Below are 288,358 nucleotides of genomic sequence, written 5' to 3'. Positions count from 1 at the left end.
AGGATTATAGTATTGTCCCCATTTTTATTCCTGATATTGTTTATTTATATTCTCTTTTTTCTTAACCAGTCTCCAGTCTAAGAGTTGATCAATTTTATTAGTCTTCCAAAATGTTTGCCTTTGTGACTCCTCTTTATTTTGTCACAATTTCATTAATTTCTGCTTTTATCATTATTTTCTTTCTTTTATTTTATTTGGAGTTTTATTTTTGTTCTTGTTTTTGTTTTATTTTTACTGTCCTTTTTCTAATTTCTTGAGATGGATGCATAGGTTATTAAATTTGTCGTTCTTCTTTTTAAATATATGCATTTAATGCTATAAATTTCTCTTTAAACATGGATTTAGCTGCATCCCACTGGGTTTTCTTTTTAATTGTGGTAAAAAGAACATAACATAAGATTTACCATCTTAACCTTTTGGGTTTTTTTGGTGGGGAAGATTGGCCCTGAGCTAATATATGTTGCCAATCTTCCTGGGTTTTTTTCTCCCTAAAACCCCAGTACATAGTTGTATATCCTAGCTGTAGGTCATTCTACTTCTTCTACGTGGGATGCCACCACAGCATGGCTTGATGAGTGGTGTGCAGGTCCATACCCGGGATACAAATCTCCAAACCCTGGGCTGCCAAAGCAGAGTATGCAAACTTAACGACTATGCCACTGGGCCAGGCCCCGTCTTAACCATTTTTAAGTGGATAGTACAGTAGTGTTAACCATATGCACATTGTTGTTCAATGGATCTCTAGAACTTTTTCAGCTTGCAAAACCGAAACTCTATACTCATTGAACAACAAATTCCCTTTCCCCTCTCTTGCCTCTGGTAGCTACATTCTTTTTTTTAAGAGTAAATTTTATTTTGTTTTTTCCTAGTTTTATTAAGGTATAATTGACACATAATATTGTGTAAGTTTAAGGAGTGCAACATAATAATTTGATATATGTATATATTGCAGAATGATTACCATATGGCAACCACATTCTACTTTCTGTTTCTGTGAGTTTGACTACTTTAGGTATCTCATATGTGTGGAATTATGCATTGTCTTTCTGTGACTGGCTTATTTCACGTAGCATAATGTCCTCGTGATCCATCCAGGTTGTAGCGTATGACAGGATTTCCTTATTTTTTAAGGTTGCATAATATTCCAATATATGTATAGACCACATTTTATATATCCATTATTGATGGACATTTAAGTCACTTCTATCTCACAGCTACTGTGAATAATGCTGCACTGAACATTGGTGTGCAAATGTCTCTTTGTGATCCCAGTTTTCAATTCTTTTGGATGTACACCTGGAAGTAGGATTGCTGAACCATTTGGTAATTCTATTTTTAATTTTGGGGGAACCTTCAGACTGTTTCCACTAGTGGCTGTGCCATTTTACATTCCCACCATTAGTGCATAAGGGTTCTAATTTCTTCTCAACCTCGCTAGCACTTTTTATTTTCTGGGTTTTTTTTACAGTGACCATCTTAACAGGTGTGAGATGATGTCTCCTTGTGGTTTTGACTTGCATTTCCCTGATGATTAGTGATGTTGAGCATCTTTTCATATGCTTGTTGGCCATTTGTGTATCTTCTTTGGAGAAATGTCTATTCAAGTCCTTCGCACTTTTTAAAATAGGGTTATTTGGTTTTTTGTTGTTGAGCTGTAGGAGTTTTTTATATATTCTGGATAAAACCTTATCGGATATGTAGTTTGCAAATATTTTTTCCTGTTCCACAGGTTACCTTTCACTCTGTCAATTATTTCCTTTGCTGTGCAGAAGCTTTTAAGTTTGATGTAGTCTCATTTGTCTGGTTTTGTTTTTATTGCCTGTGCCTTTGGTGTCACAGCCAAGAAATCACTGCCAAGAACAATGTCATGAAGGTTTTCTCCTATGTTTTCTTCTAGGAGTTTTGCAGTTTTAGATCTTACATTAAGGCATCACACAAGTTTTGATATGTAATATTTTCATTGTCATTCAGTCAAAATAGTTTTTAATTCCAATTGTGATTCCTCTCTGACCCATAAATAATTTCAAAGTGAATTTCTTAATTATAAAACAGCTGGGGATATTCTAATCGAGTCTTATAAAACTGTAAGTTTTAGCAACAGCTTCTTCTCCCATTTAGCTGGACCTAGATGTAATTTCAGTCCTCTTAGCTTCGGAATACCGCCAAAGGTGCTGCTCAGAATCTTTGCTCTTCAATGGCTCTCCAGGAATCAGCAGATCTCCATAGAAGAAGAATTCCTAAATGGTATTTTAGCTCCGCACTGCTTTTTAGCTCTTGAATGCCTACAAGCTGCTCAGTTTATTTTTTTAATACTTTGTCCAGATATTCTGGTTGTTCTCAGTGGGAAGATTGATTGAAACTAATTATTCTGCCATTTCCAGAAATAGAAGTCCCTCGGGTTAAAAAAAATATATAAGTCCCTCAGAGAGAGAGAGAAACAGAGAGAAAGAGAGGGGGGGAATACTTAATATACAAGCTAAAGTTGTTTGTTCTTTGGAAAATTATGTGATTCCCCTCTTTTTCACTGTGCTAGTAGATTCCACTATACTCATGAATGGTGTAGACGTGTATGGAGGACGGTGGTGTAAGTTGGCAAAGGGATTAAATTTCACATCTAGGTTGTCATGGGGCAGAGAGTGAGAAAATGGGAGCCCAGGAAATGGAAGAGGCCCTGAGAATTCCCAGAAATCTTGAGGAGAGCTTTGGAGTCTTTCTTAAACACTGAGGGCTACAGGGATGGCAATGGGGTTCAAATACAAAAACTATGCAAGAGTCACGCTATTTAGCTCCTCGCCTGTTCTTTATATGTGCATTTTTTTAATTCTTCTGCGTAAATTTCCTGGTAATTTTAAACCATGCTGCAAGCACAATCATAAGAGCAAGGCAAAGCTGGAGGAAGTGGAGAAGCTGCTAATGGCATCAACGAAAAGGTAAGGGAGATGTTTCCAAGTCGGTTTCTGTCCGTTTTGATAAGTCAGTTGACTTTAGCATGTAATAATAAAGTCTTCTTATGGCTTGGAAACACTTTATTATAAAATTCCTGTGGGAAAAATAGCTTTATTCCTGCTACTCTTATACATTCCAGTCCTAAGTTTCCTTTTCTCATTGGAACATGTGAATTACTCAAGTTTTTATACCTTGAGGCTTCTTAGGATCATAACTCATGTCCTAGCAGAACAGACTACACACCACAGCAGTGCAGACTGCATCGGAAGTCACGAGACAACTGACTATGGGATTTCTTTAGCGATTGTCTGGACCTGAACAGAAGACATCTGTAATAGGCTTAAAAATGTTTCAACACTTCTACCAGATTAGTCAGACTGTCAGAAATGATATGCGGTTTGACCAGAGAAATAAAAAATTGGCAGACATGTCCCTGAAAAAAAGGATAAGATTTTCACAAAACTGAATAAGCCACACATAAGAACAAAATTCAGAAGATGCCAATACAAATATACTCATTCTTCCTTTTCTACACACAAAAGAATTCGTTAAGAAATTTATCTTTGTAATAAAATTGTTCTGCCAACATGATGTTTATCGCTAAAGGTTTAATTCAATGTTTACCCATTCTGTTCCAAGAAATGCACATTCTATGAGATGTTAATAGGATTCTCACAAAAATATTTTCTATCCTCACCAGTTTGGGTAACGGTGCATAATACAACTGCCTCCTGGAAATTCACAATGTACGTAATAAAAGCTCTGGGAATTCCTACAGTAAAGAGACATGCTTAACTCAGCATTTAACAAAGCTATTTTGGCCACTAAATCATGGAACACTTCTAACATCTTATTAAATTGTTCTGCAGAATTTGGGGGGGGGGGGGAATGGCAATTTAATATCAGAAACAATTCATTTCCAAACCCAAAATGAACTAAGAAAATAGGAGAGCCAGCATTACTTTTCCAGGAGTTTTGGGGCTGACACAGGTTGAGGGTGTGCTCACTACTCCCTCTCTCATGGGATTCTATGTCCCATGGCATTTTTATGCTCAAGAAATCAGATAGAGAATGGAATCTGGTATACGAACATCATAAGGCGCAGGTGTTGATTCTGCCCCTAAGAATTGTGAAACGTTGAAGAATTTAAAAGCTCTGAGCTTCTGTTATTTCATCTATATGATGAAGTTAATCCCTGCTTTTTCATTCCATATCAACAAATATTAAAGGCCAGTTCTCAGGAAATGTACATTCTAGGAAGGAGAAAGAGAAAGCATGAGTTTATAGATATAAAAGTTGACTAGAAAATACCAGCAAGAGGTAAGTTCTATGAAAAGAGTTAAGAGGGTGATGTGATAGCATTTGGATGACTACTTCTGACTGAATGGCTAGGGAAAGACTCTCTGAGGAGGTGGCGTTTAAACTGAAATTTGAATTACAGTCAGCAAGGTCTTTGACACGAGACTCTCAGGAGAAAGAGCAGCGAGGGGTCTTAAAGTAGCTGAGCACAGTGAAGAGGGAGGGAGAGCGAAGAGATCAGCTTGGAAAAGGAGGCAAAAACCAGATCAAGTAAGGGCTCTGCAAATCGTGCTATTTGGGTTTTATTTCAAGTACAATGAAAAGCCACTGGAAAATTCCAAGCATGGAAGTGACAGGATCTACCCAATCTATGTCAAAGAGCAGTTGTGAAAATCAAATAAAGTACTGTATATGAATCAGTCAGAGTGCCAGCAGGACGTAGTCAGACCAGGTAATCTGAGGAGAATTTTTAAGAGGCTATTTGCTGTGAGTAGGTTTTAGGGCACAAACCAGAAATAGTTCAGTACCCATGGGCTGTTAATAGAGGGAATCCATTACCCTCTAAGCCTGAAGTGAGTGGTTGTCCAAACCTAGAGAAAGTAGTTATGTGGAGAGTGCCAGCTGAGAAGAGCTGTAGCCTTGAGGAAATGGAGGTGGCCAACCAGCAGCCTTACAAAAAGACGGAGCCACAACTTCACTCCTCTGCCTCCACTGGCCAAACCCAACCAGAAGCCAGAGGCCAAGATATCCATTGATGAAGACCCACACAGAGAATCACAGGCAAGGGTGGAGGATGGAGCTGGAGGAGCAGCAGAAAGTGTCTAACACACTCCACTCCTTTTGCCTCTCAGCATCCACTCCCTTCCTTTGCCTACATGAAATATTTGGGTCCCCAAACAGCTACCATATCATCAAGGTCAATTAGGTCAAGTCACCACTTGCAACTTAAAATGTTCACCACCACTAGCATTCTTCATAAAAGGAATGGGAGGAAACATGGGGAAAAGAAGCAATTTTCAAAAGACAAAGCTGTTACAGTCTCTGCTTCTGTAACTGGTCACAGACCTATGTTGTCGACTAGCGGTAGTTCTAATCCTCCTTCCATGTTTTCCTTATTCTCTTAAAGCACATGGGTTGGATGGGTTCTTAACTTGGTTGCCTGAGTCAAACCTTTAGTACTATAGGAGCTGAGTCCTTTGAGGGTCCTATGTTTATTGTGTTGCCACAGTTTTCTATTGCCAAGGGCCATGGGGTAATAGAGTTCTAAGTGGCTAAGAGCCTCACCTGGTTTCCAGAAATAGTCCTCCTCACCCCTACTATATAGCAGTAACTCAATTTCCCCTTGGTAATCAGGATCATCACCAAACCAGTACAATAACCTCTTCTCTGTCTATTGCTTCATTAGCCTAAAATGGCCAGTGGCCTGTCCCTGTTTCTCATTCAGTGGAATTATTATTGAATTCCCTCAGGGATGTGTTCCTCCATCCAATACTATAAACCCACTGAGACCAAGGTTGCATGAATGGAAAGAAAAAATTCCCCAAAATGTGTATTTGGTATAATAGTTGGAAAGTCCATTCTCACTGCCAGCCCTTGGCTTCTGCCTGCATGATTTCCAGAGCTAGGGAAGATGGTACCTTATATTGGCCACTGGTTTGAGGTGTATGCTGCACCCTTTAGAGAGCACCCTGGGCTCAAAGGATTTGCCTCCTGTTGGTACCAAAAGTGAGCTTTCAGATGCCATTCCACAGTTCCAGGAGATTGACTTGAATATCATGAATGGTGTCATGTTGAAAGTTCAGCAATGGCCTCTGCTATAGGCAGATTGGACACATAATGATGCTGTAGGCAAATCAGCCTTGATGAGAGTGTGCCCATGCTGGTGAGCCCACACATAGCCTCTATTCCTGCCGCGATGCCCACTGTATATGCTTCCATTGATCCATCATACAAATGGCTAGGAGAAGAGGCTGACTGACCTCCCTAGGAGGAATAACCTTATCCATTTAATCATTGAAAGCATTCATTCACTACTGAGATACCCTCTAATGGGCATTTACATGGAACATTCATATCCCCCCACCCTGTGCCCATGCTGAGAGGCACGTCCACATACTTCTCCCTCAGACCTCATCACCAATCCTCCTATTTTTTACTTTTCAAAGCCCTATCTGCTGGGCTATCCAGTTATGTAAATCCACACTTCAGGCACTCTCTCTTCCACACTAAGTGGACAACCAGGTGACTGCCCAAAGTTCTGCCCACTAGAAAATTTTCTTTTGTCACCATCTTTCCGTGTGATCCTAGGTGAAACTGTCATGCAGCGGCCATCCATTTCCATGATGCCCACATGCTGTCCATTCACAAACAAAGAGAAAGTTCCTTTCTCTTCCTCCTTCAGCTGGTCATAGAGAACTTCCCCACGAGACTGTAGTGTAGTCTGAGGAAAGTCAGAAAGCAGTAAGAGCAGCCACCATGGAAGTCTAAGCCACACATTCACACCATTTATTTGTGCCTTTTGACTTTTCTTGGCCTTATCGCATGGATATCATTTTCATTTTATACTGGGATGGTATGCACATGTCTAAATTTATGGTGCAAGGGATTACATAGCACTCAGTTCATAGCGAGTAGTTCAGGTCACATATTCATTTATATTCAAAGGTAAGGTTTTCAGTCTTTGCCAGGCCCAGTAGCAAGCTAAAATATATTTTTCAAATGGGGAATAGCTTCCAGAAGAGGACAAGTTTTCCAAACACCTAAAGACCTGTACTGTGAGCTTGCCAGAAGCTCTGCACAACATCCCCGTCTGAAACAAATGCTTAACACTATTGAGTCTAACAGGTCATAAGCATGAGCAGCATAGACTTGCTGAAGAGCTTTTGTTGCTTTTCTTGCTCCAAGATCCACTCAAACTTGGCAGCCTTACAGGGTTTCCAACAAACGATAGCACCAGCATCCATATATGTGGTATGTGCAGCCTCTCAGATGCAAAGAGGCTTACAAAGTGTGGTGCCTCCTCCTTTGTAGTGGGCCATGCAAGATGCAGAAGCTTATATCCCAATTTAGAAGGATATTCCCTACATATCCTAGATGAGTGGATACCTAGGAACTTCACCTATGTGACAGATCCTTGAAATAGGCAGGGTTTTTTGCTCACTCTCTGGCACATGTGTGTCTTATAAAGGCCTGTAGGTGCTTGATAGTTTCTGCTCGCTAGGTCCAATTAGCATAATTTCATTAAAGTAATACACTAGCAAAATATGCTGTGGAGTATCAAGACGATCAAGTTCCCTCCAAACCACATTCTAACAGAGATGAAGTGAGTTGGCATAGACAGCCCTCCCGCAAGTCAGGATCCTGCCATCCTGGCTACCTGAAAGCAAACTGCATCTTATTAATTTAGCTGATAGAGACGTCAAAGAGCATTTACTAGACGAATAACTGCCTACCGGGCCAGGGGCTATGTTTATTTGCTGCTTCAGTGAAGATACCACATCCGGAACTGCAACTACCTCTTGTTATGTCTGTGATAATCTACAGCCATTAATAAATAGTAAATAAAATAAAATCTTAATGAATTCCTCCCACTGCTAAACGGACTCGTCAGCAAAAGAATGAAACAGTCATTTCCTCAAATAGAAATAATCCATGGCCTCTCTTTTCCGAACGCTGGGTTCTCTTGTCTAGGGAGATATTAACAGCTTGTGGAGTCAGGGCTAGCGTAGGAATAAAGTCAATTGTCCTATTAGCGCTTGGTGGGGATGTTGGGCTTTGAAGTCAAAGGGAGGTCTGGTCTCGCTCCAGGAGAGAGTTGAATTCCCAGAGTTGAAAAGGGTGAATAGGTGGCAGTTTCCATAAGAAGCAGAGTTCTGTGTCCTATACAGCACCCTTGGAAACTGCCAGACCTCTGAATGGAGTGGCAGCCTGGATCTGGACTAAAGCCTCCAGTACCCTCACCTCAAGCAGTGAAGGTGCTGACGGCCAAACTTGGTGCTGATGACCAGTGGAGTTCCCCATCTGAGAATGTTCGTAAGAACTTGCACAATCAGCATTTCAGTGAAGACTAAGATGGACCCAAACCAGAGGCTAGTTCTTGTGCCATGCCAGGAGAGAAGAAAGAAAAGTCCCTGAAAAATTATTGAATTTGGACGTCCCATATTCAGGCAGCCTGTAGCTGAAACAAATTACATTTATCCTGTAAAATTCTTAAAGGTACTTTTGTTCTGGTGTGTATATTTATAAAGCACATTGAAGCCTTGATATAAAAGTACACAGAAGGCAGAAGCCTAACCATATTCAAACAATAAGTGCAAAGCTGTGGAGGGCAATGCAGAAGCGAGCTTACAGCAAAGGCGATACCCCTCACTCCCCTCTCTGAAAGGCGGTCATTCTTGCTTTCACGCTGCTTCCTCTCAAGTCTTTTCATGACAGTCTTAACAGTCATGTCAACATATCACCTTCTAAACAATGTTTAAAAGGTACTGTTGTTGGGAGACTGTATTCAAAGGAGAAGTTACTGCCCTGCTCCTCGTATCTTTCTGATAGAAAGTCAATACAATCTCATTTTAACAAGAACTAAAACTAAAATTTTTTGTGTAATGTTTTCACAAGGAACATCTTTTAAATCATCCTTGCTATAAAAATAGTGCTGCTCACCCCATCAACTCTTAATTAAATGCAGACTTCTCAACTCACTTAGAGAAGCAGAGTAATTTGCCCAAGGTCTGCGGCTTTCTGCATTATTCTAGTCCAGCACAAAGAAAGCATTCTCTGCTTGCCTCTTCCCAGTTGCATAATCGCTAAAAAAACTATCAAGAGAATTTTCTTCAGCCTGAAGTTGAAAGCTACGTTTTACTGGATTTTAAAAACACTCAAACTTTACATCTTTTTGACCAAGTCAATGATTCTTCCCTAGTTGGCGAAACAAATGGCATCTTATTTAACTCAATAGATGCTGTACTTGAAATCAATTTGCCTGCCCACACTCTCCTCTTAGGAGTTGAAATGATACAAATCCCTAGAGAATTTTTCTTGTTTCAGACCAACGAACACTTAGCACGAGCATATTAAAAAAATGCAGAGCCAGTCCTGGTGACCTAGTGGTTGAGTTTGGCACACTCTACTTCAGCGGCCCAGGTTCGGTTCCTGGGCACGGATGTTCACTGCTAGTTGGTGGCCAATTGTGGCAGCAGCCCATGTGTAAAATAGAGGAAGATTTGCAACAGATGTTAGCTCAGGGCGAATCTTCCTCAAGCAAAAAGAGGAGGATTGGCAATGGATGTTAGCTCAGGGTGAATCTGCCTCAGAAAAAAAAAAAACAGAGAGAGAGAATTGTCTGAAAAATAATTGTATAAAGAGTACTTTTTAAAAATTGTACTGCAAGATACTCATGGGAATCTAGGAACATTTCAGTCATGGCCACAAATCATTTAAAAGCCATGGTCTTCCACAAAAAAATAAAGACCTGGCATTAATGTCATTACATGGTACTTTGCTGGGATGTTCAGATAAGGTTTAAAGGAAAAAGAGGAGGCTGGAAAGGCCAAAAAAGAAAACATACTTTCTATAATACACTCTCATTTGTTTTCACTTTTCCACTTGTGGCCTAATTATGATGTAACAAGATCCGGATACATCCGGATGATCACCAAAATCAGGCGAAGGTTTTTCCGTCAACATGAGCTCATGTCTCAAACAGCAGGAGCTCATCACTTTCTAGGTCTACAATTTTCAAAAATGTAAACTCTTAGACTGTTATACTCTGGTGACTTCTGCAGAACATAAATGTTCAATACGCCTGGAAACAGCCTTCTCTAGGGTGTTTTCTAGAAAAGCTAGGGGTCCAGTCCTGAACCTCTAAGAAGAGTTTGTTTCTTAATACTGCTATAGCTTTCGCAAGGAGTCAATGACCCGGGCTTGTCCTCTGGGACGCCAAGCATTAGAGCTGCCCATAAGCAGGGCTACAGAAGGTTATTTCTCCCAGGGTCCATAGGCAATGCTTAAAAGTTTTCTTCTTTCCTTCAGCCAAAATTCGAAGGACCTTGTATGCACTTAATGTTGCAAATGAAAAAGTACCACTAAAAACGGCACAACGGAAAGCATTGGCAGAGGAGCTTTTGTATCTATTAGCAATAAGGGAACTGAGTGAACCGAGGTAAAATATGACCTGTGAGGGCTCTTCTATGATTGCTTTAGTTAAATATTATCCTAAGTGAACCTTAAATTGGTGAAACGTATCAGAATCAGCAACGGATGCACTGCCCCTGGCTTGTTAACCTTGAAATGAGATTCTCAGTTTACTTTGTTGCTAACAACACAAATGTACCATCAGTAGATGGATACAGGATCCTTCCTCCTTTTCGGTGTTTATCTTCTCTGTTATACTATTGTTAGCAAGTGCAGGATGTTGCAGGCTTGGGGACAGCTCCTTTGCAAAGGACAGGACTTCAGTGGTGATAGTAGTAGATGATTAGTTTTGGGGGGGAGTGTTCTGTTTTCTCCTCATGAATAACACTGTCTATTCAAGTTTGATGTAAGACCCACAATAACCCCATGTTAGTAAGTATTTTACGATTTAAACAAAAGCATATAGGCTTTATTTTTTCTCTGAGATTTAAAAAAAAGGCAGACTGCAAAATTTCATTTCTCAGTTTCAGCACAACCATACCCTGCTCGTGGTATCACTGACAACTGCCTGCAACCCCTCGTCCCCACAAAGGAATCGTACTGGCCTGCGGTAACTACACTGAGAAATGCTGATTTGCTAGCTCTTGTCTTCCATTTTTGACCACATCACTCTTGTTGAGTTTCTGATTCCTGTTGTTAAATAAAGAAGAAATGTAACTAAACTCGGCAGTGTGTCTGTCTGGTGGGGGAAGGAAGGGAAGATGGAGAGGTGCTTCTTCCTGCTGCTCTGTAGCTGACCTGGAAAGTTGTGTTTGTTGGTTGATTGGTTGAATTGTTTGTTTTACTAGAAAAGACTTAGTAAAAGGACAATAAAATATTTTTCCAACGTCAAATAACGTTATGGGTTGGGGAAGCCTGGTCTGTATAGGCAATCCCCTTGAACCAGAACAGCGTTTCTTTGAGAAAGAGCTCCGCGCTCCTTTCTCAGAATCATGTCTGTGCGGTTCCAAGAACAGATGCGTATGATCATCCTAGTTCAACAGTGGCCAAGCAAGTCTGAATTAAATCAAAAAGACGTCCCCTTGCTACCTGCTTCCCATCTAATATAACCAACTTAATCAAGCCAATAGCAGAAGGAAGTACAAGTGAAGCCAAAAACCACTACTTGAGCAACTTCATGGAACAGGTGATGTGAAAAGATCTAGGAAAACATGTCAAAGTAAAGGCTTGTGCTTTCTCTTCCCAAACTCACCAACATGGCCACAGAAGAACACGAAAGCTCGTAAATTCAAAGAGAGAAAGTAGAAAAGGAAACAACAGTGGACCAAAGATGGCAACACAGTGGAGGATGAGAAGTGGAAGGTGGTAGCAACCAAGATGGCTGATATAGCAAGCAGCAACCCCAGGGCACCGAGGACAAGGTGTGAGACGCCTGCAGAAGCTTAGAAGGGCCCAGGAGGTGAAGGCTTAAGTGTTTCTGATGGCAGGATTGAGGTGTGAGGCTGATACCAAGAAAGCCATTGAAAAGACCAGATAATTTCCTCTACTTTGCTCATCAGGGCAACTATCCTTCATTCTCCTCACCACCTACACCTCCAACTGTTTAGACTAAAGGTATATTCCCTGGAAATGTTCAGTCAGAAAGGCTCCAGATTTGGAAACACTGGGTCGAATGAGTATGGAGACACTCGGGACTGAAAATGAGACTAAGCGAAGTCTGCACAGAGAGCTGTGGGACTTCATCACGTTGGAGACCTCCCTCAGACTGTCAGGTGATTTTTGGCCACCAGTTCCCGTTAAGAGTGAAGCACCAAAAGGATATTACACAGAGCGCTTAATATATATCAGACACTGTCCTAAACCCTTCGCATAATTAACACATTTAATCTTATTATGGGATGAATTGTATCCCCTCAAAATTTTGTGTTGAAATTCTAACTCCCAGTACCTCAGAAGGTGACTATATTTGGAGATAGAGTTTTTTAAAAGGTAATTAAATTAAAAGGAGGGTATATGGAGGGGCCCTAATCCAATATGATTGGTGTCCTTATAAGAAAAGGGGATTACGGGCTGGCCCCGTGGCCGAATGGTTAAGTTCGTGCGCTCCGCTGCAGGCGGCCCAGTGTTTCGTTAGTTCGAATCCTGGGCGCGGACATGGCACTGCTCATCAGACCACGCTGAGGCAGCGTCCCACATGCCACAACTAGAAGAACCCACAACGAAGAATACACAACTATGTACCGGGGGGCTTTGGGGAGAAAAAGGAAAAAATAAAATCTTTAAAAAAAAAAAAAAAAAAGAAAAGGGGATTAGGACACAGACACACACACACCAGGGAAGACCGTGTGAGGCCACAGAGAGAAGGTGGCCATCTACAAGCCAAGGAGGGAGGCCTCAGAGGGAATCAGTCCTGCCTACCGACACCTTGATCTGGGACTTCTAGCCTCCAGAACCGTGAGACCATAGATTCCTGTGGTTTAAGCCATCCAGTGTATGGCACGCTGTTAGGGCAGCCCTAGCAAATACAGATCTCAACAATAATAACCATGAGGAAGAAACCATTATTATCCCATTTTACACATGAAGAAACAGAAGCACAGGGATGTTAAGCATTAGCCCAAGGCCAAATAGGGGGTGAGTGAAGCTGGATTTGAATCCAGATGGTTGTCTCCAGAGTCTGAGCTTTTAATCGGTACCTCTCCTGCCCCTCTGATTGGACATTCTCCATCTTTGGGTGAGGCTTGTCTTCTGATGGATGTTATTACTGGAGCTTGACTGAGGGTTGAACTGCCTTTGTTTCATTAGGATACTCCTTAGCGTCTGTGTCTCCAGCTCTTCCCTTTGCAGATCATTAATTTCTCCAGAGAGAAGTGTCCTCTTTTGCTCAGTCCACTACGCTAACAGAAGTTCTCCCAGACAAGCGCTTAATACCAACACAATTGAAATAATTTTCAGGTTGTTAAAAATTTTTCAGTCATGTTAGAAGTTGCTCTGGATTTATTTCAAGAATATGAAGTCAAAGAAAAACATATAATACTATTCTAAAAGAATAAGAATTTAACAAAATTTTGAGAATAAACTGAGATGTTACTGATCACTTATGGTACCATTGCACGTGATTCCTTTGACATGTACCTTGACAATACATACTAACAATGTGTCATCTCCACATTTAGCAATTGTAGCCTGGGGCATTTTTGTGGTTGAAAAAAACTTTGTAATTTCCCTTTTGACGATTTTTTTGACCAAATGAATATTACCAAAATGTTTCTTGTCGGAAGAAAAGTTTGTATTTCTCATGGTAGCAATTCACGAAACATGTCGAAGTAGGCACAGTCTTGTTAATCTCACGAAATAAAATTTTCAATTAAAAACTTTTCAAAGCTTGTTTATTTCAAGTGTTCTTTTATCCATGACTTAATTGTAGACTCATTAAAGATTTTAAAGAAATCACATTTTGTCAATTCACCCACGCATGACATATCAAGTTGTTCGTGAGGATTACATCTGTGTGCCATCCCTCTTCGAAATGTAACTCCAGGCAGGACTGGCTGCATAATTCGCAGGGTCCAGTACAGAATGAAAATGCAGAGGCCCCTGTTCAGAGTATTAAGGATTCCAAGGTAGAGACAGCAGAGCATTGAACCAAACGTGGCGGTGCCTTCTGAGCACCGGGCCCTGATTGACTGCACAGGTGATAAGGCCCAGACTCCTGGTCACCTCTCCGGGCCTAACCCAGCACGTGATTAGCCTGGAGCCCTCTGCCTTTATCCAGTTCTCTCCCAGCTTCCCTTGTTCTCCTCCTCTATCACAGCACATGCCTTAACTAAAGTATGTTTTACTCCCACCTCTAACCTCCCTCATCCCAGCATCAACTTTCTGAGAAAAGACTTCCTTCAGAGACAAAATAACCCAGGCATTACCAACCCATGGTGTTAATGCTTTCCAAGGATTTCCATGGCCTAAGCTGTCCACCTCCACCCCCACTTAACTGTCCCAAGAATGCCCTAGCTGATCTACATTTGGTCTCTCTGTAGACTAGCTCTTATTAAATTCCAGCCAATATTAATCGGGGCAGATTACGATCCCATTGAAGGAAGCAACCATTTCAGAAGACATCCAATAACAAAGACGGACACAAGCGTAGAGAGTCTAGGGAGAGAGAAAGGGAGCAAGAGTGCAAGACACACTCCTCTTCCCTAACTGCAGTGTGCCATGACCACCACCGTGTACCTGTTTTTGAGTCAGAACAAGGTTAAGATTCTAGAGAGAGTAACCTACAGTACAGCAGTGACACATAGGCAGAATCACGGTGTGCGTGAAAGACAAGAGCTGTCTCACCCGTTTGGCCTTGCTGTTACAGGAATACTCTCCACCATCCATGCGACTTTCACCTGGTTAACTCCTGCTGCCCCTTCCAGGTTTCTTGCCTGTGGTCCCCAGGTGAGGTTAGGTGCCCCTGCTATGCGCTGTCATAGCAATGGTGTGCTGGTAAATGTTTACAATAGGGTCTCTGAGGGGAAAAATGTGACTTGTAGCAATTTCCATGGTTTCATACTCACACCATAGTTGATCTCAAACTACCAATGTGATGTCACTCAATGCAGAGTTGGGGAAAGACACAGTAACACACTGTCATATAACAATTCAAGAGCCTGATGATTAGAAAATGACAAATTTTGAGGATTTATTACCTTTGTTTTTAATACAATTCATTTAATTGTAGGTTTACACAATTTAATTTTTCATAACGGCTGAGTTTAATAACCAGCTTGCAAAATTCCTAGAAATTTCACAGTCATCTTTCCTGAAGTAGGAGCCAGCTCCAGCACACCGAAGTCCATAATCCTGAATTGATCTTATGATAGCACTCACCATGATCGATTTTAATTGTTTAACTGATCTGTCTTTCCTTATCGACTTTATACCTGATGAAGACAGAGACTCCTTCTGTCTTGCTCGTGAGCTACCACAATGCTGGAACCATAGTGCCCCAGAAAAATGTGTTGTATAGACAAACAAAATGGAGAAACGAATGTCATAGGTATCAGCCTGAGTCACTTATAGCACCAGCTGCCACCAGCCTACTTTGTGATATGAATGCCATTTCAAAGAATCACTTAAAATTTGTGGTATGTATATAGAGAGAGAGAAAGAGAGAGAGATAACAATGAAATGTTATTCAGCCATAAAAAAAAAAAATGAAATCCTGCCATTTGCAACAACATGGATGAAGCCTGAAGGCATTATGCTAAGTGAAATAAGTCAGACAGAGAAGGAAAATACTCTGTATGATCTCACCTGCATGTGGACTCTAAAGAAAAAAAATCACACAGAAAAAGAGATCAGCTTTGTGGTTACCAGAGTTGGGGGCGGGGGGGTGGTAAGGGAGGAGGAATTGGAGGAAAGTGGTCAAAAGGAACAAACTTCCAGTTATCAGATAAATAACTGTACTAGGGATGTAACGAACAACATAATGACTACAGCCAACACTGCTGTATCATATACAGGAAAGTTATTAAGAGAGCAAATCCTAAGTGTTCTCATCACAAGGAGAAAATGTTTTTCTTTTATTCTTTCCTATTTATTGCATGTATATAAGAAGATGGGGACCGGCCTGGTGGCGCAGCAGTTAAGTTCGTGCGCACTGCTTTGGTGGCCCAGGGTTCACCAGTTCGGATCCTGGGTGCAGACCTACGCACCACTTGTCAAGCCATGCTGTGGTAGGCGTCCCACATATAAAGTAGAGGAAGATGAGAACGGGTGTTAGCTCAGGGCCAGTCTTCCTCAGCAAAAAGAGGAGGATTGGCGGTAGATGTTAGCTCAGGGCTAATCTTCCTCAAAAAAAAAAGAAGGATGGATGTTAGCTGAACCTATTGTGGTAATCATTTCACAATATATGTAAATCAAACCATCATGCTGTATGCCTTAAAATTATACAGTGATGTAGGTCAATTATATCTGAACAAAAATGGGAAAAAATCACTTAAGCATCACCTAACAGAGTTTCAATGAATTAAGAAAGCTATAGCATAACAGAATATAAGTAAAGATATTACAATTTGAATGAATACAGGTTCATCCATTCATTCAGCAAAAATTTTTTGAGCACCTACCATCTTCCAGGCAGCACTAGTCATAAAGTAGTGAACCAAAGAGAAAATGTCCTACTCTCATGACCTTACATTCTAGTGGGGGAGACAGACAACAAACTACTTAATTAATGTATAATGAAATGTCAAGTCAGGGTAAGTTCTATGAGAGGGAAAAAGGGGGAAGAGGATAAAGAGTGAGAAGTGCTAGGGTGATCAGGAAAGCCCTCTTGAGGAAGTAACATCTGTTCGAGATACTTGAGTGAAGTGAAGGAGGTAGCCATTTGACTATCTGAGGGAATATTAGTGAAGGAGCTGACCATGTGAATGTCTGAGGGAATATTAGCGAAGGAGCTGGCCGTATGAATATCTGAGGGGAAATGCCAGGCAGAACAAATTACAGTGCAAAGGTGCTGTGTGTGCAAGATTATGTAGAGAATGCTGGAGAAACGGCAAGAAGTAAGTATGCCCCAATATGAATCGGGGAAAGTATAAGTGAGATAAGAGTAAAATGGGGCAGACAATGTAATTTAAAGGTCGAGGAAAGGATGTGGTATTATATTGTGCATGCAATGCTATTAAATTGTCAGGAATACAGTTTAAAATACTTCACCTGAGCAGAGTATGTGTGTGAACGTTAATCAACACCCTCGGAGCAATTAGTCCATATTTGTAATACTCTGAGCAGTACTTCACACTGAGGGGTTTTAAGTGTGTGGAAGACCATAATCAGGAGACCACATTCCTGAATTGCTTTCACCAAGCACTTTAAATATCACTGTGGAAATCTCCATCGAAAGGTTTAGAAAATAGCATTAAAGATATTAAAAATAGTCTTTCATTGGTATAGCTAGTAATATTTAATAAATATGATTAGCTAGAAGGTCTGTATAAGCATGACTGTCCTTGCACGGAAACAGTGTAAAAATCTGGCAAGCCCAACAGTCCAGCATCTCCAGGGTGGGCGTCTTGATCCGGAAAGAGTTCCATTAGACCCTGTGTCTCCCTGCCCCATGCCACCCCTCACTGTCATGGGTGCACACAGACATCCACACACTTACACCTAATAAAAGACTCTGTCACCTGATCCTAAGAAGGTTGGCTCATTGTACATGGAAATATTGACACGGCTGCATTGGAGTGAATCTTGTGGAGTGACAAAAGGACAAAGAATCGAAAGAGATTGAATAACTGTTTTTACACTTGGTTTGTTAATAATTGCTTATACGTGTGGCAGAATTCTCCTGAACATTCCCAGCATACCTCTAGGCAACAGAGCTGCGGGGAAAAGCAGAGAACACTCATCCACCTCTACATGTAAGTGGTAACTTGTGTGGAAAGCCTTAAAAGGATGTTGAGCAGAGTGGTGACATGTATTTTAAATTCTCTTTTGGTGTAACGGTTATTAATTTTTGAAAATTTTTTACCTATTCAGTTAGTAATTAGCACATAGGTTTCAAACTTCTCTAATATAATAGAAATGTAATAAATAATCATCCCCTTTTGAGGAGAAAATTTAGCTGAAGAACAGTATTAAAACATGACCAATTACACTGTGATGGGTGATACGGGGGTTCAGTGGAAGGCCCATGCTTTTGAGATCCCTAACCCCTTCCAAAACTAAGGACATTTCTCATTTTAGTGTTTTTCTGCAAGGAAAACTAAGTTTTGTTCAGCATGAAGTTATCTACTCTATGATTTCATACTTCACAGAGAATCTCTTTTTGTCATTAGGAAAGCTCCAATGGTAAAAGCAAAATCTTTCATTACTATTAATGCAAAACAAATAACTACTATCAAAATATTATTTACATTCCTGCAATCTCTGCGTCAGGAATTCAGGAATTTTCTCTGGAAAATTCAATCTGCAACACACAAGGACAGTATGGTGTGCTACACGGAGACAAGATATCAAGGCCATTTCTGTCCTGTTTGAGAAATGACCACATCCATTGAGCCTTTACCACGTTTCCAGCACTTGTTAAGTGTTTTATGTGTCTTATCTGATTTAATCTTCACAACACTTCTTTGAGATAGAGGCTACAATTTCCAAAGGAGGAAACCAAGTTTCAGAGAAATGAACGCAACTTGTAGTGGAAAGCCTCTGCCGACTCTAATTGTAATATCATTGAAATATAATAAAACTTCAAAAAACTAAAACACAATGAAAAATATCCAATTGGTAAAAAAGGAAGATTTCCTTTTATATAATCAGAAAAATATAAATAATAAGAAAAATAACTATATTTTTAATATTTTTAATGTTTCCTTTCAGTAAAATTCTGTCCAGAAATGAGCTAATGTACTCATAATTAATCCCTCCAATGTCCTCACTTTCTACATCTACAGGTAGGCGTAGTGATTATTAGTATTCAGAATGACAAAACTGCTTTTCAAAAGCCTGCATTAGCCAGAACCCCCAACGTCCCGAGCACTGGAGTCAGCCATGGTTTTCCCTAACCTGCATTGGTGGTAGACACTCTTGTAAACATTTTTACTCCAAGACTATAAAACATAAATATAACTGGAAAATAGAAAGAAATTAGATCTTTCACACACACTGATAAATGTTTTGGGAAGAGAATCACATTTCCTTGTTCTGTTGAACTTTTATGATGTAAAGTTCTGTTAAAGAACCACGGCCAACAAAAAGGGAATTTAACTAGTATTTCTAACCTAGTCTACTCTTATCCTTAGGATAATACGTACAGGAAGAACTAGTCACAGGAAAACATTTTGTTCAGAAAGTATCCTCTTCTCTTATCCAAACTGCCTGAGGTATAAAAATCGTCATGTGGATCTTAAGATGTTATCTGACTCGACTAGTTCTTATGAAAATTTCAGTGCAAGCAATGAATATCTGGAATTTCTGAAACAGACATTGGCTTGAGTGGGACAACCCAGCCCTATGGAGTGTGAATGTCTTTAAGACTCAGGGTTATTTAAGAAAAATCAGGACGAATCCTTACCCATGAATTACTTTCAGTGTCTGTCTGGGTAATGAGAGCAGTGTCAAGGGTATTATTTATGTGAGAGCACAATCGAGGCAACATTTACATGGGCACCAAGTTGTGGGTTGACCAAAGGAGGTATGTCACCTCATTAGCAGAGCTCTCCTTGATCCTCATCCAAGCAGAATTCATTCAATCCTCATTTGTTTATACTGTATCGTTATTTTATCTCTTAACACATTGCATAGTAATCAGTTCAAATCTTTGCTATGCCACTTACCTGTTGTGCAACCGTGAAAAAGTTACCTAGCATTTTTGTGCCTCCATTTTCTCATCTGTACAATGGGAATAATAATATAATTCTCTCCTGAGTTGTTAGGAAGATTTAGCATTCAATAAAAATTTCCTACTGATTATGTTTGTGTCTCTCTTCTCCACCATGATGACTCAGAAAAAAAGGAATTCAGAAGAACAAATAATACTCACCAAGCGCTTAGATACCTACAGCACAATCATTTCTTATTATACAGAAATAGATCCAAAACTTCCAGTCCCAGTGATATTTTAACTGGGCCTTAATCATGTGTGCTAAGAAATGCATAAAGGACAATATCATCAATCAAAGGTTTTGTTCTCGAGCCATCCTTCAACCTGTCTATGTTTATTTCCTTTGGCCCCTGGCCAACTTGTTTTGTTCCCTTGCCTCTCCTGCTGGGCTTTTCATCTTGATTCACCTTTTGAACTAATTCTTCATTCATGAGTGTTGCATGTTTCTGAGACTTTCACTAGCTTGCTGCTTCCTGGAACAATGTCTCAATAATTTACTCTCCTTTGGCATTGACCCAGGACTCCCTCCCTTCAGTGCCTCCCACCAACTGCTCTGCGTCTCCTCGAGCCTGGGATGATACTGACTGGCATGACTCACTTCTCTCCCTGCCTAAACCGGGAGGGATGCCAATATGTAAACCAAGGAGATGCCAATATGTAAACCGACTTCAACCAGGATGGGAAAGAAAAATGCAAAATTAACAGGGGTAATCTTAGGAGATTGTGAGATTAGGGATAATTTTCCCCTCAACAGTTCTTTAATTTTAAAAAAGGGAGGGAAAAGAGCATAAATACGGATAGACCTTACAGCATCCAGATATTTGAAGACAAGACTAAGACTTTTGAGAATTCCAAACTCTTGAGAGAGTTTGAAAAGTCAGAGTCCCTTATATCTGCTGTTCTTGTGCAGTGAAAAGAGCAGAGAGATTAGGACTTGGCAAATGTAGGTCAAATTCAGATTCTGTAGCTAAATAGCATAAGACTAGACTGGTACCTTGACCTATAACCTCTCATCTGTAGGTTTAATAATGCCTACCTTGCAGGAATGTTGTAAAGATTAAAGGCAATATAATGGTAATTAGTCTTTGGATGGCAAACATGATTTAGTCTACAGAGAAATCAGAATATAATGATGTACACCTGAAATTTATATAATGTTATAAACTAATGTTACTTCAATAAAAAATAAAAGATTGAAGACAGTAGACAGTATAGATAGACAACAAAGATTTCTGGAGTGATGTGTGTTGAGAGTGCCCTTGAACTCAAAGTCTCCAAAAGCTGGAATTGAAGGAGGGCTGTCAGGACGGGAGAGATCGGGGAAGGAGAGGTATGGAAAATCAGGTATATTCCTTTGGCTTATTAATGTAGGGCAACCGTTATGCACTGATACATTCTGTTTAAAAAAAAGTCCTAGGACCAGTCCAGCTGACAAGATATTTCTTTCTTTCTGAATTAATATCTCTACAAGTTCTTATTGTAACTTAAGTAAGTAAACTCAAGAGAAAATACATGAATTTGAACAAGAAAAATCCAATGTTCACAGCCAAGTCCCACGCATCAAGTGGCCCTGAGGGAACTTCAGAACAAGGAGAATAAATCATGGTATTTGTCCCTCTTATGCACAAAGACTATGTAATTCTACCACGGAAATTATTTATATTATAGGAGAAACTATAATTTTAAAATTTTCACCTGAGCTATGTATTGTTAAAAAGCAAAATCTGAAAGTAGCTATCATTTTGTTTTGAACATACAGAGAGGTATTTAACAGAAAACAAAGTTGCTCTGCTTGAAAAATGGAACTTAAATTTGGAGGCTGGAGGTTGGCAATGAGACAGAAGAAGAGAAAAGACTTGGGAGATGTTATGGACTGACTGTGACCCCCCTAAATTCATAAGTTGAAGCTTTAAACCCCGGTACCTCAGAATGTGACTACATTTCAAGACAGCCTTTGAAGAGGTAATTAAACTAAAATGAAGCTGTTAAGATGGGCCCTAATCTATTCTGACTAGTATCCATAAAAACGAGGAGATTAAGATACAGGACGGACACCAGGAATGCGATGCACGCATGGAGAGAAGGCCATGTTTGGACACAAGGTGAAGACAGCCATCTCGCAAGCCAGGGAGAGAGGCCTCAGGAGAACTCAAACCTACCAGCACCTTGATCTTGGACTTCCAGCCTCCAGAACGGGAAGACAGACTTCTGCTGTTTAAGCCCCTCAGTCTGGCATTTTGTTATGGCAGCCCAAGCAAATTAATACAACAGATTACAAGGGAAGGGCAGGAGAGGGAGGGGGAAGCAGTGACCAGAAGTAAAGGCAGCAAGTCTGAGGAGAGACAGCCAGTGAGAAATGGCGGATGGGTGCTCAATGGAGGCCATGGTACGACCATGATGACTATTGTTAAATTTTAACTTTTGGCTTGTAGTCAGTAATATTGTAACTCCACTGTACGACTCTGAAATTTCAGTATAGTCTGCTAAACACAAACATCTCGTGTTAATGATACTTTGGTCAATGAAGGAATCAGGGTAGTGATCAGAGTGGAGCAAAGTGATTTAGAAAAAGGATTGCAGTTTCAAGAATCAAAAGGGAGGCAAAAACTAAAACTTCAACAGAAACAGAGCAAGAGGAGACTACGGAGACGAAGATATCGAAACAGCTGCTCCTGGGTCCCTGGTGTAAGCAGACAGTTCTGAACGAATGCCCTGTGCGAAGGTTGGTTTCTGCCCCTCAGGGCTCAGAGGGATTTTGGAGCATCTGGAAAGTGAATCGTAAGTTGATATGAAGAAAGGACTATGTCCAATAGATAATCACTTGGTGTATTATTTTACACTGAATCTCACATTAATGCAAGACAATTCCATAGACCCACTGAGACCGAGCTCAGATTCCTTCTGAAAAGGGCCAATGAAGCAAATAGTCAATATTGTGCCCATGTAACATTACCAGAAAACAGGAGCTTAGGTGATATGTGTTGCATCTGTGCTCCCAAATTTAAAAGCAAGTAACCCTGATTAGACTACTGTGTCAGTACTCATCTTTGTCTTCACAGATTGCCATATAATCAATAATAAATATCCTGATACATAATCAAGAATAAATACCTGATACATTAATATGAAAGACAATGGAAAGACTGAAAAGGGACCGAAAAGATTCTTTCATTCTAGATATTTCAGTATCTCTTTAGATAACTGTCTTATCTAATACGCAAAACAAATTACTATGGAACAAGCTACTCATTTTAACGTTTTATTTTTCCAGCCAGCTAAAGAAGAATTTCTACATAACAGGAATAGAACTTTCCATCTAGTGACCAGTTTTTGAAGAACAAATTTTTGAAACGTTATTGAATTTTGCCTCTAGCGGGGGGCTCAAACCCTGATCTTTTTATAATTGTGGTCTGTGTCAGTTTCAGTTAGGTTTTCCAGTGTAATTCCCAACTTCTAAGACTGGAACTTGAATTACGCCGTTTCTGTCAATTCAGCGCGATGTCCACATGTGCTGTGGTGAGGCTTTCGTCCTCCCAAGCCTGTGCTTACGGGCTGCGGAAAAACAAGGCTCTCTAAGGAATAAACTGTCATTATCGTTTGGTCATACTGGCCCTTCCTACACTTCTGTTTTACTACTCAAACAGGAAGTCACAGAGACAAGAGCTTTCCTCACAAACCTAACTTCACATATTTGGAAAAAAAATTGCATAAACTGGAACCAAAAATAACTGCTTGATACCTTCTCTTTAGCTCCAAGTTACTTTTCAAATTAAACCTTATAACAGGACACAAACTATGTTGATTGTCTGTTACAAAGGAGCATGCTTTCCAAGATTTTCTAAAGAGGCAAAAATAAAAGTTTTCCTAACAGTCAAATATGAATGTAAATATTTTGATGATTAGCATTGTGAGCACAATTCACTATTTTAATATATTTATCATTACATGATGTTACATGATATATTTATTTGTTAACTTTCTGATACTTGGTCTTGCCATTAGAATTCAAACTCCTTGAAGGTGGGGCTTTGTTTGGGTCCCTGCAGTTTTGTTAACCGAACAGATGGCTTCCTCATAGTTACCAGGACATGCTCATGTATCATATTTCTTTTGTTCTAGAAAATGATTAAACTAATTGCACCATAGTATTAAGATACAAATATAAAATATTTATGCCCTTCATAATTGTAAATTTTAACAGAATTAAATAAAAAACTATGTTGTGACTACTTTTCATAGTATATTACTTACTTATTGCTTTTCTCCTTAGTTGTGGTTTTCCATGATTTTCAGATACAAAGGCAAAAAGTAGAAGGTACAAAAATAAAGATATTGGTAAGATCATGTTTCCCTCAAGGTGATGATAACATAAGGGTGTATTTTTCAAAAATAAGTGATTATCTTACGTTGAATTTTAAGTATGTTTTTAAATGGAAATGCATTCATTGGTTTTGTTCATTCTATTATGCTAAATGACATGGATAAATCTACTGTGTCTGATCCAGCAATATATTCCAGAAAAAAAGATTTTTTTAAACCATTTTAACCAGTGAAATTAAATGTCATAGTCAGGCTCCTTTTTTTTTCTTTTTTCGCGGGGCGTGGCCAATGGTTTGGCTGGATGGTTAGGAAGTAAGAAAGAACATGACAGAAAATTGGGGATAAAGAAATTTTGGGAAGAGGTACATGGATAGACTCCTCTGAGTGGCCAAATATCTTGAAGATGTTTGTGTCCTATGTGAATGCTCACCAAAGGGTGATGCCAGCAGAGGAGAATTTTAATAATCAAGTGGATAGGATGACCTGTTCTGTGGAATACCAGTCAGCCTCTTTCCTCAGCCACCCCTGTCATTGCCCAATGGGCTCATGAACAAAGTGATCACAGTGGCAGGGATGGAAGTTATGGATAAGCTCAGCATCATGGACCCCCACTCACCAAGGTCGACCTGGCTACGGCTGCTGCTGAGTGCCTGATCTGCCAGCAGCAGAGACCAACACTGAGCCCCCATAGGGCACCATTCCCCAGGGTGATAGGCTGGCTACCTGGTGGCAGGTTTATTACACTGGAATGCTTCCATCATGCAAGGGGCAATGTTTTGTCCTTACTGGAATAGACACTTATTCTGGATGCAGATTTGCCTTCCCTAAGCCTCTCTTCTGCTATGGGATGTTTGCTGAGTTCCAGTCAAACAGGCGTACATTCAGTTCCTCAGTACACACCCCAGGGCCTTTCTTTTCTTGGGGCCTTTGCACATGCTGTTCTGTCTTTCTGCAACGTTCTCTTCACTGCTTTTACAGCCAGTTCCTGCTCATTCTTTAGGTCTCAGCTTATACATCACCTCCCCACAGAGGCCTTCCTTGACCACACTATCAAAATAACTTATTTGTAATTATCGAATCTGTTTATTTACACTCATTTTTGTATTTATCTTTTCCTTTTCTCCATCTCATCCAACTGAGAGGAAGAGCAGGTGTTAATTACGATGAGAAGGAGCATATTTAGAGTTCTACGGTAATTTAGAGGAGACAGGTAGCACTTCTTTTGGGATGACCTGGAAAAGTTTTGCAGGAGAGATGCTCTTCCTTCCATTACAGTGGAAGAGGTGGCACTCCTTCTTGCACAAGTAGCTCAGCAACTGGTGTCAGCATTCAGGAAAAAGGGAATGGTGATCCCACTTAGATCCAGCTTCCTCTCCTCTATCAGCTTTGTGCTGTTGCTGCCCATTTGTCACACCTCACTGCTTCTACTATGTTCATTTTTCCTCTCCTCTGCTCATAAACTAGTGATTATAAAGAAGTGGTGATTAATCACATTTAACTGAGCTGCTCTGAGCCCTTCATCCTTCTGAGTGTTTGCAAAATGGTACAAAGTCCCATGGTAGGATGGACTCCAGGAGCTGTGATATGGTAGCAGTTCCACAGACTGTATCAGTAAAACCAGGAGAAAGACAGTAAACGGGGCCCTGGGGGCAGCCCCATCTCCCTCAGGCCCAGGCACGTAATGACCGTCCACTCTCATTGCTCTTACTCACGATCGCATGCTCTTATTTCTAGTTCTGTGAACGTCGCTTTACAATCATCCTTAATAAATGTTCTGTGCTCCCACTGCACACGTGAGAAGGGAAGGGCATTAAACTAGTCGAAGGCCATAGGAGTTTCCAAATTCTAAGGAGGAGAGATTGGCGTTAAAACACTGCCTGTGTTTGGCATTAAGCGCCACGGGTAGATCAATAGATTCACTGTGAAGAAGCAGCTCTGTTCAACACTTTGAACTCAAAATCACACTGATATGCACTTCCTGTCTCCTCCTAGAAGTATCATGTGACCATCCCCACCCTGGCATGTGAACTTGTTCCAGCCAGATGAGCCGGGTGAGATGAAACACCAACTTATTTGAGTCAACGAGTGTTAACTTTGTTCTGGAGGGGAAAAGTACGACCGTAAACTGCTTAAAATTATGTGCATGGTTATTTACACTTTCCTAAACCTGACTGCATTTATAAATAGTGCCATTTGGCTATTTCCAATTAAGTCTTTTGTTTCTAGAGCGGTCATATGGGAAATCCTGCTGGACCGTACCCACCATCAAAGTCACTATAGCAGGACTTGGTCAGAGCCTGCTACAAAATTGGTGTCCCAGCAACGATAGTGACAGAATGGACATCCACCCAAAATGCAGCTGACAACTTTTATTGCTGGTTGATATTTGTTAAAATGAAGATTGGGACCACCATCCATCAGAAAGAAGGAAGAGAAAGAGAGGAAGGGAGGGAGGGAGGAAAAGAGGAAAGGTAAGAGAGAGAGAGAGAGAGAAAGTTTCTATCAATTGTTTTCTATCTAAACTATTAAAAGTCTCATTTACACTTCTCATGGAAAAGGTGATGTTGCCTAATTAAGACACGTGCTTATTTCCCTAAACAGCTCATAATTTTCCATGTGTAAACAAATGTCATTTGACTTTGGTAAGCTAACAACTCTTAGGAAAAAGAGGGAACAAAAGCTGAATGTTAACCACAGTCTCAGACCTAATATTTCCCCATATGTAGTCAACTGAAATTTAGTGACTATTTTCCTCCAGGTTCCCCAGTCTGTCACACTGCTTTCTTTGCTGCAATAACATACAGTCACAGTTCTCTTCAACATGGGTGTCGCAAATGTGCCTGAGGAAAGAAATTTCATTTTTAAATGTTTTTCTATTGCTTCCCATTTGGCAAATCTCCCTGCTCTCAGTTTTCTCTTCTCCTTTGCTTGTAAGATGGAAAAAATTATAAACCAACATGTTTTCTTATCTTTAGTATGGTATATAACTTTATGCATTTATCGAAAGTGTATTTCCCAGACTTTGAATTTAACACAAGCTCCAAATCACAGGTATCATTTCTGAATAATAATAATATTTAACCTTTATTGAATGTTTACTAAGTTCTGGGTACCGGTCTAGGCTCTACATGTATGAGCACATTTAATCCCCACAACAACATTCTGAAGGAGGCGCTGTTTCTGTCCCCATTTTACAAAGGAGGCCCAGAGAGGTGAACTAACTTGCTCACGGTGCCTCAGTTAGGAAGCGACCAAAGTAGAGTTTGAATTGAGGTGGCCTGGTGGTCAAGTCCTTGCTCTTAAGGGTAATGGCATACTGTACACCAACAATGCCTTGGGGCATTTAAGAAAGGCCTTGTCTTCTTTCTATTCAACGCCGGAAAGAAGTGAGTGGATCTGTGACTTGCACAAATCCTAATTCAAGGTTTGACTTCGCCTAACAGATCAGCTAACAAGGCCCTTAGCTCACAAGGTTGTAAGTAAATATTCTGCAATAAGCCATTGTGCACCTGCATAAACTCAGGGAACGTGACTGCCTCCATCCGGTCTGTGCTATCGCAGCCCATTCGACCAGCTCACTGCTTTCACAATGAAATATTTTCCTTTACTTCGCTGGCAAACAAAGAGTTCACTGAGAGGTCGTGATTATTAATAATTACAATGTACACAGCAAACATTGTTTCCTATATTTGCTACGGTTTATGATTTCGTACAAATATTTGAAATGTGTTAACATTCAGGGTCATGAGTAACATTTCTGAGAAAATAGAATTCTTAATCCCCTTTTAATCAAAGTTATTGCCCTGCTCTCAAAGAGGATAGTTATATTATCTGATTCCGTGTCATCTTGTTGGAATCCAGGTCATCCAATTCGTCCTGCAGCACCAGTTCTGCTGACCAAAAGTGGCCGGCTAGGTACTTGCATTCCAAGTTTGACGTGAAATCAGATAATACAACTGGCATCCAAACTCATCTTCCGTTTTCCTTCCCTTATCTCTAAACTTCTTTTTTCCCCATTTCATTCTGCCTTTCTTTATTCTCTTTTCTCTTACATATTCCTTTTAAAAATTATTGATCTAGAAATGATAGCACCTCCCCTTGAATAAAAAGAGGAAATTGTCTGTGTTCGCTGAGAAAATAAAGGAAAACTTGGTTTGAGGCAAAGTGCAAGTTCATGCTATACTAGCCAAACGCTCTTAGGAATTGTCTGCTCTGGAAGACCGCAAGCGGTCTCTGATCCTTGAAACAGAAAAAGCGATAGTGCTAAAGGAACAGTTAGTTGTTTCTTTGTTTATTTGAAACTCCCTGAAGATGATGTCAAGGAGAGAGGAATATGGATCCTTGAATTCCTGATATTCTCCTAAAAATTCCCGTGTTCCCTATACTGAGCAAAATCTATCCAGAAAACTAGAAACCATTTCAAGTACATATGACAGAAAGAATTTAACAGAAGCAATTGATACCATGGAAGATGGAAGATCTGGGAAGCCAAACAGGCTCCATGAGGCAAGAACATTAGGTAGCCGTTGCCCTCCCCAAACCAGCGCAGGCAAGGAGAATGGTACTAGAGCCCAGGGTCCAGGGTCACCAGGTGGAAGCTGGGGCCATAAGGAAGGCACGGGCACAGTCAGAGATGCTGCTGGATGCACACAGTGACAGAGAGAGAGAGAGGGAGAGAAAGAGAAGGAAAAATACCCAGTCTTCCCACTTCTTCCCGCCTGCCTCTCTCCTGTCAGTGCCGTCCACTGACTGAAACTAGCCAAAGGCGAGACGACTTGGGGCTTGGGAATGCAGCCTACAGGGCCATTCCCTCTGATCCAGAGCCGAGCATGGAGGATGGGAGGACTGGATCTGACAGCAGTCAGGCCCTGGATGGCACACTCCCCTTCTCTCTTCCATTTTTCTGTGGCTACACATAGTCATCCTTTCCCTGCCAGAGAGCTGTTACTCAGTCTAAAAATATGGAACTCTAGAACTCATGCAGTGACTGGTCAGTTATCCAATTATATTACGTCATCGGGATAAGCCTCAAGGAATAACGTGTTTAAAACTGCAAAAGAAAAATTTACTAAAGCAATGTACAAAGGACCTTGACACACAGCTCCATCTCTGGGACATTTATTGAAATTTAGTTGCGGACTATTTCCTTATTGAGTTTTACTTTTCTATTTTCCTGGAATATAGTCATAAAGTCAAATGTGGCAAACTTTTACTGGTAAATCACATTCTGCAAAATTATATTACTTCTTTATACTTCCACAGAGATATTTCAATGACTATTTCAGAAGAATAGAGGAGACGACAAGGACTCAAAGAAAATAATGCAATGTTAAACTCTTTAAAACTATTTTTTTAATTTCCCAGTTTTCCAAAATATTCTTGTCTTAAACATCCATTATAGCTTATAATTTAAAAACCCTTAAGCTGTGTTAAAACCACTCAAAAAACACTGAAGTGTGAGAGCGAAGAGACATCACAATAATTTGATCTGTTTTTACCAGATTGGGTACATTCTTACCTTTAGTCACCACCTAAAAAAATCCTGTAACAAGTACCAGCAAAAAAGGCTTTGAGTTTCCTGCAGGCGAGGCTGGAACCTTGTCTGATTTTTGTACCCCAACAGCTGGCGCAGTGTCTCACACCCGCGGCTCCATGAGTGTTTGTTGAACGGATTAGTCCCTGGGTCCGAAAGAGAAGAATGAGGATCTTGGGGTATCATAGAGGCTAATGAAGTAGCGACTGATCCTTTCAAAATTCCTCTTTACTACGTAATCCTTCTGCTCGAGAACCTACACTACTTTTTGCATTGCCCAAAGAATAGGGTTCCAAATAAAATACAGGACATATAGTTAAATGTGAGTTTCAGATTAACAATGAGCAATTTTATAGTATAAGTATGTCCAAAATATTCTACGTACAAAATATTTGCATATTTGAGACAGACTTATACTAAAACATTGTTCTTTGTGTACCTGAAATTCAAAGTTAACTAGGCATCCTATATTATCATTGACTAAATCTGCCAACCCTAACATAAAATTAAATACAAATTTTCTATTTTATCATAGTTTAAAAAACTCCTTAATTACCGGACATGCTAGGTAGAGATAACCACTCAACGAAGTCAGCCAGGCATTAGCAGAGGAACTTATATCATTCTTATAAATAGATTTTTAAATTTTTAATAATTTTCCTGAATAAAGCAATTTAGTTTAGAAATAAATAAATAATCCAATAAATAAATAGGAAAACAAATCTTTGATGTTCCGGAGAAGTGTGTTTTGAGTCCTGATCTACAATTAAGTGACCACATAGAAAGCCATTTATCCCCTACAACTTTATAGAGTGATCCTAATTGCTTTCTTATGGTCTTGAGAAGAAAAAAAAAGAGCTGGATCAAACTATAAATGTTCCTTTATACCCATTCCAGTCTCACTCCCTTCCACAGAAATAATCATTGCTAACTGCTATGGGCTAAATGTTTGTGTCCCCTCGAAATTCATACGTGGAAACCTAATCCCCAGTGTGAGGGTATTTGGAAGTGGGGTCTTTGGGTAGCAACTAGGTCATAAGGGTGGAGCCCTCATGAATGGGATTAGTGCCCATATAAAGGAGACCCTAGAGGGCTCCTTCACCCCTTCTGTCATATGAGGGTATAGCAAGAAGATGACCATTTATGAAGACAGAAAGGGGCTCTCACCAGACATCAAATCTGCCAGTGCCCTGATCTTAGACTTCCCAGTCTCCAGAACCGTGAGAAATAAATGTTTGTGGTTTATAAGCCATCCAGTCTATGGCAGTCTCTTATAGCAGTTGGACAAAGGACAGAGACACTAACCATTTGACCTGTGTCATTCCCATCATTTTGTACCCACTTAGACACATATATGTGTGTGTATATATGCACGTGTTATTTTTTATTTACAAAAGTGGAATCATATTTCACATATTACACTGAGACATTCATTTTCATTTAAAAGTCTTGGATGTCTAAAAAACACTTTTTTAATTTAATTTTACTAAATAAGTAGTAAAGATAAGTTGCGGCAAATAGACTCTAAAACGTCCCTCCTATGATCCCCAACTCCTGGTATTCACGCCCCTGTGTAATGCCCTCCCTGTAAGTGTAGGATGGCCTAATGACTTGTTCGAACAGAATAGGGCAAAAATGATGGAATGTCACTTCTGTGATTAGGTTACATAAAATTTTGACTTCCATTTTGCTGGAAGATTCCTTCTATTGCCTTCTCAGTTTGCATGCTCTGATGAAGCAAACTGTCGTGTTGGAGAGAAACTGGGGAGGCCTTTGGCCAACAAACAACTAAGAACTGAGGCTCTCAGTCCAACAGTCCTCAGGGAACCGAATGCTGCTAACAACCATGTAAGCTTGGAAGTAGATCCTTCCACAATCATACCTTCATGTGAGACTCTAACCTTGGCCAACACTTCACTTACAACTTTGTGAAAACCCTGATGCTGAGGACTCAGCTAAGCCATACCCGGATTCCTGTCCCGCAGAAACTCTGAGATAAGAAATGTGTATTGTTTTAAACTGCTAAGTTTGTAGTAATTTTGCTACACAGTAATAGATAACTAATGCCCACATCATACAAAATTTAAAGGTTATAAAGGCTATTCCTGTGAAAATTTGTCTACTTCTCATCCTTGTCTCTAGCCAATGAGACCCCTTTCCCAGAGGCAAATACAGTTATATGCATCAATTTAAATCGTCAATCTGAAAACCCTGTAAACATTTAAAAGACAATAAATAAATTAAAGGTATTGATGTCATTATTCATACTAGAATTTCCTTATTTACGAATGATATTAAGGTCTTTCAGTTAGTGGAAGGTAAGGACAACAGGGATAATTACAAAATTATCTCACAAGGAACTATTTGGAAAAGGCAGAAAAAGTGACAGAGAAGTATTAGATGAGCACACATAAGAAGGGTTATTTACACCTGGCAGAAATTTCAAGTTCATTTACAAGCTTGTATCTAATGAGCTATTGCTTATGATGAGAAAGTGACCTGAGAATCACTAAACATTTATTCCTAATATCATTGACACAGTGTCCTATGCTGACTCTAAAGCGGGGCATTATCAGGATGAGTGAAAACAAAACAGAAAGCATTGTACTGCACAGTTCAAAGCTGGGTCCGTGCATCTGACAGCGCACGTGGAATACTGTTCATCACACCTCAAAAATGACTTGATGTAGCTAGAATGGGTGAGGGTCTGACTCAGATGCTTGAGTTAGAGAATAGACTAAAATAAGAAACATCTTTCATCTGGAAGAGGTGTGAGCCCTTTTCTGTAAAGGGCCAAATAGTAAATATTTCAGGCTTTGCAGGCCGTAAGGTCTCTGTCCCAGTTAGTCAACTCTACTCTTGCGCCCTAAAGCAGCCACAGACACACCATAAATGAATGGGCAAGGCCATGTTCCAATAAGACTTTATTTACAAAAATAAACTGTGGGTAGATTCGGCCCAAGAGCTTGCTGACCCCTCATCTAGAAAAGTAAAACAAAGGATGGATACAGCTGAAGTCTTTCAGTTTGGCACCCAGTTAAAAGACCTGGATGCCAAGAAGAAATCTCCTACCTCATAATGCCAATTCCAGTGCTGCTTTCTGAATATGCTGATTTGACTATCGTTGAAGACATCTTTTTTTATTTGAACCAAGCTTCTTCCCTGACCTCTATTCTTAGTAATTTTCTGCCCATCTAGAACCTGAGTTGTCTTAGAGGTAAAATGGAGCCACAAGTCAAGAATTACCCCTTCTTTTCCCAATGTGCTGCCTTCTTACCATCCCTCTTCCAGCTTCTCAGGAGATTCTAGGACTAGAAAAATATTACCAGATTGGGAAGTGCTATCTTTAATAGCCAAACAGACACATACAATTCATATTTTTTATTATATTAACTGAAATTAGTTTAAGTATTTGATACTTATGTTGTTTCAAAGCAACCAAATTAATATTTATAAGCCAATGTATAGAACTAGACATTTTATATTTTTGTGCTAAATTTATCCCAATACTTATAAATTTTATTGATTTCTTAGCATATCTCTTGACTATTGTAATATGCTTTTAGGTTTCATGGATTTTTGTAAGAAAAACTCAAACTCTCTGTGTGAGAGAAAGATGCACACACAGATAGCCATGTGTTCACATGTACCTGGTGCAGTGGGATAAAAGTTTAACTGATTTATTTCCTGGTCCTGGTCCTCCTTCCCACGTGGTTGAAATTCAGGAGAGAAGATAGAACCACAAGAAATAAGTCAGTTGCTCAATTTTACAAAAATACTATGAAAGTAAAATATGTTTTAGGAAAACAAATTCCTGTGTATAGAATTCTTAGTCTTCTTTTAAAAAGAAAAAAATGAAGTGTTTTTCATTAATTTACGTCTCCAAACAGTCAAAGATCATGAGATTTAAATGAAAGTGTGTCACCTTTCTCCTTTAAATTCAGAATATCATCATCTCTATGGTATAAACTGGATTCTTAAGAGACCAAGCTTGATGAAGCAAGATGTATGTTTGAAATCTTACTAGAGGTTAAGACACCACAATTTTACTTGTGTCTGAACCGACTCCACATAAACAAAAATAAAGTGAAACCCCAATCTGAGAGGCCTTGGCACTGTATAAAAGTAGAAAAAGCCCTCTTCTCTGACCCCAGCCTCCACTTCCGCCCCAACCCAGACAAGTGGGTGTACCAGCTCCACTGATATGCCATACGTGACCTCTTTCACTGCTTCACTAAGACCTCTGGCTAACCCCTGGCCACACCATGATCCGCAGACCAGAAGACCACCACGGGTTGGGGAATATCAGTGGAATATACAGGAAAGGGTAAAAACTCCAGCTCCCAACCATGAACGGTTTCTAACGCAACTACTGTTTCCTCTAATTATGGTCATCTCCATAACACGGTGGAGTGTTTTAAAATTCTTGAAGTTTCCTAGAACTTACAACCCACACAATATTTGATCTGGTAAAAGGCAACTAAGACTAAAATTAATCTGTAAACACATTCCTACTAGAGAAGAGGAGTCATCCAAAACCTTCAGAGAACACAGCTTTATGTTCTTAAACATAACTAGATAAGTTGATTTTAACTTCATCTCTACCTGCCCTGTCTGCCTCTGGGTGAATAAGCCCAAAAGACAGGTGGCCTAATGAAGAAGTAAAAGTAAATGACGCTGTGTGACCAATCAGAAGTTGCAAGATGAGTTTATTATTTCTTGAGAGATAGCTGTACCTTCTCTCTTCTCAGAGGCAAGCTAACAATATTTAATGGAGCTTGTGGTATAGTCAAAATAAAGGCAGGCTCCCTGATTCTCAACATTGGACACTATCCACTAAAACCTCTACCAGAGCTGATTCTCTTCTGGTAAAAGTGGGAAAAACAAAAACAGAAGCTCAAGAGAAACCTGCTATCCCAACCACCTAAAATATCTACTGATACTCCTTTTGGAGTATTATATGAATAACTAAATGAGATGATATACCATCACCTTTTGGAATTAAATGAGTCACATACTTGTTGCATAAAATAACCAACTCCAATGTTAACATATTAGTAATTTCATACAGACTAATTCAGGGTCTTAGGAATGGTGAAGCAAAAATGAATAGAAAATTATACAGGTAGAGATTATAATATAGAAATTATATGTATAAAGTTATAGCACCATGAGTTAATTCCAGTCTCATGATTCCAGTCATGTGGAATATATACGCTAACATTCAAAGACAATAAATTGAGCATTACTGTGTGTAAGGGGTTGCATTAATTAAGGTAACACCTGCTATTGTAAGAGATAGCAGGAACTTAAGGCAACAGAGCACTTTCCTGGTTCATAAAATATCTAATACCAGGTTTCCTGGTCAGCAGACAGCTCAAAGTATCTCATTCTTGGGTTTCAGCCCCCGAAAATGCTACAGAGTCCTCTTCATTCAGCTGAAGTCGAGGAAGAAGATTATGGAGAAAGCACACTTAGTTTTTAGGTACTTCAGCATGGAAGTGAAACACATCACTTTAGTTCACATTCCATTAGCAAGAGCTAGTCACGTAGCCACACCCAAACGCAAGCAAGGCTGGGAAATGTAGTTTCAGCTGGGCAGCTGCTTCTCAGCATGACTCCAAAGAAGATGAAACTTCGGTGTACAGCCAGCAGCACCTGCCACAATTATTATGGTGGGTGCTATAAGGAATTCAAATGTAGTAAGACAGAAGGCTAACTGTGAAATGTGCCTTTGTTTAGATACATGGTACTTGTTAAAACATAATAAGCAATTCACTCAAAGTTTAGAGAATCAAGACAACTAATATCTAAGGTCATTATGTATATATATTATATATACATTGTATATTTTATATATACAATATATACATTTTGTATATATATAAATACATACATATTGTGTACATATACAATATATATTATATATACATTATATATAAATTATACATATACACACACACACACATACACAAAGAATGAAGCTAATGACATTAACCCCCAGTTGGCAATCACGTATTTCGAATTGGTGATTCGTAGCAGTTTGGATTTAGCAGAGATGTATCAAAATTCTCTCACACTGTATGGTTCAGGACCACAGCATGACATTAGCTGGGTGGCGTATGTGGAAAAATAGAGCTTTCATTTTTATTAGATTTGAGCCTATTAGAGACAAGATTATGCACTCTCTTTATAAGATTTCTCATCCGTATAATTGTAACTTATAGCTTTTGTTGTATGTTTATTTGTTTTTTTATTTCAACCAAATTTGGTTATAATTTTGATTCACATCTTAGAAGTCAGTCTCTGCACATTAGAGCCCCCTCTGTACTGCATCCCAGCTTCCTCTCGAAGCTTTTCCTACCCAGACAGGCAGAACTAGCCATTCCCTCCTCTGGGCCTCTACTGACCCTGTAAGTATATACTCAAAGGTTTTGTAAGGAATGAATGAAATTATGTACATGGAAGGACTGGCACAGTGAATGGCTTCTATTATAATTATCTGAAAAATTGAGTTCATATAGTTGTTAGAAATATTAGACATAATATAGATTTTAAAATCTAGTACATTATACATATTCCATAAAAACATATATAATTATCATTATTGTTGTTATTTTGAATATCTCTCCTTTCAACAAGCAAAAGCAGAAGTTCTGGACTTACTCTTTGTTATAGAAGAAAAAGTAAATGCTGAGGGCCTCATAATTACAAGAAATTTCTTAGAGGAAAAAACAAGCAATAGAAATTTGTTAAGCATGAAATGGGTGAAAAGAGGACAGATTCGCTTGCAAATTTTGATTCTGGATAACTCGAGCGACTTTGTCACATACAAAGTGAAATTAATAGGTTGTCTAGAGCACTCACAGACAGAGATGCTTGGAAATGAAGAGGATGTGCATGCGGGAAAGGAAAATCTAAAAACATCTCCAGATTACGGAGAAACCTGATATTCTAGATCTGTTTGGCAACAAAATTGCCTCCTAAAACCACAGGCAGCGTTTTCCAGGAAAGAAACAAGCCAACCTCCTCAGTCACTTTCTCCTCAATCTCCCACTCTTGATGTAACACAATCTGAAAGAAATTCATGTGACCCGTATTAAGAAAATGCCTCTAAAAACCCACATTTGGAGAGGTACGGATAAAAAATTCACAGAACATCAAAGATTGATTTATTAGAGTCATATGTTGAGAGTGACTTCCCTCCTTTTTTAAAAAAAAGTTTTATTTTTACCAATATTATTATAATAATGTTCATTAATTTTTTATCTGATTTAAAATATAGCAAAAACACATGATATTTTGCTTAAAAACATCTTAAAGACTCTTCAACTTTCACCTGTCTGCTGGACTATCAGAGATTCTTTGTGTCAAAATCTTCCCTTTCTGGTTTTTAATCTGAATTTCTCTTACAATCTCAATGCCATCTATATTTCACAACTTGTTTGCTCTTCCCATTGTAATGTCAATATTTTACTTCTCATAAATTTAAAAATGAAACTCAAAATCACAGAATTTTAGAGGTGAAACTGGCATTAAAAATAATCCAGATTAACTCTATCAGGAAACCTGAGATTCAGACACGCTAAAGGGCTTGCCAGGGCCCCCCAGATAAGAGGAGAAGATCCTGGCTCTTCAAATTCTGCAATGGCATTTTTTAAAGGTCTATCTAGTTGTTCTGAGAACCCAGCAGTGGCTCCAGCTCCCTGGAGCAGATACTAAATGCAGAATTACATGCAGCACCCTTGGGATGAAGCGTTATTACAGTTGCACTCAGTCATTCACTTGTTCCTGGAACATTTCCTGAGAGCCCAGCAGAGACTGGATGCAATCTTGAGCAAGACCCAGTCCCCACCTGGAGGGAGTTTACTCCTCAGTGTAAAGGGACAAGCATGTAAGGATAATAAAGTATCCTAGGTGCTGCGTTGGATCGTGGGCAGGTGCATTACGGGCCTGAAGGTGGGAGTGGTTATTTCTACTTAGGTCACAAAGAGCTCTGTAGGGGATGCCTTAATGCTTGATGGGAACTAAGTTTGGAAAGTTGTGAAAATATTTCACAGGCAGGTGTGGATGGGACTAGAGGAACATTCTAGACATGGGGGTCATGCAATGTGAGAGAAAGCGTGGAGACTTGAAATTGCGTGGCACATTGGGAAACTCCAAGTGGCTATGTGTGCTTGTTTCAGGTAGTAGAAGGAGGAGAGCTGGTGAAAGAAGGCTGAGAGACAGAAGGAGGCCAAACCTCATAGGAGCTCATGGTCTGTAAAAAATAGCATCCACCTGGCCAGCCCTCTCTGGGCACAGGAATCGTGCCTGAAGTTCTCAGGTGTAATCCATTCTGCCTGAGAGCAACTCCTAATAGGACCTAAAGAAGAAGTTCACCTTGAGGCTTTATAAAAGCAACAAAAAACAATCATCGGGAATGACTCAACTTATATAAGAATTATGTACATTTTATTATAGAGCTAAATTTTTTCATTCACTGCATAAATATCCGTTGGCATGTAAACTGCCAAGGGATGAGCATGTCTTAGAATTTACATTCTATTGAGGACTTCAAACATTAAAGAAGAACTCAAACTTTAGTTACTAATTATTTTAAATAATATTTTTTTAAAACATAAACATTATACTATGGAATAGAGACATTAATGTGAGGTATTCCTTAATTGGAATTGGCAAAACAAACAAAAACCCTTAGCCATTTGTGGCTACAAAAATATCTGATTCACTTGCTTCTTTTGCTGTCCCATTTTTGTCCTCTTTCTTCTGATTTTCTTCTGTTCTGCACTGAAATGGTCACTTTTTCATATCAGCCTTATAATGGACTCTCTACCGAAAATCACTCAAACATCAGATTTGAAATGAGAATTCTCATAAACTGATTTCAAAGAATGCTTTTCTCCCCTCAAATACATTCTGCAAAATGTCAGTCAGAGGTTGCTCAGCACAGCAAAATGTCTCTTCCATACTAACAAGGGCCCGTGGCCGCTGGGCTTTCTATCTGTACATCTCTGCCACTTCCCACCTCCCCCTCCTCAGGTCCTCTCTGATTACAGGTCCTGTATCTTCAACCTCCTTGCTGCAGATATAGAGCTCTATGCTGCTGGATTGATGCTGGATGGGCAAAGAGACTTCCTGTCTGAGCCCAATCCCAAAATACGCACCCCTCAACTTCACTGTAGACACAGGGTCTCCACCCTATGCCTTCTCTACGCACAGCCCAGTGAGTTTACTGTTTAACCACACCCGCTTCACCTCATTGGCTACACAAGTTCTGAATTTCTTAGTTGATTTTCATGAATACATAGGCTCCATGAGGATAAGAACGGCGCCATTTTAAGAAAAAAAATATTAATAATCTAAGTCCACTTTAAAGAATCTATCTTTTAAAGAGTGTTAGAATGCTCTTGGAGTTAGTGATAATATTTTGGTAAAGAAATACTGCTGGATTCTTGAGTCCTGGCAAATGTTAGCTGTCAACATATGATACATGGATTCTAGCATAGCGCCCATGCATTGTGTTGATAAGCAAGACCTATATGCTCAGAATTAGTTGTTATGGACAGGGAGCTGAGAGATTAATCATTAACAGTTATTGTATACTTATTTACTCTACAACAATTCTATGGGTCCAAAACGAAACTTTTTTCTTTTGTTTTAAAGGAAACTACTATTTCCCAACAGTAGGACTACTTTTTTAGGAGCTGAATTTTGTTAAGTTATTGAGCACTGGGATTAAAAAGTTTTATTGTGTTTCTTCTTTGTATTTCTGAAACGTTCTAATTTCATGTCTGAACTTTAAAAAAGAATCACCCTCTTATGTTCCACCCTTGCTTCCCTCTGTAATCAATAATGCCCTCTTCCCTAGACGACAGATGACGAATACTGTGGTAGGCTTCTGATTAGCTATAATTCCCAACTTCTCTATGACAGATTGGTGATGGTGCCAAGATAGTAGATTTTTATCTGCACCTTGACTCAGGGGAAAAAATAATTACTGACAGAGCTGAAAGAGTTGAAACAGTTGAATATACTTTACTAAGTAGAATATAATTAGAAATATCCAAATAAACTCGAAGCCAGTATAATAAGGTCCACCAAAACGGTGAGATCTTTTCAGTGACTTAATTTTCCTATTATATGGGAATTTTCACATAATTCAAGAAAAAATCTAAAATTCTTCATATATTTCCATATATCCTCATATAGTGTCTATATTTTATGACCACAGACTACTCTTCATTCCGGTTTAATAACTAAGCTTTTCTCCTTCCACATACAAGATTTACAAGGAATTTGACCATTTGACCTTTTGATTCTAACAACCAAGCATTAGCCTAATCAAGAATGAAACTAGTGTGGAAACACTACAGATCTAGCCCTTCTGATTTAATCTTTTAACACATTAATTATGACGACTGGAAAATCTTTCTCAGAGAAAATGTGTCAGCAGCACGTTTGATTACAGAAAGCAAGAAGCATGAGCCTCTTCAAAGCCCAGAATGACACGCTAAGCATTTCAAGTTTTACAGCACTGTCTCCATTACAAATCACTTATCTTCTCATCTCTGAAGCATCCCAGACACATTCCTTAGCCATGAATTCACAAGCCTTCACTCTGAGTGAGACCTCAGGATCAGTAACCTTTTGAGTGAATGTGGGAAGTGGGGACGGAGACAGTAGCATCCACCTGGCATTGCTGAAGGCCCAGACAGAGAACAAGAATGCTTTGGTTCTCTAGGCCTCTGTGTTCCCTGCTATTGTGTAGCACGTCATTGTTGGGAAATATTTCCTCACCTGGCATTCCAAGAAATGGAGGGCCCCACGGCTGTTTTATAGTTCTGTCCTTAAATACGTGAATGTTCTATTCTGTCAGAATAAGAAAACTGACAGAACCAGATTGTAGTTTGAAATCCTTTTCAGAAACGCTGCCATCGTGTGGCCCTTTGGAGCTATGACCGGAAGAGGCGCGGGGTGGGTCATATGGTTCATCTCAAGATGGCTGAGCTCCAGTGAAATCTATTCCTATAACTCCCTAAGTTCATATTAAATCATTCCCGTGGGCACAGAGTAAACCATAGTGAATTCTGTGGAAATCTTGTTGTTTTTAGAATTTGTGAACTTCCCTCCACTAAATTGACAACATGACAAACTTATGTGAGTGAGTAATGTGTTTAAAGAGAAAAAAATACAGCTTTTAAAAGCAAATAAGAAGTTTGTTTTGCAACTTTATAACCTGTGTCCTTTATATTTTATTGAGATAGCTGCCATTTGAATTATTAAAATGAATGCTTAGAACCCAGAAATCAATTATATCAATTCATTTGGAATGCACCCAATTTAAAAGAGACATATTTCCCCTACCAGATGTCCATAAAACCTACGCATTAGTTACACTACTAACATGGCAAGAAATTGTTTAGTCTATATTTATATTAAAGCAGTATTTGGTCAATAGGAACTGACACTTTTGATAGAACTAATAATAAATGGGGCCATTTAATTTTACTCTCACTTCACACTTCTTACAATGGGGCTCGGAGGTAAATGAGTGAATCTCCATTTGACAACTAAGAAAGGCAGGTGAAGAGGTCAAGTAATCTCAAGACAATATTAAATGTTTAAGATGGAGCCAGAGCTCTGCTACCCCTAATTTCTGTTCCAATATTCAAACTTCATCTGTAATTTTCTTTCCTTCAGACAGCTTTTAAATACTCAGTAAAGGTTTTTAAATATAGAATTTTTTAAAGTTTTCTTATTAAGTAACCAACTTTGAATATCCTGGGAGAAAACCAGAAAGAGACAATTCAGAAATCTAATCCATTCCTTTAGAGGTGTGCAATTCCACTATTGACGTACACAGTTTAATAATGTTACATCTAGTCTCATTCTAACAACCCATACCATTTAAAGACTTTAAAAATCATGACTACCTTCTAAAAACTTTAATAATAGTTAACACACACACAGTGCTTAAAATATGCATATATATGAGCCACACATTGTTAGTTTTACACATGCTAATTAATTTAAACCTCTCAAGACTCCATGAGTTAGGTAACAGTACGTGCATTTGACAGGCGAAGGAGCAAGCACAGGTGGGCACAGCGATTGCCCAAGGTCACACAGCTAATCAGCCGCAGAGCGGATTCAAAGCCGCGCTCCGGCTCCTGAGGCGATGCTCCAGCCGCAGCCCTGCTCTCAGTTTCAAACTGCTTCACTGCGGCAGCCTCTGCAGTAAACTACCATTCTTTTATTTTACACAGCAAGTATCGGATTCATCTCCTCCAAACAATGCAAACAGTGCGACAAAAATCCATGTCCTTGAAAGGTCATTGTAAATGCAACTTAATGGGCATGAGCGTGGATTTTAATGTTGCTAATGCCGTTGATCTAAATGACAAGCTGCTGCAGACTTGACATCAGAAACGGAGCTGGAGTAGTTAAGGATGGAGGGAGCGTCTCAGGAACTCTTTGTACGCCTAACAATAGCCTTGTAACCCTTAAATAAGTATAATTGTGAGGCAAATTTGGGTGCATATATATGACTTTAATCTGCTGTTTAAACCAAAAGAAAGAAAAATCCATTCTATTTAATCTTATTCAGGACTGACACAACGTTTTTTCTTCTGATTCAGTAATTATAAAGTCTTTGGAAGAACTAGTCATTTTCCCCCCTTTTTTATGGGACCCCTGCCCTTCCATGATGCTGATGTCCAACCCCTAAATGAAAAGGCTAATGATATTGTACGTAAGTAATGTTTTAAACTGTAGAGTAGTCTGTGTTTGTTTGTTTCTTAACCGCAAAACCAGAGGGGGAAGTGTGGGAGCAAGTGGGCTGGGCGGTGGCAAAAAACCTCATGACACATCTCTCCTCCCTGTGTTGGTGGAGAACGTCTGGAGCAGCATTTAAATTCGGGGAGGTCCCGGCTGTCAGCAGCAAGGAGAGGAGGCGAGGAGAGCAGCAGCATCTCGGACTGACTGGCTTCTGAGCAGGGCAGCCCCAGGTAAGCCTGCAGTTTGTTACTTTGTTGCTGTCCTATGCATTCAGTTTCATCTCAGGGGGAAGGTGAACTGGTAAGGAAAAGAGTTTAAATGTACTGCTGTGAAGCAGACTAAAACCGTTCTAGTCTTTTGAATAAGCGTGCCAGATACATTGCAGATCTCCTGGAGGAAAGGTGACCAGCTATTTTATAAGCCAGTTGAACATAAAACCTAGAAATACTTCCATGAGTCGTCCAAAGAACTGAAACCAGCTCTTCCAATGAGAAAAAAAATTAAATTCTATGCCTCTTTGGAATAATTCTATCTACATCATTTTAAATGGATAGATGATTATGGGGCATTTCACAGGAAAAGGATCGTTGGTGCTAACGTAAGCCAATGATAATGCTATTTTTTAATGATTTGATTTATCCTGTTTTCAGGGGGAAAAACCCTTTCTGAATATTTTACTTCTGTATTTATTTGCTAAAATCTTCACCAAAATACCTGTGTGACACTCAGTAGACTTATTATCACAAATAAAAAAGCTGTTGATTGTTTTCAGTGTTTTCATTTTCGTTTCAAATATCTAGAATACCTTACTTAAATAACTAACTTAGAGATAGCCTTGCTTCACCTAATTAGCATCTTTTTAATAATTTGAGATAAAAATCACTCTTGAAACGCATGCTGGAAAAATGTAGACAGCAAATTTCTTTCGTAGCTTTATTTTCTCTCCCTTTGTGTTTTTCTTCTCTGAAAAATAAATATTCCCACACTAGCTTGTTATTTTAATTAAATTACTGTTGATGTGCTTTTAGATTTAGAAAGCTAGAGATATCAGATAGTAATGATATAATCCCTGGAATTCTCAGTTTTAAAGTTGAATAAATATAGACTTGTCAAATTCCTCCCATCCTTGCCTAATAGTAAGAGATGGAGAATAGAGGTGGCATTACAAATATTAACTCAAAAGACCACAATATTAAAAAGAAAAGCTTTCTCTAAACAAGAGAAAATATTCTACAGAAAATATATTTCACTTGTGATTATGTTGTGATATGGTGGCATTAAAAGGTATCAGTGTTGTAAGCTATGAAGAGATCAAATATTCTGTACAAAATATTTTGCAGGAAAAATCGCTGCCATGAGAATTGCCGTGATTTGCTTATGCCTCTTAGGCATCGCCTATGCCCTTCCAGTGAGTACAGCTGAATCTTAAAAAAATTTCTCAAAATAAAGGAATTGTATGCTCCCGTGTGCTAGGAACACATTCACATTGTAATCTTTCTACCCCCTCTCTGTTTCTAAGGTTAATCAGGCCGACTCTGGCAGCTCTGAGGAAAAGCAGGTAAGCATTTCTTAGGTTCATCATATAGTTATTTATGTGACTGCTTCAAGAAACAACACAGACATATCTGTTCCAACTTTATTTATTTTCATAGTCAAGCCTGTTCACTTATAAAACTATATATTGACTGCCTGCTTTCAATCTAGGCCAGTAGCAAGCACAGTATGGTTTTTAATAAGTATTTACTCTTAACACTGAACTAGATTTTTTTAATATAATCAAATAATGCTCTAGGCCATTATCACTTATGTAAAATGAGTTCTATGAAGTTGCATGGCTTTTTCTTTCCATGAGTCAATATACTGTTCTAGAAGTAGAAAATTCCATCTTTTGTTTTCCTTAGTGGAAGGCTAAATTTACAATTCACTTCACATATTGGACAGTTTGTATGACTGTCATATTCACAACATCTCCTAAGATGTTTGCTAAGAAGCCCACTATAAAAAGAAGGTCTGTTTATGCTGTTTGCATCGATTGTGCTTGTCAGCTGACTTTAGATCACATTTTTCTAACCAAACATATGACCAAATCAGATTCTTCATGAGAATTATTTGACCAGCGCCATAAATGTACCTGCCCCTCCACAATAGGTGAAATGGTGCCAGCCAGCAACAAACGGGCATTGTCCTGAGGAGCTTGGACAAAAAGGCACACAAAGTTCGATTCCAGACGAACAGAACAAAGGCCAGCAGAGAGCTGCCTGGGCTCGCTGCCGTTAGACGGCTTACCGAAGACGTTTGGAGGGGTGTTGCTGCGTGTGTTTGGGTGGGGGTGGGGGGTGTAGATGTGTCTGTTTTCCAACTGATTTAAGAACACAAATATTGAATCACAATAATAAGCCAGAAAAATGAACATTTCCAGAGAAGATAGGGGTCATACTCTTTGAGGCAAGAATTAGTGCCTTTTTCATAGAATAAAATATAGCACAAGAAGCCATGGCAGTATAAGTTATTAAACGGCATTTAGGAGATAAGTGAAGAGCTCAACCTACTAGAACCCTGGAAATTTAGAGCTAGTAGGAAATATGGGAAAGTCTATAAATACCTTCTCCCTGAGCCTAGAGTGCATGCGTCATCAGGAAATATATATCTATACTTATTTAAATATATGTAAACTATAACATTTATGTAAATATATAAAGAAAGAAACTTTGAACTCATCTAGACCAGTAGTTTTTGTACCTTTTTTAGGCAAGGAACCTCTTCTTCCAGCAAAAACTTTCAGAGAAGCCCCTCTTTGGTGGCTGGCTATGGAAGGAACTCTGCGGAACCCCCAGGGCTCTCATGCTTAAGGACAGGGATGTGAAGTGACTGGCACGGGGTGACACAGCCCATCAGATGACACGTATACAGGGCATTTCCCCTACTCTGCACTAGCATATTGTAATCACTTTCCAGATAAATAAGTTGGCTAAAGGAAAGGCCATTCCATTCACGTCTTTGGCAACTTAGAGCAATAGAACTTTTGTGGGATGAAGTTAATATTTTATTTCTGCACTGTCCACTCAGCCACTAGCCATTGAATACTCAAAATGTAGTACTGAATACTGAAAATGTAGCTGGTGCCACTGAGGAACCGAATTAACTAAATCTAAACAGCCACATGTTTTGTGGTTAGAGGGTACCACATTAGACAGCACGACCTTGGAAAGTTCTCCTTGTTCCACAGAGAGAGGAAACAGTGATGATCAACACTACTTAAGGTTCCTGGGCTTTAGATGTGCTTTGTCTGAGAGGAAATTTCAGCGAGCAAACGTAGAACAGGGAGGCACAGTGTCAAGATGGGTGTGAAGAGCCAGTCTGCCTGGAGTTGAACCCTGGCTCTGCCACTTACTACCACTTAACTTCACTGTGGCTGAGTTTTTCCTGATCTGTAAAATAGGAATAACAATGATACCTATCTCAGGGGGTTAAGAGGATTAAGTGGATTAAAAGGATTCACTCATATTTAAATCACTTTGAAAGGGTGCCTGGCCCACAGGAAGTGCTATGTAAGCATTTATTAAATGAGTTTGCAAGAAAAAATAAATCATAAGAGGGGACTCCAAAGCTCTGCTTGACTATACACATGCATATTATGCTTATCCAGCAAGGTCAGTGGAGTATATTTTTCAGCTTACCCACTAGAGATCTCTATGCTTCTTTCTTTTTTAAAAGATTTTATTTTTCCTTTTTCTCCCCAAAGCCCCCCGGTACATAGTTGTGTATTTTCAGTTGTGGGTCCTTCCAGCTGTGGCATGTGGGACACCACCCCAGCATGGCCTGATGAGCAGTGCCATGTCAGTGCCCAGGATCCGAACCAGCGAAACCCTGGGCCACCGAAGCAGAGCGGAAGAACTTAACCACTCAGCCACGCGGCGGCCCCCTTCTTTTTTCTTTTTTCGTAATGACAATATGCAAATTTTTTCGTAGCTTTACAACAAACACTCAGATGCTGTAAGCATATGGCTCAAGCCTGATCCGTCTCAGAAGCAGAATCTCCTAGCACCACAGGTATTTTTAATTTTAATTAATTTTAAAAATTACATTTCTCGCAATTAAAGAACAACACAACAGAAAAATAGCCGCATGCAGGCCCTTTGGGCTGGTTAGATGGATCCTGCCTGCCCAGTGGTAAATGTGATCTTGGGTCACCAACTGATCTGCTGTGTTGGCTTCTTCCCGCTTTAAGCTACCCACCCACAAGCCTGAAAAATAAGACCTGCTTTGGATAGATCAGGCTAACTTTTGAATTAAAAAGTTAAGCATGTATGATGTACACTGACGTGTGCCCTTCCTTCTTCCAAAGACCGTGTCCTCTGAAGAAACTGACAACCTCAAACAAGAGGTGAGTTCCCACTTTGAATCAGAGGCCCGCCATGTCTAGGAGAGAAGAAAGAAGCTGCTCTTTCTCCCCGTGACATTGCCGGGGCTCAATTCTGACAAAATTCCATTAGCCAATTTTCCAGTAAATTGCCAGTCTAAGACTTGATCAGAAAGAAAGCAGGTATTTACTAGATGTCAGAAATACCAGGTTTCTTCAGATAAATTTAGTGTGGCAGGAAATGTTTACTAATGTCTGTTATTAGACACTTTGTCTAAGCCTTTTACAATTTATATAACGTATTTTGTAAGCTGTCTTTATATCTGATAAATATCTAACTATTGGCTACCAAAGCCAAGATCGACATATTTGCTAAGCAAAGAGATAAGTTAAATTTGTTTTCCATAAGATTCTGTTTGAATACACTAAGAATCTCTAATAAGGAAAGTTAGATAAGTGACCCAGTATATTTGCTATGCAGAAGTTTAATAGAATTAACTGGTTAATTCAATTGACAGATTTGAGCTGCAGTTTATACTAAACATGCATAGCAGTCATCTTTTGATTATCTGAGCTAATAGGGAGGTGGTTTTAGGTTTTGGTGCATGCATTAATATATGGACACTCTGATCGCCTGAGAATTCTCATTTCAAATAGAAAAAAAATCTCACTATAATGTATCTGTATTTATTGCATCCTTGAATTTGGCAAATTAAATAATGTCTAAAATTAAGGAAAAACAAAGTTATCGATATAAATGTTATACTTGCATATTTGGCTTGAAAATGTCTATGAAAATGTTTTATTTATGGGAAAGCAAAAAAAAAATACCTCAGACTAAGATTCTATTTATCCTGATGAATAAAAAGAAAATTTGCAAGATGCTCACCTTGGTTCCTAAAAGCCATTGAGCATATTGTTGTGAACGCAAAGATTCTGAAACTAAATAAAAGAAAGCTAGTAAAGGACTAATGCACAGTAAAGGCTAAGGGAAAATAAAACCTGTTGCATTAATTTTCCTGCCATCTTGATTCTTAGACCCTCCCAAGTCAGTCCAACGAAAGCCATGACCACACAGATGATGTGGATGACGATGATGTTGGAGACCATGAGGATGACCAGGACTCCATTGACTCAGATGACTCAGATGAAACTGATCCTACTGATGACCCTGACAATTCTGATGAGTCTCACCATTCTGATGAATCTGATGAACTGGTCACTGATTTTTCCACCGACGTTCCAGCAACCCCAGTTTTTACACCAGCTGTGCCCACAAGAGACACGTATGATGGCCGAGGTGACAGTTTGAGTTATGGCCTGAAGTCAAAATCCAGGAAGTTTCGCAGATCTGAAGACCAGGTAAACCCTTTAACAGACACATCAGACGGTTCTCATTAGAGCCCAATTCTAGGAAACCAAAGTCTGCATGTTCACTTACTCATTCATTCTTTCATTCAGCAAGCATCACTTTATGACCATTGAATACAAAACCTTTTGCCACTTGCTGATTTTTCTGTTTAAGTCCATGTAATTTCTCTTTAATTTTGTCTCTCAATCACAGTGCTATTTTTCCAAATCCTGGCTTTAGAGCATTTATTCTATTCACTTTTTTAGATTAAAATAAGATTTTGGAAAACATCAATTATTTTCACCATATAACGGTCAGGTTTTGAAGTTAAATACCTAAGAGGAATTGTAGAGTTGCAAATTATACTGAATCTGTAGTCAAAGGATCTGGATTTGACACATAGCCTTGCCATTTACTATTCACTTTACAGTTTAACTTTCAATTCACTTTCCCTTTGTGTAAAACAGAGATAATGAGACCTACCTCATAGGTTTCATCGCATACTTAATTGAAGTACTTATTAAACAAAAGATGACATGTGAAAGGGCTTGAGAAAATACAAAGTAACATGCTAGTATTATTTTTTATTTCAGCCAAACTTAGACGATGTTCAGTGTAAACTGGAGTAAAAGTTAGAGCACAGGAAAGAATTACAATGTTCTTATCCCTGACCATTTATTTCTTCTTGCATTTGTGCTGTGATTCAGTATCCTGATGCTACGGAAGAGGACCTCACATCACCTGTGGAAAGCAAGGACATAGATGATGTACACAAGGCCGTCCTTGTTGCCCAGGGCTTGCACGTGGCTTCTGATTGGGACAGCCGTGGGAAGGACAGTCAGGAAACAAGTCAGCTGGACGACCACAGTGTGGAAACCCACAGCCGGGAGCATTCCAAAGAATATCAGCTGAAGGCAAATGATGAGACCAGTGAGCATTCCGATGTGATTGATAGTCGTGAAAATTCCAAAGTCAGCCAGGAATTCCCCAGCCAAGAATTCCACAGCAGTGAAGGCAAGCTAGTCCGAGACCGTAAGAGCGAAGACGAAGACAAATACCTGAAATTTCGCACTTCTCATGAATCAGAGAGTGCATCTTCTGAGGTCAATTAAAAGGAGAAAAATATGATTTCTTACTTTTGCTTGTAGAAAAATAATAGCGGGGTGGGAGAGAATATGAAATGCTTATTTCTCAGCTCAGTTGGTGAATGTATACGTACGTGGATCTGGAAACAGATAACGTTTTTGATCATTAGTTTAGTGTGTGGCTTCATGGTAACAGACTTGTAAACTAAAAGCTTCAGGGTTTGGCCTACATTCTTTCCATATAAGAAATGCAAACTATCGCTGCATTTTAATGTTTGCTCTTCTTTTATGAATAGAAATCTTATGTAGAAGCAGACAAAATACTTTTTGTATGAGTAAACAAAATACTTTTACACACTTAAAAGAGAACATATTAAATTTTATGTCACTATAATCTTTTGTTTCTTTAGTGTATATTTTGTTGTGATTATTTTTGTTTGTGTGAATAAATCTTATATCTCAAATGTAATGAAGTTTGGTGGTGTCAATTGCTTTTTTTGGTTGTTGTCCCGTAGTTGCCCAGCAATTAACAACGGTAACCATTTTAAGGAACGTACTGGGCTGAGTAGAGACTAGGGCCTGCTGCATCAGCCATCCAGTTTCTGGCTGAGCTAAAGTTCCCAGTCAAGGAAACAGAAGCCAGGTTGGGGTTGATATTCAGCCAAAAATCCTCCAACCATGCAGGGCTGTATAGGTCACTTCCCCCAGTGGGAGCACCTTTTTGTAATTTTCACAAAGCTGATAAGAAAGCTATTGAAAGGCTAGATGCAATCACAAATCAATTTTATTGTTTCTCATCACTCTTCACTAATTTGCTGAGTAAATGTATTGCTTTCTTGCCCTTGGATGAAAACTTGGTAGGTCCCATAGATATCCTGATCACTTGTAGATAATAAATAAATATTCTCTTTGTACTGGAAAATTTTTAAATGCTGTTTCAGGCAATAACCAAACTTTTAGTTTCATTCTAAACCAAAAGTTCTGGAAACCTGAAGTAGAGCAAGCATCTTTATTTCCAGGTCTTGCTCATCTGCTCTTTCTAAAACTAGAAATTTCATTTGGAAATTTAAAACTTCTCTATTAAACAACTCTTGGGACAAAAGAGGAAAAAAATAAAATTGCGGAATTTCTAAAAAGGAATCATAATGAAAACACAAAATCAATAGAGGATAGTTAAACTAGTGTTTACAGAAAATCCATAGCTTTAAATTGCTGCAGCAACAAAAAAATAAAAACATTAAAATAAATTGAGCTCTCATCTTCCAAATTAGAAAAAAGCAACAAAGTAAAGCAAAAGAAACCGTAAAGAAGGAAATAGTAAAGTTAAAAGCAAAAGTAATGAGGTAGAGAACAAATAAGGAGTAGAAACTAATACATCAAAATGCTGGTTCTTTGTAAAAAAAAAAAATCAACAAAATAGATAAACCATTAGCTAACCCAATAAAGGAAAACAGGTAGAAAACACAAGTAATAAAAAAAGGAGATAATCAAGGAAACTGAGGAAATTTTAAAAATCAAAAGAGACTACTTTGCACAACTCAATACAAATCACACAAAAAAACTAGATGAATCAGATTATTCTTTAGGAAAATGCAATTTGCCAAAATTGACCTTGCTATACATAGAAAGCATAAATAGACAAATTTCTGTAGAGGAAAGAGAAAAAGTTATCAAAGAACTATAAAAACTAGACCCAAATGATTTTGCAGGGGAATTCTATCAAACCTTCAGAGACCAGCTAATCCCAATACCATTTAAATTGTAACAAAGAAAGAAAACGATCTCTATGAAACAAGCATAACAGTGACATGCAAACCTAGTAAAGATTGCAAACACACACACGCAAAACTATAAACCAATCTCACTCATGACTAACAATGAAAAAATCCTAAATAAAATACCAGCAAGCAGAATCTGAAATCAAGTTCAGAATGCATCATAATCTAGGGGGCTTTATCTCAGGACAGTGATGCTTCAATATCAGTAAATTCATTCTTGTAATCCACCATAAAGATATGTCTAAGGAGAAAGATGTCATATGATTAGATCTATAGATGATTAAAAAGGACTTTGCATTAATCAGCTATACTGTGAAAATAATGAATCACAAACATTCCCAATATCTCAATGGCTTACAACAGCAAATATCTTTTTTTTCTCACTCACTAGCCTGTTGGTTGGCAAGAATGGTTGTGCTTCAGGCTGCAGGATAGATTCAGGTCTGCTCTATATGTCTCTCTATCTGGGATCAGCAACTACCCAAGGCATGTCTTTCTGATGGTAGAGGCAGAAACACAAGAGAAGTGAGAAGAAACTTAGAATGCTTTGGGCTCAGAACTGACACACTGCCACATTTGATAAAATTCCATTGTTCAAAAGAAGTCACATGGTCAAACCCCACATCAAAGTGCAGGTGAGGTATGCTCCCTCCACACTGAATCATGATAGAAGGGAAAAAAGAACGAACTGTGGGCAAATAATAAAATGTAACACAACCTCTGACAAATTTCAGCACTCATGCTTAATTTCATAAAAATAAAATTAAAATTAGTAAATAGTTCCTTAACATGATGAGATATTTTATACCTCAGCTCAAAAATTAGCATCATACTTAATGGAGAAACATTAAAGTCATTCCCATTAAGATCAAGGCCAAAGGAAGTATGCCCTCTATCTCCACTACTATATAGCATAGTATTGGACATAAAAGCTAATAATCATGAGCTTTTAGATGCATAAGAATTGAGAAAGAATTAAATTATATCTCTATGTCTATTACATAATACTACACCTAGAAAACACAATCAGTACCAAGAATAGCAACAAACAAGTTCTATAAGGTAGCATGGTATACAATTTACCTAAAAACACATATACAAAAATACAAACAGTAACCATTTAAAAGATATAACATCATTTAACATAGAAACAAACAAACAAAAAAATAAAATACTTAACAGGAAGTAGGCCAAAACTGTATTAGGAAAACCGTGAAACACTCCTGTAAGCCAAAAAAGCAGCCTTGAACAAATAGAAAGACATCATTTCGTTTTGATATAGGACAATTCAATGCCATATAGATGTCAAGTCTCCCCAAGTAATATATAAATGTAATGTGATTCCAATTAAAATAAAAGTAAACTACTTTTCCTGGAGCAATGCAAGCTAATTCTGAAGTTCATATGGAAAAATAAGCATACAATAATATGAAGGAAAATCCTGAAAAATAAAAGCAATAGGGAGGACTAGCTCTAATAAACATTACAACAGACTCCAAGGCCCCTCTGATGAAAACACTGTGGTACTGGCAAATGAATAGATAGAGTGGAAGAGAATAGTAAGCCCAGAAATAGACTCAAATACTTGTGGGAATTACTATATAGCATCTAAGATCACTTGGGAAAAGATGGACTTTTAAATAAATGATCTTGAATGACTGGATATCTATTTGGAAAAATAGATAAATGGAAAAAGATAAAATTGGATCCATATCTCACACCGTACATCAAAATAATTTCCAAATAGACCAGAGTTGTAAATTTAAAAGGAAACTATAAAAATATTAGACAAATACTAAGGGAGTCATTACTTTATAATCCGGGTGTAGGGAAAGCTTTTCTAACCAGAAGAGGCTCAATCTCATATTACCTGCTATAGACTAAATGTTCGTGTCCTCCCCAAGTTTACATATTGAAACCTAATCCCCAGTGTGAGGGTATTTGAAGGTGGGGCCCTTAGGAGGTGATTAAGTCATGATGGTAGAGTCCTCATAAATGGGATTAGTGCCCTTATAGAAGAGACCCTGGACAGCTTCCTGACCCCTTCTACCACGTGGACACACAATAAGAAGATAGCCATCTATGAACCAGGAAGAGAGCCCTCATCAGACACCAAATCTACTGATGCCTTGATCTTTGACTTCCCAGTCTCCAGAATTGTGGTAAGTAAATGTTTGTTGTTTTTATAAGGCATCCAGTCTTTTTGGTATTCTTGTTATAGTAGCCCAAACAGACTAAGACACACTGTCCATGTGGTCATGATTAGTCAAGTGCAGTGGCCCCTTGGGCTCCCAATGTACCTGCTTCAGGTGACACTTTATCACAATCACCCACAGGTAATAGCTTTGTTAATCGAGTTGTCCCTGCATTCCAAAGGACACAGCATCTTATTTCCCATTGGCAAGTGGCTCAGCACTGTGCTCAAATCCAAAGGCATGACCAAGTTCATCCTGAAATCACATCTTTGAATGGTGGTACCATTCAAAGACCATTCCCTGTACCATATCAGTCAGGGTTCAGTTAGAAGACAGGAAACACACCAGTAATTTGAACAGGGAAAGCTAAACATAGAGAATTATTAACCAGAAACAAGAGGTTAACCAGAGGAAATAAAAGAGAACCCTAACAATATCACTGGGCTGAGAGTACCCAAAGAAGGAATACTTTGGAAAGAGTATCCCCAAAGCTAAGACTCAGACTTCTTTAGGAAGGGTGTAGCTGCAGCCCAGGGCATGGCAGAGAAGTTTGCTGTGTTATCCCTGCCAGAGCTGGTCCGTAGCTGGTGGGCTGAAGTTGGCAAACAGGACACTTCCCACTGGAGTGCCAGTAGACTGAGGCTGGCAAGCAGGAAACTGTGGGCCCCACTGTTGAGCAGGAAACTGCCCACCAGGGTGTCAGCAAAACCAGCTGGGGAGTGAGCACCACTGGGTGTTCTGCGTGCTCATCGCTGGCAGCTGCTCCACAGGAAGAGCCAGAAGAGAGGACAGACACCAGCACAAGGAGCCTGCTTTCTGCAGTGTCCCTCCAGTGCCCTCTACCGACAAAGCTTGCTGTAGTGCCAGCTGGCAAAGGAAGCATGTTTACAGATCCAGCTCCAGTATCACAAAGCAGGGATGGATTCCGAGAAGGACAGCAGTAAACTGATAGCTGTCACAGGCTCTTTGGGAAAAAGGCTGATTCTTTTTATTGGGCAAAATGAGTAAAAATGAGCCTGGGAAATCTCTTTAATGGTAGGATGAGAGGAAGCACTCAAAGACAAAATGGGGTCATATCCAAGGGACCAAAGAGCAGACTTGAAGGAGCCTTCCATTGGCCAAAACTGGAGTAATTTGAGAACAAAAAGAATAATGACAGTAATGGACTATAAAATATTGAATTTTTAAAATTTCATTAGAATTTACTGATACTAAAAGAGAAGAGAGAGCATAAAAGTATTCTTTACAGATGAATGCCAGCTAATAATAAATGTAGAAGGAATGACAAAATTAGAAAATCATTTTGCAATGCACAGTGTAATATTGATTCAGGCAATGGTCACTAATGAATGTTAAAATCATTGCACAAAAGGTTTTTGGGAACAGGATATTCACCTGGCCTCAGAATGCCACTCCACAAATTACTAATCCCAAAGAAAGAAAAGATGTTCAATGTCACTATAATTATATCAGGGGAATGCAAATCCAAACCACAATGAGATAGCACCTCACACTTGTTAGAATGGCTTGTTACAGCCATTCTAACTTTGATACTAGCTTTGATAACACTTGTTATCAAAAAGACAAGAAAGAACAAGTGTTGAAGAGGATGTGGAGAAGAGGGAACGCTCATACACTGGTTCAGGGGGACGTAAATTGGTGCAGCCGCTATGGAAAACAGTATGGAGATTACTCCAAAATTAAGAGTAGGGCTACCATATGATCCAGCTATTCCACTTCTGGGTATTTTATTCAAAGAACTTGAAAACACTAATTCAAAAAGGTAAATACGCTCCCATGTTCACCACAGCATTATTTACAATAGCCAAGATATGGATACTACCCAAATTCCCACCAATAGATGAATGGATAAAGAATATGGGGTATATATATATATATATATACAATAGAATACTAGTCAGCCATAAAAAAAATAATGAAATAACGAAATCGAGCCATTTGCAACAACATGGATGGACCTTGAGGGTATTATGCTAAGTGAAATAAATCAGACTGAGAAAGACAAGTACTGTGTGATTTCACCCACATGTGGAATTTAAAAAAAACAAAACAAAACAAAACAAAACAAAAACAAACTCATAGTTAGAGAACAGATTAGTGGTTACCAGAAAGAAGGAGGTTGGGGTTTGGGCAAAATGGGCGAAAGGGGTCAATTGGATGCTAACTAGACTTTTGGTGGTGATCACTTTGTAATGTACACAGATGTCAAATTATAATGTTGTACACCTGAAACATATAATTTTATATACCAACTTTACCTTAATAACAGAAAAAGAGATGTACAATGAAATATTTAGGAGTACATCTAGAAAAACCTGCCAAAGCAATTTTGAGAAAGAAGATTAAAGCTGGAATCATCACATTTTCCACTTTCAAACTATATTAAAAAGCTATAGTAATCAAAACAGTATGGTACTGTTATAAAAACAGACACACAAATCAATGGACCTGAATTGACAGTCCAGAAACAAATTCACACATGTATGGTCAACTAATCTTTGACAAGAACACCAAGAATACTCAATGGGGAAAAGATAGTCTCTTCAAAAAAGAATGTTGGGAAAACTGGATGCCCACATGCCAAAGAATGAAATTGGACCCTTATTTTAGATCATACCCAAAAATCAAATCAAAATGCATCATACAGCGCATTGTACAGTGTTGGTGGGAATGTAAATTGGCACAGCCTTTATGGAGAACAGTATGGAAGTTCCTCAAAAACTTAAAAATGGAACTGCCATATGATCAACTATCCCACTTCTAGATCTATACCTAAAGGAAATGAAATCAGTATCTTGAAAAGCTGTCTGCACTCCCATGTTCATTGCAGGCTTACTCACAATAGCCAAGATATGGAAAGAACCTAAGTCCATTGACAGATGAATGGATGAAAGAAATTGTGATATATGTGTATAAACACATACACACACACTCACACACACACACTAGAATATTATTCAGCCATAAAAAAGAAAAAAAGTCTGCCATTTGCAACAACATGGATGAACCTGGAGGACATTATGCTAAGTGAAATACACCAGACACAGAAAGACAAATACTGTATGATCTGACTTACATGTGGAATCTAAAAAATTTACACTTAGAGAGCAGAACAGTGGCTGCCAGGGCTGGAGTATGGGAAGAATGGGGAGAGGTTGGTCAAAGGGTACAAACTTTCAGTCATAAGATGAATAAGTTCTGGGGAATCTAATGCCCAGCATGGTGATTATAGTTAATAATACTGTATTGTATACCTGAAATTTGCTAAGAGAGTATATCTTAAGTGTTCTCACCACACACACACACACACAAAGATAACTATGTGAAGTGATGGATATGTTAATTAACTTGAGTGTGGTAATCATTTCAATGTATATGTATATTAAAACATTGCATTACATAATTTTTTTTTGAAAATCATGGGGCTGGCCCAGTGGCGCAGCAGTTAAGTGTGCATGTTCTGCTTTGGCGGCCCAGGGTTCGCCAGTTCAATTCCTGGGTGTGGATATGGCACTGCTTGGCAAGCCATGCTGTGCTAGGCATCCCACATATAAAGTAGAGGAAGATGGGCATGGATGTTAGCTCAGGGCCAGTCTTCCTCAGCAGAAAGAGGAGGATTGGCAGCAGTTAGCTCAGAGCTAATCTTCCTCAAAAAAAAAAAAAAGATTAAAAAAAAGCAAATCACATCATACTACGTAATTATATACAATTTTTATTTGTAAGCCATACCACAATAAAGCTGTGGAAAAATAAACAAATGTAAATAGATGAAGCCCCTCTGTTCAGAGACAGATTCATATAATGGTAAAAAATAAGAAATCCTACATCATCTTTTGTTTCTCTTTGTTTTACGTGTTTCCCTTATAAACAGGTTAATTTTTTTTGAAGAATTGCAATATTACTGTCAAATAAGGAAGTAGAATTGAAAACCAAATAGCATGCAATGAAACAAAAAGTTTATATTGTTAAATGTTGAATAAAGATATAACTATTATGAACTACTATGCATCAAATAACAGGACAACAAAATATTACATAGCAAAACCCATAACAAATAATTGATGAAAACATAATAGTAGGAAATTCCAGATGACCTTGGGTATGGTGATGACTTTTTAGATATAACACCGAAGGTAACATCCATGAAAGAAAGAATTTGTAAGCTGGGATTCATTAAAATTAAAAACATTTGCTCTTCAAAAGACAATGTCAAGAGAATGAGAAGTCAAGCTACAGACCAGGAGAAAATATTTTCAAAAGACATCCGATAAAGTACTGTTATCCAAAATATATAAGGAGCTCTTAAAACTCAACAATAAGAAAATAAACAATTTGATTTAAAAATAGGCGAAAGACCTTAACAGACACCTTGCCAAAGAAGATAGAGAGATGGCAAATAAGCACATGAAAAGATATTCCACATCATATGTCATCAGGGAAATGCAAATTAAAACTACAATGAGATATCACTGCACCCCTATTAGAATGGTCAAAATCTGGAACACTGGCAACACCAAATGTTGACAAGGATGTGGACAAACAGGACTTGTCATTCAGCATTTGCGGGAACGCAAAATGGTACAACCACTTTGGAAAACAGCTTGATGGTTTCTTACAAAACTAAACATACTCTTACCATATGACCCAACAGTCTCACTCCTTGGTGTTTACCCAAAGAAGTTGAAAACTATCGTCCATACAAAAACCTGCACATGGATGTTTACAGCAGCTTTATTCATAATTGCAAACTTGGAAACAATCAAAATGTCCTTCAGAAGGTGAATGGATAAATAAACTGTGGTACATCCAGACCATGGAATATTACTCAGCACCAAAAAGAAATGAGTTATCAGGCCATGAAAAGACATGGAGAAAACATAAATGCATATTACTAGTGAAAGAAGCCAATCTGAAAAGGCTACAGACTGTATGATTCCAACAGCACGACATTCTGGAAAGTGCGAAACTATGAAGACAGCAAAAAGATCAAGTTGCCAAGAGTTGGGGGAAGGGAGGATGAATAAGCAGAGCAAAGAGGATTTTTAGGGCAGAGAAACTATTCTGTATATATTATAATAATAGATATACGTCCTTATACATTTGTCCAAACCCATAGAATGTACAACACCAAGAGCAAACCCTAATGTAAACTATAGATTCTGAGTAAAAATGTTGTGTCAATGTGGGTTCATCAATTGCAACAAACCTACCACTCTGATCAGGATATTGATAATGGGGGAGGCTATGCATGCATCAGGTCAGGGGTTATATGGGAACTCTCTGTACCTTCTCAGTTTTGTCATGAACCTAAAATTGCTCTAAAAAATAAAATCTTTAAATATGGGGAGGAAAGCATAACAGCAGTGAAAAATTTTAGCATGTCACTTAGATTCACATAGGAAATGGCATAGTCAACAGGCTAATTTGACTAAGAGTTATACGGAACAGACCAGCTTTTATTCTAAGCTAATCTGGCCCCACTACTGAGGCATTACCCTTCTGAGAATTCTACTCAACACCGCGTATATTACAAGGTTCCTCTACCATGGATGTTGAGAACTTGAAAATTTCCTGGGTCTGTGAGAGCATCAGGAATTGTCCCACCTGCTCCTTTCCTCTGCGTCAGGCAGATTCCTCAAATGCATGCCTCGAAGACTCAAGGGCAACTCTTTGGAGATCTCTGGAGCTCTTTCTCTGTGCAGCTCGCTCCTCTCTGGTCCTCTGCAAATTCTATTCACTTTGGCCTCCCAAATTCTCAGCTTACTCTTTCCTCTCAACTTAGGGGGACCACACTGCAGCCTGGGAGCCCTCGCTAGGGAATTACTGGGGAAACCAGAGGGCTCACCTCAGGAGTTTATCTTCCTTCAGGAATTACTGTTTGCGATTGCCTGTTGTCTAATGTTCGAAAACCATTCTTTGTAAACTTTGACTGGTTTTCATATTTGTTTAAGGTAAGTGGGTAAATCCATCCTTATTGCTCCATCAGGGCCAGAAGCAGAAATCCTTTGAAAATAATTTTAACTTAAGAAAAAGAATGGAGAAGATCAAATAAAATATATGGGCACAGAGAAATGAAAAGTGAGCTGGCAGAATTCACAGGAGGAATCAAGAATTTTAAAATAAATAATTAGAGAAATAAAAACCACATTTGAAACTATAAAAACATGAAAGGTATGGTAACATGGAGGCGGTTTGTAAAAATGCTATAAAAACAAAAAATAGAAGGGCCGGCCCCATGGCCTAGTGGTTAAGTTCAGTGTACCCCACTTTGTGGCCCAGGTTCATGGGTTTGGATCCCGGGTACAGACTTACACCACTTGTCAGCCATGCTGTGGCAATGACCCACATATAAAATAGAGACAGACTGGCACAGTTATTAGCTTAGGGCTAATTTTCCTCAGCAAAAAACAAAACAAAACAAAAACAAAAAATAGAAAATGACAAAATGAGAAATCGTTAGAAAGAAGATAACACAAAATCAAACACAGTAGCTCCACCACGTACATAATTGATATTCCTGAACTAAAAGAACAAAACAAATGAAAGAGTATTTCAAAATTATGAAAAAAGAAAACTTTTCTAAAAGAAGTGAAAAATTGAATTTGCTGATTAAACCTGCACAATATTTCCCAGAAAAATAATTATGTAGAATGATCAACACAAAATTGTATCCTTGAGCAGGATAATAAAAAAAACTCAGCAGGTAACTTTTGGGCTAAAAAATCAAGCCATCTGCTGGGCTGAGAGCAAAAGGGTGGGTTAATCTGACCTCGGGCTTCTCCACGGCAACGTTTAATGACAGGGGAAGGTGGAGGAATGTTTCCAGAAGCCTGAAAACAAGGAAAAAAAGACTGAGCCAAGAATATTATGCCCAGCCCATTTGTTTTATGTTTATGGCAACAGAAAGGCATTCTCAATTTTGTTCAGATTCTGGGAATAATGAGGCATTAATGAGTCCTTTAAAAAAAAAAGGAAAACTTCTTGATTAAAAAAACTATCCCAAAAGGATCGAATCAAGAGAAAGAACTCAGGGAAGGAGAATCCATGTTTTAAAAGTACTGGTAATGAGTACTGGATACATTTAAATATATAAGATGAAATTTTATATTTATTATTTTAGAAAAAAGGGAAGTTTATAGACTTTGGATGTGTAAAAGTTATTATTAACTTCAAAAAGTGTTTGCTCGTAGAGAGTATACGTTTGCTAATATCCTTATTTTTCAGAAGAACAGTCAGAGACTACCGGAAAAAGCTGATGAATCAAAACTTGCTTCATTTAAAAAACTGATGGTCGATATTACAATTTACATGTGTAAATGTTTTCCAAATATCATTCAGACAGAAACCCAACATAGCCCACTAATGCTCTCTGATAAACAGATGAGTAGCCCTGTATGAGTCAGACCAAAGTAAAGACTGTGACCAGAAAGTCATTAAATAAAATTAGACTATTAAAATTTACAAATTTAAAATATCTTATGTGGCCAGTGAGCAAGAGTAGGAGGAACTATAACCAAAGGGTGGTATTAATAAAAGTTTAAACGCATAAATCAAACAAACAGAACACAGCTTCCAGAAATAAACTCACACGTACATAGTCAGTTGATCTTCAACATCAGTGCAAAAATGATTTAATAGAGAAAGGATAGTCTTTGCAGCTAACGGTGCTGGAAGAATTGGATATCCGTAAGAAAAAAAAAAACCCTTGATTCTCACACTATAAACAAAACTTATCTCAAAATGGATTATATCCCTAAACATAAAACTTGAAATTATAAAACTTCCAGAAGAAAATATAGGAGAAAGTGTTTGTGGCCTTCGGAGAAGCAAAGATTTCTTAAATATGATATCAAAAGCACAATCCATAAAAGAAAAAATTTATAAATTGGACTTTGTCAAAATTATGAACTTCTGCTATTAAAAAATACTAAGAGAAGGAAAAGATCTTTAAAAGGCCCTTTAGAATATTATTTACAGCAAAAACTTCAAAGTTGTAATTTAATGAAATTAAAAAGGAAATGCAGGGTTCCACATCCCCCAAAGTCTCTAATCTCCTAACCCTTGCAAAGTGGGAGGCCCGGCCAGCCACCCTATATGCCCTATTTAGCCTACTTGCCTCCACAAAGAGGCCCAAACACGTGTTCATATAGCATCTTATGCATATTACTAACACGACTGTTAACCAATCCGTATTATTCACTTCTACTCAAAACCGTTAGTTAATCCTATCTCAACTGCAAAGGGCAGGAACCCTAACCTAAAATAAACATTCCACAAAGGAAGTTCTTTGGCTAATGAGGTCCAGGGGTAGATCTAACTTCAATTAGTGCTGGCTCAGGGCCTCAAATGATGTCATCAGAACCTGGCCTTTCCCCATCTCCTGGGACCCACCTAAGATACAATTAATCAGGATCCCTAGGAGTTAGACTCCAGACTCTTAAAAAACAAACAAGCAAACCCCTTCCCAGATGAGTTCCACTAGAGCTTATTGGGTAATTGCTTTGTCTGTATATAGTTTGTCTTTGCAAGCTTATTACAAGTTCCCTGCAGGCAAGGACAACTTCTTTTGTGCCCTAATTATATCTAATATTGTGCTAGATGGACATAAAACAGGTATTCTATAAAATCTGGTAGATCTCAGGATGCTGTAAGCCTCATTCCTGTTGGCATCAAACAGCATTTGAAAAATATTCTGATATCCTTTCGGAATATCTGTACCAGTGAAAGTACCCTGGATTCAAAGTTTTTGAACAACTACACCCAAATGGTATCGGTGAATTGAACTTGGGTTGATGACGAGAAAAGCCTCATCACCACACAGTATTTCAAAGTGCTCTATTCTTGGCCCCACATAATTTAAAATTCTTTTGAACTTGGATAAAGATATAGATGATAAATATCATATCTATATCTGACAAAACTAAAAGATGGCAAATGATAAAAATATATTTTACAGCATTCTTGAATAGGATGGCCACCCACACATTACCACTAGTTCAATTTTGGTATTCTTCCAGTCTTCATATTATATGTATTTTTATGTATATGTATTGTTGGCTCCATTTTTCCCCTGAGCATCAACATTTTGGCTGCCAGCTTGTCTAGACTTACATCCTTACAACTCCAAATCTAGTGGGAAGAAAAGATTTCTTTTCCAACAACTCAAAAAAAAGTTCTGTCCTCATTTCCATTGAACAGAATTGGATCTTATGCCTGTTCTTAAATACCATTCACCGGGTCCCACGGGACACGATGTTCTGGTTGGCCAGGCTTGAGTTCCATGCTCATCACTTGGGAGCTGGTGGTGGTGTCAGCTGCATCTGAGGTCCTCACAGATTCAGGATGGGAGGGTGGTTCCCCAGGAAAATTTGGTTACTGTTATGATAAGAAGGGAGAATGGCTGCTGAACTGCTAAACTACAAACCAAATAAGCCAGGGTCTCTGCTCTCCAGGAGTTTAGCTTCTACTCAGGAAGACAACTATGTTAACAGATATTTTCAATATGAGGTGATAAACATTTACAGGGAGAGGGGTAAGTAAATTCAAGGTGGGGGCCAGGATTGTGGCTATGGAAGTTGCCAGAAGGAGATGATGCCTGAGTCTAGAAAGAGTCATAAGTCTTTATGAGGTGTGGAAGAGGGATGGGGAGTGATGTGAGGATGTTTCCAGTCATCCTTGACTTCTAAGACCTGATCCCCTTCAAGGTAGGAATCATGTTTCATCTTTGCCTCTCAGAATCCAACATGGTGCCTGGCATCTAGTGGACACTCTATTAGTGTTTGATGAATTTAGTAATATTCCCTCATTATGTCTTCAACAAAAATTCGGTGGGAATTTGTAAGGTTGGTATTTAACCTCTTTACTCAGAAAAGGAAACTGAGATAGAGAAATCAGTTCATCAAAACCACAACCCCCCTAGAGGCAGGGACACATCTGAACCCAACTCCAGACATGAAGAAGAAAGCCACAATCCCAGCTTTGTTATTAGAGCAGTGAAGTGAAATAAAATAAAGTTTTAGTATGGCTAGCAGTTCTTATAAAGCTCAAAACACCAAATTCTCTTCTAATGATTTCAGATGTCAAGCGGTAAAAATCTATTTTACAATGTTCTTGAATAAATAAGGACGGGGGAAAAAATTGAGAGGAAAACATGTTTATTTGGGTGGGTTGCTAAGCAACACCCCACATGCCAGAGACTCCTTTTGGATTTCCTTTTGAAGGTGGAATCTGCGGGACCAACGGGTACTTCGGCTTGTGTCTGCTTCGTGGGTTCACACTAGAAAATAAAAGCAAAATAGGAAACAAACAGGCAATTCTAACAATACAGAAGTCAGAAGTACGGAGACTGCTAAGTATTAAATCAGACTGGAGTGTTTTTAAAGTTTTCTTTTAAATGGTTTCTCTGAGTGTCCACTGCAGCACTGAGACTAAGAGGTGGGGTTAGCATAGCACATCCCCAGAAGAACCCACCACACAGAGGGATTAAAACTAGATAGCATCCAGGCCATGCTATCTACCCCACATGGCATTTCAGGCCTGACAGATTACTGAAATGTGCAATATGGCAGGAGCACTGTGGCAAACAGATGAAGAAAAATACGGGCTTGTGCATCTCACTTATTTAATAAGGGAGAACTTTGCATGAGAAATAGGGTTTTATGATGGATATTAAAGTAAGGAATTCTGTGCTAGGAAGAGAAATCTACAGCTTCAAGGCCTGCTTGAGCAAAAGCTAGGAGATCCAAAGGGGAAAAACATGTCAAGGTAAAAGCATAAAAGAGAACATTAGTAAGCCAGAAAGAATGAAGAGTCATGTGAGCAGCAAACACCAGACGTCTGGTAGAGAGTTCATGAAGACTAAGACCAAAATTAGTAGAGAAACTGCTGGAACGTAAGATTTAGGATGCAATGGACCAAATGCTATGCAAGTTATATTACACAAATATTGCTGCAATTTTTTTTAAATCATATTTCTTACAATGGTTTGTAATAAAAATTTCAGGTAAACACACATCTAATTCTGAATTATGTATGTGTGGATACATTTTCAATCAATCTGAATTTTGGGGTGACAAGGGTATAGTCTTAGGAAGAATGTTTCAGATTTAGTTTTAAACACTTGACACTAAAAAAAGGCATATTATTATTAATTACAGAATAAAGTCTGTACTCTTTAACATGCATCTGAGGCGGTTTGGCCCTGCCTACCTTCCCCTCCCACGCCAGCCTGAGTAACCTCTCCCAGTTCTCAAGCTCCTCTTGCATTGAAAGCTCTCACTACTGACTTGATACTAAATTATATTCTTCCATCTATTGTTATTTAGACTCAGAGTGTGTATCTCTCCAATGAGATTATAACTCCTTGAAGGGTCTGTCCAAATAGCATTCTGTTTAGTTTTGTATATTTTAACAAAAATAATAACGTTATTTACTATACATAGTCAAAGCACAGAATTAGATCCAACAATAGATAGCAATTGAATTAATTTGTTTATTCTATTATTTCTTGTTATTATTGTTTTCCCATTCAGTCTCTGGACTATAAACCTGTCAGCAAACAACAGTAAGAATGAACAAGAAATGAACAAACTAAGCAGTAATCTGCTGTCTTCTAAACCATGAATCGTGGAAAATCAAAATATCTTTGGGGAACAAATATCACAAAACTGATGACAGCCTTTTGAACAGTGACTTTGTAACAGCTTCGCGTGGGCTTAAGCTATTCCAAGGGCCCTGGGAGCCCAGAGGAGAAGCGGTGGGGTGTAAAAGTTAAAAGGAGCCCCACACAAAGAATTAGGAAACCCTCTCCGGGTCCAAGTTAGCTGTGTGCCTGAAAATGACGGCACCTGACTAGATTCTCCATTCCCTCAACACATGCACGGGGCGTGCAAGCTCCTTCAGGGCGGGCTTTTTGCTGTGTCATTGCTGGTGCTCTCTCCTAATGCTGTGCCTGCCTAGCGCACAGTATTTGTTACGGAATCGCTGAGCATGGAGCCTCTGTCCTCAAGAAGCTCACAGCCTAGTTGGGACAAACACTTCCAAATACACAATAATAATAGGTGAAAACATTTATCATAATTAAGACGTAAAAGCTAATAAAGCTAACATTTGAGCAATTACCATGTGCCAGATGGTGTTCCACATGCCTTACATGCATTCATTTACTTAATCCTCACACAACAACCCTATGAGGTGAACACTTTATTTCCATTTTTACAGGTGCAAGGAAGTAAAGTGACCTGCCCAAGGTCACACAGTTAGGAAGTGGCAGGCACAGGTCAAAGACTAAATCTGACTCAAAGACGATCAAAGCTTCTTCTAGGTCTGGGATTTCAGATGGAATCTGTCATGCTCTGCTCTACAGGCCCAGCTCCTCATTCAGGGCACAGGCAATGTCTTCAGAACGAACTGATGGACAGTGTGACATGCCTGTGCTCCAGTCCCACCAGCCCTGCCTTTGAGAAGCTCACAGTTAGTGAAAGACATGGATACCTAACTAGACCAACTTCAGGATCACGTGATAGGTAGCCATGATTACCTAAATACAAGCAGCGTGTTCTAAGTGAACAGGGAACCAACAAGGGATGCTGCACGTGGATGTGTAGGATGGGAAACCATGCTAGAAAAGTAGACGGGAAGCTGTTATGGGCCAAATTGCGCCCTCCTCAAGAATTTACACATTGAAGGCCTAACCCGCAATACCTCAGACTGTGATTGTATTTGGAGATAGGGTCTTTACAAAGATAATTAAGTTAAAATGAGGCCGTTGAGTGGGCCCTCATCCAAGACGACTGGTGTCCTCATAAGAAGAGAAAATTAGGATGCAGACACATGCAGAGAGAAGACCGTGTGAAGACACTGAGGCAGACCCCCATGTACAAGCCAAGGAAAGAGACCTTAGAAGAAACCAGCCCTGCCGACGCCTTGATCTCAGAGTTTCAGCCTCTCAATTTCTGATGTTTAAGCCACCTGGTCTGTGCCTTTGTTATGGCAGCCCCAGCATATTAACACAGGGGCAGATTCTAAAAATTTACTAAACTCAACCACAGAAATTAAATTCTATCCTTGAAGCTGTCGGAAGCCCCCAGAGGTGTCTAAGCATCAATGTGACGTGAGCAGCTTTGGTTCTGGAATATAACTTGGAAACAGTGGGGACCCTGAAGTGGAGAATAGAGGCGAAGTGACGCATCCTTAGTCCCAATGCAGAATAATACAAGACATAAGATGAGGGTCCTGAATTAAATCACTGACAACGGGAAGGAGAACCAGAGGTCCTATCACAGAGACATTTATGCGGCAGAAGCAACAAGATTTGGGGACGATGAGATGCAGGAGAAGGGTAGACAGATGAGGCTGTTATGAAGAAGTGAAGCTTGGGAAAGTGAGGAGGACAGTGATGTCTCAAATCTCAGCGGGGACTCCAGGAGCTGAAGCAGACTTAAAAGAGGATGGGAGAAGATAATAAATTTAGTTTGGGAGAGGTTAAATTTGAGACAACTGCGGAGCGTCGAGTTAGAATGCTCCGTGGACTGCGAATAACCTTCCGGACCTGGAGCCTCACGCAGGATTCTGTTACTCAGAGGCCAGTGCTGGCCCCGGAGGGTGGGCGCTGGGAGGATAGCGGGGTGGAGAATGAGCTCTCGCTGGGAGCACCAGCGATCTGAGAGTCCCAAGCCTGCATCTTTGGGGTCCCCACGATGTGTGGAGAGAAGAGCCAACCAAAGGCTGAAGAAACCAGCCAAAAAGCAGCAGAATCGGGGACAGGAGGGCCGCCAAAGGCCAAGAAGTAAGCGTTAGTAGTTTGTTGGTAGTTTCAAATGAAGGACAGATTCCTTTGCCCCTGCTGGAGACCAACTCAGGCTGGATTTCGCTAATTCACACCATCCCACAAAAGAGTTTCCTCTCTTTCTCTGCACTTTGGTAAATGGAGGCAGAAGTGGCTGCGGTTACCAGGGAGCCAAGCATGATCTCAGGGTCGCGCAGGCAGTGACAGTTCCAGGAGCCCTTCCCCGCAGGCGGGCGGCGGGTCGGCGACCCCTCCCCGCCCCAGCCCGGCCCCGCGGCTGGAATGCGGGCGCGCGCGGCCCCGCTCCCGCTGGAGCGCGGCCCGGGGGCGGCTTCCTCGCGCCTCCCCGTGCGCGCGCGGCCGCGGGGGAGGCGGGCCGAGGGGGCGGGCGAGGGAGCGGGACGGCGGGGAGGCCGGGGGCGGGGAGCGGCGAGAGGCGGGCGGCGGGCCCGGGAGGAAGGAACATGGCTCCCGCGGCGGGCGGCGCCGAGCGCGGCGCGGGGCGGAGGCGCGCCGGCCGCCGCTGAGCGCGATGGTGCACTCGAGCCGCGTGCAGCCGCAGCAGCCCGGGGACGCGAAGCGGCCGCCGGCGCCCCGAGCGGCGGGCCCGGGCCGGCTGATGGCGGGCGGCCTCCGCGAGCAGAGGGGCCTGGAGATCGAGATGGAGCGGATCCGGCAGGCGGCCGCGCGGGACCCCCCGGCCGGAGCCTCGGCCTCCCCCTCGCCTCCGCTCTCGTCGTGCTCGCGGCAGGCGTGGAGCCGCGACAACCCGGGCTTCGAGGCCGAGGAGGACGAGGAGGAAGAGGAGGTGGAAGGGGAGGAAGGGGGAATGGTGGTGGAGATGGACGTGGAGTGGCGCCCGGGCAGCCGGAGGTCGGCCGCCTCGTCGGCCGTGAGCTCCGCGGGCGCCCGGGGCCGGGGGCTGGGGGGCTACCACGGCGCCGGCCATCCGAGCGGGAGGCGGCACCGGCGAGAGGACCAGGGCCCGCCGAGCCCCAGCCCGGCCGGCGGCGGGGACCCGCTGCATCGCCACCTCCCCCTGGACGGGCAGCCGCCCCGAGTGGCCTGGGCCGAGAGGCTGGTTCGCGGGCTGCGAGGTAAGAGCGCGACCCGCAGCGGCTGAGGCACAAACCAGAGCTGCGGGCGCCGGCCGGAGCCATCGGCCGCTGCGGGCAGCCTTCCGGGGCTCCACCTCGCATCCCCCTCGCGTCCCCGCCTCTCTTGGAAGCGCGTTCCCCACCTCTGCTCATTCCGCTCGATTTCCGGTACCCATCGCGGAATTCCACTGCGCCCGTGTTGGTGCAAATTTATTGCATACCTCCTTCTTCTAAAAGAAGATATGTCAGCGTATTTTTACTTCTGGAAATAAGTGAAAGCTGTATTCGAGTGAAAGGGTCCATCTGGAGATTTTTTTTCTTATGGGGAAAAACATGAATATTCTAATATAGCTAATGGTGGTTGCAACTGCATTATTTGCTAATTTCACTAAATCAAAACGAAAATTCTCTGCTAATACCCATGGTGGTCTTCTGGTCTGAATGCCCTATCGCCCCTCATCCCGTTCTGGAAAGGGTCACAGTACAGTGTTGTCCAAGTTGTGGGAAGTGTCATTGGGTTGTCATTGATGTTGTTTTGGTGATGTGCATGGTTGTTTTGGGGAGAGGGAGCCGTTGAGAACGCCACGAATAGAATAAAATAATGTCTATGAAAACAGTTATTTGACCATTTCTAATTCTAGACATTTTTCTAAAATAGTTGCAAAGAAACGTTTACATTGTTTAAAAAACTTGGAAGTATGTTTTTAAATAACTAAATTAATGTTCTCTGAAATTCCAGCAAAACAGTGACGTCACCAGATACCAGCTGTGTGTTAATGTGTCAGAGTTCAGTGCACCCAGCTCTCCAAAAGACAGGAAAGGAATTTTCAAATTTGCCAGTGCCCATTAAGAGGACACAAATTTTCCGAGAGCGGATGGGATCCAGTTTTTGCAGAGTTTTGTCAGAGGCATCCTTGGAAAAGAGTTGCATTTGCTCTTACCATCCAAATTATTTTAATCTCCACTTTTAAGAGTTTCCATTCGCAGTTCTTTTGAAATTTTCCCTTCCATTCTCATCCCTGTCAGTTTTGAAAATCTTGCATAAGACACCATCCAGGTGTTTTTATAGCAAAGAGGTTAAGACCAAGTCAGTCTTATACCGAAATCCCAGTTCCATAACACATTGGCTGTATGACCTTGAGCAAATTGGTTAACTCTCTGATCCTCAATTTTTGCATTTTTTTAAAAAGAGAGATAATCATAATACTTAGTTCTTGCCTTAGGAGAATTAAATGAGGTGAGACACAAAATGCATAGCAAGTCTCTGCTGTGTTGTGATGCGTCATAAATATAAATTAAATCATAAATTCTAAAAGTATACATTTGGGCACTTCTTTTACATAAGTGCCTATGCTAGTTAATTTGAGGGCATTATGGGGAACAAAAGATCCTTTAAATAATCTGTCTGAATAGATGAGTAAAACACTAATACTTTTTAAGTTTCGAAAGTGTGTTAAAACAAATGATGTATTATTTTGCATTGTTTTAACTGAGCTTTTTAAAATATTCACTGAAGTGAGAGAGAAGTTTAAGTTAATAAATAATGGTAAGTCATGATCCTTTTAACTCATTTTGAGCATTTGATAACACATTTAACCTTTGAATAAACTCAATAATGGAATGAGTGTATATACAGATTTATTTCTTTTAAAGAAAAATATCAGGAAATTTACAATGAATAAGCTCCTAGTAAAACTTCTAGTCAAACCTTATCAATGGTCTAATTAGTAGGAGAGTATATTCAGGAAATCTTAATTATATAAAATTTTAGAATAAATTTCATTTTGCTACTTTCTTTTATGAAGAAATTGAAATTCTTGTCACTGGTTAAATAAGTGACGTTTGTTAAATAATTAGCACCTATTGTGAAAATAGCACTGCTCTAAGTGCTACCAAACATAAATAAATAAGTAGCCCATCAACATTATCCTATGGACAGAAACCCAGAAAAGTAAATAAATAACCATGAACGAGTTGTGATTTTTTTTTCCATTCTGGGATACCAATGATAAAATCCTATATGCATTATGTAAGTTGTGCCCTAGGATCAGAACGGAAAGTAACGGGCAATTTCTAATGGTAGGGGAGATTACGGAAGCTTCGATGGTCATGGTCGGGAGCTCCCCTGAAGGTCTCCCGCCTTTGTGACTTTTTACAACCCGCTCGAACTTCCTGGGCTTCTCAGTTCCTTGTTTATAAAGTGGAAGAGTTAAACCCAAACTCCGAGGTCCCTTCCAGCTCCACAACATGGTCTGGGTTGTTTAATGACATGAACGCAAGATGGACAACAAATGGTCATTTTTGCTCCTTGGACAGTAGATAGATCAATCTTAGAAGCAGAAGTAAGACAGTAAAGGAGAAATGTTTGAGACCTGGTTGTGGGAAGCGTTGTGTCTAACCAAGGAATTAAGAATTTATCCCTAAATGTTAGGAAGCAGTTGAAAGCTTTTGAGCAAGAACAGAGCATGCTGAAAGGGGATTTGAGTTGGGCAGCATGCTGTGCAGGAGAACTCGCAGAGGGAGACAGGGAAGCAGAGGAGCAGGTAGGAGGCAGCCAGTGAAGAGGTGATGAAGGCCTGGACCGAAGGAAGTGAAGGGTGGCTGAAAGATTTAAAGGCCACCCCAAACTTCAAGGTATCCACAAGAATCTCGTTTACTCTTCTAGGTTCCACCACACAGTAGTGCGAAGACAAAACGTGACACTCTAAGTGAATTATCAAATCTTCTGAATTTCCAAAGTTGAATGTGTTTTTCTGATGTATCAACTTGTTAAAGTCATTTTCTGTTATTTTAGACATGTATGCTTAGGATGTTTTGTTTTGGTTTTTTCCTGGAGAAATCGTAAAGTACTAGCTGTATTGTTCAGGGTGGACTAAGCTGCTGTAACAAACAGACACCTCCCCTCCCATTCACTATGTTGTATCATCACTGTCCATTTGCAGAATCATCCCAAATGGAAACTGTACCCATTAAACAATAACTCCCCATCCCCCGCAACCTCTATTCTACTTTCCGACTCTATGAATTTCCCCATTCTAGGTACTTCATATGAGTGGAATCATACAGAATTTGTCCTTTTGTGTCTGGCTCATTTCACTTGTTTTCAAGGTTCATCCATGTTGTAGGATGTATCTGAACTTCATTCCTTTTGATATCTGAATATTTTTCATTGTATGTATATACCACATTTTGTTTATCCATCCATTAGTTGATGACCACTTGGGTTTCCACCTTTTGGCTGTTGTGACTTTCTGCTTATTTTTAATCTAAACATCATCCCATCACTTCTTCCTTTTCCTTCTTTGTTTGTGCTATAAATTTGAACAGATGAGATTTTTTATGTTGTATATGTGGGGAGTTTTTAGAGGGAGGGTTGCTCCTCTGGGGTGTGTGATAAGGTTATGCTAGTAACAGAATTCATGCAGTCAGCAGACGTTTATCCAGAATCTCCTTTAGGGTGGGTACGAGGGATGTGGCGACGATTAATACGAGGTCCTGGCTCACAAGGAACCCAGAGTTTTGTAGGGAAAACAGGTGTAGGTAAATAATTGCAATGCCAGGTCCCAGGTATGGGAGGGACCCAAAGAAAAGAAACCCAGCTGTACCTGGGGAGGTTAGAGGAAGTGAAAGTTGATTACATTTTGAAGGATGAGGGGGAATTCCAGGAGGGAAAAATAGCAGAAGTAAGACCAAGCAAGCCTGTAGCCCGCTGGTCTTTTTCCTATAGGCAGTTAGAGCCAGTGGGGGCTGATGTGATCAAATGTCAATCTGAAGATGATTCTAGCAAGAATGTAGAGAATGGGGTGAGGTGGAGAGTGCTGGTTGCTGGGAGACTCGGTCAGGAGAGGGCAGAGCCAGAGAGGGAGGGGTGACGAAGGCCGCCCTGAGGCCTGTGAGCTGGGATGGAAAGAAGCTCGATGGAAGAGAGACTGGACCAACTTCATGTGAAGGTTAAGAGGAGCGCCTATTCTAGGATGAAATCCATATTTCTGGCTTGGTAAAATTAACCCAAACAAAACAGATAGGTTTTTAGAGAAATAAAAAGATAGATCAGTTTTGAGCATGTGAGTGTGAGCTGTCTGTGGAATATGCAGGTGGAACCAGCTCTTAGCTGTGGTATATACTTGTCTGCACCTCAGAGAGGGTTAAGAATTCGAGATTCAGGAGTCAATATCATATAAGATAGCAAACTGACTATTCTATAGATCGTAGAAGAAAGTCACTTCCCTCGCTAAAGGTGCCTCTGCAATTCAGATGAATATTAGGAAGGATTGTATTTGTCTTAAACAAGGCCCACGTGTGTCTGAGCACAAAAACAGGATTCTCTTATGATATAAATGCACTGTGAATTTGGTCAGGCTATTCACAATGAACTGAAAGTCCATTTGGACTGGGTCTTTACGCCATTCTGAAATCTGGCCCAACTGGGCTTCAGAAGAAGGACATTTTACAAGTTTAGATGGTTTCTGAAGCTATAGACGGGACTCTTCCAACCACTCCAAGAGCTTGACACATATTTCTAATTTCTAGAGCAACCCCACAAAAAAGTACTCTTATCCCACTTTCAGATGAGTAAATGGAGGCTCATGGTGGTAAGTAAGATCTCAACAGCCCGTAAGTGGCTGAGCCCTCATTTGAACACAAATCTCACTCCTACACTGCACACTGCACCATGTCATGATCAATAAGTCATTGGAGTTTAGTGTATTTCCGATGGGACAAAGTTACTGTGAGGCAGAATTCCACATTGAGTCTTTTTACCATGGAACTGAAATACTTACAGATGAAATAATACGATAGCTGGGATTAGTTTCAAAATAATTGGGGAGGAATGGGTGAAGGTTGAGATGAATCAAGGTTAGCAATGAGTTGATAATTGTTTGAAGCCGGGTAACTGATACTTAGTAGTTCATTATAGCATTCTCTCTTCATGGTATTTTTTATATTTTCCAAAACAAAAAGGTGGAGATGGAATGGCTTGGAGGTTAAGCAAAATTAAAAGCGTTTGGAAGCATTTGGATAAAATAGTTGTAAAAATGGCATTTTTTTCAAAGTCAATTATTTATGTTTGGAACATCTTTTGTGTTTTTGATTATCTATCTCAGAGTTCCCCTATATTCATATCAGTAAGCATGATTGTGCAGGGAAATACATTGTTTAGGCGATATGCTCCGACTTTGGGCTCTTGCATTAAACCTCTTAAACATGAAGGAAGTTGGGCAGTTGTCCAGTGGTCGTTCTCATCCCACATTCTCCTTAACAGCCTATGTACTGAACATGAGTACCTGGAATGCTGGAAAGGCGCTCCCTCCACAACTGGGACAATTGTGGGAGAAGACAAAGGTTGATTTTGAAGAATGCTGCCATTTTGGCTGTGAACTTTATCCTTAACAATTCTTACCCTATCAGCTCTGTTAAACATGGGGCATAGTTGGCTCCAGGCCAGACGTTTCTCACCCATCAGAATGTGAAGAGGTCCCCGTATCCTCAGACAGACCCTACATATACACCAAGTGGGCAAGTTGGATGAAATTTTTAAAGCAATAAATATTTGAGGAGGTAGATAATTTAGCAAAAGTAAATGAATAAAAGTATATTATATAAAAACATAAATAAGGAGATTTGTTTCTTTTCATTTGAAACATTTCATTCAAAGGCTCAAATTAATTGCTGCAGACCATTCACGTTTAGCTTGAATAAAATTTGATAGGAATTTGGTTTTTCTATTTATAAGTCAAGCAATACCATTTGTAAATATTAAGAACTATGACTATTCCTTGGTGCATAATTGTTTATAAACCATGGGAAAGAGTGAGATCATTGACCAAGCGAGGCAAGGCAACAATTTTTCCTGATGGGGCTTATGTGTATGTTTTAGGCCTGGCCTCAAAAAGAAATAGACCCAAAGAAATGATGTGGTTGTGTACAGGGCCACTCAGCCTAATATCTGGCTGCCTCTCTGTTATTCTGAGTTGTAATTTTCCATGTCATCTAAATTTGTAATAATTCTTTAATATGATAGAGTTTTAGCGAACAAACATTCTGCTTGCTGCATTTCTTCTGGGTGAGTAATTCCCTGACAACTACCAGATCTTGGCAGACACAAACCTGGTCATAAGTTATGCTCCACTTTCAGTGTGGTGAAATCTATGATGCGTAACACAGTGTCTTTGAATTCAGATGCTGATTTTCCTAAAGGAAATTTGGGAGAATAAAGAAAACTCCAAATTTAAGAGTAGAACTAATGTATTATTGTAAGACTTAAAAAATGCATAAACACTAGGGATGAAGTCATTTCTTCGAAGTGAAAGACCATATACCATTTCCCCCTGTTTTCTGTATGGCTTAAGTGGCTGTGTGAAGGGGTTCAGGTCTGTGGAAATAGCGTGGGGCAACAAGCAGGGGCCAGGTCGGCTTCCATCAGGAGCCAACCTAATCTCACTGAGAGGATTGAGAAGTTTGTCTTTTTTGGAAAACGCTAAGGTTCTTCCAAGGACCCAGCAATGTGACTTGACCACACTGTTCATTAACGGGGTTTGGACGGCCACCATGTCTGTCTGCTGGCCGAGTCCAAAACCGCGGGAACTCTCTCCAGCAGGCTCACGGAGGGTTACGTCATCTTCGCCCAGCCCGCCCAGCACTTTTTCCATCTGCTAAAATACGGAACGTGGTTGCTGATTTTACTTTTTCTCCAAAGAGAGAGAGAAGCCGGAAGAATTGTTGCCTTTCATTTAAAGTTTATACGTTAGTGTGCGTTTTAAAAGATCTGTTAAGCTAAGCATGTGTAGTGTAGTCCATCAGCACCGAGTTTCTTCAAGGACAAAGATGGGTACAGAGCAGAGGTTTTACACCAGTGTGTTGAAGCTTGATAGATGTTCCCGCCAGGACTTCTTTTCGTCAGGGGTGACCTAAAGGCATCATTTGCAATATAGTCACATCACGTACGGAAGTGAGTAATAGGCTAATAGGTCGTGTCCTCCCCCGAATAAGAAGGGCCGATGTGTATGCACAATTCTTTAACCTCCTTTTAGGCTGCGTCATTTCCTGTTCTCTTTCTAAATTTTTACCAAGCTCTTTTCTAATGGGATGGGGAGTTTAGCCAATGATCAGATAGTTGCCTGTGTTTTGCGCATCTAGAGAGACAGTAGCCTGATGTAAGCTCAAAGGAAAGGTACACTCTCCTAAAACAATTTCTCAGTTGCATTCAGGGTGTGTTTAAAAAAAAAGAAAATCTCCCTTAAAGGTTATACTATTTATTTTGTGTGTTTTCCCTTTGCCATTTATGAGATTTTAAAAATAAAATGACATCTTTTTTTATTATTATTTTAAAGGTCTCTGGGGAACAAGACTGATGGAGGAAAGCAACACTAACCGAGAGAAATACCTTCGAAGTGTTTTACGGGAACTGGCCACATACCTGCTTTTTCTCATAGTCTTGTGCATCTGTAAGTAGAATGTTTCTTTCCACTAAAGGAAATGTTTTGAAAAGATCTGACTTGTTAAAATCATAATTAAAAGGAATTGTATGTGCACCAGAAGGGTTAACTCAGAAGTTCTCTTCTCTGTTTTCAATTCCAATTTAGAATTTGGTAACGCTCTCTTCTGTCCTCTGATAAACATTATTAAAATTTGGTATTATCTGAACGGCCAGTTCATTGTCAGTTGTGACCATTTTCACTGTGAAATGCATGTGGCAACCTGCTGGACACCAAGAAACCAAGTAAAAGGATTTCTGCATTAGATTCCTTAACAATAATTACAGTGTCACCGTCATTACATCAATTAACGTAAACTCTACGTAAGAATTATTTTCAGCAAAATGACTTTTCAAGTTTAACTTTCAGGATGTACAGATAATGTCACCTCATATTGCTTTTATGGATATGTATGTTTATACTTCCCCTTCTTTTGATTTGGATGTGTTATGTGGATGCCTTCATCCTAATTCATAATTTCTTCCAAATCGTTAATAATCCCCGGATTTTTGCTCTCCAGGAAACTTACTCCAGATCCACCTCTTCTTTCTTCCTCTCTTCTTTCAGTACATCCCTGCATCCTCTGGAAGGGGAGGGGAGGGAAGCCTTAGCCAGAAAGCAGTCTTAGAAACCATCTGCCTCAAAGTCTAGAAACTCACAGCCAGTGGATTTATCCTCTGAATCCAAAGGTGTTGGGTGATGGAGTTCTGTGATTTTCCCTCTAAAGCCTTTGTGAGAACAGAAAAAGCAGCAGATTCATGACGACCTCCAGGACCACCTGCCATACTCCTCTAGGAAAGGAGTTCGTTCATATCGTCTACACTCAGAAATGCTTAAAAATTGACACCAACCTTGGAAAGAGTCCCCTTCTTTGCATATGGAGAGAATCTAAATTTAATCAATACTTTAATAATGCCATTCTTATTACATTAAAATTGACCATCTTGACTTTAATTGTCTGAGTGCTAAAAGTTTCCTTAAAAACAGTTTTTTCATTTACTAGATTATGAAAAGAAGAACATTTGTAAGTTTAACATAAAAGATTAAGGACACATTTAAGTTTCAATATTTGTAATTTTAAGAAATTGAATATTTATTTTTTTAATATCCCCACACTGGTTTTTACTACTCCTAGTAAGCTCTGAATGCGCTTTATCAGAGCATGACTTCTTTTTATATCTTCTGAGACTTTGCCTATCCGAGTGGGAACTTAAAGAAAAAAGTTATTTAAGATAAAAAGTATGTATATATGAACAACATCCATCTTCTTGCTTTTTCCTTACTAATTTCCTGAAATTTCCTGTTATTTGTTTAGGAAGGAATGTCTCATTACTTTTTAAAGAATGTTATCTAAGACAAATGCAAAAAAGCTAGAAATGATGAATTCATTACATTAAAAATTATAAAGCAAGAGATGTGATATTTTTAACTTTTATGTTCTAAGCTGTTAGAGCTTAGAATACTGGAGTTGAGTTTGCTCCCTGCATAGAAATACTGCTTAAATATTATACTACAGTGGCCTTAAATATTAACAGGTTGATTAGAATCATTATTATTATTAAGTTTTTTCAAGCATGACACATACATACATATTTCTTATGCAAAAGATAAGTACACCTATAAATAAGTCTAGAATTTCAGTGGCCCCCAAAACTGTGTGAGCTTCAGAATCACCAAGAGAATTTTTTAAATAATTAGTTTGCCCAGATGTACTAAATCAGCCTTCCAGATGTGGCCCCGGGATGTGAGTTTTCAGATGCACTGATAAGTTCGGGAACTGGGCCAGATAAATAAACTGAAGAGCTAGAGTTTTAGGGAACATGCCTTAAGTCATGTAACTAACTAGTGTTTTCTTGTTTATTTTAGAATTTTTATGCTTTTTCTTCCTCACACTAATCACATCTTTTTTCTTATATCAGTAGCTACAGATTTGACATAGGCACAGTTTTATTTCAGAATATTGTAAACTCTCTGGTTAAGACGGGATCTTAGCAGTCATATGATCAGACCTCCATGGGATGCTAAAAGTCCCTCTGCAGCATCCCTTTCAATGGTCAGTGCGCCTGCATCTGATGGAGCGAGAGTTCCTGGTAAGGGGCTGACTTCTTTGAGATAGTTCACTTCCTTTTTCTATGGCTGTGTTAGAAAGGTCGCCCTTATATGAAACCAGAGTCTGTTCCCATCTAACTTCCTCTCTCAGTTCCACTCTCCAAACCCACCCATACCAGGTATGTTTCCCATGTCTCTTCTCCAGTTTAGCCCATCAGAAGTTTGAAGACAGACATCCAGTGTCCCATAGGTCTTCTCTAGGTTAAACCTTTCTGGTTCCTTTAACTGTTGATCACGTGATGGTAGGCGTGCTTTTGAGTAATGCAAATGATAGACACTCCCTCTGGCACACGCTCTGTTTATCAGAGTCCCTTTGGCAGCGCAGCAGGAGCCTCACCAGGAAAGAGTGGGAAAGTGGGGCCATGAGCATCCTCATCCAGATACTACACCGTGGCTCGTGCCTTCTGCCATCGCCTGACTCATCATATAAATGATTGCTTAGTCTCTTCACCAAAAACTATAAAGCACTATGTCCCCCAGCAAGTATTTGAGCACTTTTTCCTGGAACACAGTCAAGGACTTCCCTTTCAACTCTGTTAGATTTCATCTCATTAGGATCTGCTCATCACCCCGGTCTGTTGAGATTATCTTGGGTCTACAATCATTCATCTCATGGATCAGCGATTCCTCTCAGCTTCACAGTATCAGCAGAGTTGATATCATTTGTGCCCTTTTGCTGGTAAATTAACAAATCAGAAAAGAACATCAGTCCATTAGTCAAAGCTCTTTGGGTGGAGTTCACTGAATTATGTTATCATCTGGCTCAGATTGTTCATGAACTAGGATAATAAGAAAGGCTTTTTCAAAGGTCTGGCTGAGTAATGCCACCATTCCTTGCTCTATCAGCTGCTGACCAAATTAAAGAGGAAGTGAGGATCAGCAGGCGTGATTTACTCCTAGCAAAGCCTTACTCGCTTCTAGTGATTGAGTCCTTTCCCCAGTGCTCAAAAGTCGTCTTTTTAATTACTAGTTTTAAAATCTTGCCAGCAATGTCAATATCAAATGACCGAAATATCAAACTCATTACTCTGTGAGTAAATGAGATAATGTCCTCAGCCGTCTGCCTGCACCCGGGAAGCTCTTGATCTGAAGCAGACAGTGTCCTGGAAGGCAGCCTGACATAGTAGGAAAAGCACAGATTTTTTTGCATCACAGAGATCTGGGTTCAGATCCCAGTTCCACCACTTACACACTAGGTGGGCTTCAGCAAGTTATTTAACCTTTCTGAGCCTTTGTTTCCTCATCTGTAAAATACTTATTTTGAAAGATTTTGTGAAGATTGGGAATAATATACAAAAGGATCCTAAGACGGTGTCTGTCGTATTAATAGGAGTAAGCAAAATTCTCCCGAGAGATTGTTGACGGTTGCTGAATTATGTCATCGGTGGGCTCTTGGAACTATGGGTTCTGATTGTTTGGGCATCATTTGGAGCAGCTAAGGACCCATCAAGAGCTTCTTTTCCATCTTACCAGTGTTAGTTCTAGCCCAAATGCCTTTAAAATCAGTCTACTTTACCAAGAGGACAGAAATAACATGGCACTAAGTAATCCCACTTTCTCTGTAATTTAGGATTTATTCTGACTTGAAACCTAAGGTTGCTATGAATGCACCGTCAAACTACTTACTAATATATGGGTGACTGTTATAAATGGTAACAGCATTTCTTTACGTGAGTTAGATGCTGAAGTTAAAGAAAGGAATAAATAGTATTATAGAAGATCTTTGAAAAAGGCAAAGGAAGGTCTTTGGTGAATCTATGATAAAAATACATTTGCCTCTCCTTTTTTTCTGCTCTCTGTTCATTCTGTAAAACTGTTCAAATCTTCAGTGTTTAAACACAATAATTGAAACGACAAAGAAAAGTTAGCTGAGTCCACATCATAGAAATGTAGTATTTCTATATGTCAGAGAAATGGGCAAAATTAAAAGGCAGAAAACAATTGTAAAAAATACTTATAAGAAATACCACAAAGGATTAATATTTTAACATATTTGTAACCCACAGATCACTGAGAAAAACGCTAAGACCTGAGTAAATATTTTACAGAGCAGGAAATGTATTTCACAGAGTAGAAAATATAATCGATTAGTGTGGGAAAGTCTTTAAACTCAACCAGTATCCACAGAAGTAATGAAAATAGAGAATGAACACCATCATCATGATACAGCATAATATATCCTAGGACAGGAAGAAGAAATCTGTGTATCTCCATTTCTTTATCTCTGGAGGAGACTTTGCCTTGCATTCTAGAAAAAAGAAATGAACAGTATCAAATCAACACATTGTACACATTAAACTTATATATCAATGATGCCTTAATAAAAAAAGAAATGGATATTTTATTTTACTTGTAAAAATCTGAAAAGGATGATAGTCTAATGATAGTCTTTCTAATTTGCAAAAGAATCCATGCAGATGAAGCATTGTTGGTAACTAGGTCGGTGAAGTCAGTCAGTGGGTCACTCATACACCGGTGGGGAGCTAATTCTGTTTCCAGTGACAAACGCTCCGACAGCTCCCCACCTGGCTCCCCACAGCAAACACATTCAGTCAGAGGACCACAGGTTACAGTCCATAGAAAGTGACTGTTAAAGACTGACTGTCGCTGGAAAGCCCTTTGTCTTTTGATAAACTGGACAAAAACTACAATGACAAGAAATGTCTGTGGATGTATAAATATTACTTTAGGTGTGACCTTTCCTCCACGTGCATAGCTTTCTCTTCTTTATGTCTTTCTGGGAACTTATATGTAAATATTACATATCCTCCTCTCTTGTTTTAAAAGAAAAGGTAGTACTAGCTTATACAGGGATTCGCAAAAGCCCTTGTGCCGACAGCCTCTATCCCTTACAGGTTTCCATCACAACTTGTGATGTACAGTTTCCTGTGAATTTTAACCAAAACTGGATTAAAATATTTGGGAGTTTTAATAACTTTAATTCACCTTTCCTGTTTATTCTGTAGCCTCACTTCTGCCTCGTGAAGGGCCCTCATCAAGGTCTCTAGGGACCTCATAATTGCACATTCTCTGGGTTCTATTCGACCTTTCTCTGGTGTTTGGTTCCATGGCATTTGGCATTCCAGAAAGTTCCCCATTTGGCTTCTGTGACTCCCTCTCTTCCCGTGTTCCTCCTTGCTCTATTCCCTTTCTTAGTTGTCTTCTCTCTGTCCCGTGTGTAGACAGTGTATGCTCTGTGAGTGGGTCTTGGGCTTGCTTTTAGCTGATCTTTTCCACAGATACAGCTGCGGCTAGTACTTGTATGCTGGGGACTCCCAAGTCCCTGTGGACCTCTCTCATGACCTGTGAACCTTGTGCCAACTTCCACTGGACCTCCTGTGTGGTGCATTCCACAGGCATCCCGTTCTTAACATTCCCAAGCCTGGACTCGTCATCCTCCCATCCAAACTTGCTTCACTCGTGTCCTCTCTCTGGGGTAACGTTAACATCACCCACAGGAATGCTCACCCAAACCTGGGTGCCATCCCAGGAGCTTTCCCTCACTCCTCTCGTGTGATTGTTCCCCCTAATTCTTCCTCTTTAGTGCCGCTCAAGTCTGTCTTCTCTCTTACATCGCTGTTGTCCCTATTTTAACCTTTATCATCTCTATCCTAGATTATTCATTTATTCATTTGACTGTTCAGTGATTTCATGAAAAACAGATTTAGGCCCTGCCCTTAATGTGGTAAGTGATATGAAAGAAGACAAGTGGGGAAGAGGATTCCCCTACAGGGAAGGATTCTCTGAGGCCTGAAGCCAGAAGAAAGAGCTGCATGAGTGAAGGTTTTGAGGCAGGAAAAAACTGGAGAGAGAACATTCTGGAAGCTGAGTGAAGACAGTCACTGGAGAGAGTGCCATCCGGTGAGGATGGAAAGGTGGTCAGGGGCCGGACCCTGCAGGTCTGACAGGCTTTGGTAAGGGGTTTACAGTGGGAAGCCAGGGTTTCAAGTAGGGGAGTGACAAGATTTATTTAAACTTTAAGAAGATGACTCTGAATGCCACTGGACCACAGAGTGGATGGGATCTAATGTGTGGACTTTTAGGACTCCCAGACACCGCCTCACGACTGCTGTCTCTGAAACCAGGTTAAACCAGGTCACTCTTCCATTTAACACGCTATAATCACCACACCTTCAAGATAAAGTTTAAAATCTTTACGTAACAGACCAGCGTTCACGTCTTCAGACGTACCACTCCTTATGAACATCTGGTACTTCACCCACGGCAACCACTGATGAGTCTAGAAAGCCCTGGGCCTGCGCTGTCCCCTTCCTGTGGGTCTGTTGAATTCCTCCTCACCCTTCAAGGTCAGCTCACGAGCCAGAGCCCCTGAGAAGCCCTTTCCAGTAGCCCCTCCTCCGAGCCGTGCTGACATTCGGGCCGCCTGGGTCACAGCCTCCTCCCGCTGGGGTGCGGCTCGGGCACCGTCTGTCTCCCTCTGCGCAGAGCCCGGGAAGGGATGCGGGTGGGCACGGCTCAGAGATGGCACCGAGGTGTTCTCCCCGCATGTTGGCAACTTTGTCCGTTTTCCTTCTCTCTCCTTCACTGGTACTGCTTCTCATTCACTAACAGAACTTTTCCTCATATGACAACTAAAACGGTTCCAGCCTAATCATTCTTTGTTTTATGTGTGGCACTTTGCATTTATATGTAGCATTTTAGTTTGTAGAGTCCCTTCAAATATGTCCCTGTGAGGATTTGGTACAACACAGAGCCAGCAAAGAGGTTGGGTTTCCTGTTCAGAGTGATAGCTTCATTTTGCGGTGGGTGGCCTGGAATACTGGCCCCACGGCGTCTTCGTTCTGCTGTCTTTACATCTGGTCTATTTACATTTGTGTGGTAGTTTTGATTCCCTCTTTGGCCCAACAGTTATTGAGAAAATTTTTTTTTTTAATTTCTAAATGGCTTGGTTTTATCTATATATTTGTTTATCCTTTGTAAATTAATTTTCTGCATTTGTGGTTTAAAAAATGCTGCTTGGGGTCAGGCCGGTGGGGTAGTGGTTAAGTTCAAGCACTACAATTTGGTGGCCCAGAGTTTGCAGGTTGGGATCCAGGGTGCAGACCTAACACTGCTCATCAAGCCATGCTGTGGTGGGGTCCCACTTACAAAATAGAGGAAGATTGGCACAAATGTTAGCTCAGGGCCAATCTTCCTTACCAAAAAAAAAAAAAGTTGCCTCATTGGTTTTTTGTTTTTTGTAGGGGGTTTTAGTTTGTTTGGGGGATTTTTGTTTGTTTTGGTGTTTGGCTTAAAACAACAGAAATTTATCCTCTCCCAGTTCTGGAAATTGGAAGTGTGAAGTCAGAGTGCCTGCAGGGCCACAATCCCTCTGAAACCTGTAGGGGGCGATCCTTCCTTGCCTCTTCCCAGCTTGTGGTGGTTGCCAGCAATCTTTGGCACCCTTGGCGTCGTTCCAATCCTCCATCCTCTCAGGGTGCTCTGCTGTGTCTCTCGTGGCTGTCTCCTCATAAGGACACTTGCCTAGTTGAGTGTTAATTTCAGGGATTCACTGGTGTTCCCTTTGTGGGATAGCGTATTTCTAATTTTCATAAACGTTCCATGGATATTTGGAAAAGAATGTGTGATCGCTTCTGGTACAGTATAAAGTTTGACGTGTATACATTGTCACATATTCAACTGAAACCCCTACTATTTCTAGATAATTTTTGTCTGCTTTCTCTGACAAAGATTGAGAGGTATAAATTTGTTTCCAACTACAGTTGTGATTTTGGTAATTCTCTTTATAAGACCAGCAGGTATTGCTTTATCTGTCTTGATGTTGTTATTCAGTATGTAAGAGTGCATTATAGTTAAATCATTGTGTATGGTATCATTTGTCAATCTTTTTATTTAACTCAGTACATTATAATCTCCTTTGTCAGAAAATTATAATACTACTTAACACCTTTTTAAAAATATTTTATCCCTAATATATATCTAATATATTTATTTTCTTATTCCTTTATTTTTAACTTCATTTTGAATGGATCGCATAAAAATTCTAGGAATGCATTATTTGCTTTTTAACCAATATTTAAGACTTTGTTGTCTAGTAACTTTAACCTCTTCGCATTTCATGCTTTTGTCAAATTTCTGTCATCTTGTTTTTTCCTCTCTTTTTATGCTTTCCTGTTATTTTCCTTTTTTTTTCTTTTGTTACATTGAAGAGTTTTTTCTTTGCCTTTTGTTCTAACAATTTGGAATTTATACAGTACAATCTTTGTTTTTAGTATTTGAGCCTATATTTTTTCAACAATATTAAGAGTAAAATAGTGTCTGTTATTATTTTGAAATGAGACCTTTTTGGGTTTGTGTGTTTGTTTGTTTGTTTCTTTGGTGAGGAAGATTGGCCCTGAGCCAACATCTGTTCCAGTCTTCCTCTATTTTTTGTATATGGGATGCTGCCACAGCCCAAAGCATGGTTTGATGAGTGGTGTGTAGGTCCGCACCCAGGATCCAAACCCGCAGACCCCAGGCTGCCAAAGTGGAGCATTTGAACTTAGTCACTACACCACTGGGCCAGACCCTGAGACCTTCTTTTTAAGATAGCTTTAGTTTATATACTGGTTAGCTGGTAATGCTGTGATAATATTTTTTATTCTGGTTTATTTTATGGAGAATGGAACTTGGGAGTTAAGATTAGGATTGAATGGCAGAAGAAATCCATGCACATAGGATATATATGTGTCCTTTACCTTTTATTTTTTAATATTCCCCCTCCTTTCTGGTCCTCATTTAAGGTTATCTATTTCAGGCTGTAATTTTTTTCTTCACAATTCAGTTCATTTAAAGAATGAATGCTACCTTGCAAGTGGGCTTTCTCTGTCAGGGACTGAAAGAAGAAATGATGTGACAGTCTTACATTACTGTTGCATTTTCTTTTTTACTGCAGTAACATTGGATTATAACATTGTATAGCTCTCAGGTGTACATGGTAATATATTTCAAATTCTGTGTAGACGTTACATTTAACAGTATACAAGACACCTTCACACGCATTTCTCCAGTTGAACTACACAAAAGCCCTAGTTGTTATTCCCATTTTCTAGATAATGAAACTCAAGCTCAGGAAAGTTAAGTAGTTATCCGAGATCCCAAGATGCTGGGACCCGCAGTCATGCACACAGAGGCAGACATTCGCCAGGAAGCAAAGCTGAAACTCGAACCCAAATCATTCTGTCTCTAAATCCCGGGGGTCCTTTAGCTGCGGGTTAGATGGACTCATGGTGCCGCTGACTCCGGGAGTGTGTGGAGCTGTCGCTCGGAGACATCTCAGGGACCAGCCGAGGGCCTGGCGGGAGGGAGGGACTGAGTTCATGTTTGCCGATTGACGGCCTTGGAAGGATCCTCTCTGGAAAGCTAGATGACAGTGTTTCTCTGGATGTCCAGCAGGTGGCGCTGCATAGCCAGGGGGAGGCATCGCTTCCCTTTTCTTGAAGCCTTTAAATCCCATACAGGTCCTGAGAATTTCAAAAACAATCACTATGATAATATAAGAAAATAAAGGAGGGGCTGGCCCCGTGGCTGAGTGGTTAAGTTCGCGCACTCCGCTGCAGGCGGCCCAGAGTTTCGTTCCTTCAAATCCTGGGCGCGGACGTGGCACTGCTCATCAAACCACGCTGAGGCAGCGTCCCACACGCCACAACTAGAAGGACCCACAATGAAGAATATACAACTATGTACTGGGGAGCTTTGGGGAGAAAAAGGAAAAAAAATGAAATCTTTAAAAAAATAAATAAATAAAAAAGAAAATAAAGGAGATACATTTTGACATCAGTGGCTAAAATACTTATGTTTAGATACATATATAACTATAGCATATTTATAAATCAAAAAATTTAAATAATTTGTCATATTTCTTTTTTAACAGCAAAAAACCCCGCAGGTACAAAATTTGAGAAGGATCTATATTAATCAATCAATCCAAAGCGAATTCTAATTTCATGATAATTGGAAAATCCAACTTAATAATCGTTTAGTCAGCTTTGGGGAGCCTCCACTGCTACTGTTAGCATCGTATCTGCCTCGTTCCGTCGACTGACTCTGGACCCGCAGAAGGCCTTTGTAGGGTGCCCTGTACCTTGTTCAACCCTCTGTGGGAGCTGGGTAGGCAGCACTCTCCCTGGGGACAAAATGAGCTCCCCTTCATGAAGGCAGAGATCACATCTTGCTCGTCTTCACATCCAACACCTTGTTCCATAAATGTGAATGGAACAAGTCTAACCCTTACGTCTAAACCCTTAACTCTGGTTCAGTACGGAGGAGGCAGGAACACCCGCAGAGGAGTGTTCTTGTCCTGATTAGTGGGCCGCAGATGACAGATGAGGGAGCCCAGCCAAGGGGACTGGAAAACATCCCTTTCCTGTAGATGCAATACACAAGCGTGTGATTGTGTGTATTTATGGATCCATTGAGCTCGAGATGGACTCTCAGACACTCTCGTGTTTGGATCACTGTTATCCACTCCTCTCTTTTAATCTTCATTTTCTATGATGCTGTGGTGGGGAAGGGGACTATAAGAAGGAGAGATTTTACTAAATAGCGTTTAATCCCAAGATCATCTAATACGAAGTTTTAAAATGCTTTTTGTGATGCCTGAAGATTATTACAGAATCAGCTAAGTATTAATTACCTGCTGGGTGTTGAGAACTGTGGTCAAAAGAAGTAGAAAATGTGTTTCCTTCCCCTCGAAGCCCTTTATCAGCTAATTATAGGAATTATAGCATATTACACCTGCAATCATTAGAATCCAGCGTAAGACGGTACTTGTTCACATGCTGACATTTTTAGCATATGTGTTACAGCAATCTGATTGAGGACGAAGAGCCACCATTATTGGACATTTAAGTGTCAGCGACTGTATTGGATAGTTTTTAGTTATTATTTTTATTTAAGCACCAAAATAAGGTGAGATAGCTAATTATCCCCATCTTACAGAAGAGGAAACGGAAGTTCAGAAAGTTGAAGCAACTGGCACAGGTCACATAGCACGTAAGAGGCATGGCGGAGATTCACACTGATCTCCTGTGACCTGCTCAGCCTATAAATCTTCTCCCCATCTCCCTCCAGGACCATTCAGAATGGGCTGGAATAACCAGCAAGTCTTCATGGCAGGGGGTAGCTTGAGTTTAGAGGGTTCCACACAAGACTTGACAGGTAGATGGGAGGCAGATGTGTTTGTGTTAGTCAGCATCCTGGAAAGAAAGAGATGGAAACCTCAAAGTGGTGATTAAAGAAAATTTAATGATGGGACTATTTACGGAGGTGTGGCAGGGTCACGGGAACCAATAAGGGGAGGTGAGGCACTCAGGAAAGGTTACCACCTCCAGGCCTGAAGGGACAAGGGGAGGAAATGGCGTGGCATGGACCCAGTGTGGCTGTGGGAGAAGAGAATCCCCCAGAAGCTGTGGCCGAGGATGGAGGGTCCCCTGCCAAACTGCATCCGGGTGATGAGGGAATGAAGAGTGGGGGTGGAGAGAACAGACCCAGCCTCTCTCCTTGAGCCCCCAAAGCTCCCGTTCAGCCTCCCATCGGCTGAATGCCTTGGGAACCAAAGGATAAGCAATCCCCTGTGGTATGATCTCTAGAGGTCAGCCTCAGGGCACAGAGCAGGGCGCGGAAGAATGGAGAACTGATCTGGGGGCCCTCTGTGAGTGGCCTGCCCGTGTTTTTGTAGAGATAGTAAGCAGAATGTACGCAGCCAAAGGATGGGGAGCTCGATATGGCCTCTGTTGGGGCCTGTGCAGATCAGCCTCACCGGGTGGAGGGTCCGTTCTGGGAGGTGGTGGGAGATGAAGTTGAATAGGCATACTGGAAGTCCCACGTGTCAAGTAAAGGCGCCTGATCTTAATTTGATGCTCAATAGTAAGTCAATTTCACTTCACATAAGCCAGTGTCAACTTACTTTTTTTGGAAGCCAGAGAGCTAGGGAGATGTCCCAGAATGATACAGGGGAGGAAGGGTGAGAGCAGACTGGGGTGATGTCTGCCCGTCACCAGGAATGTGTGAGTACGTGTGCAGGCCCCACTGCGGAGTTCATTTGGCTCTCTCTGTGTTCCAGTGACCTACGGGATGATGAGCTCCAGTGTGTATTACTACACCCGGATAATGTCACAACTCTTCCTAGATACCCCCGTGTCGAAAACGGAGAAAACTAACTTTAAAACTCTTTCTTCAATGGAAGACTTCTGGAAGGTATTTGAAAATGACTTTGAAAGTATCTTTTTGTCACTGGAAATTGTTCATTTGGCTTCCTAAGTCCCATTCAGCAGGATATGCAGGGCCTGCTGTGTGCTCAGTGCTGTGTGAGATGGTAAGTTATGGTGCATTGTTCGCAGTTCCATCGGGAGCCGTGTGTGCGCCTCGCACTGTGCTGAGTATTTCATACTTAGCTTACTGAATCCCCACAGTAACCGTCCAAGGCAAGTGCTGATGTTATGCCCTAGGTTGTAAAGGAAGAAACAGATTTACAGCGCTTACACCTGCAAGGGAGTAAGAAAGATGGACATTTTTCTAGCCTGACAGATGCTTCCTCACCCTAGTTTATCACTCATTCAGTCCCTCCTGATTGAATTAAGTACCTGTTCAGAATCTCCTAGGATGTAAGGCCCAACAGGGCAGAATTTGGTTGCGTTTCTTGTTTTTTGTCTCCTTGATGATGATGGTGTGTCCCCTAGAACAGTGCCTGATACAAGGCAGGTCCATTCTTTCAAAGATCTCTAATGTAAAATTCAACCCAGCCTCTTCCCAGATTGTCACAAATTCCAACATAGCAGCGGAGGGTAAGCCATGAGTGATGCCCTAGGAAACGGATTAAACTGATCTGGAAGATATGGTGCTCGGGATCGAAGAAAACTGGACTGGAAATGATTATTTCTTCCTGGAGAGATACTTTCTAAAATTCATACTAAATCAGAGCTATTAATTTTGAAGACTGAGAAAACTGAATCACAGGACCGATTACTACTGATGCCTAAAAATACTTGGCATCCAAAACCACACTTGTGTTATTGAATCTTTTCCCACCTCAATGGGGCAAATCAGTCCATCTCTGTTGATCATCTGATAAGGACAGGACGCTGAGAAATGGCTAGATCTGTCTTCTCTACGGGCAAGGCAAGTTAATAAGAGACTTCTCACACATACACAATTCTGTGATAATGAATGCCAAGCTCTAAAACCCAGGGGTGGTGGAGGTGGTTAGAGAGTTCACCATATGACAGAAGATCCACCAGATGGCAGACTGGTAATCAAAGCTAGTGTTTTCTTCTCCAGACGAGTTAAGAACCAGGATTATGTGGGATGCTGTTTTAATAAGGAAAGTAACATTGATCCTGGTTGTGGATTTAGGCAAACTGCTCCCTGCCCTCCAGCCTTTAGTCCTAGAGCAAAAATCAGAGTTGCCATTCATTAAGCGCCCACTCTGTGCCAGGTGAGGCAACCATGCAAAAGATGGATATTACAGATTCAAGAACCCTGGCTCACAGGGGGATCCTGCTCAAGGCCTCCCAGGTAGCAAGTGATGAAGCAAGATCCAACCCACATCTCTGACAGCAAACCCACCCTTGTCATTCTCCCACGTTCACAGAGTCACAGACATGCCTGGAAGAAGCAAGGCAGCCGCGGAGCTTGGACCTTTTCAGAAATGTTTCCTTTGCTTTCAGTTCACAGAAGGCGCCTTGTTGGATGGGCTGTACTGGAAGGCGCAGCCCAGCAACGGAACTGAAGCGGACAACCGAAGCTTTATCTACTACGAGAACCTCCTGTTAGGCGTACCACGGATACGGCAGCTCAGAGTCAGAAATGGATCCTGTTCTATCCCGCAGGACCTGAGAGATGAGATTAAAGAGTGCTACGATGTCTACTCGGTCAGCAGTGAAGATAGGGCTCCATTCGGTCCGCGAAATGGAACCGCGTAAGTGTCTGTGGCTCATGGTAATGAGCCCTGGCCTCGCACTGATATTCATTCATTCATTCATTCATTCTGACTCTTTCACCAAGGAGAAAATGGCTTAAGTGAGTTTTCAATGCTTATACTTAAAGCTGTGGCCAAATGAACCGTTGGTTTCTCAAGTTTTCTCTACTTTTTGCCCCCCTTCAGCTTCTGCATATGTATTTTTCAAAAGGTTAAATCGTTGACCATATGGCCCACAAGAAAGAAGCTATCCGGGCCTTCTGAGGTTTTTTTTAAGATGCCTGGATCCTATTTTATAGATCTGGTGACATTGTTCGCTAGATTGTCACTAGGAAATTTTCTGGTACAGAAATCCTTTCATTAGCTCTTACAAGTAAGTTTTCATTCAGAGAGCAGTTATTTCAAGTTATAATAAGCTGGAGGCAGCTTTTCTGTCTGTTTTAAAGCTGACCTCAGATGTGTGTGTGTGGTTTTGAGTATCTGTCTGTAATGTGTTTATTTGTAGGGATTTTTGTGCTTTTTGGTGACCGTACTTAAGACATCTTGTGTATTAAGAAAGGACAGTCATTATTTTTGGAATTACTGTAATTATTATAAAGAAATGGGAAGACCTCTCAGGCTGCTCCAAGGTGGGCCTCATGGGGTCGCTGCCCCGCCGACTCACTGGTTAGATTGCCATCTAAGCTTCCTTGGCTCATTCACTCAGCTGCTCAAGATCCCTTTCTTGGGCACTGAGACCCCCATAATCCAGATCTGTTAATATACAATGCAGGGAACACCTTTCCCGTGATCGGATTCTTTGTCTTTATCTGGTGCACACCCTATTTAGTACCAGGGTCCATAAGAAACGAAGTTAGTAATAATCAGAAGATTTAGAGTAAATGGCCTGAATAATCTCAAAAGACATTTTTTCTAGGTTATGATAGTGATTTTACCATCTAATGCTCCTTTTTCTAGTTCCTGCAAAGCATAAGCATGTCCTTAAACTGTTTACCTTGTCCAGAATCTTACTTTATCTCCTATCATTAATAAGAGAAGTTTATGCAGCCACTACTCCATGTTAGATGCTATTTAAGATGTGATTTCATGCATTATTTCATCTACTCTTCACAAAACAGCTCTGAAATAGGTATTGTCTCCATTTTATAGGTGCAAAAAAGAGGCTCGCTTCCCCAAAACGTCATAGCTCACAAATGGAACCAAGAGGAGGTTTAACCAGCCTACTCCAAAACCCGCCGCCTTCTTCCCCACCGTGTTGCTGCTTCCATATTAATTACGTTGTTAGGATGGTTTCTTGCCGCCCTCTGCTCCCCATCAGTATTCAAGCTTCTTGAGGGCAGGGACTCTATTTTATTCGCTGCTGTACTCTCAAAGCCTTGAGCAGTGCCTGGTTTATAACGATGTCAGTGATACCTGTTGGATGCACAGATAATAAGTGATTTCCACTACAGGGTGGACCACACGAAGGGGAGCTTTCTCACGTGTATCTAAACCATCCCTTGATCCTGCCGTATTCTCGGATCACTCCCGTTTCTCTTTCCCTTCATCTCCAAACTTCTTGAAAGAAGAGTCTCCACTTGCCACCTCCATTTCCTTACCATTAGTTCGCCCTTAAAGTTTAAACCTCTGCTTTTAACATCTCTCTTGGAAGCTACCAGTGGATTTGTTCAGTTTGCCAATCCGCTGAGCAGTTCTCAGTTTTCATCCTGCTCGGCCTCTTGGCAGAAAGTGGCACATCAACTGCTCATTCTTCATTCTTCTGTGAGTGACACTAAATTTTGGTTCTCTTAGTCCTGTAACCCCTTCTTTGCTCATTTCTCTCTTTTCCCAGGTTCTGTATTCAGATCTCTGTCTTCTCTTTCTTTATACTTTTGCCTTGATGTTCAGATGGCTCCCACTCTCATCTTTATTTGGTGATTCATCATTTCCCAACAAATATACCGGGTGTCAATATGGGCCAGGCATGTTCCCAGAGAGGTCTCTCTCTTCTAACACTTCCCTTGGTGTTGGCTAGGATAACAAAACAGCAATAAACAAGACTGTCCCCCATCTTCACAGAGCTTAATTTCTAGTGATAGGAGACAAATCTATATTCCACCAGTGCCTGTAACTCAATATACCCCAAACTGAAGTGATCACTTTCTTATTGGATCTGCTCTTCCACCTGTTGATGGCACCACCATCTTCGCATTATCCAAAAAGAGACTCCAGATTCGCCTTTTTTTTTTTTTTTTTTTTTTTTGCTGAGGAAGATTTGCCCTCAGCTAACATCTGTGCCAATCCTCCTCTGTTTTTGTACGTGGGACACCTCCACAGTGTGGTTGGTGAGTGGAGTAAGTCCACGCCCAGGACCTGAACCCATGAACCCAGGTCACCACAGCAGAACTTGCAGAACTTTAACCGCTCGGCCACAGGACTGGGCACCAGAGTCACTTTTGACATGTCCTGTCTCCTCTGCCCCAACTTCAAATCAATTGCCGAGTTCTGTGACAGTCACTGGGCTGGCACTCCCTCGGTCTTCCTTTTCCTCCCCACTATCACTGCTCTGGTTCAGGCCTCATCACTTCATGGTTGTTTCAGGGACTGCTAACGGAGCTGTGTCAGGGTCCCAGGCCACCCCAGGTTCAGTGACTCGCTAGAAGGAGTCCCAGGATTTAGCATTTGGTCGTATCCACAGCTCAGGTTGACTGCAGTGAAAGGAGATGAGCCGAAGCAGCAGAAGGCACAGGCACATGAGGCAAAATCTGGAGTCACAAAGCGCCGACTTGCAGAAGTCCTCTCCCAGCCCAGTCACACAGGATGTGCTAAATTCCTTTAGCAACAGGTTGTAACAACGCAGGTGGAATGTTGTCTGTCAGAGAAGCTCATCAGAGACTCAGTGCCCAATATGTTCACTGGGTGCTGGTCACATAGGCACCCTCTGCCTGGCATGTACCAGACTCCCCGACTCCCAGAAGGAAAGCAGGCGTTCGGCATAAGCCACCTTGTTTGACAGACAGCCTAGGCACACTGAGCCACTCTTACCAGTCAGTGTCGGGGCTGTTTATCAGTCAAGTTCCAGATGCCCGCCTAGGTCCCACCTTGCAAGCAGGCCTTCCTAAGGAAAGGCCGTCTCAGACCCTCTGTGTCAGCTCTCTCCTGCACATGGGCCCTCTGGTCCTCACCGCTCCAGTCTTCCCCACGGCCTCCAGAGTCCCCCTGTCTGTCCCTTCAGACCTTCCCTTCTGTGACTTCTTCGTGCTTGCCCTTCGCAATCTGGCCGCAGTCTACCTCTCAGCCTTCTTTTCTTCATCATAAGGGAGCTGAAGCCAGTTCCTAGCTGGGTGCCTTGTACTTCTCTGGCCCTGTCTGGCTCAGGCTTGAAAATGCCCTTCCCACCCACCTGTCCAGGTCCAGGTCCACCTTTCATGGCCCAGGTCCAATACGGCTTCTTCTCAAAGCCTCCTCTGGTCCACCTTTCCCGTCGCTGGAACTCCAAACACGGAGGGCTTTCCTCTGATCTGCCCGAGCTACTTCTCTGTACTTCTCTTTCGGTTCTTATACTCATCTACCTTGTGTTTTAATTGTTTCATTACAACCTCTCTCTCCCTATGTATTAGAAATTTGAGAGGGAAAAGATCTTGGTTCATCGTTAGATCACCGTTAACGCCGTTAAGAAGCACCTGGTTCCTACGAGAGCTTCTGTAAATATTTCCGGATTAAATTCCCAAACACTGTGTGGAGTCTTATTTAGTTCACTTGCGTTTGATGACCTTGTACCTTTTTTGGCTGCAGTTTGCTTTGGGGGCCTGGAGTCATGTAGTCTCTGAGTACAGTTACCCAGGGAAGGCAACCGTGATAGACCGAGGGCTCATAGCACAGGCTCTGGAGGCCGACAGTCCTGCTGTAGGCTCCTGACTCTACCGTCAAAAGCTTTGAGACTCCGCTGCCCTCACTAAGCTCAGGGCCTCATTCCTAAAAAGGGGATAGTAACTGTATGAGAATTAAATACGAAAATGCTAATAAAGTGCCGTGTCGAGCACATTACCCAGCTCGATGATACGTGTGTGTATTTGTTATGTTCTCTCTCTTTCTAGGAACCAGTTATCTTTGTAATTGCCATAAATGTGCCACTGATTTTACCTGTTTGTTCTGTTTTTGTTTTGTTTTTTAATTAGTTGGATCTACACAAGTGAAAAAGACTTGAATGGAAGTAGCCACTGGGGAATAATTGCAACTTATAGTGGAGCTGGCTATTACCTGGATTTGTCAAGAACAAGAGAGGAAACAGCCGCTCAGGTTGCTAGCCTCAAGAGAAACGTCTGGCTGGACCGAGGAACCAGGGCAACTTTCATTGACTTTTCAGTGTACAACGCCAACGTTAACCTGTTTTGCGTGATCAGGTGTGTACCGAGGGCCCTCAGCCCTCCCCTTTCTGTGTATTTGTGTGGGAGGGAGATAGGTGAGAAAACTCCAGTTGGCTAAATGAGAGTGCCAAGGATCAGAGCTGAGAGCAAGGGAGGAGTGAAAACCGAGGGGTTACTGGAATAAGGATATTTAGAGGGAGGGAGGGAGGATCCTAGAATATTATCAGTTGGGAAGAACCTTAAGTCTGGTCCCAGTTCATCCCCAAACTGGAACCTTCCCAGAAAAAGCACTGTGTTTTACTAACACCTATCCTTACCCATTATGAGGATGATCAGTGCTACACGCTCCATCATCATGGTCTTGGCCATCAATCTTGATTCATTTCCATGAGTTTCCCACTCTCCAATGATGCCCATGCTGTGAGAACACAAGCACAGTAGTCAGGGGCTTTGCCTGGGTTCAGTAGGATACTCAGATACTTGCTCACCTCAAGATTCACCAAAGGCACATAAAGTTCCTTCTGCAGATCCTGTGACATTGCCATCACAACCACTCTGGTGCCCATGAGGAAACTGACAAAGATCCCACTGGCTTATCTTGGCCTCTTGTCCATTCATTCAGCAAACATTATTAGACGCTGAATATGTGTGAGGCACTGTTCTAGGCTCCTGGGACACATCAGTGAACAAAATAAAGAAATTAATTAATTAAATAGTATGTTAGAAGGTAATATGTGCTATGAAAAAATAAAAAGTACAACAAGGCAAGAGGGATCCAGAGTTCGCCTACCTTAATCCTCCTGGTGGACGTGTCAGCAATACCCAAACATCACTGACATGAATTGCTTGCACATATATGTACCCACCAAATAAGAAGGATAAATTATCATAATACCCTTATTTTGTGATTTTTTTTTTTTTGAGGAAGATTAGCCCTGAGCTAACTACTGCCAATCTACCTCTTTTTGCTGAGGAAGACTGGCCCTGAGCTAACATCCATGCCCATCTTCCTCTACTTTATATGTGGGACGCTTACCACCACATGGCTTTTGCCAAGCCATGCCATGTCCGCACCCAGGATCCGAACCAGCGAACCCCGGGCCCCCGAAGCAGAACATGCATAATTAACCGCTGCGTCACTGGGCCAGCCCCTTGTGATCATTTTTGAGGCTAAACGCAACTGTGCTTTACATGGCCAGTTGGATTTCCCAGTCCTTGTATTTAACAACTTTTGCAGAAAATGATATCACATTAAATCAAGCAATAGTTATTACTAGAAATGAATAAAAATCTATTGCAGTTCGTATTGAACTTTTCCTAATGATTCCAGTGAGGATGTGAAGAGCATAAAAACAGGCAGACAACTCTGGTTGACATTTAAGGAAATACGTATTTATAGAGTCTTGAGTGTGTCTTTCACTCCCTCCCAATACTTTAAGAGTGAATATTTCAAGGCAGTGACTTCATTTCTCTACACTGCTGTCTAAGTTTCTGGAGGGTTTGGCAGAGCAGGGCCAGAACGGGCCGTGGAGAGATGACTTGCACACAGAGGCCACCTCCTGCCCTGTGAGCTCACACTGAGGCTGTCACAAGGCTCTTCGTTTCAGTATCGTCTCCTGCGTTTTTGGTTCTCACCTCTACTCTCCAACACATCGAATAGAACGAAAACAGGAGATTGATAGTGAAGAGGAAGGAAAAGTTTTCATGCTTCTTTGACCAATTCTAACTTGCCATAGTCTCTGCCTGTACTTGATCATTGCTCATACGTGAGTCCTATATATTCAGGTTCTAGGCTACCATCCTGTAATGGGAGAAAGTTATTTCTAATAGCTTACTAAAGCTCTTTTTTTTTTCATGGAAGATTAGCCCTGAGCTAACTGCTGCCAATCCTCCTCTTTTTTTTTTTTTCTTTAAGATTTTATTTTTTCCTTTTTCTCCCCAAAGCCCCCCAGTACATAGTTGTATATTCTTTGTTGTGGGTCCTTCTAGTTGTGGCATATGGGACACTGCCTCAGCGTGGTTTGATGAGCAGTGCCATGTCCGCGCCCAGGATTCAAACCAACGAAACACTGGGCCGCCTGCAGCGGAGCACGCAAACTTAACCACTTGGCCACGGGGCCAGCCCCCCAATCCTCCTCTTTTTGCTGAGGAAGACTGGCCCTGAGCTAACATCCATGCCCATCTTCCTCCACTTTATACATGGGACACCTACCACAGCATGGCTTTTGCCAAGTGGTGCCATGTCCGCACCCGGGATCCTAACCGGCAAACCCCGGGCCACGAGAAGCGGAACGTGTGAACTTAACCACTGCACCACCTGACCGGCCCCTGACTAAAGCTCTTTTAAAAGTCTTAAAATTAAGGAGCTAGAGATTCTATTTCTAGTTCAATAGGGAGTCTGTATCATTCAGTGAATCCCTTAACTTTCTCAGTGTGACACCTACAAGATGGGAATTTGACAAGAAACATCCTCACTTCGATTATGCTAAATCACTAAAGATCAGTGCTGTCAGTATGAATGTAAAAAATATGTTACTGTTTCAGACAATCAGGTGTCTACGGAGCACCTGCTAACTATAAAGCTCTGGGAAGGGTAGCAAAAAGTACCCCTAGGGCAAGTTATCTGATGCTAGTCAGATGTTACCAAATGGCTAAATGAGAAACTCAGTCTCCATCTTTATATTTATATATAAATATATAAAATATATATCTGACTTTTCAACCAGATCATACATGTTTTGAATGCATCGCTTATATTTCTTATGTTCTTCATTGCCCAGTTCAATGACTTGGCATTTAATAGAAGTCCTAGAAAGGCTTGTTTCTTGATTAACTTTTACATTAAAAAAACAGCAGTTGAGGCTGGCCTGGTGGCATAGTGGTTGGGTTCGCATGCTCTGCTTCAGCGGCCCGGGGTTCCTGGGTTCGGATCCCAGGTGCGGACCTACCCACCGCTCATCAAGCCATGCTGTTGTGGTAGTGTCCCACATACAAAATAGAGAAAGATTGGCACAGATGTTAGCTCAAGGCCAATCTTCCTCAGCAAGACAAACAAATAAATAAAAGACTTAAAAAAAAATAAAAACCAATGTACAGCATTTTGAGCAGAATAAATACCAGAAAAGTAAAACAGAGACCGAGGAGGAATAATCTCTTTTGGTCTGGGAGGCCTTGGTAAGTCGTGTTCCATTTGTGGCACAAAATTCTGCAAGTATGGAGTTACTAGCTGTGATAACATTTTGCCTCTAATTTGGGGTGACTTGTGGTCTCAGGGACAGACAAATGGACGTCCTTTCCTGGCTGCATCCATGTGTTGTTGTTGTGGTGATTGTTTAATTGTTCTTATTGCAATGCAGGTTATTGGTGGAATTCCCAGCAACAGGCGGTGTGGTTCCATCTTGGCAATTTCAGCCTGTAAAGCTGATCCACTATGTTACGACTTTTGATTTCTTCCTGGCAGCCTGTGAGATTCTCTTCTGTTTTTTTATCCTTTACTATGTGGTGGAAGAGATATTGGAAATTCGCATTCACAAGCTACACTATTTCAGGAGTTTCTGGAATTGTCTGGATGTTGTGATCATTGTGGTAGGTTTGAGAACAACGCCAAACTCCCTGTTCTGTCATAAAAATATGTTAGAGTCTTTGAGCTCCTCAGTATTGTGGATCTTGATATTCCTGAAAGAGACTTTACAGGATCTCCTCTGTCATAGTAACTTCAGTGTTGCTAATTGTTTTCTCATTTTTCATGAGTAACCCTTCTGGATATGGAAGTAGAGAGGCATTTACAATAAGCTCTCAATTAGCCACACTAATAACATGAATAACGTAGTAATTCATATTTCGTTTTGGCATGACATGTGAGATTTGGGGGAGAAAACAATGTTTGGTTTATTCTGTTTTTTGCTAATGATATTTTTCTTCAACTGCTAGCAAAAATTAATTTATATTTTTCTGCACATGTGTAAAGTTAGGCAAGAACAAACATCCTGAAAATATTTTGAGTGGCAGAGAAAACCACCCTGCAGTTTAAAATTTCCTGCAAATCGTCCACAGTGGACAAAATATAAGTGATGGCCTTCAAGGTTTTCTGTATAAGGTGCAAGAAATCATCAGGCAGACTTATGATAGAGTCAGGACTGTGACAGCTGGACTCTGTTATGTCTTTTAACACTCGTTCAAGACATTTTCCCTTCAGCAGCATCTTCATCACTTCCTTCCAGAGGCCTCAGTGTAGAAATGTATTTTGGCCAGCTTTTTTCTCTTCAGCAATAACACATAATCTTTTGCGGAGCCCTCTTACACATTTAAGCATATAATGACATGCTTAATTGTTACATGCTTAAAAGTCTATCCTTTCCACTGTCCAACGGCAGAGACGCCCCTCTGAAGGCTCAGTAAGTGATGCATTTCCCTGTTAGCCTGCCCTCCGCTATTATCCTACTTCTTGACCAGTATTCTTCCCCCTCAACCAAAAATTCGCTTGGGCTTTGTGAAGCGTTTACTTCAAGTCAGTATCAAATCATCACTAGAACGAGTTGGTAAAATATAGAAAATTTGTTATTAAATATAGAAAATATGTTATTCATATGAGTAAAAGAATACTTAAGAATAAAAAAGAACTATATAGATATATATTGCATGGCAATAACAATATTAACAGCAGCAATAATAGTAATGGCTAACACTTTAGAAACTTTCTGAACTAGGCACAGTTCTAAGTGCTTTTCATAGACAGAAGTTCACTTAATCCTCATAATAACCCTTCTAACCACTCTGCCACTGCCTATCAAGCCCCATCCATGTATACTTCAGAAAGAGCTTTTACTTAAAATAAAAATTCCTATAGAGTACAGGGGGGAGCCCGTCCGACCCTGGGGCACTTAGCAGCGCATCCCTCCTTCCACGGTAGCTTTGTCGCATCACCAATTCCTGTAGGCAAACTCTTGATCTCCAGGTTCTCAATGTATTAATAATGAACAGAATTACAAAAGAATTTCAGTGTTTAAGGAAGCAGGAAAGGCAATGATACTGGAAATAATTTTTCAAATTATTTCATTCTGCATGATGTCAGAGTGCAGTCCATATACATTGAAAATTATTCTAGAAAACAATTATTATTTGGAACTCTAAGGATGAAAACTCTCTTTTTGGGTTTATATGAGTAGATTTATGTTTAGGTCATTCAGAATAATGGTAAAAAGGTGAGTGTGATATTATGCTAATTAATAACGGGTTTCCTTTTTTAACCAAATACCTTCAGTAGCAACAAAAGCCTAGTCAGTGGCATTCAGCTGTTTTGATTATGTACACCTATCACTGAAAATTTTGATGACACAACCTAATATATTGTATTTATTTATAAATTGTGTGTGTGTGTGTGTACTGGTATAACAGGTACATTTATAAAAACATACACAATATAGAATTTGAAAGACTGGGATGAACAGAAATACAAATAGAATTATAACACTTTCTTATCACCTGCCTAGAAGTTTTAATGTTTTCTCCCCACACCCTAATGGACTGCCTTGTACTCACTTTGAAGACCGCTGGAAACAATAGCTGATGATGTCATGGAAATTGAAGATAGTTTCTTTGGCTCAGCAGCCACAGTATTTTGCAAGTATTTCTTTGAAAACTTGCTTCACTCTGCTATTGTTCTTACTTTTTTTAACTCTTGGTACTGCCAAGACAATTCAGACTGTGCCTTTATAAAGAACAAGGAAGAGCTACTGGAATCCTACTTCTCCTTTGAAACCTTCTCTGAACCAATAGAAATAAGGGTATGCTTTCTGCTCTTCCCCCAAAACAAGCCCTATATTCCATTGGACCTACCACCCTATGGAAAGAACCAAGGCTCTTTTGTTTTATCTGGCCCAAATTAGCTGGAGTACGCCTGAAGCTTGAAAAGAAATGATCTCCTGAATGTAAATATCACATCTTAGAATCACTCTGAAATTATTCCCTCTATTTTCCTTTTTTTGTTTCTTTAACAAACACTGAAGTCACTGGGCTTACTTCAATCAACCGTTTGTCCTAAGCAATCGTCCTCAAAACTAATGGAATTGCTAAAAGAAGACGATTCTTAAGAAGTCTAAATTTGAATAATTTTGTTGATTGGCAGATTTCACAGGATGAAAATGATTAATTAATTTATTCAACAAATACTTCCTGAGCGCTTACTGTGTGCCTGGCGTTGTCCTGGGCATTGGGGGTATAGGAATGAAGGGAACAACCAAGACCCCTGCCCTTATAAAGCTTATGTTAAGGAAAGTTCGTTTGTAGATAGGGAGGAGAGTCCCAAAGAAAACTCAGGAGTGACATCACAACCCAGATGCTTACAATTCTCTTTCCTCATCTCTTTGCTCTCATTCCATATTTTGAAGGAAAAGTCTTAATGAAATTTAATGTATTAATATGATATTGATATTGTATAAATGACCATATATTCCGTATTTTTATAAACATCTGACAGAGCAAAAACAATTGTAGCTAGTGAGATTTGGGTAAAGGGTTATTGTTGGACTCAGTCAGTCAACCCTTCCCTCTCAGCCAAGTCCACGTAGAAAAACATTTTCAATGTATTCCAGAGAGCTCAAAGAAAGTATTCCTACCACCAGCACAAAAATACAAGATTAGCTCTGGGATCCTTCACAGAGAAGAAAAGGAAAGTGGTGAGGTTGATTTTTTTCAGCTGGGATCAGCAGCCAGGCAGGTCTCTGCTTTGATAATCACCTGGAGCCGTGATCAGGACAGCCATATCAGAAGGCCTAAGGAAGGAGTCTGACCATCATCTAGGAGAAGAGAGAGAGAATGGCCAGCAACGGCCACAGCCCACCTGCCATGGATTCAGACCCCACGTGAGGGCAAGATTGTCTTGGTTAACCCCTAACATTTTCCTCATATACATGTTAATCCAGTGGTGATGGATGCAAGTAAGGCACGGTGTCCCCTCAGATCTGGTTTTATAGCCCAGAACCAAAGCAGATGTGAAGTCACATGGTCATGAGTTAACATGAGACAGGAACAAGCGTGAGGGAAACCCCCAGCTCTATTCTCACTGCAAGCCTTCTCGAGCCCTCTCCGTCTGTCGTTCCCACCATCATTTAAGACTGGCTCAGTCTTTCCTCTTATGAGTACCTTTTTTTAATATGTCTTGTTTCAGTCTTCACCTTACGTTTTGTGGTGTCAACTCCTTAGTGGGTTTTTGCATTATTTCTCTTTGTATGTTTGTGGTCTTGGGCCAGAGTATAAGTTTCTTGAGGACAAAGTTTGTGCATTTTACTTCTGTTTGTTTCTTTTGGACCCTAACATAGTGCTGTATGCATAGATATCCACTATGTGTTTGTTGAATAGAGGAAAGAATGACTGGCTGGAAATTGAAAATAAAACCACAAACAAAAACAGAAAGTAAACTGAGGGTGAGAAAGCAGAAGAGTGTAAAGTGATTTAAATGAGGGTGGCAGAAAAAACAGAAGTCGGTCCCATTTGAGTGATTTTGCAATATAGTGAAATCTTTTGTGTGTGTGTGTGCATGTGCACATGCACGCATGCACACATACACTCATTGGGTTTCTATTCCTAAGGAAGTGCAAGCAATATATTGTTTTACTTATTTTATGGCAGTGCTCAACCCTTTCCATTTGTGTGAGTGACTTTTATGAATGCCATTGGATGAGTAGATTGGTGAGCCCTAGAATTAATACATTAGTGAAAAAAAATAAACTGGTCATTTTAAGGTAAGTTATGTATTTCTAAAACTCTAATAATATATAAATCTTTTGTTTTCCAGCTCTCAGTGGTAGCTATAGGAATTAACATATATAGAACATCAAATATGGAGGTGCTACTACAGTTTCTAGAAGATCAAAATACTTTCCCCAACTTTGAGCATCTGGCATACTGGCAGATACAGTTCAACAGTATAGCTGCTGTCATAGTATTTTTTGTCTGGATTAAGGTAATTTATAAATTTCATCTTCTGGATTTTTAACATTTTTCCCTTTTTATTAACGTGAGTGACTCAAAACATTGGAGGACTTGAATTTGCTTTTGTGGCCTAATTCAAGTAGCCAGCCAACGCTGCTCCATATTCTACAAGTGAACTAAACTAGGGGGACTCACGTCATCATTCATCTCACTAGGAATGATGCTACCCGCTAACTGCACTCTTGCAAGATCTACCCCGTAGGTTGTGTTTAACAAATACAGTAAGAGACCTTTTCAATATGTCAGCTGGGCCTGGGGCCCCAGGCAACTCTAATACAGGGACAGGTCCAAATGTCACCCGATGTGAGGTGACCAAGTGAAGGAAAGGGGAAAGATGCTGCACTGGAAATGTTCCCTCTAGAAGGATTGCCTCTTTTCCAGGTAGAGGCCATAGGGAAGCTTTACCGAGAATTGAGGTTGGGATGGACATCTCTTCCAAGTAGTTCCTTCATCACCCAGTTCCTTCTTTTGCCAAGGCATAATGTGCATTTCCATGTATGTGAAATGTTAGGCATTTCATATTCAATGAGCCTCAATTCTGGAAATGCAGGAAATTTCAGTAATTCTGAGGCAGCTGCCAGCTGGTCACCAGTCAAGTTCTCTGATTGTGCCATCCCGACAGTAGCTACCAGCCACAAGTGGCTATTTAAATTAATTAAAATTGTATATAATTAAACATTCAGTTCCTCAGCCACATTTTAAGAGCTCATTGTCTGTATGTGGCTAGTAGTTACTGTATTGGATGTTTGAAATAGAGAACATCATCATGACAGAAAGTTCTACTGAACAGCACTGTTTTAGAAGGTACTTACCAACAGTTATTTGTTTTCCTGAATCGGTATTCACACCTGGAAGGCCTGATATTTATCAGAGGGCATAGACTTCCTCCTGTATCTCTCGTGCTGTCTATTCAGTTACATGCTCATCCAAGAGAAACCATCACTAATATACCAGACTTTTATCATAAAATTGTAACGATAATCAAGATCTCATAGAAATACCAACAGAAATTGGAGTAAGTAATGTGATTATAACATGCCCCAAAACATTTTTGTTGTGGCCAGAAATAGTTTGTAAGAGGTCTTGAAGTAAAATTCTAGGAATTTCCTTTCGATATGTGGCTCAAGCCGGGTGTTTTATTTAGTGCTTCGCTTGTGAATATCTTGCCCCCGGAACTTTAAGAACCGTTAAGTTCTTTAAGTCAGGGATCATGACTCGAGAGCTAATGCATCTCCCCAGTGTTCTTCCACCAAGGCTTCTAGCTGGAGCAGGGTAGGTTGTCATGCCCTCTGGGCTGTGTCCTGTACAACCTGGACAGCTGTCTCAATGCCTTATCTACAAAAATGCTCAATATGGCTTTGGGGTCCAACAGAGATAGGCTCAAATCCTGGCTCTGAAGCCCAGCTGATTCCTGGGGATAGAATGCCAATATGTCAGGCATTCCAAAGAGTTAAGGCAGTGTACATACACCCTCCCCACAGTGCCTGGTACATACTTGATGCACTAATAAATGGACAGTTAGTAATATGCAGTAAGTATTACCTGGAGTTTTTCTAATAGTTTTCATTTCTGGGTTTTTTCTTTTTTTATTTTAATCTTTCATAGAGGGAAAATATCACTAGTCATTTTAATTAGGATTAGACTTTTCACAGCATTTTCACTGTTGTGTAAAATGTAAACAACATGAGGGCAGGAGCTTTGTTCTGTTCACTGCTATATTCTCAGCTCCAAGAACAGTGCCTGGCACGTGGTGGGCACTCAACAAATACTTTTTGAAGGAGAAAATAGAAGTTGCTTAGTATGAAAAAGAAGCAAGTCATTTTTCTCTTTTTTTATTGTTGTAAAATATACATAACAAAATTTACCATGTTAACCATTTTTCAGTGGAAGATTCAGTGGCATTAAGTACATTTACAATGTTGTGCAACCATCACCACTATGCATTTCCAGAACTTTGTCATCATGCCAACTGAAACTGTATCCAGTAAATGCTAACTCCCAACTCCCCCCTCACCCCCACCGTTAGTGGCCTCTATGTTACTTTCTGTCTCTATGAATTTCCCTGTTCTAGGTACCTCATATAAGTGGAATCATATAGTATTTGTCTTTTTGTGTCTGGCTTACTTCACCTAGAATAGTGTTTTCAAGGTTCATCCATGTTGTAGCATGTATCAGAATTTCATTCCTTTATAAACTGAATAATATCCCATCGTATGTGCATCCCACACTGTATTTACCCCTTCATTGTTGATATCTTCCCTCTCTTTTACAGCTCTTCAAATTCATCAACTTCAACAGGACCATGAGTCAGCTCTCCACAACCATGTCTCGATGTGCCAAAGACCTCTTTGGCTTTGCAATTATGTTCTTCATTATTTTCTTAGCATATGCTCAGTTGGCATACCTCGTCTTTGGCACTCAGGTCGATGACTTCAGTACTTTCCAAGAGTGTATGTAAGTATATATGAAATTAAGGAGAAAAATTTAATCAGAGATGTCCTGCCTTCTCAAGGATAAAGAGATCTTCATGGTTGCTATTTAACCACCAATTGTTTAAAAGTAGTTATTTAAAATGAGAATAATTGTCTTTCCCACAAGCATTGACCCACCATTGCAAAGATGATGGTACGTTCTGAAATGGTGATGTTTAAGATAACAGTCCTAAAGTAGTAAGACACAGAGCAGCCATGGGAAACCAACACTGTTCCAAAGACTGAGGTCCTAGCACCAAGTGCAGATGAGAGCTTTTAAGAGACCATTTGCCTGTATTTTTGTTCCTATTAAATATTACTGTCATGTATTTTAAACTTCAATTTATTTTCTAAGGAAAAAAATAGTATTTCTAATATTCTATAAGGAATTCACACCGGTACAGGAATTTTCAGTCTTTTTATATATGACTATTAAAAACAAACCAAAAAAAATCCAGTATCAAATTTCCATGCTGTTTAGACAGGAGTTGGGAGAGGAGAAGATCGTCATAATGGGTGTTAGTAGGGCTTTGTGCATAAGGATCCCTGGTTAATGTTGCTGATTGATAAAAGTCAGGAATGGAAGTCATTTTACTGATTAAGACCCAGCATTGGCAACACGGGGCAATTTTTGACCCCACTTTGAGTGCGTTTGAGAATATTAGATCTTTGAACGCGTATACTTTCAAAAAAAATTTCTTAAGAGGTTTTAAATTCAGACCCGGGGTGACCATTATGAAGGTTTAGAGTTACCATGTTTTACTCAGATTATGTATTAAATTCACATAGCTTTATAAGCCATCTAATAATAGTAATTCTATTTTCTTTTTAACCCAATGGAAATAACATATTTAGCATGAAAGCATTTATTTTTACTCCAGAAGGCTTTAATTGCTCACATAACCACAAGAGTTTTCCAAAGGGATGGACAATTTCCTGTTATTTGGCAGCTATCTACCCTGATCAAAAGGTCTGAAAGTATGAAAGTAAGAAATGTTACAGGCATGCTAGCCGTTCTTTGTTTTTGTATTGTGGTGGTGTGTTCTGTTTTGTTTTGTTTTCATAGCTTCACTCAATTCCGTATCATTTTGGGTGATATCAACTTCGCAGAGATTGAGGAAGCTAATCGAGTTTTGGGACCGATTTATTTCACTACGTTTGTGTTCTTTATGTTCTTCATTCTTTTGGTATGTACACTTTCGTTCATAGTGAGGTGATTTAAATCATAAATCGCCATCTTTTCTTTTCTCTCACTCTCTATACCCTACCATTTTTTTTAAAACCCAGGAAGTAGAAAAAAATATAGATATCAGAAAATGTATTTTATTTTACTTTTCATTGATTCATAGTTTTAAGTCTTCACCAAATTTCTTTTCCATGGTCTTTCATTTATCCGTTTCTGTATGTCTATTCAATTCAAGAAAAAAAAGTTTAGATGAAGTGCAGACTCATAAAGTTACCTAAAATAGTGCTTTGTGTAAAAAGTAGAATATGCTTACGTGCTTTTTTAAATACAAACCTCAGCACTTTCGTGGTCACTTGCTAGCATGACTTTTCATTTTTCTCCTTCTTCTTTCCTTTTTCAAAAATGAGAACTGACAAAGCAAGCTAGATCCAAGATGTCAAGGGTAATATTTGTGTGAATTATTGCTTGTCCAGATTAACATATGTTGTTTTAACTTACTCATTTAACAAATCTAGAGACCAGCTACACAGTATATTCAAATATTAAATTTAAAACTCAATCTAACAATGAATGGAAATTGCTTTAAAAATTATTTTTAAAAATAATTTTTTTCTATTGATTTGGTACAAATTAACATTTTTAATATTTTGGCCCTAAGTTAAGATTTTTTTTAAAAGGCATTTTGTTCTTTGTCATACATTTATACATGTATTTGTCCACTAAGAAAGTATTAAGTTAGCTCAACCTAGGCAATGGATATTTTTCATCTGACGTTAACAGTTAAGACTTTCCTTACATCAACCATCATCTTATCAAAACAACAAAATTGTTCCCATTTTCAACAGATTTTATAAAGATCCCTTGTGTAAGGTTCAGTAATTCAATGTGATGCCTCCAAAGTTGGTCCAGGTACTTAGTGGTTCTGTATGTGGTGTATTGATTGAGTATTAGATGTACTTGAATAGGACTGAAAGAGTCAGGAAAATCATGCAAGTCCATTTGTATCTTGCTGTGTGCATATATCATGATTAGTTTTAAACTTGAGCCTCTTAAGTTTCTTCTTCCTATCATATAGTAAAGAAAAACTAGAGCGAAGAGTAAGCCTTTGTTCATCCCTAACACCGGTAGTACTTTGAATTCTGGAACACCCAAATCCCTGAATTTCTACTGAAAAAACAAAAACCAGGAACTGAGAGTTCTGCAGCAGACCCTTTAGTTGACTTTAGGCCACCTACATCTTATGTCATCTGCCAAATGAGGGACGTAATTGTGGCAATTTGAAATGATCAGATGTGGACTTGTGTGAATGTTGTCCTCTAGTTGGCAGCACCTTCTAGATTATTCAGTCATTTTATCAGATCAATCACTGGAACATGAAAAGAAGCTCTTAGTTTTTGTCTCTGTACTAAAATAATTTTTGGTACTCCTGCATTACAAGGAATTGCTCTCCCTGTGCCTCCCAGCGAGAAGGAGGAGGCTACTGTGCCTACTGTCAATATGGACCTTTTTTTTTAATGAAATGACAAGCCAGTTGCAGGGTTGGCCACCTTTCTGAAATGACTGCCAGGTATTAATTTGTTGCCCCTGCTTAACAAGAAGCCACAGTGGTGTGAGGTGGCCCAGCTGAGCCAGGAAGCAAAAGCCCCGTCATCAACAAGGACAGACCTGCTATTGCAGACATCCATCCAACGAACTAAGTGAACCTGTGAGACAGGATGGAGAGGAGGGTGACCTCTCTCTCCTCACACCTTCAAGAGCCGTTCTCAGCCACTTTCTGTTTTTTGAAAGCTCTTCTGAGGACCCACACATTAATACACTTCAACTAAGAATTTGCAGGCATTATTAGTTAATAGCCATTTGGAAACTGAAATAGAGCATTAGATGTCTGTGTTGGGAGTGAGAAGTGAGAGAAGTTACTCCAACTGCATCTGTCTGCCCTTGGAATCGAGCATTAAGCCAGGAATTTATATGTATTCTGTGTTCTATCCTCATTTCAAACAGTATTCCTCCTTAATTCATAGCAGTTTAGTAGCCCAGTAAAATAATAGAGCTCTCATTTGTTCATTCATCAATCATTCAATAAATATTTCCTCAGCCACCATATTCCAGGCAATGTGCTAGACACTGGGAATCCAATGGTAAGGGAGACAGAGACAACCCCTGCCCTCATTCCACAGACTTGTGGGGGAAACAGACGTAACTAAACGCACACTTTATAGTTACAAACCATAGTTACTAAAAAGGAAAAACAAAGGAATTGATCAATTGGGTGTGGTGCTTGGAGAAAATCTTTTAGAAACCAGTGTTGGAAATACAAACCATTACTACTGGGGAAGGGAAAAGTCAGGAAAATGAACTAACCATTACTGAATAATAGTAGCTGTAAATTAGGTAGCACCTGCCATGCGTTAGGCCCTGTCGTAAGCATTTGAGATAGATGATCTCATTAATTCTTACAACAAATCTATAGAGGAGGTACTATTATTTCTCCCATTTGATAAATGCAAAAACAAACAAATTTTAAAATGAAGATTAGAAGATGTAAACAGTCTAATATTGGCAGTAAAATCCAAGTTTGCTTAACACCAAAGTCTCTCTCTTTTCCACTAAGCTTTCCTTGACTAGCTTCCTCCTAGGCTGGTGGATTCCTCTTTGCAGGAATCTTTTTAACCCTTCAAGATAAGTTCTGTAAATCTCAAATAATGTTATATAACAGTATTTGGAATAAGCATAGAATTCTGCTTGTCTGTGTTGACTATTGAAATCTGAAGAGCCGTCTAGAGTTCTACACCCATTATAACTTATGCAAAATAAAAAAATAGAACATAGATAAGCAAAAATAATAAAATAATTCCACCATTCATAGGTAAGTACGTTAATGTTTTGTTGTATTTCATTCTTACGTCTTTTTGCAAAAATATCACAGTGTATGGTTTTGTAGGAAATAATATATATTGTACTTTCTTTTGACATGACTTAATGGAAAAAATAATTTTCCCAAAGAATATGGTAGCAAAACTATTAAAACACTCAGATTGAAAAAAAAAAGGATGAATAAAAATATATATGTCAAATTTTGGATTGATGTTTACAAAATATATTTAGGTTTCTTCTTTAATCTCAACCTTCCTTTGATTTACGAACAGAATATGTTTTTGGCCATCATCAATGATACTTACTCTGAGGTTAAATCTGATTTGGCCCAGCAGAAGGCTGAAATGGAACTCTCAGATCTTATCAGAAAGGTATGACAATTCTCAGAATTGTTTTATTTTCTACTTAAGAGGAGCATTGTTTCATCCAGATTTCCAAACCAACATTGATCCATTGTCATTGTTTAAAATAAAGAGTAGATTGCTGTATTTCAGGAATAATTTAAATGTTCTCATCTTGGCGCTAGAGATGGATATATTCCTGGCTTGGACTTCAATTCTGGGAATCCTTTAACAAGCTGGAGTTAAATTCTCAATAATCTCTTTTGACTCTTAAGAACTGAACTGCTGGTTTCATCCCCTTTATTTATTTTGACACGTCCTCTAGTTGACTGTCACTTCCAGATCTGGAGTTCAGAATAAACTGGAAGGGAAGACTATAAAGACATTTCGACTTTTTCTATATTAATTACAATTTATAAAAACGAAGAGAAAGTTTAAGAGGCAAATACTGTATAGTTCACCCTTTATCCTTGGCCTTGCAGGCAAGTGTTAAAATAACGAAAGGAAATGGCCCTGCGGAGTCGGCCACAGCCTGAGGGCGTGAGAATTTTGGCTTTGCACCTTCGCAGGAAGTGCTGGATGTTAAGCAGAAGGGCAGGGCAGGGAAGTTGGGCTGCTTTGTTCTTCTCAACGTGACTTCTTTATTTGGTTTAAAGTATAAAACTTAAGCAATAACAAATAACTACATCCAAAATACACAGCTTGTTCCCTGACATCATTTTGCTAAGATACAGTGGCTCCTCGACCATAATATTTTTATGTTGGTTCCAGCCATGGGACTATGTTGTCTTTGAATCATCTAACAGAACGTCTGCTTCTTAAAGCAAAGTCGCTTGGATGGGACCTACGAATCGTGTTATCCTGAATCTTGCATACCCGTTGATGGACTACATTTTAGCCAATCTCCAGGGTGTATACGAGTAGTCTTCACTTTACACTTTGGTTCTGATAGGCACAAACTTCAGTTATTTCAGTTAGATAACACCGGCCTCTCAACACAGTTCAAGTTTCAATTATCACAGTATATTTCGGTTGTCACAGTATGTTACTGTAATAGCATAAAGTACAAACTTCACTCCCAACCCTTCAGGCTACAGATCATTACATAAATAACAGATGTGCGTCATAACTGTCACTCCTTTCAAAGCTCAGGATTGGTCGCTGAGCGTATGCCGTTCAGTTCACGCACAGGACACGTGGTTGTGTTGCCTCATCTCCCGGTGATAAACCCACATGACATTTTACAAAATCTTTTTAGCGTAATCAAAAAAGAGAATGTACCAGCAAAGATGAAAGTATAGCAAAGAATCAAAGAATGGTAACACTGGAAGTGAAATTCAAAACAAACGTAACAGATTTATGGAAGAAATAGGTAGCTGGCCTTGGGAATGTTGACACTACCACCATTCGAGAGATCTAGATATACAGTCAGAAGGACTTAGTGAAGGCAAATTTATCAACGTAAATGAGGAAAGGGATTGTGATGAAAAGCATGAAGGTGTCTCAGAGGAAGTGACAATGGCAAAAAACTTCACATTAAAGGACCTTTGGGGGATATTTCACAACATTGAAAGTGCAAAGGATAAAACGTTGGGAGCTGATCCATATTAAGAAAAGATTGTGATAATTCACCAAGACATGGAAAAGATGCTCACTTCGTAACTTATACACGAAGAAGGCAAGCACTATTCAAACTGCTCTGGATAAGGTTTTTTACAAAAAAATAAAACCCTTTAGTTTTCAACTTTTCTAATGTTTTAAATTTCAATGTACTAAATAAATACTCATTTTGCTATTTTTTCATTTCCTTATAAATTTATAATTGACACTAAGGGAGTTTTTAATGTTTCAACAAAAAGTTTTAAAGGTCACGGAACAGTCGTAATTTTTCCTGTTCGTTATTAACATCACTGCCTCCTTGGAGCTTGCGTGGTCTTTTTTACAGCCTCCCACCACTATGCAAAGCAAGGTCTACCTGTAGCTTGTTAGTGAAAGATCCTCATCCACATTTTATGGAACTTTTGTTACATACTTAACATATGTAAAGAAATTACTGACTGTGAGATAATATAGAAAATAATCAACCCCTGACTCCATTTTCTCGGTATTCTTGAGAACTGTTGCACATTTCTACATCTTCTGAGATAGACGGCTATGGAACATGCAGTGATTTTCATTTCTGTAATGTAGGTGCACATAAGAGCAAAAGGCCCTGAGTTCTTCTTGATTTACTGAAAGACCCTGACTCTTCCCATATAATTCTTCCACAAGAGTTTTATGGAAAACGTGGAATATGCTGATTATCCATTCATTCAACACATAGTTACTGAGTGGCCAGCTTGCGTCAGGCACTGTCCTCGTCCCTGGGTTTACAGTAGTTACTGCTGTAAGTGGAAGGCAAAGCAAATGCAAAAGGAGAACAAACTAAACCAAGTCTTTTCTTTTCCACAGGGCTACCATAAAGCCTTGGTCAAACTAAAACTAAAAAAAAATACTGTGGATGATATTTCAGAGAGTCTACGGCAAGGAGGAGGCAAGTTAAACTTTGATGAACTTCGGCAAGATCTCAAAGGGTGAGAATCACACTTTCTGAAGCCCTGGGAGATTGCTTATGATAAATTCTTGATGAGAAGAATATTTCTGGCCCAAGTACTCACAGAGACACTTTTTCAGAGGTGGATGTTTTTCTGGAATATACTGTAAGAGGAGGAGTGGCCCTGATTCAGCAATTTATCTTTTCCCCCTGCGTTTTGATGTCTCTGTGTTTGGGTTGGACCATGTACATGAATGAGTTCATCTGTAACCTCTCAATAATTTCAGGAAGGGCCATACTGATGCAGAGATTGAGGCAATATTCACAAAGTATGACCAGGATGGAGACCAAGAACTGACTGAACATGAACATCAGCAAATGAGAGACGACTTGGAAAAAGAGAGGGTAGGTCTGGTTTGGGGGAACGTGGATGGATTCCGTACCCACAGTGCTTCAGGCGCCAGACTAAGCCATGGGTTACTGAGAGCCTCTCTCTCTCTCTCTCTCTCCTCTATCTCTCTCAGTCCATTTATGAATAGTACCCCACTTATTCCAAAAAAGATATAGAACACAGTAATACATGAAAATGCAACAAGTTAGCATAAATGTAAAAAATCAAACATGAAGAGTAAAGCAAAACAAAACAAAAGGGAAATAAAACTAGACTTTGAATGAAGTTAAAAATGCATTCTATAAAAACACATGCTTATTAAGATTGGGCTACAAATTTGGCACTAAATTTTCTTGTAATCAACTTGAAAAGAGAAACCCAAGTTGTTACGTACTTCACAATGTCCATGAGAGTGGAAAATAAAAAAGATGTCTCTGGAGACATAAAATTAATTAGTTGCTCTTTAAATTAACATGTACGGTAAAATGAGACTAACCACAGCCTTCGATTTGAATACTTATTATGAAACTGTGAAAAGTGAACTTATATGGGCTTTTATAATCAGAAAAGATAATTAAAGATTTAGCATTAACTTTAAAAATAAATGGTTAAACAAACAAACAAAAATCCATGGTAACTGAGTTACAGAGAATACAGAAGAATGATGTACACAAAGTCACTTTCCTAAGAGGAGACGGTATAGAACGATGGTTTCTAAACGCTGCTCCACAGAACAGTGCCAGTGGGTGAAAAACGTCACCAGTCAGAGTGAAATGGGAACGAGAAGACAATGAGTAAAATTCTCCCAAGGCTGTATTTAATCAAAATTCTTATTCTGAGATTTTGTCCTTCCTACTTTGTAGCTATTAAATGTGTTATCTTTTATGAAAAGATGGTATGTTTCTTCATTTACTTTTTTCTTTACTTTGTTGTGTTTTTAATGTTATTTCTTCTTCAAACAAAAAGTTAGCAACTCCTTGCTGGTCATTAAAATCTGTTTTGAAAATTTGCCAAACCATGAAATTGAAAAGTGTGGGGATCACAGTCCGGTGTTAACCACGAAGAAATCCTGAGTAAATGGCCAGCACCCGTTTCTCATTTGCCCGAGCCCTCAGTGGAGCTTCCGTGGGGTCTGGCTGTTCCTGCTTCTCACCCAGTGACTCCATGTTCTTCAGGAGGACCTGGACTTGGATCACAGCTCTTTACCGCGTCCCATGAGCAGCCGAAGTTTCCCACGAAGCCTGGATGACTCTGAGGAGGATGATGATGAAGACAGTGGGCACAGCTCCAGAAGGAGAGGCAGCATCTCCAGTGGGGTGTCTTATGAAGAGTTTCAAGTGTAAGTATAACGGAATTGAGTTGAGAAGAGTCCAAATGAGACCCAGCAATTTCTCCACCTCTCTCAATTCAGTCCACTCCGTTACTAATCGTCAGGTCTTTCTTATGACTTTTATTGGTGTTTTCTTCTCTTTATAAAAGTAATATCATTGTAGGAAAATTAGTAAATAAAAACAAAAGAAAACATTAAAATCTCTCATATTCTCAGCAACCAAAAATGTCAGTTAACGTTTTGGTATTTGTGTCTCCATTTACCTGTGTTTATTTTATTTTATTTATTTTTTTAAGATTGACATCTGAGCTAACACCTGTTGCCAATCTTCCTCTTTTTTTCCCCTTCTTCTCCCCAAACCCCCCAGTACATAGTTGTATATTCTAGTTGTAGGTCCTTATGGCTCTGCTATGTGGCATGCTACCTCAGCATGGCTTGATGAGCGATGCTAGGTCTGCACCCACTATCCAAACCAGCAAAACCCTGGGCCACCGAAGCAGAGCACATGAACTTAACCACTCAGCCATGGGGCTGGCCCCTACGTGTGTTTATTTTTTTTATGTTTTTATGGCCTAGCATATCGTGTATCCTGGACAATATTCCATGTACACCTGAGGGAAATATATGTTCTGCTGTTGAGTGCAGTGTTCTATAGATGTTTAGTAGGTCTAGTTAGTTTATAGTGTTATTTAAATCTCCTATCCCTTGTTGTTTTAGCTTGTTGTTTTATCTAGTATTTGAAAGTGGGGTATAAAAGTCTCCAGCAATCATTATTAAATTGTCTATTCTTTCATTTCTGTAAGGTTGTGTTTTGTGTATTTTGGAACTCTGTTATTAGGTGCATACATGTTTATACTGATACATCTTCCTCATGGATCCACCCTGTTTTCATTATAAAATGTCCTACTTTAACTGTAGTAAAATTTTTTGTTTTAAGGTCTTTTTTTATCTGATATTACTACAGTGACTCTGACTTTGTTATGGTTGCTTTTTTGCATTGTATATATTTTTCCATCCTTTTACCTTTAACCTATTTGTATCTTTGAATCTAAAGTATGTCTCCTAGAGACAGCATAGAATTGCATCTGGTCTTTTTATCCAACCTGACATGTCTTTTGATTAGAAAGTTTATTCCATTTACATTTAATATTACCATTGATATAGCTGGATTTACATCTGCCATTTTATTTTTTGTTTTCTCTAGATCTCATGTCTTTTTTTGTTCCTCTGTTCCTTCTTTATTGCTTTCTTTTACATAAAGTGAATATTTTCTAGTGTATCATTTTAATTCCTTGAATGATTTTTTCACTATATTTTAGTTATTTTTTTAGTGGTTGCTCTAGGACTTAACACATACAAATCAACTTGTCAGAGTCTACTTCAGATTTATACTAAATTAATCCAATGAGAAATAGAAATATTGTTCTTATATAATTCCATTACTCCTTCACCTTTTTGCGCCATTATTATACAAGCATACCTTGGAGATCTTGTGGGTTTGGTTCCAAACTACCACAATAAAGCAAGTCACACAAATATTTTGGTTTCCAGTACGTATAAAAGTTATGTTTACACTATACTCTAGTCTAAGTGTGTAATAGCATTATGTATAAAATATATATATATATACCTTAATTAAAAAATACTTTATTGCTAAAAAGTACTAACTATCATCTGAGCCTTCAGCAAGTCATATCTTTTTGCTGGTGGACAGTCTTTCCTCGATGTTGATGGCTGCTGACCCATCAGGGTAGTGGTTGCTGAAGGTTGGGGTGGCTGTGGCAATTTCTTAAAATATGACAACAGTGAAATTTGCCTCATCGATTGATTGATTGATTCCTCTCACTAATTATTTCACTATAGCATGCAGTGCTGCTTGATAGCATTTTACCCACAGTAGAAGTTCTTTCAAAATTGCAGTCAATCAGAGGCTGGCCCCATGGCCGAGTGGTTAAGTTTGCACACTCCACTTTGGCAGCCCAGGATTCATGGGTTCAGATCCTGGGTGCAGACCTACATACCACTCATCAAGCCATGCTGAGGTGGCGTCCCACGTAGAAGAACTAGGATAGGATATACAACTACATACTGGGGCTTTGGGGAGGAAAAAAAAAGAGGACGACTGGCAACAGATGTTAGCTCAGGGCCAACCTTCCTCACCAAAAAAGCATTAAAAAAAATTGCAGTCAGTCCTCTCAAACTGTGTCACTGCTTTATCAACTAAGTTTATGTAATATTCTAAATCCTTTGTTGTCATTTCAGCAATCTTTGTAGCATCTTTATCAGGAGTAGATTCTCTCCCAAGAAAACACTTTCTTTGCTCATTCATAAGAAGCAGCCGCTGAAGTTTTATCGTGAGATTGCAGCAATTCAGTCACATCTTCAGGCTTCACTTCTAATTCTAGTCCTCTTGCTGCTTCCGTCACATCTGTAGTTACCTCCTCCACTGAAGTCTTGACCCCCTCAAAGTCATTCAGGAGGGTTCGAATCAACTTCTTCCAAACTCTTTTTTTTTTTAAAGAGTTTATTTTTCATTTTTCTCCCAAAGCCCCCTAGTACATAGTTATGTATTTTTAGTTATGGGTTCTTCCAGCTGTGGCATGTGGGATGCCACCTCAGCATGGCCTGATGAGCAGTGCCATTTCCATGCCCAGGATTCGAACTGGCAAAACCCTGGGCCGCCACAGCAGAGCACACGAACTTAACCACTCGACCACGGGGCCAGCACCCCAAACCCTTATTAATGTTGATATCTTCCCATAAATCATGAATCTTCTTAATGGCGTCTAGAATGGTGAATCCTTTCCAGAAGCTTTTCGATATGCTTTGCCCAAATTCATCAGAGGAATCACCATCTATGGCAGCTGTAGCTTTACAAAATGTGTTTCTTAAGTAGTAAGACTTGAAAGTTGAACTTACTCCTTGATCCATGGAGGTTGTGTTAGCAGGCATGAAAACAACATTAATCTCATTGTACATCTCCATCAGAGCTCTTGGGTGACCAAGTGTATGGTCAATGAGCAGTAATATTTTGAAAAGAATCTTTTTTTCTGAGCAGTAGGTCTCAACAGTGGGCTTAAAGTACTCAGTAAACCATGCTGTAAACAGATGCGCCGTCATCAAGGCTTTGTTGTCCGTTTTCAGAGCACAGGCCAAGTAGATTTAGCATAATTTTTAAGGGCCCTAGGATTTTCGGAATGATAAATGAGCATTGGCTTCAACTTAAAATCACCAGCTGCATTAACCCCTAACAAGAGAGTCAGCCTGTCCTTTGAAGCCAGGCATTGACTTCTCCTTTCTAGCTATTAAAGTCCTAGGTAGCATCTTCTTCCAGTATAAGGCTGTTTCGTCTACACTGAAAACCTGTGGTTTAGTGTAGCCACCTATGTGAATTCTCTTAGCTAGAGCTTCTGGAGAACTTGCTGCAGCTTCTGCATCAGCACTTGCTGCTTCACCCTGCACTTTTATGTTATGGAGATGGTTTCTTTCCTTAAACCTCACGAACCAACCTCTGCTGCTTCAGAGTTTTCTTCTGCAGCTTCCTCCCCTCTCAGCCTTCATAGAACTGAAGACAATTAGGATCTTGCTCTGAATTTGGCTTTGGCTTAAGGGAATGTTGTGGCTGGTTTGGTCTTCTTTCCAGGCTGCTAAAACTTTCTGCATATCAACAATAAGGTTGTTTCACTTTCTTATCATTCGTGTGCTCACTGGAGCAGCCCTTTTAATTTCCTTCAAGAACTTCTCCTTTGCAGTCATAGCTTGGCTACCCATTTAGTGCAAAAGGCCTGGTTTTTGGCCTTTCTCAGCTTTCCTCATGCCTTCCTCACTAATTTCAATTATTTCTAGCTTTTAGTTTAAAGTGAGAGACATGCGACTCTTCCTTTCACTTGAACACTTAGAGGCCATTGTAGGGTTATTAGTTGTCCTGATTTCAATATTGTTGTGTTTCAGAGAGTAGGGAGGCCCAAGGAGAGGGAGAGAGACAGGGAACGGCCAGTCCAGTGGAGCAGTCAGACACACACAGCATTTATCAATTAAGGTCGCTGCCATATATGGCCACAGTTTGTGGCGTCCCAAAACAGTTATAATAGTAACATCAAAGATCGCTGATCACAGATCACCTTAACAAATATAATAATAATGAAAAAGTTTGAAATATTGTGAGAATTACCAAAACGTGACAGAGAATACGAAGTGAGCAAATGCTGTTGAAAAAATCGTGCTGATAGACTTGCTTGACACAGAGTTGCCACAGACTTTCAATTTGTAAAAAACACAATATCTGTGAAGCGCAATAAAACAAAGCACAGTGAAACAACTTATGCCTGTACATGTACACCTATATTTGTTACAAATCCAACGGTACATTGTTATAATTATCCCTTTATATAATTTTATGTCTCTTAAAGGACATAATTGCCATTATCAGTGCTCTTTGTTTTTTCATGTGGATTCTGATTGCTGTCTGGGATCACTCGCTTTCAGCCTGAAGAACTTCCCTTAGTACCCCTCTGTAGCAGACCTGCTGGCATGAAGTCTCTCAGTTTTTCTTTATCTTAGAATGTTTTTATTTCACCTTCATTTCCTTCTGGCCTCCATTGTTTCTGATGAGAAGACAGCTGTTAATCTTACTGAGGTTCCCTTGTATGTGATGAGTCATTTTTCTCTTGCTGCTTTCAAGATTTTTTTTGTCTTTCAGCATTTTTAATGATGTGTCTGAGTGTGAATTTGCAGTTATCTTACTTGGAGTTCCTAATTTCAGTAGGAGGAGTGAGAGTCTGTGGCATGTGAGCCAGTCTTCTTCCTCTTTCCTGCTCCCAGCTCATGTGACAGAAGTACCGCTTTGGGTGGGTGTGGCAAAGGACACAGGGCTCCCTCTCCCTTTTGCCCCCTTATCTCCTGGGAGTGACAGGCTGCCAGCATTTCTCAACTTCACGCCTCCACCTCCAAATCTGTGTTGCAAAGGCTCTAATCCAGGCAAGAGTGGACACTGATGTGTCTTTGCAGTTATCTTACTTGGAGTTCATTAAGCTTCTTGGATGTGTAATATTTTCATCAAATTTAAGAAGTTTCAACCATTATGTCTTCAAATATATTTCTGCTCCTTTCTCTCTCTCCTTTCCTTAGGGACTCCCATTATGTGGGTGTTAGGATGCTTACTGGTATCCCACATTTCTCTTAGGCTCTGTTCATTTTTCATCATTCTCTCTATTTTTCTCTCCGTTCTTCAGATTGCATAGTTTCTATATGTCTGTCTTCAAGTTTGCTGATTCTTTCTTCTGCCAGCTTGAATCTACCATTGAGACCCTCCAGTGAATTTTTCATTTCATTTATTGGACTTTTCAACTCCAAAATTTCTGGTTCTTTTTAATAATCTCTGTGGCTTTATTGATATCTTTATTTATGAGACAAAGTCATCATACCATCCTTTATTTCTTTAAGCATGATTTCCTTTGGTTCTTTGAATGTATTTACAATACTACTTTGAACTCTTTGTCTAATAAGTCTACCTGGGCGCTCTCAAAGGCAGTGTCTGTTGTTTGCTTTTTTTTCCTATGTATGGGTCTCATTTTCCTGTTTCTTTGCATGTCTCATAATTTTTTGTTGAAAACTGGAGATATTAAATCATAACTTATAGCAATTCTGGACACTAATCCCCCTTCCCCCCAGGGCTTGTTTTTGTTGTTGTTTGCATGTTTGTTTTTTAGTGAAGTCTGTTTCCCCCACATTGTGAAGCCTCTGATGTGGCTTCTCAGAGGGCACAGCCATGACCATGCACACAGTCATCCTGGGGAAACTGGTTTTAGCAGGACTCTCATTGTCTTTCCCTGATCTTCCTGGTAAGCCTTCTGCCTCTGCTGGTATCACACCCACCTCTTAGTTTCCACTAATTGTTGGCTGATTGGTCTATTGTTTTCAATAGTGCCTTGGGCTATCAATTGCTCCACAGTCTGACTGCAATTAAATTCGGACCCCTATGCAGGGGTAGTTTTTGAGACTATTCTTTAGCTGTCTTCTTAGCTGTGTCTTTCCCTGGTTGTCTCTAGTAAATTAGTTGATAAATACTTTAACTCGTTGATCTCATGAGGTGACCAGCCTCCTCTTAACCGCTTATCACCACAATCTCCATTGTTTTCAAGAGCACTCTTAGGCTTGAATTTTCCCAACTTTGTTCCAGATGAAGCCAGTTCATGTAGGGGAAGCTTTGGAGCTCTCTGTCCTACGGCCTGACTCTCCCCCTGGGCCAGCATCTGTGCCACTGCTCCAGAGCCAGGGGCACGGCCGGTGACTCTTCCCTCTCAAGGTGACACCCCTGCTTCATGAGTAAGGCAGTGGGCCAGGATGGCATTCTTTGGTCTTCTCAGCTGGCTCCTCATGGCATGGAAACTCCATCCTACGATTGGAAGTTGAATGGAAGAAGAGAGCCTTATACTCCTCAGCCACTCTTGCCTGGATTAGAGCCTTTGCAACACAGATTTGGAGGTGGAGGCGTGAAGTTGAGAAATGCTGGCAGCCTGTCACTCCCAGGAGATAAGGGGGCAAAAGGGAGAGGGAGCCCTGTGTCCTTTGCCACACCCACCCAAAGCGGTACTTCTGTCACATGAGCTGGGAGCAGGAAAGAGGAAGAAGACTGGCTCACATGCCAGACTCTCACTCCTCCTACTGAAATTAATGAATTTTTTTTTACATAAATGCTTCTTTGTTTGCTACATGCCCCTAAGAAAATTTCCAGAAAAATTTTTAAATGATTTTCAATAGTTATGGTGGTTTCACTGGGGAGAGGGCCTCCAGAGCCCTCATATCACCATTTCAGAAGTTGTCTCCTGTTTATATGTTTCTTATGTATTTATATAACATTTCATTTATTCAAAATAATGGAATCATAAGTGAACATACTGTTTTCTAACTGCTTTATTTACTTAATATATTGCGAACATCACTCTATTGCATTAAATATTCTGTCACAGTATAATTTCTGGTGTCTCCAGAATTCCATTGTATAAATGAACAATAACATATTTAAATAATCTGCTACTAATTATTTAATGTAACCATTTTTCAGTGACCCACTATTAATAAGCAGAACTCTAATGAATATTCTGGTAGCCAAAAATCACGTATATACTTAATTATTTCCTTTAGAAAATTTTCAAAAAATGGAATATCTAAATAAAAGGTAGGCATACATTTTTTAAGACATCTGATGCAGTGTTCATTTGCAGAAAAGTTGTGTCAATTAGAGCCCCTCCAGCAATGTATGAGAGTTTATTGCTTAATAAACTCAAATAAGTTTGAGACTACTTAGAAAGTGTTTCAGATTATCATACTGTTTAAGAAAAAAGTCTTAGCGCTTCCGTTTGAAAAGCCAGCTGGGCTGAGAAGGCGACAACGCATGTTGGCTTTGCCCTTCTCAACTGTGGTTTCCTGCAGCCTAGTGAGACGAGTGGACCGAATGGAGCACTCCATCGGCAGCATCGTGTCCAAGATTGATGCTGTGATAGTGAAGCTGGAGATCATGGAACGGGCCAAACTGAAGAGAAGGGAGGTGCTGGGAAGGCTGCTGGATGGGGTGGCTGAGGTAAGCAGTCATCTGAAACAGAAACACTCTGATCGTGTAAGTCATCAGGTACTCATATTTTGTAACCGTTAATCCAAGAAGGTTCTCCGTGACTATTAATGCAGATCGATGCAGATCAAATAATAATCTGGAGGTGTTACTTTTTTTTTTTGACCTTAAAACATTTTATTTTCACCTAAAACATAGAAGTGTGTATTCATTCACTGATCTCCAATTATAGGGCCAAGGCATTTTCTTGTTTTTTAAAATTTTTTTTTAATTGAGGTAACATCGGTTTATAACATTGTATAAATTTCATGTATGCATCATTATATTTCGGCTTCTGTATAGACTGCATCATGTTCACCACCAAAAGTCTAGTTGCCATCCATCACTGCACACATGCGCCCCTTGACCCCTTTCACCTTCCCTCACCCCCTTCCCTTCTGGTAACCACCAATCTGTTCTCCACATCTATGTGTTTGGAGGTGTTACTTTCTTAATACTCCACACACTGATGGTCCTGCCTTCACTGGATGGTAGAATTAGCAAAAAAGTTACTCCAGTAACTCTGAGAATTGCTGTTATGTGCTGTGAATCTCCAGCCTTACCTAATTACAGATTATTTGGCCCCCAAATTTCCCAAGGCAATTTCTGAGTACAAGAGTATGTGTCGCCCTACCCCCAACATCTCCATTTCCTTTTCCTTTATTAGGATGAAAGACTGGGTCGCGACAATGAAATCCACAGGGAACAGATGGAACGGCTGGTACGGGAAGAGTTGGAACGCTGGGAATCTGATGATGCAGCCTCCCAAATAAGTCATGGTTTAGGCACACCTGTGGGACTAAATGGTCAGCCTCGCCCCAGAAGCTCCCGCCCTTCTTCCTCCCAGTCTACAGAAGGAATGGAAGGCGGAGGTGGGAACGGGAGTTCCAATCTCCACGTCTAGGATGCCTGTTAGTGTATGTGTTCCTCACAGGTGAGAAGGCAGCTGTCCTGGATTGCCATAGCAAGCACACTATTTATATGCCCTGACCACCATATGATGCTGGTCATTGTGACCAATCGTTAATTCCTCTGCACTTTAATTTATTTTAGATAAACTTTGCCCATGGATCAAAGAAGATTTTTTTCTTTTTCTCATATAAGAAATCTAGGTGTAAATATTGAGTAGAGAAAAAAAAACCTTTGTAAAGTATATGCAGTGTGTGCCCACTTGCTAACCATGACTGAGTCTCCTCAGTTGACAATGAAGTGGCCTTTTAAAGCCAGGCGAGAACTGTCAAAAGGCTTCTGAGTTTTATTTCCAATCAGAAAAATCAGTATTGTCCTTTTTGCCCAGTGTGTGAAGGGAAAGTGGGGCCATTCCTTCCACTCAGGCTTAGCTCATGGGCTGAATACATAGCTTTCTTTTAAGAAAGGAGCCTTTTATTTCAACTACCTTCCTGGGGTAAACTTTTCTAAAAGATGAGCTGGAAAAGAACTCCAAACCATAGAATGGGTGTGTAGGCATTATGTTAGAATTTGTATGAATGGTTAAGACAAATGTTGAATACTATGCTTTTTTGTCTTTTTATCATATCTAATGTCTGTGGGAATAACTGTTTCACTTAATTTTTATACTATTTTTGCTCATTTGAGATAGGCTGTGTGAAACCACCAAAAATCAGTTATGGTTTAAAATGTCATCTATAACCGTAACATAGAATTGGAAGGAATCCTATCACTGTTTGACTTTTTCTAATAATTAGTTTCATATAAATATTTATCCATATATTCTCTTCCCCATGTGGCTCAACTTATTTGCAACTGAATTTAACTCAGTTAGTTGTAACTAATCTAGGAAGACCAACTTACTAAAATTTTTAGTATGCCCTGAAAGTTTTAATTCACCAAATATGTTCACTTGAAACAAAATTTTAAGGAAGTTTTGAAATTCATATGAAAATGTTATAAAGCTAAAGTTTGACTTTTATACTGTTTTAAGAATTTAGAACTCAAGTACTCTTGATTCTGCATTTCAAAACTAGAATTTATAACCTAAATGGGGCTCAATTTAATGAAAAAGAGTTTTTGGTATTGAAAGTTCATCCTTTATCAGAAGGTGGCAGCCAAAGATGGAGTTTGCAGCAGGTTTTTTTTCCTTAGGAGACGGTCTCACCACATTTATGAGGAAGAAATCTATTTCTCAATAAAAAATAAAAATCTTATTTTTCAAAAGTGGCCTTTGGAGAGCTAATGGGACAAGAGAATGCAGTGCTGGTGAATAATTCTCACTTGGAAAACAATAGAAGAGAGGCCTGTTTTTAATGCTGTATTTTAAATTCACATGCTGTTCATTTAATTAGTAGGCCATCAGGCAAATCGTCAGTGAAAACATGAGCAAACAAACTTTTCTAAGCTGCTTTCTACAGAAGTTTCTTAAACAGTTACTTCCCATGGCTTCATCTCTATCTTTACTTTCTTTTGAATATGCTACACAAAGTTTTTTTCACTAGGTACTAAAGTTTGCATTCCAGGGACATTGAGTGTACGTATTTATGTATGTGTACCGTGTTGTTACGTTTAAACAAACTTCAATTTGAAGTGCTGCCATTATGTGGTACCCATGTGTATCGACCACGTGCCATATGTCAATTATGGTCACTAGAAAGTCTTTTTATGATACTTCTTATTATACTGTTTTTCATTTCACCTGTAAAATTTTGCAAAATTCTTTCTTTTTACGCATTAGTTATGTAATTTTTTCTTCTTTAGTCATGGAGAATTCCTTCTTCATCCCTCCCCCATCCTCTTCCCCTCTATATTGGTATTAAGAAGATGTTACATATGCAAGTCTCTCTCGATAGTCGAGAATTTCGTTAAATGTGTAATACTGAGCACTTTACTTCTTAATAAAGACTTGATAAAATAGCAGATGGAAGAGTTGTCTGTTTCTTGAGTAGAAGCAGTTGGGTAATTTGCCTTGTTTCTTGAGGCTTAGACTTTGAAAAAGGCATCTTCTCTTTTTATGTCCAAAAACAGCATGATTGACACATTGCTGCTTCTACAGTGTGTACCTCTAGTAAGTGATTGTGATGATTGTGTAGTATTTCCTTGTGTGCAGCCACCACGTTCTACTTATGCATTCCTATAGCCAGTGATGGCTCTGATATTTCTTCTGCTTCAACATCTTTGTACAAGATTCCCCTGCTCACTTTTCACGGGTCCCTCAGTGGGTTTATAACAGGAGTCGCAGTGCTGAGACCCAGGTATGTAAATATTTAATTTTTCTCAGAACTGTCAGGTTGCCCTCCAGAATGACTGCACCAATCTCCAACTCCTACAGTTACTACACGCGTGAGACCACCGGTTCTGTCCATGACCCTGCTAGCATTGGTACCGTTCAGCTTCCTAATCTTTGTTAATGGGATGGTTTTAAGGTGAGGTCTCATTTTATTTTGCATTTCTCTGATTCCTGATAACGTTGAACATCCTCTCATATAGTTGTTTAACATTTGGGTTTTCCTTTTTATAAATAGACTGCCTTTTCAAACCTTGAAAATATTACTCTTTGATCTAATGGGAAACAAGTATGTTTTTGTTCATTGCCAATTTTTCCACTAGGTCAAGGCCTTTTTGTTGATTTGCAAACGTTCCTTATATAGTTTAAATATTAATCTCTTATCAGTTTTTGATTCTGTTATCTCTCATCCAACTGATAACTTTGTCAATGTTTCCTTGGGTTTTGTGTAGTAAAATCCATCAGTTTTTTTTTGCTTTATTGTGTTTGGAGGTTTTAAAGGTCACAAACTGTTATTTATTAAAGTGGCAGTTTTACCTTTCATATTTAATACATCTTAAGAATAACTTTGCATAAGGTCCATAGGTATTTTCCTCCATATAATGAGCCAGTTTTGTCAACACTCTCTATTAAATAAGTCATTTTTCCTTACTAATGGTGTTACTGATATATTTCAAGTTCATGTATATATGTGTCTGTCTCTTTAGCCTCTTTACACCAATCTAGGAATGTTCTAGCATAGTAATTTTATTATCATGACTTTGTAGTGTGTCTTCATATGTGATAAGGTCTTCATATGTGTGCTTCTCTTTGACCTTTTTTCTCAAAATTGACTAAGCTATTTTGTGAATCTTTATTTTTTCTATATAAATGTTAGAACAAGTTTAATGGGTTCTTGGGGGAAAAAAATGTCCCGCTGAAATTTAATTGGAATTGCATTGAATTTATTGATTAGTTAATATCTATTAGAGAACTGACATCTTTACAATATCAGAAACAAAACTCTCCATTTATACAGAACTTCCTTAATGTCCTTTGTTTCTTAAAATTTCATAAAGATCTTATGCATTCTTTAATATAGTTTTATTGCTGCTATGAACAGAATCGTCTTCCATTATATTTTCTAGTTGGCTATTGCTGATATAAAGGAAAATTACTAACTTTTTTGTAAATTAATCTACATATATCACACTTGTTGAGCTCCTTTACTAGCTGTAATCGGTTCTTTGGGTTTTCTATGTAGAAGGCAGCTCATTTGTAAAGGACAGCGCTGTGTCGGAGACTGGCAGTGACAGTAGACATGCTTGTCTTGTTTCTGGTCTTACTGGGAATGTGTTTTAGTCTGTGCTCCTCCAAAAGAAAGGCCAAGACAAGGACTTGAGTTCAGGTAGTTTATTTGGGAGGTGATACTGGGAAACTGGAGTAGGAAGCAGAGAGTGAGCCAGGAAAGGAGGAAATGCTGAGCTACAAGCGTTACTGAACTTGCCTCTCTGAGCAGCAGCTCAGTTCCGCCTCTGAGAACACTGCAGAATGCCTCCCGTAATTCCCTGTCTGAGGACCATGAGGCTGGGCGTTTGTCCACTGGCTGCAGTCCCTATTGGTTGAGGGGTGCCCCTGGGGTGTTAAAACCTCTGCACTTGCAGGCTATACTTGTGCTCAGTCCAGGCAGGTTCTTTCAGCTTTGGAGAAGCCCATACAGAAGAAAAATGAAAAGATCTGTGCTGCAGGCTGGAGGTGCGAAGCTGTCAACATGATCTGAGCTCACCTAGAACTGTCCACCACAGCTGCAACCAGAATCAGAGGTTCAGAGGAGATAGGACACAGAGCACCAAAAGCATCTGCTTCATACACCCTTTGCCCACTCAGATCCACTCATGCCCATGTGAACCCCACTCCAGACTTTTTGAGGGAACCCAGCCATAATCTCTAGAAAACACGATACGGGAAGGTTTGTGGTACTAGCTGGTCCCCATAGCTGCTGCTGGTCACAAGGCCATAATTATTTCTCATCTGTCTCGTTTCGCACCATTTCTCTGCCCCATGGTGTAGCAGTTAAGGGTAGCCTCTCCTCACAGAGATGCCCAATGTGATAACTGCTTTCTTTCCTGCTCTTCTACCCGTGTGCTGATCTCCAAGTGACTAAGTGGCATGCAGTTTCAGGTTGAGTGGAATGGTTACTGTATTCCCAGGTGCAAGAGTCCCCCTGCTCTTGAGGATTCAGGAGCTCCAATCCAGCAAAGCCTAGAGCTGCAGAGACAGGAAGCATAAATTCTGCAAATGGGTTAATGGGAATGGCATTGAGAGAGGCCAGTATCACTTGGTATGTGGACCTGCGTATTCTAACTGTTGGGAACAGGCATTCTTGGTTTAAGGCAGGAGTCTATGAACTTTCCATAAAGGGCCAGATAGTAAATATTTTAGGCTTTATGGGCCATAGTAGTCTCTGTCACAACTACTTTGCCATCGTAGTGCAAAAGCAGCCATCGGCAATACAAAGACGAATGAGCATGGCTGTGCTCCCAAAACGTTTTATTTACAAAACAGGAAGTGGGCTGGATTTGGCCCGCAGGCCATACTTTACCAACTCCTGATTTAATGCATAGAACCCATCCTGGAGGATGGTGCTCTAGCCCCTGCGGAGCATGTCATCCATGACCTGGTGCTAGCATGACGCCAATAACCAGTGTGACGTCCTGTGGGATAGGCAGTAATAGCTAAAATGGATTGAGCACATCCTGTGAGCCCGGGTACTTCTAGATGCTTTACATGCTTTACCTTCTTTAATCTTCACACCTCTACAGAGGGGGCTACTATTAGAATCCCTATTTTATGGATAAGAAAGATGCACACTAAGCAAGTGAGTTAAACAAGTCCACAAACCTGGTGAATGGAGGATGACAAAGTGGGGAGAGGAGGAAGTTTGCCTGAGTAACTGTAGAGATAAAAAGCCCCTGTATTTGCCTCACAGCTCCTGAAACGTTTCTTTTAAATACAATGCCCTAGCTTTTCTTGAAGCCCACTGTCCCCATCCTGGCTCTGCAAACGTGACCCACCACAGGGTATTCGACAAGTCCCCTGGTAATACTGCAGTACATTCCAAATCTTAGCAAGGAAATAATCTGTGTGTCCTTGGGCTCGTCGGTCTCTGAAACTCAGTTTTTTCTTCTGCAAAGTGAAACAATGGAACAGCTTGAGGTTTTCCAAACGGTATCCTACCGAGCCCTTTCTTATTGACATGAGGCTTCAGGTTTTGCTGCTTGGCAGAGAAAGGAGGCCAAACCGAGGCCACACCCTCGTAGGATCAGAGCAGCACCACTTTCTACTGTCATTTATCAGAAAGCGTACATGCTGTTCTGTGGGGTTGCCAGGTGAAAGACTATCCTGCGGGTTAAAAAAGGTGTGACGATCAGGTGATGTTAATGAGCTCACTCAGTTCTAAATGGGATTCTGATATTTAGTGGATACCAAATATACAACTTTGAACATAATTGTTAGCGGTTGGATCAATATCAAATTATAACGAATGTTGGTTAAATGGCCTTAACTACTTACTACAATTCTAAATCAATATTTCCCAAAGAATTATCTGGAATTCCCAGGTCCACCCCTCAGAGATTCTAACTCAGCGAGGGCAGGGAGGAACTGTAGTCTTTGCCGCTTCTCTTCCTTCCATAAGCACCCCAGATGATTATTGATTATCAGGCAAGCTCGGAAAACCCCCACCACAGGTAACAGCAAAGAAATGTGGAAGTCACAATGTAGAAAATGAGTTACTTTGATTTAGAATATAAATACCTTGTATTCATATTGCTCAGCGGGGACAAAAAGTAGCCTACAAGTCAACGTGTGAGTCATCCATTTTTTTTTTAATGAGTTTATATACAAAGGGACGGAAGGCCAGGAGGTATACCAAGAGGGTAGCTTTGTTTGGTGAGGTTCCTGGTTTTGTTTCTCTGGGATCTTTATTCCGTTGAGGGTAAACACAAACCTTTGAGGGTGAGGTGGGGACTCTGATCATCACCTGCGTCCTCTTGATGAAGAGGAGCTGTTGCCTCTATTCGGGTTAGCTTGACACACAAATTGCTATGGATGTAGTAGACATCATTTGAATTAGTCTTACATCCAAATTCTGTCTTTACCGAGGAATCCTCTGATCTGTTTCATACCTGAGAGAACAATGTCACAAGTGTATGTCTACATAACATTTTACTGTTTAAATGAGTAAATCGGTGCTTTGACTTCTTGACCCCCTTTTGAGAATAGCTGGTGTGAATTAACTCCTCAGAGGCTAACAAAGCCCTTGGATGCAATGAAAAAAGTAAATAAAATCCAATTCCTGAACATGCAAAACAGGCTCTCCCACAAGCTCCCCATGAGGACTGACCTCAATGGCACTCAGCCGTCTTACCCCTGTTAATGCACCGACTGCCACCACGAAGGCTGAGTGTACTCAGGGCAACTTCAAAACTAATTCCAGATGTATATGTCGCCGCACAAAGGGCAGGATCTGCTCGCCCGCAAGATAAAAGCCAATCGTCAAGAGGCAAGATGGTGGCAGAGAAAGGGCATTTTATTACAGCTTGCTAGCAAGAGGGAAGATGGCCAACTAATGTCCGAAAGAACCATCTTAAGGGGCACAGAATCTTGAAGCAGTTATATAGGCCAGTGGGTTACAGGGGAGTGGGTTAGGAATGTTGACCCTCTGGTGTTACAGACTGGGAGTCGCCACACAAGATCTTTCAGTTGTCATTGATGATGGCTATCAGAATAGACTCTGTTTGGGAGGCTCATCACATTCCTAAGGAACTCAAAAGAACAAAGTTATCCTCTTATCGCAGCTGGGAGGTACATGCACAAGCAGGGGCCATAAAATCTACAGAGCAACTGGATCTTCTGGAGGGTGCAAATCCAGCTAGGTTAGTTAGTCAGAGGTCACTGAAAGTTAGAATAGTTCTCTTTTCTACAATATGGCTTGCCTTATGTCAACCTTGTCTTGAGCTGGTATCATCTAACCTGCTTTTTGGCTTTTGACAAAGCAGGGCAGGTGGGGAAGAGGGTGACGTATTAGGAAGCAATATGTTTGTTCTGTTATGCAGAAACGAGGTTTCAGTATATCTTGAAATTTAAATATCTTAATAAAATTACCAGCAAATTTCTTAGAAATCTGGTTTACCAACATTTTAACTGATTTCCTATATGAAGCAGGAGCAACAACTGTTGACAAGCAGGAGCCTCTGCAAACTGTGGCGTGCGGGCCAAATCTGGTTCATAGCGCCCCAGTTCTATAGCCTCGAGCTAGAATAGGCCAACATTTTTCAAGAATGGTTTTTACATTTTTTAAAGGTTGTAAAGAAAGAAAAAGGTAAAGACTGCAAAGTACTTATTATTGGGCCCCTAAACAGAAAATGTTTGTCAACCCTTGGTCTACAGGAATAAAGAAGTCTGCTCTGTCCCGCCCCCACCAACCAAAACAAGACGTAAAGCAAATACACAAAACTAACCAGATGGACAAGTGAAAGGCTGACTTTTCAGGCAGAAAGTCCTCCTTGATTTTAGCAACTTTGAGTCTGCATCTGCATGATAGAAGAGTCAAAATATTTTGATAACAGTTCAAATTAAAGAAATGATAGGATTACACCAAGGGCTGTAGTGGAAGTTGAAACTGTCAACTTGGGGGGCTGCTCTTCTTGAAGTTAGTTCAAAAGGGACGATTCAATATAAATGACTATGTAATCATAAAATTTTTAATCCAAAGTAAATTCTCTCTATCGCCACTCTTATTTAACATAGTACTGGAGGTCCTGGCCAGAGCAATCAGGCAAGAAAAAGGAATAAAAGGAATCCAAATAGGGAGGGAAAAAGTGGAACTCTCACTGTTTGCAGATGACATGATCTTATATATAGAAAACCCAAAAGAATCCATTGGAAAACTTTTAGAAGTAATCGACAACTACAGCAAAGTTGCAGGGTATAAAATTAATTTGCATAAATCAGTAGCATTTCTATATTCTAATAACGAACTAATAGAAAAAGAACTCAAGAACACAATACCATTCACAATCGCTACAAAAAGAATAAAATACCTTGGGGTGAATTTAACTAAGGAAGTGAAAGACCTATACAATGAAAATTACAAGGCCTTTCTGAAAGAATTGGATGACAACATAAAGAGATGGAAAGACATTCCATGTACATAGATTGGAAGAATAAACATAGTTAAATGTCCATTCTACCTAAAGCAATCTACAGATTCAACACTACCCCAATCAGAATCCCAATGACATTCTTTACAGAACTGGAACAAAGAATCCTAAAATTCATATGGGGCAACAAAAGACCCCGAATTGCTAAAGCAATCCTGAGAAAAAAACACAGCTGGAGGCATCACAATCCCTGACTTCAAAACATACTACAAAGCTACAGTAATCAAAACAGCATGGTACTGGTACAAAAACAGGTTCACAGATCAATGGAACAGAATTGAAAGCCCAGAAATAAAACCACACATCTATGGACAGCTTATCTTCAACAAAGGAGCTGAGGGCATGCAATGGAGAAAAGAAAGTCTTTTCAACAAATGGTGCTGGGAAAACTGGAAAGCCATATGTAAAAAAATGAAAATTGACCATTCTTTCTCACCATTCACCAAAATAAACTCAAAATGGATCAAAGACCTAAAGGTGAGACCTGAAACCATAAGGCTTCTAGAAGAAAATGTAGGCAGTACATTCTTTGACATCAGTATTAAAAGGATCTTTTCGGACAGCATGTCTTCTCAGAGAAGGGAGACAATAGAAAGAATAAACAAATGGGACTTCATCAGACTAAAGAGCTTCTTCAAGGCAAATGAAAACAGGATTGAAACAAAAAAAACAACCCACTAACTGGGAAAAAATATTTGCAAGTCATACATCTGACAAAGGCTTAATATCCATAATATATAAAGAACTCACACAACTCAACAACAAAAAAACAACCCGATCAAAAAATGGGCTGGAGACATGAACAGACATTTCTCCAAAGAAGATATATGGATGGCCAATAGGCACATGAAAAGATGTTCATCATCGCTGATCATCAGGGAAATGCAAATCAAAACTACACTAAGATATCACCTTACACCCATTAGAATGACAAAAATATCTAAAACTAATAGTAATAAATATTGGAGAGGTTGTGGAGAATAAGGAACCCTCATACACTGCTGGTGGGAATGCAAACTGGTGCAGCCACTATGGAAAACAGTATGGAGATTCCTCAAAAAATTAAAAATAGAACTACCATACGACCCAGCTAGCCCACTACTGGGTATCTATCCAAAGAGCTTGAAGTCAGCAATTCCAAAAGTCCTATGCACCCCAATGTTCATTGCAGCATTATTTACAATAGCCAAGACATGGAAGCAACCTAAGTGCCCATTAACAGATGATTGGATAAAGAAGATGTGGTATATATATATACAATGGAATACTACTCAGCTGTAAAACAGAACAAAATCGTCCCACTTGCAACAACATGGATGGACCTTGAGGGAATTATGTTAGGTGAAATAAGCCGGTTAGAGAAGGACAATCTCTGTATGACTCCACTCATATGAGGAATTTAAAAATGTAGACAGAACAGATTAGTGGCTACCAGGGGAAAGATGGGGTTGAGGGTGGGCACAAAGGGTGAAGGGGTGCACCTACAACATGACTGACAGATAATAATGTACAACTGAAATTTCACAAGATTGTAACCTATCATTAACTCAATAAAAATTTTTTAAAAAATTAAATTCTCATTTTATAGACACAAGAAGGAATTCAGAGAAAGTAAGGATGTATGAAAATAGCATAAAATGCAAAATAAGTATTAAGAATTACTTAATCTTTATGATTTCCATCTGAGGTAGGTAAAGCAACATTACCAGTGTAACCACACAATTTAACAACCCAGGACACTAAAAATAAGGGGCATATAAAATTACATAACTTTTTGAAAATATTTATTGATTACATCTTCACTTTATTATGCCTGTGTGCACACAAGAAATGGGTTGTAATATGAAATATATTTTCTACCACATACAGTTCTGCCACAAGGGAATGCAAAATAAAACAGAAACTTCAGAATTTCCATACAGTTAATGCTTCCGGTATGGTTTATATCCCAAGAGAGTGATCCTCACAGACTTCAGGGACAATCATAAAGTTATCCTGTGTTATCAACTTGTCACCAAGTGGCTGGCTGGTCTCCTCAAAGGACTGGACCATATGGAGAGCTCAGCATGAGCCCCTGCTGCTGCTGACAGCGCAGGCATGAGTAGTGGCTGTCAGTCGATCAACGTTGATAAAAGCCCAAGCTGTTGGACCATGAATAGTCTCCATCCATGCCATCCCGACTAGCCTGTTCTGAGGCCCACTGAGCAAGCACTGGGGTGGCCTAAAGACGTCCTCTAAATACAAGTAATGCTATTTTTCAAAGATATGTAGATCATATTGAGGTTAATACAAATCTCAAGACCACGAAGGACGGCTCCAAAGATGGGGAAACAGATGAGTATGTACGCTCCCCTCTTCAACAACGCTCTTCAACTTGCCCACTTTTCCTTCCTTTCTCACCACCAGACCCAGCATGCCAAGGAGCCGTCCATAGCAAGTCTTCTTGCACGCTTCTTTGCGAGCCCACGAGAGCAACTGAAGGAGTACAGATGGCAGCTAACATTCATTGATTCCTGAGGCTTCTTTTATTTTAAACCAAAGTAATCAATTTAGCCTTTCCATTATAGTAGATTGGTTCTTCTGACGTCAAAGAAAATAAAAACAAAATTCAAAAGAATATAGACATATTCTGAAGTAAATGTTTATGAATATTTTCTTTTCTACTTTATAGGACTTAGGCTTTTACTTATACTTTTAAAAATGTTCCTTAACTTAAAAATGGTTATGATGGTAAATTTTACATGTTTCTTAACATAATTTTAAAAGAATTATTTAAAAGGTAATTGTAATACAAAGGCAGGATATGTATAATACGATGTATTTAAATTCTTAATTTTAAAACTATTAATATTTTGGGCTGTTTTGTTTCTTCTGTTCAGTATATTTGTGTATAAAGTGTAGACATATATTTCTCCGGGTAATGAGGGCAGAATGTAGACAGAGAACTGTGAGCGAGGTTACGTAAAAAAGGAAGAACTGTACCCAGAGCAAGAGCAGCTGAATAACCCTGATGGTCACATAATAATCAAGTAAAATGAGAGTGTGATAATGTGTTACAAGAGGAGGCTTTAATCAGATGTCATAAAAAAAGAAAGAAATGTTCCTTAAAGTTCAAAGATAAAAATATAATACTATGTCCTCAGATTGACCGTGCAACAATATGGCAGGGCAGCCACTGATGCTAGTCCAAGACGACCAGTCACCGGGGTCTATATTCTGGAGATCCTCAGCTCGTTTAGTTCCTATAAGACTGAGAAGGATTTACTTTTAAGATGGGGATTAAATGCAATGTGATCTCCTGAACTCGATCCTGGAACACTAAAAGTGGAAAAGTGGTGAAATCTGAATAAAGTGCATGATTTAAGTAACAGTAATGTCCCAATGTTAATTTTTAAGTTTTGACATACACCATGGTATATAAAGTGTTAACGTTAAGGGAAGCTGGGCAAAGGGTATATAGAGAACTTTCCACATTATCTTTGCAACTTTTCTCTAAAGCTAAAATTATTCCAAAATTAAGTTTATTAAAAGGAGGAGAGGACACTTAATTAAGGATGTGCCTGTGCACACAGAACACAAAACTGCTGTAGTGACGTTCTGATAACACAGCAACAGAGGGGAGCACACAAGCATCATTTCAAACATACCCAGAGAGAAGGCAGGAAGCAGTGATTGGGAGAAGGGCACAAGGGGGCTGCCGTCGCTGGTAATGTCCTATTTCTTGACCCAGATTGGTGGTCGCGTGGTCTGTTCCTTTTATGATAGTTCATTGAACTGTACTTTCCCCTACATCACCCTTCAATAAAAAAGAAGTTAAAAAAACATTTCCCTATTGCCGGTAAAGGTTAGAATGAAGACAAGATGTGTCAATAAATGAGATGTATATGTAGGGAAAACGAAAACCTTGATGGAGCCAGTTATAACAGTTAAGTCTAGAATCTTCAGAGCTGGGAAGGATGTTGGAAATTACGGTGTGAACAGTTCTTTACGGAGGTAGCCCTGCGGACACCGATGTGGGAGGGCTCGAGGGGCCCCGACATCTGTATTTGAGGCGACTCAGATGCAACCCAGGTCATAAACCATCAACTACCCAGAAAGGGTAAGTCACCTGACTCCAGGCCCTCTACACCAACAGGCCAAAGGTCCAGCCGAGATCCCTGAGATACTCATATTCCACTAGAGAGAAAAAACAGTACATTCTAGTAACCTTAAAAGGCTTATCAAAGCTTTTTCTATCACAATGGCTTTTTAATCCTATAAGTAACACTGGGTGTTTTCAACATAGTTTAGATTTTTCTACTTCCGCTACAGCACTTATACATTCGTTATTTATTATTGTGCAGGACATAATATCACTAGTTTACGCCTTGGCCTCCTTCATGTATAATTCAGTTCACTGTGATTTCTAGGAATGTTTCCGTTGAAAATAATTCTTGCTGAACAACAGTATGATGGCAAATGAAAAGAAGACGACAACAACACTTCACTGGAGACTTAAAATAATAAATCAAGGTGCTCCCTTTTTAATGTGTGGATAGATCGTGTAAATTAAAGAAGAATTTAAGAATATTTTTTAAGAAACAACAGTTTTAGGTAGGCAATTGTAAGGAAGATGACGATCATGCATGCCAAGGCTACATGATTCCTCCACAGGCCCCAAGGTGACAGATCGATGCCCTGGTTTTCCAAAAACTCTTCACCGGTACATCTGAAATTCAACAGAAAAAAGAACATGACTTCATTCTCGTCATCTGTCAAATTTTACTCAGTACATTCACTGCTCCTTAGTTCAAGAAGCCTATAGGTTACCAAGTCTTAAATAACTATCCCTTCATATCTAATAGGGTCACAGTCAATGAGTGCTTACAATTCTACTAGATACTGTGCTAAGAACCTGCGTACAATAGTTCAGTTAACCCCTAAAACAGCGCAATGGGGCAGATATTATACACATTTAAAAGATGAAGAGACTAAGGTTTAAGGAACTTGGCAAAGTTCACGGACTCACACTGTGAACCAAGTTGCTAGCCTCTCCAAATTCATTTGTTTCCAAATCTATGATGCTGCTTTCCTCAAAGGGCAGAACCTTTAATCAAGTAATTTTTCATTTACTCCCGATGGGGAAAACCTCAGCTTGAACAGATGACATCAAGGGCCCTTACAAAGATGATCAAAGCTCTTTATACAACTCATTACCCACAAATCAGCCATGCAAAAGAACACAGGCTAAGAATTCTAAAGCGAGGCAAAGAGGCGAGTAAGGTCTTCCTGCCGGAGTTGCACTCCGTCAGCTCTTGCACCAAGACTAGAATGAGCATCACAGAGGCTCAGCTCAAGACAACGCCAGCAGGCCCAGTTATCAGGTGTAAGCCTTGCTGGTCGTTGGAAGAGAGCAGGATAGAGTAGTCCTATGACAGGTTAGAACAGCACCTGGTACTAAAAATGCTGGGCACAGCCACAATTATTGCCTGGTACCATTTTTCTGCAACTCTCAGAATTTAGCAGTTCCAAAAAAAATGTCATACTCATATGAAAAGAAAGGGAGTGGGCAGGATGAAGAAAACTCTCTTCACAAAAGTTTTCTGGCAATACTTCAATATAGCAATCTGTCCTCTTATTAAGCATTATTTCTATTCTACTTGAATGGTCATGACATTTAGGAGACTAGCATTCCTTTTTCTTCATTAATTAATGTATCAAAATTAAACCATTAACCAAAATCATCGAAAAGGAAAAGTGTCACTCCAGTTTTGAAGCAACATCCTCTAATTTTATTAAAATCTGCATTTGTTTTATTGACATAATGCAAAAAGTGAGATTTCCTTCTCAGCTTACTGAAATATGTGTTTCTTTCTTTAGAGGACCTACCCTTCAATAGGGAGTATTCCAAGTCAGTTCAAAAATAATAATAATAGGGGCCACCCCGTAGCCGAGCAGTTAGGTTCCCGCGCTCCGCTTCGGCAGCCCAGGGTTTCACTGGTTCGGATCCTGGGTGCAGACATGGTACCGCTCATCAGTCCATGCTGAGGCGGCGTCCCACATGCCACAACTAGAAGGACCCACAACTCAAAAAATATACAACTATATACCGAGGGGATTTGGGGAGAAAAAAAGCAGGAAAAAAAAAAGAAAAAGATTGGCTATGGTTGTTAGCTCAGCTGCCAATCTTTAAAAAAATAATAATAATAATAACTGGGCAGACTTTGATGTCATGATGTGTTCTAAATGCAGGAGGAAGAGGCAAGTGCCAGGATTATGGCAGGAAAATGCTCACTCCCTTTGTGCTCCAGCTGCCCTGTCAGCTCTCACTACCAGCCCTGGGCTGTTTCACGGGAATCCTCAAGTTCATGGACCCACACGCTTTTCACATAATCTGTACAGTTCAGACACCTCGCTAAAATATCAAAGCAGCTCATTACAAATTCAGATGTTCTGAAAATTAAAACTGAAATCCACAATCAAAACAGCAAAAGGATGTTTTAAAAGGTCCCAAACAAACAATACATAAGAAACATTTCTCCAATTTAAATACAATTTTAATCATAGAATACCGAGGAGTCGTACAGCACTTTCACATGCAATTTCGTGTCCCACAACTCACCTCATGGATAAGAAAATGTAGGCTCAGACAAGACAGTGTCCCTGAGAGGACTCATAGCAACTCCAAGCCAGCGGCCTCTCTACATCACACAACAGTAAGAAACCCCACGAGGACACTGAATGCAAACTTACGTTGCATAGCTACAGGTATCATTTGCTGTTACATTGAGTCCTGGGCAGAAGTTTTGTCCCAAAAATTCGTTATGCTGCAAAGCCTGTAACACAAGAGGGAGCAGGGCAAGGTAAATTTCAAAAAGTTTCCAAAGAATTAGCCCGATCACGTCCTCCTAGTGTAATCTTATTGTCATTTCTAAAAATAAACCAAGCTTCACATTCATAGTCTTTGTCACACCAAAGCAACTAAAATTATTCTCCCTGGAAATCAAGAGGCCTGGGGTTGGGATTTTGGCGTCTAATCAAAGGGAAGCAAAGTATTTGGCCAAGAGGGGAGACTCTGGCTATTATCCCGTAGCTCCTTTCTTCTCTCTCAATGTCATAACACCATAAACTCTATAATTAAAATGATACAGTGGTACTGGATAACTATTGTTAATTTATAGTAACATTATTTTGTATTGTTCTTGTTTGTTTTCATCAAAACCAACAATAATTCTTGGGAGTTAGAAAGTCAATTAGGCTATATTAAGACAGTTTTCTTTGCAGTTGATTCACTTTCTAAAGCCAATAGGCCGTAAGTATTACATGGTCTTTGTTTTTCTTATAATTTCCCTTTCAACATCAAATATGTATTTTAGGCTCCCATCCTCTCATTTATTTCCTTATTGAACTGAAATGAACTCTATTTTTAAATATCAATTAGTCAGTCTTCCTCATTCACTATGAGTTATCTCCCCACCCTTCACCTCCTCAAACAACAGGGTGACTGGAGAAATGCCAAGTGACTACCAAGGTGACCTTTGGCCTTATGTTAACCAAAAATAATAGAAAATTCTCATCCATTCCTCCTAAAAGGAAATTCTTGTATGGGAGACTTTCACAGCTCAGGGCTGTGGACAAGAGATGGTTAGGCTTTATTTTGGTTGTTCCTAGCTTGGGAACAATGACTTAGTCACATGACAGACAAGGAAAACTTACTGCATAGCCATATCGAGGAATGCTGAAGTACTGAAGCCACGAGAGCCAAGCCACAACAGTTCTGAGATTTACCAACAGCCCTGAAAATATCTAGGAAAAGCATATACCAAGAATTAGAACAGGTGGAGTGATCTCATGAATTCTAGAGAATACCCTCTTTAAGTCCCCTAGAACCTTGTAAACATTTCTGCTAAGACCAACTCTTTCTTGAAATTCCTTCCACTACTCTAAAGACTTACCATATCCTCTCTGCATGTGTATACCTCTCTATAGCTGAGGCTGTTTATGGTTTTAAAGGAATGACAATATACCTATAATGTATATTTCATTTAATTGGAAGATCCTGCATTGTCCAGGCTTTTACTTTCTCTCTAACTGCACACCATGGGTGGTCAATAAGTACTGACTGTTCAAATGAGACAACCACAGTATGTTCCCACCAATAAATAAAACAGAATAGGTCCTGAGCATCTCATGCTCCCTCTACTTCCACAACACGGTGAGATCTGTTATTTACAAGGGTTTGCATTCTATCTCCATCTGACTTTAGCAATACTTTGGGGTTCAGAATGCATACTTAACCCAAAGCCTAGAACTGATACACAGCACTATGTGGTGACATGCAGTATAAAATATGGTCAATATTTTCATGTAAAGCTACCACAAAACAGTATCACAATGGAGATCCCAGTAAGAGATGGCTACATAAGAAGAGGTCCAGGGGCTAGCCCAGTAGCCAAGTGGTTAAGTTTGCGCACTCCACTTCAGTGGCCCAGGGTTTCACCAGTTCAGATCCTGGGCACGGACATGGCACCACTCATCAGACCATGCTGAGGTGGTGTCCCACATAGCACAACCAGAGGCACTCAATTAGAATATACAACTACGTAGTGGGGGGCTTTGAGGAGAAGAGGAAGAAGGAAAAAAGAAGAAGATTGGCAACAGATGTTAACTCAGGTGGCAATCTTTAAAAAAAAAAAAGAAGAAGAGGTTTATATAAAACTTCTAACTGGTACTAGGCATGCTGGGATGGGCACAACAATGACAATATTGCTGGTGTAACTACATATTTTTAAACTTGGTCTAGCCAAGCGCTTAACACATAACCAGCAGCATCTGAGTAAAATACAATTTTATGACTGGTTTTTAAAGTTCTATATGCAAACCTTTAAATAATAATAAATCAAAGCATCTAATATACGAAACAAAACATTTTTCTATATTGAAGGACATTTATTGGATGACATTACAGGAAATTTACACAAGGTTTATCACTTTCTCAATAATGTTTAGATTAATAGTTTTCAAACTCAGAAATGGCAGAATTACACTTAGGCAAGAGTTTGTGCTAATTATGTACCTTTTAAAGACATCTACTCCTATTCCTACTCTAGCAGAAAGGACACATGAATTAAACAAATGGGCTAAGCATTCCTATTTCCTGGATGTAGCTGGGGAAATGTGGCAAGTGGTTCCCTTCGCCTGCCGATTCATCTACGTGCATGCACAATTTAGGGGCACATAGGGTTAAGACTAAGTAACCATTTGGGAAAAAAAAAAAAGGTAAGCAGAAACATATTGATTTAAGAGAATGTCAGCAACCCAGATAGGAGGGGACCTAGTGCTGCGTGGACTCTGGAATTTTCCAATATTTTTAAAACACTCCTTTCAAAATACAGGAGGGACCCAAGATAGACTAGCCATGCCACATACTGCTCTGTTTCTCATGGAGCTTAGCTTTCCCCTTGGAGAGCAGAAGATCCAACCAGACTGTCTCAGCTGCTAGTTAATCGAGCCAGCAGTTCTCTAACGCCAGCACAGAAGTCAGGCAACTAACCTGTTGTTTTTATGAGGGAATCTTCCAATCAAAATTTTTCTGGTTTTTGAAGTTCCAATTTATCAAGGTTTCACTATATGTCACCAAAAAGCATCTTTTAAAAGCTCATTTCTAACAAAATGTTAACTAAAGTTCAAGAAAAATCTGGTACATTCTCGAATATAAGCTATCCTTCAATACATGGCCTCCTTAAAGCAAAGAGTCCCATTGACAGAATCCTCAAAGCAGGTTTTACATGACAGGTGATTTGTGGGAGGGAACAAGGGGAAAAAACTATTTCTCAGAGAAGCACAGTTCCAACTCACCATCATAAAGACAAAACAGATGGTCATGAGAAGTGTTGCGATGGATACCACACTCTGACCTGCTGCTATAGCCAGTGCCATAGAACTGGCGGAATAAGCCACCATCATAAGGGTAAACATCATGATGAAGAAAGCCTCCACCTTTGGTTTCAGTCCTTAGGAAGAAAAGAGGGGGTTAATCCCACTGCCTAGGTCACTGTGTATTTGGGATTGTTGAATTGTGCAGATAACAATATACTACTTTGAGAAACTAATATCAAAACGAAAAAAATTGATCCCCTATCCAACCACCCTGGATCACCAATTTCATTGTCCCCCCCCCCATATAACCCTATAAAATTATCACACGGTGTTCTTTTTATACTTACTGCATAAGCACTTTTCCATGTACACCTAGGCTCCCTTATGTGTAATTCACAATTTCTGAGTGTCTGAGATGGAGAGCAGCAGGCAACACAATTGACCAAAATTCTACTGCCTTCTCTTCTAAGAAGGAAACTTGCCAAGAGCACATTTGTTTTGTCCAGATGTTACCACATTACTTTCTGTTTGCTGTAACTGCATTACATTAGTGAAGAAACTGGGAGATGAGGATTACGTGCCCTCCCAGTGGCTTTAATATCTGGAGGAGAGCTCCAGGACTCTAGTCTCCTGAGAAGAAGTACCACAGAACTCTGGGGTTGAGGATGGGGTTAACGAAGTTTCATAAAACTACTTCATAAAATATAACAGGCTACTATTATGGGTCATTCAATCTGAAAATCTGGAATGGCCGTGAGATCACCAGCCAGGAGTCTGAGGATCTAGGTTTTATGGCTAATTCTTTATGACACACTTCTTATTTGTAAAATAGAAGTCTAAATAAACTCAATCAGTGGATCTCCTCCTATGGTGTTTTCTCAAAAAGATATATGCATATTTCTGGTGTGTTTCATCAGTAAAATATATGGAAATTCTGATGCAATGAGCTTGAGTGAAGCCTAAACACAATGCACACATGAATCTACATCTATCAAATAAGTATTTTTATTAAACCAAAGCCCCAAGTCATTATCTTTCCCCATCTTCAGATATATATATACACACATACACACAATATAAACAGACAGGTAATACACATCCCAGCTCCAGCTCCTCCAGCACAGTCTCAAACAGTTTTATGAATTCTTTCCATACTTGTACATGACACACAGCATCTCTCAGTAAAATATAGTTTTATAAATAGTTTAAAAGTTTGGTTTGGGCAAAGTTGTGACAAAAACGTCCTCAGAGATAGTTATTTCAGAACGTGCACAATGGGTAGATGCTCCCATATCTCATGGCTCAGTTTATAGTTTTCAGAACCAAAACATGTTTGCAGAAAGAAATTAGCATCCCCTCATATCCACGACTAAAGGCACAGACATTTTGTCTTATTGCTTACCTAACAAGAAGTATGTTATACAAGTAAATATGATACTTGGTAACATCCTCATGGGCAGTAAATCAGATAACAGTTTTCCAAGGAAATAAGACGACACTCTGTAGTATCCACTGATGTATTCATGTCTAAAGAACAAAAACTCATATCATACATCCTACATTAGCTTGAGAAGGCACAAGCCAGGTGATTAAACCACTTGCTTGACAGATTTCTGCTGCCACCAGGGGTTTAACACCTACTGCTTCTCACATCCTTGAGGTTAACCCGCCACCCTACATCCCTGTCAGCTTCAGGCACCCACTGTCCTAGGACGTCATCCCGGAGGAGCTCTGTGCAATGAGCCCTCTTCTCATCACAGAGCCCCCTCCGCACACCGCCCACTTTGCCCTCGGAACACCCACCCACTCCAGGTAGCCAGGTTCTGCATCTCCCACGACAACGGCTCTCCTTGCAGACCAGCATGTCAGCAGCTGATCTCAGTAATCAGAGAGACTTCTCTTTCTCCCAACTTCTGATTATGAAGAAGCCCACCAACGCAGGGGGCATGGCCATCCCCAAGCCCCCCAGCGCAGCTTCGATCACTAAATTTCCTACTTCTTCCACTCTCATGATAAAAGACGAAAACAGCACTTCTTCCATTAGTGATCATGCCTGCCAACCAGACAGCCCGTCAGCTATCAAATCCTATTTTCTCCCCTCTGAAGTTCTAGACCCCTCCTCTTCCTGACATCTTGCTCCTGTAACTCCAAACTCTTCCACCAACACCTTCATTCTTTCCCTCTCTAATGACTCCTTTCCTCAGCATGTAAATACGGGCAAATCTCTGCCAACGTTGAAAAACACAAGAAACAAAACAGCCCGCTCTTTATTTTAAGGCTGTCCTCTCTCGCTTTCTGTTCCCTTCCATTGAGGGCTAAGCTTAGTCTACATTCTCTGTCAATTTTATCTCCCCACTTCCAATTTGCTCCTCAATCCATGCCTTTCTCTCTACCAAGCCCATCAAACCGCTTGTGAAGGTCATCATGACTTCTTATTTGCTAAAAATAAAAGATCCTTTCAGCCTCTTTATTGCTTGCTTTCTCTGCAGCATTTGGATTTCCTAGCTATGTCCTAATCTTAAGACTCCTTTCTCCCTTGGTATCAGACCCTCATATTTTCCTCTCAGACTCTGGCTGCTTTTTCACCATCAACATCGGCAACCCCTAGGAACCGATCGTGGCCTGATTCTGGATGTGATCAGTGTGATCAACAGCCCTGATAATGGAAGGCCCCTTCCTGGAACAGACAGCTACTCACATGAAGAGCTTCTTCTCCACCACGAAGAGCTCCACGGCCGACACGCTGCTGAAACACTGGTTGGTCGTCAGGAAGAAGAGCACCCCAGCTCTGCGATGAGAGAAAGGGAACAAAAGCACCACAATCGATCAAACCTTCTGAGGTCAATTTTCTAACCGCAAAGTTCTTTCCTCATACCACGTTAGGCAGACAACTGTTCTGGCTAAAACAGAGAGGAAGTATGAGCCCCATCGGGTCTCTCCCGGACCCCTGCGTCTCCACAGTGTACCCCAGGAACTGTGTACAGGACAGTTTGAAATTCCCAGTCCTGGGCTGCTATGGATTGAACTGTGTGCCCCCAGTTCCCATGCTGAAGCCCCGACTCTCAACGTGATGATGTTTAGTGATGGTGTCTTTGGGAGGCAATCAGGTTTAGATGAGGTCATGAGGATAGCGCCCTCATGATGGGATTAGTGCCCTTAGAAGAAAAAAGAGACACATCAGAGCTCTCTCTGCCATGCGAGGACACAGCAAGAAGGCAGCAAGCCAGAGGAGGGCCCACGTCAGAACCCAACCATCTCCAGAACTGTAAGAAATATACTTCTGTTGTTTAAGCACCCACTCTGTGGTTCTTTGCTAGGCAGCCATGCTGACGATTACATAGGTCATAAAAATACTATCACCTTGAATTTTAACTAGCAAAAACACCAAGTACCATTCTTATGTCCAAACAAAGAAACGACGAGTCAAATAAAGCCTGCAACGGTTAAAAACCTTTATTGGCCAATTTTTAAAAGTTGAGTAAAGAAGAATCTAAGACACGAGGTGGCAAAATCAAAGAAGCGGAGGGAGACCTCTGCCAACACCTTATCACATATACACATCCACCACACAACCGTCAGCAGAGCCTTCATGTTATCCTCCATGACACATCCCCAACACGGTTTCCAACGTGCTCAACAAAGAAAATAAAGTGATGCTTACAAAGGAAAAATTAATTTGTGCAACTGTATGAAAAGGAAGACTATTAATGCTTCTTTCTCAATAAAATAATTAAGGTTTAAAAAAGGAAAGTACATAGCTAATCTCCACTTCAATAGAAACATGGATTTTATGAAAGCACGCCAACATCCCTAAAGCAGTGTTGGGCCTCCCTTCACAGACTAATAATTTAACTGACATTCAGGATGTGAGTTGAAACTGAAAGGGATAAAGTGGCACATCATTTAAATGACACAAAAATAAGAGAATGTTTTAAAACATGTAAACCCAAGCGTACAATCCCAAAAAGAAAGAAAGAAGTCATAGACACTCAGAATTGTTTTTAACACCAAAAAAATAAAGAACTTAAGGAACAGGCTGTTTTAAAAGTATATGTTTATACAATAATTAATGAATAGAAAATAGCCAGGCCTACTTCACAAGCAGCTATGCAAACTTCTGTGCACAAAAAAGCCTAATATCAAAGTAAAAGCTAATTTCAGAAACATGGGACACAGCAGCAGCTCAGCTCAATTTGTAATAAGTCTTATATCTAATGGTACAATAACGTTCATAATGATTCTGAACCAGTAGATAGTGAAATGCCTTCTAAATCATAAGATAATTTATTTTATAGTGAATACAGTTTTTATTGTTAAAGAATTTAATGTATTCTAATTCTTTTCGAGGTGGTAATCCATGTCTGTAATATCTACTTATTGTTCCAAATTTTTTTTTAAATATCTCTTTTCTTAATATACATTAATTGGTTTAGCTATCACCACAACCCTGTAATGCAATTATTAGGTCAAAGAAGCTCATACTCTACATGCGATTAAAACCCAGCTTGTCAGTTTACCAGTCAGAGAAGGAGCAAAGAGAGCATCTCTCTGGGATAATTCATTCCCAAAGAAGGGAACCAAACTACTAGCCTCTCAAGCAATTTCAAACGATGATAAAGTGGTAGCAAGCTTAAGTCAAAAACACAAATTAAAATAAATCCAATGCCCTATTTCTCCCTAAGACATTTGAAGAAATAGCTAAAGCTCTTCATTTTTCTGGATTCTTCTACCAAGAGCTTTAATGGCTAGATTTCCAGTTCTTCTTTAAAATTCCAATTGATAACAGGTTTCCCAATATATTTTTCCCAAATGCTTCCCACTGCACAACACAAAAGGTCCACAGGCTCTAGATCCTACGATATATAATCTGTGCTTGGTGAAAATATGGACTTTACAAAGGGTACAAACCATCAACCACTAGCAACTTTGGAAACAAGCCAGAGAAGAAAGCCCTCAGGGAAGGCAAAGAGAAAAGCAATGATATAACTCTGGAAAAGAGCTACAATAATCATCTCACAGTAAAGTAACACTATCTGACTCCATGCAGGAGATATTTTAATTTACCTGAGTGAGGAATTGACCTTGATACTTATTCCTTCTTTCATAAATAATCACCCTTTTCCAGACATCAAAACAGACTCAACTTAAGTTACTGCAACTTTTCTCAATGGTACAATGAGGATAACACCATTCGCCTCTCTGGCCAGGAGGGTAACCTGAGACTGTGAGTGTAAAGCTCGGAGCACAGAGCCTGGCACAGAGCGGCTCTTCCTACACGAAGCCCAAGGAGACTGCGGGCTGTGAGGCTGACGTCTATTCAGAGCGTGCTAGACTCCATCACAAAGTCTCATCGTGAAACAGTATCTTTAGGGGCACTGTACGCCTAAAACGAGGTAAGGTAAACTAACATTAAGTGCTAACCACATAACAGAAAAGATTGAGTCCCATCTACCTCCCCACATCAAATAAATCAAAAAACAGAAAGGAAATTAACTCACAGGCAAGAAAAAAAAATAGATAAACTAGAACTGGACTGTGTCAAAGTTTAAAACTTTCGTGCATCAAAGGACACTCTCAGAGTGAGAAGACAACCCACAGGATGGCAGGAAATATTTGCAAATTTGTATCTGATAAGGAGTTAATATCTAGAATAAAGAACTCTTATACTTCAACAATAAAAAAAAAAAAGAATCCAATTTAAAAAGGGGCAGGGGATTTGAATAGACATTTCTCCAAAGAAGATATGCAAATGATCAATAAGCACATGAAAAGATACTTAACAACACTAACCATTAGGGAAATGCAAATGAAAACCTCAACGAGATAACACTTCATACCAATTAGGGTGGCAATTATTTTTTAAAAAAAAACAGAAAATAGGGGCTGGCCCCGTGGCCGAGTGGTTAAGTTCGCCCGCTCCGCTGCAGGCGGCCCAGTGTTTCGTTGGTTCGAATCCTGGGCGCGGACATGGCACTGCTCATCAAACCACGCTGAGGCAGTGTCCCACATGCCACAACTAGAAGGACCCACAACGAAGAATATACAACTATGCACCGGGGGGCTTTGGGGAGAAAAAAGGAAAAAATAAAATCTTTAAAAAAAAAAAAAAAAAGAAAAGAACAGGAATTGGCAAAGCTGGGGAAGAAACTGAAACCCTTCTGCACTGCTGGTAGGAATGCAAAATGGTGCAGCTGCTGCAGAAGAGAGGATGGCGGTTCCTCAAAAAATTAATGGAATTACCAAATGATCCAGTAATTACACTTCTGGGTATAAACCCAAAAGAATTTAAAGCAGAGACTTAAACAGATGTTTATTTGTACACCCACGTTCACAGCAGCATTATTCACAACAGCCAAAATGTGAAAACAACCCAGATGTCCATGGACAGATAAATGGATAAACAAAATATGGTATTATCCATACAGTGGAATATTATTGAGCCTTTTAAAAGAAAGAAATTCTGACACATGATACAATATGGATGAACCCTGAAGACATTATGCCAAGGGAAATAAGCTAGTCGCCAAAGGACAAATACTGTATGATTCCACTTATAAGAGGTACATAGAGTGGTCAAATTCAGAGACAGAAAGTACAATGGGGACTTCCAGGGGCTAGGGAAGGGGGACTGGGGAGTTATTGTCCACTGGGTACGGAGATTCAGTTTGGGGAGATGAGAAAAGCTCTGGAGTTGGACAGTCCCGCTGGTTGAACAACAATGGGAATGTAATTAATGCCACTGACCTGTACACTTAAACCTGGGAAAGAGGGTAAATTTTATGTTCTGTCTATTTTACCACTACATATATATATACCTATATGAAAATTAACTCACCAGTTCAGCTTTCAGCTCACTGACTTATCCTACTCCTCAATTTACTCTGTACTTGTCTCAAATTCCAATTCTTAGTGCATTTTTCCTACGCTTGAAAAAAGTGACAGCAATTTCTCAAAATCAAGATCTGAATTTACTTACCTATTCTGGATTCCTGCAGAGTCCATTTTTAGATCATAGAAAATGGCACCTATAACCAGTCCCAGGATGGCTGTTATAATTATCTTTTTGAAAAGAAAAAACAGTTTCAATTAAAGGTGAAAACTTAACACACCATTTATTATTATAATATATGGCTACATCATCAAATCTCTCCATTGAGATCCTTTAAATGGCTTGGCCAAGGTCCTTGGGAGAATATAAAACAGTGTATGTTATTAGACTGCTCTCTAAATTAAAGTAGAAAATCATCTGAGTGTTAGGAAGACTAACAGGAGAACAAAGGAGACTACTGGAAAAGCAAGATTTCTCCCAGTGCTACACCAGGCACCACCAGTTCAGGGTCCAGTTCAGGCTACTGGGCCTGGGAATGTGGCAGAACAACACAAGTGCCTAGGAAAGTAGTTTGGGGAATAAAATTAAGTGACCTGAACTCTCAACCTTTGTGCTAGTGAACATGCATAGTTTTATATTTCAAGAGGTTCAAGTAAAAACAAGATGTCTTTATTCTTAACATTAAAAATAAATAAAATTTTTAAAGCACTACATAAATAAATTGTAACAATGGAACTTTGCATGTTAAGGAAGGAAGAGTGGGCTGGGGCCTGTCTATCGGACCTGGGTGGGGAGTCCACGCCTGCACCGGAAAAGTGCATTGTCTCCATCACCAAGGCATTCAGCCAGCTTTCTGTGAAGGCACCCAACTGCTTCCATTACCCATTCTGCTGTCACTGCTTCTCCAGCAACCTCAGCCCGTAGGGCCCACAGCCAACAGTTAGAACTAAGCTGCCAATTCTTTGCCACTCTTTCCTACCTTCACTGACTCAATCTGATGACCCCTAAGAAGACTGGATAAACATCACTTTTGTTTTTAAGATTGGTAAACTGTCACTTAAGGACACTTCTATAAGCAAAGTGTTAAGGGCTATATTATGATATAATTTATTTAAGGAAATTCTACTTACTATACTTTTATATCATATTAAATATAAGAAATAGTAATTGAAAGAAAACAAAATATCCCACCATATGCCTTAGAACCTTCAAGGTTCAAAAAAACAGTCTTAGCGCTACAATAGTGCACTGGTATCGAGGCTTGAAGTAACATGTCAAGTGCACTGCTGGCATGAAGCAAACCAAACTGAAAAACAGGATCAAGCTCTGTGAAGACCACAGTGTAGAAAGAACATGATCTGTGATTCCTTAAAATTTCCCTTGCTAAATAAGACAGCCAGAAATTTGAAAAAAAATCTGTTATCCTGGCATATTTTAATTACCTTCAGAACACATTGTGCTTCATGTCAACAAATCAAGCTTGCAAAACAAAGGATCATAACTCCATCAACATGTATGCACATGTATACATGTCTACACCTTCACACAGTGTAACCTGAAGAATATTCAGAATTTCATTTAAATTGGACACTTCCGTGCTTTGTTTCTTTTGCATTCAACTTGGTATCTTACACTAACAGATGTTTCCTAAAGGTAGCAAAGTTCTAAAAAGTATTTTCAAAGTCAGCCTTCAAACACTTGACAAAATGATTAATCCCGTACTTTGGCCATGCTTTTACAAGGTGTGTCTGTTATTCTTTCTTGCATTAAGGAAAAGAAAAACAGGCAAACTAAACATTGCTCAACGGAGCAGGCAAAGAGATATTCTACGAGTTCTGTACATCTGGCCTCTGTTTTGAACAGAACCAAAAGAAGAAAGTCCCTAATGTTATTCTGTCTTTCGTCAAATGTGTTTACTAACATTTCTCAAAGTGAGTTCTGAGGGGATGTTTATGGCCTTCATTAAAAAAATTAATACCTAGTCAAATGCTAAACATGCTAATGAAACAATGAATCTCCAAGAGACAAGATAGTGTTTTCCAAATTGATTTAATCAGAAAACCCTTGGCTGAGGAAATGAGCATTAAACCTTCCTATACGGATAATCCATTCACACCAAGATCTTCCAAATATCAGAAGCAAAGTCTGAGTCATGTAAATGACTAAGTGTGGCTGTCAGACTGCTGATGATTATCAGCAGGAAACCATAACACATTTTAATAGCTCCTTATTCAAATACTTAGAGAATAAATGACATTCATAGAAGATTAAAAGCCCTAAACCTACCCCACAGGCCAAACAGGGCCTGTGGCCTATTTCTGTTCAACCCATGAGCTAAGAATAGTTTTGACCATTTTTTTAACAGCTGAAAGAAAGACTATTTCTTGCCATTTGAAAATTATGTGAAATTCAAATTCCAGTGTCCATGGAGTTTTACTGGAACACAGCCAAGATCATTTGCTTATGTACGATCTATGGCTGCTTTCTCACTAAAATGGCAGAGCTGAGGGGCCCGCTCGGTGGCACAGCGGTTAAGTGCACATGTTCTGCTTCAGTGGCCGGGGTTCGCAGATTCGGATCCTGGGTGCAGACATGGTACCGCTTGGCAAGCCATTCTGTGGTAGGCGTCCCACATAGAAAGTAGAGGAAGATGGGCATGGATGTTAGCTCAGGGCCAGTCTTCCTCAGCAAAACGAGGAGGATTGGCGGCAGATGTTAGCTCAGGGCTAATCTTCCTCAAAAATAAATAAATAATAAAATGGCGGAGTTGACTACCTGAGACAAGGAGCACATGGCCTGCAAAGCCTAAAGTACTGACTATCTGGCCCTTTACAAAAAGGTATGCCTCCTCCTGTCCTAAGCTAACAGTCCAGTATTGACAAATCTGACCATGAGTTGCCCTTCCAAGCAGATGCAAGTCTGTCCTTATTCTACGAGATGGCCACAGCTCTGGACACTGCTGGGATTCCTTTTGTGGAAGTGAGTTCACTGAGGAGGCAAATAGGCTGAACAGGCCACCTAGAGGCACTAGACCCGGGGTTTGCATTCTGAAGGAAGCCTAGCACCAAAAGATGCAGAATCATGGTGTATTAGAAATAGCTCCACATTCTAATCATGCCCTGCCTAGAACTACCACGTGACTGGACAAGATCCTTATAAACCATTGTTAGAGGCAAGAGAAATTTAAGTTACTTTCCAAGTAAAAAAATCTGCTGCAAAACACACACTCAAGAATCAACTCCATGACATCGACTCACTGTTGAATCATGAGTAACCAGGTTGACCCCATTTTTGCACTGCTGGATGCAAGCTCCCAAATGCAGCACGCGATCAGTAAGCACTCGTTGAATGAATCGGTGAATGAACACAGACAGCTAACAAAAAACCCCAAATGTAGCTAAACATTTCCTTTACTTTGCAATTTTTGAAAAAAAAATTTTCTACAAAGATTATCCACTACAGCTTGCCTAAATCAACAAAAATTCTTAAAAAAAGTTTTCCATAAGTAAAAACTTAATTGTGTTTTACTTGTTCTATTGGCTACTTCTATATCCCAAATGGAGCGGGGATAAATAAATGGAAGGGTGGGTAGAAGATAAACAAATTCCTAAGATAAACTCTATCAGAACCCAAAGTTCCCACACGAGTATTTCACAGCATAATTAGAAGAATCTGTCAGTTACCTGAGCTATAGAGGCCTGGGGATTGCCCAGTAGGTTTTTGAATGAACGCTTGGAAATCCATTTGAGTTGATGAAAGAAGGAGGAGACATAGGTGATCTCCTTGAAGGCTATGCTCTTCTTGCTTTTCTGAGCCCCTGAGAGTTGATCTAACTCAGCTTTCGTTTCTCTGAAGAAGGTAGAGTTGCCATAAAACTCAGCTAATTTTTCTAAGAGAGACAAATCTCTCTGGGAAGGCTCTTCAGTCTCCCTGGCTTTGGAATAAAAGTAGATAAAGAAGGGAAACATTATTAACAAAATAACAACTGATTTAGCCCATTTTTCTGTAGCCCTTTCTTAGATTCTTCCTTAATATCTTAATTCTAAAGCTTGAGTATAAAAAATTATTAGATCTCTCATTGCTTTTTACATTAAAAAGATACATGGTTAATTGGCCTGCTTCCATAAACTTATGGATCCAGCAAACCCACTGAGCTTTTCCTAACTATAATATTTGGACCCTAATACTTTTATCATACTTCTTATCATAGGGAGTTATAAGTCCTAATATAAAAACCTAATCCTTGCTTTCTTCTATGTGCAAATGCATAAATTGCCAAGTTTCTTATTTCAAAACACTATATAAATAAGATGGGCACTTTTTTTTAATGGAAACTACCCTTAAAACTGATACCATCATACAAATGCTCATTTGCAAATTAAATCAAAAACACAGCATTCATGAACAACAGAATCTGTGTCGACTGGTGCTGCAGACTGAATTGTTTGTGTCCCCTCAAATTTCATGTGCTGAAACTAATCCCGAGTGTGATGCTATTTGGAAGTGGGCCATTTGATAGAAGATTAGGTCATGAGGGTGGAACCCTCATGAATGGGATCAGTGCCCTTATAAAAGTGGCTCAGAGAGCTCTTTGTGTGCCTCCTTCCACCATGTGAGGAGGCAACAAGAAGATGGCCGTCTATGAACCAGGAAGTGGCCCCCAGCTGGACATCAAACCTGCCGGCACCTTGACCTCGGACTTCCCAGTCTCCAGAATTGTGAGAAATAAATGTTTGTCCTTTAAGCCACCTAGTCCATGGTATTTTTGTTATAGCAGCCTGAAAGGACTAAGACAACTGGTATCAGAGGACAGCTTTAATATAAATTTGAAGGCACATTTTAATGAGCTACCGCATTGCTAAACTCCAGCTAATTTTATTGGGTAATAATCTGTGACTCTCAACAGATTCACATACCTTCACCTTCTGGGTCCTCTCTGTTTAATAACACAGCAGAAGAGTCTCCATTAATGACATCCAGGAAGAAGTCTGCAGGGTTATTATAGGGCTCACAATGGTAACCTACAAAAGAAGGCAACTCAAGTACACGAAACTTGATGGTTTTGGAAAATAAAGAGGACTCACTTTCAGAGGGCGAAGCTGGAGGAGACTGACTCTAACAACTTCTCCCTCATCTTCTTTCTCTCTTTTCCCCTTGCTAATTACCCTTTCTTTTAATATATTCAGTCACACAGTACCTCAACAACTCTCTATCTCCCAGCAAAAAAATATACTCCAAACCAATCTTGGACTCTCAGAAAGTCTTGCGTTAGTGCTTGGTCCTTACGCATCATAATTCATGAGACCTGAAACAGCGAGCAATATGCTCGGGTGCTTATCAGAAATTCTTCTAAACTCTAAATATAGGTCCAAGAAAAAAATACAACTTGAAAAATAAATGTTGTAGCTAGGGCCAATGCTCCTCAAAGCAAAGCAACAAGCAAAGCCAGCTAAGGCACAGCAGGACTGTGACTACAAGAGGCCTGGGTGTGTTCTGTCGTCTGAGGTCACCTAGGGACTGCCAGAATGCCAGAACCCACGTCAGCAATGGCTGCTTCTCTACCTACTAAATTCAAGTCCAAATTATCAGCTGTTTGGCTGCTGTAATTCCAACACAGAGAATAAATCACCAGAGCAGCATTCTCAAGAAAACGTGACCAGCACGGCACACTGCAGGCTTACCTCCACTTCTTGCAGCATGATCATCGGAACTCAACTTGGCCCGTAGTCTGACTCTTAAATTCATCTCCCCCAGACTCCCTAGACCCACGTATGTTTGATTGTTTTAATGATAGATTAAACAAAAACAAATTAAGAAAGATAGCTAGGGAATATTTTAAACTATATTTTGAATCATGAAGCAGCATCCACGACCACACATCTCTAAAATGAAGCCGACTACATGAGTCATAAAAAAATTACAACTTTGAATTTGAAATAGAACCAGGCAGTGCAGAACTGTCAGAAATGTTGGCCCATTAAAGTCAGACTTACAACCAGCCTTTCTATTGACTGGTATTATCACTCACACACACTCAAGACCTAAATCTGCAATCTAGTATTACTAGAAAATTAAGTAGCATCTCCACGAACCCTCATCAAGGTAAACCAACATCCCATGCAAGGGGAACAAATGGTAAAGCCTGACCTGTTATATGGTCAAGAAGACAAATGATTCCGCGGTATTAGCCCTTTCCAAAAATGTTCAACCAACAAATAACTGGCTAGGAAGCCAATATATTAATTGAACTGTCAGGAAAAGGTCACCAGAACCGGGAAGCAGAACAGATCTCGGCCCAGGAGAAACACTCACACACTCAGAGGCATACATACTCCAATAGGAAAGGAAGGACACCTAAGTAAAAAGCTAATGCTACAAAATGAAGAAAACCATTCTAGCACCAAACTGACCAGATGTTCTGGAGTGACAGAACTCACGGTATGTCTACTCCAAGATCAAACAGCACTCCCACTGACCTCCTTTGTTCTCTTTCAGGACCCTCGTAATGAAGGATCTTACTGCATAAAAAAGTCAACCATACCAGCTGATGCAAAGTACCCCAAGGCCTCTTGAGCAGGCCCATGGAACATTAGTTTTCCCGAGGCCAGCAAGGTGAGGCTGTCAAACAACTTGAAGATGGAATAACGAGGCTGATGAATGGAGAAGATGATCGTTCGTCCCTGTTTAGACATCCTAAGTTAAAGGGAAGAAAATAACAAGTCATTAAACATTCTTGGCAAAATACTTTATTCTTGCTTTTATCATTTGTTCCTGGTTCAACTTGATTATCTCTTACTAACTTTTCATCTCACATTATCTAACCAATAGTTAGGGGACCTAAATTCAATGCTTTTATTAAAGTACAAGGTTTCTTAAAACGTGTTCCATGGACAGTCTAGAATCAATCAGAACATTAATTGAAACTGCAGATTCTTGGACAGTCTTTCCCAGACCTACTGAGTCTAGGGAATCCATATTTTTAACAAGCACCCAGGTAGCCTGTAAGTACACTCAAGTCTGAGAACTTGTTATAGACTAAATATTAAAATAATGGTTGTATGCTCCGTTCCCATGGATCATGTACGTATTCTAGCTCCTTAGGAATTAGTATTCATTCTTCTGTCCTAAGAATGCAATTAACATTGCTATGTTTTTGCTAAATACTTTATAGATAACCTCATCTTAATTTTCACAATACTTTCACAAGGCAGTACCAATATTATTACTAGATATTATTACCTTCATTTCATAGGTAAGGCTTAGAGGGTTAAGCAACTGGCCCCAAGGTTCACAGTTAGTACGGAGCAGGGCTGGGATTTGACCCCGGTCTAATTCCGTGGCCAAAACATTGCTCAGCTACCTTTACACAGGAGCTACTACTTATGGGTAAAAGAAACAAAGGCCAAAATCACTCCTTAAAAACTGTTATTATTGAAAATATTTTATGAGGAGAATCATATCAATTTAAGCATTTTCTAAGCTATACACTGGCAGCATGTACAGGTTTGTCATGCTTCAAAGGGGATCAGGCCAGTACAGCAATCATTTCCATATAATGTGGAATAGAAGTAGCTGAGAGTTCCTCGTAAGCAAAATAGGAGACTATAACCCAGTCTGAAGATGACGTAAGTAGGGTGTTGACGAGCAAGAAGAAAAAGGGTAGTCGAGGTGGAAGAACATGGCAAACAAAGTGTGTGGTAACAAGATCTACTCAGGAAACTACACGGAGTTCATTGCAGAGCTGAGGTGTATGGGAGGGCGTTGGGGCTGCAGGAGGGGGGAGAAGCTAACAAAAGACTGCAGCAAAAAACAAGCCCACGATGAATCCCTTCTCTCAGAACTGGAACTTTAGGCAGTAGGCAATAAGAAGCCAGTAAAGGACTGGAGGTAGGGAAGTGGATTGGTGTGAGAGCCTTGCTAGTCTAAGTGTGGTCTTAGGATCAGTGGCATCAGTATCATATCTCCTGTTAGAAACGGAGACTCTTGGGCTCCACTTCAGAGCTGTAGATACAGAATCCGCATTTTAACCAGAGCCCAGGTGATTAGTGTACACAGTGGAGCATGAGAAAGATGCTTGTGTGCTAACTAGTCCAAAACATAATGAAAGATAGTCCAGTACTCCGTATCAATTCATCATTCTCTAATGAACACTGTTAACATAGGTACAGGTAATAAAAATATCATGGATGAATTCTCTAACTGAACTGGAACCTCAGATCTGCTACTTGGCATCTTCACTTATATCATGCAATTGACATCTCAAATGTTAAGATGTCTAAAATTTTAGACATCTTCCAATCTTCCCATTTCTTCTCATCCTCACATACAGACTTGCTTACAAGGGCACAGGCATCAAAGGAAGCAAGGTAATGATAAGGAGGGGATGCCATATGAAGGCAGTGTGTCTGGCAGCTTTTAAAAAAAATGGGGCAGGGGACAGGGTCCCAGAGGTGGTGGGCAGAGTGACTGGGAGATTGGTTACACTGAACAATTAAGTTAGCTGACTGAGTAAGTGAGTAAATATAATGAGATAATGGGAGCCAAGTTTCTCACTATCTGAAAAGTCATTCACAAACATGCAAAGGGTGAAGACTGAAAAGAACACTCAAGTGTTAGACTGGAATTGGAAATATTATTATGAATTCATGGGTTTTTTAATATATACATACTAACAGATAAAGCAGTAGTTATAGGCATATGTTGACACGTGTCATTCTATTCAAACTATATACATACACACAATATACATTCAATATATTTCCAAATAAACATAGAAATATATTTCTATGTTAGGTATACACTCATTCACATGCACACACACGTACACGTGTATTTCCTGGGCCTATCTCCTAAGAGGGTCTAGAAGCAATGACATTCCAGTAGCAGTGCACACACTAAGTAATCAGATCTTGGTTTCTAAATTGTAACTACACCAGAAGAAACCAGGATTAATGGCCGACACGCAAAAAGTACAAGATGACCCTGGAACATCTTTTTGAGCAAAAAGTAAAGAAATACTTGAAAAATGACTAGGGACATGTCAAAAGGACACAAAAGCCAAATTGAAGGGGCTTCCACTGGATAAATCAGGGTTAATTTGATCATAAAAATAAATAACAGATTATAACCCACTGAATAAAATAAGAATATGAGTAAACATAAATGAATGGAGAAGTAGGAAATCTTCTTCCTTACAGTAGAATGCCAACTAATATATGTAAAAAGCATGAAGGAAATAGAAAATCACTACCTGGCAACAATCACACTAGTATCTGATACAGGCAAGAGTTGTTAGCACATGCTAAAACAGGTGAGTGGAGATTTGCTGAGGAGCAGGATATTGGCATAATATCCAATTATCTCCTCCAACAAAATACTAATCAATTACAAAGGGAAAAATAGTTATTTCACAGCAGAGAAACCCAGCAGACACCAACATGACCAGGCGATGCAGGCTAACATCACTGGGGGTGGGAGAAGTCAAAATCATGCAGCCCCTGGTGTTATGCACAGAGAAGAACACAGTATCATTTCTGTGTTGTCCCTGCCAAGAAATCACGGCCTGAGTCCGGTCATAAGGAAACAGTGGAAGGACCCCAGGTTGAGGGTCACTCTAGGAAATGTACTCTTGAACATGGGCAAGAACATGAGAGGAAGGGAAAGATGAACTGTCCAGGATTGGAAAAAACTGAAAAGGAAAGTTTCTGTAGAGGATCCTGACCCAGAAAGGAAAAAGGGACACTGCTGGTACAGCTGGTGATGTCTGGCCAGAGTCTCTGGATTAGATGGTGGCAAGGGCATCAATGTTGACTTTCTGGCTGGGAGGTATGTAAGGTGGTAGTGTAGGAGGAGTGTCCTTGTTTTTGAGTTACAGTCCAGAATATTTAGGGGTGACGGGGCACGATGTCAGAGAAAGCCTATGGTAAGGGAAAAGCGATACAGGAAGATCAAATGCACTTAAACGGTAACAGTTGGGGAATCTAGGAAAGGGGACATGGGATTTCTTTGCACTACTCTTGTAACTTTTCTCTAAGGTTGAAACTTTTTAAAAATTAAAAAGATGTCCAAAACGTATCTTTTGAAATTTCTCCTATAAACATGTTTCTCCCACAGACTTCTCTCTTGATAAAAGGAAATGCCATTCCTTTTACCCCATTCTTCCAAATCTTCCCAAATGTTAGAATTCATTCTCGCCATAATCACACCCCACATCCAATTCATCAGCTAATCCTATTGGTTCTATCTTCAAAATTCATCCAGAATCTACCCACTTCTCACCACCTCACCACTACCATCCTAGTCAAAGCCAACATCGTATCTCAACTGAGCCACTCACTACAAGCAGCCTCCTGACTGGCTTCCTTACGCTCACCCTTGCTCAGTTATACTCTTTTGCCTACACAGCTGCCACTCCTCTGTTCTAAAACTCTCTAAAAGGTTCCGATGTCACCTAGAGACAGTAAAAGCCACAGTTCTTACAGTGGCCTACAAAAAGCCTGTATAATGTGCCACCCACTCAATTTCATCTCATGTCCTATGCTAACTGTTATGGACTGAAGAATCATGTCCCTCCCCCCCAAAATTCATGTGTTGAAGTCCTAAGCCCCAGTACCTCAGAAAGTAACTATATTTGGAGACAGGCTCTTTAAAGATGTAATTAAGGTTAAATAAGGTCATATGGGTGGGCTTTAACCCAATAAGGATCAGCAGCCTTATAAGAAGAAGAGATCAGGACACAGACACACCAAGGGAGGATGAAGTGAAGACACAGGGAGAAGAAGCTACCTATAAGCCAAAGAGAGAGTCCTCAGAAAACACCTTGATCTTGAACTTCTAGCCTCCAAGACCATGAGAAAAATAAACTACTGCTGTTTACGCCACCCAGTTTGTGGAACTTGGCTCTGGCAGCCCAAGCAAACTAATAGACCCACAAACCTCCATCACCTTAGGTCACTGGGTTCTAGTCCCTCTGGCCTCTTTGATGTTCCAAACTCATCAGGCACACTCTGCCTCAGGGCCACTGGCTATTCCCTCCAACTAGAAGTCTCTTCTCCCAGATATCCAGGTCTCGCTCACTTGTTCCCAGCTCAAACAGTACATCACTGAGGTCTCCTCCGACACTTTATCAGGAAGGTGACACCTCTACCCCCATCACTGCCGTCTTCCCTACACTCTAACCCTGCCTCATTTTTCTTCAAACACTTTATTTGTTAATTGACTATTGCCCTCCAACAAAGAAAGAAGAAATTTTTGTCTGTTGTGCTCACTGCTGAATCCCCTGCACCCAAGAATAATATCTGGAACATAGCAGGTGACCAGATACTGGATGAATAAAATAATAATGTTCCCATAGCATTTACCTCTTCAGGAGCAAAAGGACAGCATTTGCTGTGCTCGAGTCTAAGCCAGTTGTGGGCTCATCCAGGAACAAGATGGATGGATCAGTTATAAGCTCCATTCCAATACTCGTCCTTTTTCTTTCTCCTCCAGACACACCACGGATAAACTGAGTTCCAATCTAAAATGCAAATATTATTATCAGCCACTATCGTCTGTTGACCTCCTAACACGTGCCAAACTGGTATGAGGTACCTTATCTCATTATCCCCACCTATTCTGAACAGCAAGTAAATGAGTATCTGGGAACAGAGGTAGGTTTCTCTTTAATTAGATGAGTAAACTGAGGCTCATGTCAAGGCTGGTAAGTGGCTAGCCTGATCTCAGACCCATGTTTTTAACAGTTCTTAAATATTTAGTTTTAAGAAAGGAAGTTAGAACTTAAAAATATGGCCCTGACATAGAAAAATCACAAACCAAAAGGGGAGAAAAAGATAGGACAGGAAAAAGGTGAAAGCATCTACAATTTATTATTCTTCTTACATCGTTCTTCTCTCCATCCAAAAAAAATCCTCAAGTGGACTTATAAGCTGTCAATTTAAGAGGCAAATTCACCAGTTATTTTACCCTCAAAACGATTTTATTTGGGAATAGCCAAAAGAACTACAATTCCGGATGTGCATGCTACGGCAAACCACAGGCAAATCCGGAAAACAGGGGAGCTGCTTTTATAGAGAAAAAGCGAAAGTCGGGAGGAGCTGTTGGAAAGTCCACTGGAGAAAGAAACAGTTCAGGGCGGTAACGGCTTCTCATTGGCTGAGCTGCCTGTTTCTCATTGGCTAGACTGTTCCTGATGGGGAAAGAAATCTTCCTTCAGAGTAAAGTTGCTGTCTCTTCCTGTTTGGTGTGAATAATGATGTATGATAGGGCATGAACGTTCCCCCTACAGGCCTTCCCGACTCCAATTTAGTTAAGCTTTTAAAAATTAATTTCCACAAAGAAAAGCTTGGGCTTGGCAGCTGGGAAAGTTCACTTTCTACCATACTACATTAGCACCTAAATCATCATAAGGCTTTCCAAACTGACCCCATCTCTACCTTAACTCACCAAAGAATTCCTGAAATCCTTTCAGACAAATTCAGAAGGCAGAATATTCTACCTGGGCAACTGGCCCAGTTTTTTCAACCAATCAGAGTCACTGTGTGTGGTGGTGGGACCAGAATGGTTTAGGGGGAGGTGGGAGGGAGGAAACAATTCTTATATTAAGAGTCTTCAAAGAGATAATAATCAAATGCTACTCACGCCCTCGATTAAATCCTATAACGACTGAGGTGTAGCAGACAATTTTGGAGACAATTAGGAAAAGTATATGAATATGGGCTCGACATAGCTGATATGAAGATATTGTTAATTTTGTTGTTGATAATGGTAGCATGGTAATGTAGGCAACAGTCTTTATTTTTTTTAAAGATGCATAATAAGTACTCAGGGTTGAAATACGATATTTATAACTTTCTTTAAAATACTTCAGAAAGAAAAAGCTGAAACCATTATGTGATAAAATGTTAACTAGGAAATCTAGGTGAATGTTACTAAGTAATCATACCATTATATTAATTATCCTACAGTCATATCATTACTACAGCAATCAGACTATTCTCTACATATCTGTTACGTTTAAAATTCCATAAAAAGGAAAAATGTTTAAATGTATTGTTTCAATCAATTACATAAATCAATTCTAAGAGGTCAACTATGCCTTCAGCTTATTTTCCTTGGAAACCCATGCAAGGAACTTAGGGCAGTGACTGCCTAGTGGTAAGAACTTTCACTTAAAGCTAAAGAATGGAAAGTACCTTCCTGGAAAGATAAAATCAAATAAATGGAGGCAAAGCAAAGGAAACTCAATCACTCAAAAAACAAAAATAAGTAGTAAACGGTGGAATCTCAGAGTTATTCTTTCAAAGAAAATACACCTTACATAAAAGACTGTCAGAAAGTATCATACAGAGAAGCACCCAGCAGAATACCCCCATTCTTCATTACCTGTCAGTAAGAGAGCTCACAGGGGGACTAAATTATAGCCATCATAATCTAAAAAGTTCATCTTTACCCACAGCTTCAAATGTCTTCCCAATAAATCTTTCATTCCTATTCATCAACTGTCAAGTTCACTCACTCATTTCATTTCTTCTTCCTGATTCTGCACAACCCACAAAAGGAGTTACTTTTGTCTGTCTGGCCCACAGCTGTTATTTATAAAATCTAAAAGAGCCCAGCACATGACAGCCACAAGTAAATATTGGCAGAAGAAAGGAAGAGAGGGATGGAAGACAGAGAGCCAAAAGAAAAGCTATGAAAAAACAACTTAGATGCTACACAAGTTAGAAATAAACCCTAATATGACTTAATATAATTTTGGAAGCTGAATTACAGCAAATGGAAACATACAGAGTGAGAATCCTTGGATTTGCGTCATTTATCCACTCCAGAAATATACCTCAAAAGCAATGGAACAAAGTCCCCTGGAGGAAGAGAGGAAGAACAGCTAAAAGGGGGAAAGAAAACAGGAAGAAGGAAAGTTAGTGTAAAGACTCTGAAGGAGACATGACAAATGCTAGGGTGGGGAAGGATCAAGAGCTGTAATCACATGGAAAGGGCCACATGTTCTTTGCAAAGGATACTTTGACATACTAGACCACACTGCCACGTTCATTTCCAGGATTCAACCATTTTTAGATTTTTTTTACCTGGTTATTTCCACCTTCATATGATGAAACTAGTCACTGATCTCATCACCAACTTTTTTTTTTTTTTCCTGAGGAAGATTGGCCCTGAGCTAACATCTGTGTCAGTCTTCCTCTATTTTGTATGTGGGTCACTGCCACAGCATGGCCTCCAACAGTGGTGTGTAGGTCCACTCCCAGGAAGTGAACCAGGGCCACTGAAGCGGAGTGTGCTGAACTTAACCACTATGCCACAAGGCCAGCCCCCTACTGCCAACTTTTGACTACACACATTATAGACAACTTCTGGATAAGAGTTATACCATCCACACAGGTGAGGTCCTGTCTGCTGATTAGGATACCATCAGTTTTTTCCACATTACCTTCGAATCTGCCACTTTTTCCAGACCTAACTCTTGAATGATCCTGTTAATCCGTTCATTTTTTTCATGATTCCTCATAGTTGTTGGGAGCCGAAGAGCTGCTGAGAACTGTAAATTTTCTCTCACTGTCAGGGTTCCCATCACGACATCATCCTTAAGGCAAAATGGCATTTTAAGAAGACAGATCAGGTCTTTTCTGGTGCTGTCACTCTGTAGGATGTGGAACTTAATCCAGGAAAATAACACATCCAAGGCAAAGTTCTAGCTAATGATGAACTTGCAACTGTACAAATTACAATAGCTCCATAATCAGACAGCTGCAAATCCTGACGGGATCATCTTTATTCCCCATCTCTACACCCAAAGAGAACACAGATAATTATGACTACCTCTGGCAGACATTTCCAGACTGCTTTATACAAGGATTTGCCAAACCCTTCTAAGCTAGAAAGGAGAGAGGGGAAGGTAGGGCAAAAAAATAGAACAGCAGTACCTTTTGGAAATGATATGATAACTAGAATTGCTATCATTGCCCCTACAAGAGTCATATCCCAGCTTCTCCCTGCTTTTGCATTTAACACTACTCTGAATCTTACAGGAGATGATGAAAAGCTGGTATAAAGAATGTTGGTCCTGTGAGCATGGCATGTAATCAACTGGAAGGGCACTGAACCATCAGCCAAGGCACCTGCCCATCTAGAAACAGAAGAAATCTAAAACGCGAATCCATGAATACTTACTTGTACCACATAACCTGAACTACATTTGAAATTGGCAGGTCGAGTTGCTCCATTTATCAAAACATCTCCAGACAATCCATGTGGATCTTTCCTTGCAGCTAAGACGTCTAACAATCTATAAAAAGACATATACGTTGTTTTTCCTCCAAGTCAGGCTACACCTCTCAGCTACTCTGAATCCCAATTCTGCTCAAGGTAGAAAATTAATGGATCGAGAAATCCTATAGTTTAATTAAAATTATATATATTTTTTAAATTCTCACCTCTCTCTTTTTTTAAGTTTATGCTACAATAAAGCCAAGAAAAACAAAGGCAAGGTACTGTTGGTTGATCCAGCACAGACCTCCCGAAGTGCCCTGCGGCCGTCTGACTTCAGGGGTCCCAAGACAGACAATATGCTCCCTTGTCTAAGACTCAAGTCTTCACTTATGCCTTTGGCTCCATCTCCCCACTTTGAATTTTATCCTTCTCCGTTTCCTCCCCATTAGCTCAAATCATAGCAAACAGCTATATGCCAATCACTTTATCATATCCGGTGAGTAAAGCTGACCTAAGATGACTTCCTGGTCCTCAAGACAACCCCAGCACCTAGAACCAGATTCGACATACAGCAAAACTCAACAAATACCTGCTCCCGTAAAAATCATCTTGAAAAGCACATTAAAACTGCTGAGAAAAGGTTTACTTATACTCTCTGTTATACTCACGAAGATTTGCCGCCGCCTGTGGGTCCCAGAATGGCGTTGAGGCCAGGTCTCATGATCCCACTGCAAATGGAGAAACATAACGATTTACTGGGCCACTTTAAAACTGGTTCTATTAATTTAGGGTGTGCATTTAATACAGTCACTGAAAGTTGATGAAATTAGACAGAAAACAAGTACAAACCAACTCTCAAAGGAAAAAGACACCGAATTGTCGATTAATAGAAGTCTCGTATACAAAGGATGTTATCACTAGTCAGAACCTATAAGAAAAACGGCTTGAGTGCCTATAAATTCCTTTCAATTATTTTCTAAACCACCTACCTACTTTTCCTGGAAAAGGCCACACAAGGTTCCTTGAAGTAACAGAGTCTGGTGAAGCACCTGTTACACTCAGTCCCCTTAACACAGTGTGAAGCGCATCACAGGTCTTCAGTAACGTTTGATGACAGTTATCTTCAAGGCACCTCATTTGCTACCTAGTCAAGTTCTACACAATTACTAAGTCAATGGATTTCTAGAGTCATCAGTTGTAGTGTTCTCACTGCTCAAATCTAGTCAGACCAAGAAACATATCTGAAGCAGAAGTTCAATGGCTATAACAAAGCACCACACGGGTGAAAAAGAAAATATCACCAGTTCTTAACCCTCACAAAATTCTTAATTCAATTAGAAAAGTAAAACATATACCCTCCAGATATATCATTTTCTTCCTTGTAAAGTGTCCAATAAGTGGATCGGAAAGTTCTCAGTTTAGAAGCAGGAGACACTACTTCCTACAGGGGACATTTCTAAGGATGTATAGACATGGTGTGGACAAAGCACGTTCCAAACAAACTAAGTAGATGTTTGAGGGTAGTGAATATTCAGATAGAGAGCAGGAAGGTAGAAAAAATTAAGGCAGTGTTGACTGTGCTGAGACTCAAGAAGGCAGCAAAGAGTTTGAATTTTATCCTGCAGGTAACGGGTCGAAGGGTGGGGAGAGCGGAGCAGAGGAAGAAGTAAGGGTAGGACTAAGGCAGTCACGCAGGCGTGACGAGATGGAGGCCTGATGAAGCCCTTGCAGACCCCTGGGACCAGAGCCCAATCTCTCTTTGGAATTGGTAGGTAAATCAGAATTTAGTCCAGAGAGAAATTAGTATCTATTTCAAGTGAAAGGTCCAAAGTCGAAGGCTATACTCCCACATAATGATTTTCACAGAGGCAAACATTATGATCATACCATTGCTGTGAACGACAGACACACCTCACAATACAACTGTGCCCTGCAGTGCCTCAGTCCAGGAGGGCCTCCGCATTGACTGAACATTGTGCTTGAATTGTCACAACTGTAAAATGGCTGGTGGGTGTAAGCGTGAAATGTACCTTTCACTTCGCTCATTAACTAAGGTGCCTCTCACTGAAACACTGGACAAATACAATGAGTTAGGTAAACCAGCAACAAGCTGTGGAACAGAAAATCTTATTCTTTCAGTGACTCACCCCCCAAATGTAAAAAGATACGCTAATGGTTGGGTAAACTTTCAAGATGCATTTACCAATAACTCTCGATGCATCCTCTTTATTAATAGCTACCTAGCAACTGCTTCTAAAATGACCAGAAATAAGCTTGCCATTATTATACTAAGATTTCATTATCAGAAAGCCTTTCCAGGTTTTTAAAATATCCTCTCAAATAAAGACCAAGCAATCCTAAATGATTAACCCAAAATTGAATGTGAACGTTCTAAGACAAAGAATTTTACAGGTCCCTGGGTTGGGCTTACTTTGACACTAAACTCAGCATTACAGAAAACAACAATGTACAATCACAAACGCCAGAGTTCCCATTTGGAGCATTGGCTAATTCTCTCTCCATTCATTCACACTCTTCTAAGTCATCAGACAGAGTTAAGAGTAAAACAAACAGACAAAGCACTGGCCTTTGTGGAGTCTACATTCTAGTCCAGGGATCAGCAAACCACAGCTGATCACCTGTTTTCTATGTTCACGAACAAAGCGTTATTGGCACAGAACCACACTCATTCATTACATCTACGGCTGCTTCATGCTAAACACAGTAGCGTAGTTGCAACACAGACGTTGCAAAAAAGCTGAAAATATTTACTATCATGCCCTTTACAGAAGTTTGCTGACCCACGTTCTAGTCTAAAGTGCAAATTCCCTCGTTTACCTACCCCACCCTACCCTCCACCCTGTTGTCATCCTTCAAAACCCATTCGTCACCCTCATCTACTGCTTTATAGCACTTGCATGCAAGAAGTCTCCCTCACTATACTGTAAAATCTTGTCAACAAGAATTGTGTCATCTCGTTTTACTCCTCACTCCCAGAGCAGACAGCACAGTAGTCTACAACGGGTGGATCACTGAATACTGAATACATGAAATGAAGCCCAGTGCCAGGATTTGTGTCACATCTATTACATTTTAGTGGATAATGATTAATCCTTTGCTCTCATTTTATGGATGAGAAATCAATGCAATTCCCACTGCTTGGAGCATAGGCCCTGCCCTACAGACACACACACACACAATCTTCACACTCTCCCCACACCCCTGGCCCTCCAATTTAGGGTTAGGGGCTTCCAGTGTCTTCTAATACCTCTATCACAGCAGAACGACATAGTGAAGTGCTCTAGTTGTGTGAATCCCCCATTAGACAAGAAAGTTTTTGAGAACAGAGGACATATCTGTGTCATTAGCATCTTGCACAATGTCAGGCACCCAGTAGATACTCAAAATTTGTTGGATAAATGAGGCTCTATATTTTTATAAATGACAATTACTTATAGGAAAACAAAAGAAAAGTTTTCAATAAAAACAAATGTCAAGACATTTCTCCAAAGAAGACATACAGATGGCCATTAGACACATGAAAAGATGCTCATCATCACTAATCACCAGGGAAATGCAAATCAAAACTACACTTAGATATCATCTTATGCCCATTAGAATGGCTATAATCACCAAGACAAAAAATAATAAATGTTGGAGAGGTTGTGAAGAAAAGCGAACCCTCATCCACTGCTGGTGGGAATGCAAACTGGTGCAGCCACTATGGAAAACAGTATGAAGATTTCTCAAAAAATTAAAAATAGAACTACCATATGATCCAGCTATTCCGCTACTGAGTATTTATCCAAAGAACTTGAAGTCAACAATTCAAAGAGATTTATGCACCCTTATGTTCACTGCAGCATTATTCACAGTAGCCAAGAGGAGTGGAAGCAACCCAAGTGCCCATCAGCTGATAAATGGATAAAGATGTGGTATATATATATATACAATGGAATACTACTCCGTCATAAAAAAAGACAAAATCGTCCCATTTGCAACAACATGGATGGACCTTGAGGGTATTATGTTAAGCGAAATAAGCCAGACAGAGAAAGACAAACACCGCATGATTTCACTCATATGTGGAAGATAAACAAACACGTGGACAAAGAGAACAGATTAGTGGTTACCAGAGGGGAAGGGTGTTGGGGGGGTGTGTGAAAGGGGTAAAGGGGACATTTGTACAGTGACAGACGGCAGCTGGACTTTTGGTGGTGAACACAACGCAGTCTACACAGAACACTGACAAATAACAATGTACACCTGAAATTTCACCATGTTATAAATGATTATGACCTCAATAAAATCTAAAAAAATAAAAAATAAAATAAAACAAATGCCAAGAAGCAGGAAAAACTTATGCAAAATAGGTATAGTCTGACCAGAAAGAACTTCATTACATTCCCCACTTACTATTCCATGTTCAAATAAGACATCAATCAGCCCTGTTAGCCTGCCCTTCCCTTCTTACAGCAAAGGTGATGGGAGCACCAGGTGTAGGTGCAGGGACCGCCAGCACCCAGGAACACAGGCTGCAAAGGGAGGTGGGGGGAAGACAAAAGACAGCTGGAAGGTCGGAGCCTGCTTATATTAAGGAGTAAGAAAACTGATGAAGCAAATCAATAAGCGTATTAAGGATAATAAGAGCCAGGTTTTCACTTTTTCAGAAGATGTTTTACAAACATGGAAATGTGGAAAGAACCCTAAGGTGTTAGATCGGAATTGTAGGTATTAATGAGAAGTCACGGGTTTTAATCTACATACACAGATAGACATAGAAAGTTTGAGATATGCACATGTGTGCACATATATACATACAAATCTTCCCCAGGTCTGTCCACAGAGAAGCCCTAGAAGCTATGACATCCCGATAGCAATGAACATTCCAAACACCCAGATCTTGGTTTATAAATATGAACCTCCACAAAAAGGAACATCAGCTGAGTCCGGTCTGAGGCAGGGTAAGAGTACAGGGAGTCTGGAATTCTTGTTATGCCAACAAAATACACAAAGAATGAGAGAATATGTCAAAAGAATGAGTTTAAAAAAACAAAACACGGAACCTACCTTGACCCAATCAGGAACAACAGGAGTATCAAGATGAGTATCAAAATGAATAACGCATTACTATTGAATGCCATTGAATAAAATACAAACCCATGAGTCTACACTGATATAAATAAATTAACGAAGAGATGATGACTAAAGCTTTTCCCTTTTAGTAGAATGCAAACTAACTCGTATAGAAGAAATGGATGAAAACACAAAATCACTCTTCGGTAACCTGTATAGAAGAGATGGCTGAAAACACAAAGTCACTTTTGGTAACTATCATAGTGTTGGTTACTAATTCACCCGGCAGTCATCAATAGGGGCTGAAGCTGGTAGGCTGAGGTTTAATGAGGAAAAGGGTTTGGAAATAACGTCAGAGTTATCTCCCCTCATAATATTTATTAATTACAAAGAGGAAAATGATGGCTTATGGTGAAGGCTGGAAGATACCAACATGACCAGGCGATCAAGGTTAACATCACCTCGGGTGCGACAGGAAAATCCCAGGTTGGGAGAGACCAAGGAGACATAATGTGGTGTTCAGTCAACTATGTGAAGACCACAATTGACCTACGGCCCCTTAGGACCCACCACTGCATCCAACGTGAGGCTATGCTTCCCCTGGGCTGCTCCCAGGCAGTGACTGAGTGGTTATATTAGAAAGAGTCCTTATTTCTGAAAAATATACACTAGAGGCATTAGAGATAATGGAGCACCATATGGACAGCCTGCTCTCAAATGGTTCAGAAAAATACCAATGATAATGGGTACATGAAGAGCCAAAATGATGAGCAAATCAACGAAATGTTAATAGGTGGGGAATCTGGGTGAAGGGTTATGTTCCCACAGGGTTTAAGTTCGAAATTATTTCAAAATAAATTATTAATTTCAGAAATCCCCAAATAGTATAATGAATTTCACTGAAGAATACAGAATATCCACACATCTCCTGCACTGTTTTTTCCATAGCTCTTCAGCATTAGTGAGGAAAAGCTCAAATGCTGGGGATGGAGAAAAAACTAAGCATAACAGAAAGATTGTTCACGAGGCAGTAAAATCTCAACTTTTTGAATTCTCACAGTCATATTTTGTTTTATCTTCTTACCCCCACAGAGAACATCAGGTTCTAGTTACTGAGTTCTACAAATGAGATTACAAATGTCCAAAGGAATAATAAAAATCAAGATGCTCATCAGTTTTGGAATACAGTTACTATTCTGAATGGTGATAGAGCTATCAAACACAAATCAAAAATAAGATAAAGGAGAACAACCTTTCTCCCATCCTAGAAACTCGACTTAGTTGAAGCCAACAGATAGGAGAAAGATTAGAAACACTACATCAAAAAGGGGTGAACTTTCTCAGATAAGCCTAAACCAGAAATGTTAATAAGCAAGAAAACCCTGGTGGCCTTTGAACTGTAAAATTTAAAAGAATTACAAGTTTAGACTGAATTTTTATGAAGCCAGGAATGTCCTTAAGGATGAACTCATCTGTTGCTGAACTGCATATGACTGAACCACATAAAACATTATGCAGCCTCAAGCAGATGACACTTCTAGTGTATCGAGTTACTAATCTACTGGCTTTAAAACTAAGCAAGATAAATGTACCCTTAGAGTAAAATGCAAAATACTGTATGCATTTTAAATCTAGTCAAGTGTAAATCATTATATTTCAGGTATATATCATTGTATTTCAACTGCACATATTCGAATCATTTGCTACCTTCACTTAGCACAAAATCCGACGTGACCAACATTTTCTTGATTATTATGTGCCACAAAAAACTTGTCAGCTTTCAATTCTTCACAATAGCCAAGTCTTGGAAGCAACCTAAGTGCCCATCAATGGACAAATAGATAAAGATGTGACATACACACATACACACACACACAATAGAATGTTACTTACTCAACCATAAAAAAGATGAAATCTTGCCATTTGTGCAACATGGGTACTATGCTAAGCAAAATAAGTCAGATAAAGAAAGCCAAATACCATATGATTTCACTCATATGTGGAAGATAAACAAACAAACAAACACACAGATATGGAGAACAGATTGGTGGTTACCAGAGGAGAAAGTGCTAGAGGGACACTGAAAGGGGTAAAAGGGCACATATGTACTATGACAGACAGCAACTAGACGGTGGTGAACACGATGCAGTCTATACACAAGTTGAAATACAATGATATATACCTGAAATATAATGATTTACACTTGAAATTTATATAATGTTATAAACCAATGTGACCTCAATAAAGGAAATTTTTTAAATAAATAAAAAAATTAAAACATCAGCTTTCAGAAAGGCCAGTCAATTCTATTTAGGCACACAGCAAAACACAGAAGCTTTGCACCTACCATTCCTCTTATCAGGGATATGTCATTCTCCTAGTCAGGGTTTCTTAACTACCACAAGAAAGCAACAAGAAGTAGGCATGACAATAGATGTTGCTACTCGGAGAAAGTTGTATCTAATCCTGCACAGCATGTGACCTCACCACAACCCAAGCAATCTCAGAGCCCCATCGTTTCTTTCCCACTCACATCCAAAACTTTTCTCCCCTACTCGTCATTTCCTAGCCCTCTGGGAGCAGCTGGCTGCTAGCAACAGGAAAGATCACAGTCCCATGTAACGCATCAAGAAAATGCGAGAAACAGCTGATTCCATCTAGCTGTGCAGCCCTACCTGGCCAAAGCTGCTTGTTTTGTCTAGGAGTCATTAATTCCCCTATTAAACAAACAAAATAAAACACATAGGCCATGCTGTCTGAGCAAACCAAGATTCCCTCCCTCTCCACTCCAGAGAGTAAGAGTCAAGCTGAGTTCTCTAGAAATCAGAAAAACATTAACAACCCTAATGGCCATCATCTATGAAAGAACAGAGGTACCTGGTACCAGTAGATTCTATAGAAATCCTCATTTCCCTCCCCACTCTACTGCCCAGCCCACCACCACATGATGAATCCACTGCTAGATGAAGAGAATGAAGACTATAGCTTTATATTCATTTGGATTCTAAAATATAATTAAATGTATTGATTTGGATCCTAAATTCTCCTATCACGTTAGACTTAAACTGCATAACTTAAGCTAAGCTATAATTGTCTTATGTTTAAATAGTTTCCCTTTGTCTGTATAACGGGGGAAAGCATTAAGTAAATTGTCACAGATTATAAACTACTATATAAACAGACCACTTATTTAAAATCTATTTGAAAACCAAAGTACTTTCACAATATACTACCATTTCAACCTCCTGACCTTGCTTCTAGAACACAAAGGACATGATGTGCATAAGGACCTAAAAGTGTCTGACTCATAAGGTACAGTGGCAGATCTTCTATTTCACAGATTAGAAAACTGAAGTTTAGAGACTACAATTATATCCCCACAATCAAGAAGCAGTAAATCGTATAGCCACACCTCTTTCCACTAAAACACAAGGCTTACCCAGAAAAAACTAAATGACACATTAACTGTTTGGTTTTGTAGGGGAGCAGAATTTGCCACCTCAAGATGCATCTGTTTGGCATGAGGGTTATTTTGGGCTGGTTATTTTTAAAAAACTGCAGACACAAGAGAAGCTCTGAAAACTAAGGAGAAGCTGGCCTTCATAAGAGACATTTACATCTGTAGGGGAAATCTCCATCTGTAAAGGTGTCTCCTTCTCTGTACCAGGAAGAGGAGGATGACCTTATTTCTAGAAACTCTCATCAGTGCGGAAGGCAAGGACTTAAATCTGCATAATAACCTTACTCTTGTTTACTGTCCTTTTCTGGTAATCTTCCATAACTGACTCCCCCTATCTGCAACATCCTCCTTTGTCTTTAGCTGAAGGTGATATTTAAGGTGGTGGCTTTGGCCATTCTGGCGAGTTACTCAGATTTCCTGAGTTTCTCCCACATATACATGTTATAAAGCTTTGTTCGATGTTCTCCTGTTATTCTGTCTCATGTCAATTTAATTCTTAGACCTGCCAGAAGGACCCAGAGGGTAGAGGAATTGTCTTGCTCCCCTAGTTTCTCAAACAAAAGTTGATGCACATGGTACAATCCCTTTAAAGCAGTTTGGCAGTTCCTTTAAAAGTTAAATATACACATCATATGTGACCCAACCATTTCACTCCTAGTTTAGCCAGAAGAAATGAAAGCACATGTCTGTATATCTGTACAGACTTATACACAAAAGTTCACAGCACCTTTATCTGCAATAGGTAAAATCCGTGAAGTTCACTGTATGTCAATAGAGCCATTTAACTAAAAGTTCATGCACATACTTGATATTAGATAGTATTTCTTTCTCAACTGTTTTTCGACAAAGTAGAAAGCCACTCTTCTCTTTTACTCGATAGCAGATGTTATGAAAAGACAACACAGCTCCTTCAGTAAATGCCTTCACGCCCTTGGGAGTCTTCTTGGGGAGGCCATTGGTGTTTCTTTGTGACATCGGGATAGAAACTTGGTCATTACTGGACGACATTTGGAGAGATTCTGCGTTTCTGTAGAGGGAAAAGCAACAGTAAGCTGATCGTTCAGAGAAATAAATGAGATTGTAAACACCAGATAACAGTACCCTTAAAATAAGTTATAAAATAAATAAGTCCTGGGGATGTAATGTACAGCATGGTGACTATAGTTAGTAACACTGTACTGTATACTTGAAAGTTTCTAAGAGAGTAGATCTTAAAAGTTCTCATCACAAGAAAAGAAAAATTTGTACTATATGTGGTGATGGATGTTAACTAGACATTGTGGTGATGATGTCACAATATATACAAATATTGAATCATTATGTTGTACACCTGAAACTAACATTATGTCAATTATATCTCAATTTAAAAAATAAAAATAAGGGCTGAATTTATAGCTCAAGGCTTTACATCCCAGGTTGTTATACTCCTTCAATCAGCTAAGAAGATAAACTCCAAAACTGCTAGGAATGACACATTTCCTTAAGAGGCAAACATATTTAAATTCTTAGATCTAGAATTAACTATAAAAATGATTAAGGAAATCAAACCAATATTTAAGCAATTAAAGAATTCAAAACAAAAACCGAGTTTTTTTATAAATGAGGTTTAAAGGGTCTCATTAAACAAGTTACAAAAGGCCCCTTTAAAAGATTTAGAGTAAGACCTTAAGGTGTACTTAAAATCTTGTGGGGGCTGGAATAGTTAAGCTCGCACACTCTGCTTTGGATCCTGGGCATGGACCAAGCACCGCTGATCAAGCCACGCTGACACAGTGTCCCACATAGCAGAGCTAGAAGGATATACAACTAGAATATACAACCATGGACTGGGGGGCTTTGGGGAGAAGGAGAAAAAAAAAATTCATTTAAAAACAAAAGCTTGTGAAATAGGTATGAAATGTGAAACTTCCATAAACCTAGTTTTAGTTTTTAAAAATCAAAGCAATCTATGAAGAACTTCCTCTCTGGCTATGATGGAGTAGCTGTGACAAACCAGTCACCCTCCTAAGAGCAACTATAGAACTAGATCAAATATGAGATTCAACTGTTTGAAGAGTTCTCTCTGATGACAGCAACCAAAACAGCCAGGATTTTAGGAGCCAAAATTCTGTAAAGGAGAGAACAACATAAAGGCAAACGTAGCATTCTGTGCACCTTTCCTCTTGAGGCAAACTGCACACACCTGGGGCAAAACTCAGAAAAACCAGGCAGAAAGAACTGCTAGAGGCTAGAAAGCTGAGCAAATGTTTCAGCAGTCTCTCCATGCTAAGAAGACAAAATTTAGAGTTGCGAGCCTACCAAGAGGAGCCCTGGAAACCCCAAGCTTTTGAGATGCCAGAAGGGCCATATCCCGGAAACACGGCAACCCAGAAATAGACCAGCCTCTACTCAATCAAAGTGATTTGCTCATCCTTTATTTGTCTGCTGGAAGAAAGTTAAATCCACTCTCAAAGAAGATATCATACAAATTTTCAACCAAAACTTACCAGGCATGCCAGAAAACAGGACCTAATGTTCCAAAAATAAGGAAATAGAAATAGACCACCAGTAATGCAGACTGGAGTTACCAGACATTGACAATAAAATAACTGATTAATATGTTTGTTTAAGAAAATAAAAAGATAGACCATCACCAAAGAAACAGAATCTATATTTTTTAAAAAAATCAATAAATGAATGTAACAGCCGTTTAGATGCAGATTAGAAGGAGAATTTGTGACCTAGTGGACTGGCATCTAGATTAAAGTGGATGAAAATTATCATCATGGAAAAGAAAAGGAAAAAAAAAAATCCAGACTGAAAAGGATGAAAACATAAAAAGCCTAAGAAACATATGGGACATGATGAAAAAGGTCAAGCACACATGTAACTAGAGACCTGGGATGGGGGGGGGAAATGCAGCAGAACCAATGTTTGAAGAAATACTGGACAAGCATTTTCTAAAACTGACAAGGTATCAAGCCACAGATTGAAGGAGCTCTATGAACACCAAAGTAGGATAAACACAATGAAACCTCAGCTGGGCATATCACATAAAGCCGCTAAAAAACAAAGTAATCTCTGCGTAACTGTTTCTGTACCCAAAACCACTCTGTTGTTACCACACTACAACAATCTATTCAGTTTTGGAACCTGGAAAAGTAGGAACCCACTTAAAGATTGGCACCCAGGAAACTAAAGGTAAATACCTTAGTTTCCATCCGTCAACACAATGAGCGGTAATGATTAGCCAAAATCCTATTCTATTAAAGCAGTGAACAAGAAAGCACAGGCCCAAGTAATCTACGGCCCTTACCTCTTGACTTTACAACTTATGAAGCCGTCTCCCCACGTCTTCAGAAGCCAAAATATGCCAGTTCCAATGCCCACAATCACTTCTCCTGCTGCCACCTCTACTTAATGTCCAGCCACTGACGACACCTTCTAACCCTCTCTTCCAAGACACATTAAGAGGATCAAATACACACTCCTTGAACTTAAATAGGTCATTGGCTCAAGATGGAAGTTGGTAAGAGATTTTTGTGAGATTTTCTGCTAAGAAAAGGCACGAACTGGAACTAAAGTACCCAAGAAAGATCATCCGTGCCCAGACAAGACAAAGCGCTAAACCTGTTATAAATACAACAATTTTAGAAGTGTGTGTGTATGAAGAGTTTGACTTCACTGCAATAGCATTAAGTTTGTAACTCACACTGCCTAGGAGCTGCCTGGCTCCTCACTAGGATTCCAACAATCTTCCTCAGGGAGACAGCGGGGCCTCAGTTGGTTCATGAGTCACAAATCCAGCGATGTGACAGATATACCTGAGGCAGACCATCCAGCAGAAGCACACTACACCAAAAACACTTTTTTTATTTTTAACACCAATATGGAACAATGCATTACTTTAAGAGGAAGCAAAAAATAGATAGCAATGATTAAAAAATAAAGAAAATGCAACACCTCAGCACCATATTAACGTCAAAGTACTCAATCTGCACTTAATACAGGATACTGGGTTAGACGAATCAATAAATGCAACTGCTCCCAAGTAAACAGTAATCTTTGCCGCCAGTTGAAAGCTCCCTAGGCATATCTGTCTCCCCTGTTGGATTAGCATTATTTTCCTTTTATATATATATATATTTTTTGAGGAAGATCAGCCCTGAGCTAACATCTGCCAATCCTCCTCTTTTTGCTGGGGAAGACTGGCCCTGAGCTAACATCTGTGCCCATCTTCCTCTACTTTATATGTGAGACACCTGCCACAGCATGGCTTGCCAAGCAGCGCCATGTCCGTACCCAGGATCCGAACCAGCAAACTCAGGGCCGCCAAAGAAGCAGAACATGCGTACTTAACTGCTGTGCCACCAGGCCAGCCCCAGCATTATTTTCCTTTTATATATATATATTTTAAAAACCGTGGGGGACACCCCATGGCCAAGTGGTTAAGTCCATGCACTACACTTCCATGGCCGGGTTTTCACCGTGGGGTTTCACTAGTTCGGATCCTGGGTGTAGACATGGCACCGCTCATCAGGCCATGCTGAGGCGGTGTCCCACATAGCACAACCAGAAGGACCTACAACTGGAATATACAACTATGTACTGGGGGACTTTGGGGAGAAGGAAAAAACCCTAAATCACATGTAGATTTCCCTATAACAAAAATCAGCTTCCAGAGCACCTGCTAGTCCTAATTGGGTTTTATATCACCTTCTGTACCCTAAAGCCCCTGTAAAGACTAAGTCCTTAGATAAAAGAAGCATCCAAATGGCTCACAACCAGCCTACGTGGTCCCCTGGCCTGATTATATCCTTAGCCAGCTGGAAAATTCTTTTCAAACATGATCGAGCTAGAGGAAGATTGGCATGGATGTTAGCTTAGGGATAATCTTCCCCAGCAAAAGAAAAAAAAATAATCAAGGGGCTTTGAATGATGAGATTCTTCTCCCTTTTCTAGCTGTCCCCTTGCTGGTGGCCTCCCTATGTCACCTTTCCACTCTTCTTGTTGTTTTCTAACTAATGAGGCCACATTTTTACTTTTTTGAAAAGTTTGAACAATTTTCTTCCATAGATGCTGGTATATCTATTAAAAGAATGATAATCTGAATTAAAAATGCCATTTTTCTCTATTTCACTCCTTATCATACTCTTAATCTGATAGTGTACTGTAAACAAAGTGCATAATACAATGGAAACTGCACATAAGGAAGACAAGCACACAGGTCGAGCCTGAAGCCCTCAGCCAGACACCTGTGCAGTTATAATTATTGCACATGCTGGTAGGAGCCAGAGGGGCCTCAGGTCACGAGTTCAGGGGCCTCTTCGTCCATTTTTTCCCAGGGATAACATGAGTAAATGGAGAGTTGCACTCTGCCTCACAACCATAAGGACATGCTGTGCAAGGACACACCTCTTCAACTATTTACCGTAACGCCAAGAGTTTACAATTCTGATGAGGAGTTAGGGTGCCTCATGTCACTGTCAGGTGACTGCTACAAAACTTATGACTGGACAGAAATAGAAGCAGGATATTATCGAATACTTTTTAGAAAAAACACTCAAAATCTGAATTTTAACTTCCCTAAATTATCCCTTGCTTTTAAAAAGTCCTCTATCAATCAATCCACGGGTTTTCACGCTGTGCCCGATTTGACAGATCCAGCCTGAAGCATCCCGTGTTGATACTGTATTCAGGTCCAAAGCCTGCTCAGTAATGTAGAGTTGGGGTCAGACCACTGAGGTCTCCAGGCCAGCGGACAATCCGAGGCTGGCACTCTAGGCCCCCACAGCACTGCAGCAGCATAATCTGGGGAATGTGGCACAAAGGACAAGGTCAGCCAGGGAGGAAGAGACCCCATCATGGAAGGTCTTGTACAGTCAGCAAGAAGCCACTGAGGCCTTTTAAGCAGGAAAGGTTCAGGATCTTAATTATGCTTTTAAGAGACCATTCTGGCTGCTGTGTGGCAATTGCAGAAGCAAAGTCCACATAGAAGTTATTGCAGAAAACCAAGTGAGACAAGCTTGGACCAGGGGATGGGGCTGTTAATGACAGGGGGAGGTCAAAGTTCAAGAGTTCAGTTCCAATGTGGTAAGTGGTAGATGTCTGTGAGACATCAGAGAGAGAGAGAGATCTTTGGTTAAAAACTGAAAACCATTAACAAGACTCTCGTGGATGATAAACCACCCCACCGTCTTAGGGTCCTCATTATGCAATAATGTATTGCTCCTTGATTTTAAAAAGTGCTACACACCCACATTCAATTGAGCATCCAAGTGTGAACAGTTTTCCAAGAGGCATCGATGACTTATACTGTCACACACAGTGGTAAAGTTTAGGATCTTGGTGGCTGCAGTGAATTTCAAAACCCATATAGAAGACTTTTGTCCTTGGCTTCCCCAGCCCTTTGACTTTCTCTCCTTTAAGGATCTTGCCCTCCCTACTATCTCGGCCATGCATGCTCCCAACCTCAGCACTGTGAATAAACTCACTGTCTTCTCACCCAACTTTAATCCATCTTTCCCAGCTTTAATCCATTTCCTTGTGTGTGTGTGTGTGTGTGAAGATTGACCCTGAGCTAACATCTGTGCCAATCTTTCCTCTATTTTGTATATGGATCGCCACCACAGCATGAAGAGTGGTACACATCTGCACCCAGGATCCAAATCCACGAACCCAGGCCACCGAAACAGAGCATGCCAAACATAACCACTACGCTACCCAGCCAGCCCCTATCCATGTCCTATTTTCACAGCCCACTCCCTCTGCTTATGAGAGGCCATCTCCTCCAGGACTTTCTGTCCTCTACTTTTCATTCCCTCTCGCTTACTAACCTCTCCAGTACTTTCTACCACCCCTCACTTTTTCTTCCCCTGCATCAGTTTTTCCTTCTCTACTGTTAGAAAATTCTATACTTCTTCTCCCTTCTTCCCCTCCCCTTCCATTAAGATGTATATAAGTCCAAAATTCTAACAACCCCTTGGAGGCATTTGTTTTTCTTAAAAAAGAAAATCCCACAGCTCCTGTCGATTGCCCCCTCCCTCCCATTCACCCTCATACCGAAACTACTCTTGACAAAGTTCGGTGAGGGCCAAAGTGACATATCCAATGACTTTTTTGATTAAAATGTAATTCGCAGACCATAAAATCTACAATTAAGTAGTTTCTAGTGAATTAGTGACCAATTCTTAGCTGTCCCCTTAGACATACTACCAGCAACATTGAGAGTTGACTATTTCCTCCCTGAAAAGCTTTCTTCACTTTGACTTCAGGACACAAGATCAGGAAGCTCAGCTTGGGACATGTGCTTCTTAACATTCAAGGAAGACAGAGCAGAGGGTCAGAAGTTCACAGCAGAGGGCCTAGTTCACAGGAGGCCCTAGAGATACCCACAGAACTGTCACAAAATGATCCCCACATCTCCCATTTATTGTCCAAAGGGCCCAATTATCTTTCCTAAAAGTCATTCGTTTTGGGGGTCAGCCCCGTGGCTGAGCGGTTAAATTTGCACGCTTCACTTCGGTGGCCCAGGGTCTCGCTGGTTTGGATCCTGGGCGCAGACATGGCACTGCTCATCAGGCCATGCTGAGGCAGCATCCCTCATGCCACAACTGGAAGGACCCACAACTGAAAATACACAACTATGTACTGGGAGGGCTTTGGGGAGAAAAAGGAAAAATAAAATCTTTTAAAAAAAGTCATTCGTTTTCCCTTAAGTGCCCTTCTCCCTCTCCCCTTCTCTTATTAAGATGGTATTTAAGCCCCAAATTCTAATTGCCCCTTTGAGTCACATTTTTCTGTTAACTCTTTTCCCAAATGATGAAATCTAAGCTGTCCTTTTGATGCGGGCCCTGATATCATTTCCCCTACATTAAACCCAGGAAATGAAGGGTTAAAACCAAAGCACTCATTCCCTGCCTACTCCCTGGCTTCCTGGCTCCAGAATCCACTATCCTCCATGGAGACAGACACCGCCAAGGACAAGCACTTGGATTCATTATCTCCTCTCCACAAGGAGATACAGGCTGGTAGGAAAGCTGCTGACCAGCAAGGTCATGGGCTCCCTCCTCTCTGCAAGTTGTCTAAGGCCAAAGACAGGCTGGTAGGAAAGCTCCAACCAACAAGGCCATATGCTCCCTTCCCCCACCTAAAAGCCCACATTAAAAACCCTTCCTTGTAGCTTTTCAAGGAGTTTGGGATTTCAGCGTTAGCTGCCCTTTCTCCTTGCTCAGTGTTGTGCAATAATAAAATTCCTACTTTCTTCCACTACACCCGGTATCAGAGATTGGCTTGCTGTGCAACAGGTGAGCAAACTCACTGCAGGTTCGCTATCAATTTGGCAACCCAGATGGGACCATGTCCCAGGTGGACATCTCGCCTGTGGCACACCAGCCTATGGCTAAAGGCCTCTCTTGGAAGCTGTCCTGCAGCTGCCTGAGCCCCTTGTCTCAGGCATCAGCCCCAAGCAACTGGCTGCTAACCAAACGTCATTGGCCCATGGTGCTTTTGCTTTGGTGGTGGAAGAAACTAGGTTCAGGACTTAGGAAGACGTCTCTTGCAAGTAGCTGGTAGTTTTTGTTTTGGTCCTTGTGCTAACCTTTTCCAACAGGACTGGTTGGAAATAACGGGTACCTGGCAGCCCTCTGGGCTCCATTCATTTTTAAGTCACGATGCCCCGTCCAGATTTTGGTAAGTCCCCCGGGTGTGCACAACCGAGGTCCCTTGTCCTTGCTCATTTGGGAAGATATGCATAGCAGATCTTCATTTGTTAGGCGCCCCCCGAGTGTAGGCCACGGACTGAGCTGGGACTGAAAGTACTTTGGTTTTTAGATTTGATTTTGGTCTTCATTTTGGCGTCCATTTGTGGCCGAAGGCTTTTGGAAAAGCGCACTTGTTTGGTATTTGTTGTTGTTTGTCTGTTTGTCTTTCCTTTTAAAAGTGTTAACATGGGAGGTGCCGCATTTATTCCATCTAAGAGCACCTTGGGAAAAACTTGGGCTGACTGGTCGACCTATAGCTGTAAGCCAATGTCTAAAGAGGGATGATTTTCCTTTGTAACACCACGTGGCCACAATATTCTTTAGACTCCGGAGGAAAAAAATGGCCAAACAATGGATCCTTAAGTTGGGAAACTTTTTAGAGGGTTCTCGTGATAAACAGCTGTTTTATTGGTACCTATGAAAAGACCCAACTAAAAGGAAAATACGACTGGTCTTAAATATTTAATCAAACTTGGGGTCTCAGCTTCTTCTTCTGGTCTTACAGATGCTAATAAAAACATTAAGTTAACAAAGAGAAATCAGAAAGAGAAAAGTCACAGGACTCATCCCAACAGGATGGAAATCTTTAGCTAGTTATTAAAAAGGAAAGTGGGATAAACGGAACAGACATGAATAAAGTTAAGACAAAGGTTTTAATAAAACACTGCCTAAGGTTGGATGGGCTAAAGGGACCCCCTAGTGGTCCCCCAACATTAAAGGCCACCAGACAAACCTGTCTATTCACCCCAGCTGAAAAATTTTAAAAGGTCAGGAGGCAAAAGTCAGAGTGAAAATCCTGACGAATAATTGTTTGGGGCAACAGTAAGGCTACTAAGGTTGATAAAACTATAAAAATTAAAGTGTTTAAGCTAATATTACATGAAGAGGTTATATCAAGTTTGCCTGGATGTTTTCTTTGGAAATAAATGTTATGTCTATCTGGGAATGAGTCCCCTACACAATATCGTAATACTGAAACTTGTTAATGGAATTCTAATATAAGTTATAATTAGGGGTATAAGAGTTGGAAAAATTAAGATAAAAGTTTTTAAAAATTGATATACTTAGGGGGCCAGCCCAGTGGCACAGCGTTTAAGTTCACACATTCCGCTTCGGCGGCCCAGGGTTCACCAGTTCAGATCCCGGGTGGGGACATGGCACCACTTGGCAAGCCATGCTGTGGCAGGCGTCCCACGTATAAAGTGGAGGAAGATGGGCACAGATGTTAGCTCAGGGCTAATCTTCCTCAAAAAAAATAAATAATAAAAATGTTTAAAAAAATTGATATACTTAAATGGGCCAATTTCAGTTTACCCAAACTGATGTATGCAATTGGAAAAAGCCAGCTACAACAATGGGAAGCCTATTTTAATCCCTTAAGGCTTCTAAATGAAATCAGAAATACTTTACTGCCCCTTTAAGAGAAAATAATTAAATAATTGAACATGCCAGTGGTCAAAGCCAAATCTTATGCTTTTCTCTATTCTCTTGCTGAGCTTCCCAGCAAGCTGAGATTCACCACTTCAGCTCTCCCAAAATTCCTGGTCTAAAACTGAACAAGTAAAAATAAGTCAACCTTTGAGACAATTTGGAATTGTAATGGCCATTCTGGGAAACCTCTGTTTCAGAAAAGAGAGGGTTCAAAATCTCTCACAATGTAATACAGTCTTTGATTAATATGTCAAAACTTCTAAAAGACACAGTTATTCAACATGATATAAAATGATCTTTGATGAATGAAACCTTGTTTAAGTTTGCTGGTTTGATTTAAAATAGACATGTCCTCAAAGTTATCAGCATTGGCTATGATGCAGACATACAGCCTGGGTTTACTGGTCAAACGAGCTCATGTCATCTCTGTTACAAAATTTATCAGCAAAACTAATAACTCCGTATAATAGCTAATTTTGTTTAATGTTTCATGAGGTTTTTATAGATGATCTAAATATAATTGTCGAGAACAGGTAAATTAAATGTAAAAGGATAAAAGTTTCTGGAAAAACTCTAACAATAATTATATGTATTATGACATATGTACTTAAAACAACTTAAGATAATCGTTAACTGCTTTAATATCACATGAAGTTTTTCAGAGTAATTTAAACATAATGTTAAAACTGGGTAAGAGTTTTTAAGCATAATAATTATGTTGTATAGTGTGCATACTTAAAATAACAGCTTCCAAAATCTTTTTGGAAACTTAAACTCTCTAACTTTGCTAAGTTAAGTAAAATGAGAACAGTTTATTGGGTATCTAAGTCATTTCTACGTAAGATAAAATATTAAAGGTTAACTACTAAGTATATATTTGTCTGCCTTTGGTTTCTTATATCAAAGAAACTGAAACGTGCTTAGGTTTATTGATAAACATGTTTTATGTATGCTGAAGAATTTTCTATGAGAAAACACGTACTTCTAAAAGGTCTGTATATAAGGAAAGTAAAATGTACGTTTTCAGTAAAAAAGCTATAAAGAATGGAAATATTTTTGTTTCTTAAGTTAAGAAAGATAAATTTGTCCTAAAGCACCGGGATAAATTCTGAATGTAAAAGATAAGTAACCTAAGGTTTGTGAAGTAAAGCCCTAATGAGTTTTATCTGTGGTCACGCTGACTGAGATTAAAATAAATTTATTAAATAAATAAGTTTTAATGTCAAAAGTAAACTGGTACAAAATTAAAATTTAGTCTCTTCTTTCTTTAAAGGATAATTTTCCTAAACATTTTATCTGCTCTCGATAAAAAATTTTTTTCACTATTTTAACTGCGTCTCCTTGACTGGTTCTGCTGTCACTTTGAATACATACCTGAACGTGGTTTCGCAGTGAGCTTTGTTTCCTATCTGAACAGACGTTTTAAAGCTTTTAGTATTTTTGACAAGCTCCCCTCCAACAAAAATATTCAAGTCCTGAATAAAAGCTTTCTTTTGACCTGGAAGAGGAGGGAGAGTTTCTCTGGCGATTTTCAGAGGGCCCCTGAGACTTCTCAGAGAGATTTGCTCTCTTTCTATAAGAAGAAAATGCTAAACTAATTAGGCTTATTTGGTATGTTAAATTACATGGGAAGCGTTGACAAGTAATGATAAACTTTCTTAAACGGTATTATGTCGATGAGTGTTATTGATAAGTATTTTTTAAATTATCTAAAATTCTGATCTGTTCTGATTGTCAGCCATGATTCTGCTTATTATCTCAAAATGTTATATGTCACAAGAATGGTCAAATATCTTTGTCAATTACCATTTTTGAATATTTTGTTATTTACAGACAGTTGTTTTAGTCTGATGTTTTTGCAAATATGTTTCATCTTCAGAGAAATTAATGGAAGGGACTCTGACACTCTAGAATACAGGTTTCTGATAAACTTTCAGATTATAAAACTGAGCTGGATAAAAGATTTCAGAACTCTAACAGAAGAACTGATGACCTCATAAAACTGCTGATAGAAGATTAAGATCAAGAACCAATTACAAAGGACTGAATAAACCCATAGGGATGATTGTAATTTTTTATGGCTTGTTGCTTGAGATATTACTGATTTTTGATGTTTGGGGTTTTTTTCAGATTTAAGAAAAGTTTTTCTCTATTCTCTTAAGGAACTATGATTTATAGCAATTTGTAAACAAAATTGAAGCATTTATCTTTTTCTCCCTAACTGAGCCCTCCAAAAGGTAAAAACTCCTGATGAGTAAGTATTCTTATTCTCATGGCAATATGGTTGTTTGCATAAGTCCAATAAAAATCTGTTCTTCTTATAACAGGACACAATTGGAAACACTGGTTATAACACTAAGGCTTTGACTGGAACTTCATATTTGAGAAAAACATACAGACTTGGATATGACAAGACAGCTTTTGAGAAACGAAAGTTGACTTCCTGGAATAAAGCCACTTGGAAATATTGTCCTGGTACCATTCTTCTGGGTTTCCAGTTGATGAGGATTTTAGGCCGGTTAATTTTAAAACTGCAGATGAGAAGCAGGCTCCCAGGACTGGAGTTTGATTGCCCTTTGCTGAGAAACATTTACATTTGTAAGGGAAACCTCCATCTGTAAAGATGCCTCCCTCTCTGTGCCAGGAAGAAGGCGGATGGCCTTCTCTCTAGAAACTCTTAATGAGGAAGGCAAGACCTTAAGTTGGTTACTGTCTGCAACCTCATGTAACTGATTTAGGGTGGTGGCTTCTGGCCTTTACTTAATCCGATTTGATTCTTATCTAAAAGTTGTGGGACCACCCAATGGCCAGACCCCACCTGCACTGATACCATTTTAACTTTTTTACATGTTCTTTCCTTTGTCTTGTAAAGAGATGGCTCACATACCTATGCCTTAAAATTAGCCTTACTCTCCACCCATGTTTGCAGCAGAAGCAGCGGCAGCAGCACCTCCTCCTGCCCGTGGGCCCTGTCCCCACACAGCACCTCTGACTGCCCATGGGTCCTGTCCCCATGCTATTCCACACTATTCTCTAAATAAAAGAGCACTACTGCCAGATCTTGAGAGTCCAAGAAATCTTTCTTTCGACTCCTTGGCTCACTGACCCCACATCACAGTGACCTGGTAAGGTTGAGCAAAAAATGTTACTCCCTCTGGCAGGTACAAGGAAGCTCAATTATTTTGGGGAACCTCTCGAAGAGAGGAATTCCCCCAAATCTATAGGTACTGCAGGCAGAATCTGATGACAAGTTATGGCCTGGCTTTCCTGGCCTTGAGAGGCCTTTAAAGTTCAACCTGAGATTCCTTATAAGGTTCCAGCAAAGCAGATTTAAAGGAGCCTATATAATCAATTACAATTCTTGCTGTACTTATGTAAATAATTATGCCAGATTTATTAAAACTAGACTTTGTCAATTTCTCTTACTAATTTGTCTTTTGTCAGTTTAATTTGCAGGCTCCCAATCACTGAACCTAAGAGAGGAAAGGAAGAGTTTTTCCTCCCCTAGACTGTAGCTAGAGAGGAAATTTAAGGGCCTAAGATTATGTTTAAAATTGTGGAGATTAGGGGCTGGCCCCGTGGCTGAGTGGTTAAGTTCGCGCGCTCCACTGCAGGTGGCCCAGTGTTTTGTTGGTTCAAATCCTGGGTGCGGACATGGCACTGCTCATCAAACCAGGCTGAGGCAGCGTCCCACATGCCACAGCTAGAAGGACCCACAACGAAGAATATACAACTATGTACTGGGGGTCTTTGGGGAGAAAAAGGAAAAAATAAAATCTTTAAAAAAAAATAAAAAATAAAATTGTGGAAATTAAGAAGCACCAGCAAGAGGACAAAGTTAACTGGCCAAAGTTAAAAATTAACAACTCCCTTCATTGCCACAAATTACACAACAAATCACTTTTTTTATAGACGGTAATCTAGTTCCTGATGTGTAAAAAATCTATAAATAAAGCCCAAGGAAGTGATTCTTTCATGTATCACAGTTCAACATAATTGAGGGTCAGAATGAAAAGTACCTATGCTTCTTTGCACATTCTTCAGCAACATGCAGGGGAAAATAAAATGGTGCTATCCACTAGACACACATGGCTACTACTCAGCCCATGAAATCCAGCTAGTGAATTTTTATATGCTATTTAATTTCAGTTCACTTAAGCTTAAATAGCCACATATGGCTAATGGTTACCACAGTGGATAATACAGCTCTAGATTGTTGACTTTTTCAAAATGTATTTTCTCATTCCTGTGTTACTTTATAAATAACCAATTTTATAACCCCATGAAAGATACATATACTTGCTATATCCTGGATCAAATCAATTCATTCCTGAGTTTCAAAAGAGCACAGAACTACAGTATTACATTTATCTCAAAAATAGGACAATGCTATATTTTTCAGGTTGTGAATAACAAATAAATCTAAAAAATGATCAAGCATGGCTGAAGAAGACATGCTTCAGGTTTTTTAGAACTGTCTTCTGAACAATTGCTAAACTGAATTCGACCACTTTCCTCAAAAGAGGTGAATCCTTAAAGAATTTGTAGGGGAGGAAGACATTTCCTCTTCCCCAATGGGGGTTCGTCTGGCTGGAGAACAAATTAAATTCACATGAGACAGAAGAGCAAGAAAAAATTAAACAAAGCTTTATGAGGACCCATGGCTCGGGGCCCTTTCTTCCCAAAGGAAGAAAGGGCACCGAAGAAGTGGGGTACACATAGTGGTTATATACCCCCAAACAGGGTGTTTCACATGTGATGAAATGTCCCTCCCACAATAGTCACAAGATTGCCCTGTGGGCACAGTACTTGATGAACACAGCAGGTAATGGTCTGCAGTCTCAGAGGGCGTAGCACGAGGCAAGTCGATTGTCTGGAGCTGGGCGGTCACAGGTGAGCGCGGCAATCAGTTCCTAGCCTAAGGAAAGATGCTTAATCCCTAAAGAAATGCCAACGTTGGGAGGGGGAGGGAAGTCAGTTACAGGAGGTTACTAGAGAAGCACAATAAAATGCAGATTTTAAGTCCTTGCCTTTGGTATTGATTAAGAGCCTCTAGAGAGAAGGTCATCTCCTTCCTTCTTCCTGGTACAGAGAGGGAGGCACCTTTTACAGATAGAGATTTATCTTACAAAGGTAAATGTGTCCCAACAAAGGGCAAGTTCCATTCCTCAGAACCTCCTTCCCTGTCCCAGTTTATCAAAAGCAATCAGCCTCAAATAATCCTGATGCCAAAGAGACATATCTTGGGGTGGCCAATTCCAGGTCCCTACAAATTAAATCTGATTTTTAAACAATCCACATTTGACCAAAACATTTTTGACCATAACACAAATTTCATAACATTTTCATAGTGAGTTTCATACTAATTTATGCAGAATTTCAAATACCAAAGGTGGAACAATGAAAGAAAAAGAATAATCAATTTAAATAAATTATAACCCTTCCAGACACCCTCCAGGGCTTTCCTATAAAAGTCACCAAGATCTCTAGCAATATACGGCCAGTATTCGGATTACAGCTCTCCAAACAAATTAGCATTAATTGTTTTACACTAAATGTTTTACATTAACATGTTTTCCTAGCCCTAGCCCCTAGTGCAGGAACTCTCCTCTAGTGTTCTTTGACCTCAGCCATTTCACTTATTACAAGTAAAACAATGATATTTTAAAAGAAGCTCCTTTAGATTTTACTGCATTTCTGCCATTTCCGAAAGCCACATTTGCATTTGAAAACAGAAAACTTGCCTACACACACTATTGTAAAGGCAGGGACCTGATGTCCGCTATTTTTGTACCCTTGGGAGCTCCTGACAGCCTGTTCTCAATGATTCCTACTGAATGAAAGACTAAACCACAATATGCCACACCCCTGTTGCAAAGTAGCTTAATAACAATATTAGAAGCCTTAGCAAGAGAAAGTCACTAACCACCATGCTTAGGAGTCATCTGAGAAGTCAGATTGCGGTAGGATTACTAAATTAGATATACAATTTAGAAAGAGCATAAACACACACAGAAGATTGAGCCCAGAATTTCTGAAAGGTAAAGACAAGTCTTAAGGAACACTGCCCACGCACTCAATATATTAACACTGCTGGAGTTCACAGAAAATGTTAAGTATCCGGTTTCACAGCAGGACATTCTTCCAGCCAGGAATGTCCTTCCTTACCTCTTTGCCTACAACCTCACATTCACTTGATAATTGAGAGATTACGACACAGTTCCATCCCTCAGGGAACATCAGACCTGGGAGGACAGGAGGGTTTAGAGGTGGCCTCGAGAGGAGACTGACCAGATAGATGGGAAGAGGAGAAGAGAGAGAAAATAATTCTAGTAAAGAAATGCAAAATCCTTAAATTGGAAGAGATTGTGTTGTGTTCGTTATGCTGGAATTTAGCTTTTGGGAAGGGGCAGTAAGGAAATGAGGCCAGAGAGGTCAGTAAAGGGTGGCGTGTCCTGCTTGGGAGCGAAGGAGTGACCCTGGAAGCTCTGCCGGTCCCCTCTGCCCTCTCCTCACTCATCCTAGACATCCCCATCCTTCCGGCACTGAGGGCATGCTCGGTAAGGCCAGCAAGCGATCTACAGAAAATGAATGACTTGTAGGAAAAGGTATAGATTACAAAAAAAAAAAGGTACGTTTTGGAAGGTATAGCATTCCTTCCTATACGATGCCAACTCTACTCACAGTTCAGCCTCATCTTTGTTTTTTGTCAAGTTTACTGGAAACATGTTAACAGTAAACAGTGTTGGAAACAATAAAACTCACCCTCTTTAAGTATAGTTTTTGGACTTTTGAAAATGTATAGTCATTGGGGCCGGCCCCGTGGCCGAGTGGTTAAGTTCGCAGGCTCCGCTTCGGCAGCCTAGTGTTTCGCTGGTTCGGATCCTGGGCGCGGACACCGCACCGTTCATCAGGCCATGCTGAGGCAGCGTCCCACATGCCACAACTAGAAGGACCCACAACTAAAAATACACAACTATGTGCCGCGGGGCTTTGGGAGAAAAAGGAAAAATAAAAAAATCTTAAAAAAAAAAAAAGAAAATGTATAGCTATATAATCACCACAATCAAGATATAGAATGTTTTCGTCACCTCAAAGAAATCCCCGCCTCCAACCCCAGCCCCTGATAACCACAGATCTCTATTTCTGTCCCTTTTTCAATTTAATCTTAATCTTCTCTTAAAATAGATACAAGTGCACATAAAGTAAATACTCCATATCGCTATTCTTTTTTCCTTTTACGTTCCCACAAAATTTGCAAGAATTTTGCCCAAATTTGTTTTAACCTGTGACAGAAAAGAAATTTTATTCTAGAAAATATTTAGTCAAATTGTGAATAAAAATGATAAGGAGCAAGCACAATTTACATGTGTGTTACATCCCAAACTTTCTTAATCTCACCTGCAACTTTGTCAGCGGTTTCTCAGAGGAAAGCATGGTGTTCCACATCTAAGGCTGCCCGTAAAATGCCTGACCCCCATGGCAGAAGGTATGCGCTTCGAGTTCCTCCTGCACTTAAATGTACCAGCCAGCAACCCCAGAGTAACCGTGGGGGAACTGCTCAGCCTCTCCAAGCCTGTTTTTCTTCTGTAAAGTTCATTCAACAAATATTTACTAGACTTCTATTACATGGCAGGCACTGAGGATACAGGAGTGAAGAAAACAAAACTATACAAATATCCCTGCCCTCAGTAAGGTTAGGTATGAAAAATGTCAGCGTCAACAGTGCTATGGAAAAAAAAAGCAGAAGAGGAAAGGTGGTCAGGGAAGGCCTTTCCAACAAAGCTTTTGGGCAGAACTGAGGCTGGCTCTCGGGAGGCGCCGTACAAGTCCAAGAGCTGGTCCAGGAACAGAGAGGAGGCCGGCAGGGCTGAGGCAGGGCAGGGAAGGGAAGCAGAGCAGGGGACGGATGTAAAGGCAGAGGTTAGGGCCAACTCAGGTGGCTCCACAGGCCACTACAAGAACTTCAGCTTTGACTTCAAATGAGACTAGAAATCACCAAAGAGTTCTGAGTGGAAGAATGACAAGATCTAACTATGTTTAAAAGGATCGTTCTGACTTGGGGGTGGGGGTGTTACTGGGGAAGGAGCAGAACAGAACATAAGAGGCTACTGTAAGCATCCAAGAGCCGAGATGAGGACACTGTCCCGCGCCTGCCCCCCCATAGCCTATGACAGCTGTGTGTGCTCTGCCCGAAATACAACCACCAGACACAAGATAAGCACTCAGAAACTAAAAAAAGAAACGGTACCTGGTTCCTAAGAGCGTGTTCAGATATATACCTTGGATTCTGCCTGCACACTCTCTTCTTGGCCCACAAGAAGGTAGGGGCTGGGAGGGGGCGAAGGACTCCGGCAGGCAGGAGGCACTCTACTCCCACAGCCGTATCACAGCCAGTGGAGGTTTACGATTCCCACTGTTTGACCTGGTCCAAAACACTCCCATTTCCCCACCTCCCCCAACCCTGCCCAATCTGGGAAAAACAAGGGCAAATATAAATAATAATGATCTAGCTGCAGGCCCAAGGGAACTGAGGGAAATCTCATTTGCATTTAAAAGGAACTGATGGAGATGCTCCCGTGAATTTAAATAAAAGTTTTTGAGGAAGAGGTCTGGAGACCGGCTGGAGGAGGGAGGGAGAGTGATGCTGGCAGAGGCCCCCCGGGGAGGCGAGTCACCACCCTCTCTCCTCCTCTCCCTCAGCACTGCTGACTCCACCACGCTGGCACGGGGAAGATGGGCAGAGGGAGAGGGATGATTAGAGAATTTTGGAATCCTGAGGCTCCAAGGCAAAAACAAGCGGAACAGGCAAAAATCGAGCTGTCTTTGAGTTAGAATTTCCCCGAAGCTACACAGCACTGGACCTGACCCAGCCCTTCTCCCCAAGAGTCTAACACACGTCTGCTGCATTAAGGTCACTATCCCTGTACCTTCTGTTTCTAATTCAATAATCATAACCACAATCAGGCACCAAGAATTGCGAATAGATAATGGCAGCTGGACTGCAGTACTATTGCTCAAAATTCTAGGACCTCCAGTAAGAAATACATTTTACACCATGGCCCAGTATACAAAGATAAAAAAGTGTGTGTGTTGTGTGTGTTTATACTTCAACGAATTGTAAAAGGGCCCATAATTATTGCAAGGGACCCTCTAATCTATGAGTACAGGCATCATCGCAGACCAAGTAACGTCTCATTATATATGAAGTACTATGTGTCATTGCTAGCATGACTAACACAAATATGGATTTGAAACTTAATCTTTTTATCACTGTGAATTCAATCAACAGACACTAAAATCATAACTAAAATAGAGAGGAAGTACCCAAATTTTCTGGATATTAAAGGGTCCTCTGAGCTCACAAAAAGGCATGAGAAACAAAGATCTTACCTAAAAACTCTTCTCTTCAGAATGAGGAAATAGCCTCAAAGATTTGCTCCAAGAGGAGGGGGCAGGCCTCACATAATTCCTTCAAAGACATTTTGCACATCTCAAAGATATCATCGATGCATATCTCCCCTTCATATATATCCAGTCTTGAGTCAGGATACAGTTTAATTAAGCTACTATGCTTAAAAAAAAAAAAAAGCCAGCTTTCTTTGCTTTCTTACCTGAATGTAAGAAAAGTTCATGTGCTCATTCTGTTTCTTGTTAAGCACTTATGGGTCATCATTGGAGAAAAACCAGGAAATTTAAAAACTCTACCCTGCCAGTTTCATTTATTTCCCTTATGAGACTAACCCCAAACTGACAATTACAATGAGGTCGTCTATAGTGTTTGAAATGGAAGGCATTAGTCATCTTTGTAGAGATGAATTTGCTAGGTCACAAAACTATTAAACTTAAAAAGCCCAAAGTAACTCCAACAACACACGTAGCGCCCAGATCTTGGTTTCTAATAACGTTCTCCAAAAAAGGAACCAGAGAGCCTTGGAGAAATGGTTGATTCCAGGGTTGGAGCATGGAAAATCCGAAACAAGCCTGAAGTATTCTGTGATACCAGAAAGTAAGGGAATGCTTTACCTAGCAAAAGCAAACACTTTGCCCTAAAATGAGGAAGGAGTGGGGGTGATGGTAGGACAATGGTATGTCAAAAGGGCACACAGGCCAACTTTGAGCAGGAAATTAAATAACGACAGCATTGGATTATAATCCATATGATAAAATAAATATCCATGAGTCAGTACTGATACAAATAGTTGAATAAATAAACGGGGAAAAAACGGACAGCTCTTCTTTACAGAATTCTAATTAATAAACATAGAAGGAATGAGAAAAAAAGTTTTAAATCACCATTAGAACGACATAGTACAACATACAATAAATTCCACCAATGGATGCTAAAATTAGTGAATAAAAGTTTAAGGAGAAACAGGATATTTGCATAGATCAAGTTTAAGGAGAAACAGAACATCTGCAGGGTCCAAGTTTCTCTCCCAAGATACCCCCTAAGTACAAAGGGAAAAAGGCTACCTTTCCATTGGGGTCCTGGCAAACAGCACCTTGACCAATGTTAAAATCAGTGATAAGACATCCTGTACCCCTGATATTGATATCAGCCCTGAGATCAGTTTCCCTGCATTAAATCCAGCATATATGGGTTTAAAACCAAAGCACTCATTCCCTGCTTTCTCCCTGGCTTCCTGGCTCCAGAATCCACTATCCTCCATGGAGACAGACACCACCAAGGACAAGCACTTGGATTCATTATCTCCTCCCCACAAGGAGATACAGGCTGGTGGGAAAGCTGCTGACCAGCAAGGTCACGGGCTCCCTCCTCTCTGCAAGTAGTCTCAAGGCCAAACACAGGCTGGTGGGAAAGCTCTGACCAGCAAGGTCATATTCTCCCCCTCCTCTACCTAAAGCCCAAATTAAGACCCTTCCTTTTAGCTTTTCGGGGAGTTTGGGATTTCAGCATTAGCTGCCCTTTCTCCTTGCTCAGCGCTGTGCAATAATAAAGTCCTACTTTCTTCCACTACACCCGATGTCAGAGATTGGCTTGCTGTGCAACAGGTGAGTGAACTCACTTCAGGTTCGCTATCAATATGATGCACTGGGATTACTTCTGGCATTTTTTCCCAATCTAATCATGAGAAAGCAACAAGTACTAATTGAGGGACATTCTACAAAATAACTGACCAGTACTCTTCACAAGAGTCAAGGTCATGAAAAACAACAGAGGGTTGAGGAGTTGTCACAGATTGGAGGAAAGTAAGGATATACCACAATCAAATGCAAGGTGAGATCCTAGACAAGATCCTGAAGAGAAAAAGAAAAGAAACAGAAAAAGCTGGTGAAATCCAAATTAGGTCTACAGTTTAGTTAACAGTATTGTAGTATTGTAGCAATGTTAATCTACTAGTTTTGACAATTATACTATAGTTATGGAAGATGTTATGGGAATTCTTTGTAGCATTATTTTGCAACTTTTCGGTAAGTTTAAGAGTTATTCCAAAAGAAATAATACAATAACTAATATTTTCCAATGTTTATAACAGAAGCATAATGTTAGACTTAAAATGCCATCTTTGTTCTTAAAAAAATTCCTCATCAAGATCTGTACAGCACAGCTATTTGTATTCTGAAAAGCATTGTTTTGTATAGAATAAGAGAACCTTTTCTTGTTACTCTGGCGTATTTATGATTAGCTGAAATTCAAATGATGTGCGAGTTGTAAGATCCTCCTTAACACCAAGCTTTCGGGGCGAGCTCCAGCAGACCAAGAGGGAAGCAGGAGCAGAAGGCTTACGTATCTGTAAGCTGTTCTCCAGAAACGACTTGCACTTCTTCCTCGTTTAGGTGGACATCACGGAGGGAGAGAGGGTAGCAACTTGCTTTTTGTTGAAAAATTCAAACCAACTGAATTTACCTCTGGGTTGAGGTGGCATATCTATGAGGCAAAACAGAACACATGTCCCCGGGGGAGAGGGGAGACATCTACCTATATACAAAATCGGAACACAACGAGTCGTTTGTAACTCCAATAAACAGCGTAGTAGCAAGGACACATCCATACTGTAGCAGCTGGGGCGAGTCCACTGTCCCCGGGTTGCTGGTGCTGTTTGGGGCATAAATCAATACTGTACATGTCAGATGGACTCTGCTCCTACCTGAGATTCGAGATGGAAGTGGGTGAGTGGTTTGGCACGATAACAATACTACTAGTACACTTAGGTATGACTGATTTTTAATTAAATTAGGCTCGTGCTTTATGGTTTCCTAAGCACACACATTTTATTTGAGGTAACTCTCATATGAGGTATACTGGAAAGATGTGACAGCATCCCCATGTTATGAAACAGGAGAAATGGATCAGAAAGACTATAAATCAAAGTCAGATGGTAGGTTTGCAGAAGCAAGACTTAGGTCTCTAGATATCTTTGCTCACAGTAGTTATTTCTAAAATAATGGACAGATATTATTCCTAGATTCTTGCATTTCCTGCAATTTTATTCCTTCTGTATTTATTAAGAACAGTTAGATAAAAAAACGAGTTATTAGTTATTAAAAGCAAGAGGCACATCTACAAATATATTTTCTTCAGGATAAAAATGGCATCATTCAAACTTCTATCAGTGTATTAATTAATGCCCCTAGGCCTGTGCTACCCAATACGACAGCGACTAGCCACATGTAGCTACTGAACATTTGAAATATATAGTCGAATTGAGATGTACTGTACATGTAGGATACACACTAGATTTTGAAGACATAGTAGGAAAAAAGAAGGTAAAATATCTCATTAATAATTTTATATTGATTGCATATTGAAATTATAATATCTTTAATATATTGTTTATATAGAGAGATAGATATAGAGAGTGTTTTACAGTTTCCAAACAATATTAAGTGGTATGGTCTCATTTGAGTTATTCCCATTTTACAGAAGAGGCTATCAGCTAGTTATTGACACACCAGGACTAGATCCTAGGTCTTTAAGACTTTTACTGGCTGATGACGCCACTGGACAAAGACTTACATAATAAAATAGCTTGCCCAGTATTTATTAATAATAGTAAAGTAAAGTAATGAAGGCATGACAGCGTTATTAGACCCAAGTTAGGTCTGGGCCTGTCTGCTCTCTATCAATTCATACACTCTTTTCTCGTCCCTGCCTGCCTTTACCATGAGCTGCTCTGTGAACACGTAAGGAAAATATGAAACGAATTAGTAGGCTAGATCAAAAGAAAGGCAGGCCCAGTGAACTTTAGTAAAGTGCAATATGGTGTTTGCGTCCCAGCTATGAGTGACCCTGTGAACTCTGGACCTCCTCCTCTATAAATATGGAACTAAAATACCTCCCCGGAAGGCTCAGTTGAGAATGGAAGTAACAAACACCTGTAGGCAGTAAGCACGGAACCAGCCCATCCCCCCATCTCTGGCCACTTCCTTTTATTATTCTGAGGCATTCCAAACTAATATGGGAGAGTTGAGGAAAAGGGGTAAAACGAACGCTTTACCCTTCTTCCTTTCTAAGCGTTCTGTTGTCCCCTCTAATTTTTCTATCCCTTCTCTCCCACCCTATGGTCAGGGTGAGGCCAGGGTCGAGGTGTATAGGACAGGAAGCAGAAGGGGGGCAGACCTGCTGTGTGAAAGCATCCACAGTTTCACTCAGGCAGTCTTTCCGCTTTCCTTGCAAGACGCTCACCTCCAGGGGCTTCAGAGGGAGATCATAGCGCTTGTTGCTTTCTAGAGACTTCTGTTTTTACCCTTAGAAGAGCTTAATGCAGTGAAGCTTGTTGCTACCCTTAGAAGGACTTAATGCCAGTGAAATGACAGAGAACTCCATAATGCTGCCTGGGCCTAAGAACTAACTTCCAGCCAGCCCGTTCTAAAGAGTAACAGTGTCTTCGCAGTGGAAAGCCCAAAGAGATGACGCAAGTGATCAGCAAAGTGCAAGACACCTGGTTCAGCGGGCTTCCTGACCTTGCCAACCAAGATTTATCCCACCCTTGTTGCTGAGGGCAAAACCTCTTCACTGACATCGGGAGGGGAGAGGCGATTTTCCTTTACCCATACCCACCCACCTCCAGCTTAAACAACCAGGCACACTACCAACTTTCAGTGCCCTGAGTACTTTATTTATCTTCATACATAAGCTAACTATGTGACTCAAACATTAGATATCTACTTTCTAACAGTTTCCTAGTGAGGTGAATACCTGCTTCAAAAAACAACTGAGCAGGGAACTAGCACAAGAAGAGGGAGTGACTGCTAATGAGTACGGGTTTTTAAGGAGAAGGATGATGAAAATGTGATGGTTGTACAAATTGTGCACTTTAGATAGGTAAATTGTATGATATGTGAATTATATCTCACAATGCTGTAGTTGGGAAAAAAACTGTGAGGCGAAAATCATCTAGACATTTTATCAATTATTGGTTCACATCCAGGAGTGAACTGGGAACTGATTTATTTATTTATTTATTTATTTGGTGAGGAAGATTGGCCCTGAGCTAACATCTGTGCCAATGATTAGCCCTGAGCCAACAACTGTGCCAGTCTTCCTCTACTTTGTATGTGGGATGCCTCCACAGCATGTCTGATGAGTGGAGTAGGTCCACACCCAGATGTGAACCTGAGAACCCAGGACCGCCAAAGTGGAGCACACAGAACTTTAACCACTCAGCCATGGGGCTGGCCCCATTGGGAGCTAATTTTTTAAAGGATAAACTTTAGTTTCCTGTAGACCTATATATTCTATATCCTACAGAGAGGATGCCATTCAGGTTCTTTAATTTTCACTAAAAGATCTCAACCCCAACCTATACCCCAGTAAGCAACACAGAATAAGCTTCCTACTTGATAGAACCTTCAACTGCTGCCAAACTTCTGTCAAAACATCTTGAGAGAGAGAAATACAGAGTACTTGAAGAACATGAGGTCCACTTATCCCTCTGTGAAATCTAGATTTATTCCCCAATAAGTCCCAAATCATCAAACAGCAGCATGTGTGACCATAGGGTCTCAGCATCCAACAGTGTTTCTCCTAACACTCGGGGCAAGGAAAAGCAGCAGCACCGCAAGCGGTCCTGGATTACGCACTGCCGCGGGTGCCAGGGGTGGGCACGCAGGATGCTCTCCCACCGTCATTCCTCAGTCTCCTCTCATCCCATGACACAAGACCTTTCCCTCAGAAGAAAATGCCAGCAAACGCTTCTCTAAGGAACTGGCATGTGCCCCCTTTTATAGTCATTAAGATGTGTGACTGACTGGTCCCTTTTTATCGTGGCCTCCAGGATGCAACTTAATTTGCACAGGGTCCTTTGGTCTGTCCAGGTTCATTCTAAATGTGCTCTCCCATGTGACTCTCAGTTGTATCTTACTTTCTATTCGTAATACTTATGCTCACCTCAAATGCTTCATGGACGCTCAATAAAAATGAATTCATGGATTGTGATTAGGTCTTTGGGTGGTGAACATGACATAATCTATATAGAATTAGAAATATATTACCATGTACACCTGAAAGTCATATAATGTTATAATCCAATGTTACCACAATAAAAAAATAAAATAATAAAATAAAATAAATTTTTTAAAAATTAATTCAGAAATAGATTTGGCTGTATGTGTATTTTAATACCATCTTGATGCAGAAGAATGTGTTTCCTAAGGCAGCCCCTGCTCACAGCCCAGGGTCTGGAACAAAGATGGCCCAATTTGTTACTATGAAACTATTTTCTTTTTCCGAAAGTGGAATGAGCTTTTTATATTTCTACTTTTAGGCAAGAAAATAAAACTAGGCAACATGACAGGTATTTTTTTTTAACTGTTTGCTAGCTTTGCAATCTAATTGTTGTAGTCTTATATTTTTCGGTATTGTTCTAATTGTGGACAAACTTCACGTCCTGGAAATAAGAAAAAGACAGGATATATTGGTTAATCCCTTTAAAAGTACTAATAGTAACAAATTTATCCCTCACCTTGTAGTGATAAGTGTTTATCCATCCAATATCAACTCTATTTAGTTTCATATATTTGGAGAAAGGCAAGAGTTTTACCCATCAGCCCTTAACACACTACTAGATGGAATCAGTTGCACCAACGCATCGTTTTCTGAAAAACCAGTCTGAATTTTCAGTTTGTATTTCCTACACAACGTTAAATGAAACTCCGAGAGGCTTAAAAAAAAAAAAAAAACCTAGTTATCTCAATTGAACAGTTTTCCACTTTCTACTGAATGTACACGCAACCCCCACCGACCTGTCAAGCCCACACATCCCAAACCGCTTTCACTATTTACTCACTCAGCTTAAGAGCGGTTCCGTTTAGCCAGGGGCTCGGATCCCGGTCCGCGCGCTCAGAGGCAGGGCACTGACAATCTTTTATGAAAACGCCGAGATGAGTCAGCGGGCCCTGCCACACGGACCATAAGGAAGCAGCTCCTACTTAAGGATGACATCAAGCATCTGTCCTTTGCTTTCTAACCGTGAAGAGCTTTTCCAAATCTGCCTGGCTGCTTTCCAGGCCGCCTCCTTCCTGCGTCTCCCCAGTCTCTGTCGCTCGGTCCAGGACTCCTCTCCCCTCGGGCGCGCTCGGACGCGGCGTGTAAGGACGCAGCACTGGGGCCCCAGCCCGCGCGCACGGATCCCGCCCCGCGCCATCCTCCTGACGCCAGGCCCCGGCGCCCGCGCTCCCTGCGAGCCGGCCGGGGAGGGCGCGGCCCGGGGCACGGCCGGGGGGCGGAAGGCGTGCAGCCGCCTGCCTGGCTGCAATAAGAGCCCGGGCTGACGGCGCGCGCGTGTTGCTCGGGGCCCAAGCCGGGGCACTGGACCCGGCCATCACCCTCCCACAGAGCCCGGATCCCGGAGACGACTGTCCCGGAGCGAGCAGGGGCAAAACAAAAATTCCCGCCTGCAGGGGTTGTACGAAACGGACAGTGGCGAGGAGCTCTGGGAATCACAGGACGCTAAGCTCGTCTGGCCTGGATGGATTTGGTACTGCTGGTGGCTCGCGCCCCTAAGCACGGGGGACTTGACACCTAGAGAGTTTTCCACCACACACTTGCACACCCCCAGAGCAAGTAGGCGGTCTCCACTGTATGAGTTTCTGAGAAATAAGGTGCGTGCACCCCAGGGCCAATAAGATCAGGAACTGAATGTAAGGGTGGGGGTTGGGTGAGGGGAACGAAACTTTTTGAATAAAAATACTACTGTGAACAGTTTAAGCGTGTTCTTCACGCTCCCATAATCAATACTTCTCTGCAATACACTGATCGTGTGGGAAAGCTGGGAAGTGACTGTGCAGATTCACGAAAAGCCTTGGGTGTCAGGCTTTATGAGTGTGTGTGGATCCCAAAATTCTCCCTCTGCATCTATCTTCGGAAATGAGTACTTAAGTCTGGATATTTTCTAATTTGCGTTTACAAACAAAAATCGTATTAGTCAAGTTGTTTAAAACAACACTAGAAATTACTGTTAATTCTTCACCCAATATAAGAAAGTTTTATCCAGGAAGCCTCGCTAAGATAATTGATTATATATAATTTTTTTAGACTATTAAAAATACCATACTGTATACTTTTAAAGGACTTAAAAGTACACACCCACGATGCGCTCAGACATTTGGGTGAAAATTTCTTTTGGGTTAATATCTGAGTCAGTTTAAAGACTCTTAAAGACCTATGTACAAATACACTTATCAGACTTCATTTTAAGCCAAGGTTGGGAAAAATTCTTCAGAGCTAGCTCTTAATAACTTTGCAAAACTGAAAAACACCCTCTAAAGAATAAAACTTCATTGATACCAGTAAAGATGAAAACCTTTCCAGCAAACTCTAAAGGCAGTTCCAAGAGGGGACTTTTAAAAATGGAGAAAACACACACGAAATTGATAAAAAGCACATGAAAAAATAACAAGACATTGAGTATAGCATTCTGCAATTACATAAAACAATAACAAACCAAAAAGCTGTACGTCACAAAATAGCTGGCAAGGGCCGGCCTGGTGGCACAACCATTAACTGCCCATGATCTGCTTTGGCGGCCTGGAGTTCGCCAGTTCAGATCCCAGGTGGGGATCCCAGGTGTGGACATGGCACCGCCTGGCAAGCCATGCTGTGGTAGGCGTCCCACATATAAAGTAGAGGAAGATGGGCACGGATGTTAGTTCAGGGCCAGGCTTCCTCAGCAAAAAGAGGAGGATTGGTGGCAGATGTTAGCTCAGGGCTAATCTTCCTCAAAATAAATAAATAAATAGCTGGCAATACAAGGAAATGTTAGTTTTCTGGATAGTAACATTATGATTCTTTTTTCCTTTTATTTAAGTGTAATTTTCTAAATTTGATTTAATGCAGATATACATTTATATTAGAAAATGAATTTTGTTTCAAAGTAAAATAAATTGATAAAATGTCAGTGTTTGTTTTTGTTCAGTAAAATTAAAGACTCGTGACAATACTTAGAGTCATATCCTCGCCCAAAATAGGGCTAAAACTACTAAAACAAACAACAAAAATGTTTCTGTCTTGTTTTTAGTCTAATTTTTAAAATATTTTAGTTCGTGATTTTTTCATTTTGATGTCAGTTTATTTGCTAGCTAAAGTTATATCAGTTCCTGACTTCACCCTAATACTTTCTCAAGCTGATTACTGCCATCAAATTGTTTGACAAATTCAGATTAAACCCACCATTTCATAAATGTATTGCATTGTAAAGAAATGAGTCATTTTAAGTTATAAGTTTTGAGGCTAATTATTTTCGAATGCCCTATTTTCCCTTTTAGTGTTTGGGCATTTTAGGTCACAGAACATTAGAGCGAGAAGACCCTAAGCTAACTTCCTAACTTTGTGGATGAGTCATCCAGTCCAAAGGAGCTCAACTTGCACAAGGTCAAAAGTCAGGTCGATAAGTGCATGACTCGCAGCACCCCAGACGTTGCCCTCTGCCCTCCGCCTCATGACTGCTCTGTTATTTCACCTAGAAAGATTAACCACCCAGCGTATATAGAGGCCAGTATTGGGACTTCCGCTGAATGTGTTCTCAATCTGGCACTTTTTCTTTTCCATTTGAACTATTTTTTCTCTCTCATTAGTACATTTCAAGCAAGAAGAAACTAAAAATCGCCTATAACCCATCAGCCACATACCATCTGCTTCTAGGCTTTTTCTATGCTTACCTATTTTCTCACAAAACAAAAATGGACATATACAAAGTACAGGGATGAAAGGCATCATTTCTGAAGTCAGTCTGTGTCTGAATCCTGGCTTTCCCAAACCCTCAACTTGAACTTGTTGCTTAGTCTTTAGATCGTTATTGGTAATCGGGGGAAACAATCTGTCAAGGTAGATTAATGCAATGATGTATAGAAAACCCAGAGTCATTATCACTGGTTAGCACTCAGTAGGCGGTAGCTATTGTTATATTGTAAACTGCTATATTGCAAACATGCTTCTCTGTCTTTCAATATCTTTCTACAACTTTATATTTAATGGCTGCATGGTATTCAATTGTTTATGTGCCATAATTAATTTACCAAACTTCCTGTTATTCACAAAACATCCTCGTAGCCCTGTTATCGCACACACTCAGATAAATTCCATACGGAGAATTACTATGGCAAAAGGTATGCTTGCTTTAAAATTTTTAATACGTATAGCCCAACTTCCCACAGAAAGTTTGTGCCAAATTCACAGAGTCCCAACAATTGAAAAGGTTGCTTGTTCCCCTAAATTCTCACAAATACTGGATAGAATAATAATTTTAATCTTTCTAAATTTGATAGCTGACAAATGGCATATCAGTGTTTTAATTTATATTTCTTTGACTTAGTGAGTGAAAGTAAACTTTTTTTAATGTTTAATGATCACTTGTAGTTTATTTATAAATTTTCTATATAAAGTCTTTTTTCTCTTTTCTTTCTGTTAATTCCTTTGATGACAGAACAAGTAAACAGAAAGAACCTGGATCTCTGATGATATCGCTGCTCTGCCGGACTATCCCTATGCTGGTTGAAGTCACTGTCACGTTTTATGTGATTTGCAACCAAGCCACAGAATTATCAAAATTAGGGTTTCTTTACAATCCTAATTGAAAGCTTTGGGGCCAGCTGGAGTCCACATCCTTGACACACATGTTAGAGGTCTTAAATGAGTGCTGGCGGGGGGAGGTCTCACCATGTACTTTTGTAGGCAGTGTGCATGGATGTAAACAGACTAATAGGGAAAATGAAGACAGAGGAAGGGAGCAGACAGACTCATTCATGAAATCCCTTGAGCATTGCTTTTGAAAACTCCAAAAATAACTGGGAGATTTTTCGGGGGAGTGGCGAGAATAATACCCTTTTCCAGCAATTACATCAGTGAGGGGCTTACTTCTATGGTTTTCACGAGGGAAATAGTGGAATGTTCTCAACAGACACAGGCAAAAGAAACAAACTTGTTTACTGTCAATAAAGAATACGGCTTATTCTACAGAGTGGCAACCAGAGCAAAACCAAAAACAGTCTTCTCATTAAAGGAACAAACTTCCTGGGCATGTAACTCCATGAATCAGGAGCCCTATTGTCAAAGCTCCCATACGGACCTAGAAGAAGCTCTCTTCATCCTTCTCATAGGATTTTTAATATCCTCTTAGTTTCTCCAAGCTGCCCTGGGCTCTCAGTCTGTTTGCCTGCCTGGCCACCAGCGTAAGGAGCTGATGAAGACTCAGTACACTCCTTGGTGCCTACTCCAAGTGGTTGGACTTTCTAGGATCAGTTTTCCTCTGGCAAGTCTACATTTTGGGCAGGCCTTATGACAGGTCTTGGGGCATTTGGGTTATGTATATAACATCGGCATTGGGTCCAAGTATATTTATTTTCACCACCACTCCAAGTTAAAGCAAATAAAAAACAGAGCAAGGGGCCGGCCCAGTGGCGCAGCAGTTAAGTGCGCACGTTCCGCTTCTCAGCGGCCCCGGGTTCGCCGGTTCAGATCCCAGGTGTGGACATGGCACCACTTGGCACGCCATGCTGTGGTAGGCATTGCACATATAAAGTGGAGGAAGATGGGCACAGATGTTAGCTCAGGGCCAGGCTTCCTCAGCAAAAAAAAGAGGAGGACTGGCGGTAGTTAGCTCAGGGTTAATCTTCCTCAAAAAACAAAAAAACAGAGCAAGAGGCTGTATGCACCATGTTCCCCCATGGCTCTTCTCACAGCTACCAGGAGCTTTGATGAGTTTGGTGAGAGGAAGGTCAGTCAATAATGGCTTGAGCACTGACGACTATGTGAAGGAATGGAAATAGAGTACCATCTCCCTCAACTTACGATGGGGTTATGTCCCAATAAACCCACTGTAAATTGAAAATATCATGTCGAAAATGCATTTAATACCTCTAACCTGCCGAGCATCATCGCTTAGCCTAGCCTACCTGAAACGTGCTCAGAACACTTACTTCAGCCCACAGTGGGGCAAAATCATCTAACACAAAGTCTATTTATAATGAAGTGTTGAATATCTCATGTAATTTATTGAATACTGTACTGAAAAACAGCATGGTTGTATAAGCACAGAAGAGTTGTGAGGGTATCTGTTGTTCACCCTAGTGATCGCGTGGCTGACTGGGAGCTGTGGCTCGTTGCCAACGCCTGGCATCACTAGAGAGGATGGTAGGGCATATCACCAGCCCGGGAAAAGATCAAAATTCGAAGTAGGCTTTCTACTAAATATGTATTGCTTTTGCACCATCATAAAATTGAAAAATCCTAAATGGAACCATCCTAAGTTGGGGACTGTCTGTATAGAGAACTCGTCGCTAAGCTTTTACTCTAAAAGGAAGGTGAGAGAAATGAGTATACCTAAAGGCTGTCTTGGGGTTCAGAGAAAACATTTCTTATTTGGTTTACATTAGAAAGGCCAGAATATGTGTCCATGCCAAGAGGACAAGCCATAAAGAAGAAAAGGTGGTTAACTGGAATATTCAAGTTCCTGGGAAGCAGAAGGGAAATAGAATCCAGAGGAATTAGCACTAGAGAAGGAAACTTCTTCAAAAAGTTGTGGCAGAAGGGAAGGGAGTCAGGATGCATCCTCACATACTTAAATATTTTGGTTAGGGAAAAGAAAGAAAATTAAAAGAATGTCTGGCCCATAACCGCACTTTCTCTCTGAAGCTGGTGGATCCACTGAGGGTAAGGGTGTGAGTGAGACTACAGGTGACCTGAGGACAGGATGGATACTGAAATAGGCCTGCACAGTATTTGTCTCCTATGGCTGCAGTAACAAATTACCACAAACTTAGTGGTTTAAAACAACAAGAATTTATTATCTTACATTTCTGTAGATCAAAAGTCCAACATGGGCCTCACTGGGATAAAGTCAAAGACGTCAGCAGGTCTTGGTTCCTTTCTGGAACGTTTTCCAGGTTCTAGAGGCTGCCTGCATTCCTTGGTTTTTGGCCCCATTCCTCCAGTTTCCAAGCCAACAACAGAGCATCTCTGACCCTGCTTCTGTCATCACATCTCTTTCTCTGACTCTCCTCTTCTGCCTCCCTATTCTACTTTTAAGGACCTCTGTGATTACATTAGACCTACAGGATAAACAGGATAATCTCCCTATTTTAAAGTCATCTGATTAGCAACCCTAATTTCATCAACAACCTTAATTCTCCTCTGCCAGGTAACTTATATTCACATTCTGGGTATTAGGACACAGACATCTTTGGGAGGCCATTATTCTGCTTACTACAAACTCCAAGGAAACAAAAAGGATGCTGATATAGGGATCCACCCAGACCCACAAAGTTGGTATAAAGAGTACTTTAAACTGAAGACGTTTGAGAAACAGCTAATGCAGAAAGAAGCCTTAATGGACCTTACCTTATCTGACTAAAGACAGAGCCTTCAGAGAGTGAAGCTGCCATAAATCCCCTCTCAGGGCATCTTCACTGCCAGGAAGAAGACTACCACTGACACCTGGATAAAAAATCACGTAAACAAACGTTACCACCAACTGTCATTCTCCTATATGTTTTCCTAAAAGTCTATCTGTCTTTCCTAAAAGCCCTTTGTTTTCCCATAGAAGCCCTTTCTCTGTGCCCTACCCCCTTCCCCCCATTAAGTTGCACATAAACTCCATACCTCACCTTTTCTCTTTTCACCTGTCTGTTGTCGGTGAAGTTTCAGCTCTTCCTCTACCCCACTGGACTAAATCGGTAGAGGGAAAGTTTTTCCTCCCAACACTAAAGATTGCACAGCAACACCAAGAACTCCTAAGATTGGATTCTATAAATGTAGTGGCAGGGGCCGGCCCTGTGGCCGAGTAGTTGAGTTCTTGCTCTCTGCTTCAGCAGCCCAGGGTTTCACCCTTTTGAATCCTGGGCGTGGACATGGCACCGCTCATCAAACCATGCTGAGGCGGCATCCCACATCCCACAACTAGAAGGACCCACAACTAAAAACAATACACAATTTTGTACGGGGGGGCTTTGGGAGAAAAAGGAAAAATAAAATCTTTAAAAAAAATGTAGTGGCATCAAAGCCATAAATGTGCACGGCTTTCCCATTCACAAAGTAAAGATAGAAAAGATTAGAAGGTTGAATAAATTCTAGGATGTGGTTTTGCTGGGTGGGTAAGGCAGTAGAAAAATGGAGTGAGGAGTCGAGTGGGTGAAGTGATCCATCACAGGAAAGTGAAGCCAGGAAGAGACAGGTGGAAAGGAACCTACAGAAGGGTCACTTGGAGGCCAAAGAGCTGAAACAGGAGGATGAGGTCACTGAATAGGAAACTGGCATTTGATATTGGCATTCCAGGTTTTGACAGGGGCCATGGTTTGAACATGACAGCAGGATGATGTAAGCGGAAGGGAGGCGTATTTGTCTTTTATTGCTAAGTGACAAATTAGCATCAGTTTCACATCTTCAAATAACGCTTGTTTATTCTGTCTAAAGGGCACAGTTCTGGAGGTCAGGAATCTAGGCAGGTGAAGCTAGGTTCTGCTCAGGGTATCACAGGAATAAATCAAAGTGTCAGCCAGCTGGGCTCTTATCTGGAGGCTCTTATCTGAAGAATCTGCTTCTTAGGTCAGGTTGTTGGCAGAATCCACTTCCTTGCAGCTTTAGGACTGAGGTCCTTGTCTCCTCGCTGATTATCAGCCAGTTACCAGGCTGCTCACATTCCTTCTCATGTGATTCACTTCATCTTCAAAGCAGGTTGAATCCTCCTCACACTTCAAATCTCTCAGACTTCCTCTTCTGCCTTTTAAAGGGTTTGTGTGATTAAATTAGGCCCACCTTGATAATCTCTCTATTTTAGAGTCAACTGACTTGGGACTTTAATTACAACTTCAAAATTCCTCAGACCAGTACCTAGATTCATGTTTGGTTAAATCACCAGTGGATGAACTGGAATCTTGGAGGCTGGGGGAGGAGGGGATCTTTAGAATTCTGACTCCCCTGGAGGTGAACTTGAGAAGATCAAAGAGCACAGAAGCTAGGGGGATGAGCTGATCCCCGAAATAAACAGACTTTGCCAAGGTAGCAACCATCTTGGAGAGAAGAGATACGCCAGAAACCAGTTGTTAAAGTCTTTTATAGATATGGAGAAGAGAAGAGAAGATGGTATTAATACAGAAAGAGACAGCCTAATGCGTGTATGTGTGTGTAGGTGTGTGCATAGGTGTGTGTAGGTGTGCATGTAGGTGCATGTGTTCTTGTGTGTGTGACGAGGTGGTAGGTGTGTTAAGAGCCCAGCTGCTGGAGCCAGACCACCTTGGTTCATGTGATTTGCTTTAAATAGCAGACAAGAGATCAATTAAGAAATAATTTATTTGGTTATAAAGTTCACAGAGGTAGTCAAGCTCTGAAAAATAAGCACGGCAGGGAAAAAACTACATTTGATTAGGTGCTCACAGCTAACCTGCTGAGTAAGAAAGCGGGGCAGACGATGTGACACTCGTCCCCACAAACAGGCTGCAAGTTTAAATGTTGAGAGCTCACCCAGCTAAATTTCACATATCCATAAAGTCTTTGGTTTAAGTAAACTTTTAAATGGAAGTATAACATACATGCAGAACAAGTAGAAAATCTAAGTAAACAGCTTGATGTATATTTATAAAGTGAACACAGCTGATTTATTATCAATACCCCAGAAGCCTCCCTTATGCTCCACCCTAGTCACTGCCCTTTCCAAAGGTAACCACTCTTCTGCCTTCTATCATTATGCATGAGTTTTGTCTCTTTTTAAAGTGTATACAAATGAAGTAGTTACTCTTTTGAGCCTGGCTTCTTTTACTCAACATTATTTATATGAGATTTGTCCACATATTTTCATGTAGTAAAGGTTTATTCATTTTAACCTCTGTGTAAGATTTCATTGTATGAATATACTGCAGTTTGTCCATCCTACTATTGATGGGCCTTTGGGTTGTTTCCAGTTTTGAGATCCATCCGAAAGTGTTAAATCAGGAAAGAATCCTAATGGTCAAGTAAGCCCATCATCCACTAGAATGGTGGAAGTGGAGGCCTGAAATTTGAAATCATCTTCTCCCCTTTATTATGCTTGAAACAGCATAAAGAAAAAGGAAAAGGAAAGAGTAGCAGAGGTGTAGAAGAGAGTGAGCCCGTAAGCCATGGTTGCATTTCTCCCTCCAGCAGAGGCAGCCGGTGCCCGTTAAGCAATGTTTTCCTGGGGGCTTCCCTTGCATTAGGTCCTGTGTTTAGCAGTGAGGAAGAGAAACAACACATAATAAAGGGCAGAGAGACATCTAAATGGATAACTCACAATGAAAATGGTATGATAAGTGTCATAAGGGCTCTATGGATGGTTTGACTAAGTCTATCTGGAGATGAGGGTCATGGGACACTGAGACTGGAGGAAACATCTCAGCTTAGTATGCACAGAAGTTTAACAATTCCTGGGTGATTGGGGGTGATGGGAAAGTTTGGGTAAGATACTGGTGACAGTTACACACTATTGTGAATGTATCTAATGCTGCTGAATTGCACACTTATAAATGGTTAAAATAATTAATTTTATGTTGTGTATATTTTACCACAACAAATACATTTTTTTCTGGGGAGTTCTTTCGTAAACAGCTTTTGTTTGCTTTGTTAAAGGTTTCTAATGTGAGCTCATGGTTCTCCTGGCTCATTTGTGGTCATGAATTACCAGTACTCATTTTTTAGTTATAATGTAATTATACATTAGCAGTGTAAACTGTCAAGGTCTTTACTGGTCACTCGAGCATGAGGTCTTTTCAACTCCACTTTCCACATTCTGCCTTGTGCGGCAATAATTTGTGAACCTGTATATATAGTGAACAACCAAATTAGGGAAAGACTTTTATCTTCCAAACTACAAGGAGTGTTATGAAGAAAAGAAAGATGGGGAAACGCTAGATTAAAACAAGTCAAGTAGGCTGCATCGTTGCAGAACACGTATCAGCATTTGTTCATGGAACCCATCTCCCAGAAAGCATCTCAGAGGTTGTGTCTTTGAGCCGAAATGTGAGAGAATCTCCTGGGGCCAAATTGTGAAGGCCTTGAATGCCAAACCAAGGAGTTCAGATTTATCTTGATAGAGAGAAACTACTGAAAGCTAAGTGTAGAGGGATGACATTGTCAAAGTAGTGTTTTAGAAAGATTAATCAGTTCATGTATAGAATGGATGAAGGGATGTAGGAAGGCAGAAACCAGTCTGGAAATGAGAAAAAAGACCAAACCAGAGCAATGGTGGAAAAATTTGTGAAGAAAGGGACATGAAAGAAACATTGTAAAGGAAGAATTTACAGTAACTGATAACTGATAGAACGTTGAAAACTTCACAGTGTCGTTAACGGAAATTACGAAGGTAGAAAGTATGTCTGATATTTCAGTGTATTTCCTAAACAGTGCCTTGCTCAGGGCCTTCAACACAACAGATACTTGACAAGTATTTATTGACTGAATAATAAACGTGAGTTGATCTTATGTAAGTCAGGGGCCTATCTTTCCTGACCTGAATCTGCTCTGTTGTAAAAATGGAAGGGAGTTTCGTGAGAGACTGACCTCTTTCGTATGATACATTAATGACCACTATAAACATTCATTGCCTGTGGAGATAAGACTTTGCTGATGGGAGCAACTAAAGTTAAAGTGTAATGAACCTTAAATGACGTATGATTCAGTACACAATGTCTGAATTTTTCACATCTGTCATGCTTAATATTATAATAGCTGATGTCAACAAAGCCAAATGCTTACCTCACCCAGAACCCATATTAGACCAAGAAACATACACTAATTATTCCGTGTATGACAAAGCCACAAGCCAATCTAGATGTGCCCAAGTTTCATCTCACTGCCACAGTTTTTGCTATTTGACCCTTGGGTACCTCAATTTCTTACCTTACATTAACGATGATAATATCTATGGCACAGGGTTGAATAAAATAATCATAAGATAACCTTAATTTTTCCCAATGCTGATAATAACAGCTAATATTTAGTGAGTACTTATACTTGCCAGGCAGTGTTCTAAGTGCCTTCAGGTTTTATGGGGGTTTTATAAATCTCATTTAATCTTTACAGCAATGCCCTTAGGTGGCTTCTATTAAAATCTCCATCTTGCAGGTGATGAAACTGAAGCCTAGTGAAATTAAGCAACTTGCCTAAGGTCATACAGCTAGGAAACAATTTATACTCACATTTTGGCTCTTTACATTAGTGCTGATGGAAGAAATAATGACGCCATTATCTCCTGTAAAAACTGCTAAAAAAAAATAATAACTGGAGACAGAAGGTAGAAGGAATTCGCTCACCCTTCAAAATCCCCCTCAGCCACAATGGATCAAAACAAAAGAAGAAAAACAAGTCTAGGCAGTTGCAAATCCAAGATAAATATCTTCATGAAAGAAACCCAAAATGGTAAGAATTACTAAAGCTTACAGGTTGAGAACCTTGGGTCTAGAAACAAGTAATGGTGGTAAGGAGTTTTGCTGAATAAAGGGAACTCAAACTACCTGAAGCAGGGGACTGGCGCCAGGCTCACCGCTCGAAGCCCAGGGCAGGGATGGGGCTGCCCACTTCTAAAAGCGTGGAGGTGGTGGGACGCAGCGCTGCTCAGCTCTGCCTTGGGATGTGTGGATGGGGATATTGAGGCAGAGACATAGCTCGTGGGTGGGAAGCTGCCCCAGCCCATCTTTCCTCCTTGGGAACTCTAGAGGCCTCTGTGCCTCCTTAAAGGGGGGCAGTGGGTACCAAGAGTCCTTGGAGTGGACCTCTGACTATGAAGTGCCAGGTCTCACCTGTCACCTCTGCGAAGTCTCTAACACCGCTGGATAAGCTGGGGTACCTCTGCTGCTCTCTGCTCAGTAACAGGGCTTCCCAAATTGGATTGTTCCTCAACAAAAGTACGTGAGATACAAGCTACTATCCTGGGCTTGCCCAGCCTCAGCAATTTGTAAGACCGATAATGAAATGCCATGTTAATCCTAAAGAAATTGCTGCTCAACCCTGGCTAAGGATGTACCCTATGGGCTGCTCCAGTTACAGGAAACGGGAGACACACATCTGTCTCACGGGCCTTCCTTCTGCTCCTCCATGTCTCTTAATCCTCCTCACATGTTGTCCACATCTTTAATCTCTCTGTGGCTGTAACTTGGATAATTTCCTCAGGTATATCTTGTAAGTCACTGTATTAATCTTTTGTTTAACCTTCTATCCGCTTGAATTCTTAATTTCAATGATCAGGGTTTTTTTAATTTCTAAAAGTCCTATGTTGTTCTTTTTCAAGTTGGCCTAATCATTTGATAGTCTCCTATTCTTGCGCATTTTTAATGCCCTTTTTATTACATTTGAAAATATTTCAAGCAGTTTTCATTTTAATTCTGATAATTATCATATCTAAAGTCTTTGTGGTTCCCGTTCTTTTACCTATGGCTGGCCTGATTCCTGTTTTCTGATCATTTTTGGTGACTCTCTTGCTGGCCGCCCATCTGCAGGGATTCTCTGAGGCCTGGCTGAGGGCAGGCCTATCTGGGAAAGCCTTTGTCTGCTTCTCTCAGATGCCTGGTGATATCACCATGCTGATAGCCTTTAAACTACAGGCTAGTGTTTTGGATCATGCAGAGAATGTGGATTCAGGTTCCAAACTACCTCAGAACTGACAAGTGGTTACAAATTCACAAGGGAGGCTCTTTCCTTCTTTTCTTAACTTCCACTCACAGCCCAGGCCAAGATGGGAATTTTTTTGTGGTCTACCTTTGCAGGGTGGGTTTCCTTTGTAGGTCGCCTTTTCTGTACCTCTCCTGGGTCTGGGCATTATGCTTACATCTTACGTGGACGCAAGGCTCTGTCTTCATTCCCTCTGTGCAACGCAGTTCAGGTCAGAACGACCGTTGTTAGGTCTCAGGATATCCAGGGGTTTTAAAACTGAGCTTATCTGCCTAGCCTCTGCTCCATTACTGATCTCAGTGGACTTATCCAATCACTGAAAAGGGGGTTTTAATATTTAATCAAGCATTTCTGGATATTATGTAGCCGGGTAGTTCCAGGGTCTCTGTTGCTGAAAATAGAAGTCCTCAGATAGATCTGTCATTTTTTTCACTTGTTCTTGTAATTATGGAAATTTTCAAACACTTCACAAGTAGAAAGAACAGTATAATGCACCTCTATGTCCTATCATCGAGAGGCCAATTTGTTCCATTGATACTCCTCTTTTCACCCATTTCCCACAGATTATTTTGAAGCAAATTTCAGAGAACAAATGATTTTCTTCATAAGTATTTTCATATGTATTTCATAAATATTTTCATATCTTTAAAGATATAGACTCTATCTTGGTAATTTTCAAATTTATCTTCTATGTCATCTTTAACCAACTCCTTTAATTAAAGATATTTACTTCCTTTTTATAGGCAGATCACAGTCAAATCAAAGAGTACTCGGGGCTGGCCCTGTGGCCGAGTGGTTAGGTTCGCGCTCTCCGCTGCAGGCGGCCCAGTGTTTCGTTGGTTCGAATCCTGAGCGCGGACATGGCACTGCTCGTCAAACCACGCTGAGGCAGCGTCCCACATACCACAACTAGAAGGACCCACAATGAAGAATATACAACTATGTACTGGGGGGCTTTGGGGAGAAAAAGGAAAAAAAATAAAAAAATCTTTAAAAAAAAAAAAATCAAAGAGTACTCTATAGGGCCCGGCCCAGTGACGTAGTGGTTGAGTTCCCACGCTCCACTTCGGCAGCCCGGGGTTCGCAGGTTCAGATCCTGGGCGTGGACCTAGCGCTGCTCGTCAAGCCACACTGTGGCAGCATCCCACACAACACAGAGGAAGATTGGCACAGATGTTAGCTCAGGGCCAGTCTTCCTCACACACAAATAATATGTCTTAATTTAGAAGAATTGGAAAATACTACAATAAACAAAGAAAGAAGAAAAGGAGTACTCTACAGATTTTAAAGTAAATTTAATTTTAAATGTTACACCCTCCCTAATAATGGAATATACTTACCCTGCACCTAATTTCCTGGGAGTTATAGTATTTCTCTACGTGTCTTATAAACTCTGCCATGTGATGGCAAATATTCTCGACCTTAAAAGAAGTCAGGGCAGACAGCATCCATGAACACTAAATACTACTTAACAACAAAATTCAGCTAATTAACAGAGTTAAACATAAGGAACTCTGGAAAAAGTAAAAAGATCAGTAGATTTTTATAGAAAAATAATACTATACTCTGTGGAAATTATGTTTACAGAACATAATGTAAATATTATAAACACAAAAATTTACAAATTATAAAATCTAAGGGGGAAGTGAAAGGAGGTGGAAAGAAATGTGAGTCAATCTCGTCTTGCATAGTAGGAAACCAATTGATACCATTTAAAATGAAACTAAAACCCATGTCTGCAACCTCCAAGTATTTATTATGGCCTCAAATTAAATCAGAGAGGTCTTTTTGTCAAGAGTGAAGCCCAAAACATGAATTATTATTTTATCATCCACTTTTTAAAATTTCTGCATTGTTTGAATTGGTTAAAATGAGATATATTATTTTTATGAAAAAAATTAATTTTTAAACAAGTGACATTTCCAAAGTGGTAATTAGCCAATTTAACTATCTATGCTAAGGAGAGTGGGCAGAAAAGATACGTTATCAAACGAAGTTTTCTCTCCCATCTCTGAAAATATGCTATTAAACAGCACACAGAATTTTTTTCAATCTTGCAATGGTTTCAACTAGGGGCAGTATATGCCCCCCCCCCCCCCGCCCCCGCCACAAGGACATTTGGAAATCTCCAGTAGCCTTTTTGGTGATCATAATGTCTGAGGGTTGCTATTGGCATGTAGTGGTCATAGGCCCAGGATGAAAATCATCCTGTAAAATAAGGAAGTGTCATATCTAAGAAATCACTGCCAAATCTAATGCCATAGTGATTTTCCTCTGTGTTTCCTTCTAGCAGTTTTGTAGTTTTAGCTCTTAGGTTTAGGTCTTTGATCCATTTTGAGTTAGTTTTCTGTCTGTAGTGTAAGGAAAGGGTCGAGCTTCATTCTTTTGCATATGGATATACAGTTTTCCCATCACCATTTCTTGATAAGACTGTTCTTTTCCCACTGAGTGATCTTGCTACCCTTGCTGAAAATCAATTGACAATATATGCAAGGGTTTATTCCTGGGCTCTCTTTTCTATTGCATTGGTCCATTTGTCTGTCCTCATGTTTTGATTACAGTAGCTTTGCAGTAAGTTCTGAAATCAGGAAGTATGAGACCTCCAACTTTGTTCTTCGTTTTCAAAACTATTTTGGCTATTTGGAGTCCCTTGAGACTCAGGTGAATTTCTGCAAAAAAAATGCCATTGGGATTTTGATAATGATTGCACTCACTTTGTAGATTGTTGGGTAGTATTGCCATCTTAACAATATTAAATCTTCAAATCCATGAACACAGGATGTCTTTTCATTTCTTTATGTTTTCTTTCATTTCTTTCAGCAATTTTTGTAGATTTCAGTGTACAAATCTTTCACCTTCATCATTAAATTTATTTCTCAGTATTTTATTCTTTTTGATGCTATTGTAAATGAAATTTTCTTAATTTCTTTTTCAGATTGTTCATTGCTAGAGTATAGAAAAGCAACTGATTTTTGTGTGTTGATTTTTTTTTTTTTTTTTTTTGAGGAAGATTAGCCCTGAGCTAACTGCTGCCAATCCTGCTCTTTTTGCTGAGGAAGACTGGCCCTGAGCTAACATCCATGCCCGTCTTCCTCTACTTTATATGTGGGATGCCTACCACAGCATGGCGTGACAAGTGGTGCCATGTCCACACCTGGAATCCAAACCAGCAAACCCTGGGCCACGGAAATGGAACGTGCGCACTTAACCGCTGTGCCACTGGGCGGGCCCCTGTGTGTTGATTTTGTATCCTACAACTTTGCTGAATTAGCAGGTGTTTTTTTGGAATCTTTAGGATTTTCTACATATAAGATCATGTCATCTATGAACAGAGATAATTTTACTTCTTCCTCTCCAATTTAGATGCCTTTCTTTTTCTTGCCTAATTGCTCTGGCTAGAATTTCCAATACCACGTTGAATAGAAGTGGCAAAAAACAGTCATCTTTGTCTTGTTCCTTATTTTAGGGGAAAAGCTTCCAGTTTTTCCCATTTGAGTATGATGTTAGCTGTGGGTTTTTCATATATGACCTTTATCATGTTGAGGAAGTTTCTTTCTATCCCTAGTTTACTGAGTGGTTTTTTTTTCAATTGTGAAAGGGTGTTGAATTTTTGTCAGATACTTTTTCTGCATCGAGATAATATGTCTTTTTTTCCCCTTCATTCTATTAATGTGGTATATTACATCAATTGGTTTTTGTATGTTGAATCATCCTCACATTCCAGGGTCAAATTCCACCTGGTCATGGTGTATAATCCTTTTAATATGTCACTGAATTCTATTTGCTAGTATTATGTTGAGAATTTTTGCATTTACGTTTACAAGGGATAGTGGTCTATAGTTTTCTTTTCTTGTGTCTCTATGTGGCTTTCGTATCAGGGGAGTGCTCTCTCATAGAATGAGTTAGGAAGTGTTCTCTCCTCTTCAATTTTTTGAGAAGGATTAGCGTTAGTTCTTCTTTAAATATTTGGTAGAATCTACCTGTGAAGCCATTTGATCCATCGTTTTCCTTTGTGGGAGATTTCTGAGTAATGATTCAACTTCCTTGTTAATTATAGGTCTATTCAGATTTTCTATTTCTTCATGAGTTGGTTTTGGCATATTGTGCATTTCTAGAAATTTGTCTAGGTTATCCAATTTGTTGACAGACAATTGTTCATATTATCCTCTTATAAAACTTTTTATTTCTATAAAATCAGTAGTAATGTCCCCACTTTTGTTTCTGATTTAAGTAATTTGAGTCTTCTTTCTTTTTCCTTAGTCAGTTTAGCTAAAGTTTTGTCAATTTTGTTCATCTTTTCTTTTTTTTTTTAAAGATTTTATTTTTTCCATTTTCTCCCCAAAGCCCCCTGGTACATAGTTGTATATTCTTTGTTGTGGGTCCTTCTAGTTGTGGCATGTGGGATGCTGCCTCAGCGTAGTTTGATGAGCAGTGCCATGTCCGCACCCAGGATTTGAACCAATGAAACACTGGGCCACCTGCAGCGGAGCACGCAAACTTAACCACTTGGCCACGGGGCCAGCCCGTTGTTCATCTTTTCAAAGAAACAACTTTTGGTTTTTTGGTTTCATGGTATTATTTTTATATTTATAAATATATCTACTTATAAAATATGTTGTAGTACTTAGTCCATAATTTTATACCTGCTCAGTTATGTATTTTCCTTACAAAGTGTGAATTACTTTTTTTTTTTCTTTTAGTTGAGGAAGATTCTCCCTGAGCTAACATCTGTGCCAGTCTTCCTCTATTTTATATGTGGGATGCTGCCACAGCATTGATGAGTAGTGTGTAGGTCCACATCCGGGATTGGAACCCCAGACTGATGAAGCAGAGTGTGCAAACTTAACCACTACACCACCAGGTCAGCCCCTGAATTACTTTTTAAGGCCAGTTTTTAGTTTTATGATAGGTACTCAATAAACTTATTGTTAAATGAATGAATGAGGTAAGTTTACAGGGGTAGACAAAAAGAACTGTACATCAATCACAAATGCAAAAGAGGCATGAAGTGGTTTGAGGTAAATGTGCAAAGTTGGCTCATATTACTGAACATAATAGAATTCCCTTAACAGCATGAGGTTTTTTCTTTGTTATTATTTAAAAGAACAATCATTGAGGTGGATTTCTATTACTAAAGCTTTGTTTCTACAGAGTTCAGAGTTCTTCCTGACTTCTCTTTGATGCCTAAATTTCTTTATCTTGAGCCAGAATACATCCCTGGTCTTATCAGGAAATACTGATTTTACCCTGTACTACCCCCTTAGCTGACCTCTTGACTCCCGATGTTTTTGTTTGTCCTCAAATCCAAGTTGGGCCTCCAATGCTCCCTAAAACCTCGCATACAGGCATTGCAGTTAAGTCCTTCCCACATGCAGAAGTTTGTTCACCAAACTGGAAGGGCATTTGGTTAATTGTAAGGTCCCTTCCAACTCCACAGTCCATGATTCTGCTGAAGAGGAGCTGTTCAGCTTGCTGAGTTTAAATGCCACTGAAATGCTCACTAGCCATGGGCTTCAAATTGTGGTCTGATAATCCTAGGGTATCAAGGAGAGGCCTCAGGGACTTCTGAAATATTGTTAAATATTCCTGGAGTAAATATTGTTTTAAATGTTAAATGTTTTAAATGTTTAAACTGGTAAATATTGTTTTAAAAATATTTAAACTATTAGGAAAGTAAACAGATAAGCCCATAGACTGAGAGAAAATATTTGCAAATCATATATCCATAGTATGGAATTTTTTTCCCCAATAAATAAATAAGATTTATACATTTTGGTTCCATTCTGTAAATGAAATAAAAAATGTAAATATTGCTATGCCTCTTTTAAAAAATGTGTAGGATAGAAGAATAGCTTGTACCCAGAATATATAAAGAACACTTGCAACTCAATACCAAGAAGCTAAATAACCTAGTTTAAAAATGGGAAGAAGATTTAAATAGACATTTTACCAAAGATATATGAATGGCCAATAAGCACACGAAAAGGTACTTTTTCATACAATACATCATTAGTCATCATGGAAATACAAATTATATCGTGATGAGATATGTCTTCTCTTCACACCACTAGAATGGCTATAATTGAAAAGACAGACAATAATGAGCATTGGTGAGAGGATTTGGAGGAACTCGAACCCTCATACATTGCTGGTGGGAATGTAGAATGGTACAATTACTTTGGAAAACATTTTGGCAGTTTCTTAAAAAGTGAAACATAAATTTAGCATATAACTCAGCAAATTCACTCCTAGGAATCTATCCAAGAGAAATAATGACATATATTCACACAAATGGATTTTTTAGCCAGCCCTGGTGGTCTAGTGGTTAAGATTTGGTGGGTTTTTTTTGTTTTTTTGCAGAGGAAGATTTGTCCTGAGCTAGCCTCTGCTGCCAGTTTTCCTCTTTTTTTGTGTGTGAGCCACAACCACAGCATGGCCACTGATAGACGAGGGGTGTAGTTCTGTGCCCAGGAACTGAACCCAGGCCACTGAAGCTGAGTGTGCCAAACTTAACCACTAGGCCACTGGGGCTGGCCCAAGATTCAGTGCTCTTGAACCCAGTGCCATGGCCTGGGTTTGTATCCTGGTCAGGGAATCATATGACCCATCTATCAGTTGTCATATGTGACAGCTGCATGTTGCCATGACACTGAGAGCAATGCCACCAGTATTTCACCCATGGTGAACAGGTTTCAGTGGAGCTTCCAACTAAGACAGACTAGGAAGGAGGACCTGGCCACCCACTTCTGAAAAAATTGGCCATGAAACCCCTATGAATAGCAGTGCAGTATTATCTGATACAGCATCGGAAGATGAGAGGATGGTGCAAAAAGACCAGGTTTTGCTCTGCTATACACAGGGTTGCTAGGAGTTGGAATCAACTCCACAGCACTAACAACAAATTCACACAAAGACCTGTAAGCAAATTTTGCAGTAGCGTTATTCATAATAGCCCCAAACTGGAAACAACTTGAATGTCTGCCAACTGGTGAGTAGATAAACAAAATTTGGTATAGGCATACAATAGAATACTATTCATGAATGAAAATGAACGATACATGCTACAAGATGGATGAACCTGAAAAACATGCTAAGTGAAAGAAGCCAGACAGAAAGATTGTGGGATTCCATTTAATAAAATGACTCAAGAAGGCAAAGTTATCGAGTCAGAAAGTAGATTAGCGGCTGTCTGGGGCTTTGGGAGGGAAAGGGGAATGACTGCAAACAGGCATGAGGTATTTTTTCTTTCTTTCTTTCTTTCTTTTTTTTTTCTGCTGAGGAAGATTTGCTCTGAGCTAATATCCACTGCTGATCTTTTTTTTTTTTGTATATGAGCCACCACCACAGCACTGCTACTGACAGTCAAGTAGTGTAGGTCTGTGCTTGGGAACCGGATCCAGGCCACCGAAGCAGAGCACGCCAAACTAATCACTAGGCCACTGGGGCTGACCCAGGAATTTTCTTTTTTTTTTTTTTTAACACAACCCTTCCTATAATGCATTCAGCAGTTCTTAGTTACAACACCTTGTGCATATTGGCTCAAAAGAGCCCACCCATATACTTGCATCAGCCCACAGTCCAATTTGAGATTTGTTTCCACATCCAAGTAAATTTTGACTGTGCCAATGGGGGATTCTGGGAACCACAGTAACTTGTGCCCGACTGTCACTATGGACTGACAGGTCTGACAACTTTAAGTCCCCAACACAATTGGCCAGTGCATACATCCTCCAGTTCCAGCTAGAGAAGGAGGGGCTCCACCCCTGCCCTCGGCCTGTTTGTGCTTGAAAGGAGAAAGGTCTGGGTATGAGGTGTCCTGAACACGTTAGGTGAACATCAGTCTGAACTGCACAGATGGCAGCGATGGGGCCTTTCCTCTCAGTCCTCCTCCGGTTTCAGCAATGCGGTCAGGGCAGAGTGGCTTGCAACCTGGGGTCAGTCATAGAGAACTGTGTGACCTCCACTCCCAGCCCTCCCGCACAACTAGCAGGGCTCCCTCACTTGCCAGTCAGGGAAGATGCCTCTATAGAGGGGCTTTTGCCCACACCCATCCTTTGTATCATTTCTTTCCAACCTACTGTAGGAGTAAACCTTAATCCATTTCAACGTAACTGACTGCCTGTTGTCACCAAACACTTTTATCAATGAGGTCTGCTACTCTCCCCCAGGGCCTGTGCCATCCTTGCTTAGTCAACCTACAAGAGAGGTCTCACCTGTGTTTTTTCAAGAGCATTGTCACCCTAAAAGCTCCAGAAAAAGGGAGTTTTAAATCCCATGGAGTCAATCTGCCAAAGCAGGTGGGAAAAATCTTCGCCAGCTCTGCCTCCTTTACTGAAAGACCTACAGGCCACCTTTGCGGGTTTTATAGGGGCAACAAGTGCTGTCTGCAACCTGCCAGCCAACGAGATACCACTACCCAGTGGAACTTTTGGCCATCAGAAGATTTGTCCTCTGATACCACGGGAACATTCCGGTTCAACATGTAACACACTTCAGTACCAATTATACATAATTACACAGTGCATAAAATGAATTCGTTTACAGGCCTCTCGAGGACAAAATCACTTTTAATTTTTACCTTTCACTACAAGTTCTATAGCTATGTTCAGACACTTTTTACAGGAACACAGACTACGGATATTTTTACACAGATACTAACACTAGCTTCCGGGAGACCATCTACTCTTCTCAGATGGAAGGCCAGGGACTAAGGGGGAGGAGATCCAGGCGGTACAGCTGGCACCAGTAAGCATAGGTTTGCAGGAAGGTTTCTGAGGTGATAGAAAGTTTCTAAAATGGGATTAGTAATAGTTACACAACTATGAATTTACTAAAATTCATTGGATTGTACACTTAAAATGTATGATATCTAAAGTTCAATAAAGCAGTTTTTTAAAAAAGTCAATAAACAACAATGTGTTCGTTCTAAATATATACAGAAGTACTTATTTATTTACTTAAAACATTGAAGAAATTATACAAAAACATACTTACTGTGCCCTTTCACGTACTATCTACCAAAGTTTACCATATTGGAAGCCTGTGTGTTAACTTGTGTTATTTTTATATGTATCTCAGAATAAATCTTCTTTTGTCATTCTGTTCAGAGAAAATCATAAAATTGTAGGATGAACAAAACAATACAAAAACCTGGAACCATTTCTGACTATTAGCCTGTGAATCAGATTTTTCTCAATACTATACAATCAAAACAAATGCAGAAATAAATTTATTTCAGAAGTTTTCTGCAACTATAATAAACCCTTTCACAACATTTTATCCTCATCAAAAACTTTGTTTTCATTAAGTAATTTCCTAATAAGTAAATACTATAAATGTTAACATATAAGTAATAATAAATATTTTTTTATATTTTGGAGCTGTGTGCTTGTTTTTAATTTTTAAAAAGATTTCTGTTGCTAAAACAAAAGAAATCTAAACTGTCCTGGGCCATAGGTGGTACAAAAAGATCAAACGCAACTACATTTTCACTAGAAGGGTGATTAGAACCAAGTACAGTTTAAAAGAATACCTTATTATTGTCCTCTAAGGCTCCCAGAAGGTAGATGAGATTTTGCTTAGACAGCAAAGGTTTAACTTCAAAAACCATTAAAAAAAAAATGAGGTGTTCCATTTCCTCTTTTACCCAACATTTCGTAGAAACATAGAGTGCTCTTTCTCTCTTCCTCTTTCTATTGGTTGGAATCCAAACACGATGACTGGAGTTCCTGTAGCTATTTGGGACTGTGAGATGACTTTGAGAATGGAAGCCACATATGGCAAAGCAACAAGACAGAAGGAATGTGGGATCTTGAAACCATGGAATTGTTATACCGTCTCTGGAATGTCTATCTCTGGATTTGTTGAACATGGGAGATAAATAAATGTCTATATTGTTTATGCCTCTGTCTGACAACTAAACTTAACCCTAATGAGGACACTGAGATCAGAGTAGCGCAGACGGAGGGAGTGCTAGGCACAAAGGCTCTGAGACAGGAAATGCTTGGCATCTTCAAGGCTTAGCAAGGTAAATGTGGCTGCAGCATCAGTAATGGGAGGGCGAATGGAAGGAGTTAGAGTGAGGATGTAACGGGAAGCCACATGGTGTGGGGCTTAGTGGCTCATTGGTACTTTGAGCTTTTATTTACATGTGGGAAACCACGGTGGAAGGGGGGTTTGAGAAGAAAAGTGACCTTACTGATTTATATTTTAAAAGAATCTCTTTGTAGAGAATAGATTGATGCTAACGTATAAAAATCCTCATGGTGGGTACATAAGTATTCATTACAATATTCTCTACACTTCTTTTAAATGTTTAAAATATTCTAGGTTATAAAATTTCATGGAACACTTTTCGCAACCATATTTATTAACTGGCCAAAGTTAAAATGGAATCATTTATAGCTAGTTTTACAATAACCTATCAGAATAAAGAATGTGTTAACGCAAAGAGTTTGGTCTATATAAAAACTAAAAAGAACAGAGTCCAGGAATTGTTGGGAAGCCACATGGTGCATGGTTGTCTCAGAGACCTCTGCGTTTCAATCCTGCCTCTGGGTTTACTAACTGGGTAGGTGACATTGACTAAATTGTTTAACTTTCCTAATCTACCAAAGTGTAATCACCTTTATCTCTGAAGATTTTGGAAAGATTAAGTGCTTGGCATAGTTCCTGGCACAGAAGAATCATTCCATAAATTGTGTTTGCCATGGCTGTTGAGGACAGAAATTGACATTTAAAACCTCACAAGCTTCCAATTTCCAGTCAGGCATGTAAGGATCTTGGAAGTCACCACTCTGCTGAACAAACTGAAAAATCAATAGCTTTTCTTAGGTCTTTCAGAGAAGTGGTGGCAAACTGCTTCCCCGGAAATTGGAGAGACAGACAGAAAAATAGAGAACAGAAACCTACAAATAAAATCCTCTATGGAAAACACTGTCAGGGTAGGAAAACCTGAATTGTAATTGATGAATTGCTAGAAGGTCAGACTGGGCGAGTCCATGAGCTAAAAACTCCAAGGGAGTCCCCTCGCTTTTGTGAGTTTTATCTCCTGGAGTTCTACCAGATTCTCACAAGAAAGCTGAGAGAAAAATCCCCTTAGGCTTCCCCCAGGAAAAGTAACCATTTTGAATCAAACCAAAGCATTCCGTTCTTAACAAAGCCTGACCTCAAGAGAAACTATTTTACCAGAGCCTAACCTGTTAAGGTTTTTTCAGAGCCTAAATGACCTGGGAAAAAGGAAATAGCCAACCCCAGTCCCCTCCAGCCATCTTATCTAAGGTTGGGAGGGAGGAGATCTGAGAAGCACTTGTGAAATTCACAGCCTAGGAGCACAGGGTCACTAAAGGCCTAAGGCCTAATCATAGGACTACAGAATGCCACCCCCTCCTCACATTTTACCACCACATCACTAAACGCCTATTTACCAGAGTTCCGTTTACCCAATATATAATGTACGGCTTTCACCAAAAAATTACAAGGCATACAAAAAGTCAAAAAAACAGTTTAAAGAGAAAGAGCTAGTGCCAGAACAAGACTCAAATATGGCAGGGATGTTGGAATTATCAGACCATGAATTTAAAACAATCATGATTTATATGCTAAGGGCTCTAATGGGAAAAGCAGACAACGTGAAAGAACAGATGGGTAATGTAAACAGAGAAGGAAATACTAGGAATCAAAAAAAAAATGTTAGAGAATAAAAACACTATAACAGCAATGAAGAATGCCTTTCACAGGCTTATTAGTAGACTAAATACAACTGAGGAAAGAATCTCTGAGCTTGAGGATGTGTCAACAGAAACCAGAAGCAAAGAGAAAAAGACTGTAAAAAAAGAACAGATTATCCAAGAACTGTGGTACAACAACAAAAGCTGTAGCTTACACACAATGCTGATACCAAAAGGAGAAGAAAGAGAGAAAGGTACAAAAGCAATATTTGAAAAAATAATGACTGAGAATTTCCCCCAAATTAAGAATAGACACCAAACCATATGTCTTACTCAGCTCAGGCTGCTATAATAAATTATTACAGACTGGGTGACTTCAACAACAAACACTTATTTCTCACAGTTTGGAACCAGAGAAGTACGAGATCAAGATTCAGTTCTGGTGAGAGCCTGCATTCTGGTTTGTGGATGGTCATCTTCTGGCTGTATCCTCACATGGCAGAGAGTGAGAGCAAACTCTCACATCTCTTTCAATTGAATCCATTCTTAAAGGTTCCACCCTCATGACCTATTTACCCCCAAAGACCCCACCTCTTAATACTATCATATGTGGGTTCAGGATTTCAACATATGAATTTCTGGGGAACACAAACATTCAGTCTATAACACCACAAAGCACAGGAAGCTCAGAGAATACCAGGCAGGATAAATATCAAGCAAACTACACCTAGGTATACATATTCAAGCTACAGAAAATCAAAGATAAATAAAAAATCTTGAAAGAAGTCAGAGGCAAAAACCATCTTGTCTATAGAGGAGCAAAGATAAGAATTACATCTAGTTTCTCCTCGGAAACCATGCAAGCAAGAAGAAAGTGCAGTGAAATATTTAAAGTGTTGAGAGAAAAAAACCACTCACCTAGAATTCTGTATTCTGCAAAATTATCTTTCAAAAGCAAAGAAGAAATAAAGACTTTCAAAGACAAAGAAACATTAGGGGAATTTGTTACCAATACACATGCCTTACAAAAAATGATAAAAATCCTTTAGAGAGATGGAAATTGATATAGATGATAAATTTGAGGGCAAACACTAAAAAAGACATATAATGTATATGCTAAGAAAGGAGAGAAAATAGAATCATACAAAATACTCAATTAAAATCATAAATGGCAGAAAAAGAGTGGAAGACAAAAATAGGAACAAAGAACAAGGGCAATGAATAGAAAACAATAACACATATGGTTATTAATCCAAAAATATTAATAATCACTTTAAATGTCAGTGGTCTAAATACAATAATTAAAACACAGAAATAGTCAACGTGGATCAAAAACAAGACCCAACTACATGTTGTCTTAAAAATCCACTTTAAATATAAAGACAAATACAGATTTAAAATAAATGGATAAGACATACCATGCTAACTCTAATCCAAAGAAAGTTGAAATACCTATAGTAATTTCAGGCAAAGCAGACGTCAAAGCAAGGAAAACTATCAAGGATAAAGAGGGATCTTATGTAACAATAAAGGGGTCAGTTCTCCAAGAAGACATAACAATCTTTAATGTATATTTACCTAACAGAGCATCAAAATACATGAGGTAAAACTGATAGAACTGCAAGAAGAAATACATAAATCTACAGTTATAGTCGGAGACTTTAATACCCCTCTCTCAGAAATGGACATATCTACCAGGTGGAAAATAAGTAAGAACATAGTTGACTTCAACAGCACATTCTATCAACTGGATATAATTGACGTCTGTAAACTACTTCCTTCAACAACAGGAGATTACATATTCTTCTCAAGATCACATGGAACATTCACCAAGATAGACCACATAAGTTGATAAGTTCCTTGTTCAACAAACTGTAGGACTATGTCTTTGAAGTGGTTTAATTAGAGTGTTCCAATATTGGAGCTCCAAAATAACTTTGAGAGAGAAACCTCAGAAACTAGGTTTTCTTTACACTTGAGAAAGAAAAAGGGCAGCTCAAGTTACCAATGGTACCATAATAAAAGTTCGATCCCAGTGGCACAAGGTTCATGTTTACAGATTCCCCTGAGATACTTACTTTCTATTTTTGCACCAGAAAGTCTTAAAGCAGCAGCTGGACCAAAGGCGTTTCAGCTCCAAACCTGAAAAGTAAAGGTAACCTTCTATATATAATTTTTGCCTTTTAATCACTTTACAAATGTTCTCTCGCCTCTTCTCTTTTTCTCTAGTTTTCTTCTCTTCAAGTAAAAAAGAATTTTGGTTCTTCTAAAAGAGCCAACATACCCCACCTAGAAAAAATTCAAGCAAGGCGGTCCCCTGTGGCAAGAATAACAGTTACGGGACGTTGGCCATATTTGCTTAGTGTGTCCTTTGGACACAGAGAATGCCTTTGCTATGGATGGTCAATGATCAGCAGCATGAGCATAAAGTCGCTCCCCCACAGGTGCCACATGTGTCCAAATGTATGGAAAAGTTCTGCACATCTTCAGGACAGCTTAGGTTCTGGATCAGGTGGCTTCACTTGGCAGAGCAAGAAAGCTCCACTCCATGTAATTGTTCTGTTGCTTATAAATAAAGAGAGGTAAGTTGACAGTACTTTGAAGGAATAGAGGACTTTGCTTTTGGTGGAAGGGGATTAATTATTCTCTCCATCAGAGAAGGATTAATTGCATTGTTTTGGAGGCATTGGCTGTGGGGATTAGAACGTTTGTAGGAGTATTTGATTTCATAAATTGAGCCGTGGCTTCTGATGGAAATAGACTTGAAATCCAGGTCCTAAGCTGCTACAATATTTGTTGGTTAAATACAAAAATACATTTGCAAACCCCACAGAGCAGGAAGGGGTGGTGGCCTGAAGAGGGCTGCTCTGCCTCCTAAGAGTACGGCCAATTCTTTGTTTTGGCTTTGCTTTCTTAAAGCTGCTTCCTCTTTGGCCAGGAGCTTTTCAGAAGCACATCTACCAGCAGGGACACAGTAGGAAATGCCCCCCAAATTCCTGTAGTTCTGTTTCCTTTGACTTCCCCTGGCAGAGGACTTGACAGCCTGTCCCCTTTCCTGAAGCAAACAGCCTAAGCTGTTTGTGTCTTGGGCTCTTCTGTACAAAATGGTTGAAAAATCTTCCAAAGATCCCAGCAGACTCATCATCCTGGTTTATCAGTATGCACATCATCCCTCTAGGTACAGGTTGCTTGACTCTCCCCAGGTTTATTTGATAAAGCCAAGATTCTAATCTTAAAATACATAAGCCTTAAACCCCTAGGGTATATGTTCCGATTACTCTTTGAGTTGCAAATTCTTTTCTCTCTTGGAAAAGTACGAGTCTAAACTTTTCTTTTCACACTGCCTTCTGATTTACACGCTGATTCCAACTCACTTGGTGTAAAAACGGTAAACTAGAAGTATAAACAACTCACAGATGTATACTTCCTTCTGAAAATCTACCCTCCTCCTTCACTTTCATAAAGGTGCTCTTATCCTTCCTTTGTGTGTGGCCATCAGTCCCAGCACTTCTTCCTTTACATGTTCAAGAAGTCTGTCTCTTTCCATAACCTCTGACCTTAGCTCAGCCCTTTATATCTGGACTGTTTTCTAACTATTCTCTGCCAACAACGCTCGCTCCTCCAATACAACCTAAACCATCCTACACCTTGTCCCCAGGAAAATCTTTATTCTAGAACCACCAAAGTCTTTCTTCATATCATTGCCTGTTGAAAAATCGTTCATTCTTCCCTCTACTAAAAGAATCAAGTCTGAACTCCTGAGCCTGAGAAGCATGGCTGCACCACTTGGTCCTACAAGGTCTTTCCCCACTCTTTAAGACAGCCAGGCTGCAGTGCTAGAGGGTCAGCGTGGATCTCAGGATCATGCTTCTCATTTTCTCACCTCTGTCCCTTTTCTCACAGTCTTACTTCTCACGCCCTTCTCCACTCTCACATCCAACATATTTTTACTGCCAAGATTTTTTAAGACCAACCTTCTCCATGAAGCCTTCCTTGACCACTCTAGTCTACAGGGCTCTCTCCCTACTTTGAGCTCTTAACACTTATTCTCACTTCCATTCATTTGGCAATTTATCACTTCCTGCCTCTTTCATTCCTCCAAAACCATTGTCTCGGATTATCATTTAACTCTGAGATGTTTACATCTTATCCCCTCACCTAAATCATTAGCTCCTCCATTCATTTAACAAATATATACTGGTTTACTAAGTACCAGGTACTATGCTAGGTATGGGGAGAAAGTCCCTGTTTTCACCTTATACTGTAGCATTTTTTTTAACGCGTAGTAAGAAAGTTCAGGCATGGCGGCTGTACCAGAGACCCTTGCCACACTCTTCATCATCCAGTGGAGAAGTCTGTCAAGGGCATTAAAGAATATTAAAAGGCTAATGTTTATTAACTTTTCCTGTGTCTTTAACACTATAGATTTACCAACTACTACATGAGTTCAGTTGGACCCCCTTCCTACTGATGCGTTTATAGAAATCACATTTTAACATCACCGTCAGAAGCAGACTGTGTATGAAGCTGTGATATGGTTTACTATCAGGTGGTATAAACAGAGCTGGATTCTCGGCTCCTTCCTTTAACTGAAATCCTAGTGACATGAAACTGTGGTCAATTTGAACAAATGCCCTTCAGCCTCTGAGACTAGGAGGGCAAGCAACCTGCTGTGGGCTGATGAGATATACTAAATGTGAGCTTTTTTGATCCTCGTGAGGGACATTTCTGTGAGCTGAAAAGCCTACTCAAAAGTTTACTTGGGTTGTAGAAATTAATATTCGAGGCCTAACATTTACAAATTCAAGACTCTAGTTTTCCTTAAGCCTGTAAATTCAGTTTACAAGCGCTACTGCTCTATTTATAAGTGTAGCAAGTTTTATTATTCACTTCTAAGAGATCTTTCAATAATGTTTGGTCTAATTTATAAACTTAGTTAATTAAACACTTCCAAACACTTTAAACTGTACTTGGAAGAAAAATATTCACTTTCCTTAGTGTGTTGGGAATCCCCTAGACCACCCCCACATTCAGAGATTCAGGGAAGGATTCCACGTTCCTGGAAGGATTTACAGAACTCAGCGGACAGTTCTATTCATAGCTAAGATTTATTGTAGAAGTGTAGAAGGATACACAGCTGGATCATAAGGGAAAGACACAGGCAGAGTCTGGAGGACTCCACTGCAGGCTTCCATATGCTCCTTCCCTCCCCGAGGGGTCACCCAGAGCACACTCTTTTCCCAGCAATGAAAATTCAACAACATGTATACAATATTTTGGCCCAAGGGAGCCTACTAGAGACTTCGAGCCCAAGGTTTTCACTGGGGGTTGGATATGTAGGCATGCTCTATACCAAAATTCCAGATTCCCAGAAGGTGAGCAGGCAAACAGTTTGCACAATCTAGTCAAAGCAAACCACCCTTATCTCTTAATTGACATACTTTGTTAGCTTGTTGACTAGGAACACTCTGTGACCTAACTTTGCAGATGCCAGCCAGAGACCAATCTCGAGAGCAGGCCTTTCTAAGGATAGCAGTCTCAGACCTGCTGTGTTAACTCTTCTGCACACTTAGGTACTCCCATTTTCTAATTTGACAAACTAAACTTTCCCAAGTACTCAAACAACCCATATGAAGCAAATAGTTGAAATCATAAACATGGTCAACCATAGTTCTTTCAAATGTCCCATTATTTTCTACAATCTTAGTAAGATTTCAACTTTAAATCAAAAGCCTAAATCACTTATTTAATTACACATTGGAAATTGAACAGACAAAATTGGTCTCATACTCTAAAAGGTCAAATTCTATTAAATAATATAAATACATAAAATAACAAATAAGTAAAAACTCTTTAATATGTAAGTATTAACATGGATTTGATCGTCTTAAACATTTCTATGATCAATCCCAAATCTTCCCAGAAAGCAAGGTGCCTTTACACGAAGGAAACTAAATGTTACCTCCAGAAGTGTTGGCAGATATCCTGGCAGCTGGCTGAGGTAGCTTGTCCTGGAAACCGGAGATTTCTGCAGGAATTGATTTCTCACCCTGACCCTGATGTGTGGTTGATTAGGGAATTTCAAGGTGAGTTACTGTCCCTGCATTTATGTTACATATTAGCTACTTCTTCTGACTGTTGACGAAAGTCTGCAATTTACCCTAGGTTAAGCGTTGACAGGATGCTGCTTTTCTATTTTTTTAATTGTGGGAGCACCTTAATGTAATTGTCATTTAGGTGTAAATTTGAAGCTTTCTGAACTTAATGAAATTCTTCATTCTCTCATATTCTTGCTATCATTTAGGACCACACTTTTTGTAGAGGCGAAAACGACCTCAGATTGAATGTTGGATATGTGCTTATGGTTTTATCTATATGGTCATAACTTTGAAAGTCATTTTCTTCCTTCTTTTGTTTTTTCTTTTCTTTTCTTTTTTTTATTTGAGGAAGATTAGCCCTGAGCTAACATCTGTGCCCATATTCCTCTATTTTGTTTTTGTTTTTTTGAGGAAGATTAGCCCTGAGCTAACTACTGCCAATCCTCTTTTTGCTGAGGAAGACTGGCCCTGAGCTAACATCTATGCCCATCTTCCTCTGCTTTATATATGGGATGCCTACCACAGCATGGCTTTTGCCAAGCGGTGCCGTGTCTGCACCCGGGATCTGAACTGGCAAACCCCAAGCCGCCGAGAAGCAGAAAGTGTGCACTTAACCACTGTACCACCGGGCTGGCGCCATCTTCTTCTATTTTATAGGTGGGATGCCTGCCACAGCATGGCTTGACAAGTGGTGCGTAAGTCTGTGCCTGGGATCCAAACCGGCGAACCCAGGCCACCAAAGTGGAATGTGTCAACTTAGCTGCAATGCGACCAGGCCAGCCCCCTTCTTTCGTATTTTTTAAAAATAAACTTTATTTTTTAGAGTGGCTTTAGGTTCACAGCAAAATTGAGTGTAAGGTACAGAGATTTCTCATATATCTTCTGCTTCCCCCCGACAAACACACTCTCCTCCACTATCAACATACCCCACCAGACTGGCGCATTTGTTGATCAATCAATGAACTTACACTGACATCATAATCACTCCAAGTCTATAGTTTAAATTAAGGTTCATCTTTTTTTTTTAATTGAGGTCACATTGGTCTATAACATTACATAAATTTCAGGTATACATCATTATATTTCAACTTCTGTATAGACTGCATCGTGTTCACCACCAGGAGTCTAGTTGCCATCCATCACCATACACATGTGCCCCTTTACCCCTTTTACCCTTCCCCTGCCCTCTTCCACTCTGGTAACCATAGGGCTTACTCTCAGTGCTGTACATTGTGTGGATTTTGATGAATGTATAATAACGTGTATCCACCATTGTAGTTTAATACAGAATAGTTTCTCTACCCTAAAAATCCTCTGTGCTCCACATTCCTCCCTTCCCTATACTGCCTGGCAACCAGTGTTCTTTTTACTGTCTACATAGTTTTGCCTTTTACAGATTGTCACATAGTTGGAATCATACAGTATGTAGCCTTTCCAAATTGGCTTCTTTACTTAGTACTATGTATTTAAGTTTCCCCCATGTCTTTTCATGGCTTGATAGCTCATTTCTTTTTAGCACTGAATAATATGCTGTTGTCTGGATCTACCAGTTTACCCATTCACCTACTGAAAGACATCTTGGTAGCTTTCAAGTTTTGGCAATTATGAATAAAAGCTGCTATAAACATCCATGTTCAGGTTTTTGTGAGGACAAGTTTTCAACTAATTGGGTAAATGTCAAGGAACATGATTGCTGGATCCTGTGGTAAGGGTATGTCAAGTTTTATAAGATACTGCCAAATTGTCCTCCAAAGTGGCTGTACAAATTTGCATTACCACCAGCAATGAATGGGAGTTCTTGTTGCTCCATATCCTGGTCAGCATTTGGTGTTATTAGTGTTTTGGATTTTGGCCTTTCTAACAGGTGTGTAGGGTTATCTCATTCTTGTTTTAATTGTAACTCTATAATGACATATGATGTGGAGCATCTTTTCATACGCTTATTTGCCATCTGTATATCTTCTTTGATGAGGTGTCTGTTCAGGTCTCCTGTCTATTTTTTAATCAGGTTGTTTTCTTATTGTTGAGTTTTAAGTGTTCTTTGTACATTTTGGATAACAGTCCTTTATCAGACATCTTTTGTAAATATTTTCTCCCAGTCTATGGCTTGTCTCCTTATTCCCTTGACATTGTTTTTCACAGACCAGACGTTTTTAATTTTAATGAAGCCCAGCTTATCAATAATTTCTTTTATGGGTCATGCCTTTGGTGTTGTGTCTAAAGAGTCATTGCATACCCAAGGTCACCTAGATTTTCTCCTATGTTACTTTCTGAGAATTTTATAGTTTTGCATTTTCTATTTAGATCTATTATCCAATTTGAGTTCATTCTAGTGAAGAGTTTAAGGTCTGTGCCTAGATTCATGTTTTTGCGTGTGAGTGTCCATTTGTTCCAGCACCATTTGTGGAAGACCATCTTTGTTCCATTGTATTGCCTTTGTTCCTTTGTCAAAGATCACTTGACTATATTTATGTGGGTCTTTTTCTCAGCACTTTATTCTATCCCATGAATGATCTATTTGTCTATTCTTTCACCAATAGCACACTGTCTTGATTACTGTAGCTTTATAGTAAGTCTTGAAATCACATAGTATCAGTCCTCTGACTTTGTTCTTCTTCAATATTATGTTTGCTATTCTGTGTCTTTTGCCTCTCCATATAAACTTGAGAATCAGTTTGTCAATATCCACAAAATAATTTTCTTGGATTTTGATTGAAACTGCATTAAATCTATAGATTAAGTTTGAAAGAACTGACATCTTGACAATATTGAGTTTTCCTATCCATGAACACGGAATCTCTCTCCATTTATTTGGTTACTTTTAGATTTTTTTTCATCAGAGTTTTGTAGTTTTCCTCATACAGATCTTGTTCGTGTTTTGTTAGATTTATACCTGAGTATCTTATTTTGGGGGATTCTAATGTAAATAGCATTGTGCTTTTAATTTCAAATTCCACTTGTTAATTGCTGGTATATAGGAAAGTGGTTGACTTTTGTAGATTAACCTTATATCCTGCAGCCTTGCTATATTGCTTATTAGTTCCAGGAGTTTTTGTTGTATTGTTGATTCTTTTGGCTTTTCTACATAAACAGTCACATCATCTGCAATCAAACACAGTTTTATTTCTCCCTCCTCAATTGAAATAACTTGTATTTCCTTTTCTTATCTTACTGCATTGCTGGGACTTCCAGTACAATATTGAAAGGAGTGGTGAGACGGGACATCCTTGCCTTGTCCTGATCTTAGCGGGAAAGATTCTAGTTCCTCACCATTAAATATGATGTTAGCCGTAGGCTTTTTGTAGATGTTCTTTGTCAAGTTGAGGGAATCTTCCACTATTCCTAGTTTGCTGAAAGTTTTTTTTTTTTTTTATCATGAATGGGTGTTGGATTTTGTCAAGTGCTTTTTCTGTATCTATTGATATGATCATATAATTTCTCTTCTTTAGCCTGTTGAGGTGATGGATTACATTAATCTATTTCAAATGTTGAACCAGCCTTGCATACCTGGGATAAATCCCACTTGGGGTATAATTCAAGTGATGGTCTAGTGGTTCAGATCTGCTGCTTTTACTTCCAGGGCCTGGATTTGTTTCCCGGTCAGGGAACTGCACCACCTGTCTGTTAGTTGTCATACTGTGGCAGCTGAGTGTTGCCATGACACTGCAAGCTATGCCACCAGTATGTCAAATACTAGTAAGGTCACCAAGGGTAAACAGGTTTCAGCATAGCTTCCAGACGAAGACAGACTAGGAAGAAGGACCTGGCCACCCACTTCTGCAAAAATTGGCCATGAAAACCCTAGGAACAGCAATAGAGCATTATCTGATATAGCACTGGAAGGTGAGAGGATGGCACAAAAAGACCAGGCAGGGTTCCACTCTGCTGTACACAGGGTCACTAGGAGTCAGAATCAACTTGATGGCACGAATAAAATCTCAAGTGGTGTATAATTCTTTTTATACACTGTTGGATTCAATTTGCTAATATTTTGTTGAAGATTTTTTGCATCTATATCATCATGAGAGATATTGGTAATGTCTTTGTCTGGTTTGGTATTAAAATAATGCTGGCCTCATAGAATGAGTTAGGAAGTATTCTCTTGGGCTCTATCTTCTGAAAGAGATTGTAGAGAATTGGTGTAATTTTTCCTTAAATGTTTAGTTAAATTCCCTAGTGAACTCATCTGGGCTGGGTGCTCTGGTGTAGAAGGTTATTAATTATTAATTCAATTTCTTTAAGATACAGGTCTATTCAAATTGTCTATTAGGTCTCTTTTTTTTTTTTTTTTTTGAGAAGATATTTTTACTTGCTATCAGGAGGAACTCTCAATATCAATTATTTTAAAAATTAAAGTTGGGGGGCTGGCCCCATGGCTGAGTGGTTAAGTTCACACGCTCCACTTTGGCAGCCCAGGGTTTCGCTGGTTCAGATCCTGGGTGCGGACATGGCACCACTCATCAAGCCATGCTGAGGCAGCATCCCACATGACACAACTAGAAGTACCCACAACTAAAATATACAACTATGTACTGGGGGGGATTGGGGAAGAAAAATCAGAAGAGAAAAAAGAGATCAGCAACAGTTGTTAGCTCAGGCGTCAATCTTTAAAAAAAGAAAAAAAATTAAAATTGTTATTTTAGGTATATTCAAAAATCGAATTGATTTATGTCTAGGAGCTGCATAACCTAGATTTAGTGATTAATTGTAGTTAGTATGTAGACATTTTAATAAACAATGTATTCATTTTTTATTCATTTTGCTGTTCCTTCAAACTTCTAACTTCACTAGTAAGCTACAATGTTTTAAATTATAAGTTAAAACAGATCATTACAGAGCAATTTCTATGATCCTCGCAGTTAACAAAGCCGACTTGGTAAAAAAAAATTGCCACGTCCAAATCTTCTAAGCTGTGTTTTTGGTTTTTTGGGCAGATTCTTGAATATGCCTACAGGCACACTAACTAAACTTAAACTAATGTAACTAATTACAAAACCATAACAGCTGGCCTAGTGTACATGTGAATCATTTGGGGTGTTTTCAAAAATACAGACTCTCAAGAAACACACACACCCCCAAACAATATCCCGATTCAGTAAAGAAGAAGTCACAAATCCAGATTTTATACAAATACCACCAGGTGATTCTGCTTCTGATGCAGGCAATCCGTGGACCACACTTTGAGAAACAATATGTTCGGAGTAACACAAGGCAGACTTGATCGATCTTTTTTCCCCTCCTCTTTTACTGTGCTAAAAGTGACCCCAAGTTGATTCCTAAGAAAATACCTGGCTTTGCCTTATAAGGCCTGGTTGCCTTAACATCCATAAAAAGATTTCAACACTAAAGTGTAAATATTTGTGGGTTACAAAGAGAGGAGAACTTAAATTCACTCTTAACTGGAATGAGTGAAAAGAAAAAACTCTCTGTGTTGGTCAGGAACGGGTAGAGGTGGGAAGCAGAAATAACACAGCAGGTCATGCTTCAATCCATAGAAGAAGGCCAATTGTCACGGTTATATAAACAAGTCATATTCTTTTAAGCTTAGTTAGTGTGCCTATGGCTAGATTCAAAGACCCAGGTGTCATTTCCCAAAGTATTTGCCAGCATGAAATGAAAACACATCTATTTGTACTAGCAATTCTCAAAGTCAAGCCTTTCCAAAGGCACCCTCTGGAGAAGAAGCCGTTAATGAATGACTGCATGTGGTGACTGACTACAACTGTTTTTCAGTAATTGTATACAAATTCTAACTATATTAAGAAGGAGAAAATGCCCCATATCTTTGTATTTCATTTTCAGTGTAATTCACTGTTAACTGGATTGTCTTCTCGATATTCTATGGAAACTATACTCTCTTAATTTAACAAGTTAAAACTACTATTCTGAAAAGAAGTATAACTAGTTTGCTACAGCTCGTTCTTACAGTCTGTGTCCCAGTCCTCATCCTTCCACCCATGGACCCTCTGTTCAATCACCCATTTCCGAATTCTGAGGGTTTGGAAGATGGTGGCCTAGGAGGATCCTGAGCTCGCCTCCCCTGCAGACATGACAAATCTACAACTGCAGGTGGAACAATTTACTCTGAGGGAGATATGGAAACTGGATGAAAAGAGCCTCCACAACAAGGGACTAAACTGAGAGGGGTGGAAGAGGCAGAGATACGGTCCTGCTGAGGAAAAAGACACACCCTAGCCATGGCAGTCAAAGTCGGGAGGAATCTCAAAGGTATGGAGCTTTTCCCGGAGGAGCGAGGGACTTGAGCTCCACATTAGGCACGATAGCCCTTAGATCCAGCAGAGGAGAGACAAGGCCCCAGAACACCTGGCTTTGAAAACCAACAGGGAATGTACCCAGGAAAACTATAGAACTACAGGGAAAGAAAAATCCTCCCTTAAAGGGCACACAGACTCACTCAATCTGGAAACTAGCGTAATAACACCACATAGAAAAGTGCATAGTTCACGGAAAAAGACACTCACTTATTAAGCTTAGAACACCTCTCAGAAAGGCAGGAGGCAGCTTCCTCTCCACCCACCCAGGGACTGAGACACTGGAAGCAGCCAATTTTGCAACCTCATTCAGCTGTGCTGATGCTGGCGCTAGCAGGTGAAATTTTCAAATCCTGCCTCTAGCCTGTTAGCACAGGGACCTTCCTCACCCACTACTACACCTGAGGCAGTCGTGCATAGTCAGGCCACACAAGCAGCCCACAGTGTGGGCCTGCCCCACCACCAGTGGACCTGTGGCAGTTACAAACTGCCAGGCCTTGCAAACAGCCACACTGGGAGACTGCCTCACCCACCAATGTGCCTGCAACAGTCATGCACCACCTGGCCACACAGCCAGCCCATGATGGGGGCCTGCCTCACCCACCACATGCCCAAGGCAGTCGCACACTGCTGGGCCTCAAAGCCACTCACACCAGGGGCCTTTCCCACTCACCAGAGAACCAGCAGCAGTTGTGGGCCACACAGCCAGCCACAGTGAGGACTGCCTCACCCACTAGAGTGCTTGATGCAGTTGTGCATTACTGGGTTGCTTAGTCAGCCCATGCCAGGAGCCAGCCCCACCCACCAGCATGGCTGCAGCAATCACAGCCTCACCATGACAGAAGGGAAACACAACACACACAGGGAACACCTCTGGAGCATCTGGTTCTGGTGACCAGAGGGGAGCATGCTCCTGGGCCCCACAAGACATCTTGTACATAAGGCCACTTTTCTAAGATCAGGAGACATAGCTGATCTACCCAACACATAGAACGCAGAGCATTAGGCAAAATGAGAAGGCTGGAATATGTTCCAACTCAAAGAACAAGACAAAACCTCAGAAAAAGAATTGAATGAAGCAGAGATAAGCAATCTACCTAATAAAGAGTCCAAAGTAATAGTCATAAGAATGCTCACTGAACTCAGAAGAATAGACGAACACAGTGAGAACTTCAACAAAGAATTAGAAAATATAAAAAAGAACTAATCAGAGCTACAGAACACAATAACTGAAATGAAAAATTTACTAGAGGGCATCAACAGCAGATTAGACGGCAGAGGAGAATGGATCAGCAATCACATGACAGAGTAGAGGAAATCACTCAAGCCGAACAGAAAAAAGAATTCCAAAAGATGAGGACAGATTTTAAAACAAAAACTGTAACAAGAGACGAAGAACCGAATTGCATAATGATAAAGAGAACAATCCAACAAGAGAATATAATACTTGTAAATATCTACGCACCCAACATAGGAGCATGTAAATACATAAAGCAAATATTAATAGACATAAAAGGAGAAATTGACAGTAACAAAATAATAGTATAGAACTTTAACACCCCATTTACATCAATGGATAGATTATCCAGACAGAAAATCAATAAGGAAACATTGGCCTTATACAACATATTAGACCAGATGAACTTAATAGATACATATAGAACATTCCATCCAAAAACATCAGAATACACATTCTTTTCAAATGCACATGAAACATTCTCCAGGATACATCATGTTAGGCCACACAAAAAAAAGTCTCAATAAATTTAACAAGATTGAAGCCATGTCAGACATGTTTTTCACCCTCGATGATGTAAAACTAGAAACCAATTACAAGAAGAAAACTGGAAAAAACACAAACACATGGAGGCTAAAGAACACGCTACTAAACAACCAATGGGTCAACAAAGAAATCAAAGTGGAAATCAAAAAATACCTTGAGATAAATGAAAACAGAAACACAATAGTCCAAAATCTGGGACACAGCAAAAGCAATTCTAAGAGGAAAGTTTATAGTGATACAGGCCCACCTGAAGAAACAGGAAAAATCTCAAATAAACAGTCTAATTTTACACATAAAGGAACATGAAAAAGAACAAACAAAGCCAAAAGTTATCAGAAGGAAAGAAATAATAAAGATCAGAGTGGAAATAAATGAAACAGAGTCTTAAAAAACAATAGAAAAGATCAATGAAACTAAGAGCTAGTCTTAGATAAACAAAATTGATAAACCTTTAGCCAGACCCATCAAGAAAAAAAGAATGGGGGCTCAAATAAATAAAATCAGAAATGAAAGAGAAGTTACAACTGACACCACAAAAATACAAAGGATCATAAGAGATTGTTACGAACAATTATAAGCCAACAAATTGGACAACCTAGAAGAAATGGATAAATTGCTAGAATCATACAAGACTGAATCAAGTTCCAAGACTGAATCAGGAAGAAATAGGAAATCTGAACAGACCAATTACTAGTATGAAATTGAATCAGTCATCAAAAACCTCTCAACAAACAAAAGTCCAGATGGCTTCACAGATGAATTCAACCAAACCTTTAAAGAAGAGTTAATACCTATTTCTCTCAAACTATTCCAAAAAATTGAAGAGGAGAATCACTCTCAAACTCATTCTATGAGGCCAGCATTACCTTGACACAAAAACCAGACAAAGACATCACAAAAAAAGAAAATTACAGGCCAACATCCTTGATGAACATATATGCAAAAATTCTCAACAAAAAATTAGCAAACCTAATTCAACGACACATCAAAAGGATCATATGCCATGATCAAGTGAATCTATTCCAGAGATGCAAGGGTGGTTTGATATCCACAGATCAGTCAATGTGATATACCACAGTAACACAACAAAGGATGAAAATCATATGATCATCTCAATAGATTCAGAAAAGGCATTTGACAAAATTCAACATCCATTTATCATAAAAATCCTCAACAAAAAGTGGGTATTAGGGGACATATCTCAATATAATAAAGGCCATATATGACAAACCCACAGCTAACATCATGTCCATGGTGAAAACTTGAAAGCTTTCTCTCTAAGAGCAGGAACATTTCAAGAATGCCTACTCTCACCACTCGTATTCAACATAGTGTTGGGAGTCCTAGCTACAGCAATCAGATAAGAAAAAGAAATAAAAGGCATCCAAATCGGAAAGGAAGAAGTAAAACAGTCACTCTGTGCAGTCAACATGATATTATATAGAGAAAACTCTGAAGACTCCAACAAAAAACTATTAGAATTAATAAATGAATTCAGTATCAGGATACAAAATATCAGTAGTGTGTACAAAAATTAGTTGTGTTTCTATATACTAATAAGGAACTATCAGAAAGAGAAATTAAGAAAACAATCCCTATTACAATTACAGTAAAAAAAATAAAATCCCCAGGAATAAATTTAACCAAGGAGGTGAAATACCTGTACACTGAAAACTATAAGACATTGATGAAAGAAATTGGAGATGACACAAATAAATGGAAAGATATATCATACTCATGGACTAGAAGAACTAATATTGTTAAAATGTCCATACCATCCAAAGCAATCTACAGATTCAATGCAATCCTTATTAAAATACCAACGGCACTTTTCACAGAACCAGAACAAATAACCCTAAAATTTGTATGGAACCACAAAAGACCCCAAATAGCCAAAGCAATCTTGAGACAGAAGAACAAACTGGAGGTATCATGCTCCCTGATTTCAAACTATGCTACAAAGCTATAGTAATCAAAACAGTATGGTACTGGCACAGAAACAGACACATAGATCAATAGAACAGGCTAGAGGCCAAGAAATAAACCCACACCTATATGGTCAATTAATCTATGACAAAGGAGGCAAGAATACACAATGGGGAAAAGACAGTCTCTTCAATAAATAGTGTTGGGAGAACTGGACAGATACATGCAAAAGAATAAAATTGGACCACTTTCTTATACCATATACAAAAATAAGCTCAAAATGGACTAAAGACTTAGATATAAGACCTGAAACTATAAACTCCTAGAAGAAAACATAGGCAGTAAACGCTTTGACACCAGTCTTAGCAATATTTTTTTGGATATGTCTTCTTGGGCAAGGGCAACAAAAGTAAAAGTAAACAAATGAGACTTCATCAAATTAGAAAGCTTTTGCACAGCAAAGGAAACCATCAACAAAATGAAAAGGTAACCTACTGAATGGGAGAATATATTTGCAAATGATATATCTGATAAGGGGTTAATATCCAAAATAGATAAGGAACTCATACAACTCAATATCAAGAAAACAAATAATCCAATTAAAAAATGGGCAGAGGACTTGAACAGACATTTTTCCGAAGAAGTCATACAGATGACCAAAGCTACATGGAAAGATGCTCAAAGTCACTAATCATCAGGGAAATGCAAATCAAAACCATAAAGAGATATCACCTCACACCTGTCAGAATGGCTACTATCAAAAAGTGTTGGTGAGGATGTGGAGAAAAGGGAACCCTTATGCCCTGTTGGTGGAAATGTAAATTAGTACAACCACTATAGAAAACAGTGTGCAGGTTCCTCACAAAATTAAAAATAGAACTACCATACATCCAGGAATACCACTCCTGGATATTTATCTGAAGAAAACAAAAACCCTAATTTGAAAAGATACGCACCCCTATGTTCACTGCAGCATTATTTACAATAGCCAAGATATGGAAGCAGCCTAAGTGTCCATTGGTAGATGAATGGATAAAGAAGATGTGGTATATATATATATATATATATATATATGCCATAAAAAAGAGTGAAATCTTCCCATTTGCAACAAGATAGATGGACCTAGAGGGTATTACGCTAATGAAGTAAGCCAGGCAGAGAAGGAAGAATACCATATGATTTCACTTGTATGTAGAATCTAAAAAACACAAATGAATAAACAAAAGAAAACAGAAACAGATGAGTGGGTGGGAGGAAGGGCAAATTAGGTGAAGGGGATAAGAGGTACTAACTTCTAGTCATAAAATAAATAAGCCCTGGGGATGTAATGTACAGCATAGAAAATACAGTGAACAATATTGTAATAACTTTGTATGACGACACATGGTTATTAGTCTTAGCAAGATCATAATTTTGTAATGTAAATAAGTGTTAAAATGCTATATTGTACACCTGAAACTAATACAATGTATGTCAACTATACTTCAATTAAAAAAAAAGGATGCCAAAAAAATAAATCCAGGAAGCCAAGCTTATCAGCTAACCATGTACTTGTGGCTATTGGTATAACTTGAAACTTTTCCAAGAAGGACTGGCTTTTGGGTACAAATGAGGACACATGAATGGTGATCATTTGAATTTCACTGATTTGTGACTCTATCTCCATGACATAGGACTTCCAGCTTCCAAGTATTTTCTGGGATCACATTCTGACATAAATCTTCCACTGCCCTTCCACTGTGGCCCCCTCCATATCTGATGTCCATGAAGCACCTGATGTGTTGCTTCATTACTGTAGCTGACTTACAGGAAAACTCCGACATTCCTGGCAGGGGCGCTTGTCTTCCAGGGCCCCGACATCTAAACCAAAGTCCCAAACGCGTCAGAACAAGGCTTCATTCTCTTTAGCCCCTACTGTGCCAGAACCCTCTGTGTGGCTCACAGAAGTGGAGAGATGGGGCACACCTTGCTTGTTACCCCATCTGAACTGTTTTTACTTGCAACACTTCTTTTTTTTTTTTTTTTAAAGATCAGCACCTGAGCTAACAACTGTTGCCAATCTTTTTTTTTTTTTTCCTGCTTTATCTCCCCAAATCACCCTGGTACATAGTTGTGTATCTTAGCTGCATGTCCTTCTAGTTGTGGCATGTGGGACGCCGCCTCAACGTGGCCTGATGAGCAGTGCCGTGTCCACGCCCAGGATCCGAACTGGCGAAACCCTGGGCCGCCTCAGTGGAGCGCGCGGACTTAACCACTCGGCCACAGGACCGGCCCCGATTCACTCACAACGCTTCTGACACCAAATATGTGGGGTTTTTTTCTTACACCAACCAATTCTCCAACTCTCCAGACACCAACTGAGTATCCTACAATTCAACTCGATTCTGACGCTAACTACCCAGAATTAGCACAGACTGCACAGGTTAGGGGTCAGTCCCACAAAACTGACCCCACTTCAGATGTCAGTTCTGAGTCCTAGGTTTTTACCTGTACTTCTGACCAGTTATATATCAGGGGTTCCCACAGTCCCCTCCTCAGGTTTGATAATTTGCTAGAGTAGCTCACAGAACTCAGGAAAATAGTTTATTTACTGTTACCAGTTTATTATGAAGGATACAACTCAGGAACAGCCAAATAGAAGAGATGCATAGGGCAAGTCATGGAATAAGGGGCACGGAGCTTCCATGCCCTCTCTGGGTGTGCTACCCGTGTAACTGCAGGCCCTCCAGGACCAGATCAACTGACCCCATCTCTTATCAGCAGAGGGATTAAGAAGTGTCTTTCAGAAAATCTGCAAAGTCACATAGCCAGAGCATGTGCAAAAGAAGAACTCATGTCCTGAAATGACCTTGGAACCAAAGATCCTCCTCCCCACGGAGCCCAAGGACCTGGACATGACCCGAACTTGCAAGTTGGACTCTTATCAGAAATGAGGGGTCCCTCATTCAGGACGATCCTGTGTTAAAATTCCTTCCCCGGGGACTGGCCTGGTGGCATAGTGGCTAAGTTCTCATGCTCCACTTTGGCATTTGGGTCCTGGGTTTGGACCTACACACTGCTCATCAAGCCATGCTGTGGTGGTGACACACATAGAAAATAGAGGGAGACTGACACAGATGTTAGCTCAGGGACAGTCTTCCTCAAGCAAAAAAGAGAAAGATTGGCCATAGATGTTAGCTCAGGGCCAGTCTTCCTCACCAAAAAAAAAAATTCCTTCCCTACCTCATCAAAAATATTTAAAACCCCATCACAAATGTTTAAAACCTTACCATAAATGCTTGAAAGCAACCAATCAAAACTTGTCCCACCAGTGTTTCCATGTGCCAGCCTGTTCTCTCTAACCTCTTAAATTTTGCCCCAAATCCTGAATCGGAGAGACAGATCTGAGGGCACACACTCCCTATCTCCCTGCAGATGGATCTCACAGAATAAAGCTGATTTCTCCCTGCAAAGGCTGATGCCATAATTAATTGGCTTGTTTATGTGCCTCCAGCAGAGAATCCTGATTTTGTGCAGTAACATCCTCTCAACACATTGGTGAGTTCACCAACCCTGAAACTCTCCAAACCCCATCATGTAGGGGTTTTTATGGAGGTTCCGTTACCTAGGCACGATTGATTAAATCATTGGTCATTGATCATTGACTCAATTTCCACCCCCTCTCCCCTCCCCGGAGGTTGGGGGGTGGGGCTGAAAGTTCCAAACCTCTAATGGCACAGCTGGTTTCTCTGGCAGCCAGCCCCCATCCTGAAATTCTCTAGGGGCCCACCAAGAGTCATCCTATTAACACAAACTCTTGTATGGTTGAAAGGGGCTTCTTATGAATAAGAAAATATATTCCTATCACTCAGGAAATTACAAGAGTTTTAGAATCTGATTCTGGAACCAGGGACAAAGGCCAAATATCTACTTCTTACTGTGTCACACCCCAAGTCTCACATGTCACTCTTGAAAACAGACCAACAGCAGCTTGTACCTATAGGTCTTCTTTCCCCAGGGTTCAGACCTAGTGTAGGAGGCGATGCTGAGGTCCAGATACTACGTCATCCTCTCTGCCATGCCAACCCACCAAATACATTCAGTAAATCTGAATTCCAGTTTTGACTCAGTTACTACACCAAGACCTTGTCATTTCCAGTTTTTTGGTTCTTTTTCTGCTTTCTAGATGACTGACGACATCCTGCTTAGTCCAGCAAGTAGACAGGACTCAAACAGGATGCAGGCAGGCAGCGGAACCCACGGACCCCGGGCCACCAAAGCAGAGTGCATGATCTTAACCACCATGCCACCAGGCTGGCCCCTGGATGAGTTTTTAAATGACTGGCATCTTGCAATTACTGTTGGCCAGGTGGCGATCATGGCATGTTGTTGTCATTGCCTGTGCAGGCCTGAACATCAAGAGTGTCAGCATCAAAACTTGCAGAATGAGCATCAGCGGCTCAGATGAAAACTGCTGAAACAGGAGTGGACCAATCTTCACCTCTGGGAATCAAACGGTTCTTAGAAGGAGGCGATGTGACACAGTTAGCAACATTCCTGGGTTTTCTGCACAGGCCAGCTTCACATAACTGCAAAGCGGCTGAGGAGCCGGACACCAATGGCTTTTAGTTCCTTCATGGATTATTTTAAGAAGTGGCACAGAAGTTGATACTATGTGAAAAGCCAAATACATCTATGACCGAGTCAGAAGAGGTTCAGAAGAGTTAGTCTCTGAAGGCAAAGAAGTTTTAGGAATAACTTAGCCAATTAATTCCACTTTTATTTTCCTTCTTAGGTATGCACAAAGTCACATATGATAAAAAAAAAATCTCTAATCAAAGTTCATCAGTTAGCAGGAAATAAAAATTCTAAGTGAACAGAGAGCATTTTTTCCCCCAGTTTAATTAGCAGGAATTGTGTTTTTGGTATATAAAATAATGATGAATTTTAGATTCAAGAGAATATGGTATTAGCAATACACTGAGTTTTTTTCTTGCCCAAAGATAACATAAAGACAAAACAAACAAGCAAACAGCATCTCTCCTGGTATTCACCATTTTCCCTAATTGTCATGACTTTTTGATCCAGTTCTAATAGGACTGATTATGTTTCTTATGTTTGTGCCTTAGTGGTAGACCCCTCTTTATATACATCTAAAAACATATCTTTTTAAAAGAAATCTAAGCACCCTCTGTAGGAGTATGACTTTATGGATGTGCCAGGTAAGTTTACAATGTTGCTAACTCATATACGAATTGGTAATCAAATATTTTTTGATCAAATTAGATATGATTAGGTGTAAGAAAGTAAGGAATTCAATATTTGTGTGTTGGTTGAAGGGGACAAAAAGAAATTGTGAACCCATTTGTGGCTGATTTTGAAATGCTCTCCCCAGCAGCCTTGCCTTCACACCTATTTTCTTGAGCTACTATTTACATTAACCCACATTCGGTGGTGATGGAGGATGCAGCTCAAACACAAAAGAATGGTAGAAATAAGGCCCATGAGGTTAGGAGTATGCTGCTGATAACTAGAGATAAATAAATAAAAAACTTTAGCATAAGTAAGAGTTGATTTTATTTGAGCTTGTTAAGAAGAGAGAACAGGGGCCAGCCCCGTGGCTCAGCACATTCCGCTTCTCAGCAGCCCGGGGTTCAGCTCCCAGGTGTGGACATGGCACTGCTTGGTAAAAGCCATGCTGTGGTAGGTGTCTCATGTATAAAGTAGAGGAAGATGGGCATGGATGTTAGCTCAGGGCCAGTCTTCCTCAGCAAAAAGAGGAGGATTGGCAGTAGTTAGGGCTAATCTTCCTCAAAAAAAAAAAAAAGAAGAAGAAGAAGAGAGAACAGTTTGACTTATGAAGAAAGATGAGAACGTGGTAAACAGAGCTCCTAAGAGGCATTTTCAACACATTGTTTAATGTTCGCAGCAAGGAAGTTATGTCTAAAAGAAGTAATTAAAACAAGCACAGAAATAATTACCATATAATATGGAAGATGAAAGATACACAGAAAACAGCTATGGGAATTTAGAGGACACTTTAGACTACTTTCAAATGACCTAGATACTTTGAGGAATGGAGCAATTCTCTTACGTGAAGATATTAGCCAAACTAGGATCACACTGAGGGGAAAAATGGGACAGACAATAAATATAATTAGGAAGGCAAGGAGGAGGGGAAAATCTTTCTTAATTTTCTCTTTAAGATAAAACCAAGTTTGGTCATTTTTCTCTTTCTAATCTGTGTCAAAAGTATTTGTAGCGATTTTCAGAAATTGGAGCTTTCGGTGGAGAGCTGGCTCCCAGTTGAACCGGACATGCTCATATTGTGCAGGGCAGGGTGTCAGCATATGTCCCAGTTTGCGTAGGAAAGTCCCAGTTTACACGTATTGCCCTAAGTAATTATTAACTGTGCCCCTTTCACTCTCAAAAATAAATATGGTTGCCCTCGCTTTCGAGGAAAACCCAAAATAATCTCTTGCTAGGCTCTGGCGCCCTCTTGTGATTAAAGTATGAAAAGTCTTTACAGAAACAAAAGAATTTTCCTTGGGGTTGCTTTAAGGAATTTCATATTCTGATATTGCTTCTTCTGAGAGGAGAAACCCCCACAAACTGTGAACATCCCAAAGTAGATCATCTACCAGCTTCCCCCTAAAGAGCTCAGCTTTGGGGCAGGCCACGTGGCCGAGTGGTTAAGTTCGCGCACTCTGCTTGGGGGCCGGGGTTCCCCAGCTTGGATCCTGGGCGCCGTCCTAGCACCCCTCTCAAGCCATGCTGAGGCGACATCCCACATAGCAAAGCCAGAAGGACCTACAACTAGAATATACGACTATGTACTGGGGGGCTTTGGGGAGAAGAAGGAAAAAAAAGATTGGCAACCTATGTTAGCTCAGGTGTCAATCTTTAAATAAAAAAAAGAGCCGGCTTTGAATTTCACGTCGTCAGACTTTATCAGTGACTACCTTTCAGGGCTGCTGCTGTCTTTGGACTCTAGGACCCTCTTCCCCCACTTATCAGTAACTGTAGCTCCTGGTACATTGTCACTCTCCCTAACAATCCTTCTGTCTTACTTTTTGATGAATTCAGTATACACATAGGTGATTTTCCCAGCACGCTGGCCTCTGACAGTTTCGAACTTCTCTCCCTCGGTGCTCTGGTTCTCCTTGCTGCCTCAGCTGTGCCCTCCCAGGTCATGCCACAGACACCGTCATTGCTAATCTCCCTTTTATATATCCCATCCTTCCACCTAGCTCCTCCTAGTAACCCAACTCCAGCAAACCTCTGACCCCCACAAGGACCTACAATCCATTCATTTCACTAACATTTCACCGCGCGTCATCCCCCACTGCTCTCTTTCATCTTTATAGCAGCTGAAATTGCACGATCGCTCATTATAATAATACCCTGGCAAACACCTCAACTCCTTCGCTCCTCTTTTGCACTGCTACTTGCTTGGCAAAACCACAAACCCTAGTTAAATTCGAATCTCCTCCGCTCTGTGCCTACATTCCTGCTGCTGAATGTGGGTGGAGAAAAACACATAAGAACAATGATTCATCTGATGGAAAATTCATGCTCAAGAATCTTAATGCTGGGACCCTCAGTGGTCCCCAGCTACTCATTCTCTATCTCGCACCCCATTCACTCTTCTATTTTCCTATTTCACTATGTCATGATTTCTTCTTCCTTCTCAGTACCCTCTCCCATAGTCATCATGAAATAAGCTGATAACCTTATTTCCTACTTTACTAAGAAAACTGAAGCAAGCAAAAGGAACTTCTAGATTCTCTCCGCGATATCTGTGTATCTAACAGCATACTCCGCCTTCTCTCCTATTGCTCTGGGCTAGATGAACTGTCTAAGGCTTTAGGCAATGTCTCCATTTTGCAGTAAATTTCATCTCCTCTTTCCTACTTGACAGCAATTTTTCCCCACTCTCTTCTACATCATCATATATAGATATAGATAGTGTATCAATAGACTATCTACGTCTATATCTATGTATTGCATACTTAGGCATCTATGTAAGTATGTTTATATCTATATCTCTCTCTCTACTGGATCATTCCCAGCAGCATACAAACATGCTGTTATTTACTTCTCTTTCCTTTTGTTTATTGAAGTCACATTGGTTTACAACGTTATATAAATTTCAGGTGTACATCACTACATTTCAACTTCTGTATAGACTATATCGTGTTCACCACCAAAAGTAACTTGCCATCTGTCACTGTGCAAATGTGTCCTTTTACCCCTTTCACCCTCCCTCCACCCCCTTCCACTCTGGTAACCACTAATCTATTCTCTGTATCTATGTGTGTGTTTGTTTATCTTCCACATATGAGTGGAATCATATGGTATTTGGCTTTCTCCATCTGACTTATTTCACTCAGCGTAATACCCTCAAGGTCCATCTATGTTGTCACAAATGGCAACACTTCATATTTTTTATGGCTGAGTAGTATTCCATTGTGTGTGTATATACACACACACATACACACACCACCTTCTTTATCCATTTGTTCATTGATGGGCACTTAGGTTGTTTACGAGTCTTGGCTATTGTGAATAGTGCTGCAATGAACATAGGAGTGCATGTATCTTTTCAAATTAGTGTTTTTGTATTCTTTGGATAAATACCCAGAAGTGGAATAGCTGGATCACGTGGTAGTTCTATTTTAATCTTTTGAGGAATCTCCACACTGTCTTCCATAGTGTGCACCAATTTACATTCCCATTAGTAGTGTACTAGGGTTCCCTTTTCTCCACATCCTCTCTGACACTTATTTCTTGTCTTTTTTTTTCTAAATTTTTTTTTTTTAAAGATTGGCACCTGAGCTAACAACGTTGCCAATCTTTTTTTTTCTGCTTTTTCTCCCCAAATCCCCCCAGTATATAGTTGTATATTTTTTATTTTTAGTTGTGATTCCTTTCACTTGTGGCATGTGGAACGCCGCCTCAACATGGCCTAATGAGTGGTGCCGTGTCCACGCCCAGGATCTGAACCAGTGAAACCCTGGGCTGCCGAAGTGGAGCACGCAACCTTAACCACTCGGCCACGGGCTGGCCCCTCTTGTCTTTTTAATCATAGCTACTCTGAGGGGAGGTGTGGGGTGATATCTCATTGTGGTTTTGATTTGCATTTCCATAATAATTAGTAATGTTGAACATCTTTTCATGTACCCGTTGGCCATCTGTATAACTTTGGGAAAATGTCTGTTCAGATCCTGTGCCCATTTTTTAATTGGGTTGTTTGTTTGCTTGCTACTTAGTGTATTTTGGATATTAATCCTTTATTGGATATATGATTTGCAAATATCTTCTCCCAACTGTTAGGTTTTCTTTTTGCTTTCTTCATGCTTTCCTTTGCTGTGCAGAAGCTTTTTAGTTTGATGATTTCTTCATTTTTTCTCTTATTTCCCTATCTTTCAATATTTTGAATGTATTTTTCCACCCTCCCTTGGCCTGTCGAGTTTCTGCTGAGAAATCTGCAGACAGCCTAGTGGAGACTCCTTGTAGGTTGTTTTCTTTTTCTCCCTGGCTTCTCTTGATATTCTTTCTTTGTCATTGATTTTTGACAGTTTTATTATCATGTATCTTGGAGAAGGTGATTTTGCATTGAGATAATTTGGTGTTCTATTAGTTTCATGGATTTCTATATCTAGTTCCTTCCCCAGGTTTGGGAAATTCTCCACTATTATTTCTTTAAATAAGCTCTCTGCTCCCCTCTCTCTCTCTTCCCCACCTGGGATACCCACTATCCATATGTTTCCATTTCTAATGAAGTCAGATAATTCTTGTAGAATTTCTACATTGTTTTTTTAAAGTCTTAGTTCTCTCTCCTCTTCTACCTGCGTCATTTCTAGGTTTTTATCTTCAAGGTCACTAATTCTCTCCGTCAGATGATCTGCTCTATTTTCAATGCTTTCTGACTCATTCTTCATCTCATTTATTGAGTTCTTCAGCTCCAGAATTTCTGTTTGGTTCTTTGTTAAAGTTTCAGTCTCTTTGGTAAAGTATTCCTCCTGTTCAGTGATTTTATTCCTGAGCTCACTGACCTGCCTTTCTGAGTCTTCTTGTTGCTGAATGACTTTCTTCAGGACAGCTGCTTAGAATTCCTTATCAGTTAGGTCACGGTCTTCCATGAGTTTATGTTTGGTATCTGGAGAACTGCTTTCTTTCTGTAATGGCATGGTACTGTGGCTTTTTGGGGTGCTTGCTGATTTATTCCTCTGATGGCACATTTGCTGTAGCAAACCCGTTTTTTATTTAGGTCTAGCTTTGTTTTGATTCAAACTTTTCAACTGCTTGGAGATTAGAGGCCTTTGTCTTGTTTTTCAGTAGGTGGCGCTACAGCGCTAGTTTCTGGTTTCTCTTATCTCAGCTGCTTCTACCTACGTTTGAGGATCTGCATGTTCCACCCTCCATCGCCTCTGTTCAGGGTGTTGCTGATACCCTTGTTGTTGCCGCTGCCACTTCTGAGGGTCATGGGTGCCTTGCTGTTGCTGGTGTCACTGTGATCACTGGCTTTGCTGCTGCTGCTGCAGAGGCACAGAGATGGCTGATACCTCAGGTGCACTGAGGATCACCGGGGTTAGAAGCTCTGCTACTGTTGTGGGGGGAGGAGAGGCTGAGAGGGAGCCTGGTACAAGGCTGTGGTTGGGATGTAGGGGTCCTGTGCTCACCTCTGCTGCTGCTACCAGGTTGGAGGTCAGGTGGTTGTTGGTCACAGGCTCTGCCTCTGCTATTCCTCCATGTGCTACAATTCACCCATCTTTATATGTACAGATGTGTGGATCTTTCCGGCATCCTGGTGTGTTGTGCAGTGTGGCCTTTGTTGGGTTGTGGATGTTTTACTCACTGTAGATTGAAGGGGAGAAACAAAGGAATCTTCTCAGGCCTCCATGATGATGATGTTTCCTGTTTTTTTTATCTTCAACAACATCTCTCTTCATCGCACGTCTTCCAAACACTGCTCTTTTGCTCTGCTCTCTTTTACAACAAAACTCTCCAAAAGAATTCTCTATACTTGTTTCTCCAATCCCTGTCCCATTGTCTTTCAAATCCACTCCATCAGAACCATGACACACAATAATAACTTGTTTTAAGCCTCTTAGTTTTAGAGTGTTTTGTTATACAGCAATAGATAACTGGAATAATACCTCAGAGAGAGCAGCACGAAGCCTGCTCTAGGAGGAGAGAGCTGATATGCTAACAGTTGCATGACTTTGCCAACCTGTAACAACAGAAGTCTGGAGAGGAGTTGAGGGTATAGATTCTAAAAGTGTTAAGCCAACAGGGATAAAATATAATACTCAGGCAGCCAAATTCATTGACATGGGTGTACTCCTCCAGGTTTTGGAATATAACATGTTGGTTTGAATACTGGGGATAGTGCTAACAGTTTGAAAAGGTTGGCTATTGAAAGCCTGGACTCAATGATAGCCTAGAGGTTGACTCAATGATATCAACGAGGTTGAAACGCCAGAAATTCTCTAGCACACTGTAGGCAAAGGAATGCAAGTTGCAGGAAAATAGGAATGGATCCATTATGTGCAACCTGTTCAGCCCCTCCAAACCAGCGTTTCTCAGCCTTGGCACTCCTGACATTCTGGGTATTTCTTTGTTGTCGGGGGCTATCCTGTACACTGGGATGCTTAGCAGCATATGTAGTCTCTACCCACTGGATGCCAGTAGCACACGCACACTCCTTTCCCCAGTTGTGATAACCAAAGTGATTGCCAGATATTGCCAAATATCCTCTGGGGAGTAGCGTTACCAGATTTAGCAAATAAAAATACAGGTTAAATTTGAATTTCAGATTAAAATTATTGCATGGGGGGTACTTACACTAAAAAATTATTTGTTGTTTATCTGAAATTCAAATGTAACTGGGAGCCCTGTATGTTATTTGGCAGCCCTACCTGAAGGGCAAAATCATACCTGGCTGAGAACCACTGATCTAAAGTTAGTGCTTCTCGATCTTTGAATCTGCTGAGAATCTTGGGATCCACTCTCAGGGATTCTGATTTAGTAGGAGTGGAGTAATGCATGTGAATTTGCATTTTTAACAAGTTCCTTGTCCATACTAATCTCTCTGGCCCAGGGACATACCTTACATAGTACTACCCCAGAGAGATTTGCTGGGTGACTATGCACTTGGGGAAAGGTAATGCCTAACGCTTCCTGGGATTATTAGACACTACTTCTGAAATTACGTTGACTCCCAGGGACACAAAATGCCACCAGGCTCAAAAACTCAGAGTAGCAACTTAGGGAGATCAGCAGATAGATGAAGTCTTGGCCTAAGTTAGTCTAAACATGGATCCGCACATGAAGTGACAGCTATTATGGTAGGAAGCATCACGTGGAATCCTCTGGAACTGCCCTCCCACTCCTTACTCCTGTCTACAAAAACAGGAACCCAAAAGTAATACCACCTCCCTGAGAGAACTGCAGAGATTAATACCAACAGCAGAGGTTTATGATACAGGGGCGGTGATTCCTTCAACCTTCCTATTTAACTCACCTGTTTAGCTGGTACGAAAGTGAGATGATCATACAGAATGACATTAGATATGATGATCTGAATCAGGTGGTGGTGCCAATCTCAGCAGCAGTTCATTTAGTTGGTATCATTTAGTTGAGACATTCAACACAGCATCTGGTACCTGGCATGCAGCCATTGACCTATCAAATGCTTTCTTTTCCTTTCTAATCAACAAGGAAAATCAAACGCAATTTGCATTTACATAGCAGGAACAGCAATGCACATTTATGTTCATGTCCCAGCATTATGTCGTCTCTCCAGCCATCATAACGTAGTCATGTGTCACTTAATGACAGGATACGTCCTGAGAAATGCATCCTTGGGCTATTTTCTTGTTGTGCAAACATCGTAGAGTGTACTCAAACAACCTAGGTGGTATAGCCCACTACACTCCGAGGCTATATGGTACTAATCTTATGGGACCACTGTCATAAATGCAGTCCGTCCTTGACCCAATTGTTGTTATGTGGTGCGTGACTGTAGTTGGGAGGAACCTTGATTGCCTTGATGTCCCAGAGGACATCATGCTGATTCTGTATGTTAACGTCATTATGCCCATTGGGTCTAGCAAGGAGAAAGAAAAAAGCATCAAAAAATACCTTACTTACATATATGGGTTCCAAAGGGTTGGAGGTAAGCCCTATAAAATTTAATAGGTCTACTACCTCAGTGATCTTTGTAGAGGCTCCATCATCTGGGCCATGTTAGGATAGCCTTTCTAAAATGAGACTCAAGTTGCTGTACCTTGCACTTTCCACCATGAAGGAAAAAAAATAAAACAAAAAGCACCATACTGAGTGGGCCTCTTTCAAATTTGGAGACAGTGTATGCAACAGTTGAGCATGCTGCTCTGACCCATTCATTTGATAACTTGTAATGCTACCATGTTTGAGTGGTGCCAGGTACAAGAAAGGGTTCCAGGCTTCAAGAGAAGCTGCCCTGGTACTCGACTCTAGGACCTAGCAGACCAAATGTTATTAGTAGCATCTGTTGCAGAGAGAGAGAGAGATTGTGTATACAGCCTGAGGCAAACTCCAGTAGGATTATTACAGCACAGACCTCTACGGGTTTGGTAAGGCCAGACTCTCCTCTGAGGACAAATATTCTCCCCTTGAAAAGCAGCTCTGGCTTGCTACTGGCCCTGGTTTTTGAGACTGAACACATGACTACATGGCACCAAGTGACTATGCAACCTGAACTTCCCATCATGAACCACAAAACTAGATGTACCCAGCAACATTTCTATTGTAGTACGGAAGTGGTATACAGGAGACTGGACCCCAGTAGGTCCAGAAGGCACAAGTAATATATATAGTCAGTTGGCTCCACTTTCCAAGGTACCTTTTCCTACTACTTCTCTACTTTTTCCTCAACCTATATAAGTGACCTCTTGGGGAATTCCCAATGAGCAGTTCACAGAAGAGATTACAGCACGAGTCTAGTGAATGTCCATTGTACTACAACCCACTCAGACATGACCATAAAGACCATGATGAAGGGAAATCCTGCAAGTGGACAGAACTTTGGAGTTATATCTGGTTGTTTATTTCATGGCCTGAGGTACAAAGATATATATATATATATATGTATGGCAGTGGCTACTAGATTGCCAGTTCGTTGAGGACTTGGAAAGAACTAATTGAAAAATTGGTGACAAGATGGACTATGTACGGGCCTCTTAGAGCAGACACAAAGTGTGAGAATATTTGTGTGCCATGTATATATCCTGTGGAGGGTATCCAACATGGTGGAGGCTTTCAAAAATCAGTTGATCAAGAGGATCTATTTTGTGAATGTCAGGAAACCTTTCTCCAGGCATCCCAGTGCTTCTTCAATAGATCCATATACAAAGTGTCCATGGCAACATAGAAGGAATTGTGAGCCAATAACATGGCTTTCACCTGCCCAAGGCCACTCCAGCTATAACTAGTGCTGAGTGCCCAATCTGCCAACAGCAGAAGCCAATACCAAGCCACTGATATTGCACCATTGTCCAGGTGATAGGTGGCCACCTAGCAGCAGTTGATTATGGTAGAGTCCTCTCATGATAAAGGGAACAGCTCCTTACGTTCTCAGGGATAGCTACATATTCTGGGTAAAAATCTACTTTCCCTGCGTGCAGAGCTTCTGCTAACACTACTGCCATGAAGTTACAGGATGTCTCATCCATTGCCATGGTATCCCATAAAACACTGTCTCCAACCATGGGCATACGTCCCAGCCAAAGAGGTTTCGAAATGGGCTCACACTCTCAAAGTCCCCTGCATACCCTCGTTACGCAAAAGAAGTTGGCCGGATAGAACAGTGAAGTGGCCTGTTGAAGCCTCACTTACAGTGCAAGCTGGGACACCATGCAAGGTTGAGATGCTGCCCTACAGCATGGGGTAAAGGCCTTAAACCAACAGCCGGTATTGCACGGAGCCAGAATGCGTGGGTGTGGGGATCATGGAAAGGAACGTTTCCTCCATCCACACTGGCCTCCTAGGTGTTTCTCTAACATGCTAGACATACCCCTGCCTCCATTTCTTCTACCTAAATGCTTTCCTCCACTCTATTTAAAATTACAAAACCTCCTTTGCCTTCCTGATCAGCCCTTCCCTTACTATGCTTTTCTCTCTAGCCCTTCCCACCCTCTAACATACTTTATTAGTTGTTTGGTTATTGTTTATCATCTGTCTTCTCCCACTAGAAGGGGAGCTTTACAAGAGCAGGGTTCTATTTCACTCACTGTTCTATCCCCCATGCCTAAGACTGTGCCTGAAGCACAGTAGGTGCTCAACACATATTTCTAGGCTGACACAAATGAATATCATGAAATTTCTTGGAGAGGAGTGAACAAGTATCTTGAGTCCACTATCTTTATCTACACTAGGGATTGGTTAGCAAGCTTTTTCTGTAAAAGGCGAGATAGTAAATCTGTTATGCTCATGCGCCATGCAGTTACCGTTGCAGCCACTCCACTCTGGCATTGAAGCATGAAAGCAGCCATGACCAGCAGGTGATACATGGAGAGGAAAGAGAGGAAGTGCTGAAGCCCTGGGAATTGGGAGGCTGAGAAGGGAATTCATATGGAAAGTCGGGAAGGGAAATATTTTACACAAATGTTTGACTCATTTCTTCTTCATGCCCTCTCACCCCGCCACCACTGCTAATACTATCGAAGTTACCTTTTCAATTTGACTTTGACTTTCAAATACTGTACATTTGAAACTCCCACAGAATACGTTTACTAATACAACCTCAAGGTAGAGCCCTTGCCTTTTTCTCTCTAAGCTGTTTTGATGAGTTTTGTCCACAAATATTTATTGAGCATCTTCTATGTGCCAAGAATTAAGTGTTAGGATACAGCTTTGAATTCGACAAAGACTCTATCCTCAGAAAGCTTACATTCTAATGAAGACAGATGATGAATATGTATATAAATGTATAAATAAGAGCATTTCAGATAGCGACATGTCCTACAAGGCAATTACATGGAGTAATGGGAGGCTTCCTTCAGGAGATAACATTTGAGCTGAAAACTAAAGAAGTAAGAATGAGCCACGCAAAAACCTGAGGGTAGAGTTCTTTTTACTTTTATTGTGGTAAAATATTCATAATATAAAATCTACCATTTTTAAGGGTAGAGTTTTGTGGCATTAAATACATCCACATTATTGTATAACCATCACCACCATCCATCTCCAGAATGTTTTTCATTTTCCCAAACAGAAACTCCATACCCACTAAACAATAACTCCTTTCTCCCCACTTTCACCAGTGGCAACCACCATTCTACTTTCTGTTTCTATGAAGCTGACTACTGTAGGTACCTCATGTAAGTGGAATCATAAAGTATTTGTCCTTTGGTGGCTGGCTTATTTCACTTAGCATAATGTCATCAAGGTTCATCCACGTTGTAGCTTGTGTTGGAATTTTTAAGGGGGAATAATATTCCATTGCACACCTATACCACATGTGGTATTCGTGTCAATGGACACTTGGATTGCTTTCACCATCTGGCTAATGTGAATAATGGTGCTATGAATATGGGTGTGCAAATCTCTGTTTGAGTGCCTGCTTCAATTCTTTTGATATATACATAGAAATGGAATTTGCTGGATCATATGGTAATTCTGTATTTAAATTTTTGAGGAACTGCCAAACTGTTTTCCATAGCAGCTACCCATTTTACACTCCTACCAGGGAAGCACAAAGTTTCCAGTTTCTCCGCATCCATGCCAACAGTTGTTATTTTCCTTTTTTTATTATTATTATGGCCATCCTAGTGGGTATGAAGTGGTATCTCATTGTGGTTTTGATTTGCATTTCCTTAATGATCAGTGACGTTGAACATCTTTTCATGTGCTTGTTGGCCATTTGTATATCTTCCTTGGTGAAATGTCTATTCAAATCCTTTACTCTTTTTTAATTGGGTTGTTTGGCTTAGGTTGTTGTTGAGCTGTACGTATTCTTTATATATTCTAGATATTAACCCCTTATCAGATATATGATTTGCAAATATTTTCTGCCATTCTTTTCACGCTCTTAATAATGTCCTTTGATGCATAAAAGTTTTAAATTTTTATAAAGTCCAGTTTATCTAGTTTTTCATTTGGTGCCCAGGCTTTTGGTGTCATATCCAAGAAATCACTGCCAAGTTCAAGGTCATGAAGCTTTTCCCATAAGTTTTCATCTAAGAGTTTTACACTTTTAGCTCTTACATTTAGGTCTGTGATCCATTTTGAGTTAATTTTTGAATATGGTGTAAGACAAGGGTCTAACTTAATTCTTTGGCATGTGGGTCCCCAGTTTTTGTGGCACCATTTGTTGAAAAGACTGTCATTTCCCCACTGAATGGCCTTGGTATCCTTGTCAAAAATCATTGACCATATATATGAGAGTTTATTTCTGGCATCTCTATTCTATTCCATTGGTCTGTATGTCTTTCTTTAAGCCCATACCACAATTTTGATTACTGTAGCTTTGTTGAGGGTAGGGTTTTAATTAGCAGTCACAGCAATTTCAAAGAACTAGGCAGGGATCAACAAACTTTCCCTGTAGTAAAGGGCCAGAGAGTAAATATTTTGGGCTTCACAGGCCATATGGTCTCTGTCACAATTACTCTACCTGCTATTATAGCACTAAAGTAGCCATAGACAATACATAATCAAATAGGAGTGGCTGTGTTTCAATAAAACTTGATAAAAATAGATGGCAGGATGTATTTGCCCCAAGGGCAGAAGTTTAACACCCCTGGACAAGAGGTCACAGCTGGGCATTTTCAAGGCCTAAAGGAAGGCCAGTGTGATAAGAACAAAGGCGAAAGAAGAGCGAGATGAGGTTGGAGAGAGAAGCAGGGGCTAGATCACACAGAGACTTGAGGACCACAAGGAGGATTTCATTTGTTCTCCCTCACCCATTCAGGGACCTAGTATGAGCCAGGGGCTGGGACTACAGAGGAGTTAGGCTCAGTCCTCAGCCTCAAGGAGCTTCGATGTAGAGGAGAGGCATAAGCTAAGGGGTTTCAATCCAGTACGTTTCCTTTCTGAGTCACGGGATGTGCTCTGTTCCATCACCTGAACCATGGCATCCCTGTGCCGAGCTTTACCGCGCTGCCTTAGTTCAAGCCTTTGATAATTCTCGCCAGGATGTTTACAACACTCAATTCAAACAGCTCTCTGTCTCTAGCCTCACCTTCTTCCAAACTACCCTCCACACTGCAACAAGAGTCATTTCTAAAATGCAATTCTGATTGCACCGCCCAACTTCTAACTATGTTGATGGCTTTCATTGCGGTCAGAGTTAAGTCTAGGCTCTTAGGATGATACATAAGGCCCTGCGTGATCAAGTCCTTGATAGCTCCTCAGCATCATCTGCTCTTTCTTCTCTTGGTGGGAGGTGCTAGCTGACAGCCCAGGACATCTATTCACACATCCATGTAAGAACATGATTAAACCCTGGCGTAACATCTGTATCAAAGAAGACTGTTTGATATCTATGTGAATTCTTGTGGTTGGTGTTTCTACCATAAAGTATAATTATGAATCGAGCAAGACTTAGTAATAGTAAGAGCAACATATATAGAGATAATCTGTGCCCAGCGTTGTTAAGTCATAACTACCTTATGAGGTAGGTTGTATCATTGTCCTCATTTTACAGATTAGGAAACTGAGGCATAGAAGGGTTAACTTCCCCAGAATCACACAGCTTGCATGTGTGATGGCATCAATATTCAAACCCAGGAATTCTGGCTCTATACTCTGTTATTAAGCACACTAAGCCCCCTCATTAAATCATAAATGTTATTTTAAACAAACACCTGATGATTATCATCAATGACCAGGTTGGGGAACTCCTATAAACATGTTATTTAAAAATACTGACTGAGGGGCTGGCCCCGTGGCCGAGTGGTTAAGTTCGTGCGCTCTGCTGCTGCGGCCCAGGGTTTCGCCAGTTCGCATCCTGGGCGCGGACATGGCACCGCTCACCAGGCCACGCTGAGGCAGCGTCCCACATGCCACAACTAGAGGGACCTGCAACTAAGATATACAACTATGTACTGGGGGAGATTTGGGGAGATAAAGCAGGAAAAAAAAAAAGAGAGATTGGCGACAGTTGTTAGCTCAGGCACCAATCTTTAAAAAAAAATGTCTCTAAAAAAATGAAGTAAAATACAAATAAAAATACTGACTGAAGCTGTGCCTGTAGTCTGAAAGTGTGGTTTCTGGATGGGAGCATCGAGATCACCTGGGAGCTTATCAGAAATGCCAATTCTCAGGCCTGGGCCCTGACCTACTGAACCAGAATCTCTGGAGCTGGGGCCCAGGAATCAGTTTTCACAAGCTCCCCAGGTGAATTTAAGCATGATAGAGTTTGAGAGGTGCTGCTCTAAAACTATTCCTAGGCAGTTGTAGGGGCGTTAGCTGGCGTGCCCCTTTAAAAACCATGTGTCCTTGAGGCTCCTGTCTGGGCTGTGGGCCAGCACGCACGATGATAACAGTCCTGGGCTTGGCCAACCCAGCTGCTTCCTCGCGGGAGAGTTGGCAGCAAGGCCCTCGAGGTCTGAGGGAACATGGAGCCCCTCTGGGGGAGCTCTGATCCTTGGAATGCAGGCCATCCAGGGATGGTCCCCTTTGGCAAGCACACAGCCTTTGTTCCTCTGCCTACTTAAGCCAGCTTCTCTCAGGGGTAGGTAGTGGGTGCACGCTGCTGTCCAGCTGGCCGCCACTGGACCTTCCCTGTAAGTAACTCCCAATAAACCTATATATCTCGTTCGCTGTCTCCTGGTCTTTTCTTTGGTCTCTCAGCAACCTATCCCACACTGCTCACCCAGATGGGCATGTGGTGGAACACTTGCTGAGCCAGCCAGGAGCCCAAAGAAAACCGTGTGAGCACCCAGACTATGGGGAATAGGAAAGGGAAATCCGCGGGGGTAATCCTGGGTTGGCTGGTGTCCTCCCTATGGGGGCCAGTCTCCACCATCCTTAATGGATGGGGCCCACTGCATGAGTACGAGGATGCCCCGAAAATGCCAAAGGGCTTAGGGGAAAGTCCTGGGCATGAGAGAAGCCCCAGCTGTTGCTAAAGCCGTGGAGTGGCCCCTCTCCACCGTAAGAGGCTTGCAATGAAGGCGAGGGATGTCCTGGGCATGATAAATGATGAGAGAAGGAAATCAGAAGCCTGGGCGGTAGCTACAGCAGTGGGATGGCCCCTCCTTGCTGCTGTTCACTTAGCAACAGAGGCCAAAATGGAAGCCTAGGCGAAGGTGAGGCAGCTACAAGAGAAATTAAAATTAGAAAGTGAAGCACGGCTGGTTCAAGTCAAAACTACCGGGTCTCTGTCAACACGCCTACGGGAGTCTGATGAAAGGACAGAGGTCTGACCAGCCCTGACTCGTGGGGCAGATCCCACGGACCTGCCTCCACCTGTTCGGCATATGCATTCCACCACAATTATACTGGCACAGAACTGGTGGAACTGGGGAACAGGTAAACTAAATAGATGCGAAAAGGATAAAAATTTGAGGGGGAACTTTTTAACAATAATTATGTATTATGGTGTATGTACTTAAAATAACCCAAGATGATGGCTGACTGTTTAATATCACATAAAGTTTTTGTGAGTAATCTAAACATAATTGTTGGGAACAAATGATTTAAATAAAAACAGGTAAAACTTTTCAGGTACAATAATTACGTTTTATGGTATAAACACTTAAAAAACAGCTTCCAAAATCTTTTTGGTAACTTGAAACTTTAGAGTTTTGCTAAATTAAGTTAAAGGATAAAAATTCATTGAGTATCTAGGTCATCTTCCAAACCAGATAAAATATTAGAAATTGATTACTACACACAGATTTGTCTGCCTTTGGTTACTTACCTCAAAGAAACTGAAAGATTCTTGAGTTTATTAATGTCCATGTTTTGTACACGCTGAGGAATTTTCTACAAGTAAGCACATATTTCTAGAAAGTCTCTATACAAAGAAAGTAAAATGTATGTTTTCAATAAAGAAGATATAAAGAGAAGATATTTTTCTTTGTTTTGTTAAAAAAAGATAAATTCATCCTAAAGTACTAGGAAGGAAAAAAAAAAGACATAGGAAAAATTCTAAATATAAAAAATAAGTAACAAAAGGTTTGTGAAAGTAAAACCTTGAGGAGTTTTGTGTATGGTCAAGTTGGCTGAGATTAAAATAAATAAGTTTCAATAAGAAAAGTAAGGCAGTCACAAGAATAGCTGCTGGCTCCCGTGCCTGCACAGGAGTGAGGACAGGCCAGCAGTGCCGCCGGCCAGGGCAGAAAGTGCCTGCCAGGGCAGGGAGAACACGGTGAATGCAGCCACCCTGCACCATCGCCAGCAGCAGGTGACCAGGACTCCTCGCCCCTCCCTTCTCTCCAGCAGGCGTGACTGAGGCTGAGCAAAGCACCGAGACAGCGGTCTACACAGCAACTGACTGCTGCAGCCCTGGGAGCAGCAAGCACCCCTTGGGAAAAAAGTGATAAACAACCAAACACTGTTCTGGTGGCTTTTACAGCGCCCCTGGTGACAGCCTGGGAACACCCTAGCCCCCTCCACTTAGAGGAGATCCAAGGGACCAGACCCATCCCTGCAGCGCTGTACAGATGGCTTGGATATTGGGGGACCAGAGACCACACATGAAAATAATGTATTGGTCGACAGGAGCAAAAAGCATTTTGCTGTTGGGGGTGGAAATGAGCAAAATGGCTTCCATCACTTCCTGCCCCCCCCCCCCATGGCAATGCCTCTATAACACTGCCTGATGGACAAAAACCCCCTGAGGTTGCCTTGTTTCGTTGTGTTGATGATGTCATGATAACCTGTGAGTCTTCTCCAGCCCTTCAAGACGCCTCCAGCTCCCTCATCACCCACCTATGCCAACCAGGATGGGTGGTCAACGACAGCAAAGTACAAGGGTCTGGGTTGTCTGTCAAATACTTGGGTGTTATCTGGTGGGGTAAGACAAAAGCGGTTCCTGCTACTGTTAGAGATAAGATACGGGCTGGCTGCCCTCTTTAAAAGTTGGTGCCAAAGGGTATTATCTGGGACTGGGGGACCACCAAGCAGGAGGCCTTCAGCCAAGCCAAAATAACGGTGAAAGAAATCGAGCACTTGAGTGTTTTAACACAAGGACAACCGTGTGAATTGGACATTTCCAGTTACCCAGAGGGGTTCGGATGGGGTCTCTAGCAGAGGCAGCAATAAAGGAGTGCCCCTTGGCTTCTGGTCTCAGTTGTGAAAAGGGGCTCACCCAGTGGATGGCACAATGGGCACAACAAAAGTGGACTATTAATGACCGCCCGTTGTGGAGGGCAGCGCTCTGGGATGCTATCTGGCACGGGTCTGGGGAATGACGATAACAGTGTACAGTATGTCTGCACATCAGGCGACAACACCACCAGGAAACTAACAAGCAGAGGAGTTAGCTCAGATCCATCTCCCGGAAGAAGTGCCAGCCGAAAGAGTGGCAGAGTGGCTACACAAGAAAACTGGACACAAGGGACAAAGAACCTTATGGCCTTTTGCCAGGGCCTGGGACCTCCCCCTGTGCTACGCTGGTGTGGTGCAGGTCTGTCGGGTGTGGCCTTCTTGTTCCTTGCAGAGACCCTGGGCCATTCCCCAGACACAGACCAAATCACTAGAAGCAACCAGCCCACTCAACATTGGCAGGTGGACTACATCGGGCCCTTGCCTCTTTCTCATGGCTGCCGGTATGCTCTCACTTGTGCGGGCATGTCTACAGGACTGCTACAGGCGTACCCCAGCAAGAGGGCCACACAGAAGACCACCATGAGAGGCCTGGCACCCTTCCGTGCTGCTTACAGCATTCCCACAGACATTGACAGCGACCAAGGTATGCATTTTACTGGCCAACAGGTACAGACATGGGCTGATCGAATGGACATACATTGGCATTTTCACCTGCCATACAACCCCACGGCCGCCAGGCAAGTGGAACAAATGAACAGCTTCCTGAAACAACAATTGAGGACAGAAGACAGGACCCTAGCCCACTGGACGAGATGCCTGGCAACTGCCATACGTCAACTGAATGAACATGAGAGACGCACTCAACCCAGTGCATATCAGATGTCGACACAAGACCTGACATGACAGTATGTCTACAGACGAGAGCTAATCAAGGAGAGAAACTGCAACCACAGATGGGCACTCAGAACAACTTGCTTTTGTCTCTGCCACAGAACTCCCTACTGGGACCCACATGGTCACTTGGCCCTGGGACTGGCAGGTGGGGCCCCGCTGGTGTGGTCTCTTAGCTCCTTGGGAAACAGGCTTAGAGCAGGCTATCACAGCGTGACCCTTCATTGTAGGGGGGCCACCCAAAACCTCCAAACTTACTAATCCAGGGCCTCCAGTTCCTCAAAGTACGTTCATCCTTTCCCTCTGGTGTGTTGTTGTTCCTCCCTTATCCTATACCACTGCCCCTGGGGTGCCCACACCAACTGGACAAGTGGTATGATATTGCCAGACTGGCTCGAAGCCACAGGCCAGTACCATACTGACTCAAGACAGTGCAACTCCATGCGTCTTGCTGGATGGTCATGACCTCCCTTTTCTGGTCCCCTCTATATATCTTACTTTTCGTCCTTAGGACAACGTCTGCCAACGTTTTTGCTGCCTGGGCACACACCATTGCTGACACACAACGCTCCAACTGCTGGGTATGCAGCAAGCAGCCTCTCTCTTCAACCATGGGCTGCCATGGCGTCTCCAAGCTGCCCACGCCTCTGACTGGAGAGCCCTGCGAGAGTGGAAGAGTGCCCCCCACTTTCCCATTCCTACCCCCCTCTCGTCAAGTCCTTGCCCTCTTGTGTCCTTGCCCTCTTATGCTGCCATGCGAAAGTATACCTGCCAGCTTGTGCGTGAGCAGGCTAATGTAACTCCAAGGGTGGGGTACTCTGTGTTTGATGGTGTAGGATGGCTGACTGCTGTACAAATAGAATTAAGAGGTTCCCTTCTCTGGTGCATTGAACATCATAATAACTCCATGCCATCAAAAAAAAGTATTTCAAAAAATATGGGTGGATACCTAAAGCAATGTGTAACCAAACAGTTATCATTACTGCTGATATGTGGCTGGGAAAACCAGACAACACCATGAAAGGGGCCTATGCCTCTCCTCGGGGGTGGCTGTGGGCTTGTGGCGCCCACGGCTGGCCCTAGCTGCCTTATAATCAGACCCGCAGATGTACGTGGGGGCACCCCTACATCCCTGCACGCATCCTGTCTTCTTTTCAACAGCTTCCTTCTAACTGGGAGGCAGTCCGTGCACGCCATCGTGTGCGACACACTGCAGGGTGGTTTTACCCCCTCGCCATATTTGCTCCACAAGCTGCAGTTGAGGACGTAGAATGGCAAGTGTGTGGCGTAGCCCAACATATGGCAACAGCCCTCAAGGATACTGGACACGCAAAAACTGTACTAAATGAATAAACCTCCCAAACGAGACAAGTAGTGTTACAAAATAGAATGGCCTGGGACATGCTTACCGTAGCCCAAGGAGGAACCTGTGCCCTAATTAAAGTAGAATGCTGTGTATATATCCCTGATTGTGCGCACAATGTTTCCTCCACAATGGCCTCCTTACGTGCTCATGTACAGGCCATTGACAACCTGTCCACTGACCCAGTACAGTATCCGCCTGGATACAATCCCTCCCCTCTACCTGGCGACATGCTTTCTTTGCTGTCCTTGCCTTTTCACTGCTTCTTTTATTTTCACGTTGTGCTCTCTGTTGCTGTTGTGGACTCTGGCTACAGTGCTTCTCGCTGCGTCTGGCTCCAGGGAAGCCGTGGAATATCGGCACAAGATTGTAACTGGCTGCGTGCCTTTAGCAAATTGCTCAAGCCGAGCCTCGGTTTCCTCATTAACAGCTTAAAATAATATTCTCCTTGAGCCACTCCCCATGATGGTTGTGAAAAACCAAGCAGGATAATGTGTGTCACAATCTTTGTACAGAATGATAACGTGGTGATCAAGTTTGATTTTCTGCTGTAACTCTTTACAAAAGAATATATGCATTTTCCCTTCTCCTCAGGAAACAAGATCTTGAGTCTTGCAGTGACTTAAAAGAACTCTTCTTTCTATGGTGTAGGTTGCAGGAGATATGCAGCTGGAATGAGAGGTTGCTCTGGGCTTGAAAAGAGAGGCAAGTGGCCTCACCTGAGAGAATGGGGCCAGCGTGTTGGCAGATCGTGGGAAGAACACGATTATATGTCTCTGAACTCATCTGCAGCTTTACAATTTCTCCCCCCAAAAGAAGTTGAATAAAAACCTGGGATAGCTTAGGCTAATGTTCAGCCATGTACACTCTTACAGACTTCCAGCAGTTTGCTGTTGTGTGGACAGTTTCCAGTAGCTTCTGTTCTGACTGGTCAACGTGTGTGCCACACAGGTTGTTGAATTTTTAAATAACCCCTCTGTTTATACCCCGTGATAGAAAGGAATGTCATTTGAAGCTTATTTCAAACAGAAGCAATTCCCCTCTGTCTGGGATGGTTTAATGGGCTCATATTGGGTCTTACCAGGCCTGTTCACGCCTCTGACCTTTGATCCTATTGCATGGTCCGCGGCTTACTGACCAATAGTTTCAGAGTGTTCATTAAAACAACACAGTCTGTAATTTACCTGTTCTGCCGCAAGCACGCTTCTCCCGCTGAGGAAGACACAAGCATGTGTCCCATGCATGTGTCCCATGTATGTGTAGAAAGAATTCTCTTTCCAGGCTGGGGTTTCTTCCATTCATTTGTGAAGCTGTGACTTCCCTGGCCACCACTCGCCTTTCTTTCTCCTTTTTTCTCCCATTGCTATTTTCTCCCCTCAGCTAGGCACAGAATAGGTACACTTTTATCTGTTTGGTTTTTCCCTCTTGGCTTGTCTCTTTTGGGTTAACAGCGACTTGCAGATAAACATGTATCATTTGGGACAGGGAGCCACTCACTTTAAAGGGGAATACTCTCTCAGCCCCAGACCCACCGAATTCTGCTACTTTATAACAGGATCTCCAGGGGATTCGTACTCACATTAAAATATGAGAAGGACTGGCTCAAGCGACACACTTGTTAAAGCACGTGACAAGAACAGAAACCGTATTAATTCTATTCCTTGCTCAAACTGACTTCAAACCATGTAATAGATTCATATGCCTTATAATCTTCACCTCCAAATGGCAGGGGGAAGACACCACTTATTTTTCTAGCATGCATAATTTTTAATTGAAGCTGAAATGTTCAAAATGACCACTAACGACATCAGTTGAGGCATGATATGGACACTTAATTCCCTAAATTACAAAAATCACAAAAAGATTTCTGGCTCTGCTCACAGTGGCCCATGCATCTAAGGAGCAGCCCCACATCGTCCCTCACTTGAGGTGACTTGACTTCGCATGTCTGGGAACTGTCTCACGGAAACGCCACGACTTAGAGATAGTCTATCAAAGCAGGTACAGCCACGGCAGGCGCAGAGTCTGATTTTTTTCTCAGGCCTGCTACATAAATCACCTGCTCTGCCAAGTGCCTTCATTCCACCAGCAGCCCCCAGCCCCTTCCCCCCAAAAGCAGGAAACCTAGAGAGTTTAAGCCCTTGTTACCCAAGGCGTGTTCCACCAACTAGCAGCACTGAGGTCGCTGGGAGCTTGTCAGAAATGCAGAATCTCAGGCCAGCCCCAGACCCACTGAATTCTGCTGCTTTATAACAGGATCTCCAGGGGATTCGTACTCACATTAAAATATGAGAAGGACTGGCTCAAGCGACACACTTGTTAAAGCACGTACCAGGGTTGGGCCCATGGCCAAGTCATTAAGTTTGTGTGTTCTGCTGCAGCAGCCCGGGGTTCTCCAGTTCTGCTCCTGGGTGTGGACCTACACACCACTCATCAGGACATGCTGTGGTGGCATCCCACATAGAAGAACTAGAATGACTTACGACCAGGATATATAGCTATGTACTGGGGCTTTGGGGAGAAAAAACTGAAAAAAAAAGAGGAAGATTGGCAACAGATATTAGCTCAGGGCCAATCTTCCTCACCAAAAAAAAAAAAAAAAAAAGACACACACCAAAAAAGAATCCAAATTCTCTACTCAGTATGAACATTTGAAAACAAAAACAGACAGACAACTCACCTCACTTAGGATGTGTGATATTGGAAGGAAAGCAGCCCAAACCTTGGTGGAGAGGCAGTAGTGATACCAAGATGATTTCTACACTTGTAGGTTTTCCTATGGAGACTTCAACCAAGATCCATGTCTCTTAAAGTCCAGAAGCTTCCCTTTGCCAGCTCTCAGGGGTCAAGAGCAAGAATCAGAGAGGAAATTCATCAGCTCCAGGCTAGGTCCTGCAGCTACTGAGGCTTTTCAAATGAACTAGCTTTGAGGAAATGTCCAGGGTGAAACGAACAGTTCTCACGTCTCCTTGAGTTCCCTTTTTCCCCACCGTTAGCTGTTTATTACCCACATTTCTTTGTCCACCACTGGGAGTCAAACTGACGACCTAACGCCTCCAATCGGCCTGGGATCCTTTTCTGACATTCCTGGCAAAGGCATGGGAAAGGGAGGAAACTCACGAGTCGGAGAGATGTTTTTATATCTTTCTCTTTGTGCAAGAGAATCCTGATGACAGCATCCCCAGCGCTAATAACTTTAGGAAGGATCGAAACCAACTCGAGCCAATCGTTTTGCTCTGTATAAACTTCCTGTCTTCTGCTAGCTCTGACGTAACTGGAGCCAGGGGTCTCCTTTCACAGGCCCTGCCTTCTAGCAAAAAACACAGGAAAATAACACAGATTTGGAAAGGAAGTGAAAGAAACCAAAGGAAAGACAGTGTTAGGCTTCACTGCAGAGGCCCACCAGGGATTGCACGAGAAGAGAGAAGCTGTATTTGGAACACGCCATCCTTCAGCGTTCTCCTTTTCTAAACCAGAAGTATAATAAGAAGTCTTGACTTCCTATTAATATAATTATAACAGTGATGTTATATTATCATTCCTATAATATAATTCCTATTATAATATCATAGATAGACAAGACTTCCTATTATATTGAAATGCAATGAAAGTTTAAAAAATCTTGACGTCATTAAGAAATTCCATCTGTCTATTTTTACCACTTCTTTATTGTGGTATAATACATGTAACATAAAATTTGCCATTTTAGCCCCTTTAAGTGTTCGATTCAGTGGCGTTAATGACATTCATAAGATTGTGTAACTATCACCACTATTTCCAAAACTTTTTCATCACCCCAAACAGAAACTCTGTAATCATTAAGAATAGCTCCTCCAGGAATTTTTTAAACGTGAGGATCGCTTTTTAATTTGGGGGGACCCCTCTCCTTCATGGTAGTAGTTGTACTTTAAGTACCCCTGAAGAGAAAAATACATAATGGCAAGAATAACATAGGTAACTCTTGTATATAAATTTGCTTTTTAATCATACAACACAACAAATCTTTGCACATTTGAAATCCGTGTGAGATTCTTCTTTATTCCAGTAGAAACAAGGTTTAGAACAAATCTTGGAAAAAGATTTCTCCCATCTGTGCAGATATATCTGAACTTCTTTTAAATGTGTTCTGCCTTTTAAATTCCTGAGGCTGATTGCTTCCTTTTGAAGGGAGAAGGAGATGAGCCAGCATTTGCTGACACCCACTGGGTATCAGGGTATCAGGATTCAAATCTCCTCTCGTTCTTTATCACAAACATGAATAAGTGTGAAAAATTATTTGTGTGATGTGATGTGACCCGGTGTGATAATTTTCCTAGTTAGTGCACAGCTGACCACTTGGCTGTGACGTGAGCGTGGGCAAAACAGAGGCACCTGCATCTGCCTGGCATTTAATCGAGCAAGGCACGTGTGTATTAGTAGTAGTGCAATTGTCTGTCTATAAGCAAGGCCTGGGGGCACCAACCAGACCAGTGCACAATCACACACTTCCTAATCAAGGGCACATTTTAAAGAAGTGCTGATATGTCCATAGAGATGGCAGAAGTTTTATTCTGTGGTTTGTTGTAAACCAAATAAAACTAACTTGGCAAGTACAATTTTAAGAATAATGAAAACATATGTTAAAAATAAATAACCATGATTCTAAGGATCAGCTAGACACTGTTGGGGACAAAAGGAATGTAAGAGATGATCCCTGTCCTCCTGGGGCTGACACCAAGGCTGGGTAGACAAGACCTACACACAGCCCCTAACAACAGTGTGGCTGAGGGCCATACGGGTTCAGGCTGCAGGTGGTGGGAGAAGAGAGAGGCCTGCACAGAAGAAGCAGGTTGCGGATGTTGGCTCCTCACTTCCTACGGATGACGACCTGTGGGCCACTTGGCTAAGGTGACTGAGTGAAATCTTAGCAAACCTCAGAGTAAGTGGGCTCGCGCTCTCATGATTCCCATTTATTCCAGAACAATAAACATTACATAAGTCCTTGCTTAAGAAGTAAGTGAGGCCTCTTTTCCATTGAGGCAAATCTAAGTGATTCCAATTTAGGAAACACACGTTGCTTTCTGACAGAAGGTAACACAAGCTTTAATTTTCAAATTTCCTCCCATGTTTCATGGAACATGTAATATTATGTTATTAAATATAATATTAAGACAATAGTAATTCAGTATGGAAAGGAAAAAAAGGAAAAGAAGCAAGGTAAGGAAAAAGAAAGAAAAGAAATTACAACCTAAATATTTACAAGTAAGGGTATGGTTAAATAAAATGTAGCATATGCATACATAGAATGTTACACAACAGTTGAAAAGAATGAGATAGAAATATACATACCCTCTGGACAAAGAAAGATCTCCAAGACATGTTAATGGTAGAAAGCGAACTGCTAATTAACATGGGGTATATAGGCTCACCTATGTTAAAACACATGTACCCTCACAAAACAAAACCATATATATATTTCCATATGTACCCATCTATGTATATAATCACATAAAACCTCTGGAAAAACATGACCCAAAATGGCAGCGATCTCTGGGAAATATGGGATCAGGAGGTAGGGATGTTTTGTTGAAAATATACATCTCTATTATTTAAAGACTTCCCAACATGTATTCATATACTTTACTATTTCTCTTGGAAAAAAAGCCAAAGACATTTACAATCCCACCTCCCACTCCTACTTCTCTGATCTCACTTTCCCCTTTACTAGTTGTAATGTAGCCAGACCTATCTCCTTGCTATTCCCCAAATATACGTACATCAACCCATCTCAGGGCCTTTGCACGGGCTGTTCCCTTTGCCTAGAACGTTCTTCTCCTATTTATCTATGTGGCTCATTCTTTCACTTCCTTCAAGTCTTTCTTCAAATGGTAACTTCTCAGTGAGGCCTACCCCGACCTTCCAACTTAAAACTGCAAATCCTCCTACTGACATTCTTGATGTGCCTCATCTTATTTTTGTTGATAGTACTTATCACCTTTTTTTTTTTTAAAGATTTTATTTTTCCTTTTTGTCTCCAAAGCCCCCCGGTACATAGTTGTGTGTTTTTAGTTGTGGGTCCTTCTAGTTGTGGCAAATGGGACGCCGCCTCAGCATGGCTTGATGAGTAGCGCCATGTCCATGCCCAGGATCCAAACCAGCGAAAACCTGGGCCGCCTAAGCGGAGCGTAAGAACTTAACCACTCAACCACGGGGCGGCCCCTCACCTTCTCACACGCTATGTAATTTCCTTATTTATTCTGTTTGTTTTTCTCCTCCCACTAGAATGTAAGCTCTATGAGGGCATGGATTTTTATTTGCTTTGTTTATTGGTGTATCCTTAGTCCCTAGAATTGTGTCTGGTATACTAGCAGGTGCTTAAGAAAATGTATTAATTCACAAATCTTCACAAGAATATCTTCATGTATTTTTTGGTATATTTTCAAAAATCAAAGATAACCATGAATCTTACAAATAAAAAGTTTGAATAAAATGTTTGAGGACCTCCTGGGTTCTGTGGAACAAGGTTTGAAAACTTTTGGCTCAAAGCAAAACAAGGTGGAACTTATGGGAAGGCCGCTTATTGAATGGAAGTCCTTCCACCGACTTAGGCAACGTATCTAACAACGCCTATTATCTTACACTGGACCATCTATTTTTCAAACAACTAAAAACAAACCTACCATTCCTAGGAACCTCTGTGAAATCCCCAGCTATTTCTTTACAGAGGCAAACAGCCAATGAAGGTCCTTTATTTCTTGTAAGAGAAGCACTGTGCCAAAGGTGAAGAGTTATATCGAAAATCATGTTTATTAATTCTTGAGGTCTCCTTTAATGCTTTCGGAGAAATGCGTATGGCTAAGAATGTAGATGGATTTTGGTCTTGTTTGAGCAGAGGTTTAACTCTTTGGGACAGGGAAGTGACAACACTTTTCAACAGCCAGCTTCATCTCCTAAAAAGAAGGTGAAGTCCTTTAGCTAGAGGTGACTTTTATCAGAATCAGTAGCATGGAAGTGGGAAGAAAGCCACTCCAAACCAACAAGGAGACGAAACCAGGAAGGTGGTCCCCAGGCAAACATTTTGCCAATCCTTTTGTCCCCTGGCTTTAACCATTCCTCGGAGCTCTGAGAGGCAGTGACAGAGAGCACATCTTAGCTTAGCCACTTGAAAATTATGGAAGGGTCTTTCCTAGGATCCCAAACTTGTTTTGTTTTCCAGCCTGTGTTGCTTCATAATGAAGTCTTCAGAATTCACTAGAATGAATCCTTACAGATTTGTGATAATCTATTCCTCTGTTCCAGGGTATGGAAAAGTTGCTCCAAATTTTCTTTAAGGCTTAGAAGCAACCTCCAGGCTTAGCAATTGTTTACTGAGAGTCAAAAGTTCTGTGTTCCATATCTCTATTATCAATTATTTATCAGTTCCTCAGCACTTGCAGTTTTGGTTTCTCATTTTGCCGGTTACATTATAAACTTCTGAGCGTTAAGGACCACATTTTAGGCTTTTGTAGTCCAAAGTATGTTGCCGTTCACATAGTAATTGTTTAATAAGGCTTCAAAATTAGCATTACAAACCAAATGATAATATAAACTGAGCCTACAAATATTACTTAAATAAATTCACTCTCATGGCAGAACTTAGAAATGCTGAATCTGCTTCAACGGCTGCTTCCAAATTTTAAAAGCCAAACATGACAACAGAAAATTAGTAACTGTGGTAGACTGTCCTTGTTAACTCTTCATTCTTTTTTTTTTTTTAAGATTTTTTTTCCTTTTTCTCCCCAAAGCCCCCCGGTACATAGCTGTATATTCTCCACTGTGGGTACTTCTAGTTGTGGCATGTGGGACACTGCCTCAGCGTGGCTTCATGAGCAGTGCCATGTCCGCACCCAGGACTTGAACCAACGAAACACTGGGCCATGGGGCCAGCCCCTGTTAACTCTTCATTCTCGTCATGCACTGAACTGGTGACAAGAGAAGTTCAAGGACAGGGAAGCTCAAATCAAAGCAAGTATTTTTTTTTTTTTTTGAGGAAGATTAGCCCTGAGCTAACTGCTGCCAATCCCCCTCTTTCTTTTTTTGCTGAGGAAGACTGGCCCTGAGCTAACATCCACACATAGCCACTTTATATGTGGTATATGTGGGACGCCTGCCACAGCATGGTGTGCCAAGTGGTGCCATGTCCACACCCAGGATCTGAACTGGAGAACCCCGGGCCGCCAGAGGGAACGTGCACACTTAACCGCTGTGCCACAGGGCCGGCCCCTCAAAGCAAGTATTTTTATTGCGCAGACCAACTCCACCTCTCTTTATTGCCTGGCACATTTGCGCAGCTGTTGATACATGTTTAGAGTCTGAGAAATCCAGACTCTAAAAAAAATTGAGTTTATGACTGGTGCTTGGATCAGCTCCATAGAGAATAGAGACGCTCAGGAGGGCAGCACTGGTTTTACTTCTTTTTTCACAAGGCTGAAGACCTAGACAACAAATGCAGCAAATTTTATACATTTGCATAATGGGGCATTGGTATGTTTGTACATGTCTTCTGTAGCAGAGAAGGCAAGGAAAAGTGTCATACAGGAAGGAGAGATTTTAAAATAGTAAAAAGTTAGAAACAATCAATGTGCCCCACAAGAGGGGGATGTGACATAAACTGTGGTACGTGATACCATAATCATAAAAATTAAGAAGTATATGGTCTATATTGATACATGACATATGAGCTGTCTGGAGAGGAGAAATCTTTTGCTTTACCCTCTTAGGTTTAGTTCCTGGGACCTGTGAATTAAACTGACAAAAGATAGATTAACAGGAGAAAAAAGGTTTATTCATAGAGAAGTTGCCAGTAACTAAATGGTTAAAGTTAGAGGAGTCTCTACCTGATTTAGTAGCGAAAAGAGGTGGGTGGAAAACAGGCTTTGTGGGAAGAACAAATAGGTTTCTTCAGAAAAGACAAATTGGTTTTTAGAACAAACTGGAGATAAGAAAGTGTGCGATAATATTTGTTTATGAAGATGTGAGTGGTCTTTTCCATCTTCCTGGCCATGGACGCTCCCGGAGAGGGGATATATGGTAGAATTACTCTCCCCTAGGAGCAGACCCATCCTGAAGAGGCAGTTTCTGACAGCTTTATTTCTCAGAAGATTCTGCTTGTAGTCAGACAAGGGAAGCTCTGAGAAGGCTTCTTTCTGCATCTGTTGATTCTCAATTGCCTTCAGCCCAAAATAATCCTTATGCCAAAGCGGCATATTTTGGGTGGCACACCCTGCCCCTCTTCAAAATAAAGTTATGTTAGGGGAAGAAAATCGGGACTAAGTGGCATGAACGCATCATTGATTTTGAAATGTAAAAGAAGTTGGCATGAACACGGCACATACCAGAAATTCATTTGGAAAACAGAAAATAGGGTTTTAATAGTTATTATTAGGTTTAGTGTTCTGTAACCTTACTAAAGTTCACAGCCATCAGGTTTTTTTAAGTGAGTGAGGGAGAGATATGAAAACATTAAGAAGAAATTCAGCCAGTCAGGGAAAGAGATAATAAAAAAAAGAAAAGTAGGCAGGTAGCGAGAGGAAAAGAAAGGCACATGGGAGGGGAAAAACACAAAGAGAAATATTTGCCGAAAGGTCAAACTGACACTTAGAGAGACAGGAACTGGTGGCAGAAAAGAGGATATATTACCTGGTAGGTTGTGTATTAACTATTTATGTCTCACAACAACCCTATGTGGTATTATTATGATCTTCATTGTGCAAATGATGACAGTGACTCACAGCACGGGTTGGATAACTTGCTCGGTCATTTAGGTGGGGAGGGCGGGAGTCAGGAAACTCCAGACTTCACACTCGAGCATTTGCCCTGAGGCTTCTAATGCAAAGATGCCACCATTTCAGAAGATGTTTCCATCATCCTTTGAAATGGTGACAAATGATTTAGCAACTTAACACACATCTTTCTGACATCCAAAACATTTTTTTCTGCCTTTGTTTCGATGGTTCATTTTTGAAGTAAATATTTATTTCCCCAAGCAATTCTAAAGCTTTCCATCTTTGGAGAAATAACACTGCTCTTCCCTCTGTTGACACAAATAACCAACAAGCAATCTATGGATAAGACAGAGAGAATACATTTCTTGAGCTAACGCTGAGGAGTAGCCCGGAAGCTCTATCTCCAGCAGGGAAGAAAGCATTCCAGGGAAGCATGGTTTACAGCGTGGTTATATAGATTTCAGAACAAAGGACATACATCAAGAATGACAGGAATACAATTTTTTTCCTCCAAAGTCACAAGGAGATGTTTTGCTGCAGTTTAGCACATACACAGCGGTTCAACTTGACCTTGGTTCTCTGGGAAGAAAAGCTTAACTTCAAAGGAGTATTGGTATTGGCATCAAAGAAAGGGAGACACGCATCCCTATGTTTGAAGAGTGCATGTTTTGCTTTGGGAAGATGTTGGAAGCAGATGTGTGATGCATGTTCTGTGGGCCATAAGTCAGGCTGCTCTGGAAAAAACAAGTTTTAGGCCAAATCAGATTTAAACCAGAATGGCTTCCCCATGTACCTCAATATGTGCAAACCTCTTCTTATTATCATTATTTTTTTCATTTTCCCACTTTTGATCAATAATCTTTGGATGGAAAGCATTGATGATGAAGTTATTGTCCCTCGGTGCCAGGGTGCTTGCTGCCTGCCCTGGGTCCATCATGTCCCTCGGTGCTGGGCTTTTATTTTATTGATTTGCCCTGTTATCCACATTGGGGGGAAATAGCTGAGCTTGGTGAGCAGACATAGAGGGATATGCTGATAAAGGAAGGATTCTGTAGGTCAATAATTTTGGATTGTTGCACAAACATTGTACATGCACTTCAACAAGACTTCATAATCATCACTTATAACAGTTAACAACTATAGAGCAGATGCAGCAGTAATGACAATAAAGTGGTTCAGAGGAAAAACTGTTTTTTTCTTTTTTTGCAGGGAATGATTCAGCTTGAGCTAACACCTGTTGCCAATCTTCCTCTTTTTTTTCCTCCCTTCCCCAAAGCCCCAGCACATGGTTGTGTATCCTAATTGTAAGTTGTGCTAGTTCTTCTGCATGAGTCAGCACAGCTACTGAGAGACTGGTGGTGTGGTTCCGGAACCAGGAAGCACACTCGGGCAGCCAAAGCAGTGAGCACCAAACTTTAATCACTAGGCCATCGGGGCTGGCTCAGAAGAATAACTCTTAAGTTCGGATCTATTTTAGTCTAGAGAAGTAGAAAGAAATTACTGGAGCTATAGGAACAATCATTGAAAAGTACCAAAAAGGCAATCTAAAACACAAGGAAGGTGACTAGCATCATGTAAAAGTATTAAAATTGCTAATATACTTAAGAATATGATTATAGCAATTATAAATGGGTATACAGCTTAAGCATTACAAGATTTCAAATGAGGAGATATAAGGTTGGGAATACAGGCCTAGTCTGGGGTCTTGGGACAGCTGTCTACAACAGATGTCCGCTTCTTCTCATCCTGGTTTGTTGTACTCGTCTTAGTCAAGCTGAGTATCAGTAACAGGAGTTGAAGTCCACTCAGGAGGAGGGGCCTTTTTTTAAAATGAGAAATGTAAATCCATGAGTTTATGCCTTTTAATTTTGCAGTGCATGGATTGGTTAAGAATACCTGGTATGGTGCTTTCCAACTGGGTTGCAAAGAGTCTAATTCAGTGTTTCTTCCAATAAACAAAGTCTCCAGGTTGTAGTCCATGAACCTTAAGGTCTTTGTCTCCCGGGAACTTGCTATGAAAAGAATCTGCTACCAATTTTTCATTTCTTTTTAGTGTCTTAATAAGATCTTGACAATAGTGCAAGATATCTCCTTTGAGCAAATTTGGTTCACATATTCCTTCGTCTAAGTGCATAGGTCATCCTGTTATTATTTCAAAAGGAGACAGCTGATGTTTACCAAAGGTGTAGATCTAAGATTGAGAAGTACTAGTGGAAGAGCTTTTGGCGGTGAAAGATGAAATGCTTCTAAAAGTTTTGCCAATTGAGTTTTGATTGTGCCATTAGTTCTTTTTATGAATCCTGAGGACTGCAGAGGATAAGCACTGTGAAAGTGCTGCATTACTGGCCAGATGTCACCAATAGATTGCATTATTTGTCCAGTGAAATGAGTTCCCTAGTCACTGTGTAACTGGATAGGAATTCCCCAAACAAGAATTATTCTTTATAGTAACACTCTACCGACTGTTAAAGCCATTGCTCTTCTGCAAGGGAAAGCCTCAACCCAATGTGAAAACATACATATCATTACTAAGATATATTTATATCCTTGAGATGGTGACATTTGGTCAAAGTCCAATTGCCATACCCCCAAAGAGTCCCTTAGGAAGCGGAAAGTGGCCTTGTGACTCATGAAGTGGTTTCCCGGGATTGTATTTTGGACACACACTACAATGAGCATAGGCTTTATGAGCCACTGTGGGAGAAAGCTTTCAAAAATATTGCTTTTCCCACAAAATCATCTTTTCAGCTGCCTAATGGGTTTAATTGATGTGTATGCTGGAACAGTGGCAATTGTGTTCCAATAGGCACATTGGATTTTTCATTGGGCCCAAACCACATTTGTGTGGTGGGGTCAAAATTTCCCCCCTTTTGTTGCCATATTTGTTTCTCTTCTGTGGTGATTTCTTGAGCCTGTAGAAGGAAAATTTTCACTGGGTTAGCAGGGTTAACAGAGAGCAGTGGGCATTCTCAAGCCTGGACAGGATAAGCTTTTTTTGGTTGGTTTTTTTTTGAGGAAGATTAGCCCTGAGCTAACATACATGCCCATCTTCCTCTACTTTCTATGTGGGACGCCTATCACAGCATGGCTTGCCAAGTGGTGCCGTGTCCGCACCTGGGATCCAAACCAGCAAACCCCGGGCCACTGAAGCAGAACATGCGAACTTAACTGCTGCACCACCAGGCCAGCCCGGGATAAGTTTTTAAAGCTGCCTGCTTAGCAGCTGCATTGGCAAATTAATTTCCTTTAGCTTCCAAAGTATCAGATTTGGAATGCCCCAGTATTTTGATAATTGCCAATTGTTTTGGTAGTGGTGTAGCATTTAATAATTCTGCAACCTGTTTCCCCTTTTTTATAGGTTTCCCTGAAGAGGTTAAAAACCCCCGATGTTTCCACAGCATTTCAAAGTCGCCTGTCACTCCAAAAGCATAACAGCTGTCAGTGTAAATACTTGCCAACTGGTCTTTAGCTAATTGACAAGCTCAAGTTAAAGCAATTAATTAGGCAATTTGGTTTTCTGTGCTGACCTTATTTCTGGTAAATAAGAACTCTCAATTATGTTCCCTGAGGATATTATTGCATATCCGGTCTGGTAAAGTCCTTGCTCGTCCTTTAAGTAAGACCCATCCATAACCAAACTAGATCACCACTAATGATAGGAGTTTCTTGTAGGTCAATCCTAGGAGTAAGAAGGTAATCTGTTAGTAACAATGCAGTCATGGTCATTTTCCTCTTGTGGCACTGGAAGCAAAGTAGCAGGGTTAAGATTATTACATTGGACTAAGGTAATATTAGCCACAGAAAGCAACATTACTTCATAAGAGGCAAATCAGCTTACAGAGAAATGATGAGTGTGATGAGAATTTAGAAGAGATTCAACTGAGTGTGGGACATAAATAGGTAAAGGATATTCCACTACCATTTCTTCGGTAGCCTCACACAAGACAGCTGATGCTGAAATAGCCCTCATACATGGTGGAAGTCCTTTTGCTACTGAGTCTAACTGTTGACTGTAATATCCTATAGGTCGACCTTGAGCACCATGTTCTTGAGTTAATACACCTAAAGCATTTCCTTTCTCTTCGTGTACAAAGAGAAAGAATGGCAAGTTGAAATTAGGGTGACCTAAAGCTGGGGCCTGAGCCAAGATGGACTTTAAGGTATTTATGGCTTTTTCTCCTTCTGGTGTCCATTCAATCAAATGAGACTTGTCAGACTTAAGTAATATATATAAAGGTTGAGCAATGAGTGAAAAGCTAGGCATCCAATTCTTACAGTATCCAGTCAGCCCTATAAACCCCCTCAATTGTTCTTTTGTTAGCAGTTTTATGAAGCCATCAGTCTCTCTGTTAGAGTTCTGTAATTTCTTACCCAGTTCAGTTTTAGGATCTGAAAGTTCATGAGAAACCTCTATTCTGGAGTAAAATGTTAGAGTCTTTGCAATGAATCTCTCTGAATATGAAACATATTTGTAAAAGCATCAAAGTAAAACAGTAACTATTGTAAGGGACAAAAGACATAACATTATAATGCAATTGACAAGGAAATTTGGTTATAACATTTTAAACAATGAGTAGAATTATACCAAGACATATCAGACTTTGAGGAATTTTATATAATTTTTTTAGAACACTTTAGTAAACATTGCCCATGCAATATAACCTAAGAAGGTTCATCATCATCTATTTGACAATGCTTCCCATGCAATTTAAAATATCAAACAAACCTAACAGTTTAATAACTCCCTCTTTATAGGAAGAGAACACATTTTTTTCTGAGACGTTCCTGGGGCCCACTGGAAATTTCCAAAGTTACTTTCAGGTCAAAAGAAAGACTTTATTTAGGATTTGAATTTTGGGGAAGTTTGCCAAAAGTATCAAAAAGTTTAAAACACTTGGTCAAATAGGATCAGAGGTCACTGTGAAACAATGCCTAGTTATCCTTTTAACCAAAGTGACAACAGAAGATGTTAAAGGCAATTAGAGACTTAGTAAAAAGTTAACTAACTCTTAGTTCTTTTAATAGAGACACCTCATCTTTGTTGAACATGGGAAATTATTTTGGCCAAACATAGAATCCTTGCCTTTTAGGTAGACTTACTCAAAGGTAAAGGAAAACCTTTCATAATCTCTTTACCAAGAACAGACTAATAGTCCAAGAAAATTATACTTTTAAGAGAAAGAAAATCAAATTCTAATTGTTGTACCAGCTTACTTTTGATATTAAAACTTATTCACTTAATTAATTTCAATTTAATCTTTGCCAACTAGGCCATGCACAAAATTTCTTTTTAAAGATTCCATTTTCACAAACTTTCTACAACTTTCTATGCCTATTTAGGTTTTGTCCTATCTTTTCTTTCCTATTTTGGAACAATCATTTTATTTTAGGACAAAATTACTTTCTTGTTTCCCTTTAACAAAAATGAATCCTAATTATTCATACCTTCTCTTATCAAAAACACATATCCTACTTTCTTTTTCTACTTTTCATATATAGTTGTTTTCTTTCTTTCTTTTTTTTTTTTTTTTTGAGGAAGATTAGCCCTGAGCTAACTACTGCCAATCCTCCTCTTTTTGCTGAGGAAGGCTGGCCCTGAGCTAAGATCCATGCCCATCTTCCTCTGCTTTATATGTGGGATGTCTACCACAGCATGGCTTTTGCCAAGTGGTGCCATGTTCACACCCAGGATCCAAACTGGTGAACCCCAGGCCACCAAGAAGTGGAATGTGCAAACTTAACCGCTGCACCACAGGGTCGGCCCCTATAGTTGTTGTCTTTTTAAAAACTTATAAAGTTTATCTAAAAAGAAATGATGTAAGGCAGTTGTTACAGAATAATTATGAATTTTACTCTTAGAGGATAGCATGATTGCCTATGCAAATGTTAAATCAACATAAATTCTTTCTATATAACACAGTTAAAATAAACCATACATTTTTTGGGAAATTACAGTATAAGATTCATTTGTGTCTATAGGTTCATCCTGGCATTTTCTGTTAAACAGGGAATGATAGAACAGACACAGACAATAAGATGCCCACATTATTGCTGAAGAGGTTTGCTCTAAGTGGAGTAGGCAGAATAAAGATTTGAAAGATGGAGCAACAACTTGTGAATTGATGGAAGAGCTATAAATATCTGGGAAGCCACCACCAGAATTCTGAGCCTTGCAAGCAGTTTTAAGAAATTGGGAAAGTTCTTTTAAATAAAGAATGCTGCCTGGCCTTGAAGGGTTATCACTGAGTGAGTATAGGACAGAAAAGGTGTTTCTTCTTTGTTGGTCTCTCCATCTGGCCACGTAGACCTTTTTGTTGTTCAACTCACTGTGGTATAAGAGCAGTGGCTTTCAAAAATGTCTACTGATAGCCCAAATATTTCTTGTCTCTCTGAAAAAAATTAAAAAGCCCAATCTAGACAAACTTATGTTTAGGAATCAATGTCTCAGTATACTATCTCTTCTGGAAATGATTTAGGTAGCCAGTGAATGCCTATTAGACTAACATAGTATAAACTTTTATCTCATTTACTTTTATTTAAACATTGGTTTTTAACAATTATGTTCAGATTACCATTAAATAGCTAACTATCTTGCTAAGTCATTCTCCTTACAGACAAATTCCACAACAGAAACAGCAGGAACCTACCCGACCAGTAAACCCAGGTAGAAAAAGTTGTATGTTTGCATTACATTCAATACTGACAACTCTGAATCCAAGTCTATTTTTATTAAACCAACCAACAAACAATTTTTTATCACAGATTATCTCAGATCACTTGAACTTAAACAAACATTTGGGTTTGTTTCTATATTTCTGAGACTTTTAGGAGTATCTAATTTACATAAATGTTTAATTTTGGCAATACCATCCAGAGGTAGGAAAGTCATACATAGAAAGAGACATACATACATAGACATACAGATCGACACAGAGAACATTAAAATTTTTAGCCATGTCTCAGCTTCAAAACTCAAAAGAATAGCTGGATTCAAATTGTGTTTTTGGCAGATTCCCCACTCAGATAGTCAAAGATTTTTACTAAAGATATTTTTTTGCTGTAAGGATCCTTTTTAGAGCTGTTTTTTGAAGTCATTTTGTCTTTTAGAAGCTTCTGCATATCAATCAAAGAATGCATTCCATTATCTCTGAGGGGTTTTGAATCCTCTCTTTTAAGGGTGACCCTTAAAGTGGACATACCTGAAACAAAGTTTCCCCAGAATGGCCATTATAATCCCAAATTATCTCCAAAGCTTACCCATTGCCACTTGCTTAGTTTTAGATCAGGGATCTCAGGGGAGCTGAAGTACGGGAGCCCGGTGAGGGAGGAGTCAGGGGTTGGAGACTGGGGAACAGTAGAAGGGCAAAAGGCTTGAGCTGCAGGCAGAGCAGCAGATTTGGTTTTGTTTTTGCTAGCACAGTTGCTGGTGCAGTTGTCATCCTCTAATTTAGCATGTCTCTCACTTTATTTGGAACTATTTTCTTTTAAAGAGGCAATAAGGGATTCCTGATTTCATTTAGAAACCTCAAAATATCAATTAAAATAAGCCTCCCGTTGGTTGTTTGATTTTACAGCTGGCTTTTCCGATTGTGCATGCAAGTAAATTAATTCCTCATTTTGGCCACTTAAGACTCAAGTTATCTTTTGTCAAACTTTTCCATTTTGTTAAGTACCTGCAAGTAACAGCTTTGTATGTATTGTACGCGAAGCCAGCCAGAGTTCCTGTGGGTGGCTGCCCACCTGGGAGCTGGTCAGCTTTAGAAGTTCAATTTGCTATTCTCTTTTAGTTTCATTTTATTATAAAGTCTGAACAATTTCTAAGGACAGTGTAGTGGGTCAGAAGTTGTGCTGCTTGTGAGTACTCCTTTCTAAAAAGCCATGAACACTCTCTTACATGTCTTGGTTTCTCCTGCCAGTAGTCTAAAATTACTATGGGGCTCAGAGTGCAGTATGATTATTCCTTATGTGCGTGTCCCCGGATAAGACTTTAATTATTTAAAGCGAACAATCATGATGGAATTCCCTGTGGTACTGCTGTATGTCACAAGGATCAACCTCAGACACTTCAGACTCTTCAATCTCTCATTTTACTATGTTTGTTCAGACTTTACAAGCACAATGCCTTTCCAATTAAAGCCAAATTAAAAAACAGCCAACGATGTTCACCCCAAAGTTCCCCCTAGGCCCCTTGCCTAGGAAACGTCCCCCTAGGTTCCTCTTACCCGGGACATGTATCAGTATTCCCTTAAGACACCTAGTCGTAAGACCTGAGACCGTTCAAATATATATCAGGACCATCAACTTAAGCAAGGAGGTCCAGATTTCAGAAGAACTCACTGAGGTACCTGAAGAGATTAGAGAAGCTGGAGGGACTCACTGGGCCCCTGTTGGTACCAAGCATCAGCAACATCATTCAAAGTAAATTCCAGGTGGTCTTAGGTGGGTTTCTCTGAAATATCGATGCAAATGATCAATAACCAATCTATAGATAAGACAGAGAGAATGATATTTATGGAGCCTAATGCTGATGAGTAGCCTGGATGCACTATCTCCACGAGAGAAGAAAGCACTCCAGGGAAATGTGGTTTACAGTGTGGTTATATACCATTTCAGAACACAGAACACACACTAAGCATGACAAGAATACAGCTTCAGCTTCCCCCCCAAAGTCACAAGGAGATGCTCTGCTGCAGTTGAGCACATACGCAGCAGTTCGACTTGACCTTGAGTCTCTGGGAAGAAAAGTTTAACTCCAAAGAAGTTCTGGTACAGGTGTCAGAGAAAAGGAGACATGCATCCTTATCTTTAAAGAATGCATTCTTTGCTTTGGGAAAATGTTTGAAGCAAATGTACAATGTGTGTTTGGTGGGTCATAAGTCAGGCTGCTCTGGGAAAAACAAGTTTTAGGCCAAATCAGATTTAAACCAGAGTGGCTTCTGCATATACCTCAATATGTGAAATCTTCGTATTATTCTCATTATTTTTATCACCTGTCATCTATACGAGACCGTGGTAGAGCACATTCCTTCCTTCCTTCCTTCGACAAATTGAGTGCCCACTGTTGCAGGATTGTGATATGTTCTATGTGTGTGTATGACTGACTAAAACGCCCCTGGTCACTGTCCTCAAAGAACTGCACAGTGGCCTCTGGGGTGCAGCCTGGAACAGTTCCTGTTTTGGTATCTAACAAACTGTGTAATCTTGAAAACTAGAGATCCCTACTATTAGGGATCTTACTATTATTCTCCTATTTTCTGAGTTTCTAAATTGGAATTTAGGGCAGGGATTCTCTCTAATGAACCTGACTTTAGGCTTTGGCATTAGACACATCTCTCACATTTCTTTGATCCTTAAGAGTAGGTTTAGCATGATGGAAAAGTGTAAGTGTAAGAACATCAGTGTAAAGACGTTCTTGGCAGGACCTAAGAGGACTCTTAGATTTGGATCTTCTTACAAGATTAGCATTGTTTCTGACTTCAAGCACTGTTGTCATACTTTCTCAGCTGAGCCAGCATAACTTGCTACAACTGGTTGAACAAGATCTTAAAACAAGGAGGCTAAGCCCACTGACCTGATCTGGTTATAACCGAAGAAATCCGAGGGCTTCATTTGTTTTAGTAACACAGTGACTTATCCTTTCCATGATTCATCTCTTCGAAAGGGTGTACTCTCAAGTTTTAAAATAAGGCTCAGGAATGAGATAATAACTATGCCAACTATGTACCAGACCCTGGGCTAACAGGATTATATAGAAAAAAGACCTAGTCCCTGCTCTCAAGGAATTCCGTTTAAAGGTGAAGAAAGAGAAGGAAACAAATAGTTACAATCTGAGGTAATAAGTGCTAGGATGGAAGTAAGTATTGGATGTCATCGGAATAAACAAAAGGAGACTGGAAGAGTCTGAGAACAAACTTCCCAGAGGAAATGACATCTGAGTTTTGAAGTTTGCCAGGGAAAGAAGTGGGGAGATGTGTTACAGAGAGAGAAAAAAATGTACACAGACTGGGATAAAGCTTAAGAAGGGAGGTCAGAAGTGGAAGAAACTATACTGTGTCTTATGAATAAACTAGAAGCAAGCACCAACATTGTGCTACAGGAATCTAGCTGTGGGAGTGATGAACAAGTGAATTTCTTTGCATTTGTAACACTGATAATTGCTAACATTTATAGAAAACTCAAAGTCTCTTAAAACCCGCAATGTCCATTATCTCACTCAATTCTGAAAGTAACTATGTAAAGTACTTAGGCAAAATACTAAGACCTGATATTCTGTCCTCTGTGCACACTCTCCATCAGGGAATAGACCACAAAGGAACGGGCTTTTACCCAATGCTGAAGAGTTTTAATTTATGTAGGAGGGGAGATTGAAAGACTGCAAACATGAGCGTGCAGTGATCAGCACATGGAGAACAGACAAGGGGTGACCGTGAAAGCAGGGAAATCAGTTGGGAAGCTACGTATCAGTGGGATCTAAGGAAATGGCAATGAGGAAGGAGCAGAGGAAACAAACTACAGAGGTGAAGGAGAAAAGGGGTCTGAGTAGCAGGCATCGCCATTCATCAAGATATGCAGATTAGAAGGAACACATTTGGGCGGGAATTGCATTTTGGAGATGTTGAAGTTGAGGTGCCTGCAGGACCTCCAAGTGGACATTTCCAGTCCATGTCTGCACATTTGAGTCTGGAGCTCAGGATGGCAGTAGTGGGAGTAGGGTCAGAAGTCATCAATATACAGGTGATAGGTGAAGTCATGAGAACGTATTGGCTCACACAAAGAGTACACCCTGTGAAGAGAGCTGTTGGGAGACCTGGGGAGCACCAACAACCAAAGGGCAGGAGACTGAGAAGCAGCTCGTGGATATTCAGGAGGAAAACCAGAAAAGCGATGGCAAGAGGAGACTGTTTCAGTGTTGAAATGTTGAAGGAATCTCAGCATTTCAGGAATGTTGAATGAACAGATGTCAAATAAGACAAAGACTAAAAAGAATCATTGTATTTATCCCATAGGAGGTCATTGTGGACCTTGGAGATGGATGTTTCATTGGTGTGGTGGACTCCGATGGCAGAATGCAGTAAACGAGAGATGGGGAAGCAGGGGTCTCAGATATAATCAGTCAGGACTGTGGCCTAAGAGTTCGGTTAACTTTGGTCATGGTCTTGGTGTGCTTTTACTGCGTGCCCTCCTTCCTCCCTTGACACATTTTCCAATCGTTCTGTTCTTCTTGGTTTCCGGTGAATAGCTGCAGTGTCCTCAGGTTCCTTCTGGATTTTTTTCCCATCTAACTACATGTTAATCTATAAGTACTTATTATCCTTATCTGACTTTTACAGTGGGAAATAATTGACTGTGGGATGAAACAGGGCTGGGTTTGAATCCTTAGCCAGCGCCTTGGGTAGTTGCTTTTACTATTTTGTGATCTGCAGGAGCTCGGGTCTGTAAAGAAATCCTCTCAAACCAGCCATGGTTTGAAGCTGGGTCTGTGCTGGGATAGACGCAGCTCTTTCCTCCACCTCTGTCCCTCTCTGAGGAAGCATCTTCTCTCTGCATACTCAGACGTGTGCACATTTTCTAGAAATGGCTGTGCCACTTCGACATGATCTCGAAATTCTAGCTCCTCCCATTATACGGGTAGAGAGCCTGTCCACGCTTAGCATAATTTTTTTTAATATAGGGTAGCATTTATTTTATTTTGCTGAGGAAGATTCACCCTGAGCTAACACCTGTGCTAGTCCTCCTCTATTTTGCAGAGCGCCGCAGCCCCTGCATGGCCAGCAACCGTGTAGCGGTGTAGGTCCGCGCTGGAGAACGGAGGCCGGGGCCGCGCAGGCCCAGCGCGCTGGACTTAACCACTAGGCCACGGGCCAGCCAGTTAGCACGGATTTTTAAGAGAAATCTAATTGGTTGTTGATGAGCTAAGGATTGAGTCTATTCAGGATCCTGTTGCTCAAACAGCAAGAAGGGTCCCTTGGTAGAAACATGGCACCCAGGCCGAACGTCTAAGCAAGAGCTACGAATAGGGCACCGTTCCTGGGAGGCAGCGCTGCGCTGGACTGAAACCCCTCTAGAACCCTAGGCAAATGCCCCATCTTCTCCGACTCATCTGCAGAGTGGCGTGACTGACCACCGGGCGGATGCGGTGAGGTGCCGCCCGGAACCTTCCCTCAGGACGAAGGACCCATTCGGCCAGGGGCTGAGAGCGCCGCCAGGGGACAGCTCCCGCCGGCGGCCTCTCCAGGCAGCTCCCCGGGCAGAAGTGAGCCTCCTTGCCGACTCCCACGTCCGCTTCCCAAACCCAGTCTGCAGCCCAGGCCCGCTCCACGCTGGGCTATGACGGCCCGGTCCCCGAGCCCGGCGCGGGCGCGCGGAGGCGGGAGGCGGGCGGCGGGGCGGCGGCTGGCGGGCGCTCTGTCAGCTTCAGTCTTGGCGTCTGAGATGAGTTTCTGTCTCAATTCGAGCGCAGCCGCCGCCGGCGGAAAAAAGAAGAGGAAGAGGAAGGAAGAGAAAAGGAAATTAAAGAGAAAAGGAGCGAGAAAGACAACCAGCTGTCAGACATCCAGCACCACAAGAAAAGAAACAGCGCGCAGGCACTCAGGGCCCGGCTCTAGCGGCCGCTCGCGAGGCGGAGCCGCCAGACCGGTGGAGCAGGGGCGGGGCGGGGCGGGGCTTAGGGGCCGGGGGGGGGGCTATGGGCGGGGCTTAGGGGCGAGGGCGGAGCTTAGGGGCGGGGGCGGGGCCGCGGCGGAGCTGCCCGGCTAAGAGCGAGGGGCGCGCAGCCCCGTCGGCTTGCTGGCCGCGGTTAGCCGAGAAGTTTTCCGTCCTCGTCGGCGGAGGAGCCAGGGCGCCGGGCGGATCGGGCCGCAGGTGGGGAGGCAGAGACAGTCCCTGGCAGCCGCCGCCGCCCTCAGGGCCAGGCAGCAGAGTGTGTGCGCTGGAGGAAGGCCTTCCCTCGAAAGCGTCACCTCTTCCAGCATCAGAAAGTCCACACTGGAGAAAATTCTTCACTCACTCCTCCACTTTCATTCAACACCAGGGAGGTCGCAGAGGGGCAAAGCCTCATAAGGGCGGCAAACGAGGGAGTTTGTTTGGCCAATGGTCCGGCCTCGTGAAACACCAGAGAGTTCACCCTGGAGCAAGGTCTTAAGAGTGTGAGGAATGTGGAAAATGCTTTGGCGACACGTCCAGCCTCATTAAGCGTAGCGGAGTTCCCCCTGGAGAAAGACCCCATGAGTGCAGTGAATGTAGGAAAGCCTTCAGCAGAAGGTCTCACCTCATCAGGCGCCAGAAAGTTCACAGGAGCAAAGCCATAGACATGCAGGGAACACGCTATTTCCTGATTCAGTGTAATGACACTGGAGGAGAGCCTTTGGGAGGGAAGCATCTTCTTGAAGCTGAAATTCTTACATCTGAATATACACAGTGGGGAGATTCCTCATAAGTTCCAGGGATGTGGGGAGCTTCCAGGAGCTGTATTGCTCTTCCTAAACTGCCTAGGGCCCTTGCCAAAATGATGTCACTGCCATTTTCTGTGGCACAAGTCATCTCAGGTCTACCACCTGACAGGTCCCCATGGTGAGCATCAGTCACCCCAACCTGTTCAGGGAAGCAGATGTCTGTGCACTCTCTAGAGAAAACAATGAGCAGCCTGAGCCTTTCGGGAGACCTAGTTGGTTTCTCTCTGGGGCATGTGCCTGACCCGGTTTTGTCCTAAAGGACCTTATCTGGGCTCTGCTGGTGGCTTGCAGAGAAGTTGGACATTGTTGTTCTCATATGATGTTCGTGATGGATTTTTCCAGCCTCCATGTCACCAACCTGTGTACTTCCTACTTCATCTTGCTTTCGTTTGTGCAATAATAAAGGCCTCATGGTTTAAGCCAAAAAACAAACGAAAGAAAACAAAAAACAGCTCTGAAGGGGCATCCCAATTCCAGAGCTCCTTGTTGAGGGACGTGGGTCTCTGCCTCACAGCAACTCCTCCCTCTGCCCATTCCTGCTTATTTCCTTTTCCTGCTAACATGTGTTGTTCCCAAGAGCAATCCCTAGTGAACTTCTAATCTAATCTCTGTCTGAGTCTGCTTCCCAGGGAATGCGACCTATAACAGCACCTTACCCCCACCTTACAATATGTTAGCAAGGAATAAGTGAAATAATGTAAGTAAAGGTGCCTAGGACAACTCCTGGGGCACCTTTAGTGAAAGCTAGTCCTCCTGGCTCTTACCATGAAAAATGTTTTTATCACGTCATCATGTCTATCTCGGCTTTGTGCTCTCTCCTCTATACGTTTGTGTGTTGTATAGCACTATTCTTGCCTTGTATACATTGTGCTCCCTTCTCTTCTTCTGTGCTCTGCATTAACGTGCAGCATTTGCTCAGAGTATTTTCCCTTTGGTCAGGGCCAGCTTCGTGGGTGCACAACCTGTGTAGCTGGATGGGACTCAGCTCTTAGAAGTGCCCCACACTTAGTTTAGTGCTCTGAAGTTGCTGTCTTGAAATTCTGAATAGTTTTTGAATAAGGGCCCGGCATTTCCGTTTTGCACAAATCTGTAACTGGTCCTGTCTTTGGCCACCTGCCTCCTAGACATGACATAGGTCTCCTCGTCCTTGAAAGAACCTACCCTTGACATGTGACCTAATGCTCAGTGACTTAGATCTCTCTTGGCTCTAAACGTCTTTGCTTCACTAGTCCAGGTGAACACTGGTAGCTTCTGGTATAACTCACTTTTCTCACTTCCCTGTCTCCTAACAAAGTTCTAGGGAGATAATCAACCACTACTTTCCCCAAACCCTGCTAGACCCACTCTGGTTTCACTTAGACATATATAGTAGGTTGTCAATAAATGCTTATCTATGGTAGACTGACTTACGGGACTTCCATTAAGTGATCATCAAATCCTGTACTGCTTAAAGCAGGAATTCTGCCCTTTCATTCACATTTGCTCCCCAGTTATACTCATTTGGCTTGGACATAATTTATTCTCTACCCTAGCTTATTTGGGTGACATATGCTCAGTTACTATCTCTAATATGTTCATACACCCACTAAGTAAGTTTCTGGATCCTGTCTGTGTATGGATGCAGATGGATGTTAGTAAATGTTTGATAATAGTGAATTGGTTTTGCTTTTGCTAACATATAAAGGAGGTACGATAAAATAGAAGGAATACAGACTTTGAAGTCAAAAGGGTCTGGATTGGAGCTTGCTATTATCAGCTGCTCAAAGGCTCCATTTCCTCATCTAAAAATATGATAATCAGAAAGGCTTCCCTGCATGGTTGCTGTGAAGAAAAAGTGAGATAATATATGCAGAAGAGCATAGCACATAAGCGACCCTTAATATTCATTTCCCCTTCCCCACCTTCTAAAGAAGCAAGAGTAGTCTTTCAGGCAGCACTGCTCTTTTAGGTTTTGTTCAGAACAAGTTTTTGTTTGTTTTTCGTTTTTTGTTTTCAGGAAGATTAGCCCTGAGCCAACTACTGCCAATCCTCCTCTTTTTGCTGAGGAAGACTGGCCCTGAGCTAACATCCATGCCCATCTTCCTCTACTTTATATGTGGGATGCCTACCACAGCATGGCTTTTGCCAAGCAGTGCCAGGTCCACACCCGGGATCCAAACTGGCGTATCCCGGGCTGCCGAGAAGCGGAATGTGCAAACTTAACTGCTGTGCCACTGGGCCGGCCCCCAGAACAAGTTTTTGTTTTTTTCACTTGAGGAAGATTCTCCCTGAGCTAACATCTGTGCCAGTCTTCCTGTTTTGTATGTGGGTTGCAGCTACAGCATGGCCACCACCGAATGGTGTAGGTCTGCATCTGGGAACCAAACCTGGGCCACCAAAGCAGAGCATGCCGAATTTAACCACCAGGCCAAGGGGTTGGCCCCCTGAACAAGATTTTGAACCATATTTATACTAACTTATACTTTACAAAGTCGTAACTGACCATCATGTAAGGAAACACCAAAAGAGATGAGATATCATTCCTTCACCATTAAATACTATATTTGACTTGATATTTAAGATATCTAATGCCCATTTCCCCACTAACATCAAATTAATGAAAGTATAATCAATGCATTCCTACTCATTCAACAAACATTAATGATTAATGAATCAGTATTTTCTCCTCATTGCTAAACATGTAAAAAGTGCTAGGTATGGAGTTTGAACAAAACGGGACAGATCTCTGCCCCCATGGAGTCTACCAAATTACCTTCAGGGATACATTGGAGAGGAGATCCTTGTGCCAAAGGATTGCAGCTATTACATTTTATTCAGCCAACGATATGACATTAAAAATTGTTTATGTTAAATGCATAATGCTGAGTTCTGCAGCATCACTGCTAAACATTTGTTTCTAATTTTTGATATATGGAGATACTGCAGTAAAATATACCACAGGCAAAATATTGTAGAAATCATCATGATCATTTTCCTCTGATGTACCAACAAATATTCTGGAAGAAGGAAATGAAAGAGACAAGTTTTGTTTAGATCGAATCAAAATTATTTGAATAAAAGAAATTTCCAACCATTCGTTGCATCTTTTATATCAGTGTTCACAGGGTCACATATTAAATATTGGAAGGTCTAGATGCCAAATAAACATGGTTGGATTTTTAAAAAATTTT

General features: G+C 40.5%; 3 protein-coding genes and 2 long non-coding RNA genes across 16 annotated transcripts; 2 read left to right on the top strand and 3 right to left on the bottom strand.

The window, feature by feature from the left end:
• The first annotated feature begins 42,018 nt into the window (after positions 1-42,018).
• Positions 42,019-49,642, top strand: SPP1 (secreted phosphoprotein 1). The gene is made up of 8 exons (XM_070262298.1): positions 42,019-42,347; positions 42,493-42,607; positions 43,718-43,785; positions 43,897-43,935; positions 46,347-46,427; positions 46,723-46,761; positions 47,776-48,099; positions 48,796-49,642. Exons 3-8 carry the CDS (start codon positions 43,732-43,734, stop codon positions 49,198-49,200), a joined length of 942 nt encoding a protein of 313 aa, XP_070118399.1. The 5' UTR covers positions 42,019-42,347; positions 42,493-42,607; positions 43,718-43,731; the 3' UTR covers positions 49,201-49,642.
• Positions 49,643-63,304: 13,662 nt separating this feature from the next.
• On the bottom strand, positions 63,305-67,256 carry LOC138923447 (uncharacterized). The gene is made up of 2 exons (XR_011437050.1): positions 67,118-67,256; positions 63,305-63,443 (listed from the first exon to the last, which is right to left on the bottom strand). It is a non-coding gene; the product is annotated as an uncharacterized lncRNA (long non-coding RNA).
• On the top strand, positions 67,217-123,489 carry PKD2 (polycystin 2, transient receptor potential cation channel). 2 transcript variants are annotated; one of them, XM_070262296.1, is made up of 15 exons: positions 67,217-67,761; positions 75,382-75,495; positions 87,698-87,831; positions 89,301-89,551; positions 93,709-93,933; positions 97,254-97,482; positions 101,690-101,857; positions 104,159-104,340; positions 105,424-105,544; positions 108,690-108,788; positions 111,210-111,331; positions 111,579-111,696; positions 112,858-113,021; positions 120,444-120,591; positions 121,286-123,489. In XM_070262296.1, exons 1-15 carry the CDS (start codon positions 67,236-67,238, stop codon positions 121,520-121,522), a joined length of 2,838 nt encoding a protein of 945 aa, XP_070118397.1. In that variant the 5' UTR covers positions 67,217-67,235; the 3' UTR covers positions 121,523-123,489. The 2 variants fall into 2 exon arrangements, with proteins under 2 accessions (XP_070118397.1, XP_005609024.3); XM_005608967.4 differs by having other exon boundaries at positions 67,374-68,050.
• LOC138923448 (uncharacterized) lies at positions 94,404-99,584 on the bottom strand. Its single transcript, XR_011437051.1, has 2 exons — positions 99,436-99,584; positions 94,404-94,566 (listed from the first exon to the last, which is right to left on the bottom strand). It is a non-coding gene; the product is annotated as an uncharacterized lncRNA (long non-coding RNA).
• An 11,070-nt stretch (positions 123,490-134,559) lies between the features above and the next one.
• Positions 134,560-265,261, bottom strand: ABCG2 (ATP binding cassette subfamily G member 2). Of its 11 annotated transcripts, none has more exons than XM_005608636.4 (18): positions 264,675-265,234; positions 223,498-223,561; positions 203,478-203,573; positions 171,313-171,534; positions 162,640-162,699; positions 161,933-162,047; positions 161,193-161,345; positions 158,107-158,264; positions 153,288-153,439; positions 151,663-151,767; positions 150,430-150,680; positions 146,894-146,976; positions 142,616-142,705; positions 141,320-141,444; positions 139,897-140,051; positions 137,755-137,844; positions 136,792-136,874; positions 134,560-134,767 (listed from the first exon to the last, which is right to left on the bottom strand). In XM_005608636.4, the coding sequence occupies exons 3-18, from the start codon at positions 203,519-203,521 to the stop codon at positions 134,620-134,622; spliced, it is 2,034 nt and encodes a 677-aa protein (XP_005608693.1). In that variant the 5' UTR covers positions 203,522-203,573; positions 223,498-223,561; positions 264,675-265,234; the 3' UTR covers positions 134,560-134,619. The 11 variants fall into 11 exon arrangements, with proteins under 11 accessions (XP_005608693.1, XP_070119540.1, XP_005608692.1 ...); XM_070263439.1 differs by lacking the exons at positions 203,478-203,573; positions 223,498-223,561; positions 264,675-265,234 and adding exons at positions 187,445-187,670; positions 188,081-188,266; positions 188,931-189,074; XM_005608635.4 differs by lacking the exon at positions 223,498-223,561 and having other exon boundaries at positions 264,675-265,256.
• Positions 265,262-288,358: the final 23,097 nt, after the last annotated feature.

This window comes from Equus caballus, chromosome 3 (genome assembly GCF_041296265.1).
Source record: "Equus caballus isolate H_3958 breed thoroughbred chromosome 3, TB-T2T, whole genome shotgun sequence".
Classification (NCBI taxonomy): domain Eukaryota; kingdom Metazoa; phylum Chordata; class Mammalia; order Perissodactyla; family Equidae; genus Equus; species Equus caballus.
This window is presented reverse-complemented; position numbering and strand designations above follow the sequence as displayed.

Bases quoted from the DNA above. Each gene is read 5' to 3' on its own strand.
- SPP1 (XM_070262298.1), top strand. From the start codon at position 43,732: ATGAGAATTGCCGTGATTTGCTTATGCCTCTTAGGCATCGCCTATGCC. The intron at 43,786-43,896 runs GTGAGTACAGCT...TCTGTTTCTAAG, and splicing joins GCATCGCCTATGCCCTTCCA to GTTAATCAGGCCGACTCTGG. The intron at 46,428-46,722 runs GTATTTTTAATT...CTTCTTCCAAAG, and splicing joins AGAATCTCCTAGCACCACAG to ACCGTGTCCTCTGAAGAAAC.
- PKD2 (XM_005608967.4), top strand. From the start codon at position 67,486: ATGGTGCACTCGAGCCGCGTGCAGCCGCAGCAGCCCGGGGACGCGAAG. The intron at 89,552-93,708 runs GTAAGTGTCTGT...TTTTTTAATTAG, and splicing joins GGTCCGCGAAATGGAACCGC to TTGGATCTACACAAGTGAAA. The intron at 120,592-121,285 runs GTAAGCAGTCAT...TTCCTTTATTAG, and splicing joins TGCTGGATGGGGTGGCTGAG to GATGAAAGACTGGGTCGCGA.
- ABCG2 (XM_005608635.4), bottom strand. From the start codon at position 203,521: ATGGCAGCTTCACTCTCTGAAGGCTCTGTCTTTAGTCAGATAAG. The intron at 162,700-171,312 runs GTATGTGCATGA...CTCCATTTGCAG, and splicing joins GAAATACTATCTAATATCAA to TGGGATCATGAGACCTGGCC. The intron at 146,977-150,429 runs GTAACTGACAGA...CTTTTCAAAAAG, and splicing joins CCCAGGCCTCTATAGCTCAG to ATAATTATAACAGCCATCCT.